The 253,525-nt window shown below is 46.6% G+C and overlaps 10 protein-coding genes and 2 long non-coding RNA genes across 28 annotated transcripts; 7 read left to right on the top strand and 5 right to left on the bottom strand.

The window, feature by feature from the left end:
• Positions 1 to 815: 815 nt before the first annotated feature.
• LOC148686795 (uncharacterized) lies at positions 816 to 2,707 on the bottom strand. The gene is made up of 2 exons (XR_015948412.1): positions 2,195 to 2,707; positions 816 to 1,386 (listed from the first exon to the last, which is right to left on the bottom strand). It is a non-coding gene; the product is annotated as an uncharacterized LOC148686795 (long non-coding RNA).
• A 753-nt stretch (positions 2,708 to 3,460) lies between these two features.
• Positions 3,461 to 22,280, top strand: LOC148686794 (uncharacterized). Of its 2 annotated transcripts, none has more exons than XM_088663089.1 (5): positions 3,461 to 3,704; positions 9,515 to 9,633; positions 16,061 to 16,159; positions 16,708 to 16,872; positions 20,980 to 22,280. In XM_088663089.1, exons 1-5 carry the CDS (start codon positions 3,668 to 3,670, stop codon positions 21,124 to 21,126), a joined length of 567 nt encoding a protein of 188 aa, XP_088519215.1. In that variant the 5' UTR covers positions 3,461 to 3,667; the 3' UTR covers positions 21,127 to 22,280. The 2 variants fall into 2 exon arrangements, with proteins under 2 accessions (XP_088519215.1, XP_088519214.1); XM_088663088.1 differs by having other exon boundaries at positions 9,512 to 9,633.
• Positions 22,281 to 24,576: 2,296 nt separating this feature from the next.
• Positions 24,577 to 30,266, bottom strand: MRPL27 (mitochondrial ribosomal protein L27). The gene is made up of 4 exons (XM_035099018.3): positions 30,195 to 30,266; positions 29,402 to 29,524; positions 27,105 to 27,172; positions 24,577 to 25,018 (listed from the first exon to the last, which is right to left on the bottom strand). The coding sequence occupies exons 1-4, from the start codon at positions 30,247 to 30,249 to the stop codon at positions 24,812 to 24,814; spliced, it is 453 nt and encodes a 150-aa protein (XP_034954909.2). The 5' UTR covers positions 30,250 to 30,266; the 3' UTR covers positions 24,577 to 24,811.
• Positions 30,267 to 31,743: 1,477 nt separating this feature from the next.
• EME1 (essential meiotic structure-specific endonuclease 1) lies at positions 31,744 to 40,119 on the top strand. Of its 2 annotated transcripts, none has more exons than XM_088663084.1 (8): positions 31,744 to 32,673; positions 32,876 to 33,003; positions 33,738 to 33,827; positions 35,411 to 35,523; positions 35,816 to 35,945; positions 36,304 to 36,419; positions 37,484 to 37,673; positions 38,833 to 40,119. In XM_088663084.1, the coding sequence occupies exons 1-8, from the start codon at positions 31,869 to 31,871 to the stop codon at positions 38,866 to 38,868; spliced, it is 1,608 nt and encodes a 535-aa protein (XP_088519210.1). In that variant the 5' UTR covers positions 31,744 to 31,868; the 3' UTR covers positions 38,869 to 40,119. The 2 variants fall into 2 exon arrangements, with proteins under 2 accessions (XP_088519210.1, XP_034960277.1); XM_035104386.3 differs by having other exon boundaries at positions 31,799 to 32,673; positions 39,851 to 40,119.
• Positions 39,146 to 53,691, bottom strand: LRRC59 (leucine rich repeat containing 59). Of its 4 annotated transcripts, none has more exons than XM_088663087.1 (8): positions 53,152 to 53,691; positions 51,243 to 51,398; positions 48,398 to 48,457; positions 47,530 to 47,688; positions 46,808 to 46,912; positions 45,568 to 45,640; positions 43,792 to 43,965; positions 39,146 to 42,707 (listed from the first exon to the last, which is right to left on the bottom strand). In XM_088663087.1, the coding sequence occupies exons 1-8, from the start codon at positions 53,167 to 53,169 to the stop codon at positions 42,463 to 42,465; spliced, it is 990 nt and encodes a 329-aa protein (XP_088519213.1). In that variant the 5' UTR covers positions 53,170 to 53,691; the 3' UTR covers positions 39,146 to 42,462. The 4 variants fall into 4 exon arrangements, with proteins under 4 accessions (XP_088519213.1, XP_088519212.1, XP_034960276.1 ...); XM_088663086.1 differs by having other exon boundaries at positions 53,192 to 53,691; XM_035104385.3 differs by having other exon boundaries at positions 53,603 to 53,691.
• Positions 53,692 to 61,110: 7,419 nt separating this feature from the next.
• On the top strand, positions 61,111 to 116,812 carry ACSF2 (acyl-CoA synthetase family member 2). 3 transcript variants are annotated; one of them, XM_088663082.1, is made up of 16 exons: positions 61,111 to 61,272; positions 68,705 to 68,904; positions 72,243 to 72,367; positions 73,889 to 73,942; positions 75,528 to 75,646; positions 78,645 to 78,807; positions 80,438 to 80,533; positions 81,477 to 81,625; positions 82,697 to 82,788; positions 83,939 to 84,015; positions 111,041 to 111,148; positions 112,006 to 112,157; positions 114,196 to 114,337; positions 114,584 to 114,694; positions 115,818 to 115,886; positions 116,563 to 116,812. In XM_088663082.1, the coding sequence occupies exons 1-16, from the start codon at positions 61,178 to 61,180 to the stop codon at positions 116,641 to 116,643; spliced, it is 1,833 nt and encodes a 610-aa protein (XP_088519208.1). In that variant the 5' UTR covers positions 61,111 to 61,177; the 3' UTR covers positions 116,644 to 116,812. The 3 variants fall into 3 exon arrangements, with proteins under 3 accessions (XP_088519208.1, XP_088519209.1, XP_034960268.1); XM_088663083.1 differs by lacking the exon at positions 68,705 to 68,904 and having other exon boundaries at positions 72,239 to 72,367; XM_035104377.3 differs by lacking the exons at positions 61,111 to 61,272; positions 68,705 to 68,904 and adding an exon at positions 70,416 to 70,477 and having other exon boundaries at positions 72,239 to 72,367.
• On the bottom strand, positions 87,922 to 98,281 carry CHAD (chondroadherin). Its single transcript, XM_035104384.3, has 4 exons — positions 97,403 to 98,281; positions 89,843 to 90,006; positions 89,193 to 89,347; positions 87,922 to 88,044 (listed from the first exon to the last, which is right to left on the bottom strand). Exons 1-3 carry the CDS (start codon positions 98,180 to 98,182, stop codon positions 89,206 to 89,208), a joined length of 1,086 nt encoding a protein of 361 aa, XP_034960275.1. The 5' UTR covers positions 98,183 to 98,281; the 3' UTR covers positions 87,922 to 88,044; positions 89,193 to 89,205.
• Positions 116,813 to 118,365: 1,553 nt separating the features above from the next.
• LOC148686793 (uncharacterized) lies at positions 118,366 to 122,068 on the bottom strand. The gene is made up of 3 exons (XR_015948411.1): positions 121,895 to 122,068; positions 119,619 to 119,702; positions 118,366 to 118,936 (listed from the first exon to the last, which is right to left on the bottom strand). It is a non-coding gene; the product is annotated as an uncharacterized LOC148686793 (long non-coding RNA).
• A 4,607-nt stretch (positions 122,069 to 126,675) lies between these two features.
• On the top strand, positions 126,676 to 137,662 carry RSAD1 (radical S-adenosyl methionine domain containing 1). The gene is made up of 9 exons (XM_035104381.3): positions 126,676 to 126,972; positions 128,834 to 128,967; positions 129,521 to 129,725; positions 130,797 to 131,162; positions 132,249 to 132,312; positions 132,535 to 132,682; positions 134,197 to 134,251; positions 136,576 to 136,679; positions 136,792 to 137,662. Exons 1-9 carry the CDS (start codon positions 126,820 to 126,822, stop codon positions 136,904 to 136,906), a joined length of 1,344 nt encoding a protein of 447 aa, XP_034960272.3. The 5' UTR covers positions 126,676 to 126,819; the 3' UTR covers positions 136,907 to 137,662.
• Positions 137,663 to 140,485: 2,823 nt separating this feature from the next.
• MYCBPAP (MYCBP associated protein) lies at positions 140,486 to 165,931 on the top strand. 2 transcript variants are annotated; one of them, XM_060271872.2, is made up of 20 exons: positions 140,486 to 140,663; positions 141,948 to 141,989; positions 142,555 to 142,682; positions 143,150 to 143,312; positions 143,629 to 143,735; positions 145,738 to 145,918; positions 146,392 to 146,507; positions 148,334 to 148,484; positions 150,127 to 150,242; positions 150,798 to 150,916; positions 151,704 to 151,809; positions 153,025 to 153,214; positions 155,209 to 155,396; positions 157,117 to 157,263; positions 158,502 to 158,810; positions 159,841 to 159,962; positions 161,151 to 161,266; positions 162,716 to 162,828; positions 163,280 to 163,462; positions 165,769 to 165,931. In XM_060271872.2, exons 1-20 carry the CDS (start codon positions 140,612 to 140,614, stop codon positions 165,868 to 165,870), a joined length of 2,751 nt encoding a protein of 916 aa, XP_060127855.2. In that variant the 5' UTR covers positions 140,486 to 140,611; the 3' UTR covers positions 165,871 to 165,931. The 2 variants fall into 2 exon arrangements, with proteins under 2 accessions (XP_060127855.2, XP_088519202.1); XM_088663076.1 differs by lacking the exon at positions 141,948 to 141,989 and having other exon boundaries at positions 140,531 to 140,663.
• A 1,855-nt stretch (positions 165,932 to 167,786) lies between these two features.
• EPN3 (epsin 3) lies at positions 167,787 to 199,983 on the top strand. Of its 8 annotated transcripts, none has more exons than XM_035104372.3 (10): positions 167,787 to 168,845; positions 178,256 to 178,952; positions 180,516 to 180,634; positions 190,438 to 190,518; positions 191,343 to 191,450; positions 192,386 to 192,470; positions 193,662 to 193,976; positions 194,610 to 194,699; positions 196,835 to 197,065; positions 197,716 to 199,983. In XM_035104372.3, the coding sequence occupies exons 2-10, from the start codon at positions 178,373 to 178,375 to the stop codon at positions 198,039 to 198,041; spliced, it is 1,935 nt and encodes a 644-aa protein (XP_034960263.1). In that variant the 5' UTR covers positions 167,787 to 168,845; positions 178,256 to 178,372; the 3' UTR covers positions 198,042 to 199,983. The 8 variants fall into 8 exon arrangements, with proteins under 8 accessions (XP_034960263.1, XP_088519207.1, XP_034960260.1 ...); XM_088663081.1 differs by having other exon boundaries at positions 192,386 to 192,563; positions 196,913 to 197,065; XM_035104369.3 differs by having other exon boundaries at positions 192,386 to 192,563.
• A 6,087-nt stretch (positions 199,984 to 206,070) lies between these two features.
• SPATA20 (spermatogenesis associated 20) lies at positions 206,071 to 252,945 on the top strand. Of its 2 annotated transcripts, none has more exons than XM_035104363.3 (16): positions 206,071 to 206,386; positions 210,621 to 210,758; positions 212,907 to 212,971; positions 215,415 to 215,569; positions 215,664 to 215,807; positions 217,220 to 217,421; positions 217,666 to 217,793; positions 219,400 to 219,504; positions 224,027 to 224,101; positions 225,020 to 225,232; positions 227,164 to 227,356; positions 228,769 to 228,937; positions 233,406 to 233,608; positions 235,210 to 235,409; positions 236,297 to 236,377; positions 252,649 to 252,945. In XM_035104363.3, exons 1-16 carry the CDS (start codon positions 206,295 to 206,297, stop codon positions 252,817 to 252,819), a joined length of 2,334 nt encoding a protein of 777 aa, XP_034960254.3. In that variant the 5' UTR covers positions 206,071 to 206,294; the 3' UTR covers positions 252,820 to 252,945. The 2 variants fall into 2 exon arrangements, with proteins under 2 accessions (XP_034960254.3, XP_034960256.3); XM_035104365.3 differs by having other exon boundaries at positions 206,276 to 206,524.
• Positions 252,946 to 253,525: the final 580 nt, after the last annotated feature.

The raw sequence follows: 253,525 nt of genomic DNA, 5'->3' as shown, positions 1-253,525 counted from the left end.
CTGATCGAGTAAATGTGGCACTTTGCCAAGCCATTCAGCAAAGAGATTTTGCAACAGCACCAAGGAGACTACTTTTTATTGGTAAATAGGGGGACGGGGTGGGGAGTGTTAAACAAAACCAGCTTCTTGCTTTGGGGCCATATTTTTCTAGCTGCTGTGCATGCAAAAATACACAGCTCTTGGGTTCTTTAGCTAGCTGCCGCACAAGCTCTGGCTATATAACCACATTGGTTTCATTCTTTGGGGCTAATGTAGCAACAATCCTCTCAACCAGGGTTGGTCAGCTGATGTTTGCGGTGAGCAAAAGACCCACAGCTTGATTTTTGATGGGCTATCGCCACTTGATGCCATTTTGGTTCTTAACGTGCTCTGCAAGGCTCTCACTGCAAGGAAAGACAATGCCTTGTCCTTCAAATGGAAGCTGACAAGATTGGCATCTGTATCTTAGTTAAACATGAGTGAGGGGACAGCATCCTTCACTCTGTCTGAGGGCGGCAGGCTAGATTAAGTGGCACAGGGCAGTTCTGTCATCGAGCATCTGCTGCCTGAGATAACTCCCTTACCCTGCCTAATAGAGCCGGCCCTGAACCCCTTACACACACACACAAGCTGTGACCTCTGATATCTGCCAAGTGCCAAGAAGTCAGAATCTAAGATACCTTCTTTGCAAATGCTAGCATCCTTCAGTGTTCGAGGATGAGCACTCTAAAATCTGTAGAAGACAATGGTTTGTATCACAGGAGAATTGATGGTATTGCGTATGATTATCAGCAATAGGATTCATTGAACTTCATAAAGGTGTAGTCTACTTCTGATTCAAGTAACGTATGTTGTTGGTCTTTATTTCAGTTTTGGGAGTGGCACAAATAGAACAATTACAAATGATTGCCATAGCTGACGTGTGCACCAGCTGTGATGTGATCTCTGCACCATGCCCTCAGTATGCTAGCAAGAGTGGCTTTCTAAGGCCAGGTTCTAGAAAAACGGTCATTCTACCTTGTCCAATAATGGTTAGGTCTAAAAGAATTTCCCCAGTATGCTGGGCTGGACTGCCCTTTTCTCATCTGTACAAGCAAGTTGAAGTTTCTTGCACTGTAGAACAGTGTTTCTGAAATTTGGGTCTCTACCTCATTTTTTTGGACTAGAACTCCCATCATTCCTAGCTAGCAGGACCAGTGGTTAGGGATGATGGGAATTGTAGTCCAAAAGCTGCTGGAGACCCAAGTTGGGAAAACACTGCTGTAGAAGGTCATTGGAAGGAATCTTCTGTAAAGCAAACATTTGCAGGGGGATGGATGCTGTCACTCGATAAGCAGTTGAACCAGCAGAGGGAGCTTCCTGTAGAGTCACTGTTGGAGCAGCCTTTTTGCATTCGGCAAAGCAGCACTGTGAGGGAGATGTCAAGTGAAAGGTTATTATAGTGCGATACTTGAACACAAGGGTAGGCACTTAGCATGATGAATGAGCCTTCTGCATTTCCAGAACCTATGAAGTGTAAAGACCCAGTGCGTACTCACCTGCCAAACTCTCAGATAGTGGGAGGTCTTCGATTGTAACTCAATCCCCCACATTGCAGAAGAGGAATTCTGCTGTGGCCAAAGTTGCAAATGACTTATTAACTAGAGTTAGTTAACTAGTACGGACTGTTTGTTCCTACTGTCAGTGCTGCTCCCTAACTTCAGACACTGAATGATAGAATTAATATGCTATGGAGTGTTTTGAATTGATACCTTTTGTATCAACCCTGTAAAGAGGTTTATTAATACAAGCAATGTAAAGAGAGGAGGGGTTTAAAGGGGTTTAAAGCAGGGATGGGGAATTTAATAAAAAAGCATATTTATTAAATTTTCAATTTTTACAAATTCTTTTAAAATACAATCCAAAGGCATCTGTCATATCTGGTAACAGACTTCCCACCCACCCCTTTCACGGTGTTTTGGATATGTTAAAACGTTTGCAGGATCTGAAGTATAGCAACAGATGAGAATTTGTAGTTTATTAATGCAGAGTTAATGTATATAATAGATGGAATATAACTAACATAGCAGAATTCACTCTCATCCACAATCTGGTGATGCTGATTTAGGAATGGCCTCTGTTCCCGTCACCCATAAACATGCACGGAAAGAATATGGAAAAGTCAAGACTTTTTTTTTTTAACGCTATTATGTTGGTCAGGCTGTCGCTTCGTTACCTGGGTCTGCAGAGCTGAATAAGAGGTATACTCCGGCCTCTGCCCCCACTCAGGTACGCTTTCGGGTCAAGTTGGAAGCTGCCTCCCCCAAGAGCGTTATAACCAATCTGACGCCATCCATCCATCGCCCGGTCGTGGGCTTAGAAAATTTCAGGCGCTTCACAAGTAAGCAACAATTACTGTACATACTATGAGATCTTTAGAAAACACTTTAACTCAGACTCTCTTCTTAATCGTCGATTTAAATAAAATTATTCTTGCCTGAGTAGCTTTGTTTCTCGGGACGCCAATAGCTCGGGGTAGGGGGATATCAGGGGAAACCATTACGATGAGCAATAAAAATGCATTGACAATGGAACGCCGGAGGAAGCGAGGAAGAGCGTTCCTTTCGCTCCTCCCCCCCGTTCCTCCCCACGTGCACAGTTACCATGACAACCGCCGACACAATGTTGCATCCAGAGAAGGTAGCTCTTTCCACTTTCCACCAATCGGGACCCAGAGCGTTGCCTCGGTGACCAATCAGAAGCGGAACCCGGGAGATAGGCGCAGGAAGGCGGTAGAGAGTGCAAAGATCTCCCCGCGAGGCTGGAGGGGAGCCGTGTGGATCGCAGAACCCGAGCGAGGGGGGTTGTTGCTGCTGCTTTTGTTGCTTCGGACGCTTTGATTTTGGAGGAGAAAACCCATTACACTTCCAGGCCCCACCTCGGATGGGCTTTGCAGGCGCACGTGCAGCTCGGCTGGGCCCGGGATGCCGATGCCGGAGGAGGGAAGCGGCCAGGCCCAAGGAAAGCTCCGCAACCTTTCCGGAGGCTCCGACTGAGGGGAAGCAACTGGTTTTTTAACCCGGCGCTTTTGAATTATCTCGAGGTGGAGCCTATGGAGAGTGCAGAGCCGACGGCGGCTCTCGTTCGGCGCGGGGAGCATCTTCGAAGCCAGGCATTTGCCGAAGAAGGAGCCGAGCCAAGGTCTCCCCCTGGCGCGCTCACCTTTGGAACAGCTTATCTGCCCTAACGGAGACCGAGGACGGAAAGTACAAAAAAATTACTCCAGAACCAACCAGCCCGGCGCTGGAAGGAAGAGGAGAGAGCTCGGAGCCGCTTCCCTCCGGGTGCCGAAGGTCTTGCTGCCCCGAGAATGCGATGCTAACGCCGGGAGCGATGCAAAGAAGAGGGAAGCAGATCGCCCAGACGCCATAAGTTAGGAACGCACGAAGCCAGTCATTGGCCGGACCTATCCCGGGATAGAACCCGAGGAAAAGCCAGAAGGAACCGGACTGGGCTGCGTCGTGGCGGGGGGGGGGTGTCCTCCAAAGCTAACGGAACTGGAGGGCTAGTGAATTCGCCGGCGGGGACTGGATTCGGGCGGATTCTTTTCCTCCATGTGGAGCCACCAAGCTGGAAGGGATCTCGCAGTGGACCGGAGTTGAGCCAGCCGAGCGAGGCGCTGCCACACCCGCCCACCGCCCCTGTTCCCATGGATAGCAGCGTCGTGGCGATTATCATAGCCACCAGTGAGTACTTGCATGACTCTCTCTCGCTCTTAAACCGGGATGGATGCGCCGGGTGGTGGGGGGTCCTCTCTCCCCAAATGAGACTGCCTCCCCCTGGCTTGGTTATGTCCCTGGCGTTATACTTCGATGTACTCACACACACAATGTGGTTTTTGGTTTGGCACCTAGACACTATTTATGGCCCCTTCACGGAAACTGGTATGTAGATTCAAGTGTTTGGGACCTGGTTGTTTATATTACAGGCAGGTACTGGACAAAGTCTTAGCCTTGGCTAGCATTGATGACAGCTGCAGGTTTGTGCAAGTCACAGCTTTTGTGGAAGATAGGGGGTGAGCTTAGTGATTTCCTGCTATGAATGCTGACTTAGGTCATGTTCTTAGGGGTGCTAACTTAGCTTTTGGCTTGGCATCCCTCTGCATTGTGGATTCATCACCCGTGTTGACCTCCTGCCCTTCTTGTGGGTTACTGGAGGAGAGTTGGCATGGCTTCAGGGATTGGAAGGGCTGGATCAGTGCATCAAGAGCCCTTTCGACACTCCCACAGAGCTGTAAAGAGCATGTAGGGATAATAATGTTCAAATCAGGACGGTGGAATCCTGTTTATGTATTTGAATTTCCTGTGATCCCTGTTCTTCGGTATGTTTGAGTAGAAGTTCAGCAGAGAATGATGCGAGCAGAATGGTACAGCTTATCAGAGGAACTTAAACTGGTACAGAAATATAGAAGCTTTGGAGAGCCACCAGACTGCTTCTGCCTAACAAAGGTTTCTGTCAAGTCAAAAACTTGCATGCAGTACTTCAGGCACGTCCAACAGGTAGATTGTGATCTACTGGTAGATCACTGGACACCTGTGGTAGATCACTGGTAGATCACTGGCTCCCCCCCCAAAGAAGCTCAAGAACTTTGGCTCCCCTAAAAAATGCTCAACATTTTAGCCCTTCACCTCCCAAAAAGAGGGCTTTCCTCCCACCTCAGAAAAGCTCAACAACTCTGACCTGAACCCCTAAAAATGGGCCTTCCCCCTTCCTAAAAAAATCTCAACAACTTTGACCTGAACCCCTAAAAAACGGGGCTTTCCTCCTCCCTAAAAAAAAGCTTAACAACTTTGACCTGAACCCCCCAAAAGGGGGTAGATCACTGCCAGTTTTTAACTCTGTGAGTAGATCACAGTCTCTTCGGAGTTGGCCACCCCTGCAGTACTTCTTTCTATACTAAGCAACTGATCTAATGAAAGGTATCACTTTTTCCTGTTTTGGCTTTCGGTTGGATAATAATATTGTAAGAGGTTTCCTACAAGAATTACAGCTCCAAGCTCTTTTGTGAGCAAAATACTGGTTGGAATTTGAAGAGACATCTGGGGATCACCTGCTAGAGAGACATGATTGATGATTGTCAATCACCTGCTCTCCATTTCGATATTGTTGTGCCTGTTTTTTTGGATGTGAGAGTGATACCGGTACATATTTGTTGAACAAGCTTTGGAGTTTCATAGTGTGACCTCTTCCCCCCTCTGAGGCCTGAAGGCTTGTGTCTTCCACCCACATAGTAAACTGCCCATTGTAGATCATTATCAAGGCTCTCCAAAGATGCCTGCAGAGAAGGATATCCTTCATATTATTCAGGCAAAAAGTACAGCAGCCTATCTGGAAGCATTACAAAAAATATTAGTCAATACGCCTTCTCCCATTTTCCACCCAAAGACGCCCAGTTAGCAACAGTAAAATCAAAATACAAAATCAAGTATTGAAAACAGAGCATCAATTAAATAAATGATGAAGCAAACAAAAATGACATATACAATTAGCCCAGTTCGACTATAAAAACGACTACCAGAACAGGCATGTTTTCAAAAGGCAGCAAATGATAATTAAAAATGGCTCCAAGGGCCAGGCTGCTCTCCCAGGGCAGAGAGTTGTGCAGCCCGAGCGAAAACTCCTGTATTCCTGTCCAACATGCCTCGGGTACAGGTGAGATACAAAGAACATGAAGTACTGTATAGAATTTTTAAAAAGAGCCTTTCTCATCCAAAGCAAAGGTTAGACCAGCAATTCGCTTTATGGAATTGTTGGGAGTCGGAGTGATTAAATAAATTGGCTGTGTTGTCTGTATATCAGCAAGAGAGAGAGCAAGATTTGTTCATTTTTCAGTGGAAGCTCCGTTCATTGCATCCCTGTTACTTTCCCTTGTTTGGAAAAATCTGGTGTTCCAAATGAAAATAAGAAAAGGCTTTTTTTAAACCAAGGATGGGAATCTAATTCTATCAAGATCTAATCTAGTTCTAAATCTGTCTGCTGCGTGCATGATCCCTGATCCAGCATGCATAAACCAGAATATGTTAAAAGCCCCCCAAAATTAATTTATGTTGGAGGTGGCCAGGGCTTTCTGAACAATGGCCCTCAAATTTGCAGATCAAATTCTTCTGCATTAGCTTCTGAACAGCCTTGTTCCGATAAAGCAGGTGGAAACACAACAGAATGATGTTTAAACTTGATTTCTCTTGCATAATCACCTATGGTCAGCAGAGCTACTTGGAAGTAAGTTGTTAGTGTGAGGGCTGCAAACTGGAACTGCTTGGACTTTTCAAGGTGTTTTGTTGTTGTTGTTGTTGCAAAAACCAGTGGATTACCATCTTAAGTGAAATAAGGAAATATTACCATCTGGCTGTCATTGGAAAGCAGAAATATGAGGAATGTGAAAATTAAAAGATTAAGGTCGCAATCCCAAACCTGTTTTTACTCCAATCCTATTAAAACCAATAGGGCTAATCTGAAGTCAGTATGTGGCGGAATTGCAGGATCCTGGGACCCAAAGCAGAGTCCAGGTGGGGCTGTCCACCAGCGGTTTAATTGCTGCTGGTTTTTTTTTTCTAGCACTCAACAAATAGTCATTCAACTATTTGTTGAGTGCTTACCTCTTGCTAAGCGCCTCCAGAGTAGAATAAAGGCAGGTCCTGCCCACAGGTTTATGTTCTAAGAATATGTGATACAAAGGAAGAAGGCAAGGGAGGGATTAATGGGGAGAGTGGAAAGCACTAAAGCAAATCCCAGAGGGAATAAGGATTTTTAAAAAAAGCTTATTCCAGAGAAATGGAAAATGTATCTACACACAGAGAGATTTTATGTGGTTGGGGGCATTTTATTATCTGAAGCCAAATTCCAAAACACCTTGGAAATTGGACACATCCAAGCCATGTGGGTCATGTCAGAAGAAACCAACTTCTCTGAGTCAGTTTTGCATTTTGTGCCCCAATAGTTTCTGTTGGCTGGACTAAAAATGTGCCTCAAATAACAGAATCCATAAGGAATCCTTTTGAATTCTCGCCCCCACCCCCCCACCCCCAAAAAAAGTTGTTTTTGGTTTTCAGCACTTAAAACTGCTCTCCTGGATCAGTTTTATTGCAGCATCTTTACTATGACACTGGCTGCAGTAAAATAATACCCAAATAATAGAAATTCATTTGAAATGTTTGTGATTTTCTTTTGTCCCAGGCAGTGGTGGTGGTGGTGGGGAACTGTGCCAGGGCTGAGTGGGACTGGAAGTGAGACGTGGCTGAAATTTGGGAACGGTGCTTAATACTATGTAGGCGACACAGTATCCCAGAAGGACTGTGTTGAAGGTCTGCATCTGTATTTATTTCATTTTTTAGTGGTGGGTGTTGAAAATGGGGCAGTGAGACAGGTTTAGTGCTTGAGAAACTAGCAACAGGCCAGCTGCATAGTACTCTTGGGAAAGCCAACCACGTTTTACAGTTTACCTCAAATCACCCAGATTAGATTGTGCTACAATGGTGCCACTATAGCAGAGAGTTTATACCCAAGTGAGCCGTATACAAAAGGGAAAACCATATCTGCTATTGCTGGGTGCCTAATAAGGGGTAAAAGTAAGATCTAAACCAGGCATCCCCAAACTGCGGCCCTCCAGATGTTTTGGCCTACAACTCCCATGATCCCTAGCTAACAGGACCAGTGGTCAGGGAAGATGGGAATTGTAGTCCAAAACATGTGGAGGGCCGAAGTTTGGGGATGCCGCATCTAAACCACTGACTCTGAGCCTCTTGAGCTTGCTGATCAGAAGGTTGGTGGTTCGAATCCCCACTACGGTGTGAGCTCCCGCTGCTCTGCCCCAGCTCCTGCCAACCTAGCAGTTTGAAAGCACGCCAGTGCAAGTAGATAGGTAGGTACCACTGCGGCGAGAAAGTAAATGGCGTTTCCCTGCACCTTGGTTTCCATCACGGTGTTCCGTTGAGCCAGAAGTGGTTTAGTCATGCTGGCCACATGACCCAGAAAGTTGTCTGTGGACAAACGCCAGCTCCCTCGGCCTGAAAGCGAGATGTGCGCCACAACCTCATAGTCGCCTTGGACTGGACTTAACCATCCAGGGGCCCTATACCTTTCCCTTAAGGGGCAATTTGGACCAGGGTGTGGAATCTCAGGTTCTGCTTGCCGGCTTCCCATGGGCAGCTGGTTGCCTGTTGTGATAACGGGACACTGGATTTATTTACTTTTCTACTTGCTTAGTACCAAATCTGTGCATGGCCCTTTACAGAGAAAAAGTTTGACAGGCCTATCCCCGATGGGGCTTACGAGCTAAGGCTAGATTGCCATGACCTATGAGGAGAAACCTTGGTCATGTTTCATGTGATAGATACCCTGCTTAAGAGACATATAGACAACTGTCACCCTTTTAAAATTAGCTATATTTCTATTCTTCCTGAATAGAAAGCTTTCACATTCCTAAATGTGCAGAGATTTGGCTGAACAAGGGTATCACTCTCAAACTACTGGAGCTCTGTGATGCTCTTTAAAAAAAAAAATCCCAACAACAACTTGCCCACCAACATAGATTGATTCCAGCCATGTAAACGTGACAAGTTACTAGTCCACAAGCATGCTTCACAGCCTACCTTTCCCACAGATACTTGTGGCATATTGATGGCTTTATTTGATTAAAAATAGCAGTTTCTCTTTTCAGTTCACAGAAACTGGAGACCATTTTTACTTGCCATAGGTGGCTGTGTACAAGTTTGGTCAAATAAAAGAATTCCTTGACCACCTTTGCATTTCTTAGTGGTGCTGGAATGCCACCAAATCTTAGACCATAAACCTCATTGTTGTGTCTGCTGTGAGGCAGATCACAGCCAGATTCAGTTCACTATACAGTCATACCTCGGTTTAAGTACACCTCGGTTATAGTACTTTCAGTTTAAGTAGTCCGCGGACCCGTCTGGAACGGATTAATCCACTTTCCATTATTTTCAGTGGGAAAGTTCGCTTCAGTTTATGAACGCTTCAGGTTAAGTACGGACTTACAGAACCAATTACACTCATACTTCGGGTTAAGTATGCTTCAGGTTAAGTACAGACTTCCGGAACCAAGTGTGTACTTAAACTGTATCTGCATTGGTGTGTTTTGCTTGTTTTTTTTAAGAACTGGGCACCCGTTTATGTCTGCCAAGGGCTGGAATCTCGGTTATGAGAGAAAGGTTGAGACCATTAGGAAGGCTTGAATAGTGTGCTTTGGGCAGCTCCTGTTGCCAGTCTTCTCCAGGAGCATTTGGGTACCTGTTTCTGTCACTCCTAATTCCATTGTGCCCATGTAGATTCCCAGAGTCACTGCTCCTAGCTAGGGGTGAACCCGGTTAGGATGCCACAGAGCGCTTAATCGGTGGCTCTCTCCTGTCCCCGTTGCCTTTAGCCTTGCGGAGTGTACATTTCCTGGAGACTTCAGCCAGGATGTGAAGCCTGAGACCTAGTCCCAGGCTGTGTGGAACACCCTCACCTGTGTTTCCCCTTTTCTCTTCCTCGACAGCAGTTTCTTCCTCCATCTTCATCGTGGCCATTTTGGTGCTGCTGCTGCTTTTGTACCACCGGGACCCTCTGTGCTGCCAGTTCCTGTGCTCTTGCCGTTTCTTCCAGAGCCCCAGTCAGTATGTGAGTATCTCCACCTCCTTCTTCCCTGCTGTTTCAATAGGCCTCTCTGAACAACCCGCCTTGCATCCAAATGCACCCACCTACCTGCCCGCCCACCACATTTCTTTCTGCTCCAGCTGGGATGGAAGGAACCAAGGCACCCGCCCAGCTCAGCCTTCCGTAGGGCCCCTTTACACGTTTGTACAGAATGGCCTCGGGGTTTAGGCATTATGATGATGATTATTATAATAATTTGTTGCTTACTCCTGGCTGGAGAGCAGCTCAAGGCCTATTTGCAGTTCTCTCCTGCTGCGTTATAGTGTTTGCTCACCAAGACACTCCCTGGCTCCCCGCTTCCTTCCCACTCTCGTCCACCAACAAAGGCCTTTCACCTGAGCGTGTCGCCAATTGGCAGCTTTTGAGCATGGCTTGTGCTGTCAGGGGGCACGTTATTGAATTTTGAGAGCACGAGAAGGCAGTACCAGGAGTGACGCAGGTCGCCAGGGCGATGGTGATCTCCCCCTGCGCCTAAGAGAACTGCACTCCTCCTTAACTCTCTGGCACACTTCTTTCTTTCTTTCTTTCTTTCTTTCTTTCTTTCTTTCTTTCTTTCTTTCTTTCTTTCTTGGCAACGCTGGAGCACAGCAGGGAGTGCTACTGTAAGGCACGGGTAAAATACAGACAATGCCGCTCTTGGTTGCTGGTATCCTGGCAACCAGCATTATACTTTGCACAGCTCACGATTGGAGACAGCCAGAGAGAGAGAACATTCTCCCCTATTTTTCTTCTCTCTCTCTCTCTCTCTCTCTCTCTCTCTCTCTCTCTCTCTCTCTCACACACACACACACACACACAGAGAGAGAGAGAGAGAGAGTCACAAACTCTTCCTCTCTCTCTTATGCGCACACACACACACAAGCTTTTTTGATGACTGCTTTTTGAGGAGCACCTGTGGCATTTCTCTCCCCACCCCACCGTGCATTAGACAAAGGCCAAAACTTGGGCACCCTTTTAATACTTCCCCCCTTGCAGGTTCAACCTATCTAGTCCAGCACCCTGTTTCTCACCACGACCAGCCAGAGAGAGGCCTCTTGAGAAGCCCCCAAGCAGAGCATGAGAGCAACAGCCCTCTGTCCCCCCAAACATGTTCCTTAGCAACTGGTATTCAGAGCTTCCCTTCAGCAAGGAACAAATCCCTTTATTGCTTTACATGATTTGTACTCCCGCATATTCACATCTGAAATGGCTCATGGTTAAAAAGTGCAGTTTGGCCACCAGAAGCAGTGAAGATGGCTCACTTAACTCTCCTGGAAAGGAGCCATCAGGGGTGACTTTCAGGTAATTCCTGGCAGATAGCAGGAATTCCTTTACGGCAGGGGTCTCCAAACTAAGGCCCGGGGGCCGGATGCGGCCCAATCGCCTTCTAAATCCGGCCTGCGGACGGTCCAGGAATCACCATGTTTTTACATGAGTAGAATGTGTCCTTTTATTTAAAATGCATCTCTGGGTTATTTGTGGGGCCTGCCTGGTGTTTTTACATGAGTAGAATGTGTCCTTTTATTTAAAATGCATCTCTGGATTACTTGGGCATAGAATTTTTTTCATATATTTTTTTTCAAAATATGGTTCCCCCCCCCCCCCCGGCTGAAAAAGTTTGCTGACCCCTGCTTTACGGGATGGATATTGGTGTAGATATAGCCACGTGGCAAAAGCAAGAGAAATCCCACGATGCTTGTAGTCCAAAACCCAACATTGATTGGAGCATTGCACCAAAGTAGCAAAGACTGAGGATTGCTTTGAAGTAACAGAAATGTGCCATGTCCCTAATGCAGCCAAGAGGGCTGTGACAAGGCTTTTGTGTATCACGTTCATGTTCAGGGACAATTGAAATGCTTCCCTAATAAAAGCTCTTGTTTCGGGGTCCAGGCATACCTACCAAGTTCCTGTGGGAGAAATAAGGGACCGGACCGGACGTAGCAGACCGGACGTAGCGCTGCCGCCATTTTGGAACTGGGCGGAGCATGCTCAGAAGCGACTTTTGATGCTGCTTTGCCCAGTTCCAAAATGGTCGCCGTGCCAGAAGTCGCATTGCAGCCATTTTGGAACTGGGCAGAGCTGCATCAAAAGTCGCTTCTGAGCATGCTCCGCCCAGTTCCAAAATGGCCTCCGCGCCAGAATAAACCGGGGAAAACAAAAAAATCCGTTTTTTCAGCTGAGAACAGCTAGAAAAACGGGTGTTTCCCGGGGAATATGGGAGACTTGGCAGCTATGGGTCCAGGTGAAGGAGGGTTGTCGCATCATGAAATCAGGCCAGAACTTAGGAACACTCAACTCAAGTCATGTCAAGACGACATGTTTGATGGGTGTGTGGCCGCTCCTGATTTTTGCTGGAGGAATTGTAGCTTTCCAGTTGCGGTATCCCCTCCTGTTGGGTACTTTCATTTTGTTTTCTCGAGACTGCCACGCCACTACCCTTGTGGGCTTGTGGCACAGGAGGACACCGTTTTGAGTTGATGGAGCGCAGGTGCAAGAGCCTCTTTAAAGTTTGCGTGTGTGTGGGAAAGTGATCATTTCTGGCCTCCAGCCATGCAGCCTCCACTATCTCAGATTACCGTGTATAGCATGCATGCATGCGGATTATCATACGGTGGCAACCTACTGTCAAAACACTGCCCTGCCCAGTTCGCCGCCCTACCCAGTGTGGTGTTGTCGTTAAGAGCGATAGATTCATAATCTGGGGAACCGGGTTCGCATCTCCGCTCCTCCACATGCAGCTGCTGGGTGACCTTGGGCTAGTCACACTTCTTTGAAGCCTTTAGAAGGCATCTCAAGGCAGCCCTGTTTAGGGAAGCTTTTAATGTTCAATTGATTTCTGTATTTTGATATTTTGTTGGAAGCCGCCCAGAGTGGCTGGGGGAACCCGTCCAGATGGGCGGGGTATAAATAATAAATTATTATTATTATTTATTATCTCAGCCTCACTCACCTCACAGAGTGTTTGTTGTGGTGGAGGAAGGGAAAGGAAAATGTTAGCCGCTTTGAGACTCTTTAGGGTAGTGAGAAAGTGGGATATCAAATCGAAACTCTTCTTCTTCTTCTCTTCTACCACAAAGCCTTCTGCAAGTGTGTCGGTGGTCCCATGCAAGCAATGCACCCTTGGGTCTGTGAGTGGCAGCGAAGGGATTGCCTAAGTGCTGTGCAGCAGCGCATGTGGATCTGCTGGGGAGAGCTCAGGGCCATGTGCCAGATTGGCAAGCCCTACCGAGGCAACACCCGAGCCTTGTTTGCTTGCGGCTCACCTTTCGGATCCCAGGTTTGGATTTCAGAGAGCTTTGGGAGCCGGTGCTACGTTTTGCTTGCTCCACCTGTGGAGGCTTAGCGTGAACAATGGACGTAGTTTCTCAGAGGCTCCGATGCAAGAAACCAGAAGGGAAGGGAGAAGAAGGTGAAATGCAAAACGGAGGCTTTGACTCTTGGAGACTCACATCCCGCTTTCCACAAGAATATGATACGTTGCACTGGCCGACACGTATAAATTGCAGTTTGCTGACCCATCACATCCCGCTTTCCTTGCCCAAAGATGTTAATTTTCCCCAGAGGAAAGGGGTTACATCTGGAGGCAGTCTGGGCTCATTTAAGTGCTACACCAAACATTTGCAAATCATTGAATTTCCCCTAGGCTCTCAATAAGGCCAATATTGCTGTAGTATAATCACTCCTTTGAAGTGAGCCCATGGTGTTGTGTGATTCCATTCAACCTGTTCCTTCTCTCTTTGGGTATCTCTGCTCCCTTCTTGCTGTTACCTGTGATGGATCTCTTCGTGGCTCTGCCTTCTGTGCCCTTTTGCAGGTGTTTGCTTAGTAGCAACTCTCTTGAGTCCAAAGGTAGAGGGAGCAATGTTAAGGAAGTAATAAGAGATATTATTTGACAGTGAAGTTAAGCAGAGAAGAATATGTTTATATAACCTATAAATAAGATTGGAAACAAAATGTAGAAAGTACTAAAGATGATATACATTATAACGCAGTTGGGAAGTACTGGAGGAAGTCAACAATGTAAGAACATATGATAGATAATTAGAGTCTTTTTCTTTTTTCTCTCCCCCCCTCTTTTTTATTGTTGTTGTTTTGGTTTTCTATACTCTTTTTTGTATGCTTGTATTGTACAGTGGTACCTCTACTTAGAATGGGACCCAGGTGGCGCTGTGGTTAAACCACTGAGCCTAGGGCTTGCTGACCAGAAGGTCGGCGGTTCGAATCCCTGTGACGGGGTGAGCTCGCGTTGCTTGGTCCCAGCTCCTGCCAACCTAGCAGTTCGAAAGCACATCAAAATGCAAGTAGATAAATAGGAACCGCTACAGCGGGAAGGTAAACGGCGTTTCCATGTGCTGCTCTGGTTTGCCAGAAGCGGCTTTGTCATGCTGGCCACATGACCTGGAAGCTGTACGCCGGCTCCCTCGGCCAGTAATGCGAGATGAGCGCGCAACCCCAGAGTCGGTCACGACTGGACCTAATGGTCAGGGGTACCTTTACCTTTACCTCTACTTATGAATTTAATGCGTTTCGAACGCACATTCGTAAGTCAAAAAAATTTGTAAGTCGAATCCCATTGGAATGCATTGGGAGAAAAAATTCGTAAGTCGAAGCGACCCTATCTAAAAATTCGTAAGTAGAAAAAATCCTATCTAAACCGCATCCAAGATGGCGGACGGAGCTCCATTCGTAAGTAGAAACATTCATAAGTAGAGTTATTCGTAAGTAGAGGTACAACACTGTATTCATTTTCAGGTTTGTGTTTTTGGTGTTTTTTTCCTTTTTGTATTTTTAAGCTTATAAAATAAAAATATTCCATAAAAAAACAAAGAAAAACAAAGGTAGAGGGAGCAAGAGCTGAGATTGTACACTGTACTGCAAAGTCCTTCAGCTGCGCACGCCGGGTGTTGCTGGACCATACAACTCCCATGGTCCCCCATTGGCTAAGCTGGCTGGGGCTGATGGGAAACTGTAGTCTTAACAACACCTTTGAAGAGCACTGCCGTATCCCCTTCCTGTGAGAGGAGGACTTCCTCTTGTTCTCAAAACACTCCTCTCTAGGAGAAGCAGTGTGTAGAGCTCAGGCATAGAGTGGGAAGTCTGGGAAAGACCAGCGCTAGGAATTTCTGTAGATGATTCACTCTTATCTACAACCAAGTGGCTTTTATCAGGGCTTCAGGCCTAATGTCAGAATCCCATATACCACAGGCTGGGGTGCTTTACTGCCGCCACCTAGGTGAATCATTATGTACACAGACAACATCCTATGCGAGTGGGAAGGATGTTTCAGCTGCTGCAGTTAAATATCCCAAATAACCACGCATCAAAACAAACAAACAGACACTGTGCTGGATTACATATCTGAGGCTAGCAGCAGACAGGAGGTAGATTGGGATCTGCTGGGGTAGTTTGCAGTCTGTTGACAATGGTTTCCGACGCTCAAATATTTACAGGCAGCAACAACGAAAAAGGCTTGCCTACTGCCACTCGCTTTCCCTTTAAAATTAGGCTGAGGAAACAAAGGAAAAGCTTGGGAGGAAATGAAAGGTTTTTGTGTTTGTGAAGGGGACAGCAAGTTCAGTTCCTGCCCTGAAAACAAGTTGGCTGTGCCTCACTCAGGTGCACGGTGTTCTTTTAAGTTTCTTCCCCCATCAGCCACAACTTTGCACTTGGGGTTTTTTCCTCAGGTTTCTAGTAAAGAAGATGGTAGATCCCTCAAGCCAGGAGCTCCTCCCTCATTCCTTCCTGAGAGGATGGAAGCCACCTCTGGTGTCCTCTGGCTGGTTGCCCAGTCATAACTTTCTGTTGTTCTCGGAGGTCTCTTCACGGACTAGGATTGATATGATTTTGCCGTATACCAAAAGTGGGTTTAGCTAGGAAAGTGTAGCTTGCCGGAAAGCTCTTGGCTCCAGAAAACTGTGCCCTGAAGAGTGATTCAACGACAGCAGGCTGTCGGAGAAAAAAACAGCTTGTGAGCGATTGTTTTCGGAGATGAAACTTTTCAGTCAGCGCTCTTGTCACATGAACACGAAGAGGCTTCGGCTAATTGAGATTTGCAGGCATTCCGCTTCTACGAAACACGTGAGGTTCGGAAAGGCACCTCAGAAAGATTTTTAAAATAAAAAATTAAATAAACACTGGTCTCTGGACAGCGTGGTTTGATGTAAAGGCCCTTCTGCTGCCCTGACTCCTAGGAGGACGCACGGCCATCTTGTTTATGCCCCCGAGCCAGTGATTTACCTTGAGGCACAAGCTTTGGCCTACGAGTGAGGAGCCTGTGAGCCTCCAGGTGTTGTTCCTTTCGATCTGCTCAACAGAACACATTGCCAGCTTGCTGAACGCGCACCCTGGAGTTGCCCGAGAGGAAAGCTCGGCTTGCATTTTAATTTTCCTTCCTTTCTTTCACTCCTCGTAGGATTGCCCCCCTCCCTACTTCAGCAACAACCAGCGTCTGGTGGGACCACCGTCGGGGACGCCGCATCTGGAAAGCGCAGCTGAAAACCCTGCTGTCCAGGTGAGGGGGAGACTTTCCTTCCTGAAGTTTGGGCGAATCACCTGTAAAGAGGAGCGTGACCTGCGCAGGAGAAGGGGGCTTGCTTCAGGAGGCCAGCCAAACACCAGGGTGGGAGCTGGAACCGCTGATGATGGATCCCCGGGGGTTTTTCCCTTCTAGGCAAGAGGTTGGGTCAATGAAGAGGTGGAAGCAGGGAGAAAAGGCACCAGATCCATGGGCCTGGTGGTTGTGGAAACCACTGGGCAAGGGGCACGAGGCTTCCGCAGGCCCAGCATTTTCACAGTGTGGCTTTTATGGCTTTGCACGCAGGCGAATAACACATTTCGACACCCAAAGAAGGAAGCATGGAGGGTATTGTGCCATATGCAAGAACTGGCATCGGTTTGCTTTCATCCGAAGGCCACTTCTTCTCCCATTATAGGCGAGCAGCGGATTTTGTCGTCAAGCCAATTCCTAGAACGTAAAGTGGGAAGGCAACAACGGACGAGCCCCCGAGCTGGGTGTATCATCCGGGTGCATTTGTTAATGGTGTCCCTCTGTGCGTCTAGGGAGATGAGCTGTTCTGTGTCGGACCCCCCAGCAGCTACCAGCTCCCACCGTGGGAGCAGCCGCGGCTGCCGAGCTACGAGAGCGTGCGGAAGAAGGATCGCCAGCGGGAGATCCACCAGATGATTGCCGAAAGGTTCGGCTTGTGGGCGGAGATCTCACCAGAGGTAAGCAATCTTCAGCAAATAAATAAATAAAAATAAAACAACACCCAATAACCCTCCACCCTACCACTATCTTAGGGTATAGAATATTCTGCTGGCAGGTCTCTAATTATAGAACTTGCCCAGAGGTTCCTCCTCCTCCTCCTTGTGATACCTTGAGACCGGCTCTATCTTTCCAATGGCTTTTTTATCTTGGAAGGAACACAGTGTTCCAGGAGGCTCCAGCACTAAGCCACTTGTTTACATTCCTTCTGGCTAATGATTCATCCTCTATCTTTTGGAAAGAAGTGCTTCTGTCTTCCACAAGGAGCCAAAACAGACACGGTGGCAGCCAGGGATAAAGCCTCTTAAGACAGTGCAAAGTGCCTTGCCATGCATGCCCCTGGCACTGTAGGAGCTGTTTTGTTGCTGCCTGCCAGGGTCAGAGGAGGGTTCTCACACCAGAGGGCCCTCTGCCCAGGATCCCCTTTGGGCTGGAGCTAGGAATGTAGGAAACCGTGGGCCCAGAGACCCCAATGTGGTCCTCCAAACTTCTGACTGGCCTCCAGGACTCTGCCCAGGCCATGCAGGTCCTTGCTTTGCACCTTTTTGAGTGTTTTTGCCTGGGTGGAATGTGTCCTTCAACTCTGATAATGCCTCTTTCTTGCCTGGATGGAGGATAGACAGGTGCGCAGAAACTTGCCTACTGTACAAGAGCAAGATTTAACATCTACTGCTCTGCCCCTTTTTGCCTCTGGCTTCATCTGCCGCTCCTGCCATGTGGCCCTTGGAAGATGGCCCAGAAAGAAATGATACCTTTGGGTGTAAAAAGGTTCACTGCGTCTCTGCTGTAGCCAGGCAGTGATTCCCCCCCCCCCCAAGAGACTTGAAGCTGGCATAATGGAGGAAGCATCAGTGCTTGTACACACATCCTTTTTTTCCTCTCCACTCGCACGTTTTGTGTGTATAGTGCTTCCAAAGTCTGCAGAACTCATTTGACCATAGATTTTTATAGTGTACATGCCCCTCCCCTCTCCATTTCTGTCCTCCCAAGGTAGGATAGGCTGAGACACTGTGACTGGCCCAGGGTCACCCCGTGAGTTTCACGGCTGAGTGGGGATTTGAACCTGGGTTTCCCAGGTCCCAGGACAGCACTCTGACCAATATACCACGCTGGCTCTCTAGATGAGGATGGGACAAATGAAACCAATGCTTACAACACAGGAAACCTCTATGAAAAACAAGGCCAGTTCTTTTTTAACAAAAAAACAAAAAACCCACCTACTTCCACAGCTTAAAACATTCTGAAGCCCATTTCAAACAGGTTTAAATTTACAGTGAATAGGGTAGTTTGAAAAGGCAAAAAATAAAAAATAATTGCTTGTTGGATGCTGGTGTTCCACTCAAATGGCAGCTATACTTGGTGTGTGTGAATTAGCACTGGCTCCTCTAAGGATGAATAACAGTAATAATAGTAAATAATAGTAATAATAATAATAGTAATAATAATAATAATAATAATAATAATAGCTTTATTATTTATACCCCGGCCATCTGGCTGGGTTGACCCAGCTACTCTGGGCAGCTTCTAACACGTATAAGGTAAAGGGACCCCTGACCATTAGGTCCAGTTGTGACCAACTCTGGGGTTGCGGCGCTCATCTCGCATTATTGGCCGAGGGAGCCGGCGTACAGCTTCCAGGTCATGTGGCCAGCATGACAAAGCCACTTCTGGCGAACCAGAGCAGCACATGGAAACGCTGTTTACCTTTCCGCTTGGAGCGGTACCTATTTATCTACTTGCACTTTGACGTGCTTTTGAACTGCTAGGTTGTCAGGAGCTGGGACTGAGCAACAGAAGCTCACCCCGTTGCGGGGATTCGAACCCACAGCGCCACCCGCGTCCCTCAAACACACATAAAAACTTAATAAAACATCAAAATGTTAAAAACTGCCTGATACAGGGCTGCCTTCGGATGTCTCCTAAAAGTTGTGTAGTTCTTTAGCTCCTTGACATCTGAGGGAAGGGTGTTCCACAGGGAGGGTGCCACTGCCGAGAAGGCCCTCTTCCTGGTTCCCTGTAACCTCACTTTACGCATTGAGGGGACCGGCAGAAGGCCCTCGGTGCCAGACCTCAGTGTCCAAGCTGAATGATGGGGAGGTGGCGATGCTCCTTCAGGTATACAGGGCCGAGGCAGTTTACAAACTCAGCTGGGTTGTAAATGTCATTGAACTGGGTGGGGAATTTATTTCTGAGTGATTGATTTCTGAGTAGCCATGTTGAAGACTCGAGCCTTGCTCTTGATTCTTCTAATGGACTTGAGCCTTACAAGTACTCTATCAAAGGAGCAATAATGGTAGTCAGCACTCTCGCAACCACTTACCATTTATATTCCCTACTTAAAGTGCTTTCAGCAGATAGGTGAGCCTTCATAACAACCCGCAGTCTAGATAAGGAGAGGCCCAGAGCGGATAAGCAGGAGCACGTGTTGCAATGCATGTTACAAGCTGAACCTTCCTGGCTTTGGATCTTTGTACTTGGATCGCACACCTGCCCTCGGACAGTATTCGTGATTTCTCCTTCTCCCTTTTTTCCCTGCCTGACTTTGAGATTTGTTTTCCCTGGGCTCTGAACCCTGAGAGATGGGTAGGCAAGGAAGGTTTCTGAGTTTCTTTGGGATGCTCACCACCCGGGTAGTTTGACAAGGTAGAGAAGGAAATAAACAATTGTCTGACTTTCAGAAGGCACACGGGCAGCATATAAATAAGTTGTTGTTGTTGCTGCTGGCTCTGAGTCCCTGTGTTAGGACAGGAAAATGGCTTCCTTAAATAAAGGCATAGAAAGGAATTTCCACCCTACAGGTCAGGTAGCCTAGACCAGGCATCCCCAAACTGCGGCCCTCCAGATGTTTTGGCCTACAACTCCCATGATCCCTAGCTAACAGGACCAGTGGTCGGGGAAGATGGAAATTGTAGTCCAAAACATCTGGAGGGCCAAAGTTTGGGGATGCCTGGCCTGGACATCTTTAGGCCATCAAATCACACCTGGCTCAGACTAGGGTAGGGCAGCCAATGCATATTTTGTGTTGTGTGTATTCTGTTGGACAGACAGACAACCCACAAAGTTGCCATATTTATATATTCAGGGGGAAACACAGACATAACAAGGTGCAAGGCCAGTGAGAGACTGCGTGCATCCTTTGTCTTTAATTTCATTGCTGGCATTATTGTACTATATTTAACTTTTGACCTACAGATACCTCTAGTCTCAGTGTAAGGGTAGGTGCAAGGTTGCCAGAATCTACTGGCACATTTGTAATCCAGGCCACTGTTTTAACATGTGGCGCCTTCATTATATACACCTTTAGGCACCAAGCAAAAATGTTCCTTTTTAACCAGGCTTTTGGTTGATCCAATTTACATCCTATGCCCTTTTAAAATGTAGGGTTTTTTGGGGAGGGGGAACTATTGGGTTGTTGTTTCCATTTTTATTACATATTTTGCGGTTTTATATCTTGAATTTATTGTGTGAACCGTCCTGAGACCCCCCTGGGTATAGGGCGGTATATAAATTCAACAACAACTATATGGGTCTCTCCTTAGGTGAATCCCACCTTTCTCTTACTTATTTAGGCTGCAATCCTTTGTCCACTTGCCTCTGAGTAAGCCTCAGTTAAACCACTAGGACTTACTCGTGGGTAGACCTGTCTAGGAATGCACCATTAACCGGTCAATCTGTGGCCTTCCAAACTGGGGTGACGGTGTGGGGGTGCACATATGTTATTGTTTTCGTTCGTTACGTTACGCATTTTTGTGCTTTTTATTTTGTCAACTGCCGTGTGATTCTCAGCCGAAGGGCGAACCGGCTCAGCTTCTGCCTCGGGAGCACACCTATGGGCCGTGAATTGTGCGATGCAGTTGCATAAGGGGCGAGGCTCGTGGGAACCAAGCTGATGGGCGCATGGACATTGGGCAGGGTAGGTGTGGTGAAGCTGGCTGGTGGGTGAAGCTGGCACAATAACTGAGCCTTGGCACACATTCAGGGGGAAAACATTTGCATAGGCCAAGGCGGGCAGACCCGTTCTCGGTTCTCTCGGGAGGCGGTATAACAAGCTTCTTCTTCTTTTTTAGTTACCACCACCTTACGAGCAAGCCCTGAGGTACCCTGCAACCTTACCAGGAAATGGAGCCGGGTCGGAGTTGTCGGCCGGACAGAGCTTGCCGGACATGCTGCAAGCTTCGCCGACTTACCATGCTCAGAGGAACACTTCGGTGTAGTAGGCTGCAGGTCGGGTCCCCCACCCCCCACCCCACCTCGTGTCTGGGACAATGCCAGAGTTTGGGGTGTGGGTTTCACTTGCACAGCAGCAGCCTGCCAAACCTTTCCAGGTGCAAAAGGAACTGGGGGGAACTCTCCAGAGCCGACACAAAGCCAGCCAAGTCTTTTTTGTGTTCCCCTTTCCCTTCCTTACTAGTATTACAGTATTGAGAGGGAATGCTGGGAGATTGCCAGCTCTTTCTGGAACTGAGCCTGAGGACAGCTGGACGGTGCTGTGTACACCACTTGGGGGAAGCTGTGGCCTCTCTCTTTTGAAGTATCCAAGACCGCCGGAGGAGCTTCCAAGAGTCTCGCTCTTAGGGACTCCTCTCACACAGGGCAGAAGGCCGGAATCAGTTACCCTCAGGGCTGCCTAGGAATTGAAAAAGCCACATAGAAAAAACCCTATGGAGATTTCAGTCTGCAGGGTCAAACATTGGACCAAGCCAGCAAGAGGCTCCCCTTGTCATTTTTCAAGAGGCAGGCCAAGACTTCCTACTCAAAAGGGCATCCTTGGAGGGAAGCACCAGCAGCCATTACACTAAAAAACAACAACAGCAGTGGGAGCTGCCAAACTTGCAAAGTATTAAGCCTGAACAAGAGAACGTTTATTTTAGTCTCTGGTTGTCTGACTTAAGGAGTGATGCTTATCAGGGATTGCAGCTTCAAGTGACAGAATGAATGTATTTTGCCTCCAGCTGTTTCTACTGATTCTCGGACAAATTCCAACAGGGATTTCTCTCTCTCTCTTCTCTTTCAAATGCTGCAGGGCAGTTTTGAAAGTCCAAATAGGACAGCAGAAGGCAGAATCTGGAGCTTCTGCAGGGAATTCCCTCCCCTCTCAGGAGTCTGAAGCAGCCCGAGGTTTTAGGGGCCAAGCCATATAACCAAGAAAGGGTTTCAGGCAGAGACAAGAGGGATCTCCCCCAGGAGGGGAGGAAGGTGGTGATAACTGATAGCTATCACTCCAGTCATTGTTTACTCTACTTGATTGCTCTGTCAGTTCGACTCTTTGATTTTTGTTATTTGGGTGGTTGCTTTTTTTTGTATTTGACAAAGACGCTTTTAAAATGTTCCTAATGCCATTAAAACTGAAACAATCCGATCAGAAAAATATATATGTTTTGGGGGCCTCCTTTCACAGTCCAACTTTGTGAGTGTATTCAAATGCTTGGGGGGGGGGGCGTTTAGCCAAATTCCTTTGTGTGGAATTGAGGTGGTCTTTTGTTTCATACAGGTTCCAACCTATAATTATGGCGAGTGCAGACACGTAACACTAAGGCTGAATACACATTATTTTATTCTAGAATCCATGGAGACTGAGTTATTTTTCCTCCCCTACGAACTCCCCACACTAGCTAGCCCCGTTGCATATTTTTTTGCGCCTGAAAAGTGCTACTTGACAAACTAGTTTGAATTCCAGGAAAAAAGCTCACTGCAGATCAATTCTGCATTATTACCATTAGAAAACGGGTGTAGGCACAGGGGAACTTCCCTCCCTTTCCACACACCCCAAATCTCCTTGGGCATTCCCTCCCCCCTCCCCGCCCAAGCCTCTGTTGCAGATATCAGCAGTGCAGAAGGTGCACAGAGGCAGGGGAAGTTGTGTTGTGTTGCCAAAGACCTCCCATGCAAGCAGCGATTTTGGTGGATTCAACTTTGTGTCTACTGCATTCATTCATGCATGCATTGCATCATCCAGTTTCACTTTCCTTACTAGGTTTTTGTTCCCCCCCCCCAAATGCTGGTGTTTCCTGTGTAGACGGCTGCATGGTTTCAGATGGTGGCATTTCCCCTCCCACCTGAAAATCAAAATGGAGGGAGCTGCTACAACCCAGATTTTTAAAAAAGAATGGATTAAATCCCCCAAAAAAGAAATGTGCCGGAGGCAAAAGCAAACTGAGGGACACAACCAGACACACAGGGCAGACTAGAGCAGTGTTTCCCAACCTTGTGCCTCCAGCTGTTTTCAGACTACAATTCCCATCATTCCTGACCACTGGTCTTGCTAGCTAGGGATGATGGGAATTGTAGTCTCAAAACATCTGGAGGCACAAGGTTGGGAAACACTGGACTAGAGCATGAAAGGGCAGCTTGCGGCACTCCTGGCTAGGAGCACAATAGCCCAGGGTTCTCCCTAAAGCATTGCATCAGTTCTGCCCTCTTGACTGTGCTAACAGCTGCTTCCCAGCTCAGTAGGCCAGAGTTTTTAAAAAAACAAACCACAGCAAGGCCACTGGTCCTGCATATTTATAGTAAAGGTAAAGGATCCCTAGATGGTTGTCCAGTCAAAGCAGACTATGGGGTGCAGCGCTCATCTCGCTTTCAGGTCAAGGGAGCCAGAGTTTGTCCACATACAGCTTTCCGGGTCATGTGGCCAGCATGACTAAACCGCTTCTGGCGCAACGGGACACTGTGATGGAAGCCAGAGCGCAGGGAAATGCTGTTTACCTTCCCGCCGGAGTGGTACCCATTTATCTACTTGCACTGGCGTGCTTTCGAACTGCTAGGTTGGCAGGTGCTGGGACAGAGCAACAGGAGCTCACCCCGTTGCAGGGATTCAAACTGCCAACCTCTTGATCGGCAAGCCCTAGGCTCTGTGGTTTAGACCCCAGCGCCACCCGCTCCCGCTATATTTATGGTAGCCAATGCTGGAAGGACAAGGCTACAGATGCAGGGCTTGATATGTGTCAAAGCCAGCCAGCACCACTGCAGAAGCATTTCAAAGTAATGAACCCCGGAAACAGAAATCGACTCTGACTCAGCAACAGACCCTACAAAAACATTCAATGTCTGATTGCTTTGTGTAAGCTGAGCGGAGCGGCTACAGCGTAACCCTTGGTGCTTATGGGCCCCAATGTATGCTACTGCATCAGGGACCAGGAGTATTTTGGGGAGATGCTGCAGCTACTTTGCCCGGTGGGTCTGCACATGGTCCACTGTTGCCCATCTGCATCCATCCTACCAATAACTTTGCTATGCGGGTGGAGGAGAACAGCCACCAGGGTGGTGGTAGGGGCATTGGGGGAGGTTGCAGCAGAGGGCTCGTTGCCCATGGCCCCCATCAAACCACTCCTGTGTTGAAATATTAGGAGAAATGATTGCATGTGCATTTATAGACGTTCAGGCTGCTGTGTGAAATCTTCTGAGAATTGCCTGAGTAACACTTTCGTGTTCAGAACCTGACTCTAATCCAGCCCATCAAAATTCTCCCATTACATTAGAGCAGGCACCCCCAAACTCTGCCCTCCAGATGTTTTGGGACTACAACTCCCATCATCCCTACTAACAGGACCAGTGGTCAGGGATGATGGGAATTGTAGTCCCAAAACATCTGGAGGGCCAAGTTTGGGGATGCCTGCGTTACGAGCTAATCGGATGAAAACATCAGCTTGAATTAGCTCTCCTGGTAAGATGATAAGAGAGGACAGAACTGCCCTTTTATTTTAGAAAAAGAAATTTAAACAACATCCTCTTTGTTGAGAATGCATTCCAGGTGCCTAGAATATATTGAGCAGCCAACCCGCAGGTGACCGAGCAGGTGAAGTCCATTCAGAACTACACCAGCGTTTTCAGACCTGTTTATGTCCGGGCTCAGATAAAGCTGGCCAGTTCCTTGCTGTCGTCCAGGAGACCTCAAAAGTCTCAGACCATCTCGACCAACTTGAAGCTCCCCACCTCTTTAGTGGGAATGACGTTGATGAAAGTTTTGTACAGCACAGCTCCTTTGGGTAACTGGCAGATCACCTCTGTGCTTTCCTTGCTGCGGGGAGGCGGCACGTAGACTTCCTTCGTGTACCGCACAATCCCATCTTCAAGCGCGTAGAGCGACTTGTTGCGGCCTATTCCCACCTATTAACAGGCGGAAACAAGGAAAATTAAAAGAGGAGAAAAGTTTTAAGACTCTGGAGCACAGTAGTGATGCCCAATGTTACATGTCAGCACCTTGGTGTGTTTTGGTACAAGGTAGGGATGCCAGACTCAATAGAGGACAGGACTTCTGTGCCTTTAATTGCCCTGCTCTCTTTTGAGTCTGGAAACCTTAAAGAGAAACCAGCAGAGCCTTTGCTTGGAAATTAAACAAAGGGTCTGCTGGTTTCTCTTTAAGGTTTCCAGACTCAAAAGAGAGCAGGGCAATTAAAGGCACAGAAGTCCTGTCCTCTATTGAGTCTGGCAACCCTATACACAGGCAACTAAACTCATGGCTCTGCTCATGTGAGGAAGGCTGTTTGCATAGCCACTGGATGTCTGATCACAGGGCTGCCATGAAGTCGGAAGCCATGGCATATGACAATAATGCTTCATCACCATATAAGACTATTATTCAACTGCTGGTTCGCTACTTCCATTCACTTTTCCCATTGGATCTTTCACCCCACTTGGCTTGCGCCTATGAAAATACGGACGGGCAAAAAGTAGATCGCTGGACGATCTGCAGTAATCATTTATGGCTCTCAATTGCTGAACGGCAGCAAGACCAAAAGGCTTCATCCGCTTCCCATTAGTAATACTTCTGATTATTCGATTTCATAGAATCATAGAGTTGGAAGAGACCACAAGGGCCATCCAGTCCAACCCCCTGCCAAGCAGGAAACACCATCAAAGCATTCCTGACAGATGGCTGTCAAGCCTCCGCTTAAAGACCTCCAAAGAAGGAGACTCCACCACACTCCTTGGCAGCAAATTCCATTGCCGAACAGCTCTTACTGTCAGGAAGTTCTTCCTAATGTTTAGGTGGAATCTTCTTTCTTGTAGCTTGAATCCATTGCTCCGTGTCCGCTTATCTGGAGCAGCAGAAAACTAAGCAGAAAACTTAGGCCTTCGCCCTAAGATCCCAGGGCAGGTCACAACAACTTTAAAAACCACATCAAAAACTGTTTAAAACTAACCTCGCTGGGCTATTGAATTTGGCCGGAAGTTCTCTGATTCAGATTTGTATTTTTATATGCAGGTCATCGCAGTGTATGTTCCACCTGGGAGGCAGTAGGTTATTAGCTCTGCTGCAAAACCACAATTTTACACCTGACCCCCCTCCCTCAACTTTCAGCCATGATTTTGCACCTGGCTCTGATGGGTGGATATCAGGGTGCTGAGTAGAAATGGGAACAGACACAGTCGTCAAGGATGGGGGAAGCTGTATCCCTCCAGATGTTGTTGGGACGCCCATCAGCCCCAGCCTGCATTGCCAGTCATCAGGAATAATGGGAGTTGATGGGCCACAGGTTCCCCCTCTCTGACATCTGCCCATGCACCTGCTGTAAAGCACTAGATATGGCGCTTGGCCAAACCTCACCTGCTCGTAAGTGATTTCAACACACCTACAGTAAGTTCAGGCCACCTGAAACTTATCTCAAATGGGTTTGGCTTCTTTGGGATTTGGGATTATGTGTTACACTATTCTGCCCAGGTATTTCCTGGCACGGTTCAGGAGCTCTGCGAATAGACCTTTCTTTTAAAAAGGGGGGGGGGGAAATGTTTGAAATATTGCAAGTTGTGCTGTGCAGCAAGCAGAACTCCCCTGTCTTATCACACTGTGAGCTGTGAAGTGCTCTCCCGCTTTCCTGCCGCTTGACTACAGTGTAATTTGCCCATTTATTTTTAGATCCATGACTGAGCAATGTTTTTTCAATGTACCCGAGACATTCAGGTGCGCGAAGCTTAACTATATTGTTCATTGAATCTGAATGTCACTTAAAACAGGGTTGCGAAAGCTTTGCTTTCAGAGGCGAGGGCTGTTTCAACTAAGAAGGCTCTCCAATATCTTGTTAGAATAAGCAACTCCCCTGGAAGCCTTCGAGAAAAGGTTAGTATAAAGAAACTTGGCTCATTTCAGGATAATGCAGAATGAAAAGGAAGCAGGAAGTTTGCTGAAAGTGGAGCAGAACAAGCAAAGTCTCAATTATAAACACTCTCGGGAATACCAAAAAGAATAACTTACGTGAGCTCCCGGGTGCCAGCGAATCACCCGCTGTGTCGCCAGTGTGTTGCCAGCGTGGACAAAGTTTCCTGAAAAAGGCGTTAAGATGAAGTGAAGAATTCGGCTTCCGTGATGAAAGCAGGCAATGAATAGGAATTGCTCCATGGAACAAAAACTACCTGTAGTCTCATTTCTTACGAAGGAATACCCATTGCAGATGATGCTAGATCACGTAAATTAGAAAACCGGTATCTGTCTCTCTCACTCACACACAGCCTTCCTTTAGCGTTCTCTCCAAACGATTTTTAATACTTCTGCAAACCTTGGGCTTATCCTAAGGATGTCAATGTAAAGGTAAAGGGGCCCCTGACCATTAGGTCCAGTCGTGTCCGACTCTGGGGTTTCGGCGCTCATCTCGCTCTATAGGCCGAGGGAGCCGGCGTTTGTCCGCAGACAGCTTCCGGGTCATGTGGCCAGCATGACAAAGCTGCTTCTGGCGAACCAGAGCAGCGCACGGAAATGCCGTTTACCTTCCCGCCGGAGCGGTCCCTATTTATCTACTTGTACTTTGATGTGCTTTCGAACTGCTAGGTGGGCAGGAGTTGGGACCGAGCAACGGGAGCTCACCCCGTTGCAGGGATTCGAACCGCCGACCTTCTGATCAGCAAGCCCTAGACTCTGTGATTTAACCCACAGCGCCACCTGGGTCCCAAGGATGTCAATACCTGGGAGTAATGGCGACATAGCACTATGCGTGCACATCCCCTACTAGGTGTTGCTGAACTGCAACTTCCATCAGCTTCAGCAAACAAAGCCAATGCTCAGAGATGACAAGAGCTGTAATTCAGCAACACCTGGAAGGCCACAGGTTTTAGAATCATGGAATGGTAGAGCTGGAAGGAAACCCTGAGGGTCATCTAGCCCAACCCCCTGCAATGCAGGAATCTTTTGCCCAACATGGGGCTCAAACCGCAACCCTGAGATCGAGAGTCCCGTGCTCTACTAAAGGAGCTCTCCACACCTGGTGCACATGAAGTATAGACACATGCAATGTAAACTGGATGGTGCATTCCACTTCGCTTATTGAGGCTCTCCCTTGCTGCAAAGCTCCTGAATCTGCATCCCAAAGAGAATTAATATCCGTGCACAAATTTCAATTAGCAGTACTGTACTGTGTGCTTCCAAGTAAGCAGAATCCTGTCGTTGGTCAGTGCAATTCTGCCACCTACTGGCCAGTCTTGCCAATACACATTCATAATACAGTGCTCCCTCGACTTACGAATTTAATCTGTTCCGAATGCACATTCGTAGGTCGAAAAATTTGTAAGTCGAAAAAAGAGGTTTCCCATAGGAATGCATTGGAAACGGAAAAAATCGTAAGTCGAGTAAACCGCATCTAAAATTTGTAAGTTGAAAAAACCCCATCTAAACCGCAACGGTTTTCCTTCCGGATGTCAAAAAAAACCATAAGCGTGCAGCCATTTTTTTTCATTCGTAACTTGAAATTTTGTAAGTCGAATACTTCGTAAGTCGAGGGACCACTGTACAGTATATGCCTTCTTGAAAGCATCCCTGTGAAAGCCAGACCAGCTGGCAGCAAGAAAAATACAGTGATCCCCCGCTAGACGAACGCCTCGCACAAAGAAAAACTCACAAGACGAAAGCGTTTTGCGAGTTTTTGGGAGACTCGTAAGATGAAGTTTCCTATGGCCGTGTTTCGCAAGATGAAGCAGGGCAGGCGCGCAAACGAGAGAGTGGCCATCTGGTTGAGAGTGTGAATGGCTGCTGGGGAAGAAGGGAGGGAGCAGGCAGAAGTTTCCATTGTCATCCCGCCCGCGCCCCTCCCTTACTCCTCGGTGCCCGAGAACCACTGGCTGCCCGTCGCCACCATCACCGAGTAGGACGGCATGGCTGCACGGAGGCACAGGAGAGCAGCCGTCATTGAGCAGAGCGCAGGCTGCCGAAGTGCTCCATCCGCCCCGCCCCGTCCAGTCCCACTGGCTGCCTGGTTGGGCGCGAACGGCTGATGGGGAAGGAGGGAGGGAGCCTCTCCCTGGCCCTCCTCCTGCTTCCCCCTCCCCAGAGCCTTAAAAACTTCCAGAGCGGCCGTGGCGGGTGAGTCAGCGCCTTTTTTGCGCTTTTTTTTGGTCCATAGGAACACATTAATTAAATTTCAATGCATTCCTATGGGAAACCGCCCTTTGCAAGACGAAAATATCGCAAGACAAAATGACTCGTGGAACGAATTAATTTCGTCTTGCGAGGTACCACTGTACTGTAAACTGAAAGGCAGCTGCAAAAAGAGCCAAGGGACTTACCGTCCAATTTTTTAACTCCGTAACTTTTCCCAGGACTTTTCCCCCCAAGATTTTTGGAACTGCCTCCACTCTTCTTAGATGCAAACCTCACTGCAACTGCACTTAGGGGGGAAATAGGCAAAACTGTGGAGAGAGAGCGAGAGAGGAAAGACTCATCAAAACTGGGGGTGGGATATAAACCGTCAAATATTTAAACTGAGAAAGAAACCTCACACCAGCCACTGGATACTGAAGTGTTTTATGTTATTCGAAAGTTCAGAGAGGGTGGGTTGGGAAGAACTGGTCAGTGTTGCGGTGACGACCATGAGCTGTGAGCCAGCAGTCCCCTGTTCAAACCGCAACTCAATCATGAACACTCTGGGTGACCTTTTTTTAGATGCAGAGCCAAATAACTGCTGGCTTTTTTATACTACCAAAGGAAGAAAAGCTGTTTTGTCCCGTCCCCACGACGATGCGAACAGACAAAAATGCCCAAACCCTCAACAGGCAAAATGTCACCAAAGGCTGGGAGGGAGAGAAGGAAGGAAGGATATTAAAACGGGTGGGGGTGGGGGGGGGAGAAGAGCAATACCCGATTCTGAACAGGAAACACTCCCTGTGCAAAAATAAAATAAAGGCCCACTGAACTCCCACTTTTGCTGCTGTTGCGTTTGCAGCCATTCCGGCGATGCGGCATGTTTTGCACCTCATGCATCCCCGCCTATTGCACGCGTCTCGATCTCTCCCCACGACCCCACCACCCCGTTTCCCCGGGACTTGTCCCCTTGCCAGGCTCCCTCCGCCCGCCACTCACGTTGCCCTCCGGAGCCGAGAGCCCAAGGCGAGAGCCTGCCGAGCAGCGCCGCCATTTGACCTTCTTCGCCGCCGCCTCCTGGTCGGCAACCCGGCCGGCTCCGCCTTGCAAAGCTTCCGGATCCGGGGCTTGCGGGGAGAAGCGCCGCGTTTGAATGAGGCTCCGATTCCCGGGCTCCATACTAACTGCTGCGGGCCAGGAATAGGAGGAGGAGGAAGAGGAGGAGGAGGAGGAGGAGGAGAGCGGCTGCTTCTGTTTCTGAGCAGAGAGAGAGGTACCGCCGAGAAAGCCCTTTGTGCCCCTTGCTTCCTTTCCAAAGAGGCTGAGGGTGGTGGGTGGGTGGAAGGCTCTCTGCACGTGCTCAGAAGCACTTTCCTCCCTAGTTTATCGCTCACCATTCCAGGGACTCAACTGTTGAAAAACGAGTCTCCGGGGATGAAATTCAGACCTACCCCAAGGTGGGCTGACAAGGTGGGTCCTCTGAAGCCGCGCCCCCCCCCCCCCCAGGACACACGGGGGTTTCTTGCTTGCTTATATTTCTATGCAGCTTTTCGTTCCCCGTGAATCGCAAAGCAGCTTACAAACCAAGAAAGAGCACCACAGGCACAACATAGATAGAATAATGAACCAAATATAAAACGGAACCATTCAGATGCCAAGGAGATAAAGAATTTGCACAGCTTTTAGGAGACATCTGAAGGCAGCGCAGCGTCAGGAGGTTTTTAACGCTTGATGCTTTCATTATGTTTTTAGATATGTTGGAAGCCGCTCAGAGTGGCTGGGGAAACCCAACAGGATCAGCGAGGCATTTATTATTATTATTATTATTATTATTATTATTATTATTATTATTATTATTATTAGTGATCTATAGAGCACCATTAACAAAACAACTAAAAAAAAAAAGGCCAAGCAGCACAATTGCAATAAAAGTCATAGGATTCACAAAGTACTGCAGCTTTCATTATCTGTTTTAGTTTGCTGGTGTTTTTAGTAATATATGGTGTGGTTTTGTTGTATTGTTTAAAAAAATGCTATTGTATACCTCTTTGAGCAGGCTGGCCCCCAAAGTGGGCTTATAAGTCATGTAAACAAAAAAAAATAACATAAAGGGTTGTTGTTTTTTAAATTTAGCAGTACATCATGAAAGGAGGTGGGTGTGTGTGTAATGTCCAGGCCCATGGCTTTCAATATTACTATTGTTGATACTATTTGCTCTTTCACATTCTGCGACAACCCTATGGAGTGGCAGTTAGTACTCACCCCCTCCATGTGCTACCTAGCTGCTGGGACCAGGTAGCCCCAGATGTTTGGGTCTGTGGATGTTTTTTCTCTCTCTTCTCTCCCAAGCACCTGGACAGTCTACAGCTCTTGATTCTTCCTGCCGGAAGGGGAACCTCGTCAAGTTCCCGGGGCAGCCATTGCCAGCCTGAGACCCTCCATTTTGGACTACAATGCCCATCAGCCTCAGCCAGATGATGGGAATTGTAGTCCAAGATGTCTGGATTACCCCAGGTTGGCGAAGGCTGCTGTGGGGGAATGAGGATGCACAATGTCTGCTTCTCATGCCTAAGAGGTTGCAGCTGTTGTCGTTTGGACTAAAACTTGGCGCTTCTTTTTCTTAGGCGGGCCCCGTTTTCCTGGCACTCCGCTCATCACGTGAGGCTGAACACCATGTCCCCAGAGTTGGGGGACAGTGATGGTGAGGACCTGCCAACCTTTGATTTCCTGAAGAAGCAGCCCCCAAGCATAAAAAGTGGCGTCCAAACTCCTCCTCTAGAAGAGAATGTGGTTGTGCTCTGCAGCTCAGACTCGGAAGATTCGTCCATGGCCTCTCCTGCATGGAAAAAAGCACGTGGCAGCCAGGATTCGGCGAGGGCTCCCACTTGTCTGAGAGCGATAGTGCAGCTCAGCAGCGAGAGTGAGGAGGAGGAAGTTATTCCCTTGGCTGAAAGGCTCAAGAGGAAGCTTTTGACGTCTGAGCCTTCCTCCGCTTGTCCTTCGTATACTAGGATCCGGGAACTGAGCAAGCGAGACTCCGCTGGAGGAAACGGACTCTGCTCCATTGATGAGAAAGCGGTCACAGATTGCAGGCAGCTGTCACAGCTACCCAGAGGCCAAGGAACCCAGGGAAGGGCTGTACCCAGTACATGGGAACTGTCAGATAGCGACCAGGAAGTGGGTTCATTGGGTCCCAAGAAACAGACTGTGCTTCGACCGACCGTTTGTGTCTCCGACTGCTTGGTGCAAAACGGCAGCTGTCAGGTGGCAGAGGAAAGCTTGAAACCTTTGCCTCTTCAGACGAAAACAAAGCGCAGCCAGGAGGAACTGGGCAAAGCCCGGCAGAGGAGAAATGAGCAAGAAACCCAGAAGATGCTGCAGCAGCAGGAAAGAGAGAGGAGGAAGGCCCTTGCTAACCGGTGGAAGGCCCAGAGGCCAGCAGAGTGTCTGAAACACATCCAAGCAGTCCTAGATCCAGGTACTGCCCCTTCACTTTTAGCTCTGCTGGGTGTTAACTGCCTGTCCTGGAGCCGGCCCTACTATTTGGCAGCTCATGCAAGGGGTGTGTTGGGAAGCACGAGCTGTTGCAAGCCCCACAGTTTGCTCGGTGTCACCTAAGAAGTTTCAGCAAGCGAAATGTATTGAACTGGCCCTGCAGCTGATCTCTGTCCTCTCCTTAGGTCTATTACAGGTTGAAGGTGGCGGGCTGGTGCTTACTGCTCTGCAGGCAATGGAGTGCAGCTGTGTGATTGAGAGTCAAGCTGTTCCTTGCAGTATCGCCTGGAGAAGGAAAACTGGACTAGGTCAGGTAGGATTACATTTCCTCAAAGGCTCCCCCCCCCTTCTAGCACTGAAGTCATAGTGGGAGGCGGTTGAACTGATGCCAGGCATCCCCAAACTTCGGCCCTCCAGACGTTTTGGACTACAATCCCCATCATCCCTGACCACTGGTCCTCTTAGCTGGGGATCATGGGAGTTGTAGGCCAAAACATCTGGAGGGCCGCAGTTTGGGGATGTCTGTGCTAAGCTATCCCTGTGGTGATCTCCCTGATAGCACATCCTTTCCCACCCACCTTTCTGATGCTTGTTGCGTACATTTAACGACACATCCGGCAATATCCTCCACGTTACCTGAGGAAACATGCCAAGAGTAATCCGTTTGTTTGCTAGAGCCTTGTGGAATGTACAATTTTGCAATCAAAGGAGGCCTGTTGCATTATATGGGCAGTGTGGCAGAGAATTCCTCTAGAATCCTTTCAGTGACCATCGAGCTTTCTGATTTGGTAGGGAGAAAAAGATCTCCAGGACCTCCCCATTTTTGGTCTCTCAACATACCTCTCTTCGTTGCCCACAAACTTGCCCACACTCTGTAACCAGAATTAGGTCAGTTCACTCCCATTTGTTGGTAATTTCTCTCCTTCAAGAATTTAGCTTCCTCATTCTGGAGCATACATAGCAGTTTATACATCCCTTATTTCTTTTTAATAGCAATAGCCCTCTCCTTTGTACTGTCCCGTCTTAAATGTTCGTTTGTTCCTCTAGGCTGAAGAAGACAACTGGACAGAAGAACCCAACCTTCTAGTCCTAGTGCTGCTAGAAGAATTTGTTGCTATGATCCATAACTATAAACAGGTGAGGTCACTCACGATGTAGTGTCTTAACTGCTACCCAAGTGACAGCTTGCACCATCTATTTAAAAACAATCTACTGTATCAATGTTCAGGCTTGAGGCCTAGTGAGTCCTCCAGGCCTCTCTGCCAAGCCCTACCTATAGACGACATCCACTTACCAGTCCTGCTCCGTGTGATCAAATGCCTTTGCTTGGTTGTGATGTGTACTTGAACTCTGACAATCCGACTTGCTTCCTGGATGGAGGGGTGTGCGTGTTTGTGTGTAGGAACCTCTGGTTTTGGCAGGGCTGGAATGTAGCCTCCTGGGTGGCTGGGGCAACCCAGCCAGATGGGCAGGGTATCACTAATAAAATTATATTATTATTATTATTATTATTATTATTATTATTATCCTGAGCTAGTTTGCAGATGACACCAAATTGGGAGGGGTGGCTAATACCCCAGAGGACAGGATCACACTTCAAAATGACCTTAACAGATTAGACAACTGGGCCAAAGCAAACAAGATGAATTTTAACAAGGAGAAATGTAAAGTACTACACTTGGGCAAAAAAAAAATGAAAGGCACAAATACAGGATGGGAGACACCTGGCTTGAGAGCAGTACATGTGAAAATGATCTAGGAGTCTTGGTAGACCACAAACTTGACATGAGTCAACAGTGTGATGCAGCAGCTAAAAAAGCCAATGCAATTCTGGGCTGCATCAATAGGAGTATAGCATCTAGATCAAGGGAAGTAATAGTACCACTGTATTCTGCTCTGGTCAGACCTCACCTGGAGTACTTTGTCCAGTTCTGGGCATCACAGTTGAAGAAGGATACTGACAAGCTGGAACGTGTCCAGAAGAGGGCAACCAAAATGGTCAAAGGCCTGGAAACGATGCCTTATGAGGAACGGCTTAGGGAGCTGGATATGTTTAGCCTGGAGAAGAGAAGGTTAAGGGGTGATATGATAGCCATGTTCAAATACATAAAAGGATGTCATATAGAGGAGGGAGAAAGGTTGTTTTATGCTGCTCCAGAGAAGCGGACACGGAGCAAGGGATTCAAACTACAAGAAAGAAGATTCCACCTAAACATTAGGAAGAACTTCCTGACAGTAAGAGCTGTTCGGCAGTGGAATTTGCTACCAAGGAGTGTGGTGGAGTCTCCTTCTTTGGAGGTCTTTAAGCAGAGGCTTGACAGCCACCTGTCAGGAATGCTTTGATGGTGTTTCCTGCTTGGCAGGGGGTTAGACTGGATGGCCCTTGTGGTCTCTTCCAACTCTATGATTCTATTACTATACAGAGGTAAGAGACACACTCACCCACTTCTGCCTCTTTCCCTGCCCACCACTGGTATGGTTCCCAACAAGATATTACAGTCCTTGAGCTGGAAGAGATTCAACACCCTTGGTATATAGGAGGAGGCCCAGGTATTGTTTCATTCTGAAAAACTGGTGAGTGCATGAACCCGAAACGGGTTTGTCCGGAGATAGAATGTGAGCCTTATAACGCCAATTGGAGGTGGTGGTTTGTTTGTTTGTTATTTCAACTCTGGTCCAGGAATAGATATCCTCTGTTTTCTTGTGTGTCTTGCCCCCAGGTTAGCATGGAAGGGCCCACTGAGACTCTGCAGAGCTTTGCGGCAAACGTCATGAAGAAAACCCCTGGGAAAACTCTGGCCTTGGCTGTAGTAGAACTAGAAAAATACTTCAGGTTAGAATGTTGCTGAAATTTCCGAATGCTGCCTCCCCACTGTGAACGGTCGTGGCAATAGGCTGCTCAGCATTCTCCAGTCTAAGTCACAGGAAAAGCCTTGCAAACCGATGCAGCAAACACCTGAGCAGAACAGCATACGCAGACATGCAGCGCCTACTGGACCTTTCTCAGTGGTACCGTCTGTGTTTGCAGGGCATATATATTTTACCACTGGGAATGCCGATTTTTAAGCAATGCAAATAGTTGTTACCGCCAATGTGGGCTGTTCATTCATTCCTTGTCTTCTCAGTCTTAAGTCGCGGAAGAAAGTGCAGCAAGCATTGCAGAGTGGCAGTGAGGCCCAGGAGCAGAGTAAACGGAGGAATCGGAGAGGAAAGGCAAATTCCATCCCAAACCTATCCAGACTGGACGTGGAAGAAGTGAGTGAGCATGGAGTCAGTGACCCATGTGTTGCTTTTTTTGTTTTGCTTCTTCCTCCAGGGTAAGGCACTTGGCTGATCAGTAAATACTAGAATGCTGTGATGTCTAGGACAGGCATCCCCAAACTTCGGCCCTCCAGATGTTTTGGACTACAATTCCCACCATCCCTGACCACAGGTCCTGTTAGCTAGGGATCATGGGAGTTGTAGGCCAAAACATCTGGAGGGCCGCAGTTTGGGGATGCCTGGTCTATGACGATGAAGACTCTTATTAATCACCAGGAGGGTGCAGGAGATGCCGCAGACTCGTATCCCAAAGCTAAGCTGCCTTGCTCACCACCATTATTTGCCTTTGCAGGGCCTGGTGGCTCTGCAGCTTCAGACGGGGGTCCAAGTTCGACTCCTCGAGAGCTGGAAGGAGTTTGCCGACTTTGCCAGTACGTTCACCAAGGCTGTGGCGGAAGCTCCATTCAAGTGAGTGAAGCAAACACTTCCCTGAGCACATCTCAGCAGCTCCGTTTTCTGGTGTGCCACTGGGTTACGTGGGCACTGGGCTCTCTTCCAAGTGCCATGCCTTCTGGTGGAATCTAAAATACTGGTTTTTGCCGTGAGGCCCACTTCCTGGCATGATTGGGTCTAACTGGCACCCTAAGGCAGTATTTCTCAACCAGTGTGCCTCCAGATGTTTTGGGACTACAACTCCCATCATCCCTAGCTAGCAAGACCAGTGGTCAGGAATGATGGGAGTTGTAGTCCCAAAACATCTGGAGGCACACTGGTTGAGAAACACTGCCCTAAGGGTCAGTATGGTACGCAGGAATTCGCATCTGGCTCAATCTTCCATTTAGCACCTGCTGCCTTAGTTTCAGATACTACCTGAGAAGCATTTATGGATTCCTGCCAGGATTCGGGTTTCTCCTGCAGAGATTTGTTCCATTCCGCTGCCAGTATTGGCCTCCAATCCTCTACGTCTGCAGTTCACTCCCATTCTCCAAATTCCTGCCTCAAACACCACCATCTTTGGCCTTCACATTAGAGGAAAGTGAGGGCCAGGAAATTCCAAGGCAGCCTGACAGTGTCTCTCCTGCAGCATTTTAAGTGCAGTTTGTATTTGAAACACGTAGTGAGCATACCTGGCAGCTGCAAAGAGTCTCTGGACATGTTATAGGGAAGAGAGTTGTCAGACCCATGGTAGAAACTTGACATTTTTCCTCCTGCTGTAACATGTGAAGCAGGCTCAATTCCTTGAAGTGACTGAGACACTCAAGTTTGTGTACTTTAAAGCTCTTTGATTTCAATGCTTTTTAATACTCTTGCTATTTGGGAAGACCTGATGACGTTTGCACAAGGTGCTGAGATCTTGAAAGAAGAAGAGCACATCTCAATGTTTAGGTGGAAATGTGAAAACAGACACCTTCTAATATGTAATCCTTGCTTTCTGCTGTGGACAGATAATTTCCTTGCAGAGGAGCACAAGCGCTAGATGCAATACGCCCATAACTTTGTTCTGTTGTGTTTCTCGTTCACATCACTTGCAGAAGGGAACGAGATAAAACCAGCTTCTCCTTCTGCCTGGAGGGAGACTGGATCGGGGGTATGAAGGTGGACCGCTTTGGAAAGGGACTGCTGCAAGTTTGGAAGAGGCAGATCCAGCAGTTTAACCGGGTCAGCCTAGAGACAGCTAATGCCATCGTGGCCAAATATCCATCTCCTCTACTTCTGAAACAGGTACGCTATTCTGCTGCCAAAGGGATACTGTATTCCAGGTTGTGAGCGTTCTCTCAAGATTCTGTGAAAATGCACAGCTAGTCTGTATTCAACACAGAAACGCGTATTCAACATAGGGACGCGGGTGGTACTGTGGGTTAAACCACAGAGCCTAGGACTTGCCGATCAGAAGGTCGGCGGTTCAAATCCCCGCAACGGGGTGAGCTCCCGTTGCTTGGTCCCAGCTCCTGCCAACCTAGCAGTTCGAAAGCACGTCAAAGTAAACGGCGTTTCCATGTGCTGCTCTGGTTTGCCAGAAGCGGCTTTGTCATGCTGGCCACATGACCTGGAAGCTGTACGCCGGTTCCCTCGGCCAATAACGTGAGATGAGCACCGCAACCCCAGAGTCGGTCACGACCGGTCCGTACCTTTTAGTCTGTATTCAACACAGAAACTCAAATCTTGGAAGCAATTATACATTGGTAACTTATTCTGTATCCAGAATTTAGGCATTGTATAATACAGGCTACCCAGTCTTGTGCTGTGAGTGATAAATGTAATTGATGTTGGAAGTTGCTTGCAACAGTTCAAGCCTGAATTATGTCCCACTATGTTTAATAATGGGCTTTACAGGTCAGCCTGCACAGGATTGTGGCCTCAGTAACTAACCAGAGATGTGACTCGATACATCTGCCTCTATGTAACTTGATTCTTATTAATGCATGCATGGTTCTGGCCCATTCTTAAGTGCAGCAGGTTTTACCTCCACTGTTGGGGGAGACAGTATGCTTTCAAATTACAGTTGTTGGGATTCACAATTCACAGTTGCACTTGGGTCCTGCCAAAGTGAGGATAGGGTGCTGAACTAGATGGACCCCTGGTCTGATCCAGTACTGAACCTGAGAAAAGCAGCTGCTTCTGAGCTAGGCGTGAAGACTAGCTCTTTTCTGGTTTTCCTCCCTGACCTATCAGCCACATATTGCCCAATCTGTGATACAGATTCTTCTTCAAAAATGGCACAGGCAAAGATTCCACTGAAGGGTACGTAGATGTGTTTTGATGGAACACGTCAGTACCTCAAGAGGTTCATGCAAGGTACCGAGCTCTTTGCAGAAACAATTCAAGAGCACATTTCTATACATGTTTATTTAGTGGACTTACTCCCTTTGTCTATATGCAGCCCCTGTGCTTCAGTGAATCTGCCCTCCTGCCTTAGAACCGGATATGACGTAGAGAGTCCCTGTTAGACGTCTGTTCACTCCACCACTGAACTGCTCTCATGATCAGGAAAGCATTCCAAACGTTAACCAAACTTTGCATTCCTTTTACTATAAAGCTACCACTACTGTTCTCAGTGGAGACTGTGACTCCTTACATCTTTTTTTAAAATAAAAACAACATTTCTATACAGATATCCCATTTTGCATTTTTGAAGCTGATCTGTTTTCCTTTGCAGCAGCCCTTGCTGAGTTGTTGCCATCTGCCTACTCCAGTTTTGTTTTTAAGCTTCTTTTTATTTAGATTTTCCCATAATACAGTAAAATTACAACTACAGAAGATACAAATCGAGTAAGCGAAATTACAAAGTCCTCTCTTTGTAATTCTTGGCCCTTACCACCCACAGAGGACAGTAGCTTCTCCCAGCCTCTCACCCCGAGAGACTGACATCCCCGTCTCGAAATCAGGAGTCCTCCATCAAATCTCTACCATCCCCCAGGAGTATACAACTTCTCCCAGTTTTTTGAGTCTCTCAGTAACAGAACTGCTCACGCTATATTCAGTGGGCTTGGGGAGTGGCTGATTGCCACTTGAGTTATTTGCATGGCTGCACAAAATCTTGCTCATATGAAAGCTGTAACCGTGGTGGTGGGGAGGAGAGCAGGCAATGGGAGGCTTCGGCTAGGAGTAACTGCCTAAAGGATCAACTACTCTTATCTAGACTACAAACTTACTATGGGAAGTGCAATTATCCGATGTTGCAAAACTGCCCCAGCAATGGTACTGTAGATGAATAAATCATCTCTGAAAGAAAAAAATATGAATGTAACTTCAGGCTGGCTATATTGGCCAGCTGCTCTATGGCACATACTTGGCTTCTTTAGTAAACCAATCTTAAGACTGAGTCGGCAATTTAGTAGTTAAGTTTATTCATATATTGCATTTTGTGATTTGTAACATTATTTCTGTGTTACATTTAGGCCTATGACACCCGCTCTTCTCTACAGGAGCGGCACAACCTCCTTGCAGAGATACCTGTCCGCCGTGGCGATGGGGTGACGGCTACTACAAGGCGGGTTGGCCCAGAGCTATCCAAACGGATTTATCTGCAGATGACTTCCCATAACCCTGACCTTTCCCTGGATGCTACTGGGTGATGCTGAACTATGTATTTTAAGTAAAAGCTTTGTTTGAATCTTTTTTTTTTTAATAGCGGGAAGAAATGTTAAAACTAAACGTTTTCTGAAAATATCAAATGTGTCGCTGCTTGGCACCCAGAAAGGACTCCTGCTTTCCCCCCCTTTATTCCTGCAACAGTCCTTATTAGGCAATCAAGTATTTCTTGGCTAACCAGGAATGATTGAGTTGTAGTTATTTTATGAATCTTGGAAAGAAAGCCCAGGCACAACCCCTGACGCTCTACATCTACCCCCTTACTACTCAGGATAGACAAGGATGCTAAAGAAGAGATGGGCGGTGCTTGTTCTACACCAATGTTATTCAGAAATTTGTCAAATTTATTTTAAACGTTGCTAAAGAGGCTGAGCTGCAACAACTCTGACTTGAACGTAAGAGGTGCCCATGTGCCAAATTAGAAACAGAATACAGTGGTACCTCTGGTTGCGGACACGATCCATTCCGGGGTGCCGTTTGCACCCTGAAAAGTCCGCAACCAGAGCGACGCTTCTGCGAATGCGCGAAGTGCGATATTTCGAGCTTCTGCGTGCGCGGTGAAACCCAGAAGTAAACACTTCCGGGTTTGCCGCATTTGCAAGCTGAAAAGACGCAACCTGAAGAGGATGTAACATGAGGTATGACTGTATTGATTTACTCATAGCTCCTATTCGTTCAATGTTCTTTTCTTTTTTGTAAGAACCCAAATCCTCTTAAAAGCACAAACTATGTAACGGATGTCTATTTGACTAGAGCTGTGCATGTGGGTTATGTAACCTTACATATTAAATGCTTTAGGGGCATTTGCTGCAGGAAAGGAATCTCAAGTTGCATCTCCACCACTGTCAGCTACCTAAAAGTCTTCTAATCCCTCTAAAGCATCTGTCCTTGTTGCCCTGGGATGACGTCAGTGACTTCAAATCCTGCTTCAAGGCCCACTTTTCCCATGAAGCCTTTTTTGCACAATCCCCTTGTCCATATGCCCCACCTGAACCAAGTCTCTCATTTTAAGTAGCAGAATCTCACCTTTCTTCCTCCCTGCTTACCCCACCTCCACTTTCATCTGCTGTTTCTCCTGTGACTAATTTTAAGTTGCAAGCTCTCAGCCCAGGAGGGACTTGTGCTCTGTAAAGCACATGCCCAAGCTCTGCTTCTCATCTTGGTTTTTTTAGACTCTACACAAATTACTTCCATTCTGATCTTATGTGTATTTACTCGGGAGGTTTCACTGGATTCGGTGGGGTTTTACCCTAGGGAGGCTGCTGGGTTTGCCAGATATAATCTAGGAAGTAATTTCAACAGCTAGTAAAGTTGTTAGTTACAGTAGTGGAAGCTGCCTGAGCAAGAGAGGTACTCATGGTCTAAGCTGACCCACCAGGAGACTGAAGGGTAGCAGGCAGGATCTGTGCGCCACATTAGATCCTTTGCACAATGGCAGAGGATAAGGCAAATGTGTTGCTTATTCGCTACCTGCTCAAACAAGCAAATGGGGAAAGTACAGTTGAGTAGATAACTTTCTCAGATAACTCACACTAAGGAATAACATCGTATGTTCAGGAGTACAGACCACCAAGCTAAGATACAACAGGAAAAAGCACTTAGGCACAACGACACAGAAACTGCACCTAGTTTGTTTGTTTTAACCAATTCAAAAATGTAAAAAGCAAAAATTATATATAATGAAATGACGTGTTACTTGCTAAACTTTGAGTGCAGATTTCACAATACTTTGATAATACTTCCATTGGTTGGTATACAAATATCTGGGTAGAGAAGAATTAGGTATTGGCAGATGTGGGTGTAGCTATGAGTTTTCGAAAAGCAGCATACCTTAGGCAGGTTGCCTTTATATTCCACAACCACCAGTTTCTACCTACAAATCCAACATCAAGCTGCTTAGAAAAATTACATATGCATATACGAAAGCTAACCTTAACCATGGCTCCACTCTCCCCTGAATGAATACATTCAGTCCTCCTGGTTACAATAGTTGTTTCCAAAGTGAGCATGTATTTGCTACAGCAGTAACACTCGAAGACAACATATACAAAAACTTCTCAAGATGACAAAAATAGGTATCACTTCTCATAGCAAGGCTGCTACTAAGGGTACTGTCTCTCCTTGCTTGCTTGCATACAGACCACCAAGTCTGCATTTTGCAGCCCAGGAAAGGATCCACTATGGAGGAAGGAAAGGGCAATAAATTCTGATTTACCGCAGGAACTGCAGTCGAAGCGAAGCAACCCGGGCAAGTGGTTTGGCGCTGCTTGAACTTTGGCCACCAAACCCAGCGTTGAATGGCTGAAGGCAATTTCCACCAGAGCTTAATTCCATAGGAATTTCTGGCTGCGCTGATGCAAAAACAAAAAACCAACAAAACAAAACAGCAGGTGGTGGTACTGGCAAGGGGAAGGGTCCTTCAGGACTGCTGTGTGTTCGGCTGCAGTACGTTCCGAAGGATTTCACGGCTTTGCAAAAGGGACAGCGCCTCCTCATAGAGCATGTTTACACGGATGCATATGGGCTGGTGCTGCAGCTCAGTAACCTTACAGATAGCCAGAGTACTGAGGGTACCAAGCAGCAGGAACAGCAGCATCTTCAATAGGACTCCAGACCAGGACCGTTTGTGTTGGGGCAGGTGGGATGGATGGGAAAGTGAGGCCTCTGCAGAAACAAAGAACAGGCAAAGAATGAGAATTTATTGTGCTTTATCAGGCTGACTAACCCCAACTCCACAAGCTCTGCAAATGCAGGCAACGTTCTTATGCAAAGAATGCATTCTTATGCAACATTCAACGCAAAGTTTGCAAGATCTAACGACAACAACAATTTGATTTCTTACCCACTCTTCCCCATAAGGTCCCAGGGCAGGTTTACAACAATATAAAAACAGTTAAAACAATTTACAATTGGAAGGGGGGGCGGTACGTCCTAAAAATAAATCCCAGGTGTCAAAGGCCACAAGGTACAGATGTGTGACTTCAACATACGACAAAAGCTATACAATGAAGGCGCCAGGCACACCTCTGTGGGGAGGGAGTTCTAAAGCATAAGGGCTGCCATAGAGAATGCCCTCTCCCAGGCAGCCACCCTGCCAAAAAAAAACCCCACCTGAGGGTGTCAGAATGACCAAGAGGGCCCCTTCTGTTTATTTTAACACCCAGCGGGAGTTCTGTAAGGCAGGAGGCGTTCTTTCAGATATTTGGAATCTGGATCGTCCAGGGCTTTAAACACCAATGCGAGCACTTTGAATTGGGCCCCAAAATGAACAGGCAGCCAAAGCAATGCTTTCAGAACAGAGGATATATGTCAACTCTAAAAGGAACTCTTAGCTGCTGCATTTGGAACCATTTGAAGTTTGTGAGTCACCTTCAAGAGCAGTCCCATGTAAAGGCCATTGCAATAATCCAATCTGGAAGTTACCAGAGCATGGGGTGTAGTGGGCAAATCATGTCTGTCCAAAAGGTACCCTAGCTGGCAAACTAGCCTGGGCTCAAAATAAACATTCCTAGTCCCCGAGGCCCACTGAGCCTCCGGTAGCAAAGTTGGATTCAGGAGTACCCACAAGCTACAGACCTGCTCCTTTGCCAATTTATGAAGTGTAATTAAGGTAAGTTTTGTTAGGTTTTTTGTTTTGTTTTTTAAACAAACCTATCTCATCTTGGTTTCCATTATTTCTCTCTCACACACATACTACTACTACTACTACTAATAATAATAAATATAAATAAAAATAAAAAAAACTTACTTGGATTCTCGTCTTTTTCTTTCCTTGATTGTGCTGCCATTTCCTGCTTTACTGCTCTCATAGCATCATACTCCCGCCTTCGCCGTTCTTTCTCTTCAGCCTTTTCCCGCTTCCGGAGTTCCCTCTCTTGGGCTTCCCTCACTCGCTGCTCTGCTTCACGCTTCTTCTCCAGCTCTGAGTATACCGTACAAACAGAAAATGTTCATATGCTCTAGAAAACACTTCCATCGTTTACTTCTGCATCTGATACAATAATGTGGCAGTGGTTGATGCCCTAACCCCCCCCCCAAAGGAGGAGATCTGCAGCTGCAAGGTGCTTTAAGTACCTCCTGTGTTTTGCACCCTGTAAGCCCTATTGTCATGCTGAACGGGTGAACTTAATACTGTATCATAATACAGTCATACTTTGGTTGACGAACGCCTTAGCAGACGAACATTTTGACTCCCAAATGCTGAAACCCGGAAGTGTGTGTTCCAATTTGCGAACGTTCTTTTGGAAGCTGAACGTCCGGCAGGAAGCTCCTGCAGCCAATCAGAAGCCACACCTTGGAAGTCGAATGGACTTCCGGAACGGATTCCGTTCAGCTTCCAAGGAACTCCCTATACAGGGAGTAAGTACATCCAGTACAGGCAGCAGTTTCTCTTCACTGATTGCAACAGGAAAACATTAAATGCATCCCCCGGCTCAGTGTGATAAGAGAAGTAATACCAAATAATTCTTTAGGGACTGTAACCAAAGGTACGGCCCGTTGTTTAAAGGTGCTAAAAGGTTGTGTAGCACCAGATTACTGATTGGAATTATGAACCATCTTTCACCTGAACGACAGAAGTGGCGCCTGAGAAATGTTGGTTGAGTTCATTCGTGTTGTGAAGGGTTACACCAAAAATGCAAGTGTTGGAAGGGGGGATGAAATTCATAGTTGCTCTCAATCACATGTCAAACAGGGGTTCCAATCACAAGATCATGTGACACGTGGCTGAGGAGTGCTAAACTCCCCCCCTTCCATTCTTTTCCCCCAAGGTTTGCTCTCTTGTGGTATCAGAGTTTGGCTATGAAGAAGCTGCTTTGAGCAAGGACGGGAGTTCACCTCTCCTAAATCCAGACACCCTTTTGCTCCAAAGCTCAGACTTATCCCTGCCACCCTCCACTTTGCATACGACTGGGTCTGACCTGGCTTTAAACCAACATCTGCCTCTGTAACTGTTTATTCTGTTTAAAAGGATAGGATAGGCGTAGAGAGATAGAATGACCTTGAAGATAATCTAATCCAATTTCTGGGCAATGACGGCATGGCTTCAAATAGATTGGATGATAATGTGCCTACCGAAAGTATAGCAAATGGAAAGCTGGAAGAACCACGACTCATAAAAGCAGAAATGATTCCAGAATAATGCTTGTAATATGTACAAGTCTCCATTTCAGTTACCTTAATTTTTTTTAATGCAAGACTAAGTATAAACTTAGTGGCAGAGAACTGATTCATGTGATCATTTCTAAGGTGAAGGGTCATCACAGGTTAATCATTTCCCCTCCCCAACGGTCACAGGATAAGAGCCTTGTGAAATGGGCTCCTGGCAGTTGGCTGGGGGGAGATACTGAGGGTGGAATTCAGTGTAGCACTAAGTGGGGCTTGCGTGTAGGGAATGTGGTCCACTCGTCGCAACGAGACTTCCCCCACCCCATGCATGCCACCCGAACGTGTTCTGGGGGTTCCCCCAGCCCCCCAAGAGCAGATTTAGGGGGCATGGAAAGAGAACTAGGGTTACTAAGCCTACCTCGCTCTGCCTGTAGTTTTCGTTGCTTCTCAAGATCCAGCTCAGATTGGATGGCCCTCATATGCTGGAGTACCTATTGAGATTCAAGACGTGCGATTAGCTTTCACAATTACAAGCAGCAGGGAGATTGTACAGCCACAACCAGCATAAAGGATGTACAGTGGTACCTTAGTTCTCGAACTTAATCTGTTTTGGGGGTCCACTCGACTCCCAAAACCATTCGAAAACCAGGGCATGGCTTCCGATTGGCTGCAGGAGCTTCCGGCACTCAAGTGGAAGCCACATCGGACGTTCGGCTTCCAAAAAGGTTTGCAAACCGGAACACTTACTTCTGGGTTTGCAGCGTTTGGGAGCCAATTTGTTCAGCAACTAAGCCGTTCAAGAACCAAGGTACCACTGTAACAGCATCTTATTTAATATGCAACCAAAGCAAACTAAGGAAAGACGTTCATGAAAGTTCAGTTGATTTGGCCAACCTGCCTTTGAGGAGAGCTGTCTTTTTGACCACTTATATAGAATTAGAAAATTCAAGTGCTGTGTGGTCCAGCGCCCTTGTTCTCCGAAGACGGGCCCAACCCTATCAAAAACAAGGGATGCCTGCAGAGCTAATTCCAGAAGAATGAAGCAAGCGAGCACGGTCACACACAGGGCATGGGTGAGGGGGTGTAGACCCACCAACCTCTAAAAATTAGCAACAAGTTAATTGCTAATACATGGTCTTTCAAAAAGGAGTTTCCTCTCTGTTTGCTCTTGAATACCAGTGAGTAAAAAAGGCAGGTGTGGCATTCAGATTAGCAACCTAACAACAATACATACATCTCTTCCCACATCCAAAACACCATCCTGAACATATATACCAGTGCAACAGTGTACTACTCTCATTATCCTAATGCTTGCATGTAAAAATATGTGTTCCAAATTCCTCCCATGTTGCCCACTGCAAGCTCTGAGCCAATTTGGTATTTCTAGTCCAAATGTATGTAGCAGTATGGTAAAGTTAACATCCATAACGGTAAAGCAACACTAATTAAATTTTATTAGATATAGATATATATATAAAGATTGGCCGCAAAATGGGAGTGCACATTTCATTTGTGCATTTCTTTTTAGGTTTAGAGTTTATTTTTTAATCTTTGGTTTGGCACAAATGGAGCCTTGGACTGGGATGCATAAAAATTCAAGAGAGGATAAATACAGACAGCAGCAGAGAAGGAATGTAACTGAGAATAAATTGCTTTACCCTGGTGGCAGCCTGTTTGCACTGCTTTTCATCCAAGCAATCTCCAGCTACCTTCGCCAGTGCAGCCTCCAGAGGGTTGTCCTTCAGATCCAGCCACTTCAGGTTCTGAAAAGGAAACACAGAGAAAAGGAGACCAAATCATTTGTTATGATTTTCTCTTTTGATAAAAAAAAAACAAGTTGATTTGTTAACTTTTTTCCCAAGTTTATCAAAAACCAGCAAAACAAAAAGATGGAATGGAAAATTATGTCCAGGTATATTGGGAAGCCAGGTAAGCAACCTCACCAACTGCTATTGGTTTAACCCCTGGAAAGCATGGCAAGAAAATGAAAGAAGAGATAAGGATTCCCAGGATGATTGCTTGAGCGAAATACACAGTGCATGCTTGTTTGCCATTATAACTTTTTTTCATTCATGGGGAACCCCATGGAACACAGCTTGAGAAATGCTGTTCTAACAGACCAAACCATGAATAGATAACCATTCGATACTATCACACATGGAGAGGTAGATAAATTTTGCCAAGAGCTTGCTCAAACTACCAAGGTTTCTCCAGAGCCAGCAGCTGCATAAATGGCAATAAAGATTTGAACTTTCACCTCTCTGCCACCAGGAAGATTTGATTTCCAGCAGGGAAGTAAGCCTCAGATAAATCTCAAAAATGTTCTGAGCTGAAGTTCAATGTCTTTCTTAATGCACAAGTTGGAGAGTGAAAACATTACCTTGAGTTGTGCAAAACTGACAGGCAAGGTAACTAATCGATTGTTCAGAAGGTCCAGGTGTTGCAAGTTGACCAAGCGACCGAAGTCCGAAGGCAGTTGCTGAAGCTGGTTTTTACTAAGGTCCAATTTCACCAGGTGGGTCAAGCTGCAGAATTCTGACTGCAACCAAAAACACAAGTGAAATAGAGTCCAACCACCTTCTTGACCCAAAGCTGAGGCATTTGGCAAGCTGAGCAGTTACAGATACAGTTAAGGATTTCCAAAGACCTACGGCAGCCCAGTCTCTCACCCAAGCTATTCACGTGAAGCAGCCATTCCCTCTAATCCTAGGCCTGCAAGTGGAGGAAGATACACACAAAGCATCTTCTAAGGGAAAAGAGACAACAAACCATTGATCCTTCAGTTCTACCCTTTAACCGCAAAGCCCCTTAGTATCAACCTCTCCGCAACACCCTGGCAGAGAGACTCAAAGATATGCATCATTACTCTAGCTATTTATCCACTTTGAGATGAAAGTATCTGCCATCAAAACTTGTACCTGTGCTCTCTGAAAGTTAAGTAGCTGTACCTGCGTCTATCTTTTACAATAAGTCATTGGTCAAAATTGCCCTTCTAGTGACTGTGGCATCAACATTCACTCTTACCAGGGGATATGAGAACTGCAGCTATTACTACATTAGGTGGTATGTATAAAAAATGCATACAGTCTCACCCTCTAAGTAGTACAAACGTTAATAAATAATAATGCAATCTCATCCTATACTTAAGTACAGCCCACCTTCTGCATTAAAGAGTAGGATGAGATTGTATTATTATTATGCATGCTTCTATATAAAAAGTTTGTAGATGGGATACAGTTGAAACTTACTGGCAAAGCTGTAAGGTTGTTACAGGACAAATCTAAAATGGTAGCCTTTGAAAGCCCTGCCTGAAAAAGAACCAAAGAACCAAATTAGCAGTGCAATCCTATGCTTGTTTCCTCAGAAGCAAGTCCTGCCTTGACCAATGCCCCATTCTTCCTTCCTAGCATGTGTAGTTAGGATTATAACATAGATCTATCATTTGTCTACAATACACATTTCAACAAGTGACTATTGACATATGAAATGTTAGTATCGCATCATGGACCTTTATTCTAGAAACGGGAGTTTTCAGAATTCTACATCTGCCACAATATTGATCAAACTCCCACAACTTCAGTTAACTAAACTAGCTATATTTCCTAAATGCTTCTTTATCATTCATACACTTCCATGTTGGTGCTAATTTATATATTTCATTACAAGATTTGTAAAATGAATTGGGAACTGTCAGGGAGTTGTTGCGGCTACTCCCGAGTAAAGACGCTCCAGTCCGTGGTGTCTTTAAAGGTTTTATTGTGCATACTATTTACTGTGCAGAGATAGCAGAAAACATGACCGCCAAGTCACTCTCACAACCAGGCAATGGAGCCCGTCGGCTTCGGGGCCAGCATAATAACCAGGGCACCCCGAAACGCCGCCCCTTCGCCCTGCGTTTGGGCACGTGCCTTAATTCGGGCGCTGGAAGGAGCGGTGTCCCATCTTCCCCTTGCTGGCTGGGACAGTGCCTGGGCTCCGACACCTCCCTGAGCCGTCCCTCCTCCCCTAGATGGTCAGAGTGGTACAGGGGCTCCGATACATCGCTGAGCCCTTCTTCCACCATCTGTTCTCCAGAGCGTTGCCAGGGCTCTGATGCCTCGCTGAGCCTCCCCCCCTTGCATTCGGCTTTCCCCTGAAAGTGCTGGTCAGGATGATGGTGGAAGGCTCCCTGTAGGGAGTCCCCCTGACAGGAACAAAATATTTTTGTCTTTTAAGTAGACTGGTTGTCCTGCTAGGTAAAGCTTTCTGCCTACATGGCCATTATCAATTTGTTTCCTATTTTCCGGGGGTGGGGGCGGAATCCAAAATTGCTATCTGCTTACAATCCACTCACCATGGCAAGCATCCCTTTATTTCTGGTGAGGACCGAAACTAGCTGCACTTTGGCGAAGCAGTATGATCAATCCCAATGACCACCCATTTTTGGCTGGTCACAGAGACCCTACTAGTTGAAAGCATATTTTTAAAGTACAGTTCTGCGAGTCAATTTGTTTTGCGAAAAATTCATCTTGCGAATCACATAGGAATGCATTGAATTTTTTGAGGTTCCGGTTTCCGCCTGCAGGAATGGCGGACCTGTTTTCCATCTCTCTGACCTTCGTAAGGAATTTGGCGGTTGCTAGGGGAGTAAATGGCAACCCCCTACCCTCTCCGGGGGTTACGGAGAGGGGCCGCTGGCCCGCGATGCCCCCAGACCCACTCCGACTGTTTTTGGAGTGGGGGGAGCTTGGGCTGAGCACTTACGAGGGCCAGGACTCCCGGACGCTAATCTGCATGGCGGGGATTTCCATGGTTAAAGAAGATAATTAGGCTTAAATCTATGGACATACTTCAGAAGGAGGGGAAGAAGCGCTGTTTACTGCTGAGAAATTTATGCTGATGAAAGGAGAGGAGTCAAAGATTGTACTGCATCTGGAAGAAGGATTGATGGGGACGGAGCGATAAGGGAAGCGAGTTTTTATTTTTTTTTTCCTTCATATTGTTGCCTCGTACCTTCCCGGACGCGATGTCCTGGCTTGTTTGGAGTGAAAGAGAAGCAAAAGACTGTGTGAGTTGAACTTTATAACTGTTGTTACTGAGCATATTTTTTTAAAGATGTGGAGTTGCCGATGAGAAAAGCCTCCCCCTAGTCGGGCGGAAGGAGTTCTGGACACGCTCGGAGGATTTATGAGTTGTGACGCACTTTAAATTGGAGCAGCGACCTGAAGCTAAGTTCAGCTATAGGGCAAGGAGATCCATTAATTTACCAAGAGTTTATGGTTTGATGTTTGGGTCTCCTGCCTGAAAAAGCTGTAAATTCTATAATGATCGTGAATCTTCATGGCTATGAGAGAAAGCGAAAGTGATTTGAGCTTTTTGAGATGGCGCTGCTTCGGGCTGCTTCGACGCAACAAGGAGCTCCATTAAGAAGATTTATGGGGAGGCTGGTCTGATTAACTCACACAGGAGAAAGAACATCTGTGAAACTTTGTTTGATATTTATCTCAGCGGCTGGGAAACAATCGGATGAAAGTGGAAAACATCTATGTGACTGTAAGGGGAAGATCTGGATTATTATGAACTTGGAGGACGATTTGAACTTTAGAAAAAAGACGGCAGTGGACAGTTGCGAGGAATTCCCAATTTCTTGAAGCATGGGAACCCAAATAAAAAATTCTTTAGATGATTTGGCATAACATTCGGTTTGATTGATATATATATGTGTATAATTTGAAATATTGAATGTGATATAATTGGTTTTAATTGGAAAATTAATAAAAATATTTTTTTAAAAAAAAAAAAAGGAATGCATTGAATTTTTTAATTATTATTTTTTGCCCATAGGAACGTATTAATTGAATTTCAATGCATTCCTATGGGAAACCGCGATTCGCTAGACAAATTTTTCACAAAACGAATTCGTCTTGCGAGGCAACCTCCGATAGCAAAACCCATTCGTCTAGCAGGGCATTCGTCTAGCGAGGTACCACTGTACATATTAAAATTCTGACAGAGCAACAGATTAACCAGTTTACCATTTTACAAGAGCCTGTACATTTATGCAGGCTACAAAGTGTTACAGAATTATTTGGCTTATTCTACAGAGATACCAACCAGTTCTTTCACTGGCACCTCATTCAGGTCACACAAGCTCAAGTCCAACTCATTGCCCTCCAGTTTGTCTTTTAGATTCACTCCTTTTCCTCCAGATTTTGCCATAATCTTCAATAGAGCAGTCTCCCAACGAGCCTGGTAAATACCCTTGTGTTCCTAGAGAGAGAGAGAAAGGTTAAGGCTACATACACACTGATAAGCAAGCCCCAGAGTGCTTACTATAGTTAGCTTCACACTATACAAAAATTGGGACATTCTGAAGCAGTGCACCCAATTCTCAATAATAAACAGGTCAGAATTATTTTTTATTACTATTTTAATTGCCAGCGGGAAATGGTTGAGGTGGCGTGACTATCTTTGGACTATCCATTCCTGCTCAGCTCCATACTGGAAGGACGGGTCAAAAGGAGAGAGGGTCACCATGGCGCTCAGTTGCCTTTGGACCAATGCCAAGACTGCTGAAATTTACACTTGGCAGCAGAGGAAGGATTTGCAGCATAGTCTGTAGTGCACAGGTTGGAGACCTTGCACTTGACGTTTGAGACTGTAAAGAGATCCACTTGACTATAGTAGAAGAAAACTTGTGCGGCACCAAGGACCTCCTTATCATTAACGTAACTGCAACAGACACCAACCAACATGTGGAAGGTGAGCCCTGACCACAGCAAAAATACACATACTGCAAGATCCCCCATAGTTGTGTACCATGCATCATTATACCACACTTGGGGGGGGGCCTCTTTAGTGAGGGCCGCAGCACCCAATGTCAAACCAGCGGGCAGTTTTCTCCCTCACCACATTTCCCCATATGAATGAGCAGCCACTTGGAAGTCCAAATGAGTGCACTTGGTCACTGAAAATGGAGGCACTATTAACTCCAGCCACACAGAACCAACCCCATCAGATCCCAAGCCCTGCCTAGGGTTTCCTTTTTGGGGAGGACAGAGCAAAATATTAGGATGTGGTGCTCACAGAAAAATCAATTTATAATCCCTTTATAGAGATGCAGCATCAACACCTTTTCTCTGACTTCTGATAAGAGGCTCTCTGCGCCTTTCTCAATATCGTTGACATGTACGGAAATCGGGCATGTGGCTTTCCTCCCCCCCCCCCCACACCATCTGCATCTCCAAAGTGGGGAAAATCACACCTGTTTCCATCTCTACCAGACAACGAAATGTTTAAATGCAGAGAGCCAATGTCAGCAAGAAATAAAAAGCAGTGGGGCGGGGGCCCCATGCCTAGGCTAACAACTCCTCCCGGCCAACTCAATGCGTCAGGGGCGAAACTGGGGCAAAGAAGTCACATCTCCAATCTCCCCACCTAGGATTGCCATCTTTGTTCTGGCAAAATACAGGGCGACTTTTTTTTTCATCTGGTGCTGAAGTGACTTCAAAGCAATCCATTACAATCTGTTGCAGACTAACAAGATGACCCCTCTAGAATCTGTCACACTTGCACACACAGGTGAAACTCGGAAAATTTGAGTATCGTCAAAAAGTGCATTTATTTCAGTAATGCAACTTAAAAGGTGAAACCAATATATGAGATAGATGCATGACATGCAAAGCAAGCCATTATTTGTTGTAAATAAAGGCTTTATTTGTTGTTGTCAAGCCTTTATTTGTTGTAATTGTAATTATTTGTCATTAAGCAGGTCAATTATAAATGGAATGTAATTAATGAAATATAATAGCGATGGGGTTTTTTTTGTATTATTGTAACTATTTGTTTTATTACTGTGGAATTTCCAAAAGAAAGCATTTGTAAAAATTAAAAGATAAAGAAAATAATAATAAGTTGCATTACTGAAATAAATGCACTTTTCGACGATATTCTAATTTTCCGAGTTTCACCTGTACACACGGATTTGCAAATCTGTGCTTGGTTCCCTAGACTTTTCACACACCTTTTCAAACACATGCATTTGGAGAGACAGAGAGATAGACCTGAAATACTGGACAAAACTCTCTTTTTTTCAATACAGGACGCAGCATTTTTTCATTTATATACGGGATAATCCTGCATTGTAACAGGACAGGTGGCAAACCCTATTCCCCCACCATCTTTGCCCTTTGGACCTCTCGCAAGAGGCTCCCCCTGCACACGCGGCAGACGCGTTTCCCTCCCTGCCAACTCCGGGGCTGGGGCCGGAGACGCCCGCGTGGCTCCCACGGTCCAGGACGGCGAGCAAGCAATGTGGGCGTGGGACACGCAGCATTACGGGGCTGCTGCACTGAAAAGAGCAAAAAAAGGGGGCGCGCGAAGGAAGCAGTCCCCAAAACTCAGCGAGCGGCCAGGGGGTGTCCTGTCTAGGAATCCCCCCTCCCTCCCTCCCGCTATCCCTTCACCTCACTCACCTCACCCCCGCCCCTCCAGCGGAACTGCTGACGCTCCCCTGCCCGTGCCAGCCACTTCCGCACCCGCCTCCTCTCGGAGCGCCTTCCCCGGGAACCAGCGAGAGAAGCCGGCAAGAGCGCCTCGCGAAAGTCGGTTGGGGAAAGGCGCGATAGCGGCCTCTGGGGGCTGACAGAGGTCGCAGCCTAGGAGGTCTCGCTAGACAGGCAAGTAGGGGACTTGAAACTTAACAAGAGTACAGTATCTGAAGAAGTGTGCATGCACACGAAAGCTCATACCAATGACAAACTTAGTTGGTCTCTAAGGTGCTACTGGAAGAAAAAAGAAAATTATTTTGTTTCGACTACGCCAGACCAACACGGCTACCTCAAGAGTCGACGCAGGGAACCAAGTTTGCCGCCGCCGTTGTCGGGTTGAGGGGAAGAGTTGTGGTAGGTTGTTGCCTCATTGTGATACATACACATCCACCCTTACACACCTTTGCCACCTCAGCTTAAAAAAGAAAAACCAGAAGCACCTTCTTCGGCAACTTGAGTGCCCCTTTTCAACTTAAGAGCAAATACTGTATGCTGGTCCAGATATGTTGTGCATGATGCAAAACCAACTGCAGTATTGAAAGAAAGGCAGAAACTTGTCATTTATCGCGGTCTTCTGTCTTTTTGTCCATTATTATTATTATTATAATAAATAGGTGCTGGTACTCACCAGGAAGTTGTTACAGCGAATGTCACACTTTTTAACCAAAAGAAAAAGAAGAAGAAGAGGTGCTTTTATTCACCATGAAGTTGTTAAATTCAGCGCCACACTTTTCAACCACAAAAAGATGTACCGGTACTGCGTACCCTTGAGTACTCCATGGGAAAAACACTGGTTGTTGTTATTATTAATTAATTAATTAATTAATTTTGTATAACGCCCTATACCTGCAGGTCTCAGGGTGTTTACAACATAAAATCACATCATAAAAACACAAAATACATAACAAAATCAACCCAATAAATGCCCTCCTCCCCATCACATTTTATAATAGGCCATTGGATGTCAATCAGCCGGGCAACGTTTTTGCCTGGTGCCTAAAAGTGTATAATTAAGGCACCAGGCAAACCATTGGCACCAGGTGGGTGGGGTAGGGAGCAAAACACATCTCTTTGAAAGGGTGTGTGCTTTGTTCAGAATCAGCCCCATGAAATTCAGTGGCACTTATTCCCAGCAAGCATCAGGGCTGGCCTGCCCGTGAGGTGGGATAAAGCAGCTGCCTAAAGTGGCAGAATCCCATGGGGCAGTGCTCCCTTAGGTGCCCCACCGGCTCCTGCTGCCACTGGGGTTGCACAGCTGTGGCTTCTGGCGAGATCTCACGCCATGTGACCCCAATAAGTGTGGCTTTTGGGGCTACATCTTCCTGTTCCACATCAGGTGGCAAAACAGAATGGGCCGCTCCTGGCAAGCAAACCCAAGATCAGGCTGCTTATTCATCAATCACTCTTCCTCTCACAAATCTCTAACTTGTATATGGATTCGCACAAGGGAGAGTTGAAAGAAAGAGGAGCCTTCTGCGTTCCTGGTGGATTTCTTTTCATTCATGACACAAAGCAGTCTACACAGTACTGTAGTTTCCAGCTTTAATGGACTCATAAAAATTGAACCATAAGTGGTTTACAGTGGCTTTTCTGGTTCCTTGTGTGGCTCATTCCCCACCATGAAAAATCTGCTTCCAGACCTTTCTGAGTTATGTAAAAAGGTAAAGGGACCCCTGACCATTAGGTCCAGTCGTGGACGACTCTTGGGTTGCGGCGCTCATCTCGCTTTACTGGCGGAGGGAGCCAGCGTACAACTTCCAGGTCATGTGGCCAGCATGACTACGGTAAGCTGCTCATGGGCGTAAGCAGGGGGGCAGGAGGGGGCAATTGCCCCCCCCTAGAAGCAAAAGGCTGAGGGGCGCAAGCGCGGCAGCCCCAGGCTCCCGCTCCCGGGGCGAAGCTCCAGAGGCGCGCGGGGAGCGTAAGCGGAGGAGCACTAAGCAGGAGTGGGGAGCGTAAGTGGAGGAGGCAGCCACAGGCTCACGTTCCCCGCGCGCCTCTGGAGCTTCGCGCCGGGAGCGGGAGCCTGGGGCCGCCTCCTCGGAAGACCGGGGAGGCACGGAGGAGGCAGCCACAGGCTCGTGTTCCCCGCGCGCCTCTGGAGCTTCGTGCCGGGAGCGGGAGCCTGGGGCCGCCTCCTCGGAAGACCGGGGAGGCACGGAGGAGGCAGCCACAGGCTCGTGTTCCCTGCGTGCCTCTGGAGCTTCGCGCCGGGAGCGGGAGCCTGGGGCCGCCGCCTCGGAAGACCGGGGAGGCGCGGAGGAGGCAGCCACAGGCTCGCGTTCCCCGCGCACCTCTGGGGCTTCGCGCTGGGAGCGGGAGCCTGGGGCCGCCTCCTCGGAAGACCGGGGAGGCGCAGGCAATGTAGCCCCGCCCACATTCCCACTGTGGCCCCTCCCCTTCCGCCCCTTGCCCCCGCCCCTTGCCCCCCCTAATTTTTATCCTGGGTACGCTCCTGAAGCTGCTTCTGGCGAACCAGACATGACGCTGCTTACTGGCAGAAATGTTAAGCTCCTTGCTGTCTACAAAGCAAAGGCTGTGACATCGCTGTGAATTGATTTAGGAAAGAATAAGGGATTTGTAAGGCTGGAGATCACCTAATTCAGGGGTTCCCAAACTGAGGCCCGGGGGCCGGATGCGGCCCAATTGCCTTCTAAATCCGGCCCGCGGACGGTCCGGGAAACAGCATGTTTTTACATGAGTAGAATGTGTTCTTTTATTTAAAATGCATCTCTGGGTTATTTGTGGGGCATAGGAACTCATTCATATATTTTTTCAAATTATAGTCCAGCCCCCCACAAGGTCTGAGGGGCAGTGGACCGGCCCCCTGCTGAAAAAGTTTGCTGACCCCTGACCTAATTTGTCCCTTATCACTGAAGGGCTTTCACTATCCAAACTTGACATATCCTCTGAATTAGCGTACCAGCCAGAAGAAAGCAGGAGGAGATACAAGTAGTAGAAAAATGATAACACAATTGATTCAGAAGCCAGTCACGGACAGCCATACCAATCTGCTCTGGGGCCCAGTACTTTCACAGACAGCTGTAATTTACCAGACCCTGAGCATGGCAGCATCCCCAAGCCCTTTAATATGTCCACTGATTTTCACAGTTCATGAGAAATTTCACTGGACAGCTGGATTCTTTCTGCAGGAATGGCTAATAGAGGACACAAGATTCTTCATGCACTAAGTCATAGATGTTCAGAATAACTGGCATTTTAAAAAAAATCAAGGGCTTTAGAGATGCAGAACACACAAGCTGTTATTTTATAAGGATGTGAATTAGGAAGGCTGGGCGAGAGCAGAGGAACAAATATGTTTCCTGAAAGATTAATTCAAAGATTAATTCAAGAGGCAGATCTGTTGTTAGCTTTTGTCTGTCTTGGGAGACAATGGAGTGCGCCTTCGGGGTGAAGTCAAACCGCTGGAGAATCATAGCACCTGCTGAGGCTGTGGAAAACCTAGTAACTCGCAACTGCTGCCTCCTGTGTTGTTTTTGCTGCATTAGCAGCGCCAAAGTGACCTCTCTTGTGTGCAAACCTGGGCAGTATGTATGGCAGAGATCCTAGGCTAGAGGCATGATCACATGCCACACTACCCCAGTCACCTCTTGGCCTCAACCAGCGTGGCCCTTATGTTTTATGAATCCATGGAAACATTTTAAATGCCGCTCTGTCAATTCTACTGGTGCTCCTTTGACACACTTGGCTGCCCGTCCTTCAGTTTGTGAGAGTCACTCAGGAAATTCCCCTACTTTGAATGGCTGTTAATGTGTAACTCATAGAATGCTTTCTGAGTGTGAATGAGCCATTTGATCCTTGGTCTGTGTTGCCCTTATTACTAATTATTAATTTATTATTACACAGCGCAGTCCTGTGCTCATGCAGAAGTAAATCCCAATGTGTGTATTGGTGATTATAATCTACAGTAGTTAGTTTGTATTTATTATTTCCGCCTTCAACTGTCTGAGACAGCTTAAGTTACGGCTAGCCAAGGGTTTGCCCTCCGGACATTATTGGACTACAACTCCATGCCTATTGGCCATGCTGGCTGGGGCTTGATGGAAGTTGAATTCCCACAACACCTGGAACACATTGCATTATCCACCCTGGGTTTAAGCTGTTGGAGCATTGAAAGCTGTAAAATATACAAACGGGTTTGGCACCAGTCCAGGGTACTTGTGGGTGGAACTCTAACCACAAGTTCCTCTGCTGGAAGATAAAGTGGGAAGTGATTTTTTTTTCCCCATTCCCCACCTGCCCATGTTCTCTGAATAGCTGGTTCAGAGGTTCAGTCCCTTTTTAACAGCATGGGATGTGATGCTGGGGACTCCAGGAAAGATTGGCAAGAATCATCTTCCCACCTTCATCTAACAGTACTTTTGCACTGGCACATGTGCCAATTGAACAGGTTTCGAAAGGTTTATCTGCTGAGAGGTTCATTCATGCTGGTGACCAGTGCTTTTTTCTGGGGGTACTCAAGGGTACACTACTGTATCAGCTCTCTCTCTCTCTCTCTCTCTCTCTCTCTCTCTCTCTCTGTGTGTGTGTGTGTGTGTGTGTAGGCTCCAGCCTAGTGGAACGCTCTGTCTCATGAGACCAGGGTCCTGCGGGATTTGATTTCTTTCCGCAGGGCCTGTAAGACAGAGTTGTTCCACCTGGCCTTTGGCCTGGAATCAACTTGATCCCCTCTCCCTTTGATCCCCTTGATCCCCCCCCCCACACACACACAGAGAGAGAGAGAGAGAGAGAGTATATAGAAAAGCACTCGTTAAAAATGTGGCACTTACTGTAACATCAAGATGGTAGATGCCAGCACCATTTTTCTAGAAGTAAAGCACTTCTGGTGACCATTCAATAAAACAGGACTAGGGAACTTGTAGTTCAGCAACCAGTGTTCGAAACTCCCTTTGTTCTAGGCGTATTCTGTGACAGGGAATTTTATTAGTGCAAGCAGTTTCTGAGCTCTGGGCACAGTACTGCACCGAAGATTTCAGAATAAAACTGCAGTGTCTAAGGAAAGGAGGACCTTTTCCTGCCTCCCCACTTTCAGCTACTCTCTGAAGATTGGAGAATAGGCCCTCTTATGAATATTAGGGGGGTGGGCAGGGGAAGGACTGGACCATGTGAAAAAAGAATATATAACATTTTAGCCGCAGTTCATTCATTTTCAGCTTCGTATTCTTGTTACAAAACAGCACGCCTAGACATTGCGTTGTTGCACCCATAAGCTAGGTTTGCGGTGCGATTTAGCTCCTAACTTTCATATCTTAGTTTCTAACACTGCAAGCAACATATGGAGGGCCACAATTCCCATCACCCTTGACTATTGGCTAGGCTGGCTAGGGCTGATGGGATTTGGAGTCTAGACATTGGAGGGTAAGGATCAAATGAATTACACATCCACACATCTAGTAAGACAGTTGCATGTGCTATTCATGAAGACATAATGTTCCTAAAGTTTACTTCCCACCCACAGTTTAATGCGTTCTGTACTTTGGTCTGTATTGTTGTGACAATATACTGAGGCAATTATCACTTTTACAATTTGGACACTTATCTATGCACTTTTTGTCCCATAAGGCTCGATGCTTTCTGTGTCTCTTTAGGTTAGAGCATTAAGCAATAGCTGTCAGCTGTTTTAATCTCTCTCTTTTTACTATGCTGGTAAGGTAAAGGTAAAGGGATCCCTGACCATTAGGTTCAGTTGTGACCGACTCTGGGGTTGCGGCGCTCATCTCGCGTTATGTGGCCAGCATGACAAAGCTGCTTCTGGCGAACCAGAGCAGCACATGGAAATGCCGTTTACCTTCCCACTGTTTATCTACTTGCACTTTGACGTGCTTTCAAACTGCTAGGTTGGCAGGAGCAGGGACCGAGTAGGGACCGTCCCAGTATGCAGGTAGTGGGGTACTTTTAAGAACAGAACAGAAAGCAAAGGTAGCAGGCTTGGTCCATAACTGAGAGGGGGGAAAAACACAGTTGGTCTATTATCTTTATTAAAAGGTAAAGGTAAAGCCTTGAGGTCAGCTTGTAGACTGTGTCCCAAAATGGAGCTTGCAGGCTGAATGTGTCCCAGGAGATACAGCTACATGTATTAGGTTGTGTCTTGCCTCTTCCCCTTTGTTATTTTGAACTTCTCTTTTCATGTGTGCCTCATGATATAATGAGCTTTCCAGTATTTTAATAAAGGCTTCCACTTTATGAGAGACAGAATCTGCGTAAACAAACATGTTTTATCTTAAGTAGACCGGAGCTGGGAGGGCCAATCCTGCTCGACATGCAACCCTGGAAAAGCTGCTTGGCTTCAGTTTGTGCAGGGTGCTTTTGCTGCTGAAGGTGGAATACAGTGTACACTCTTCTAAGAGCTCTTAAGCTGAAAAAAGGATAGGCACTTTAATTATTTAGCAATGAATTCATGGACGTATTTGTATACCACCTTCCCATGAAATATTAGGTCGGTGCACTTTAGGCTTAGCATGTTTCATTTTCCAATACATCCACTATGGAAACTATATAGGACTGTTCTTCATATCTATGAAAGCAAACAGTGGAATTGCTGATTCAAATTAAAAACAAACAGACCATGGTTGTTGTAACAGTCAGTGGGCCCTGCTTCATGCAGCTTGAGTGTTGTTGGAGGGGAAAGAATGGGCTTTACAGGCGGGGGTGGGGTGGGGCATGCAGTCCTAGGATGTTCTTGCTAGAACCCTGAGTAGGAGCGCCCCACATCTTGTTGAGGTAACTACAGTATACGACTTCTCAAAACTTAATAGAAATCACAGCGCAGTGCATGCCCTGCCCTGCCAAACTAGTAGGTACTTTCAAACCCTTACGGTGGGCCTGTCCAAAACACCACCCCACAAGAAAGAAGGAACCTAGGCAGAAGTGCCAACTTGAATAATATATGGGGGGCGGAGGAGTGCAGAGTCAGTCAGATTGTAGCTTTCTCCTCTCCCGAAATGCGAGAGGCCCCTCCTGCTTTCAAGCGATGCCTTCGAGTCGACCGAAGGCTGCGCGGAGAGAGCGAGAGAGCAGCGGGAGAAAGAACCGCTCGCTCGCCTTCCCAGCATAGCTGCCAAGTTTTCACTTTTCTCACGAGGAAGCCTATTCAGCATAAGGGAATTTCCCTTAAAAAAAGGGATAACTTGGCAGCTATGCTTCCCAGCATCGCCTCGCCGTCCTCCGCGCTGCTGGGCAATGGAATTCTTCAGCGGCGCCTAAGGGGCTTCCTCCGAGGAACCCCTTCCAGCCGCCTCCTTCTTTGTCGCCCGCCTCCACTTCCTTCTCGCAGCCGAGGCTGCAGGAGGTGCAGCAGCCGGGCGGGCTGAGCGGCGGCAGCGCCGCCCCGTTTGCCTCCCATTCCCCCACCCCCAGCTTCCACCCTCCTACTCCTTGCTGCTCCCGGCCGGCCGGTGGCTCTTCCCCTGCCCGAGAGAGAGGCAACTGCAAGCAGCGGGGCTGAGGCAGGGGCGACGCCTTTGCTGGGAGAGGGAGCCCATGGCTTCTACCACCGGCCTGCTGAAGAGAGTCGCCAGGGAGGGTTGGGCAGTGCTGGTGGCTCGAACTGGCCTCCGGGGCATCCGTAGTGTCAGGTACAGCCAGGGGGCAAAGGAACCGATGCTCTAGGGTGAACGGGACACCCACAGAAATGGGGGGGGGCGAGGCTGGAGGCCGGCGCGGGGTGGAGGTGGGGGAGCCGATAGAGTTTCACTTTCTTTTTAAGGGTCAAATAATGGGGTGCTATATTTGGAGCTGTTGCGCTCTCCCTCCTCGGGGCTCCTCCTGCGTGAGTTGAAGAGAAGAGGGTGATAGGAGGAATGCAAAGGGTCTGCCAGGGTCGATTTGCGCTTGCCGGAGAAAAGTTGGGATGAAGGTATTTTGAGGACACGGGGTGGGCGGGAGTGGTGCGCTGCGGGGAGGGGAGGAAGTGGCTATATATATCCGGACATAAATTTGGGGGCGTTATTACGCCAAGAGGCCATTGATTCAGGCGTAGGTTAGTGCAGCAGAGTCTTGAGAGTGGAAGCAAAGCAGGTGAAGTGAAAAGAGTTCAGCGGAATCCCCATTATCAAAAAGATACTCTGGGCAGGTCCTTTGTGGATTTTTTGGTGTGGGTTTGTTGTTGTTGTTTGCAGGTGTCTTCTGCAACACGTCCCTGATGCAATAGTAGTAGTGCTTTTGTAGTGGATTTACAGTATACCACATCAACACATGCATCATTTTTAGAAAGTTGTTCTAGGATGCTTCCCTACCTTGCTGCATTATTGCTGTCCAGAAGGGCACTTCTGCACTACAGCACAACAAAAGGGGGACAACATAAAATAAATAAACCAGAACATTTGTGCTTTCAAAAGTTACAGAATTTCAGAGGAGGGTGGCCAAGATAATGAAGGGTCTGGAAATCAAGCCTTATGAGGAACAGTTGAAGGAGTTGGGTATGTTTCATCTAGTAAAGAGGAGACTGAGAGGTGATAGCCATCTTCAAATATCTAAAGGGCTGTCATATGGAAGATGGAGGAAGTTTGATTTCTCCTCCTCAGGAGGCCAGTGGCCTCAAGTGACAAGAAAGGAGATTCTGACTAGACATCAGGAAGACCTTTTTGACAGTAAGAGATGTTCAACAGTGAAACAGACTCCCAGCGGGAGGTGGTGGACTCTCCTTCCTTGGAGGTTTTAAAGCAGAGGTTGGATGGCCATCTGTCATGCATGATTTAGCTGAGATTCCTGCATTGCAGGGGGTTGGACTAGATGACCCTTGGGTCCCTTCCAACTCCACAGTTCTATGATTCTATGATGTAAGGCAAACTGTGTGTGTGTGTGTGTGTGTGTGTGTGTGTGTGTGTTTGAGGGGGGGGAACTATCCTGCTCCTCGTTTCAGTGTTTTTCTCTCCCCACCCACTACAAAAATCCCTGTGGACACCCGTGCTCCCTTTTTGCCTTGTGATTCAAACTACCATAGTCTTGGTGGGAAAGGGGCAGTCAAAACACAAAAGGGCAGCATGATTTCAACTGGTGCACAAAATACAACACAAGTTGGGTGAATTTGAGTAATGTGACCCTTGTGTAATACGTCTCCGTTTCCAGAGGGCCATCTGCGCAACTGTGGATTTTCTTCCTTCTCCCTCTGATTTCCATGGGGATGGTGTTGGAATATAGAGCTGAAACACTCATTTTGGATCAACTGGTATAAATGGAGGTTTGGACCCTCAAGCTATGTTTGTGATGCCCCCGGGTTATATTTCAACGCCATGATTTCTTCTGGATTTAATTACTTTTTTAAAATGATGCCTCAAGACCTGAACCACTTTTCTTGCAATCCCCAAAGCTAATTTTCATAGGAGACTCTTGTATTTCCGGGCTCAGCTGCCATCTTCGTATTGTACTGAGGTCTGGGTTTTCCATCACATCCTGCTTTTGCAGCCAGAGATCATGTGCTGATATCAGAGATGATTTTGGCAAATATTGCCTAAGGGAATGCATGTGCTTTGGGGTCAGCAGTTTCACTAGAAAGTGAACTCTGCTGTCTTTACTGGTAAGTTTATCTACTCAGTGGGTATCTCTGACTGTCAAGGTACAAATTAACCAGTTCAACACACCTTTTAAAGACATTTACATTGTTGCCCTTCCAAGCTTTTGAGCTGAGATGATAATGCAAATTAGAAGTACAGTACGGGGTTTAAATCAGCAAACTCTGCAGCCCAGCATTATGCTTCCAAGGGCTCTTTTGGGCTGCTTTTCTCCCCACAGAATAAATAGGATTGCTAATAAAATGTCATAGTTACATTATAGAATCATAGAATCGTAGCATTGGAAGGGACCCAAGTGTCTTGTGGGAGTCTGTTCCAATGTCAAACAGCTCTTACTGTCAGAAAGTTTTTAGTTGGAATCTCCTTTCTTGTAACTTGAAGCCATTGGTTCGAGTCCCACCCCCCAGAGCAGGAGAAAACAAGCGTGTTCCTTCTTTCATGTGACAGCCCTTAAGATATTCGAAGAGGGCAAATATATCTCCTCTCAGTCTCCTCTTTTCCAGCTAAACAAACCCAACTCCTTCAAGCACTCCTTGTAAGGCTTAGTTTCCACACCCTTGATCACCTTGGTTGCCCTCCTCTGCACATGTTCCAGCTTATCAACATCCTTCTTAAATTATGGAGCCCAGAATTGGACACAGTATTCCAGGTGTGGTCTGACCAAGGCAGAATAGAATGGTACTATAACTTCCCTTGATCTGGACACTATACATCTGTTGATGCAGCCTAGAATAGCATTAGCTTTTTTCCATGATCATCGTGCTTTATATCCCTTTCCTCCATTCAGGGCTGGCTCTAGGTAGAGTCCTGGTGGCCTGGGGTGCCAGGGCACCAGGCCGGCAGGCGCGGCGCTGCGCGGCGAAGCCGTGTGGAAGCCGTGCTGTGCGCTGCGAGGGCGGGGGCGCCGGAGCAATCTCCGCGCCTCAACGCCAGGGTGCCCGACCTACTCAAGACTGCCCTGCCTCCATTGAAACAATTTGTCATTCTACTTCTCCCACTCTAGCAAAGTTTGACACACATTTTATAACACTGCTGTAAATGCTGGAGAAGCAAAAATCTGAGTGTATCATTACCCACAAATCTTGAGTACCCTGCCCCCTACGTTGCAAATTGAGATGTATACATATTAGACACCAGTTCCTGCTTGGCTGTATAGGATCTAGGTGGCTTTTGGTATCAGACTCACATCCTTGGGGTTAGTAACCCCTGAAATACAGCTTTTTCACCTATTAAAATTTCCTTGATATTCCTACTGTTAAAAGTGACAGGAACTCTGCTCTGTTTCACATTGTCTTGTCCTATAGGCCAGGGGAACCAATGTAATGCTCTCTAGATGTTGGAGGCCTCCAGGTTCCCAGAAAGGATGGCTGATGGCCAGGGATATTGGGAGTTGTTGTAATTCAGAATAACGGGATGTAAAATACACAAATAATCAGGAAGAACAACTTTCTTCATCTGTTTTCACCAGCTCCTTCTAAATCCTGCTTTATTTGCACTTTCCCTACTGTTAGAGTTTTGCCACTGTGCCAGGTCTAAACATTGCCAGTTGCTAGCTGTTCCTTTGGATCTAAATCTCCATGGAAACTTCAGAAGAAGGAAAACGTCAGTCTTCTCATATTTGCTTAGTGCCCAGCCTTCAGAAGATGCTGCATCTCTTGCACAAAGAATCAGCGAACCCTGAGAGTTTTGCAGAGCCTCTGAAAGCCTCTTTTCCTTAATGGAAAGAAGTAGTTCACCACTTTGGGTGCTCCATATTGAGGTGCAAAGCAGCTTACATTTTTTATAATGACAGTTGCACCATTCCCCCGTTATCCCCTTTTCATCTGCATCTCTGACAGCTAATTTCATGCTATAAAAAGAACTTGGGAGTCTTGGAAGTTCATGGTCCTACAGTTGCTAAGAACAGGATTTAGGGCATGGAAGAATAGAAGCTACCAAGGCATCTGAGTCAAAACACACATTAATCTTATAGCAGAAGTGAAAGTTTTGTTTCCATAGAAGAGCCTGATCAGATTCATATGCTGTATTTGCATGCAGTGTTGCACTAGGTCAGTGCTATGTGTAGGGCCTCTGGGAGTGAAGTGTTGGGCTTGCAGGCTCCTCCCACTTCCCTCACTTTCTCCCTTGAGGGCGGGAGGAGGATTTCTGCAGAGCTGAGTTTCAAAGAATCTAATCTTAGTGTTACATATATGTGCTGACGGTCATGGTTTGCAACAGTCAACGGCTCTTTACTAAAGAAGGCAGCCATGTGACATCGAATTGGCCTGCTGTCATTAAAGTTGTCAGTTCCTGGGCCAGCTTCCAGATTGGTGCAGCAAACACCCATGAAATGTACAAAGTAAAAACTATGCTGTAATTTTTAAAGAAATATTTGTTTGGGGGGTGGGTTGCGTTGCTGGAGGAGGTATTTGTAGCCTGGGAATGTTCCTGGATGTGGCATTTTATCTGTTGGGCAAATGGCATCCTATCAGTTCCTTTAAGTCAAGGAGCAATCATTGTGTGTGTGTGTGTGTGTGTAGGTCCCTTCTATTTTTATTTATTTATTTTATTAATTTTACACGCCGCCTTTCCTCCACAAGGAGTTTGAGGAATTGATTTGCCAATTTTAGAATATTTACGGTATTGTATTTCTAGGCAGCAGTATTTCTAGGCAGCCTCTGGTCCTCCAGGTGTCATTAGACTACAACTGGAAGAGGCATAGCTCATCTGTTTTGCATGCAGAAGGTCCCAGGTTCAATCCCCAGCATCTCTAGGTGGGGCTGGGAGAGACCCCCAGCCTGAAACCCTGGAGAGCTACTGCCATCATTAAGCTGGATGGACCCAATTGGGAGTTTCTCAGTAGAAAGCAGCTTCTTCTGCTGCTAACTCCATCATTCTTGACCATTGGTCATGATGGCTGGGGCAAAGTGAGAATGTGCCACCCCACTGCCAATACTTCCTTTACCTGGGTTGTGCAGCAGGGCCGAAAAGCGGCACCGCCAGTGGTGGGTTTCAGCAACGTTTGTGAAATTTCAGCAGGATCTCATGATATCTCGCCGGAAGCTAGCAGAAGGGGTAGCAGGGTGCCCTTGAGGGCACCACCTCTCGGATTTCCGCCACCTGAGGTGGAAGGCCACAGGCTAGCTACCCCCTCTTCTAGGGCATGTAGTAACTGGTGAGATATGAGGTTGGTAGCTTCAAAAATTTGGTGGTTTTGTTTGTGCGGATGGGTGTGCTATTGTACTAGCAAGAAACAGCTGCTTACCTTCTCTCAGCTTCTCCCATTGTGTTTCCTGGGAACTGAAAACTCCTAAATTATAGGTCTGTTTTTCTGCAAACTCTTACCAGCTCTATTTACATAACCTGCCCAGCAATTTCCCAATAAAAAAAGGATAATCCTACTGAACATTTGCCTGCTGGTTTATACCTTTCTCTGTTTGTTCTCTCTTTTCTTGATCACCTCCATTCTGCAATAGCACCAATATCATGGCCTTGGCTTGAAATGTAATAAAAGTGGGTAACCTGTGCAACTGCACGAAATGGAAGATTAGGAATATGAGGTTTTGCCCTTCTTTACTGCCCTAACCTTTCCCCACAATGAGTTCCATTGTAACAGGAATGATTCCCCTCTGTTCTGCATTTAAGACAGACATGACATTTTTTAGAGCAGTGGGACTGATTTTGGATGTGCATTCTGCTCTTTCAAAATGAACACACCTTTTCCTGTCCAGGTTTTCAGTTACTGTTCTGCAGGTTTTCAGAAAAAAAGCCCATGGTTGGATGTGCCAATTGGTGAATGTCTATGATGTCATTAAGGCACTTCCTTCAATGGCCAGAACTGTTTCATAACTCTTTTAACACCCACCCACCCATCTATATCTATTGTTAAATAAGGACAAACATAGAAATGAACAAATGCACATGTATTACTTGCATTTATTTATTTTGTTGAAAAGGGAAGGGCTGATGGTTGACCCAGCATCTCATGCAGTGAAATGTGGTTTGTCACACAAATTACGATGGTAGATGGAAGCTGAACTCAAATTGGAGGTGGGTAGACTTGAACCAGCAAGGGGAAGAGTTGCCATTTATTTATTTATTCAGACATTCATTCATCTTAAATATTTATTTACCACCTCTCCTGAGTTTCTGAGATGATCTATGTGGCTAATAACCATCAAAATTTAGAAGAATATGCATATAGTATAAAAAATAAACAGAGCAGCAGAGAAAAGCACAGTTTGGCAGAGAAAAGGAGTAGCAGTTTAAAAAGCACAGTTTTGTAGAAGGAATCCCCAATAAACCCAAAGGCCTACGGACAGAATCCTAAACTGCAGATCTGCAGCAGTAGCGTCTTAAGGTCATCGGGTGCCCTGGTGCAGATCCCTTGGGCGCTCCCCTCTTTTTTTTTTTTAAAAAAGGAAAGCTCCGCTGCAGAGCGGAACAGGGTCCTAGTGCCCCTGCTCGTTTACCTCTCTCCTCCCAGCGGCGTGGCTGGCGGGCATCCAGGAGGAGGGAAAGGGAGGCCGCCGCACAGCTCCCCCACTTGCTGGGGCGCCCCTCAGCGCCCCTCGGCGCCCCGTGCCACTAGGGCCAATGGGCGAGCCGCCCCTGATCTGCAGTACCAGCAATGGGGGCTATAGGGGCACTCTTACATTGTGATGCAAAGCTACAGGATAGGAGCACGTGCTTGTGAGTTCTGTGCACCCCTCTGTGTGTTGGTAGCACAGCCCCTGAGGCTATGGTAGGGTCACTGAGGAAATGGCTAGTGTTTTCATTACGCTTTTCAATGTTCTGTGTTCTGATTTCCCCCTTCTCCTAGGTTGAGCTTGCATGAGATACTCACAGCTGTTATGCTGCTACTATGCTGGTAGATCTCCTCCCTGAGCATAAAACTAGATACATAAATAGTCTCCACTGTTTACAGACCTGGTATCTACCTTTAACTTAAACATGCATGTGGGGCCCATTTCTTTCTTTCTTTCTTTCTTTCTTTCTTTCTTTCTTTCTTTCTTTCTTTCTTTCTTTCTTACCTAGGTGGCAGTGCTACAGCTGCACCCCATCTTAGATCAGGCTGATCCTGCCTGACCCACCAGCTGAAGGCCGGTAGGATTCTCTGTTGAACTAGGAATCAAATTATTCCATGCCTGGTTATGCCTGGTTATACTTAAGGAACAGGGAAGTAGTTCTGAGGAACACCAAGCAGGGAATAGAAACCTAGAACATCTGCCACTTTAGATTATCATTTTTAGTTCCACATTCAAATAACATTTTTATCCCCTGCAGACTTTTTGTTGTGAAACAGCGAACAAGTTTGCAGCAGCAAATATTTCTGTGCACCACTGAAAGTTCTCCATATGCTGTGACTAGCACACATAGGTTGATGATATTTCTTATGGTTTGTTTTTTCCTCCCTTTGGCTATATCAAAGAGGACCATGCACCCTAACCCTTTCTTCTTCTGGCTGTGAACGACATTGCCCCTTGCAATTTCTGCATCTCATCTGTTCTCTTGACAGTTCTCTACAAACGGATGCACCCCCTGCCACACCTATAGCAAGCAAAAGCTATCTCCATGGGGTGACAGACATTCCACTTCTTTGCAAAACTCTGGATCAGTGCCTGGAGGAGACAACCCACCGGTGTCCTGAGCGAGAAGCCTTGGTGTTCCCTCTAGAAGGGATTCGGAAGACGTTTGCGCAGTTCAGACAAGATGTAGGTGGCTCACGATTCCTTTGCTACTGAATCTGGGGATGCACACAATGTATTTAAAGTATTTAACCCTGCTCCTCAGCTAAAAATGGTTTCCAGAGTGGCTTACACAAATCAGCACTAAGACATATTGATAGGATAGCCTATACTTTAAAAGGCCTTTGAAGCAGTAGCTTCCAGATGACCCTAAACGGAAATATATATATATATTGCCAATTAATTTTTATTGCTTTTCAGTTTTTTTAACAAATTGCCATCAAATTAATTCAAGTTTAATACAAATTTAAAAGGCCCCACTGCCTTGATATTTCACTACCCACCCTTATTTACTGCTCAATATTGCATACATTTCCAAGTTATATTTCAAAAATGTAACATATTTTAGCATTTTATCCTTATTTCCCCCTCCTTCTTTCAAAAAAATGCAAAGATTTAACAAAAACCAGGTTATATGACTTTGCGTAATTCAACATACAGTAGTGTAAAGAGATCATTCTGTCAGTGCAAACATTTCTGTTGGCCCAACTGAACAATCTCCCCTTTTCAAAGGGTTCTCCTGACCCTCCTCCCCAAAAAGGAAAAAAACAAAACAAATACAGTACTGTAGCTATAAATTTAAAAAAATACACCTGTCAGAATAAAAGCTGTCTACAATACCAACAACTGCATTTCTAAAGACTCTATCTAGCATGTCTGGAAGCTGCCTCTGCTGTCCAAAAAGACCTTTCCAAAATTTCAGATGTTTTGAGGGTTTGTTGGCGGTGGTGAGAAGACCATTCTGCACATGGTCAAAGATAATATAACCTTTATTTTTCACGGTTCTTAGAATTGAATTTTAGAACTGAATATGGCTTTTGGGACTAGGCATTGGTAAAGCTTTTTGTTCAAGGAGAGCACAGATAATCTCAAGTTGATCCGTTTTAACCCTAAGCAATAATCAGAACCCTCATAACCCATATAATTGACAGTTACAATGTCTGGGGCATCTGGGTCTGCCCTTGAGAGCAGTTTGGAATCTTCAGCTGTCCAGAATGTGCTATCCTGCTTAGGTAACATTTGCTTTTTATGAGTTCTACTAGTTGCTAGTTTGTTGCAGAGTTAAATTCAAGACGTTGCCACTCACCTTTAAAGCCCTTCTGGGCCACACAGATCCTTGAGCAAGCAACATTTTGTGCGTGAGTTCCTTTTCCATTCTTTGTGATGGCCCCCGAGCACTGGAATCATTTAGGAAAGTTGATGCAACAAATTCTGGGAAATGGTCCGTTGAAACACGCTGTCGATATCTTTTCTCTCCATTTTTATGCTGTAATTCCAGGTTTACCTGACCCTGTTTTAATTTCTCCTAACCTTTTATTGTTGTCATGATTTTATGGGTACTTTATTTTTTTCTTAAGCCGTAAGCTGGTTTGAGAGCAGTTGCTGAAAAAGCAAGTCTCTAAAGCTGCCTGGAAATAAATAAATAACAAGTATCCTAAAAGTAAGATGGACTTAATTGTTCCAGATGATGATCAAAGCTTGGATAAGTTTTCCAGAGTGGGACTGAGCAGCTACTGAAAGCATCTGTCTGCAACGCTTTGAAGGTGATCTCATGCATGTTTACTCAGAAATTAGTCCCACCGTACTTTAGTGGGATTTAACTCCCTATTAAATGCATGGGATTTTGGGTTACAAAGGCTCAAACTAGCTGAAGCTTTATAAGCTATTTAGAACTGGGGCTGGGAAGCTGTGGCCCTCCTGATGTTGTGGAACTCCAGTCCCCACATCAGGCCCAGCAACTGTGGCCAATTGGTAGAGGGGCTGGGAATTATATAAGACAGCAACACCTGAAGTTAGGACATTAATGTTTTAATGCTCCTTGTAGAGCTTTTCATCACACATCAGTTAATCTCAGGCTGTTTTCACTCGTTTTGCTTAGGTTAGGGCCAATCTAATTGTGATGTAGAAGTCTGTGGATGCCTTTCTTCCCTCTTTCGTTTCCCCCTACAATGGAGCAGAGCAGTGATAAAGGTAAAGGGTAAAGGGACCCCTGACCATTAGGTCCAGTCGTGACCGACTCTGGGGTTGCACGCTCATCTCGCATTATTGGCCGAGGGAGCAGGGGTATAGCTTCCAGGTCATGTGGCCAGCATGACAAAGCCGCTTCTGGCAAACCAGAGCAGCACATGGAAACGCCGTTTACCTTCCCGCTGTAGTGGTTCCTATTTATCTACTTGCATTTTGATGTGCTTTCGAACTGCTAGGTTGGCAGGAGCTGGGACCAAGCAACGGGAGCTCACCCCGTCACAGGGATTCGAACCGCCGACCTTCTGATCAGCAAGCCCTAGGCTCAGTGGTTTAACCACAGCGCCACCTGGATCCCAGTGATAGTGTCCAGCTAATTTCCCCCACTCCACAGCCCTCATCCAATTCCCTCCCTGCTCTCTTACTATTAGGAGGGGGAAACATGCAGGCACAAACCCAGTTCCTGTATGTTCTGGTCTCTGTGGCTTATAGTAGCTTTGAGGAACCTTTGTATCCTGTATTATCATAGATAGTCCTGGTCAGGTACCAACAGGGCTGCTTCTAGCAAACATAGAGAGCTGAATATCTACTACTCTCACGTCACATTTTACGTTGAACCTCTCTTGGGCATGTCAAAATCAGATATGTAATTTTAAATGTGGCTTGTGTCAGTTTTATTAAACAATTCAAGGCTTTATCACAAAGTTAAAATAACAATCCAGTAAGAAATATGAAATAAAATAATAAAAATGAGGTGGAAACTGTTGATTTGATTGACATCCTATGCCCTTTTAAAATGTGGGGTTTTTTGGGGGGGGTTATTGGGTTGCTTTTATTTTGATTATGTATTTTGTGGTTTTATATTTTGATTTTATTCTGTGAACCACCCTGAGACCTCCGGGGATATGGTAGTATATAAATTCAATAAATAATAATATAAGTAATACCAAACAAACAAACAAACAAACACAAAATCCAGTATTCACAGCCATTACCTCTTTAAATAAAGTACATTCTTAAGAGACTACACAGTGAATTAAATGGTAGAATTCTGTGAGCTTTTAAATCAATTGGTGGCCCTCCAGAAAGGTGAATTTCCTTTAGATCATTGGTGTTTGGTCTGAATACAACCAACACACCATATTCTGATTATGAGGAAACTTGTCTGATGCTTTTTAACCATCTTGCCTTGGGAGATGAACATACCGGCTACTGCCTTTTTAGATTCTTCCATATTGTCAGTGCACAGAATGGAACGTTCAGCTCACACACTCCATCGTTTCCTACTTGTCTAGCTCAATCTGCTGAGACTGGGGTTTTCTCTCTCTCCTGTTCTCTAGGTAGAGCAGGCAGCACAAGGACTTCTGGCCCTTGGTTTGAAAAAGGGTGACCGGCTGGGAATGTGGGGTCCCAACAAGTACGAATGGGTCCTAATGCAATTTGCCACGGCGCAAGCAGGAATCATCCTGGTAAGTTCCTCCTGCTTATGAACAGCTGAGTGGCTTGGTGGCTGGTTAAGGAAAAATCAAATAACTCCCTAGACGGACGTCATGCTGGGGAAGAGAGCTTGTATATTTAAGAACATTCACAACACCATTCGGTATTGACACAACTATATACACCTTTGATGTTAGTATATAAAAGTGTTTGAATTTGTATTTTGGCAGAAAGTAACTGCTCTTTCTGTATGATGGGAATAATCTATCTACTTTGTAAAATTCATAAGCTTTTTTTTTAAAAAAACACAAATATCCTTTGGTTTAATAAAAGTTGTATTTAATCTAAGACCAGTTTCACAGATATACATTTGCATTTCATACTTCCTGCAGGTTTTGTGTTACTTCTGAACCCAAATGTTCTTCCAGAAGAACATTGTTAGTTCTCTCCTCTCCTTCCCATTTCCCCGCTATAGATTAACACATTTTGGAATGGCTTGTTTTACATGTTAAACAGGACCTACCTTTTTAGTTGCTGTTAACAGGTATCATATTTTCACAGTTGGATAACTGTGCTGGCATGCTTTTAACCCACTCCCCTAATGGATTCCACTGCAATACCATCTCAAAATAACAATAAATGAGATAAAAGCAAATGAGGGGTCCTCCTTTTTTTTGTATGGCCATGATTACATAACTGGAAATGTAGAGATTGACATTTGCAACATATATTGCACAATTTAAAATCTAGTCTATTCATTTTTATCATGCCATCGGCCAGGAGTGCCAACTGGAATATTTTATTGTTGGGGGGGCTGAGGTAAGACCCGCCCCGCATTATCAATCACAACACACAGCACACACAGCATTTGAGTGGCAATGCCCATCAACTTGGGGGGGGGCTGGCCCCTAGGAGTTGGCTCCTATGTCATCAGCACTTCCATGACATTTAAAAAAAAATAAATCTGAAAAGATGCTTGTGGAGGTGAAATAAACAAGATGAGTCTATTTGCATCATGCTGGCAGAATGGGGAGTTCTTTCTCCTGCACTAGCTGGAGGGTTTGTGTTGACATCGCACTGCATATTTTGTATTTGTTTTCTGTTTTGGTATTAGAGGAGTACAAGCCAGGAGATGCTTGCCTGGAAGGTGGTATATAAATATTTTAAATAAATAAATATTACATTGGGAAACAGTGGCAACTTGTGTTAGGAAATACTCTCCTGTTTCCACCAAGTGACAATTAATTAAAACACAAGCGTGGTTTAGGCCCGCTTTGTATTCTTCATTCTCTGAAACCAATACTAGGAGACTTCTTACCTCTCAACACACACGATCACTGTTTAGCTGTACATGGTTAAGAAGCTGTATCTCTGATTAATTTAATTCTCATCTCTAAGGGCTATCTTTTAAACAATAATCATAGTCATATGACTGATCCTTTTATCCATGTTGTTTTTAATTGTATATTGCGTGTATTCTGTTGCTATGGCTGTCAGCTATGCAAATAAAGCTTATTGATTGATTGATTGATCTCATCTCTTATCATTTCCAGGTGTCTGTGAACCCAGCATATCAATCCCAAGAGCTGGAGTTTGTGGTGAAGAAGGTACGACAAGGGCTGTTGTGGCCAGCACTGCTTGTTTTCATCCACAGCGCTTTCCGAAAACTCTTGAAGCTCTGGGAAAGCGTTGATTAAGTTAGCAGTTTGATTCGGAGGAAAGTATAGAAAAAGGCAGCCCAAACAATAATTTGGGAATGGCTAATGGGTTTGGAGGTTTTTTGGTTTTGGAGGAAAAGCTGACTGAAGAGAATGGGAGTTGTATCTTTTTCTCTCATAATACTGACATGTCTGGTTGTCGAATCAAGTTAATTGGCAGTTGATTGAGGGCAGGCACAAATGAAAAAGTGCCCCCCCCCCCAATCAGAATGAACTGATGGATTTTGTTACCATGAGCTGAGATGACTTTTAAAAAAATATAAGACCAATACCCAGATGCTAAAATTGAGCATTTATGTTCATGGACTGTATTTTCTTATATTTATATCCCATGGTTGCTCCAAGGAGCTCGATGTGGCATACATGGCTTTTCTTTGTTTTGTTTTTGCTTCTCTCAACATTTCCTAATCAACATAGTCTCCCTCTATGGCAATTATCGCTGACTTAAGCCATTCAACTTTCTTATCCCTAATAATGAGGGATTAAAGCTATTAAGTGTCTTGTGGAAAAAAATTAATCCTTGCCCAGATTAAGAGGCCTCTTGTACCTACTTTTCTGGTTTAGCTTTGGAGCTAAATCGTTAAAATATGAGAGGTGAAATGCAAAAGCTGCAGTAGGTGATTCTACTTCTTGCTTGCTCTCGCTATGGGAAAAAGTTTGGAAGCAATGAGACAAGCTTATCCGGTACTAGTGGCCTTGCACAATGCTGTTTCAGCTGGCAAATGTTTTTTGCTTGGTCATTTGCAGTTCCTACTGCTCCCATTTTTCCTATGTGTTTGTTTCCTTCCTGGTTGGCCACCGCTATGAGAACATCTTCTTAATGTTCTTAAGAGTAACTTTCACTGAATTCAGCAGAATGTATTTTCAGTGCTCTCTCAAAGGATGGCTGCTTTCTGTGCACGCTAACTTGGGAATGAGTCTCATTAAGGGCTGGCCCTGCAATGGCAAAACTCTGAGTATACCTGCCTCAAACAGGCATATGGAAATGACCACCTGCCTGCATTTTGGGCACACAGGCTGGAGTGGTATCTCCTTCATTCCAGAAGACATGATTGAGAGGCTCTTGGTGTCCACAGGTCACCCACGGCATAGATGCAGTTGTAAAGTCGAGGGTATAAAGATGCCACTGTATTATTAAAATTAGAAAAGAGTATCCCAGTGAAGTCTTGATAATTTAATTTACTGTTGCAATGCTGCTGGAGCATACAGTAATAAGGCATTTTATTCTTTGTGTTAGCTGTTTTGAGGGTTTTGGGGTTGTTGTTTTTTATAATCAAGTGGTGTATCATTTTTAATAAGTAGATAGGAAGGGGTAGGGGTACGCAAAAGTTCACCTAGAGCAGTAAAAGGCAGAACAAAAGCACGCTGGCTGATGCTGAAAAGACTGCTGTGGTTCAAAACACCTGGAATGGCTGCTCTTTTGCACAGGTTGCCTTGTGTCCCATTTGCTTCATCCTTACGTCTATCTCTCTAGGTTGGCTGCAAAGCACTGGTGTTCCCTACACAGTTCAAATCACAGAAGTACTATGAGATCTTGAAGCAAGTGTGCCCTGAGCTGGAACAATCTAATCCGGGAGCATTACAGAGCAAGAAGTAAGTGTTCACTGAGCTTTTGCTGATTAGTCTCCTCCAAGGCCCGATCTTAAACACTGTTTTCTTATTAATAAAGTGCCCAGGTAAGTACCCACACAATCAATCAAAGGCGCCACAAGATTAAGAGCGGGAGGGGCTTTCAGATTTTCTATTACATTGGAGCACACCATAAGGGAAACATGATGATGAATTTAAGGACCGTTTCAGTTCTTTCACTTTTTCACCCCTTGTGTCAGGGACTGGACTGAGGAGGAATGGTGGGGACTGCCCCCCCTCTCCTGAACCTTCCCAAGAACAGGAGGACAGTATAGATTTAGAACAGTGGGCTGCAGAAGGGCATAGTTCAGAGCAGGGGTCAGAAAACTTTTTCAGCAGGGGGCCGGTCCACTGTCCCTCAGACCTTGTGGGGGGGGCCGGACTATATTTTTTGGGGAAAAATATGAACGAATTCCTATGCCCCACAAATAACCCAGAGATGCATTTTAAATAAAAGGACACACTCTACTCATGTAAAAACGATTCTCGGACCGTTCGCGGGCTGGATTTAGAAGGTGATTGGGCCGCATCTGGCCCCCGGGCCTTAGTTTGTGGACCCCTGGTTCAGAGGCTGCAGAGGGGAGAATCTGAAAAAATTTGGAAGAGGAACAGCAGTTAGAAGAAGCACCACCAGGGGAGAGACAGCTGACAGACTCAGTGTCTTTGGAAAGCATTCCTGATCCCCCATCCCAGGACCAGGCGTGCATTGAGAGTAGTAGAACAGAGGCAGAAAGCTCAGATGAGCCGACACAGGGAGAGACGTAATGGGGTGGGACTTTACTTGGAGCAACGCCATTTTTTTAGGGAAGACTGCATTCCTTCATGTCTTTCTGTGAATATTAATAGATTACGTGGTAAGAACTTTTAATTGTTTCTCTGCTTCTTGGCTGTTACCACAGGGGGGATCGTATTCCCCTATGCCCTCTCATACATATGTATAATTAATGGATTAGTTTATTTATTGCAATGGTTTGCCAGTGCCGGACCTTGAAAAGCCTCTCCTCTGTTCCTTTGGGAAAAGGGACATAGTTCAGCACTTAAAGCCCCTGCATTGCATGCAGAAGGTTCCAAGTTCAACTCACAGCATCTCCAGGTAGGGCTCAGAAAAGCTCCCTGCCTGAAACCCTGGAGAGCTGCTGCCAGTCAGTGTAGACAAGACTGAGCTAGATGGACCAGTGGCCTGGCTCAATATCAGGCAGTTTCCTGTGTGTCTTTCTCCACCCCACCTCCCAAGTATTCTGCCAGCAGGATCCGTATCTGCTGGAGTCCTGTGGCTTTTATGCATATATGGTGTCATAAAGCCAAGTGGAATTACTGGCAGACTTAGTGGAATATGATCTTTATAACAGAATCCAGGCCAAGCCGCTTTTTGTGTAACCTTTATTGCTGGAACAGAAAAGGTGATTTGATGTGAAAGTCTCTCCTCCTTCCAGAGGGGAGGAGTTGTGAGTGAGAGCCGGTTTCCGCATTGGCGGGGTGTGTGTGCGTGCATCAGATGTCCCGGCTGCTGCACCGTGCCCCTGCAGCCAACCAATTGGGCTGGCTTAGGGGGCGGGGTTTAGCCATACTTAAGCGGCCGCGGCAGTGCTGAGCCCTCATTGTGCTTCGGATTTTGTCAGTGTATTGGAGGGCAGGTTGTGGCCATCGCCTATCCCTCTACTTATTGGGTATTCCGTTAAAGGGATCCGGTGGTCGTGGATCCTGTCCGATGCCTTGCTGGTGGCTAGGGCCATGGCATGACCCCCGGTGACATCAGGGGAAGCTTCCAGTTGTATTTGCACCAAGAAGCTCCACCTTCTGGCTTTTAACCCTTGAATGACTCCCCGCTGAGCGGGGTGGAGTCATGTATGGTTTGTTTGATCCAGTGCCTAAGCCAATACCACTCACATGCTGTAGTGTAACCAATAAAAGTTGTGGTCTTCTTTAGCCCATTAACCTAAATGCATTGTGTCCTCGTGTCTTTCTTATCTTCAAGCGGGTGGCGGGTCCTCTATTCACAAATGGGCAGCTCCTGCCAAGGAAGGTTGAGGGGACAGTCTATGTGTGCTTGGTGCATAGACATTTGGCATGGATGACCTTTGGAACCACAGCCAGTGTGTTAAAAACTATTTCTCAGTCTCCAAACATTCATGGAAAGATAAGAGACCCGCCAACCCCACGTAGTCTGTTCCGGTCTCTTATCTGTGGATCCAAACTGCTGCCAACTCCACTTTTAGAATATCCTAAAATCATTTCCCAAGGTCTCTTCAGCACAAAACCACCGTGGCACTGTGTTAATACCATATGAGTCAATTGTGGAACCTGAATAATGAAAACGTTATGAAATTACTAAACCATCAATTTGTGTTTGTTTGTTTTTTTGTCAGCACAGCAGCCATGGATGGAATTGGAAGCCCAGTTAAATTTAGAGGGATTGTATAAAACTGTTCAGATTATTCATTCATCAAACATCAAGAGTCCATGAATTCCTAGTCCCATCTTCCTTCTCAGCTTCTGGGAGCAGGGGAAAAATTGGTCCATATACTGTAAAGGTAAAGGGACTCCTGGCCATTAGGTCCAGTCGTGACCGACTCTGGGGTCGTGGCGCTCATCTTGCGTTATTGGCCGAGGGAGCCAGCGTACAGCTTCCAGGTCATGTGGCCAGCATGGCAAAGCCACTTCTGGCAAACCAGAGCAGCACACGGAAACGCCGTTTACCTTCCTGCTGTAGCGGTACCTATTTATCTACTTGCACTTTGACATGCTTTCAAACTGCTAGGTTGGCAGGAGCTGGGACCAAGCAACGGGAGCTCACCCCGTCGCGGGAATTTGAACCACGGACCTTCTGATCGGCAAGCCCTAGGCTCAGTAGTTTAACCCACAGCGCCACCCGGAGCTTATTCCCTGAACTTGTGCTTGTACCATGGCAAACTATACTCCGCTTTCCCCTGTTACTGAGCACACCTTCCTTTTTTTGTATCAGGTTACCAGAGCTTTCTGTTGTAATCACCTCAGACTCCAAGTTGCCCGGTGCATTCTCAATGAACGATGTGATGCAGGCTGGAGACAGCAGCCACAAGAAGCAACTAGAGGAAATACAGAAGACGCTGGACTGCAAAGAACCTATCAACATCCAGTTCACTTCAGTGAGTACCAAATATGCATTTTCTGGTGTTCAAATAATGCTGCCACAATGGTCAGAAAACAGGAATATCGTGTACCAAAGAAGCCAAGATCTGAAGCTTAGGATCTGTTGTACAGAAACGTCTGCCTACTTTTGCAGGAATTTATTTTCTGGGGATTGTGAAAAACAATGGTTTGGTGGGGGGAAATCCAAAATATTTTTATAATACCTGATAGAAAACAAGGAAAAACTAGTGTGTATGGTAGTACTGTATTAAGATCAAAAGGATTAGTAACTATGAGAAGGAAGAAGTGACATAGAAGTTCTAGCTTCCTGACCACTTCCAGTGCCTGTCCAAATTTCTATTTCCTTTCTAAATTTTCATAGGTTAGAATAACATAAGAAACCTACTTGATGAGACCAAAGGCCCATCCAGTCTAGCATCCTGTTTTCTCAGGGGTGAAGCATATGCCAGCAGGCAGGCAGGCAGGCAGGCAGGCAGGCAGGCAGGCAGGCAGGCAGGCAAAGCATATTTTACTTACCATCACACTTTAGAGCAGGGATGGGGAACAAACAGCCCTCCATATATTGTTGGGCTCCCAACTCCCACCAGCCCCAGCCAGCATGAGCAATGGCCAGGGATGATGGATGTTGTAGTCCAACAACATCCAGGGACCCAAGATCGAGAAAGGCTGTTCTAGGCCACAAATGGGGAAGCTAGTGTGTTCAAGATGTCCATCATTCCTGGCTATTGCTCATGCTGCTGGGGCTGGTGGGAGTTAGGAGTTCCTACTCAGCATGGCTAGTGGTCAGGGATGATGGAAGTTGTAGTTCAAGAAATTCAGGTGACTGAAGGTTGAGAAAGGCTGGTCTAGAGACTTCTAGCTGGCAGAAATTTCCCAAGTATCTTTCTTTAGAGTTGAAAAGTAAAATACAGGCAAAGAACCATTCCGTGTGATAATAGACGGTAGTGCAGCTTATCATTCATTCCAGATACATCGAGTTTCCTGTGCCTCTGAAGCCCCAGAAATTAAGGTTGGAGACCCACCAGATCCCAACCCTGAGGAACTTCCAGAAGCTTCACAAAGTCTTCCTGAGTTGGCTTTGTGATACTAGGACCATGGGCCTGCACTGAATTTTGTTTGCCTGTGCCCCCTTCTGCTTGTTTCAGGACCAGCATTGCTCCTTTATTTCCTCTCCTTCCTGGGACATGTATCTCATGTCCCCTACTCTTCTAGAATTCCACCCTGCCCATTTCTTCTCTGAGAATTATACTGCCTCTCACTCTTTTTCAACCAGATATTTCCCGCCCCGCCCCCTTATTCTGTGTATTTCTATCCAGGGCAGGTTTCCTGAAATCCAGGTGAGTCCTGGATTACTCAGAGCTGGGATCTTATTATAGTACAGCAGTGGCTAACATGTGGCTTCTTCAGATAATGTTGTTCTACAACTCCCATCGTCCCTCACCATTCTGCATGCTGACCAGAATTGAACGGAGTTGTTGTTCAGCAACATCTGGGGGGACCACAGGCTGCCCATCCATGTATAGCATTTCAGCAATTTATGTATTACATCTGAAGAGTTGTAATTAGCCCACGACTGTGGGATAGGGTGAGGTCTAACCGAGTTAGCAAAACATCTCTTTCTTTCAGGGAACAACAGGAAGCCCCAAAGGAGCTACCCTTTCTCACCACAACATTGTGAACAATGCATTCCTCATTGGATTAAGGCTGAGAGTTCAAGATGGGGTGAGTCATCTCAGTCTATTGGTTAATGTTGAGCATGCAAACACTATCTGTAAGGAGCAAAATTGTGTCCCTTAAGTCATACCTGCCAAGTCTCTCGTGAAGAAATCCGGGATCAGCAGCCACGCGATACCAGAAGGTGCGTAGATGCAATTTACAGCGTTGCTTTGCCCATCTATGGGCACCGAAAATGGCCAGCGCCGGCACCGGAAGTCGCATCTACGCATGTCCGGAAGTGCGTCTACGCACCGGCACCGGCCATTTTCAGTGCCCATAGATGGGCAAAGCGACACTAGAAAAATGGCCGCCGACAGGAGCCAAAATAAGGGAGATTAACAGGAGAGGAGCTCAAATGGGAGACCAGCGGGAAAGGTTAAGAAAAAACGGGGGTTTCCTGGGAAATACGGGGTACTTGGCAGCTATGCCTTAAGTAATGAGTGAGGGCTATTTGGTGTGTGTGTGTGTGTGTGTGTGTGTGTGTGTGTGTGATATGGTGCTAATGTAGAAGTATACATCATTTTCCCTCCTAGTTTCTCAGCTTTTCATACACTTTTCAAGGTCTTTGCTAGAAATTTAATGATTAGTAACTTCATTTTTTTAAAAAAGGTGCAAGGATCAATACTGTGCATTTGCCACCAGATTCTCAATTTCTAGGCTCCTTTTTTATATACTTAACCTGAATTTGGCACATTCATATCCTATATTAGTTAGAGATTGCCTAATTCTATGTGAATGTTCTAGTCTAGGAGTGGATATTACTCAATGGTTAGAAATTTTTAAAGCTACATATACTTTTCTCACAGTCACACATTGTCCCAGCCATCCAAATCTCCACCCCAGGCTTCCTGCTGGCATTCCTCTGGTCTCTGGGACAATGAACTGTAAACAAAGTTAGAGCCAGCACTGGAAGGCAAGTCTACCCTTTCTTTGTTTGCCTTGACCCTAGAATGCCCGCTGCTGCCTCCCTGTCCCCCTCTACCACTGCCTGGGGTCTGTGGCAGGCTGTGTGCTGATGGCTATTCATGGCGTCTGTCTTGTCTTCCCGTCTCTAAGCTTTGATGCAAAAGCAGCACTGAAGGCCCTGGACCATGAAAAGTAAGAGTCCGTCTTAAGCTTGGTTCTAGGAAGAATTAGCTGTCTATTAATACAGACCATACTGGGGTATATGGGGTGTTAGGGGAAGAGTAGCACGTCTGGTGGGGGGGGGGTCGCGTTGTGCTCCTTCTGGGGAGGTTTGTCCATCTTTGGTCCCCAACCTGCACTTAGCTTGCACCTGTGATTCCTAGAAGCTGTCAGCATGGGACAGCAGCCACACCCTGGGAAACAGCTTTGACTGGCTGGCTAAGCCAGGTGAGGGTAGCCGATGAGTCTCAAAGTCTTGGTGAGTTAGGGACTTCTCTTGCATTGAAAGATGAGATCCGGTGGATTGACCAATAGTGGCTCCAACATTCAAGAAGGCAGTTTCTGCACGTGGTGTAGCGGGAAGCGAGGGAACGTTATTGGGAGAACGCAACACACACTAAACATTACAGCACAGTGCCTTCTTCAGGAGCGAAGAGATTGTGGCAATTCATTTATGTTGCTCTGAAGGAATCACTATAATTGAAACGGATATATTTTTGCCTCTGAAGAAAGTATATTCAGAAACAGACTGGGCATGTTTGTATTCCACAACAGAATTCCCCCACTTCTAGCATCATTTTGAGCTTTTTTTAAATTGGGCGGGTGGTTAGGGGTGTTGTTAGAACGACTGCCCCCCTGAATTTTTTTGGGGGGGGAGGGCACTTTCATATTTCACAAAAATCTGCTTTTTCGCTTTGCGCTGACTAAACACTTCACAGCTTTGGTGTGTTTCATAATGTTGGAAACCTCAATGCCAGGTGGTTGAGGATTTTTCAGGAGCTTCTGGTACCCTGTGAAGCTGGGGAGCCATCTTTCATGTGGAGTTAGGCAACGGGGGATATGCATGCATACAGCGTTTGTGCACATTGTGTTCTCTTTGCATTGGGAAAAGAATTTCCCATGGTTACAAGGAAAGGATGCTTAAGCTTGGCAATAAAGACGAACTTGAGCTTTCATACTTGCAGTCCGATTCAGGTGGAGGAGGCAGTTGCCATGCTCCTGCCTTCGTTTTAGCAACCTGCAATTCTTTGTCTTTATTTGAAGATGTACCCATGTTCACGGCACTCCAACCATGTTCATAGATATGCTAGCTCAGCCTGACTTTGCCAGCTACAACCTTTCAGCTCTTCGGGGTGGTAAGTATAAGAACCCAAATGTAAGCATGTTTAAATGAGGCTTATCAGCCCCACATTTTAAAAAAAAGCTAATGGATGCCTTTTAAATACAAGCTTTAAACGGAATCAAATGTATTTGCATCAATTTGCATATACGGTAGCACAGCATTTTAAAGGTACTGAAAGAAGTGTTAGATGGCTTGCAATCTACTTTTAAAATATGCTATTATATTGGCTACAACAAAATGTTGTCTTTAATATTTTATTTTTTCATTCCCCATTACAGTAACATACCAGAACCAAAAAGCATGCATTTAATTCACCATTCAATCATTTCAGGTTTGCCCTAATCTGTTAAAATTAACCCCAGTCAGCATAAGTTCTTAATGATTCGACCAAAGCTTGCAACTCTTGTTTAAACTAATTTCCTCAAAAAATGAGCCAGCATGTCTCCATTTTAAAAGAGGAATTGGCTCATTTCTAGGTGAATGGGGGAGGGGGCGCTGCTGCTGCTGCTGCTGCTGGTTGATCTTGCCCACTCCTTCCCCAAACTCAGATATTTTGAGGTAAGTAATCTCATGGGTTTGATCCAGCAGCACAGACCTAGGGACCATTCCTCCCTTCACCTTGGTGACACTTTCAAGAGCAGCAGAAGGTTAATAAAAAATATTGGAGTATATTAGTGAACCACTGAATCATGTTATGTTTATTCTCATGCATGAGCAATCCATCAAGCACACCTTCCTTTTTATTGCTTAATAATCTGAAAGTTCGCGTTGGTTTTTTGCTATTTCTGTTACTGAAATAGCACAAGGTAGACAATACATTGGTTTTCCTTTTTTAAAAAAATTCTGCATCCACCAGTGTGTGGCAGCAGAGGCCAGGCAGACTTCAAATATTGAATGGAAGGCATCCCAAACCAAATATCTGCAAATAAAAATACAAGTATGGAATTACACTGTTTGAATTCACACAAACTATATTCACATGTTTTGTTACTGTCTGCCCTATTGGTTGTGCCAAAATCTCAGCTGATTTGCAAAGCATCAGGGTTAATAATAATAATAATAATAATAATAATAATAAAGTATGCAGCTGTTGTCATGACTCGCTTTGTAAATTTGCAGTGTCCTTTAGGCAACCTCTCAAGGTATGCATTTTTGTCTTTCAGGAGTCATTGCAGGTTCGCCAGTTCCTCCTGAGGTCATGAAGAAGATCATCAACAACATGAACATGCGGGAGCTGGTGGTGAGTCACTCTTAATCTTTGGGTTGTGAAGGTTCCTCTGTTGCAGGAGTGGGCAACCTCAGCTCAGGGGGTCAAATGCAGCCCTCTCAGCCTCTGTGTCTGACCCTTGGGGACTCTGCCCCAGCCATCCCATCTCGTGGCCACACCTATCGCTGTCACCCTTGCTCTACATCCTTCTGGAATGCTTTTGCCTGGCTGGGATGCCTTCTGGAACCTTGATAATGCCTCTTGACTGCCTCGCTTGGAGAGATGGTTGGTGCAGAAGCCCCTGTTTTGTTGCATGGTTGGGATGTATCCTGTTGTGCAAAGGTTAGAGTCATCGAAGTTATTTCACTCACTTTTGTTTCTGATCCCACCCACTTTTTTGCGCCTCTTGCACTGCTCACCCATGGCATGCAAGGCCACCCATGGAAGGCTGTCCACAAGAAAACATGGTTGTTTGGATATATATGGAAATTGACATGTCTGAATTGGGAACTAAAGGTGTAGCTGGCCTTTAAAGGGATGTATGAGATGGAAGGGGAAAAAAATCTGCCATTGTAGATCACTGGAAGAATATGGGCAATGGCGTGTCTTGGTGTTGGACAAACCTGTAGCCCAAGTCAAGCCCTGTTGTGTGTGTTTATCATTTTGCATGGCTACATGGCATGTTGCTCTTAAAGGAAAGGGCCTTGCTCGGAAGTTTGATCCTTTGATGTTCTTTCTGATGCATATCTGGTCAGTTTGTTGGCACTCATATTGTAACATGGATAATGTGCACGCTCTCTCTCCTTGTGCCGGCAGAGCTATGAATATTAGGGAAGGAGCTTTGGCGATGGGGTTAAACAAGGGGAGCAATATATGGTGTGGCAGGTGACCTTTTCTGCTCTGCCAGGCAGCTTCTTGCAAAGCCTTCTAAGAAGATCTCGCATACAGCCCTGTGCATTCCTGGTGTTAGGTAATATACTAGACCAGGCACCCCCAAACTGCGGCCCTCCAGATGTTTTGGCCTACAATTCCCATGATCCCTAGCTAACAGAACCAGTGGTCGGGGAAGATGGGAATTGTAGTCCAAAACATCTGGAGGGCCGAAGTTTGGGGATGCCTGTACTAGACTGTGGTGACGTATTGTTTGGGCCCCTTAGGACGTATTTCTGATACTTGCGCACGTTGCATGGCTGGGCATAAGGCTGTGCTCCCATGGATCGTTTTTGTGACTGCACAGTCTCCAGTGTGCCAGCTTTTCTGTCCTGGAAAGAGCCAGCTCTTTATTTGAAAACAGTGAAGTTAGGGACTGTTACATCTATGATTGTGGCCTGTGCTTATTTTCTGCAACAACACCAAAAGTAGAGCTCTGGAAGGATCCTGGATGAAGAGAAGGGTCTCAGAAAAGATGCTGTGCAGACTGTATTTCAGGCCCTCCAGACTTTTTGGTCTCCAACTCCCATCAGCCCCACTCTGCATGGCCAGGGTTCAAGAATAATGGAAGCTATAGTCCAGCGACATCAACGCGCGCGGGGGGGGGGGAGCACCCTTGCTGTACTGATACCAGAGACCATATTTTGAGTGTCCCCAGGTGCAAGGTGTTTGTCAAGGGTTTTCAGCCTATGGGATTGCTCTTGTAGCAATAGCAGGGTCGCAACACATATCATTCAGTAGTGTCTATGGAGTGTCTGTTATTGACAGACCTCAGTTTCTGACTCATGGAAGACACATAAAAATGCATGAAAACTTGGTCACTTCATCTTTGCAGCAATAGCTTTATACAGAAGTTGTACATAAGAAAATATATAATTTGTTTTCTACATAAGAGTAAGAAGATCTTGGTGTTTTGTTTCGTTTTTCTTTTTTAAAAAAACCCTCCTTGGAGTCATTTACACTCAGTAACAGAGGAATAAATATTATATATTTATATAAACCTTCAGGGTTAAAAAAAATAAAAGCAGTTAAATTGAAATCGTGGTACTGTAAAATCCATGGTGATAAGCCACAGTCATCTTGCTGCAAACAGCTATATGTTTTATGTCATAGGGTGGATGGAGGAATCTTTTTTTCAGGATGGCAGGTGAGAATCCCTTTGTGTCCTCTTCCCCCTCCCACCCCTGCCCATTTTATATATGCACACTTTCTGATATCTTGTTCTTCTAGGACAGTGGGTTTCAATTTTCCTCAAGAGAACCCTCCTTGTCTGCCAATGAGCCCCTGTGAATCGGCTCAAGAGCCTTGCATGCAGAAAGGATTCTGGGGCGCAATCTCCATTTGCAAGGCCTGCCGTCCAAATCCATTAGGCTTTGTCGTTGCTCAACATGAACCGAGAGTGCAGCCTAGAAGCCACCCAACCCCCTCTTGGACCTGCATATTGACTAGGAGGATCAGTAATGGTGGGCAATAGCCAAGTTGCCTTTCGGGGAACGGTTGTGTGTGTGTGTGTGATTAGAAAATCAGTAGTTGAGGAACCAGTCCCTGCCTCCCCCAAGTAAAAAAAAGGGCTTCACTTCCAATGAACCCTAGATTTCTGTTCAGTCTGATCAGCCTAGAGAGGAAAATCTGCTGTTATTTTCATGGTGACCAGCTAGCCCACGCATACTGCCACAACTGCAGTCCTCTGTACAGATTCACTGTGGTAGCACTTCCAACAGGAGAGATGCTCCATCTCTATGAGCTGAATCTATAGAGTTATACTGCATATGTTATATAGAAAGATTCTGGAGATCGCAGCTCAAAGACATCCAATAAATCCATTTTTGCCGCTCATGTATGGTTGAAGGGCAAGTTGTGAAATCCTTACCACAAAAATCCCAAGATAACTTTGTTACTAGAGCCTGATGGCCTTCTTGCCCTATTTGCATGGGGGCGAAAAAATCTATCTATACCAGGAATAAAGATCCGAATCACTGTCCCTGTTTTATATAGTCCCAGGATTGCACTCACGTTTCTGCAAAGCATAGGGCAAGGATATTGTTCTTTGGTTTGTTTTTCTACACAGAGTATCTAGATGGAATTGGATATTAGGGGCCATTGGTTCTGCATTTGGCAGTTCAAATGGGATGTTGAACATCGGATGCCAAATTCTTGAATGTCTGGGCATTGCAGAGGGCAGAACAACCATTGCAGCCCTCTAGTTGGTGATTTAGTCTCTTTCTTACATTGAACTGGTTGGGGGGGAAACAGCAGTCTGTGGCCATATTTGCATTTATGAAATCAATATGTTAACTGCTCACCCTGAGGAATATTGGCATGTGTGGGTGCTGAGAATTCCCCACTGGAGACCCCCAGAACTCCTCACCAGTGTCTTAAGTTTTCCTGCATTGGGAAAGCCGATTCTTAAACCAATTCAGATGTGCAGAATTGATGGAGCTGAGAATTGCTCATCTCACATGTCATGGTGCGCAATCCTTTTTCCACCCCATGCCTTGTTTCCAGTAATCTTCCAGCATTTGTCCCATTGCTTCTCCCCTATTGACAACCACCACCCAGGTGGCAACCGTGCCAAATATTAAAAGAAGGCAATGCAACCTTTGCATTCAGAATAACCCAAAAAAAGCTTTCCTCACAGTATAGGCCGCACACTGAATTCATGCTCTCATGCTGGTAGACTTTAAGGTTCTGCTCAAGTACAAAGTTTCCAATGCAAAATCAGGGATTCATTGGGTTGGGGATGTGGAGAAACTTTTAATGTTCTCTGTTAACTCCCATCCTGTTAGAAGGCAAATCCCATAGATAAACTGAGTAGCTGAATGGTATCAAGAAAGAGGACTGTGTACTTTACCAGCAGGATCTAGTTTAGCTGTGTCTTAGCACTGCCATGCATAAGTTTAGGTTTTGTTTTTTGTTAACAACTAAATCTTTTAAAATAATAGATATAATAACAGAGGGGGGCGGATGAAATGGTGGGTTCCACTCTGCGATCTTCATATAGCAAGAGGTGGTTGCTACCAGATATATGTTTCTTGAAGGGGTGGAGCTGCTTGGGGATGAAGGGCTTGGATGGAGTCAGTAGTTTTCTGATTGGTTGAAGCAGCCAGTCACCTGGACCAGCTTTCCTGGGTCCTGGGAGGGCAGGGAAGAAGAAAGAAAGAAATACCTCCATAAACCTAAAAAGTATTCTGAGCAGATCAAGCGCAATAATAATTACACTTGACATTTGTATGGCGCTTTCACTTTTTTCAGAGCACCTCACCTGCTTAATCCTCGCAACTCTGCAAGGCAAATTAGTTTTACCACCACCCCATATTGCAGATGGAGGGACTGAGGCTGAACATGTGTGTCTTGCCCAGGACGATTTAGCGAGTTCCTGGCAGAACGCCCTGGTCGGTACCTCCACCAAGTTTCAAAAGATCTGTACTGTGACCATTTTAAAGCAGAGATGACTCAAACAGGAGAACTTTCCATGGAAAAACACACACCTCTGGTCAGGCAATAAAAAATGCTCTGGAACATTCATGGTGTTCAGGAGGCAGGAGCTCAGCTGGGTTTAGCCAATAGATAGCGTCAGGGTATAGACAGACATAGCCAGCAGCTCAGCTTTGGAACAAGATTCTCTCATCTGTCGCTTTCTGTTTCTCACTCGTTCCTCTGCACTCCTTTTCCCTGCCAAACCTTTGGCAACAAGAAGCTATGTTGTTTCCAACCTCCCTTCTCTGAACTGCATCCATCTCTGACTACTGGGATGCCATGTTCTGGGACACGGGGTCCTTGTATGTAATGCAAATGTATGTGTTTTGTAAGGTACTGGACTTTTGACAACTATACAAAATGAAGCCTTCTGTTGAGACACAGAACAGGAACAGGCCGGGTGCCTATGCTGCCAGCTTATGTAATTATGCCCTACCAGTGGGCCTCAGGGATGAGTAGAAGAGGCTTCCATTCAAAGAAGCCCCTGGAATGGCTTTGCTGCTGACGCTACCAGCAACAGAGAGCTAGGCATTAGTTCTGTCTTGGCTCGAGCAACATGGCAGGCCCTCCCATTCTGAAAAACGGCACAAACACTGTGAATCAGGACCTCACTCGCCTCACTTTCTCCGGTTGCAAATATACATGGGCAGACACTGGTGCTAGAAAACGTGTCACCTGTTTGATATACTATGGGTGTGGTCTCATAATATTTTATAGGGTTATTTTGGGTGTGATCAGGCGAAGCCTGTGTGGGAAGGGTTCTCTGAAAGTCATCTTCAATAGAAAACAGGAGGGGGGGGAACCTCAATTGCCTGCTTAATGGCGACTTCCCTTCTTGGACCTCTTCGTGGGGACCTTGCAACCGCGGAGTGCAGAGGTATCTCGGATCTGCTGTCCTCGAGCTGGAGAGGGTGATGCGCAGGTTGCATCAGGGCGTGATCGAGAGGATTCCAGCCACCTACAGAAGAAGAAGCAAATTCTCATGGTCACAACAGTGTGGTTGTCAGGGTAGATCTCCTGAGTGAGATTTACCAAACTCATGCCTTGTACTGGCAAGGATTTATTAGCTAACCAGTCTATCTATCTATCTATCTATCTATCTATCTATCTATCTATCTATCTATCTATCTATCTATCTATCATCTATCTATCTATCTATCTATCTATCATCTATCTATCTATCTATCTATCTATCTATCTCTGTCTATCTATCTATCTATCTATCTATCTATCTATCTATCTATCTATCTATCTAATATCTATCTATCATCTATCTATCTATCATCTATCTATCTATCTATCATCTATCTAGCTATTTATCTATCTTCTATCATCTATATCTATCATCTATCACCTCTCTCTCCCTCCCTCCCTCTCTCTCCTATACACAAACACAAGACTGGACTAGGGGAGTCATTGCACCCCTGAGATATAGAACGAAGTGATCTTTTACCTGCGCAGAGGTGCTAGCTGACAGGAGCAGTGCCAAGGGTTGTTCGACAGGGTGAGGGTCTCAAGACGGCTGAAAGGGAAGTTCCTAGGAAGACTGGACAGTTTGTTGTTCTCAATGTGAACAGTCTTCAGTGTGGTTACGCCAGCAAATGCTTTATCTGAAAACTGAAGCACAGGCACACATGTCCATCATCACGCTACCAGCAGGGAAAGAAGAAGCTTATCCTTTGGGCCTAGTTGACAAATCAGTTTTTTTGCTGGCAGTGCATTTTGAGTTGGTGTGGCTACTTTTGGGCTTTCCGTCGGCATCTGGTTGGACACTGTAAGAAGAGGATGCTGGAATGGATGTACCTTTGGGCCAGATCCAACAAGGCTCTTCTTCTGTTTCTATGACTCCAACCCAAAGTCCAGCAGCCACCCTTAAGTGCCTCCCATTTCTCTTTCTTCATTTCCCTCCAGCAGTGACCAATGTTTCAGGGATCAATATCAGGGTGGGATATATGGTGCGGAATGCCCATTAGATTTTTGCATGCACACCTAACCTATGAATTTAGCCATAAGTATCCCCCCTCCTCCTCCTCCTCCTCCTCCTCCTCCTCCTCCTCCTCCTCCTCCTCCTCCTCCTCCTCCTCCTCCTCTTCTTCTTCTTCTTCTTCTTCTTCTTCTTCTTCTTCTTCTTCTTCTTCTTCTTCTTCTTCTTCTTCTTCTTCTTCTTCTTCTCAGACGTTAGGACCAAATTGCCACTCTTTCTGGTGACTTTCCTCATGAGAAAAGAAAGAAAGATGCAGCCATTTCAGAAAAAAAACCTCAAGGAGGGAAAAGGTTAAAAAGCCTCCCCCCCTCCCCAGTGTGCGTCTTCCACTTTAAACTTCTTCAGCTGTATTTTGTATTTTGTAAAAGTCAAAAAACAGGGGCAGACCTGAGCCTCATGTTTAGCTTCCTTCCCTGCAGTATGAATCTTGCTGAGCTCTGGAGAAGAGTGAAAGGTAGAAGGAGGACCACCTTGGTATTTGTCTTCATATTTTAGGGTCGCTGAATTTAAGCTCTTGGAATCTGAAACCATGACTCTACAGGCATGTGTAGAATACAAGGCTGTTCTCCAATTAGAAGAGACATTGATGACATTTTTTGGGGGGGTTATGTGCCCCATATTATTTAAAAGATATGTGTGTTCCGACAACCTCCATCGCTCTCCCTGCCTCCAGCTTCTTTCTAGACATATCTTCATTTCTAAACGAGCAAAGAGATTATTTGGCTTTTCATAGTTGAAATCCTTTCTGGCACCCAGTTGCCACATTCATGGAGAGGAGTATTTGTGGAGACTCAAGGGCCTGTAGACTTTGGCAGAACCCGGTGGACTCTCAATGGAAAGTTACACTTGGCATTCAAGCACAGTAGAAATAGCAAGGCAGATTTCCAGTGACTCAAGATTCCTCTCCCCTTTCTCTTTTTCCTGACCGGGATGCTGCATAATGTGTACATTTATGCCATATATAGGTTTGCTTGGAGATTACAGCTCTTTCACAGAATCATGAGACGATAAAGAGTTAAAGCAGTTATTTCTCGGCCTAGTTGTTGCTCCTTGCTTGGCTTGGAAAAATTCCGATGCACACAAACTCAACAACATAAACTTCCTTGGAGGCTACTAATTTAGGTTCAAAACATCTACCAGTGGTTACAACAACGTTCTCCCCATTACCACTCCCCTTACCCCCCCCCTTTCAGGAAAATGAAAAGAATATATACTACGCCCAGATAAAATTACAAGTCATTGCAGTGTTTCCACAACACATAACAAGAACCGTCCAATTGCTGAATAAATTCCTCTACAGACCATCACTGAATGAATCCCAGAAGATTCTCCTTGAGTTGTTGGCAGGGCTCTTTTTCACACGAGATGGGAAGGCAAGCATCTCATCTCAAAGAGCTGTACAGTGGTACCTCGACTTATGAATGACTCGACAACCAAATTTTTCGACTTACGAATGGGGCAAATGGCCGCACGCTTACGAATTTCTCGACATCCGAACGGAAACCGCGGCGGTTTTAGATAGGGTTTTTTCAACTTACAAATTTTTAGATGGGGTTGCTTCGACTTACGAATTTTTCCATTTCCAATGTATTCCTATGGGAAATCGCATTTCCAATGGCGCTTTCCGACTTACGAATTTTTCGACCTACGAAGGTGCCTTTGGAACGGATTAAATTCGTAAGTCAAGACACCACTGTATATATTTGAAGTAGATGTGCTGCATTCTAGAGGGCTTTGCGGTTCACCGCCAGATGTTGTAATTCTTGCTTTGTGTAGTGGTGTTACCACCTGCTCTTAGATATTGTACCTCCTGGTGCTGAGTTTGTGCTGGAGTTGTCTAGTGTAGTTATTGTCTGAAAGGATGAGATGAGACTGAGTGTTTATATAGGGTACTTTGTGTTCCTTCCATTCTATGATTCTATGATTCTATTGATCTATTGAATTTGTGATCTTCCCAGGGAAGGCGTAGCTCTGTTTGGTTGCTCATTGAGAAGTCTGTTGACCCATTCCAAGAGGTTGCACTGTCATCTCTGGTATTTTCCAGCTGAGCCTTGGCTGGTTGGTACTCTGACCTGGAAACCTAACCATTACTAAATGCTTAGGTCTGCTCTAAATGCTTGCAGAAACCTATAATGTTGAAACTACATGTAAAAGTGTTGTGTTCATTACATTGACTACTGAAATAGCAAATTCTCAGCTTTTAGAAGCTTTTTTTTAGAATTCATGTTAAGGGTACCAATGTGTGCCAATAACCAAACCATATGGGATTGCTAAACGAAAGGAGAACCAAAGGCCATAGCACAGTAATTAAGCTGGGTAACGAGAAGAGAGTTAAGGAAGCAGGAGAAAGGGAAGTGTGCATGGATCCCCTTCTCAGGTTGTATCAGCAGTAATGCTGGCATGGGGGAAGGATCCACAGCATCAGCTTCTTTCATCTGGCTTGGTTCTTCCCATGTCACCCAACAGAACCCATAAAGAGGAGTTTGTGAAAATGCATAGATGGGATTAGACTAGGTGTATATATATATATATATATATATATATATATATATATATATATATATATATATACACACACACACACACACACACACACACACACACACACACACACGTGTACATACATACAGGTAGATTGAAGAAGCAAGAAAACTGAGGGTCCACACAGGTTGAATGGAGATTTAGATTAGGCTCCAGCATGTGTACAAAACTCCACCTGAGACCCTCCTTTCGTGTGGAGCTTTGCTGAAGTTCCAGCCTTCGAAGGGGTGAGTATCATCCATTCGATCAGTGAGTATCAGTGAGTATCATCCATTCACGAGCCAGATGGCAAAAGACGTAGCTTGTTTATGGTGCTGTGGACAGCTCCCATGTGGACTTCTCCTTTCTGGATTAGATACCATCCTTTTCGGATAGGAAATACATATAACTGTCAAATAGTAATCCAGTTGCTGGTATAACTGAACGTCAAACTGTGAGCCAGGATTCTGGACTGGTGAAAATCACCATTGTGTGTCTCTGAGTTTATACAATTCATTCAACACTCCAAACCCCATTGTTCTTTTAGGTACTGTATACCGTATTTTGCTTGGGTAAAGCCTAAAAGAGTTCCATGACTACTTCAAGAGGTTGCTTTGTTGTTTTGTTTTTAAAAAGTGTGTCACAAGATAACACCTTTATGGTAATATGTATGCAATTCTGAGGCTCTTGATTACTGTTGTAATTTGGAAATTGAAAAGCTCTTTCATCAAGAGGACTTCACATTGCTCCAGTCCTGAATAATTTGCCAGTTGCCAATCCCCATCCCTGAAAACTCTCTCCTCCTTCTCTACCACCACCACCTGCTTGATAACTTTGCATCCTGTGTTTATAGGCTCCTTCAGGTGAATCTATTTGTTCACTGTTCATTCTGATACGCCTGCACAAAGCTTACGTAGAGCTTAGACTGTGTCTGGTATTTATTGAGTATTCATTCTGATTTGTGTACAAGGCTCATATGACAATGAGCATTTCTCCTGATTTGTTTCTTGGGTGTTTACATGACTTCCTATTAATTGTTTTTTCACCCCACTTTCTCAATGCATAATCTATGATGCCTTCACACTGTCCTTTTTCACGCTGCAAAAAGTTCATTTTAAAAATGTGGATTTGTGCTTTAATCTATTTTAGTTGCACAAACCTGAAGTTCTAGCAAGCAATTGAACCTCCCCCTCCCCCTGTGAAATATTGACAGTCTGTAGACACCCTGTATGCTCTGTGCTCTGGGTGATTTTCTTTTCCATGTAAAATGTGTATTTAATTTTGTATGCCAACACTCTGTCATTCACAGAGCTTTATTGCGGTGATGGTGGGGGTTCATGTTGCTGCATCCCTTAGCATCTCTTTGAGGGTCACTGTTTTGGTGCTGATTCACCTGGATAACCTCAGCATGGGTACATAGCATGGCTGGAAACTTCCCTCCTTGTTCACCTGGAAGCCTTCCATGATCCTTCTGCTTCTGTTTGATGTGGTCACTCCCCCCCCCCCCCCCATCTGGGACATGCTCCATCTAGTGTGATGTCACTGCTGCCTCCTGTTTACGAAAAGCACCTCAAGCATGATGCTTCAGCCTCTGGGACATGACTCATTTGCCGAGAAGAAGAGGAGTATTTTGCTGCATTACCTGAATGTCCCTCTAGCTCTCTTGATAGGAACAGAGTGCCTTTGTGGAGTGCTGTGAGGGTTTCTCTTGAGAGATAGTCAATAAACAAACCCTTCTTTATGAAGTGTAAGGTTGGAGAGAGGCAAAGATGCAAAAGTCCTCATGTGTGCTCAGTCTACCTGACTGCAGAGCACTCACCAGTCGCTGATGTTAGCCTCTACTTCTGCTGCGGTCACTGCATTCACTTACTCGTTCCAATAACAAGCTATCAGTCTGGGGTCTAGGAACAGAGCTTCACTCTCCCTTTTGCAAACAGCAGGCATAGGGGTGCCAGCCTTCTGCCTCCAGTACTCTAGCCCATTAATTTCCTAGTTCAGCCTTCCCCAAGATGGTGCCCTCCATAAGTCGTTGGACAATGGAAGTTGGTAGTCCATAAGGCTGCTGGGAGTTGTAATCCAATATAATCTGAAGGCCACCAGGTTGGGGAAGGTTGGGGACCTAGTCTCTGCCTGTCAATCGCTCTCACTATACAAACTGACACAGCCTTTGCATCATTTGTTTTGGAGGACAGGCACCATGACCATGGCTGTTATTATTCAATATTACTTCGTTTGAAAGCATCGCAGGCTCCATGTAGAACCATGAAGCCTCCAGGTTACAGGGCTTATAAACAGATGAGATGAAGGCAAGGGGAGGGAGGAATTTCAAATGAATAACTAGCATAACTAGTGGACAGGGAGATAGGTAGTGGAAATGTGAACAGTGATGCAGAAAAATATTAGTTTCCCTTCAGGAGCAACCTGAAGGCAGAAAGGGCCCCATGGCTTGATGGAGAGAGAAGTGGCTGTAAGGAAATTATTCCAAAGCAATTTATTTCAAACCTAGGAGCATGAAATGCAAATAATAAATCAAATGCATATCTATCACCCATTCTCACTATTTTGCATTTCACTAGCATCTGAAGTGCTATTTTGCTAATGATTTACTTCTGTAGTTGGGTGCTGTGAGTTGTTAGGAAGCTGCTCCCAGAGCTACAATTCTGAGCACCCTTAACAAACTACGGTTCCCACGATTCCTTGGGAGGGGGGAAGCCATGACTGTTAAAAGCGGTGGCATTGATGTGACCCTAGCTATGATGTAAACAGTCAAAGCTCTTGAGGTTGGACAAATGGGGAGGGAGGGAGGGAGGGAGTCCTGTCCTTTTCACATCCCACTTACCGATTTCTCACCATCATTGAGGTCATTGCTTCAAATACAGCAAGAGGCATGACCTGTAGGGATGGGGAAAATCTGTCCACTTCATTTTTCTCAAATTTTCATTTTTCTGATTTTGAGTTCCATTTACGCTATGTCCACATCGGTTTGGGATTATTTTTTAAAACCTGCGCATTCCTCATAAACTACACATTTTTGCAAGCGGTTTCCCCTTTTGTACATTATTTTCATTAATGCACACTTGTTTGCGCACCCTTTCCTGTAAATATATGTTTTGTAGCTGGATGGAGAACTGCATCACTGAATTCGGTGACATGTGCATCTTGAAGGGTAACTGCATTTTGATTGGCTCAAGAAGTGGGAATGAGGTGGATTCCCATTAAATGTGAACCAAACTAATTCTTCCCCTGCCCCCATCCATAGCAGCCAGTCATGCTTTTCCAAACCTGGTGTTCCCCCCTTCTTCTCCCCCAACTAAACATGCCTTCCAGAGAAGAAGGTAGCCAATGCTTTCACCCTCCCTACCAAAAAACTATGCTTAGGGAGGGAAGACTGACAGTCCCCCCTTTCTGAATCGAGCTTATGCTTCAAAATTTAATATTCGATTGGGAGCCACCCAGAGTGGCTGGGGAGACTCGGCCAGATGGGCATGGTACAAATAATATATTATTATTTTATTTTGCCTCTTTTCCAAATCACCCAGGAGGCTGTGACAAACCACTGGATTTACTTTCAGGCTGTGTGGCTTTCAATGTCGTTCCCAAATGTAGCATTTGTCTTTGTTCTGTCGGAATGAATTATATGTTAAAGGTGCACTGCAAACATGCCACTGAAAGAAGGCAGATTGAAACCTACTCCCTGCCACTCATTTCCCCTGCGTATGGAGTGAAAGCAGGATGTGCATCCAAAACCGTGTCCCCCCTTTTTTTGCCCCATATAACTGTGATGGGAGCGACTGAGAACCCAGCCAGCCCTGAGTTCTGTTTCTTAACCGTGCTATAGGCTGGAGTGTGACAGAAGAGAGAGAGACTACTTTTGAAAAGTCTGCATTAGAAACATTTGCAATCATCATGGTGGCTGGGGTTATATATGGAAGGCAACAGTGCCTCCCAAGGGCAAATGTTGCTTTCCCCGCAGAAGTGAAGGGAAATGATTAATTCATATGTAAAGAAGTGGTGGTCTCAGCCACTGAGAACAAACTCATGGCTTGATGGCTCACCTGGGGTGGCTCACCTTGTTTGTCGCCCTTGCCCTTGGGCAGCCCTTCAGCACCTGCATGCCAACAGTGGGTGTGGCCGCTTTGCACCCTCACTTTGCACACACAGACAGCCCCCTCCTCAGCTGATCCATGCAGATCAGCTGAGGGCGATGGAGTCGTCACCCTCTCCCTGCTCATCAAATGATTGATCCAGTGACCAGGGAGGGGACATTTGCATCCCTATTGGGTGCTGGGCTAGGTGCAGAAGCTAAATCCTCTCTGTCCAACCCAGTATAGTGCCTTACTTTAATTTTTATTTCCTTTTTGGTGTGCAGGGAGTGGGCAGAAAACAGTTTGGGGAGCTGCATTAATGCCCCACTGCTAGAACGGGGTGGAATTTGAGTGAGAATGGGATGGAATATTTTGAATGGGCAAGATCTAGGGAGGGAGAGGGAAAGTGCTGTGGACCGCTTACCTTTTCTAGGCCCATGTTGTCCAGGCTGAGTGTCTCCATGTAGCGCCCAAAGGACTGGAAGGCTAAATCTGGGATGATCTTCATGGGGTTGTTTGAGAGCTTCAGGTCCTCCACCACTCTCAGCTTGCTCATGGCAGCCCCTGGGTAGCTGGTCAGCTGGTTCTTATCCAGGTGGAATATGGCTAGGTTCTCCACATCGTCCAGGGCCGCAGGGTGAATGGAGTTAATAGAGTTGTTCGAGAGATAGAGCCAGCGAAGGTCCTTGGTCCCATGGAAGGCTCCCGCTCTCAACTCTCGGAGCTTGTTGCTGCCCAGCTGCAGGATGAAAAGGTTGATCAGTGGGGAGAGGAGCCCCTTGGGAAGGTCTGGGATCTTGTTGTGGTCTAGGTAGAGGTAGGTGAGCTCCGTCAGGTCATCGAAGGCCCCCATCTTTATGACGCTGATGTCATTGTTGGACAAGTAAAGGTAGACCAGCTGCTTTAGGCCCCGGAAGGCTCCGCTGGAGATCTCTTTGATGTGAGAGTGCTGGAGGTGGAGAGAGACGAGGTTCTTCATATCCCTGAAACCGTTGGTCGGCAGGACGGGGAAGTTGTTCCTCTGCAGGTTGAGGAGCCGCGTCTGCTCAGCTACCTTGGGGATCCTTCTCAGCCCAACGTTGTCGCAGATGACATGGTGGAGGTCTCCCCCGTGGCAGTGGCAGTTCTGAGGACATGCCTGGAGAACGGGCAGGAGGCATAGCAGCAAGCCAAAGAGCTTGAGTATGAAGCCCGACCGGTCCATGTCCACAGAGCTGCGATGGATGTGCAGGGAGGAGCAGCGGCAGCAAGAGAAGGAGGAGGAGGAGGAGGGAGAAGGTGGAAGGGAGAGTGAGCATGCAGCAAGCTGAACACAGCCCTATTTATAATGTTATTAAAAAACAAAATCCCTTCCCACTAACCGCAGCCAGCAGCCAGACTCTGACTTGGAAGCAGCTGGCTTCAGGAACTTGGTGTGACTTTAACCCCTTGGCACCAAGCACAGAGGGATCCTCCTTCCCTCTCCTCTTCTTTACTTTGATGATGCAGGGAGTGTTTCCCCTGCTAACAAATCACCACGGGGAACAGTGTTTGTATGTCTGTTGTTGAAAATTCTCGTCCTTCCGTCAACTATGCGTGCAGGAAAATACAACCGCATCTAAGGGGATCTTCAGATGTGCTGAGGGGGACTTTCTCCTTGTTGCCTTCCAATCAGTAGCTGGTAGGAAAGGCATGCCAGGGTAACTAACATGGAAGCAATCTGAATTCCTCCCCTGCCCAGTTCACAGGGCATCTTTTGGGCTGTTCCATTGAGTATACTGATTGGCTACTGTGGGTGCAACCCATCTTCCCCCTGCCTCCCTTCCATCTGGCTTACCTAGAACTCAGTGGTCTACATCCTTAATTTGTTATTTTTCACTAATAATAATAATAATAATAATAATAATAATAATAATGCAAGTAACAAATAGCCTTGCAGCTAAATTGTTGGCAGAACTTGGCAGTTAAGTAATACAACCTGTACCAACACTGCATTGCTGCTTTGTATGGATTTATTGACTATGTTGCTAACTTGGGCTCAAACTATTCCAAATACCTTCTGAATCTTTAAATGTCCTTAGTCAAAATGTAGCCAACCTGGTGGCCTCCAAATAGTGTTGGACTCAAACTCCCATCAGCCTCAGCCAGCATGGTCAGTGATCAGGGTTGAGGGGATCTAGAGTCCGATAAGCTCTGGAAAACTTAATTAAAATCAATTTTAAAAACAGTAAAAGCCATCAGTAGAACTAAGTTCAAGCGGCAGTACTTCATAATGCCCTCTGGAAGAGAGCAGAAATTGGGCCAGGCAACCTCCCTAGAGCAAGGTGTTGGTGCCACTGCAGGAAAGCCTCTGCTCCTTGCGTCCAGTCTCCAGACTTCAAATGATAGAGTGACACAGATCAAAGTCTCATTGGATGATATTCATGGTTGGGCAACTTCATATCACTGGAGACAGTGCTTGAGATACGCTCGTCCCAAATCATTTCAGGCTTTAAAAGTCAAAAATAGCACTTTGCCTTAAAGCAAAGTGACAAACAGTTTAGATGGTATCACAGTTGCACGCTCCAATCTGTCACTTGTAGTTCATGTTCTGGCAGCTGTATTCTTGTCTGGCAGAAGCTTCCAATCTGTCTTCAAAGGCATCACCATATAGATCGTACTACGGTAGGCTAACCTGGAGCTGATTGAGGCATAAGTAATGGCTAGTTCTGACTTTCCAAAGAGAAGACGTGACTGGTGTTTAAGACAGAGCTGGTAAAAGGCACCCCTAGCCACAACTTGGTCATCTAGGAGTAAGGTTGGGTTCAGTAGCTACAAACCTGGGAGTGCCATCCCATCTATTCATAAACCACCTGCAATAGAGATCCTGGCACATTAGGCTACTGAGAGGGGAGTGGAGAGATGTGGAATTTCCTTCCTTCCACTTGTTTAGCAAAAGTGGAGGCAGAGAATAGAGTACATAGTATCCATGCACTTGAAAGGCCAACACAGAGACACAGCACGATGTGAAGAAGTACCCAAGAACCCCAGGCCTTGGTCCTTTGCCAAGTGGGGACAGGACAAGGGTGGGGGGGGGTGGGGGAGAGAGAGACTACAGAGGAGTTGAGGGTAGAGGCTAGAAATGGAACATTTTGAGCTGGTTTCTCGCCAGATGCCGTTGGCTGTAGCAAACAACTAAGACCTGGGCATATAACTGTGAGCTTATTGAGGCTTCCACCGCTGGAGCTGGCTACAAAAGCCAAGCTGGCTGGGGTGTTTACGGAGGCGAGACAGTCTCAAGAAAGGCAGGAAATCCAAGGACTGGCTTAGGACACAGAGGGGGGATTATTCACAAGGATTTCTGGCTTTTTCCATTGTTGAAAGGAGGTATCGCGGCGCATGCGGCGCAGGGCTGTTATGCACACTAGCCAGGCCTCTTGTTTTGCAGGGGTACATTTCAAAGGGACTTTTTAACTGAAGTTGGAGGGCTTTTTTGCACCTTGGGGTGTGCACGTTGATTTTGGGTCATAATTCCGGGCAACTTTTACTACTGCCAAATGAACTGTGCGACATTATTTTTTTAACAACTTCCCATGAAGTTCTCTCAGAAGTGAAGAACTGGGAATGTGGCGAACTCACTCCTGTGATGCCCAGTGTCCTGTGCTGTCCATAATACAATATATTGATACTAGTATCATGAAGCCCATCAAATTAATGGGTGTTAGAATTAATTAGCGGGGTTCTCCCCCCCCCCCCGGTGACTCACCCACCGCCACCACCTCAGCCCCTCACTCAGTCCCTTCCCTGCCCCCCCCCCGCCCCAGCCAGCTGCCTCCTCAGCTTCCTCTCTCCCTCCCCATTTCCCACCCTCTTTTTTCTACTCCTCTTTTCTCTCTCTCCCCTCGCTGGTCCCAGTTGTAGCAGCCCTTCTAAACCCCCCCCCCAAAATCCACACACACTTCCAGGGACTAATTCCCCCTTCCCCCGCGGGTGCGCCCGCCTGCCCGCTCTCCTGCTTTCGCCCCTCAGTGATGGCTAAACCAGGGATCTCCAAACCTACCTGGCCTTGGGCCGGTGCCTCAAGCGCTGATCGCACAGTGGGCCGGAGCGCGCTGGAGCACGCACCCATACGCGTGCTCACATGCGATTTCCGGTGCACTTCCAGGTCTCTGGAGCGTTGGAAGTAGCTTGTGTGCATGGGCCTCCTCCGACCCAGAAGTGTGTCGGACATAGCTTCCGGCAACCAGCAAGTGGGCAGCCACACTGCGCCGATAAGGGCAGGCGGTGGGGGGCGGTGGGGGCCGGATAAATGAGCCTCGCGAGCCATATCTGGCCCCCGGGCCGTAGTCTGGGGACCCCTGGGCTAAACGATCCTTCAGCCCAGCAGCCGCATCACTCGCGCTCTCTCTCTATCCACACCCACCTACCCTCCCGTTCCCTTTCACCAGCACACGCCTGCCTCCTCTCCTTCCCCTCTAACGGAGAAGAAACCAGGAGGAAAGAGAGAGATCCTTCCATAGCACAGCAGAGACAAGGGGGAGCCACACAATTTTTTTTGTATGGTTGTGTATATGCAAGCATGTAATCTCTCTCACGGTCCTGGTTTATCCTGTCCGAAGTCTCTGCGCTCCAAGTCCCAATGGCTGTCCGTGGGGCACATGCGCAGAGACACTTGGACTTTATTATATAGGATATCACAATGTCTGAAATAAGGATGGAGCTTTCACAGTTTCCCCACATTGTGATTTTTGCTTACCACACACAAACACATCATGATTCGCAATATATTGCCAGGTCAAAAATTATAAAACCGATATCGCAATATGGACTTCAAACCGGTTTTAGATGATATATCACCCAGCCCTAAATGATATATTGCCTAGTCTACAGTTGTAGCCGACAAATTCTGGAGGGCACCCCCTGCAAAAACGACACTGCCAGCATGGATTGCCATATGTCCAGATTTTCCTGGACATTTTTGCGATTTGCACCCAGACCCTGCTTCCAACTGCAGTATTCCAGATATGTCTGAGACATTCTGGACGTCTGGCAACCCTATTAGCATAGGCATATGATTGCGCTCTGCATGGCTCACCCTGTGGCACTGCAGAGGTTAAACAAGACCCACATGTCTTCTATTCAGAACATATCAAGCAAGGCACAAAGGCTGTAATGGCAGTATTTACCAGGAGATGCTACCCTACTTTCTTTAAAATTTAGCAAAATTGAAATTCTTTTCTCCTGGAAGTTTTTTTGGGCTCTCCTGCTGCTTTGATGTGGGTAAGCTTCTGGAGGAGGTTTGGTGGAAGGGGGAAATCCATAAGAGCCCAATGTGGAATGGCCTTAAATGGAATCACCTCTGGACACTCTGTTGTCTGAAGCCTGAACTTCTTGGTGGCACTCACTCCAGCGGGATTTAGTGCTTGCCTACTAACTTTCACAGTTCTTTAGCAGGGATGAGTAAGAGCTGGGCAAAAGGCAGGCAGTGATTCTTCTCACAAGGTCCACAGTTTACCTAGTTTGTGCCAGCGTCTCCTGGGTGGCATGTGGTCAGGAAGTGACAATGGCTCCTGTGTCAATTCTCCTTCTGCCACCAGGGCAACAAACACATCGCTTTCACTGGACCTCTATTCAGTCCTCTTGCTTGGAGGCTCCCATGGGGCCTGGACCAGCAGGATGGTCTCAGAAGAGGCAGGATTATCCCGCAATCCCCTCCTTCTTAATTGAATAACAGTTCTGCAAACATTCCCTGCCATAGAAGTGCGTGAATCAAGTGGCTAATAATTTACGAAGGTCAGACTCGCCGCTGCCTCTCCACAGAGGCTCTTGTGGGGTAAGCAAATACCGTGTTTCTCCTAAAATAAGACACGTCTTATATTTATTTTTCCTCCCAAAAAACACACCACGGCTTATTTTCAGGGGATGTCTTTTTTTTTTTTTGGTGTCTTTGCGGAGGGGGGAGAGACGGAGCGAGGCGAAACGGTGTGTGTGTGTGCAGAGCACAGACTGCCCACCTCGCGGGGGTAACCTCCTGCTGCTGCACCTGGGTAAGGAAAAGGGGACTTCTCCCTCGCACGCACGCACGCACAAGAGCACCAGAAGAGTGCTCTTCGCGCTGCACTGTGCTCCCCGAAGCGGCAGCACGAAGAGCCCGGTGAGAGGCAGCTGCGGCTGCAGGTGAAGCCCGGGATCTGCGTGGGCGACTGGGGGCGAACGCACTGAGCGCTGCGGCGGTGGCGAAGAGGCGCCCGATCAGCCCGCTTCTCAGCTGATCGGGCGCCTCTTCGCTACCGCCGCAGCGCTCAGTGCGTTCACCCCCAGTCGCCCACGCAGATCCCGGGCTTCACCTGCAGCCGCAGCTGCCTCTCACCAGGCTCTTCGCGCTGCACTGTGCTCCCCGAAGCGGCTCCCACCCCCGGCTTATTTTCGGGGGATGTCTTATATTTATTCTACTAATTAAAAGCCTGACATGGCTTATTTTTGAGGACCGTCTTATTTTAGGAGAAACACGGTAAATGCACCGTTTTCAAATCAGCATAAATATAGATTTCAGTGGCATCATAGCTCGGGGCTGTTTTGGTCCTCTTAGTTTTTTATGTAGATGGTCCACTTTCCCCCTCCACCCCTTTTTTAGCACACCCTTACGTTTCATTCAAATTAGCACATGTACCATCTGTGTGACACCCCCCCCCCCGCCCCGTGATACATTACAACATGGTTTGCAAATAGCAAAAGCCCAAATTCAGTACATGGTGCAAATCAAAATTTATAACTAAGCCACCAGGTGGTTGTTGTCGTTTAGTTGTGTCCAACTCTTCGTGACCCCATGGACCAGAGCACTCCAGGCACTCCTGTCTTCCACTGCCTCCCACAGTTTGGTCAGACTCATGTTGGTGGCTTCGAGAACACCGTCCAACCATCTCGTCCTCTGTTGTCCCCTTCTCTTTGTGCCCTCAATCTTTCCCAACACCAGGGTCTTTTCCAGGGAGTCTTCTCTTCTCATGAGGTGGCCAAAGTATTGGAGCCTCAGCTTCAGGATCTGTCCTTCCAGTGAGCACTGAGGGCTGATTTCCTTCAGAATGGATAGGTTTGATCTTCTTGCAGTCCATGGGACTCTCAAGAGTCTCATCCAGCACCATAATTCAAAAGCATCAATTCTTTGACTGAAGCCACTAGGTTATTATTGATTAAATCTGTATACCGCCCTTCATCCGTAGATCTCAGGGTGGTTCGCAACATAAAATGGCACCATAAGAAGCACAAAATACGTAATAAAAATAAGAAGAAAAGCAAACTAATAACAACCCCCTTCCCACAACACATTCTTTCACCCATAAGTTCTAATGGGGATAATAGAAGAAATGATTTTAAGACTAATGCCTGCTGCTAGGATAAATGAGGGCCATAGAAAAAGCGGGCGAGGAGAGAGAGAACTGGTCTACCTGTCATTTCTGTGCACTTGCCCTTACTGTTTTCCTGAACGCTGGGATAATCCTCCCAGTCTCAGGCAAATGGATTAGTTACTTAGCGAGGGCATCTATGAAGGCATGGATAAAATAGCAAGCTAATGTCACATACTTTTCTGCAACGGCTGCCAAGCGGCACTTCTGAAGCTCACGTAGGAGCTGGAGAAATACTTATGAACCACAAGAATGCTAATCATTCTGGAAAGTCGATTTAGCTCCAAGCCACCAATGCAGAAAAATAACAGGAGGTTGGTTTTCAGCATGGTAGGAAAACAGCCCAAGATCTTCAGTGGTCTGGCCAGGTCTGGTGGGTTGATATCTTTCACATGATGTTTATGAAGACAGGGCCATTTGCTGAAAAAAAGAAATCCTTCTGATGATGCAGGTTCTTTTCAGGCAAAACACTGTATGTAGCAGGGCTGGATTAGCCATTAAGCAAAATAAGCACGTGCTTAGGGCATCAAGGGAAGGGGAGCACCACAGAAATTTTCCGCTGCCGGATTTTCAATATTAATAGTCAAATATTGCTCAGATTGAGCGTTCATTTTCTCAGTTGAAGTATATTAAAAAATCCCACCAAAACAACTACCGTATGCAGCAAGGTAGGCCGGATGCCTTATCTCTACTACGGTAAGTATAGAAGCAGATGTGTTACGTAAGATTAGGTAAAGGGACCCGTGACCATTAGGTCCAGTCGTGACCGACTCTGGGGTTGCGCGCTCATCTCGCATTATTGGCCGAGGGAGCCAGCGTATAGCTTCCAGGTCATGTGGCCAGCATGACAAAGCCTGCTTCTGGCAAACCAGAGCAGCGTACGGAAACGCCGTTTACCTTCCCGCTGTAGCGGTTCCTATTTATCTACTTGCATTTTGACGTGCTTTCGAACTGCTAGGTTGGCAGGAGCTGGGACCAAGCAACGGGAGCTCACCCCGTCACAGGGATTCGAACCGCCGACCTTCTGATCAGCAAGCCCTAGGCTCAGTGGTTTAACCACAGCGCCACCTGGGTCCCTCTGTAAGATTAGTTCCGATCAAACACTTTGCATTTAGAAAATGTAGGAGAATTTCCCCCCAAATATAAATATAGTGGAAGTATACAAAAATAAACATGGTTTTCCATCTTACTGTAGGTTTTGATTCATTAAAAACATTTTGTTTTATGCTTTATTGATGTTTATCTTTTGAATTAGATCTATAAGGAGGCACCAAAAAAACAGAAGTGCTTTGGGACTCTAATGGCCTTAATCTGCAGATGTAAAGGAGACGTAGAGCTGTGTGTCCTCAGCATATTGCTGACAATGTACTCCCAAACTCTGGATTACCCCGCTCAGCGGTTTCATGTAGTTGTTAAACAGTTGTTAAACAACTGAACCCCGAGGAATCCTACACTGAAGGGTCCATGGGGCTGAAGAACATTCCCCAAGCAACACCCTCTGGAAACGACTACGCAATTAGGATCAGAACCACTGCAAAGCGGTGCCACCGACCCCTAAATCAGACAGTCACTCCAGAAGGATACCAAGGTCGATGGTACCAAAAGCCGCTGAGAGGTCAAGAATTAACAAGGACACGTCCCCCCTGCCTCTCTCCTGACAGAGGTCATCAGGCAAAGTGACCAAAGCAGTTTCTGTGCCAAACTGAGTCCAAACCCCAATTGAAATAGGGAGAGCAAATCCCTAGAGTCCACATGCTGAGCAGGTGTTGCCCAACAAGCAAGGTGGAGAGTTTAAAAGCACTTCTCATGCTGGGTAATCTAAGCACACCTGGTGTGGAATGAGCTTTCAGCTCCCTGGCTTGTTTGGGGGACAAGGCCCCCTCAATGGGCCGGCTCTCAGAGCCTAGTGAGATCTTGTGGGAACTTTGATGGCCCCATGAGATCTTGTAAGAGCATCCCAGAGCTAGGGAGCAGAAAGTTGGAGAGCATGGGTAAGGCTCTTCCATGGAGCCTCCTGATTCAGAGATGGTCTGCCACCAGATACCCGGTCCTGGGGGGTGTAAACAAGATTCAGAGCTATGGTCCTCATGACCTGTTTGTGGCATCTCATGTGGGAAATGCAGTGCTGGACAATATGGGCTTTTGGTCTCATCCTGCAGGGCTGCACTGAATGTTCTTAACTGCACAGGCGTTCATGCCTCCAGCGGTTTTTACAACTGCCTAAAAGGAAGCATAGACAAAATTTCTTGGGTGCATTCAGGGAAATAGGCCAGGATGCAAAGTAAGCAAACCCTGTTGCTACTTTACATTACAACTGACATTATTTATTTTCTGGGACTTTATGACCTACCAGGTTTAGCCCCAGAACCTGTTTTCACTGCTTGGGCTCAGCTGTGGGACATATAAAGAAAGAGCAATACAAACAGAAAATGCCCCCTGAGCATATGCAGATGGTTTTCCATCTGATATTAGGAGGAAGGGCTTCTAGGTCAGATGGTGTACAGTATGTTTAAGCCCTGCAAACCTTCTCTCTGCAGGGTCTGCATACCATTATCCACAGCAATCCAAATCAGCCCTTCCAAATATAGGATTGAAGGCATATAGGACTTTGTCCTGGGGCTTTGCACGTACCCAGACCCCGAACGGGACAGAGCTATGTGCCAGTTTCTTCCAAGTAGACAAGGACAAAAAATGTTGGGGGAAACGGGGAGCAAGATGCCAAGGGAGGATCCGGAAAGAACATTGGTGTTGATTTCAAGTCTAGACAGAATACCCAGTGTTATTAGAGGGATAATTAAATCCATCCCGTAGGGCAAGAGGGGACAGGACCGGTAGACGGCTCTTTCGCTCCAAGTACTTCCGTTGGTTTATTATTTTATTCCCCCGCCTGCCACATTGTCTTTGAAGTTCAAAAATTACTCTTGTTTCCTAGCCAGGTCTACCCTTTCCTCTTAAGCCAATGCCACTTAATTTTCGCCCTGGTATTTTGAAAGGACTTGAAACGTGGCTCTTAATAGAAATGTTAATAGAAATGTTGTTTGTGTCAGGCTGGCATAATGCAAGCCTGGTAATAAAGGCTGACATCTCCTCTACAGCCAGGAGGAGGAGGAGGGCAACACTTTGCAGTACAAATGTTAGGAAATCGTGGCAACACATTCATGTACTATCTGTGATAGTTGGTTGATTGACGAAAGGAGCCATCATGATTGAACAGTCATCATCTTTGGGGTACACACATTCACTTCTTTTTGCCCCACTCGGGTCTCCGATCAAACAGGGTTTCTGTAGCATTTTAAGCACTTCTGAGCTTCAAGATACTTTCCTCTGCAACAGAAGTCATAATTCTGGCTACTACTTTTCCACTTTTGATTTGCACCTGCACAATTCCTGTTCTACTAAAGAATGGCTAGCAGGGATGCGTCTTTTCCCACTGTTATACTGTAAGCAGAGAGGCACCCAGTCCCACATGGCACAATTGGGGAGACACACCTGGCAGCCTGTTCCTGCTGAAAAATACCATTGCTTTACATTTGTGCCTGCTGTTAATTAGAGCATGGTTGTGCCTGCACACTGCCCGTTTCAATGATCAAAGTCTAGAAGCAGCTCAGGAGTGTCGCTGTGCATTTGTGGATGTGTTGCAGCTGCTCACAGTTAAATCTTTCCCCGTACCCCTGTCCTCGTTGCCTTTAGCTTGAAATATCTTCTGCATATAACATGTTTAAATGTGTGGGTGGGTGGGTGTCTCTGGACATTTCACAGCACACTCTTTCTCATGCTTGGCTGTCCAGGGCTGGACCTGGGGAGGAATGGTGGGGACCACCACCCCTTCCCCTGAACCTTCCCGAGAACAGGAGGACAGTACAGTGGTACCTTGGGTTACGGACTGGATCCATTCCAGAGGCCCGTCTGTAACGTGAAAAGCCTGTAACTCTAATAATAATAATAATAATAATAATAATAATAATAATTTATTATTTATACCCCACTCATCTGGCTGGGTTTCTCCAGCCACTCTGGGCAGCTTCCAACAGAAATATTAAAATACACTAATTTCTTAAAGATTAAAAGCTTCCCTAAACAGGGCTGCCTTCAGATGTCCTCTAAAAGTCTGGTAGTTGTTTTTCTTTTTGACATCTGGTGGGAGGGCGTTCCACAGGGCGGGTGCCACTACCGAGAAGGCCCTCTGCCTGGTTCCCTGTAGCTTTGCTTCTCGCAGTGAGGGAACCGCCAGAAGGCCCTTGGCACTGGACCTTAGTGTCCGGGCAGAGCGATGGAGGTGGAGATGCTCTGCATGCGTGAGCGGCAAACCCTGGAAGTAATCCATTCCGGTACTTCCAGGTTGCCATGGGACGCAAGACGAAAACACGCAACCTGAAGTAGGCGCAACATGAGGTATGACTGTATAGATTTAGAACAGTGGTTTGCAGACACTTCAGAGGGGGAAAGCTGGGAAATATTGGAAGAGGACCAGCAGGAAGAAGAAACACTGGAGGAGAGACAGCTGACAGACGCAGTGTCTTCGGAGAGCATTCCTGAGGCCGTCTCTCCCAAGACTAGGCATGCGTTAAGAGTAGTAGTACAGAAAGCTCAGAGACAAAAATCTCAGATCAGCCAGCACAGGAATGACGTAGGATAAGAGAGACGGAGGGGGTTGGGCTTTACTTGGAGTAATGCCATTATTGAATAAGGACCACCTTCTTTTGTCTCTCTCTCTCTGTGAATACTGAATAAATTACGTGGTAAGGACTCTCTGTGTTTACCTGCTTCTTTGGCTGCCACCAGGGGAGGAATAGGATTTCCTGAACCTGGACATTGGTGGACTTGGCAGCAGACTTGAAATTCAGAAGCAGATTTAAATCTTTGCTTTTACCCTTTGGCCATTTGCTTCATCTTGCTAACTCATAGGACATCTTGACCGCACTGTAACCATGCAGCTTGCTACGTGTGACCAACAGTATCCCAAGCCTGTGAGAAATGTGTCTCCTCGCACCAAGGAGTAGCTTGGGGAGTGTCTTTGCTTCTTCTGAATTCAGGGCCTCTGTCACACGCAGATTGGTAGAGTAGCCCTTCACTGGGGATAGTGTAAAAACAGGCTACACTTCCAGTATCATCAGTAGTAAATTACCCCTTAGATATACCTGGAGGAGTTTTCTGCCAGCGCAAACACAGAGTGAGAGAGCCAAGAATAAAACCCAGGCACCCCTGATGAACAGCCCTGCCCAGTAAATCAAGGTTCCTCCAAATGTTTATTTCATTCTATTTTGAAGACTGGCTTACACTGGCTAGTGTTTAAACAACATTAGCAGCCGAGGTTTTATAGCAGTGTTTAGATTCAAATAGTTCTGCTAATATGTTTCTTATTCCCAATTTAGCCTGGGGCTCTGCATTCCCTAAGAAAGAGGCACTTGTCACCAAAAATAAATTGCATGCCTGCAATATTCAGAACGATTCTTAGTAAATCCACTAAATGAGATGATCCATTTGCCAAGTAGTTGCGGTTTGAAATTATTTTCAGCCAATTATGTGATTATCTTCTCTATGACCTCTTTTGAACTAAAGGGGTTCCAAGGATTTCTCCAAATGTTACCCTAGTGCACAAATGAGCTTAATTTTAGCCACCAGAAGAATGCTGCACCTATAGCTCAGGACTGTACAGCTTTTTAAAAAACATGTCAAGTGAATCTGAAATAGGGTCTTTGCAAGATCAGGCGTGGTCAAAGGAAGTCTTAGAGTACTTGTGAATTCATCCTTAAAACGTCTATCCAGAAATACTGAAACTGCTTCTTAGTGACCTGTTTACTGAGCGTTCATCCTGAATTGTTTTCACAAAGTTAGCCAAGGGGTATTAGGATGTTGGCCATTTATTCAGCACTCATTCCAATATGCTTGCAGGGAGGTTATATGACATTGCCTCAAGCAGTTGTTCGATCCCATTCGCTTTCAGCAGATATCCCTATCAGTCGCCCTTCTGTGCCCCGTATATGGATGAGAACAAAGGCCTATCGAGTCCAGCGTCCTGCTTTTTTAATCATGACTAGTCAGGGGTCTGTACGCTGTCGCATGACACATGACCAGCGGTCCACCTGGTTCAGTATTTACTCTGACTGGCAGCAGCTTCTCCATGGTTGCAGCCATCTATGAAGGAATGAAGTGGGAGCACTTAGGTACAAGGATGGGATACCTTACTAATCCATAGTTTATGGCTTTAGGTTTTGTGTGAATGTGGAGACCCGCAATCGGGACATGAGGGCAGGAGTCCTCTTAACATTACAGGTGGCAATCATTTTGCGCCCATTCAATTGATGTGCAACTGCCGGCGGATGCTGGTGCACAAATGCCCACAACACAACCACCATGCAAATTGGGAGTTGCCTGTACTTGATCCTTCCTTCCCATGAGATACCTCCTGTCCGCTCCTTGTAGGGAAACAAATTCTGCAACGATCCAAATATACTGAGAGGTGGGTGAAATGTGCAGATTAAGCTGGTGCATGCAAACATACGTTGATGATTTGTTTTGCTTGAATAGCATGCACTATAGTGGGGCAAAATAAAATGCAGTTCCCTGAAAGACTGTCACTTCCTAACTTCCCTTATATAGATTTGTCTGCTGCAGGTGGGAGCTTTTGCCCATAACACTTTAGCACTTCTTCTGCATTGGTTTAGTTTCTCTCTCAGCTGTTTTGTTTCCTTTGTGTTTTGCAGGTTGCATATGGAACCACAGAGAATAGCCCTGTCACCTTCATGGGGTTCCCTCAAGACAACATTGCCCAGAAAACAGAGACTGTGGGATGTGTTTTCCCACATACAGAGGTGACTGATTCCCTTTGTTGGTGTAAACTGGGGGAAATGGGTGAACTTGCACTAAGTGCTTGGCCCGTGTCTTGAGCAGTCCATGCCCCGCACCTGAATTCTGTTCAGAATTCAGTTTATTTCCAGTTTATTTCCTGGGTAAAATCTTTTTTAAAAAACTGCAACAACTTCAACCCTAGAAAAAGCTCAACAAATCCTAAAAAAAGGTTAACGACTTTGGTTGGCCCTCACGGCCCTTCACTTCATTAAATCTGGCCCTCTTTGAAAAAAGTTTGGACACCACTGGAGTATGACTCATCCTCCCTTTCTTTAAGGAATGTGTGTAAGTGCAGAGGCAGGTATAAAGCCAAGGCAGGAGTGTGAGATATTCACTGAGAAGAGGTTTTCCTCAGTGCAAGGTAGTAGTGGAGAAGCTGAAGGTTACATGTTCAGTATAGCATGGAGATCTAGGAAGGTAGAGTGCTAGTGGATCTCTCTGTGTATTTGTATGTTTACAAGGCTTACTTCTAAGGCCAGAGGAACTGTATTATGGTAGAATAGTTTATGATGTGCCAGCACCTCTTAAAGTTTATGTAGCTAGTGTGTTTATGCTTGTTTTGTCTCATGAGGCAACAAACACTCTAAACTGAACCGAGTGGGAAAGGAGTTTTCTTAACTGGGAACTCTGGAAAAGAATGACTACTGGAAAGAAGGAAGACTCGTTCTTTTGAAAGACTCTGCTAATCACAACACTTTTGCTGTATCTTCTGTTGTCACACCCTCACAGTCTCTAACCCTAACATGCTTCTGTCCAACTGATCTCTTTTATTATGCCACTCCATGCCACCATTAATGTTTTGTTTCCTTTGTATTAACAGGCAAAAATTGAGGATCCTGAGACAGGGGAAATTATCCCACTCAACAGCCCAGGAGAACTTCAGGTCCGAGGTTACTGCGTCATGCTAGGGTACTGGGCAGACCCCAACAAAACCAATGAAGTCATGGATGATGAGAAATGGTACAAGACCGGGTACGTTGGGGAAGAAGCCATTTGTTCATTAGGATAATCCTTGGGAAGCCAATAGGATCTAGTAGGTGGAATGCTGGATGGAGAATTCCATTCAGGGCCCTAAAAGTTGCACTTTAGCAAGACATTATCTCTTCATGTCAGTCACTCTAACTGGACAATTGAGGACAAGTTGACCTATTCATTGCATAATTTTTTTGTTGTTGTTTAGTCATGTCTGACTCTTCGTGACCCCATGGACCATAGCACACCAGGCACTCCTGTCTTGCACTGCCTCCCACACTTTGGTCAAACTCATGTTTGTAACTTCGAGAACACTGTCCAACCATCTCGTCCTCTGTCGTCCCCTTCTCCTTGTGCCCTCCATCTTTCCCAACATCAGGGTCTTTCCCAAGGATTCTTCTCTTCTCATGAGGTGGCCAAAGTATTGGAGCCTCAGTTTCACGATCTGTCCTTCCAGTGAGCACTCAGGGCTGATTTCCTTCAGAATGGATAGGTTTGATCTTCTTGCAGTCCATGGGACTCTCAAGAGTCTCCTCCAGCACCATAATTCAAAAGCATCAATTCTTCAGCGATCAGCCTTCTTTATGGTCCAGCTCTCACTTCCATACATCACTACTGGGAAAACCATAGCTTTAACTATACGGACCTTTGTAGGCAAGGTGATGTCTCTGCTTTTTAAGATGCTGTCTAGGTTTTTCATTGCTTTTCTCCCAAGAAGCAGGCGTCTTTTAATTTAAATTTAAAATTTAAATTTGTACAGGGCTGAATTTGAGATAATGGGGTTGGGCAGCTTCACCTGATGGGGAATGGCAGAACAGCAACATGTCCACCCCTAGGCCTAAGTCTTACCCAACACTCACTCAACAGCAAACTTGTTTCATACACAGGCATGGAGTTGTAGGAGAGCCACTTTCCCATGGAGCCATCCCCTTGTGACTCTTTCCCACTAGATCACCACCCTCCTCATTGGTGGGATGGTGATCTGTTGGGGAAAAAAAACCATGCAATCAATGACACATAGCTGCATTATCCATTAATCTGCTGCTGCTGCTGCTCCCACGTGGGATAGATAGCTCCATGGAGAGGGAGCTGCCTCAAACTTCCAGGTGTGCATGAAGGGAGCCTTTGTTCCCTGGCATATGATATATCTCACTACGTCATGTCTTGCCACATTGCAGAATCTAGTATTTGGTTATGCAGAATTCACAGAGTCCTGCTTGTGATCTATTGCTTATGCAAGTACAGAGGACTAGCTGCTAAAAAACAAGCTGAAAAGGGAACATTCCGGCTGAAACTCAACATTGCTCTAAGCTGACTGTTCCATCAGCACAAGCATTTGTGTTTGTCACATGGAACAATCTCCATTCTCTTCTCCCAGTACCCTGTTCTGGGGGTACTCCTGACCTGCCAGAACTGTTTTGGAGGAGTTGTATGGGGAGGAGATGGACAGAAAGTCCCATTGTACTAGTGGGATTTTGTGCTGGCTCCTGCTTGCCCAACCGTTTAATTGAATCTGGTCTTGGGCATCTAAGCATTTATCATATCAGGCACCCCCAAACTCGGCCCTCCAGATGTTTTAGGCCTGCAACTCCCATCATCCCTAGCTAACAGGACCAATGGTCAGGGATGATGGGAATTGTAGTCCCCAAACACCTGGAGGGCCGAGTTTGTGGGTGCCTGTATTATATCTATGGTGCAACAATAGCTTTTGGAACAGTTGCGTACAGTTCTGGTCTTCTCACCTTGAAAATGATATTTTAGAGTTGGAAAAGGTTCAGAATAGGGAAACAAAAACGATCAAAGGGCTTGAACAACTCCCCTATGAGGAAAGGCTACAGCATTTAGAGCCTTTTAGTTCAAAGAAAAAGCGAGCAAGAGGAGATATGATTGAAGCGTGTAAAATTACATAGGACGCGAGGGCCTGGTGTTGGACCAGGTGTGCCCCTGGCCTACTCCAGCAGGCTCTTCTTCTGTTCTCCAGTGGGGCGCCTGGCAACATGGCAAGGGTCAGGGTAGAATGACTGTGATCTCCTTCCAGGGACATGGCTATTCTTGATGAGTATGGCTACTGCAAGATAGTAGGCCGCTGCAAAGACATGATCATCCGAGGAGGGGAGAACATATACCCAGCAGAGCTCGAGCAATTCCTACATACCCATCCTAAGATTCAAGAGGTGCAGGTGAGGAAAATGGTGAGGTGGGACGTGGGAACATGCCCTCCAATCCTCTCGTTTGGCTAAATACTTAAGGCCCCAGTGCCACTTTGGGAAATGAGATTGTGTGTGGGTTTCCTACAGGCACCTGGTTGGCCACTGTTGAGAACAGGATGCTGGACTAGATGGGTCGTTGGCCTGATCCTGCAGGGTCAAGAACCCCAAGACGTTGTGTGGGCCCAATGATCAACCTTTCCCTTCTCTTCCACTCAGGTAGTTGGCGTGAAAGACGAGCGAATGGGAGAGGAGATCTGCGCCACCATCAGAGTGAAAGCTGGAGAAGAGTGCACAGCAGAAGAAGTCAAGGCATTTTGCAAAGGGAAGGTAGGAGCTTTGAGGTGGGTGGGAGTGTCCTGCTTTTCCCCCCAATAAAAGAGAGCAAGCTCTCCAGTGGTGAGAGTTGATGTTCTGTAAAGGGCTGCTTCCAGATGGGTTGTTTCTAGCTCAACCCAATCATTGCTCTTCCGTTGTAAGCTATATAGTGGTGCTTCGCTAGACGAATGCCCTGTAAGACGAATTTTTTGCTTAACGAAGAAATGTTTCGAGCGGAGGTTGCCTCGCTAGACGAATTCGTTTTGTGAAAAATTCGTCTAGCGAATCGCAGTTTCCCATAGGAATGCATTGAAATTCAATTAATGCGTTCCTATGGGATTCACTAGACGAATTTTTTGTAAAATGAATTGACTCACAGAGCGAATTAAATTCGTCTTGCGAGGCACCACTGTACATCGAATTGCAATCGATGTCCCACACTATCAGGAGGATTGTGCTTTTCGAGGTGTGCATTCCACTATGTTCTGTATACATCCATGGGGGCATGGCACAGTTGCTGAGCGTAGGGCCATTTGAACCTCAGCACATGCCCACTATAAGTGGTGCTAAAAGTATCTACAGCTGTACCTTGTGTTTCAAACAGCCTAGTTCTCGGATGTTTTGGCTCCTGAACGATTGAAACCTGGAAGTGACTGTTCCGGTTTTCAAACGTTCTTTTGGAAGCGAAGGTCCAGCTGCGCTTCCTGCTGCCAATCAGAAGCTGCGCTTTGGTTTTTGAATGCTTTGGAAGTCAAACGGAATTCTGGAACGCATTCCGTTTGACTTACAAGGAACAACTATACGCTTCTCACATTTGGGCTGCTCTTCTTTTCTTTTGGAAAAAAAGCGGGGCTTTCTTTAGTCTGAGGAAAGATGGAGGGACCGTATGATAGGATGACAGCTTCATGCGGATGCCTCATAACAAGTGACTGAATACACACGGCAGTTCCACACTAAATGCCTAGTGTGGAAGCTCCCACTGTCTAATATCATGTGGGCGCATGGCTGCAGATAAATTGCAGTTTTGTATTTCATGTTGGAGAGGCACTTGCTCTGAGTCCTGCTCAAGCAGGGAACAGCAAGCCAGCCATATAAAGATTGAGTCAGTCCACAGCCGTTGGCTTTTCTTTTGCAGATCGCTCACTTCAAGATCCCTCGGTATGTAGTGTTTGTGAAGGATTTCCCGCTCACCGTCTCGGGCAAGGTGAGTGAACGTCCAAAGGCTCTTGCTTGCTTAGCCCCAATAGGTTGCATGGTGCTTTGTGGAGTGCAGGAAGAGCCCTGCCTTGAGGAACTTGAAAACTAAACTGGTTACAGTGGAATCACAGGGAAGGGCTTAAACAGGGAAGGAGTGTGTGCAATAGCTTCAGTTACATGTGCTTAGGCCTAGTTACAGACTACTGGGTATGGAACTAGTAGATGGGTGGGCCGCAAGTGGGTTTTGAAGAGGAATCTGAAGATGTAGGAGAAGTGGCATTGTGCAGGTGCTATAGGAGGCAGTGACCAGCATATGAAGGGCAGCAGGTAATAGAAGATGGGATTTTTTGAGGGAGGTTGAGACTTTTAGGTGAAAGGACATTCATGAATCCAGGATAAGATGGGAAGTCAGGGTAGGGTTTTAAGGAGCGGCATCGCATCATCAGAGCAATGAGAGACAAGTGAATGACTTTGGCAACAGAGTTCTGGGTAGAAGTGAGGGGTCCAAAGTGAGGCAACATAGAGAGAGAGAGAGAGAGGGAGAGAGAGAGAGAGCGCGCTTTATGGTAGCCTAAATGAGAGATGACCATAGGCATGGACCAAAATATTTGCAGAGGGACGACCAGTATGTTTGCAATGGTGTAACCAATCCCTTTCTTCTTTCCTCCCTATTCCAATCTTAGATTCAGAAATACAAACTGAGGGAGCGAATGGAGAAGCATCTTCAGCTTCGAACCCAACAACCCAGCGCAACCCAAAATTAATATTTCTTCTGCCAACTTTTATACTTCAGCTTTCTAAGCCGTTAAGAGAGCTGGCAACCCTCAGCCTGCCTTAAGATAGCAATCACCAGCCTGCCTTAAGATGATTTAGTCAGGCATACTTAAAATAATGTGGGGTTTTTTTCTAATAAATAAAAAATATGTTTCTTTAGCAGAGATTATTTCTCTGTGTTAAGAAATTCCACCTCACTTTGTTAAAAATACAAAACATGTTTGTATCTCTGGGAATGGCATCCAGAAATACGATTTCCTCCCAATAAGGAGGACCGTAAGGGAATTCCCATTGCTCCTTATGATCAGAGCACATCATGGAAGAGACATAGTCCTGCCTTTCCCTCTACTGTGCAGTTCTTTTATTAGAAATTGTAGTTTTGGAGGAATAGTGGTGCATGCAAAGGGAGAGAAAAGAATGCCAGGGTGCTGAAATTTAAGTCCCATGTAGGAACATTAAGAGCTATCATGTTGCAAATTACAAGCCAAAAGAAGGGGAAAGTACTTTCTAGCAGTCGGAAAGGCGACATGGGGAGAAGAGCAGAGTCACCTGAAACATGTTCATATTGGATTTGTAGGAACAAATCTGTTAATTTTGGCACTTTTGCATCGTGATTCACTTTTGGATGTCCTGTTGTTTCATTCTCTGCCGAATGCTAATAGGCTATGGTGATTGAACCTCTCGTCTTCTCATTAGTCAGGTCATCCACACACACCAAAAGTGTCTGGAGCAACTTGCCTGAGAAGGGTGTTGAACCTGATGTAGCAAGGAGCAGGGGGTGAGATTTGCTTGATCACTTGCCTACCTTTTGGTAACTGAAATGGAACACCATTCATTGGACTCCCAGGGATTAGCCAGATGTGACGCAGTGGATCCATGATCAGGCTCTCTCAGGTTTCTTTGTGATTTCATTTTAGAGTAGCTAACAGTAGGGCATCTTTATTGAGAGCTAGATAGGAACTGTAGTTCTGGGAGAGAACCATTTGTGCCTCCCCCCACCCCCAATTTAAATTGCTCTTCCCTCACTGTGATACCTGTATGCTTTCCCCTATAGGGAAATTAGCAGCTAATGCACACCCACCCCTCTGCAATTGCGTTTTTCTTTTTTAAATGTGAGTGGCCCTGATTTCCCATGTCACATCTTACACAGGCGCTATTTGCTTATTGCTGCAAGCTGCTGTGAGCTGCATTTTGTTAAAAAGGTGACTGATAAGTGCTTTTTAAAAAAACAAAATATTATTATTATCATCGCTGCTTTTTTTTTCAGGGGGTACGAGTACACAGTACCAGCACCTTTTTGTTAGAAAGTGTGACACTGTAACAAAAAGCAGCGATGATAACAACAACAACAACAACAACCACATATTTAATTCAAGATAACACTGTTGTGACCAAAAGGGAAGGAAAGAGCAGATTTCTGTGGCTTTAGAGGTGTGAATCAACCCAGAGCCTTCTGCCCATCGAGGAAATACGTGGATCAGGAAGCGTGAGAGCATTAGAAAAGGACTTTCATCACTTCCACAGCAACCAACTCCCTGCTATGGACTGGAGGAGGTAGTTCCTCTTTCCAGTTCTTTTGAGTGCAAGCCATGAAGTTGAATCTTGCCACACATTAGATTTCTCATCTGCTTTATTTCCTATTCAAAACAAGTATTGATGCCATAGAAATTCAAAACTTCAAATCCTATATGTTGGAATGCACCTAGGATGAGTTAGTTTTTACAGGAGCTTTATTAGAGCACCTCCCAACCATGATACTGAACCGCAGAAGTCGGTGCGTAACACTTTTCTTTTCCGGCTGCAGCTGTCCACGCCAGCAGAATTTGATCTTGATTCTTCTTCCTCGCCTTCGGTGACCTACCCTGAACTTTTCTAAATGGCCTTACGCACTGCATTATAGCACTGGTGGGTATTGCAGAATGTACTGGTAGTTGGTTTCCAAACAAATTAAGTGAAGTATGCAGTGGAATTCCCTCTATCTAGTAGAACAAGACCCCCCCAGGGGAAGTTCTAGATCAGTCATTAGCACTGATGATGTGACTCCTCATCACAGAGCAATTTCAGAAGCAAAATGAAACATGGAATGTCTCTTGGGTTGGAGGTGTATGGGAGTGCACGTGAAGTTGTTCTTCATCTCTTAAAGAAACAGCCAGAGTTTTATCAGGGAAAAAGGAAGGTGGTCAGGGTGTGTCTCCTCCGTAACTTTTTTTTGCTCTCCCAGCTGAAGCGTGGTTTCTGCCCATGGAAGCAGAGCATGAGGGGCCTCCATATGTTGCTTTGTTGCTGAAAAACAGAAAACAGAATCCAGGTCAGGTCAAGAAAGGGTTTCATTATGTGAATGTTTGATGTCATAAATAGAGACTAGGGGATGAGAAGGGAAATAAGATCCCTCCCACAGATGTCAAATGGATGGGCCTTTATCCTCTTGACAACAACTATCACCTCTCCAGTGGCACTCACTGGACCTCAACGTTGCCAGCTGTTTCTTCTCTGTTATGTCTCAACTACAGATAAAAGGTAAAGGTAAGGTAAAGGACCCCTGGACAGTTAAGTCCAGTCAAAGGCTTAGAGTTGCAGTGCTCATCTTGCTTCAGGCCGAGGGAACCGGCATTTGTCCACAGACAGCTTTCTGGGTCATGTGGCCAGCATGACTAAACCGCTTCTGCCGCAACGGGACACTGTGACAGAAACCAGAGCGCACAGAAATGCCATTTACCTTCCTGTCGCACAAGAACCTATTTATCTGGAGTGATTAAGAGCCCAGTTATGGCCCATCAAATGCACAAGAAACTTGTGCCAACTATTTAAAAATTAAAAACACACCATAGATTTTCCCAGCCCGCATATGAAATATGTACATGTTTCATTGTCCTTTAAGCGCAATATGAAATTATCTCACAAGCAGTCCTTAGTGGCCACTTTAAGCTTAGCAGCCGTGTGCCACAGATGCTCGAAATATACTTACCATTGTGATATTGTTGGATTCCGCAACACAGGAGAATGCCCAGCTTCTTTGATGGGAAAGGAAGTTAGGAGTTGGGGTGAAACCCTGGAAGAAATCCCAAAAACGCGAATGAAATAAGTGTTGGGTAATGTATGCTGCTTCTCTAGTCTTAATCTGTTTGGTAGGAATTTGGCAACAGGAACAGCCATGAGATGGCCAGAGAAATTATGCTGTGAGATGATTATGTCAGACCTCACATTATTAACACTTTCTTTTTTAAAAAGAAAAAAAGTAGAGGTGGGAAAAGGATGCAGAAAAGTACAATCAAAATTATTAATTAATGGTGGCGGATGGAGCAACTTCCCTTTGAGGAAAGGTTGCAATGTTTAAGGTGTTTTTAGTTTAGATAAAAGGCAAGGAAGTGGATATGCTAGAGGTATCTGAATGTATCCATGGATATGGAGAAAGGGAATAGTCAGTTTTTCTCCCTCATAATGCTGTAACACCAATATGGTGCTGGACACCATCTTAGATGGCTTTAGAAGGGGATTATCATGGTGGATGGCACGTGGGTGGCGCTGTGGGTTAAACCACAGAGCCTAGGGCTTGCCGATCAGAAGGTCGGCGGTTCGAATCCCCATGACGGGGTGAGCTCCCGTTGCTTGGTCCCTGCTCCTGCCAACCGAGCAGTTCGAAAGCACATCAAAGTGCAAGTAGATAAATAGGTACCACTACAGTGGGAAGGTAAACAGCGTTTCCGTGTGCTGCTCTGGTTCACCAGAAGCGGCTATGTCATGCTGGCCACATGACCTGGAAGCTGTACGCTGGCTCCCTCGGGCCAATAACGCGAGATGAGCGCCGCAACCCCAGAATCAGTCACAACTGGACCTAATGTTCAGGGGTCCCTTTACCTTTACTATCATGGTGGATAAGGCTATCAACAGGCATAATGGTTACGTTTATTTAGTTCACAACTTTATTGCAATAAAACCTCATAAGCGGTTTAAAATATACACACACACACACACCCCACCATTAAAATTATCAATAAAATACAGTTAAAACTGCATTTAAAAACATTCAAAATAAAATTAAAATCACTTGGAAGCAGAAAGAGTTCAAAACACATGCCAGTGTTCTACAAGAAATGTTTAAGGAGGTACCGAAAAGAGTACAGTGACAGCGCCTGCCTGATGTCAATAAGTAGGGAGTTCCCAAGTTTAGGTGCTGAAACATTAAAAGATCCATTTCTTACAAATGGGGATCAAGCATTATGTGGTATCTGTTACAGTGCCACGTCTGCAGATCAAAGCGGTTGAGTGGGCATCTGCCTGAACCAATCACCAATGCCTGAACTGCCCCCAGCTTCAGAAGGAATATGATTTTGGATATCATTTTCTGGGGGAAAAAGCTATTGCTCTCATGCCCTCTTGTGAGCATCCCAGCAGGTTTTGACTACACGCTGTAAAAAAAACCAGGGTGCCTAATTTGATACGCCTTTAGTCTGATCCAGTAGAAGAACAGAGGTTTTCAACCTTTTTGAGTCCACTGCTCCCTTGACCAACTACATCCTTTCTGCGGCACCCCTGTGGGGCTCAGGAGCCCAGTTATGTCTCCCCTTGCCTGCAGAGCTGGCAGCCCCTCACCCTTTTTCAAACACCCTCCCTTGCAGAGTGTTCCCTCAGCCTCCTCTCCTCTCCTTGGGAGTCCTTTGGGCAGTCTCTGAGCTGCCCCCATCCCCATTTGCTGTGCAAGCCTTTGGGAGGCAGAGGCACGAGAGGGCATCAGAGGAGGGAGGGAAGGAAAGAGGGACAGAGGCCAGTGTTGCCCTGTGGCCCTCCTGACCATCATTCAAGGCACCCCAGGGCACCACGGCACATTGGTTGTAAACCACTGCAGTAGACCTTGTCTTACATATTTACCTTGCCAAGTGAAAAGTTACTATATGAGACGTTGTGACCCTGTTTTCGGGCCACATTGCCAGAGTAAAGCTCTCCTATGATTTCTCAACATTCCCCTTTCCCTCAAATTAGCTTTTTCTTTGTACCGCTTCCCCACTTGCCCATACCAGGGTGTTTGTAAAGAACAAAAATTGCATGCCTCAGATTGCAACCAGTGAAGTTCCTTTGAGAGTAGACCCAATGAAACAAATAAACCTATGTTGGTTGTGTACAGTATATTAATTAGCTTCAATGGATCTACTTCGAGTAGGACTAGCATTAGCTACCATCCGCAAAGCCTTAATCCCCTGTTGTCGCAATGACCTCTACCCCCTCAGCATATGCAAAGGTACGAACCTTCCACCACAGCCTCATGGACATCACGTTCAGTATCAGGAGAGCCATCGTGAAAAACAGTGTGCATCCTGGTTTCTCTCTGTCTCTTCCTCCCTCCCTCTCTCTTTATAAATGTTGCCAGACAAGGGGGAAATCCTCATTGCCAGGCCACAGTGATTCCAATGTGTGTCATCACTCTGTGTTTGAGGAACCCCCTGGGTCCTGTCACCTAAGAACGTTCCTTTTTATTTCTGCAGCAGAAGCACTTTCTTTTTGATGTGTCTTTTGAATTGGGTGACATTGAGACCACATCCTGAAGGAACGGAAAAATTCTCATATAAGGGAACTGGTTTCCTTCCCATTCACTGTGCTAGTGTGACTCACCCCCCCCCCCGCCCCCAGATATGGTAGGAAGGTAGCAGGCCTGTCAGTTTGTGGGATTCGCTGAACCCCTGCAGGCTCTGACGAGTACAATAATTAGGAAATAAAACTTATTAGCCATAAATCTCTTCCTCTTTTCTAGAAATATTGCCTGCGAAATGCCTCCATGCCACACATGCAAACACAGCTTCTCCCCCCGCCCCCCAAAAAGCAAGCTAGGCTTCTTGGAAGTGTATTGACCATTGCATTATGTATAGGCATTTACACAAAGCTTAGAGAGCAGGGATGGTTAACCCTGAGAACAGCTGAATAGTGCTTCAGTGGAGATCCCCCAATGCTCTAACAGCAGCACTAACATCTAGTTTCAGTTCCATAGAAACTGTTGCCTGCATGGATGCTACGTTTGTGTGATTTCCCAACAGAGATGAGTGCAGGGCAAGGAGCTATTGGTTGTGGTTGTGGGCTTGGGCTTGTACACAAAGGCTTTCCTTTTATGGTGCTGAATGTTCCTTCAGGCTTCCTTTGCTTCTTAACCCTGGCCTAACCTAACGCGGGGGGCGCTGTGGGTTAAACCACTGAGTCTAGGGCTTGCTGATCAGAAGGTTAGCGGTTCGAATCCCCGTGACGGGGTGAGCTCCCGTTGTTCAGTCCCAGCTCCTGCCAACCTAGCAGTTTGAAAGCACGGCAAAGTGCAAGTAGATAAACAGGTACCGCTACAGCGGGAAGGTAAACAGCGTTTCCGTGTGCTGCTCTGGTTCGCCAGAAGCGGCTTTGTCATGCTGGCCACATGACCTGGAAGGTGTACGCCTGCTCCCTCGGCCAATAGAGCGAGATGAGCGCCGCAACCCCAGAGTCGGTCACAACTGGACCTAATGGTCAGGGCTCCATTTACCTTTACCTTTAACCTGTCCAATAGCCATAACCTTCTCCTGTCCTCTTCTCCCATTCAGTGGTGGAGGAAGGGGATGGGGGGTGTCGCCCCGGGTGTCATCACTGAGGCGGGTGACAAAATGACAAAAATATGAGTTTAAAAAAAAATAATTTTAAAAAATTGGGCTCACGAAACTTTTTAGTTCAGTCAACAAACGTAAATAATGCGGCTGGCACTGGGCACCACACCGCGGGGGCCGGCACTTACCGCGGGGCCTGCAGCGTGCCCGAACCACGCGTCTCTCCTGGGAGTGACATGGTGGCTTGGACGCCTACAGGCTGTGCGCTGCCTGAAACGGCAGCGTGGGACTTGCATCTGCCCACCACCTCTCCCTCAGCCACCCTACAGCTGAGGGGGAGGCAGCGGAGAGGCTCCATGCAACACGCCCCACCCCCGGTTGCAGGGCACAGGCGCTGCACCCAAGCGGCTGGCTACGCCTCTGCTCCCATCTCAAATTATCCAACCTCACTTGTCCTTTCCCTCTTCTGCTCTGTTTCCTATTTTCCTTGGATCAAGCGCCACAGCCCCCTCCACCTTTCTCCCAGGACAATAATGATGCCTTCAGCACCCAAAGAGACAACACGCACATCTCTCTCTGTGCGTGCAAGATACACAAACCTGAATGCTCTTCCTCAATTAAAAAATGGGATACTGATTGTGGTTCCTGAGTGGGGGGAGAAATTCCAGACAGGCCTCTGCCAGGGCTGACCACTGTGGTGTATGAGGTAGTCATTTAGCAGGCAGGCAGTGGTGCTGCAGGGTGGGGGGTGGGGGAGATGGACAATGCACAGCGTCTCCAGCTGCAATCCTAAAGCATGAAATAGAGATGCCAGTCCCATGTGTGTCTACTCAATGCAATCCCATGTGTCCAGTCCATCGAGTCCAATGGGAGTTGCTCCCAGATTCGATTCTTGGTTACAGCTGTCACTTGAGAACAAAGCAATGAGAGAATCTATTCCAGCTTTGCTCTCCAAAATGTAGTAACAACGAAGAAACACCGGCCTCTGAGTGCTCCAATTGGAGAAAAGCCTTTACCAAACGTGTCATGGACTTTGAAGACGCTCAAACTCAAGAAGAAAGGGATAAAGGTGCTAAGAGGAAGGCACGCTTGGCAATCCCTCACCATGATCGACTGGTGTCTGGAAGCCTATGTCCCCACCGTGGAAGGACGTGTGGATCCAGAATTGGCCTCCACAGTCACTTACAGACTCACTGTTAAGACTGTGTTCATGGAAGACAATCTTACTAGGCTACGAGTGATCACCAAAGAAGGAAGATTTTATGGGAATTCACAACAATTAAGAATTAATAAGTTCCCTTAACGAGAAAAAACTTGTTAACACTTGGTTTACAACGGCAATAAAGAGATTCAGATTTTAGGCAATTATGGGAGAGTCAGGGATATCAGTAAAAAAAACAATGGTGGTAACAACCAGCAAAAGACTAACATAGCTATTGCTCTGGATTTTATTTCATTATATACACCCTTCTACAAATCCAGAAACTACTTCCACATTTCTACATGGATGAATCGTCCCTGAAATGACAGCTTTCTATTTGCAGGAGGGAATTCATGGGAGAGAATATGAATGCATTATTCCAGCTGTAGCATAACGTTCTCCCCTAAGGGGTGGATATTTGGGACTTTAAAGTATAGTATAAAAAGATGATTCGAATAAGACCAGAAGCCAGGCGGTTTGTATATTTGTGTGTGACACTAACTAGCCTCTCATTTGCCTGACCTTTTGTTGCCATGGTTGAGAGTCTTCTGAATTACTAAGACGCATCTAATATCGTTGGGTTGTACTCTTAAGGAGTCTAATAGCTACCGAGTGACCGCTCTGCCTCTAGAAAGCATAGGTGTGCCATCTGCTGTCTTGCTGCTGGAATTGAAGTCATTTCAAAGGCTTGCACATGATACCACAGACGTTGACCCACCAATTCAAGGTACTTCATATAACACAGTGGTGTCCAAACTTTTTTCAAAGAGGGCTAGATTTGATGAAGTGAAGGGCCGTGGGGGCCAACCAAAGTTGTTGACCTTGTTTTTAGGCCCCCGAAAAAGACTTTGGACATGCCTGATATAACATAACCTACATATTGATTCAACTAAAAATATGCCTGGAGTAAATCCAGGTCCTAGGCCTAGGGCTTTTCAAAGGTCTTATTATTAGGTTTTTATTTCGTTTTTCCTAGGTGTGTCCTGTTTCACAGGTTCATGAGGGGAAAGGGGTGTGTGTGTGTGGAGTTCCAAGGCAATGGAGAGGAAGATTGTCCATGGCTGTGTATACAACATACATTGAAAGCACATTGACATCCCCCAAAGAACCCTGGGGACTAGTTTGTTAAGGGTGCTGAACCTCTGTAAGGAGTACATTTCCTGGGATTCTTTGCGGAAAGCCACGTGCTTTGCTTGTTTCTATGACCCGTGTCTGTCCTTCCTAAAAGGCTGCGCATTTTAGGGGCAATTTTCCATAACAACCCCCATCTCCTGTTGCTACCAGACACTTCAGGAACTAGTTCAGGGGCTATTTCCAAAAAGCCAAACCAGAAGTTTCATAAATGAGTCCTACAAGTGCTGAGGGTCTATATTTGTACTGAAAACCCTGCTCTAGATTTATGGGATACACACACACACACCTGCAAATGCATCAATCTACGTATAGAATCCCACTCATCTTCCAAGCAGTTTTGCGCAGCCTATGTAGTGGTCTAACCCACAGAGTCCTAGGGCTTGCCGATCAGAAGGTTGGTGGTTCAAATCCCCACGACGGGGTGAGCTCCCGTTGCTCGGTCCCAGCTCCTGCCAACCCAGCAGTTCGAAAGCACGTCAAGTGCAAGTAGATAAATAGGTACTGCTCCGGCGGGAAGGTAAACGGCGTTTTCGTGTGCTGCTCTGGTTTGCCAGAAGCGGCTTAGTCATGCTGGCCACATGACCTGGAAGCTGTATGCCGGCTCCCTCGGCCTGTAAAGCGAGATGAGCGCCGCAACCCCAGAGTTGTCCGCGACTAGACCTAATGGTCGGGGTACCTTTACCTTAATGTAGTCCCTACCGCTCATAGCTGTCAAATTTTCCCTTTTCTCGCTTGTAAGCCTATTCAGCATAAGGGAATTTCCCTTTTTTAAAAAGTGAGAACTTGACAGCTGTGCGTACCGCTCCCTATTTCCTTCTCTCCTGCAAATCGCTCCCCATTTACTTCTCCTCTCCTGCAAATTTATATTCTCCCAAACCCCGTTGGAGGCGGGTCAGGCTAAGAAATGAAAACGGCTGTCCCCAGCTCTAGTGCTGACACGCCAGCAACCAACCCATCCCTGGGTTACGTGAGATACCGCTCCATGAGTGCTGAAAACTATAAAGCGCACTCTGCACATGCTTAGTGAGCTGCCCTTCCTGCGAGTTCTCATGCTAGATCCTTGCAGAGAAGGAAAGGGGCCGGATTTTTTTATTATAAAAAAGCGCATTACTGTATTTATTTATTTTTACTGTGCAAAGCAACGTGGGCCAGAGAAGCTTCAGCCGAGCCCAGCCTCTCCCGCCCCCTGCCCTCCCCGTCGCTAGGGGCGGACTCCTCGTCGCCTCCGCCCGTCAGGCGCCGGAAGAGATCTCCGGGACCCGAGAGCAGCGCGGAGCGGCATGGGCGCCCTTGGCAAGCTCTGGGCGGCGTTCCCGGCTGGCCTGCGGGCAGTTCGACCGCCAGAGAGGCTCTTCGGAGGCGCCTCCGCCTCGCAGCTCCGCCCTCAGCCTCCCGCTCCGGAAGCGGAGGCGGTCGCCGCGCTCTACGTCCACGTGAGTCCGGCGGGAAAAGGAACGCGACCCACCGCGCGCGGGAGGGAATTTTTTTTTTTAATTTTTATGCGCTTGCGCACGCCGGCTTCCCCAGGAGCGTTGTACGCTTTTGCGCATGCGTACCCCGAATTAAAGCTGCTGCTCCTCCTCCTCCTGAGCCGCTGAATAACTCCCGGCAAATCGTCTGCTGGGGATGCCTTCCACCCCAACCCACCTTTTTAGTAAAGTGCGCACGCGCGTTTCCTTAGTCGTTCTTTAATTCCGGAAGGAGGGTTTGCCTTGTTTCCTTTGCAGGCCTCTTTCCCTCACCTCCAGTGCGCTTGCGTGGGGTCTGAACGGGTGCAAGTACGCTTCCTCGACGGAGCGGGTTTCACTCTGCGCATGCGCAAGCTGATGATAATGTCTCTTCCGTTCTCCCCTCCAAAAAGACCCCCCTCTTACTGAAGACTTGCATGTGTTTTACCATCACAACCCAGATGGTTATGACTCAACGAGAGTTGCACCATAACTGAGGAGGCAAAATACTACGGACAGATCTCTCTCTGTGTGTGTTCGTGTTCAGATCCAGATTTATCTACCCGATCTAGTTTCTAAGAAGTGTATAATGTACTCTGCTCAGCCAAAAGCCTAATAGACTTCCTCTGAAATAGAAATACGTGACATTTTATCCCAAACTAAGCACACCTCTCTCATAGCTGACAGTCTTTCCTTGCCTTCATTCTTCCATGTCTGCCTTTGTCCTTTTTCTGTTTACTTAAGAGACAAGCTACACATCATTAACATGACAGGCTGTTGCTTCCTGAGCAGTATGATTTGATTTTCAACTGAGGGGGGTTATATGAATGCTCCTACATTTTAAAAACAAAAACCTACTATGCATCAGGAAGAATGTATGTAGCACATTCCCATGAGTAATTGGGTTATTTTTGGAGGCCCTCTTCAGAAAAGAGTCCTAGAAAACCACCTGTGCTGACTTTCTGTGAATTGCTATTAAAATACCATTCCGCTCTTGCTCTTCCCCATCTAATTCCAAATTTGTGTTCAGAACCACAAACCGATTTTATTTCAAAACAAGTACATGCTGGGGCGTTGCCATAGCAAGTGTAGAAGACTAGGTTGCCTTGTGCTATACTTCCTCCAGCAATCATCCTCTTCCCAAGCATAATTCATTATGCAATACTAACCATATCTCCACAGAAGGAAGTCCTATTGAATTCAATGCCGCTTACCACCAGGTTAACTTTCCCACATACTCCTTTGTAGGGTCCTCTCTTAAACATTTCACCTGCCCACAAATATGCAGACTGAAAGACATGATGGTCACAATGACTGGAAAGCCTTTGAAGTTTAGCCAAAGCTAGAGATGGTGCATCTTTATGAAATAAAATGGGTTTGTGGGTGGTTGTTTTTTTACTTGGGCTGGCATTTATTGGCTGAGATTAAACTGTTGCGTAGGACTAAGTCTATAGTGCAATAAGTATATTTGTATTTTGAATCTACCATGTTTTTAAAACATGCTGGTGGTTACTTGGTGCCTTTGGGGTAGAGTGAGTGCAGAGTTAAATATTTTGCATTCCAGGCCGTTTTATTGATATCCGCTCTTGGTAGGTAGAAGTGTTACAGTCTTTGGTCTGACAAGATGTTGACGATAGCAGGACACAGCAGGGTGAAGGTACCAGAAAGTGTGGTCTTAACAAATAAGGTTTCAGTGTATCTGAAGAAGTGTGTATCATACCAATGACAAACTTAGTTGGTCTCTAAGGTGCTACTGGAAGGATTTTTTTTATTTTGTTTCGACTACTCCAAACCAACACGGCTACCTACCCGTAACAAGAATTCTATTGTTTCCTTGGTCTCTTAGTGGCCCTACTGTGAGAAACGCTGCAGCTACTGCAACTTCAACAAGTACATTCCCCGAAACCTTGATGAGCAGAAAATGAGGAAATGCCTTGTTCAGGAGGCCCAGACCCTGATCCAACTCAGCCAAGTCAAGAGGTTAGTATAGTATAGTATAGTATAGGGGGAGGTTTTGAACAGTCAGGATTTACAGTCAAGGAACTTTGGAAGGAACGGGAAAGAGCATCGGATAGAGATGAGTTTTACAACAAAGCCAGCAGCTGCTCTTGCGTTGGGAATTTTGGAATAAGCCCAATATATTCAGTACTGATGCCCTTCACCATTAGAGGATAGTGGCTTTTGTGAAATCCTACAGAGATCTGAAGTCTTTCTGATCAGTGGGAGCATTATGTTGTATATAATAATAATAATAATAATAATAATAATAATAATAATAATAATAATAATAATTTATTATTTATACCCCGCCCATCTGGCTGAGTTTGCCCAGCCACTCTGGGCGGCTCCCAATCGAGTGTTAAAAACAATACAATATATTTGTTAAGTGGCTTGTAAACTGCTATAGGAAGATTTATTTATTTTATCGAAAAGCAGTAGACAAAGAAAAAGGCAAATTGTGGCTGAGACGTATATGGCTCAACACTGTGGGTTCCTCAGATATGTCCCTCTCACCCTCTCCTTGGTTTTGCAGAATCACATCAGTATTCTTTGGTGGAGGGACGCCAAGCCTGGCCAACCCACTCACCATTGCTGCTGTCCTAGACACTGTCTCCCAGTGTGCCCATTTAGCAGAAGGCACTGAGGTTACACTGGAAGCCAATCCCACTTCAGCAGATGCCTCGTGCCTGGCTGAGTTCCAGAAAGCTGGTGTCAATCGCCTCTCCATTGGCATCCAGGTGAGGTGACGGGTGCGTTGCTTTCAGGGCTGTCTTAATCTGTGCTGATCCAGTTACAATATTCCTTTGGGGGAAGTTTCTAAAAAAACATTTATGGAAATGTTTGGCTACTTGCATTTGTCAAAAATGGTTGAGCTTGCCCAAAGTTTACCCGGTCTGTCCCGCTCCGTTCACCAGTATTTCTCTTCCTCCCCCTCCTGCCCACAGTGTGCCAGAAACAGCAGACAGTTACTTACGTTTCCGAGCACAATTCAAAGTGTTGGTGCTGACCTTTAAAGCCCTAAACGGCCTCGGCCCAGTATACCTGAAGGAGCGTCTCCACCCCCATCGTTCTGCCCGGACACTGAGGTCCAGTGCCAAGGGCCTTCTGGTGGTTCCCTCACTGCGAGAAACAAAGTACAAGGGAACCAGGCAGAGGGCCTTCTCGGTAGTGGCGCCCGCCCTGTGGAATGCCCTCCCATCAGAGGTCAAAGAGATAAACAACTACCTGAATTTAGAAAACATCTGAAGGCAGCCCTGTTTAGGGAAGTTTTTAATTTGTGACATTTTATTATATTTTAATCTTTGCTGGAAGCCGCCCAGAGTGGCTGGGGAGACCCAGCCGGATGGGTGGGGTACAAATAATAAATTATTATAATATTATTATTATTATTACTTACGGAATAAATATCTCAGAAGAAATTCCTTTCCTGTTCCTATTTTTCTACATCCACTATTTTCAAATAACAGTTAAATTTGGCAAGGGGGAAAGCATACAACAACCTGGGGGGTCATTCAGGGAAGGAGTTAAAACACACACCTCCTTTGTTGCTCTGATCACACCCTCCCCCAAGAATGTATTTCAAAGGGGAGAGGGAGGAAATGGGAAATCTCGCAAACTGTTGCTTTTTGGCCATCACTCTTCTCTTTTTGCTCCCATTAGTTCTTGCTTGCACCCGACATTCAAAAATCTTCATGCTCTAATAGTGTTTTCACTCTTGCCTTACTCATATCTCTTTCCCGACATTTGCACTTCTTCTTCCCCTGATAAATGAGGCAAATATACTCATGTTTTCCCATCCTCATCAATAGTCACTTAATAATACGGAACTGAAACTCCTTGGAAGGAACCACACATCTTGGGACGCCCTACGAACTTTAGAAGAAGCCAAGAAACTCTTTGCAGGCCGTACTTCTATTGACCTCATATTTGGACTCCCGGGTCAGACCAATGCATCGTGGATCCAGGGTCTGGAGGAACTGCTCACCGTGGGTGATGACCACATCTCTCTCTACCAGCTGACACTGGAGAGGGGTACTTCACTTTTCAAGCAAGTCCACCAGGGCTCCTTGCCCATGCCTGATCCGGATGTCGTATCAGAGATGTACGAGTGCTCCCGGCACCTTCTGCAAAATTCAGGCTTCCATCAGTACGAGGTCTCCAATTTCGCTAGGAATGTAAGTCTGTTACTTTGCCTAGAACCTCTGCTATATAGCCTAAATCAGGAGTGGGGGGACCTTACTCAGTCCAAAGGCAGCATCCAAACATTGTTAATCTTCCCCACACACCAATTCATACATATGTCACCTGCTTCCGTCCATTCTCACGTATAATACAGGCCATACCAATACCCATTCATGTTTGTTTTCTCCCCGCCACTAACACACACACTCTCACATACACACACTCACTCTCTCTCTGACCGCACCTCCAAATAATTAGGCTTGAAAAAGGATTGGAGTTGCAGTCTCCACAAAGATCTCTCTCTCACACACATAAACAACAGCTAACCTTGAAAACAGCTTCCTATTGGAGTCACTGGGAGACCTTTTTTCCAACGCTTTTTTCAAAGGTGGAGGGTAACTGGGGATGAGGGTCATAGCTGCTACGGGAAAGGTTAGCCTTCTTCCCCCCCCCCCCCTGTGTGCTGTGACACCCACACCTGGTTTTCAAGCCTGCCAAGCAAGAGGAGCTTTTTCCAGTGTGGGGGATTGCAGGATATGGTTAACCCTTTCCCCTTCAGTTGCAACCACTCCACACACAAACACGGAGAGGGGGACATGCAGAGAAGCACTCATGGGCCGCATCCAGTCTTCAGATGGATTGGTGGTGGGGTTCCTCTGACCTAATCAGAAGGGAGTAGACAAAAGAATTTCAGATAATGAAATCAGCTTGCTTGCTTGGTGTGTGTGTGTGTGTGTGTGTGTGTGTGTGTGTGTGTGTGTGTGTGTGTAGGAAAGAAAGAGGAGAATATCATCCAGCTACAGAACTGAAGCAAACATGCTCTGAGGATGCCTTCTTAGCAAAGAACAGACAGAGCATGTTATGGAAGGCAAACTGAGACAGATAGTCAGAAGGCTTAGTTCCCTTTAAAGAGAGAGCTTTAAATCTGAGCTTTCCACTTTCTCACAAAACTTGCATGCTGGATCCAGTCAGGTGCCGAGCGTCCTCAGGAGTCAATCGCTAAAGGGTGCCCAGCATGGTGTAACACTGGACTACCCATTTCTTGGTGGTTATGTTGTTCTGGTTTTTTTCCCATGCAGGGGGCACTTAGTACCCACAACCTGTCCTATTGGCAAGGGAGTCAATATATCGGGATTGGACCAGGTGAGCAATGGTTGGGGAAATGAGAAGGGCCAGCCGCTTCCCAATCTGGGCTCGCCAAAGTGCTTTTCAGATGGCACCATTTTAGCTGTGCTTCATGTTAGACATAAGTTGTTGGGGAAGGATGGCCTGAGCTATCTGATGGCTGGGCAGTTACGCACATTTGCTTCCCACACCCTCTAGAGACGAAGAATTAAGTCACAGCCCTGGCTCCCTTTTTCCTAGGAGCCCATGGGAGATTTGTGCCACGGGGAGATGGCAAGGTTCATCGGGAGGCCAGGATACAGACTTTGGAGCCAGATGTATGGATGAAGGAAGTGTTGGCCGTTGGGCACGGGACCCGGAAGCGGACTGAACTCAGCAAACTGGATATGTAAGCAGAAGGGGAGGCAAGGAGGCAGTTTTATCCCCATGTACTTGAGCAGAATTCCTTCAAACCATGGTAATGCAGCAGGAACACCTTGGGTTCAAGTTTTGACTTGACCACGAACTCAGTAGTTGCCCATAGGCATGCCATGACTGCTTATGCCCCCATCTGCAATAGGGGAATACTAAGACCTACATTACACTGCTGTTAGGATTTCTGAGAAAATCCATGTGAAATGCTTTGAATACTCTTAAGGGTGTGTCTGAATTTTCAGCTCAAGGGCTTCATTCCCTCAAGTCAATCTTTTGGGGTGACAGTGGTGGGTGGGGCCAGAGGCAAGAAATGGATGGAGCCACAATGACTCTTATCTTTGGTATGGTGGCTACATTTCAGCTGTGGAGAATCCAGAGGCTTCTATGCATACGCATCTCTCCACCCTTCAACTGGGCCAGGGTTTCCCAAACTTGGGTCTCCAGCTGCCTTTGGACTACAGTTCCCATCATCTCCGACCACTTGTCCTGCTAGCTAGGAATGATGGGAGTTGTAGTTCAAGAACAGCTGGAGACCTAAGTTTGGGAAACTCTGATCTAGGCAAACAGGAGGCATTCTCACAGTTCAGGAACAGAGCCCCTGTTCAGGAACAGAGTGGGAGTGGCTTGTGGGGAGCCCCAAAGGCTGGCCAATTTCCTTATCTGTGTTCTAAAGCTCTATATAAACACCAAATATGTTTTAAATATATAATGCTTGAAATAGCAGGTGGTTGGTTCAGCCTAGGCCAGGCATGGCCAAACTTGGCCCTCCAGCTGTTTTGGGACTAAAGGACCAGTGGTCAGGGATGATGGGAATTGTAGTCCCAAAACAGCTGGAGGGTCAAGTTTGGCCATGCCTGCTCTAGGCCAGTGTTTCTCAACCTTTTTTGGGCCAAGGCACACTTGTTCCATGAAAAAAATCACGAGGCACACCACCATTAAAAAAGTTAAAAAATTTAACTCTGTGCCGCCCTATATTGACTATATAATTATGACTGTAAGAAACACTTGCCAATTGCTGTGTTGGTTGCAATCTCCTGTAATAAGGCTTCACAAGCCACTGATTTCTCTGCCAGCACAATCCTTTGCTCAGCAAGTTTCAGGTTGAGCTCATCCAGCCAGCTTCTTTAAGTTTGTCTAAAACCACCCTCCCGTGGTGGTGGCTGTTGAGAGCTGCGCTCGCCCCGCGTCGTGACCCGGCCGGCTTCCTTTCCGGCGGGTCAGTGATGTTTATTGGCGGCCACCAGGCACGTGACAATGCAAATCGCCCTTCTCGTCGCCGCACGTCGCGGCACACCAGCCAGCGTCTCACAGCACACTAGTGTGCCGCGGAACAGCGGTTGAGAAACGCTGCTCTAGGCTAATCTGCTACAGTCGCTAGAAATGGTGTGTGCAGAAAAAGCAGTACAGGTTTCTTGTGACTAATCCTAGGTTGCTAGAGAGTTCTATGTCCTTCTGTTAAATGTTACCCTGTAACTGTCTCCTTTGTAGACTGGAAGAGGTTCTGATGTTGGGGCTTCGTATGGATATGGGAATTACACACAAGGTGAGGTCGTGTGATTGCGCCAGCAACTGCACTTGCAGCCAATTGGGTGGGACTGAAATTTTCAGTGCCCTAACTCCAGAGCTTTGAAAAACATGCTGATTGTGGCTGCTAAATGAATGAAAGCTGGAAATAACATTTGTGGATTTCCACTGGCCATGAGGCTCTCCATTTTAGGAACTGCAGATTTTCCCCGCCCTCAGTTTATTTTCCTTAAAACACACATTGTTACTTTCAGTGATCCAACAAGGAGAGAATTAGCTGTTGCCTAAAGCAACCCCCTGCACCTTTCTCTCTCTCCAACTTTTATTCAGAGTTACATTTGTCTCCTTGCGTCTATCAGCAGTATCCAGTTATGCACACTGGGAGCAGGAAAGAAAAGGAAAATAACATGGTTATATCTGACCAAAAGCATTACTAGGGTGGGGAAAAACAACTCAACACCCAGTTTCTTAATTTGGCAGCAGTGCTGTGCCAGGCATCTTGTTGAGTAGTACCGTAAGCTACACCAGGAACTGGGACCATGGGGCTCTCCAGATGTTCTTGGGATTCCAACTCCCATCAATCCCAGCCAACAAGGCTGGTAGTCCAAGATCCAAGTCCAACGTTGGGAGGGTCATGTTTCCCATTCCTGCCCTAAATCTTCATCCCTCCAACAAAGACAAAAATGGTGAAGTCAAGCTTTGAAAATCAAACCGATTCAAGCTTGCCAAATTGCTTAGCATATTTTGGTTATGGTAGAAATCTAGAAACCGCTAGACAATTTTGCACAGCCCCAGTGCAGGCTAAGATAAAAAAAACAATATACTCCCACCCTTGCTGCAACTTATCTTGCCCGGCTTATTCCCAACGATGGTTTGTTGCCAACAATATAAAAGGGGTGTTGGCATTCAAATATGGGTTTGCCACCAAACTAGCATCTAGATTCTGTTTTAGCAACTGGCATGGCCACTCAGTTACCGACCTTCATTACAAAGATGCAATCAACCTAGGATTTCAGAAAGATAAGCTAGCTTGAATGCTGGTTACCAGGTCTGGGACAGAAGGAAAAAAACAAAAAAGGAATTTATTTTTACGTATATGCATTGCTTCTTGCCTTTTGGTATTAGGAGTCTCAAAAGGTAGCTAGAAAATAAATAAAGACCATAAAAAACCAATTTACAACAACTCATAAATCAACAACTCATAAAATCAGTAAACTTCAAGCAATATGTAGAGCTGGGTTGAACATAATACTAACTATAAAAAGGGTAAAGGACGCCTAACAGTTAAGTCCAGCTGCAAATGACTCTGGGATTGTGACGCTCATCTCACTTTACTGGCTGAGGGAGACGACGTTTGTCTGCAGACAGTTTTTCCGGGTCATGTGGCCAGCATGACTAAGCCGCTTCTGGCGAAACCAGAGCAGTGCACAGAAACGCCGTTTACCTTCCCACCGGAGCAGTACCTATTTATCTACTTGCACTTTGACGTTCTTTCGAACTGCTAGGTTGGCAGGAGCTGGGACCGAGCAACGGGAGCTCACCCGTGTCGCAGGGATTCAAACTGCCGACCTTCTGATCGGCAAGCCCAGGGCTCAGTGGTTTACACCACAGCGCCACCCACATCCCAACAATACTATGGCTTAGTGCAAATGGAGAAATTGCAGTCATTTTGCTGCTGCTTCCATCTTGTTGCTGCAGTCCCACTACTGTGAGCCAAACCATGCCTTGGCTTAGGTTGTCATCTGAACCTAGGCTTGTGGTTTGTGTCACTCCAGTCAAAGCATGAGCTGTAACTATGGGGTGTTCTGGGTTTGCAGCTTGTAATTTGTCTGGAGCAGGTAAACACAAAGCCTAAGTTAAGGCAACATGCTTAGCCAAGGCAGGGCATAGCTCACAGCAGTGCAGCAGGAGGAACATTCTCCAGGAACACTCACACCAAGCCATGGTTTGTTTGGTATAGTGTTATATACAAACTTGATAGCAGAATGGGAGGCTGTGGGGGGGAGTTACTGCCCTTCCTGAAAATTTCCACGGAACTAGCCTTGCTTGTGAGCATCCTGGGGGACGTGCCACAAGAGAATAGGTCTGACTTCTTGAGGGCACCAGTTTAAACTCTGATGGCGGAGGGGAGCAACCAGAGCAGGGCCCCATCATATGCTCTTAAAATTATAAGAGAGGCTGAGCAATTCATTGCGAGGACTTTATAATTGACATTTGGAAGCCGCATCTCTCTCCCCCCTCCCCCCGGCTCATTAGTGTTCTGATAGGACATCAACTGCAAAGCAAATTCTCGAAACTATCAAGCAACACCCAGTTTTTCCTAGCAGCATTTCTTTTCTACAGCACTGGCTGCAATTTGCCCCTGACCTCAGCCTGTGGGATGCATTTGGAGAATCGGAGGAAGTGAAAGAGCTGGAGGAGTGCGGTTTGCTGCTTCTAGATGACAAGTAAGGGGCCCCTATGGGTTCATCACGTTTCTCTGTGAAGAAAGATGCTGTTGTCTGCTGTGCAAGACTAATCCATGTCCTTGTCGGTGGGGATTGGATTTTTTTTTTGCAGGGGACTTAGATGTTCTTGGAGAGGCCTGGCTGTGTTGGATTCTCTGCTGCTGACACTTCTTAACCAGTTCCAGAAAGCCTGGGTGGAAAGAGAAAAAACGTCCAATCAAACCTGAAGTCCCTACTTAGGTTCCTTGAGAAGTAAAGGATCGCAGGAAGCAGCCTTATACTGGGTAGGGCAGGACACTAGGGATTAGGAATGTTACAACCTTGTGCACTGACTCACACTATCATCCGGGGCTAGTAATTTAGCCATCTTGATCTCATTTCTCCACCTACTAAAGCTGAGATAATGACCATGAGCCTTGCAAATGAAATACACGTTATGGAACCACAGCATTCTCATGATGTTAGTAGCAAGGAGGGTAAAACAAGGCAACAAAGTGGAATGCAGTGCATCGATCCGTACAAGGGCAGGGCCCACATCCTCAGGTGGCGTCACTAATCACAGGTCCAACAGGCTGAACAAGTAACTTTCTACATAGGATGAAATTTCAGCTGTTGTCCATTAAACCATGGCTAAAAGCACAGTGCAAACTTATATTTCAGAGGTAGAATGACAGTATTTCAGGGGTGATTTAAATTGAGAAAGTATGTTGCTGCAGGAGCTTGGCTAGATCAAGTTTCCTACTAGATATAATTTTGGTTGCGTGTGTAGATTATAGTCGCACATTTTGAGAACCGTGGTGGGATTCAAATGGCTCCAGCTAATTTATTTGACAAATGAAATAAATTAAAGAGTTCAGTTAGGTTTTACACACATTATATACAAACTCCCATGCATGGATTCTGGACAGGAGGAAATGTGCTCCATTTTGCATTTACTGGCTAACACAGTAACACAGATCATAATAAAAAAAAGTAAACAGAAATGCAACATGTCTTTTCTGCTCAGGTTCATCCACTGGGAAGGTGGGGTGTGCAAAGGTGTGTTACCTAACTTGATGCACACTGTGCTGATTGGCTGGCCTCCTATGATGTCACCAGGAAACTTCCTTGTGCTCATTCCCTGGAGCAATGCTGCACTGTTTTTTGAAGGCAATGAAGGGAAGGATGAACACATGAACAGGATAGTTTGGAAAAATAAATTTAAAAGGACAGCTGACCTGAAGCATGCTGGAAGTACAAGACTAATTGATGAGCCAGCGTCTGATTTGCTGATAGGCACATAAATTGTTTTGGGCTCACTCCACAGCCAAAGACCAATTCAAGCTCTCTTAGACTGTTCAATTTTATTCTTAAAAGCACACAAACAACAGAACTTTTAAAACATCAATAAAATTCAGTTCCAGAGACTAACAGGCTCTTTTTAAATATTATGCCTGGAGCTTTTGCACCTTAATTGTGAAAATAATTTAAAATATGTAAAATAATATGGCAGAAACATGTGAATGGAAAGACCTGGAATCAAAGCAACGTCATGCAGCTTAAAGTTCATTTCGCCAACATGGTGAAAAGTTCTTACTTAGTATGTTGTTTGTTGGTTTGTTTTTTGCCAAAATTGAATAAGATTCCTGAGGTGAAACTACTTTTATGCTGCTTTTTTAAGGGAACAAGCCTAGCAATCTCCTGTGCTGTTGGTTTTCTTGCCGCAGGATAGACTTTAAAAATAATTTCTTGTAAGCCACACAGGAAATTTGTTGAAGGGTGAGATTTAGATTCCTAAATAAAACAGACTTGTAAGTGGCATAAGTACACCAAACACAGCTTCACTAAACATGCAAAAATTCTGTGAGTTTTGCACCTTGGTACAATTGCATGGAGGTAAATGGGCTGCTAGGTCATTTCTAACTTAACCATCAGGGGTTTGTGTGTGTGTATAATCTCTCTCATGAAAAACTGCCTCTTCTTTCCAAATGCAGGGAGAGAGAGAGAGAGAGAGAGAAAGAGAGAGAGAGAGAGAGAGAGAGAGAGACAAACACATTCACATCTAAGGGCTGATTAAAATCAGTAAAGCAATTAAAGCTTATTACAATCACTCTGGGAGGCAAGAGTAAACTGCTAGGGCAGGAATTAAACTTAAAGTGGAATAATTACAGCTCCTTTAATTGCAGCTTCTTTTTACGCTGGATTTCAATCTACTCTTCTACTATTGTGCACATAACTTTTTAATAGATTTACTATGATTAATAGTCTTTAATATTTGCCATTCTCCTCCTTGCAGCAGCTAAGCTATAGAATCTGCAATGTAAATAGGACAAGCAGACACATTCCCTGCCCTCCCACTCCCGTTCTTCCTTGTAGCATTTCCTACGCTAGGGTTTTATTTTGGAACTGTCAGGAGCTCACTGGGCGTCTCCTGCAACCCTTAACGTTTCTACATCACTTGATAAACATGTAAACTAATAGGACTTTTCCTGTCACCGTCATATCCGAGTTTATGGAGAAACAAGCCTGCCTCAATGGAGTAGGCGGGGAAAACAATGGGCTAAGTACCGAAACCCCCGAACTGCGATGGTGACACCATTTGCTCGCGTATTTGCGTCCTACTTCCCATTTTTAGAAGGGGAAAAGGAAGGGGGATTTGCTCAGAGTTGGAGGCAGCCGGTTGGGTGATTCTCTGTTCAGAAAGGGCATCCTATATTCTACCGCTCCTCTTGCAACTGAAGCCTTGGTGTGAAGTCTGCACTGGCGGAGGTTGGGCATCAAAAACAGAAGAAGAAGAAGAAGAAGAAGAAGAAGAAGAAGAAGAAGAAGAAGAAGAAGAAGAAGAAGAAGAAGAAGAAGAAGAAGAAGAAGAAGAAGAGGAGGAGGAAAAGAAGAAGAAGAAGAGGAAAAGAAGAAGAAGAAGAGAAGGTGGCGTTTGATGTTAAGCACAAGGTTTGAACTCGCTCCAGGATGACTGTGGGCAGGATTCCTGCGCTGCAGGGGATAGACTAGATGAGACTTTGGGCCCCTTCCAACGCTATGATTCTACAGGTGAAACTTGGAAAATTAGAATATCGTCGAAAAGTGCATTTATTTCAGTAATGCAACTTAATATTTTTTATTTTTCTTTTAATTTTTACAAATGCTTTCTTTTGGAAATTCCACAGTAATAAAACAAATAGTTACAATAATACAAAAATAAACATCGATGTTACATTTCATTAATTACATTCCATTTATAATTGACCTGCCTAACGACAAATAATTACAATTACAACAAATAAAGGCTCGACATCTCTTGCTTTGCATGTCATGCATCTCTCTCATATACTGGTTTCATCTTTTAAGTTGCATTACTGAAATAAATGCACTTTTCGACGATATTCCGAGTTTCACCTGTACGATTCACAAATGAACCAGGAAGGCAAGTAGGGAGCCACTACCTAGCAGGCATTGCCGCGCAACACAGCGGGTGCTTTTTCCGCACTCCTTCCTTGGAGCCAACCCGAGCCTATGCAGCAAAGCGCAGCTCAACGCGCTTCCACAGCTGATCTGCAAAACCTGCTTACGGAGGCACGCGCAGCGCGACTCTCGCCACGCGCGCCCCAGCTCAAATTGCCATGGGGTTTTGCACGGCTGCGCCGGCGCGCACGGAACACGGCGCCTGTGCGCCGAGCCGTGCGCGTGCGTCCGGGGAGACCCGGGCTTTCTTCCCTCTCCTGCTGCTGCACCCTTCCATCGGCGTGTGTGGGCGTGGCTCTCCGCTGCCTAATTGGGCCCGCCGCGAGCCCCGCGTGGGGGAGGAGAGAGGGGAGGAGCCGCCGTCGCCGCCGCCGCCGGCAGGGCTGTTAGAAGGAAAGTCGTTGCCGTGGAGACGGGGAACGCTGCGCGCTTTTGCGGGGAAAGTAGCGTAGCGGTTCCCGCGGATTGCGAGAGCTGGAGGGAGCCTGAACATGATGAACAAGCCGGGAAAGAAGGACTCGCGCACCAGTAAAACGCCCCCCGGTAGGAAAGGGAATAATAATAATAATAATAATAATAATAATAATAATAATAATAATAATAATAATACTCAGCCCATCTGGCTGGGTTTCCCAGCCGCCTTGGGAAGGAAGCCGCCTTGCATTAAGCTCGTCATAGAGAGAGCACTTAATTTATTTATTTTTAAAAGAGATGCCCACAGGAGGAGCTTGCAAGGTGCTCTAGCGCCATTTTTCATACCACAGCGAAGGATGGAGGCAGGGGTGCGAAACTTCAATAAAATAGGGGGGGTAGGGGGCAGGTAAGCCCCACCCTGAATAATCGATCACATAACATGGTGCACACACACCATTTGAATGGCAGTTCCCATCAACTTTGCAGGGGAGGGGCTCGGCCCCTTAAAATATTTTATTGGGGGCCTGGGAGTTGGGTTCTGTGGAAGGGAGGGGGTGGGACGTGGGGCCTTATAGCTGGTATTTTACCCTCTGGTAAATTGAACATTTAGGAACTACTGCCTCTGACCTTAGAAGTTGTATATTCAAGCAACATAGGAAGTTAGTTGCCTTCCCGCTGTTGACCCGTAATGACTGGCAGCCAGGGGTGCAAACAGCTGGACTTGGAGTTGCCAGGGATTGAACCTGAGACCTTATGCACTATAACCTTCATTGTTGCTGCACTTTTCTATAAGTTCTACAGGTTTCAGGGTTAAGTGTTTGCTCAGACTAAGCCCCTTGCAGCTGGGGCATATCCTGGCAAAAACTCCAGAGACCTCTCTCTTTCCCACCCCCCTCCATGAATTTATTATTTCATTTCATTTCATTTCATTTCATTTATTAAATTTGTATCTCAGTCCCGGGATCACCATCTTCACAGAGGCAGAAAGTGGCAACCAAAGGGTGGTAGAACAAGCACAGTAAGAGAACAGGGTGCTGATTCTCCTGTGAGAGACCTTAACTCTGTGTGTGTGTGCGCGCACACACAAAGTGAGTGCGGGGGGGCGTCTTTCAGTGGTCGGTTAATTCTTGACAGTAGAAAGAAAGTCCTTCTGCACATTGTGTGGAATTAATTTACAGAATTCGCTGCCACAAGAAGTGGCAATGATCACTGGCTTGGTTGGCTTTAAAAGGGGAGTAAACCAATGTGCAGGGGATAGGTCTGTGGCAGAAGTGTGTGGCTTCCATCAGGTCTCTGTGTAGAAAGAGATGTACTTATTTAATAAGGCATACATAAACTTTCCTGTAAGGAAGCACAGAAATGCAACGCTTAAATGTGTCATATGGTGATCAACTTCACCATGTTTTTGTACAGGAGAGCTGCGAAAAGCTGGGGCGCATGGCGAGTTGACACAAGGTATCCCTCCTTTTCTATGATTGTCCTGAGATGTTGGAATGCTTTGCCCTAGGAAATGAATCCATGGCTTAAAGGTGGCTTAAATAACCTGCCTTGTTTTGAAGCTATAAGCCATAGTTTCTGGGTTTGTCCATAACAGGAAGCTGCTGGTTAAGTGCTGGGTCCTGGTTTTTTCCAGGCATGGGCAAACTCTGGCCCTCCAGATGTTTGGGACTACAATTTCCATCATCCCTGACCAGTGGTTCTGTTAACGGGATGATGGGAATTGTAGTCCCAAACATCTGGAGGGCCAGAGTTTGCCTATGCCTGGTTCAGCCGCTCATGCAAAGGGGGAATTGAAGTGGCCACCAGGATCCCACATACAGCTCATGCATATTCTCTGATTTGTTGGGTAGGAGTATGACCTGTATCTGGATTGAAGCCAGAATGTTGTATAATTCCAATATACACTGGGGATGGAGCAATGCTTTTTCTTTGCCCTGCGATTCTACCAAACTTTAAACGATGTTTTCAAATTGATGAGTGAAATGGAATTTTTGTAGAAAACGAAGGAATTGTGTTTCAGAAAAGAAGAGGCAAAAAACATATGAGCAGCCTTCCTCGCCGGTTCAAGAAGAGCCGGAACCTGTGAGCTGTGTATTGCAAGGAGAGGATATCCAGGCTCTAGCCATCAAGTTGGAAGACTTGGAAAAGGTGGGTATAGGACAGGCATCCCCGAACTGCGGCCCTCCAGATGTTTTGGCCTACAACTCCCATGATCCCTAGCTAACAGGACCAGCGGTCAGGGATGATGGGAATTGTAGTCCAAAACATCTGGAGGGCCGAAGTTTGGGGGTGCCTGGTATAGGATGTCAGCAGTCTTTGTGGAAGGCTAGATAGCTTCCTAGTGGTGCAGCAATCAAACTGCTAGCACATTAGTGAAGCCAAGCAGGGTCTGGTGTGGTTTCGACTTGGATGCAGAACTGTGTGTTGAGATCCCTGCATTTCATGGCGTTGGACTACATGAGCCTAAGGCCTTTTCCAACTCTAGGATTCCTTCTTTGTTTTTCTTTCCTAAGAATTTCTTTTACTACCTGAACGTGTAAAAATGTTGCCATGGAGCCTAGTTCCATGTTTCACTCTAGTGATCATTTTATTGGGGCTGTGTTTTGTTTCGGTAGCTCCGTGCTGCACAACTGCCTCAAGAAGAGAAAGAGAAAACTCCTGTGACCAAGAAGTACCTTATTCGCAAATCCAAGCCCCAAGAAGTTGGGAAGAAGGCGTATTTCCTGGTTGCTTATCCAACTGTTTCAGATGAAACCAAGAAATCACTGCATTATTCTGGTATAGTCAATCTTCAGTTTTTATTCCAGAGTGAGCTATGCTAGATATTTGAAATTCCTGAATAGTTGTTGAAATTCCCTACACTTACTGTTTTAAAAAGCTTTGAGGTTTGAGCTGCCCCCCTAAAAACAAGTTCAACAACTTTGGCCTGCCCCCCTAAAAAAAGCTTGACAACTCCATCCCACCCCCAAATGGGTAGATCACTGCCAGTTTCCACCCCCCCTGGAAGTAGATCGCAGTCTCTTGGGAGTTGGACGTCCCTGACCTATACAATGGGTCTGTTCTATGATTTATTGTTTTGCTGTCTTTGTTGTAGGTCTAGAAGAACCGGCTGTTGATAACTTTGGATATGTCCTCCCCCATAGCATATTAGGAACTCTCCAGGAATTCAAGCAAGAAGCTGCAAAAAGAGGGCACGATCAGGTTGGTTTCAGCTGCTGTATTTAGTATTATTTTGCGGGTAGATTGAGCAGGCATCCCTCAAGGACCTTTTTATGCCAGCAGGCCCATATAGCTGTTTAAACCAGGCATCCCCAAACTGTGGCCCTCCAGATGTTTTGGCCTACAACTCCCATGATCCCTAGCTAGCAGGACCAATGGTCAGGGAAGATGGGAATTGTAGTCCAAAACATCTGGAGGGCCGAAGTTTGGGGATGCCTGGTTTAAACTTTCTAAGACTGCCATTTTACTGGTGATTTTGTCTGACTTCCTGCATTCAAATAAAATAAATAAAATATAGACACTTTTATCCGATGCAGCACTAAGTGAATATCCCATCAGAGAAAAGATTTATGCTTTTGGAACAGGACGTTCTCATTCTGTCCCATGTGCCTTGCACCTTCCTCAAATCTGCTCTGGAGGGTTGGGGGGAACACCCAGAACAGATTTAGAGGTTGCGTAGGAGGGTGGGGAGTCCTGTTACACAAGCTTAAAACCTAGCACTGATGGGACACTTTTAGATTGGATCCAAGTCATGAATACCTTTGTGCATGCCCAGAACAGAAAAAAGGCAGAGGAAGCACTCATTGAGGTGAGGGACATCACTCACCCATTTCTGCTTCAGATACATTCCTTCAGGCTCTGCCCACTGGTGTAGATGATGAGTGGCAGAATGGCAATGATGGTAGAGAATGGGACTCTTAATCTCAGGTTCGTGTGTTCGAGCCCCACATTGGGCAAAAGATTCCTGCATTGTAGGGGGTTAGACTGGATCCTCCTCGTGGTCCCTTCCAATTAAAAAATAATTAAAAATTTCTTAGTTAATAATAAGAATAATAAGAATAATTTTATTAATTGTACCCTGCCCATCTGACTGGGTTTCCCCTGCCACTCTGGGCAGCTTCCAACAAAGATTAAAAATGCACTAAAATGTCACACATTAAACACTTCCCTAAAGAGGGCTGCCTTCAGATGTCTTCTAAACGTTAGGTAGTTGTCTATCTCTTTGACATCTGACGGGGAGGGCGTTGCCTCTCTTTTCAAGTTGTGTTTTCTGCAGATCAGTTACATTTGTTGTGAGACATTAGTGTTGCATGCAGTATTAGGTTGGGAAGGAAAGAGGGGGAAGGATGGTGGTGGTGGGTGGTGGTGGGGTGGCAAGGCTTCTATTCTTCTGCTCGGTGTAAGTGTGGGGCTTTGTGTCAGCGTCACTTGTGCGGGTTCCCTTTCTATTCGCTTCTTATATTTCCTTGGTGGCGAGAGAGGCTGGGGGTGGCCTACGGTGCAGTTGGTTGCCTTTGGTTGGCTGTAGTGAGATTTATTTGTGTGAGGGGGTGGGTTTTTGGGTCAGGTTAGCCATATTGATTCATATACTGTCAACGGATTCTTGTTGTTGTCTTCTTGGGCTACAGTGGTACCTCTACTTACGAATGTTTCTACTTACGAATGGAGCTCCGTCCGCCATCTTGGATGCGGTTTAGATAGGATTTTTTCTACTTACTAATTTTTAGATAGGATTGCTTCGACTTACGATTTTTTTCTCCCAATGCATTCCTATGGGATTCGACGTACAAATTTTTTCGACTTACGAATGTGCGTTCGGAACGCATTAAATTCGTAAGTAGAGGTACCACTGTATGTACGTGATAAAGGGGAACTGTACCGGGGTAAAGGCCAACTACAATTCTATGATTGTAACTGAAAAATCTGGGCTATAACATGCCCAATAAACATCCAGGAAAATCTGGATGCAGCCAACCTGTTTGCAATATAAGGCTTCTGTCTGGAATTGGCTGGAGTTATGTGTTGTTAATTAGTGATAAAGTTTGCGGTCACACAAACTTTTAATGTGATAAATAAATAGTGGGTGCATCGCATCGGGTCAGTATCTTGCCTATTTGAGGGTTGTTGGTTTTTGGCTGTTGTTCCCTATATGGGAATTAAAGCCTGCACCGCTGTTTTGTTTTGTCGTCTCCCCCCCCCCCAGGTAGCGAGACTAGTTCCTGATGAATTACTTCATGGAGCGTCAGTCCAACTTTTGGGGAGGTTCAGAGAGAAGCGCGAGGAAGAAAAGAAAAGCGCCCCATCGCCTTCGCAGCAGCACATGGCCCTTCAGAACTGGAACCACAACATGATGCTCAGGAGGATGCAGCAGAAAAGGCTCTGTGGTAAATAAACTATTGCAGCAGGCAAGTTGCAGGCGTTCCCAAATAAACCTAGATGCACCCGTGTTAGTGATGGTGGCTGATGGCGCTCACTCCAGTGTTGACTAGTGCCTTTTCTATATTTGACTGGAGGGAAGGTTTTAAGTAAGGGGGGCAGTGTGGTGTAGTGGGTAGAGGACTGGGCTAGGACCAAATTCCCACTCGGCCATCAAGCTCACTGACTTTCTGTCAGCCTAAACTACCTCACGGACTTGTTGTGAGGATAAAATTGAGAGTTTGGGGGAGGGGGGAGAGAAGAGATGTGCTTCTGAGCTCCTTGGAGAAAAGTTGGGATGTATGTGCCGTAATTAATAATAAGTGATTGTAAGTGTGGAGCTATAACCCATAGCATATGACACATGCCGTGTGGATTTCCTAGACCTCGGGACTGGCCTACAGCGCGAGAACAACTGTCTGCTTGTTTGTTTTGTTTTTAGAACGTCTCCACAAATCGGAAAGCACGCTGCTGATGAACTTTGCGGAGAGTTACAGAAAAATCCAGGAACAGCGTACTCTAATTGACCGCAGCCTCCCTTTTCTGTACCTCGGAAAGGTGAATGTCCGTGATAGCTTACTTTGGGTGATGTTTGAAGAGACTTGTGACAAATTCCACATCTGCGTAGTTAAGCGTGTTTTGCACACGCACCCTCGAAGCATTCGGGGTGGGGTGGAATGCCAGTTATTCAGCTGGGCTTGAACCATTGCTCCAAATGCATCCCCACAAATGAATACGGCTGTTGAAGGCAAATGTTTAGCTGTAGCAAACCTTCGTAGCAGCACATGTGATTTGACTCTGGAGCAAGGCAAACGATGAGCCTTGGGTCAAATAGCCAGACTAAGGCAAATTGTTGGCTCACGGCAGTGCAGCAAGGAGGGAGGAGAAGCAATACAGTCACAGCCTCCTCTCCAGGAACTTGCATGCTTGTACATTCATGCAAAGTCATGGTTTGGCTCAGCATTGCATGAGAACCTTATAGTTACTTCTTAGCTTCAGGACTTAGCTTCTTATATGCAGAATTCATCATGCGAAAGGCTGGACTAGATGAATCCCAAGCCGGAATTAAGATTGCTGGAAGAAATATCAACAACCTCAGATATGCAGATGACACAACCTTGATGGCAGAAAGCGAGGAGGAATTAAAGAACCTTTTAATGAGGGTGAAAGAGGAGAGCGCAAAATATGGTCTGAAGCTCAACATCAAAAAAACCAAGATCATGGCCACTGGTCCCATCACCTCCTGGCAAATAGAAGGGGAAGAAATGGAGGCAGTGAGAGATTTTACTTTCTTGGGCTCCTTGATCACTGCAGATGGTGACAGCAGTCACGAAATTAAAAGACGCCTGCTTCTTGGGAGAAAAGCAATGACAAACCTAGACAGCATCTTAAAAAGCAGAGACATCACCTTGCCGACAAAGGTCCGTATAGTTAAAGCTATGGTTTTCCCAGTAGTGATGTATGGAAGTGAGAGTTGGACCATAAAGAAGGCTGATCGCCGAAGAATTGATGCTTTTGAATTATGGTGCTGGAGGAGACTCTTGAGAGTCCCATGGACTGCAAGAAGATCAAACCTATCCATTCTTAAGGAAATCAGCCCTGAGTGCTCCCTGGAAGGACAGATCGTGAAGCTGAGGCTCCAATACTTTGGCCACCTCATGAGAAGAGAAGAATCCTTGGAAAAGACCCTGATGTTGGGAAAGATTGAGGGCACTAGGAGAAGGGGACGACAGAGGACAAGATGGTTGGACAGTGTTCTCGAAGCTACGAACATGAGTTTGACCAAACTGCGGGAGGCAGTGCGAGACAGGAGTGCCTGGCGTGCTATGGTCCATGGGGTCACGAAGAGTCGGACACGACTAAACGACTAAACAACAACAACAAGCTTCAGAACAGCAAGATCGGCAGATGGGAAAGGCACAAGAGCTCTGCAGTATTTTATGTAACATAAACAAAAATACCGGTAATTAACATTCAGTCAACATTTTATTTCTGTTTCAACATGCAAACATTAAGTCACCATTTGGCTGTTTTTAATATCTACTTCATTAGATTTGTAGTATGCCTTGGTGCCTTTTCATGTAACTGATTTTGAACTTTCGTTGGCTGTGTTGCTTTGAGTGTTTCTGTGTGTGATTTAAAAAGTAAAATAGAAAAGCAGGGTCATAAATACAGAGATGATAATATCAAAGCAGGGTTGGATGGAGAGTAATTACAGATAACAAGAAGAGCTCAGGCGGTCACTTTGGTCATCCTTAAACCGAGCAGCTCTTCAAAATCCTGAGTCGTATCCTTACCTTGTGTTCTTATTTCCCCCACATTGTACCCACATTTTATCCTGTGTCGCAAAACCAAACCAAAGCTATGTGACCTTTCTTTCCTAGGGCTTCAATGTAGGGACTGAATTCTGGAACCAGCCTGTGCTCATTGGTGATGAGGTCAACGGACTGGCAGTGACAATGGGCCAAAGCGAGCTTGGCTACCCAGAAGAAATCACTCACATTGGGAAACCTCGCAGCATCTGGAAGGAGATGGGTTAGGCACCATGAACCTATTAGGCTATTGGGGGGGGGGTATGCCGAGAATGACTTAGAAGGGGTAGAGTCATGCTTTGCTGCAAATGTGATCTTGCAGTCATCCTGCATTTGGGCAGTAGCACGGCATCCACCTGCGGCACTGTTTGCTGTCGGGTCCTAACAAGGACTACTGAGATGGTGAATATAGGGGGGCGGGAATTCTGAAGTCTCAACTATTCCCAGCTAGGATTAATATTAAGCAGGTGTGTACAGGCAACAGAACAGAGCAGGCATAGGCAACCTTTGGCCCTCCAGATGTTTTGGACTACAATTCCCATCATCCCTGACCACTGGTCTTGTTAGCTAGGGATCATGGGGGTTGTAGGCCAAAACATCTGGATGGCCAAAGGTTGCCTATGCCTGGAATAGAGCAAAATGGTTCAACAGTCATCCCCTCCATCAGTTTACTGGTGCCCAGAACAAGATCTATCTATATAACAGCTCAGGACCGCAATACCTCTCCCCCATATGAACTTACCCACACCTTGGGATCATCCTCTGAGACCCTTCTTTGTGTGCTTCCTCGAGTGGTCCAGAGGGTGGCAACACGAGAATGGGCCTTCTCTGCAGTGGCTCCCCTTCTGTGGAATGCTCTCCTCAGGGAAGTTTGCCTGGCACCTTCATTATACACCTTTAGGTGCCAGGCAAAAAGGTTCCTTTTTAACCAGGCCTTTGGTTGATCTGAATTACATCCTATGCCCTATTAAAATGTGTTTTTTTTGGGAGGGCTATTGGGTTGCTGTTTTATTTTTATTACGTATTTTGTGTTTTTATATCTTGATTTTATTCTGTGAACCACCCTGAGAGCCCCAGGTATAGGGGGGTATATAAATTCAATAAATAAAAAAATATATTCAATCAATTAGTAATAATAATATTAATAAAAATAAAAATATCTATCTACACAAAAATAATGAGAACAGCAATGCATAACAAAGTAAGCTTCATTATATCGAAACAGTCCAACAGCAAATTCATATGATGAAGAAATCATATTGTTTACTATCAGTAATGATAAAACAACCCCTGCTTTGAAAAACAAAACAAAAACCAGTTATTCCTTAATGTCAGCCTTAGCACGGCAAGAGATTTTGTGTCCAGTACAATATGCCCATGTATTCCTTAAAGAAGGAAATCACACTGAATACTGCAGGGGAAGGCAAAACAAATACAGTACCATCCCAGCCGCTAACCCGTCTGATAACCCAGTTGAAATTATCTCCTCTGAGACTGAGGGGGAAATCGGTCGCAACACCCCCCCTCCCAAAAGGCTGAAAGCAAAATCCAAACGCTAGATTCCTGTAGAGGAAAATGATCACAGCATGCCGTTAGGTGCCACCACATCTGAGTGTAGATGATAATCTCATATGAGGTTTTGCAGACAGGGGTTGTGTGTTTGTACCCAGAAAAGCAATAGAAATCTCCATGCTGCTTGGGAGCTAGAATTTCTGTTCAGATCAGCTTGAGTCAGTCAGAAACTGCTATAGCTAAGCTTGCAGCTTGGCATTCATGAGGACACTTTCTATCGGGAAACATAAAAGCTCAGTTGCTAGACCTCTTGGTGTATCCATCTGTGGGTCACATTTGGGTATTCCCCACAGGTACCAGACCTTCAAAATACCTCAGTTTCCATCGCACCTGGGAGAAGAGTCTCTTTCTGAAGCAGCGGCGAAACGAGTTAAAGGATGTCATGGAAAAGCTGGATTTTTACAACCCGGTATGTATGGCGACAATAGGGACGCGGGTGGCGCTGTGGGTTAAACCACAGAGCCTAGGGCTTGCCGATCAGAAGGTCTGCGGGTCGAATCCCTGCGACGGGGTGAGCTTCCATTGCTCGGTCCCAGCTCCTGCCAACCTAGCAGTTCAAAAGCACTTCAAAGTGCAAGTAGATAAATAGGTACCGCTCCAAGCGGGAAGGTAAACGGCGTTTCCGTGCGCTGCTCTGGTTCACCAGAAGCGGCTTTGTCATGCTGGCCACATGACCTGGAAGCTGTACGCCGGCTCCCTCGGCCAATAACGCGAAATGAGCGCTGCAACCCCAGAGTCGGTCACGACTGGACCTAATGGTCAGGGGTCCCTTTACCTTTATGGCGACAATAATTTTAATGTGCAAGGCTGTTCATACGAGGCCAGAGTATAACTTCTCGGTAGCTTTCCCCTATAATGTAAATGCTGTTTGGATATTCTGATTTTCCTTTTAAACAATAGAAACAAAGCCAACACAAATCACAGCACATTTTCTCCCCCCCCACCCCCTCTCCCTCGAGTTAAGGACCTGGATGGCCTGGAAGTTGTAAGCAGAAATCACCCATACACCAGTGTAACAGCAGAGAGTCTATCATCCTTAGCAGAAGAAGAAGAAACTAGAGAATTTCCTGAAGAAAAGCACTGGTTAGTAACGTTTGGCTGAGGGCGGGTGGATGTGAGGCCTGGAACAAAGCCTGACTTTGTGAGGACAGCATGGTTTCTCCAAACCCGTATTTCCCATAAAACATTCATTCTGGGGCAGCAGGTATTTGCAGGGCGGGGGAATTAGTGAGTGCAAGTGACCGCTTAACGGTCCAGGCATGTCAAACCTGCGGCCCTCCAGATGTTTTGGCCTACAACTCCCATGATCCCTAGCTAGCAGGACCAGTGGTTGGGGAAGATGGGAATTGTAGTCCAAAACATCTGGAGGGCCGCAGGTTTGACATGCCTGGTCCCCCACCCTCCAATTCTTCTATGCAACACCCTCCCCATTTTATTTTACTTTACCCATTCAGGCTCTGAAACCCAAAGTGAGTTGGGGCTTGGCTCTCTTATTCTTCTTTTGATGACATGCCTTGTATATCTCCATATTTGATTTAAAGTGTGTACCCCTCCAGCAGTGGCCTGCATGCAGCAATTCTTCATTTAAGAAAACTCTTAAGTTAATGAGTTAAGTTAGTCGCTTTGGTTATTAAGAGAAGAAATTACCAAGCGAAGACAAAAAAGCCCCGTTTAGAGAAGCTTTTAATGTTTGGACTACTGTATTTTAATACTTTGTTGGAAGCTGCCCAGAGTGGCTGGGGAAACCATTTATAAATGATAAATTATTTATTTATTTGTTAAAAATTGACTAAATCTTGCTGAGCTACATAATTGATACCTTGAATGATTCTCATTCTCATCATTTTAATTTTTTTGCTGTATTTATTAGGGACCCATTAGCAAAGTACCCAGATGTGGTTTCAGCACCAGTGTTGGGCCCGTCTCTGAAGTTCTGTGAACAACCAGCTCGCTGGATCAGCACCACTTGTGAAGAGGTGGGGGGGGGGCTTGTTGTGGTTGGCATCCGTCTGTCTCGGGAGTGAACCTTTGGGGCCGAAGTCAAACCGTTGGAAGGTTACGGCACCTGCTGGGGCTGCAACTTCTGCCTCCTGCATTGTAAAGTGACCTCTCCAGGGCGCAAGCCCTGGGCAGTGTGGGTGGAGATGCTGGGCTGCCCAGATGGCAAGACCCCATCCCTCAGCCTCGCTGATACGGTCCAAAGCAAAGAAAAGCAATACATTTGACACCAGCTTATCTGCAGGAGCTGCCAGAGGAGGCATAAAAGATGCCACCCAGCTGCCTTAAGGACTCCACTCCGAATTTGTGTCCGGCTTACTCCTTAGCCTTTTCTTCTCCCAAAGATGTCCCGCAAAGCAGTGAGCACCAAAGCCTTTCTCACGAATGAGCACAGCCTCAAGTCAGTGGAGGTTTAGGGGTCAGAGTTTTCCTTCTCCTAGATGGGCTACCTTCCCAGGTTGATGAGCCCCATCTGCCGCTCAGTTCCCTCTACAGCGCATGCAGAAACTGCCTTCTTGACCGTTGGACCCGCTGTTGGTCTCATTCGCTCAATCCACCTGTCTTTGCACGCAGGAGATACAAGAAGTCCCTAACTCACCAAGGGTTTAAGACCCATTGGCTACCCTCACCTGATTTAACTGACCAGTTTAAGCTGTTTTCTGGGGTGTGGTCGCTTGTTGCATGCCGACAGCTTCTAGGAGCCACAGGTACGAGGGCAGGAAAGAGGTAGGCTAGGTTTTTAAAATCGTCCCCAAATCCATGCTGCCCTCCAGATATTAGTGGGCTCCAACTCCCATCAATCATAGCCCGCATAGCTAAGGGTGAGGGATGATGGGAGTTGTAGTGCACAATGTTTAAAGGGCACCTTGTTAGCTGCTTCCGCTCTAGCCTTCTGCCTTGTTTTCATTCAGTTTGTAATCATGTAGGGGTACCTAATGATGCAACAAAAGCTGCCTTCCAAGGCAGATCGTTGCCATGTGCTTTGAAGAATGTTCAAAATGTTCATGCGTGTCACATTTTCTGGGTCTTTGTTTGCCAAAAGAGAGGTAACAGAATCAGGAAGCAGGACTGGCTTTGGCCCTCAGCTGGTAAGGTTGTTTTTTTTTGGGGTGGAGGGTGGGCAGTGTGGTCATCTCAGGCAAAACCTGACCATTTCTGGCATCCTTGTGTTTTGTTTCCTTTCGGCCCAGTAGGGTGAAGTTGGCATCGCTGCCCGGGTCACCTTTGAAATTCTAGTAGGTGAGAAAGCTGAATCTCTGCTCACTGTGAGCAACGACGGCACGGCTGCCATCTGGTATGATTGGCGAAGGCTACCTCAACCCTTTAGCTTTCAAGAGAAAAAAAGGAAAGACATGCAGAATTTTTACTTCAACACCAGATCAGGTGGGTGATTCCTCTTCCCATCCCCGAGTTCGATGTTTGCAGCATCGATAAAAATGCCAAATGCAGGCAGGCAGGCAGGCAGGACAACCTCCTTAGGAGGTTGAATTGAGCATAACGGTTCTGATCTCAAGTTATCTCCCGCTTGGACTACTGCAATGCGCTCTACGTGGGGCTACCTTTGAAGGTGACCCGGAAACTGCAATTAATCCAGAATGCGGCAGCTAGACTGGTGACTGGGAGTGGCCGCCGAGGCCACATAACACCGGCCTTGAAAGATCTACATTGGCTCCCAGTACGTCTCCGAGCACAATTCAAAGTGTTGGTGCTGACCTTTAAAGCCCTAAACGGCCTTGGTCCTGTATACCTGAAGGAGCGTCTCCACCCCCATCGTTTAGCCCGGACACTGAGATCCAGCGCCGAGGGCCTTCTGGCGGTTCCCTCACTGTGAAAAGCAAAGCTACAGGGAACCAGGCAGAGGGCCTTTCGGCCACAGTGGCGCCCGCCCTGTGGAACGCCCTCCCATCGGAGGTCAAGGAGATAAACAACTACCTGAATTTGGAAAACATCTGAAGGCAGCCCTGTTTAGGGAAGTTTTAAATTTGTGACATTTTATTGTATTTTAATCTTTGCTGGAAGCAGCCCAGAGTGGCTGGGGAGACCCAGCCGGATGGGCAGGGTACAAATAATAAATTATTATTATTATTATTATTATTATTATTATTATTATTATTACTTACAGAATAAATATCTCAGAAGAAATTCCTTTTCTGTTGCTATTTTTCTACATCCACTGTTTTCAAAGTAACAGTTAAATTTGGCAAGGGGAAAAGCAAACAACAACCTGGGGGGACATTTAGAAAATACCTAAAGGCAGCCCTGTTTAGGGAAGTTTTTAATCTGTGATATTTAATGTATTTTGCTATTTGTTGGAAGCCGCCCAGAGTGGCTGGGGGAAACCCAGCCAGATGGGCGGGGTAATAATAATAATAATAATAATAATAATAATAATAATAATAATAATAATAATATAAGTTCGATCATCTTTGTGCCCTGGTGGTAGCTAGCAGGTAAATGTAGATGCTTAAAGAGGAGGAGAGGCAGAGGGTGGAATTCAATGTTGTGATCTTATAGTCATTCCATCTATGCAAGCATGACTCCCCTACTCCCCCTCTCCCCTGTGCACTATTCTAGGGTTTCTCCCAACCCACCCGGAGCTAATTTTGGGGGGTGCAAGAAGGGCAGGGGAAAGCCCCATTGTGCAAATGGAAGTCCTTGCAAGGGGCTTCTGACCGTGCTTGTTAGGTGACTCCCGCCCTCCACCCTTTCTATTTGCATGTGGCACTTCTGTGGCCAGGCATTGAGGCAAAGGGGATCCTCCTGGGTGCCAAATGAAGAAAAGCTGTTGGAAGTTGTAGAGTCACAAGGGTGGGCTTCAACCATATGGTTAGGATACTGACCGTTTGTGCCTAGAGCCTAGTGTCAAACGTTTGAGTGTCGGTTTGGATGTGTTTTGTCCAAGGCCAGGTCATTATGCACTGACTGAAGAGATTCTGCCTAATAACTCCCGGTTCAAGGAGCGTGATATATATGAGACAAAATTAACAGGGAGGCTGGCACCGGAGGGTGAAGATTATATGGAGTATCCTGGCAAGAGGCCACCTAATAATAAACCGAAATCCTTCTGTTCTGTTCCTCCTTCCTACACAACGACAAAGGCATGCTTAGCGGTGCCTCTACATGAAATAGGGGGCTGTGGCCATCCTACAAGTGCTTGTATAATTTACACTGCGGCAAACACATGTTTGGTTTTTGGTTTTTGCAAGCCTGTGTTACATCCTTACAAAAGCCTTGAGGACTCTTGCTTGTTGATAGATGGGGATATGAATGTGAAAATATGTGAATGAAAACTAAAGCAATGTGTGAAGTGGATGTCAGAGGAGTTGCCTTGCCAGTGGAAACTGCAATGCATCCCCATCCCCTTCTGTTCCTGTTAGGTGTTATCCTACCTAGAGAAACCAGGAAGTTTTCTTTCATCTTCAAGGCGATAAGCGCAGGCATCTTCACGGAGTCCTGGGAGTTTGGCACTCGCCCTGTGTTGTTAGGAGGTGCTATGTTGCAAGTGACCCTGTGGGGAATTGCTGTGTATGAAGATATATCAGCTGACCTCAGGAACGAGATAGAGGTAATCAAACCGGGGCTAACAAACATGGCGGGTTATCGGGTGCTCTAAGGTTAGGTGTCTTTTGTGAGATGAGTAGGCTTGAGCACACATTCTGTTATCCCACGGGGAAAGATACCTTCCTCGTCATGGTCACGCGGATGAAAGAATGCCATAAGGGGTTTCTCTAGAGCAGGGTGGCTTAGCCTGTGACCCTCCAGATGTTGCTGGAAACTACAACTCCCATCATTCCTGACCATAGGCCATATTGGCTGGTCCTGAGGGAAGTTGAGTCCATCACCACCAAGTCCATCACTATCACTGAAAGATTCAGGACTATGCCTCTCTTACGTAGTGTACAGTTTGCATTCAAGCCTGCAGTTCTCACGTGTTTCCCTGGATCTTTTGACATGAATACCCGACATACCTGCCAAGTTGCTGTCGGAGAAATAAGGGACCAGGCCAGAATTAGCAGACCGGAAGTAGCGCTGCCGCCATTTTGGAACTGGGCGGAGCATGCTCAGAAGTGACTTTTGATGCTGCTTTGCCCAGTTCCAAAATGGCCACTGCGCCACAAGTCGCACTGCAGCCATTTTGGAACTGGGCAGAACAGCATCAAAAGTCACTTCTGAACATGCTCCGCCCAGTTCCAAAATGGCTGCCGCACCAGAATAAACCGGGGAAAAACAAAAAAATCCGGTTTTTCAGCTAGGAACAGCTGGGGAAACGGGGATTTCCCGGGGAATACAGGAGACTTGGCAGCTATGATACCCGATTGCGCTCCAGATTCTGGCACCCCCAGAGTTAACAAAAAGCACACTTTATTGTATCGGGGGGCGGGGGGGGGGAGAGTGAAGGGTTGGGCTTGCCTGATGGGCTTGCCAGAGAGGAAGGGGTCTTTAGCTCTTGTCTCTTCAGTATCCAAAAGCTTCCTGGTTTGCTGAGGCGAAAAAGCAACAACTTTTGCCCAACTTGGGCCTAAAATCTGAAAAACAAGAACAAAGACTTCCAATCCTGTCAGGAAAGGTTTGCCCTCAATCTCTTGAGAAATGGTTTCTAAAAATACATCTTCGTCCTGCCCTCCAGTTTAGTGGGGGAGAAATAGATCGAGCTATCTTTGGGGGTTTTCTGGGGGGGGGGACCTCAGACCACTGAAACTTCTTGATTAGTTAATGTGTGGAGGTAGCAGCAGCAAGGAAGGAGTGACATTTTGGGTGATCTTATCTTGGCTTAACACTCCCAGGAGAAGATGACATTTACAAGTGATAAGAGAAGGTGGCAAAGATCTGCAGTGAGGGAGACAATGATCCAAGGGCTCAGCATGCACAGTTGCAACTCAGCTTGCTGGTGTTCCCTGGCTGACTATAATGGACCGTTCCTTTCTTGCCTCTCCAGGCCAAAGCAGAACTTCCAGCCAGGACCAGGGAGACCAGAGTTTAAATCTCCACTCATTCATGAAGCCCATTAGGTGACCTTGGGCCACTCACATTTTTAGAGTGACTTTGTGAGGCTGGCTGGGCAGAGATGCTCGGATACTGTAGAAGGGAGGGAGAGAAACCGTGTGCCCATAGCCCTTGTTCATCTGGGCAGTGGCAGAGGGCAGAATTTCCTTCCTCTTTGCTTCTGCCGCCCTGAGGCGACAGTGCATGTTTATGTATTTCTCTCTCCGTGTGCTTCAGCGGATGAAAGCAGCAAGAGGAATGTGCACACCCAAACTTTCATGTGCTTTTCTTGGAAATCGCAGGAAGAGCTAGAAGCCCGGGAAGTTTCTGTCATAGTGGAAGAGAATCTGAAGGACCTGCTTGATCGAATCCGTGTACCAGAGCGACCACGGTCTCCTCACGATGCATATGTCACAGAGGAAGAGCTGTTCCACAGAATGAACCCAGAGGTATCTTTCTGCTTTGGAGTAAGAGTTGGTTTTTTATGGGTCAGGATGTAAGGAATCAGCTTTAGGGTTGATGCACTGCACTCCTGAACTGCCTCTATTCAGAAGTGCGTGCCACAGAGTTACATGGTACTTACTCCTGCCTAAGTGCATACAGGACTGTTGGCTTAGTCACCGAGGACGGGGCTCAATGTCATGCATTTTCTTCATTACTCTAGAGGTAAATGGAACAGGAAAGGAATACAGTGGTACCTCGGGTTACAAACGCTTCAGGTTACAAACTCCGCTAACCCAGAAATAGTATGCTTCAGAATGAGAACAGAAATCGTGCTCCGGTGGTGGCGCAGCGGCAGCAGGAGGCCCCATTAGCTAAAGTGGTGCTTCAGGTTAAGAACAGTTTCAGGTTAAGAACGGACCTCCGGAATGAATTAAATTCTTAACCAGAGGTACCACTGTAACTCTTTGGCAAGATGGGGACATACTTCTAACAACATTCCTCATTGAGGAACATTTGTATTTCTGTTGCCTAACGGCTAGAAGGAAGAGCTTTGAACTTTGAAGGGATTGTGGATTTTAGTGACACAGTCCCCCTTCCCCCCAAGAGGGGCTGTAGCCGCTGTTCCAGGAACTTATACTCTCAGTCTGTAAAGCATGAGACTCTTAAATCTCGGGGTTGTGCGTTCAAGCCCCACGTTGGGCAAAAGATTCCTGCATCGCAAGTGGGTTGATGACCCTCGTGGTCCCTTCCAGCTCTACAATTCTGTGATTCTATGCTCCTCCTGTCAGGTGATTTCAGGGAAGAAGCTAGGCCAAGATGTTGTTTTAACAAAGGAACAGCTTTATTGTAAGAGAACAGCATGAACAGCTGGACACAGCGACACCTATAGTTGAAGTAGCAATCGTTAACTCTACATCACAACTCCCATGGCAGACCCGGGAGCCATTTTTATTTATTTATTTATAGCTGGCATATCAAGTTATATCCTAAAAGGGGATTTCTACATCATGGAATCCATCGGAATCCGTTCAAGTATGTTGATATCATAGCGCATTTAATCCTTCCTTGCTGCCCTTATTTTCTGAATACCAGTTGTTGGGCCCTGCAAGTAGGGAGAGTGCTCTTATTTGGGGGTCCTGCTTGCTGGAGTTCCCACGAGCGTCTGGTTGGCTACGGTTGAGAACAGAGCGATGAACCAGAGGGGCTTTTCTTATGTTCTTCTCTTCTCTTCTACCGCTTTCAGTTGTACTACCAGCACCAAGTGGTAAAGGAGCTGTATGAGCTGTGGAATAAACTCATGAATCCTCCCCCGTACGAGGAGGAGATGAGGAAAAGCCAAGGAGAATCCTCTCCACCCAAGAGCGGTAGGGAGTCTCGGCAGAAGAGTCCCGATGAATTGCCCCGTAAGAGTGTGTCCCCAGACGAGTCGGTGAGGAAGTCCATGGCGGAGGAGCTGGCTGGTGAGCTGAGTAGGTCTGATGTGGAAGACGTCAACCGAATGGAGGACATCAGCAGAGTGGAGTGGAATCTGTCCATCTTTGATTTTAAACAGGTGCTTGATTCGGGTGTTCCTTACTTCTCCTGGCTCTGCCCTATTCCTAGAAAGCCTCGTCCTCTTTATCAACATATCCAAACTTTTGGTTTATTGAAGGCAGCTAGATTGAAAGAAGAATCGGGAGTCGTGTCTAGCACTGAGACACTGGAACGTGGTGTGCACAAACATGCCGTCTTAAGACGCTTGCACAAGTAACCTCAGAAGAGCAGGGCACTGTTAGTTCTATTTCCCAGTGACTGTCTTTCTTTTCCAATTACAGGTAGGTAGCCGCAGCTTCCAGAGATCCAGCCCACCCCCAATGCTGTTATCTTCATTAGAAACTCAAATGAAAATATGGCTTTTCATAGGTTTAGTCCCATGTCGTTTTTTAAAGGTGGATGCCAAAGGGGAGAATCCCTGTAACCAGTAAATGCAGATCTTGTGGCTCAGGCATTCAGTACAAGGATGCGGGTGGCGCTGTGGACTAAACCACTGAGCCTCTTGGGCTTGCTGATCAGAAGGTCGGCGGTTCAAATCCCTGTGACAGGGTGAGCACCCATTGCTCTGTCCCAGCTCCTGCCAACCTAGCAGTTTGAAAGCATGGCAGTGCAAGTAAATAAATAGATACCTCTGTGGTGGGAAGGTAAACAGCCTTTCTGTGCGCTCTGATTTCCAGCACGTTGTTCCGTTGCGCCAGAAGTTTATTAGTCATGCTGGCCACATGACCCGGAAAGCTGTCTGTGGACAAACGCCGGCTCCCTCGGCCTGAAAGTGAGATGAGCGCTGCAACCCCACAGTCGCCTTTAACTGGACTTAACCATCCAGGGGTCCTTTACCTTTTACCTTTATTTCCCATGGACAGGGGCGTGTTGGAGGTGTGGAAGCGTTACAAGGCTGAGGCCAGCTATTAACTTTCACAGAGGATGCTAGAGGTGGGGCAGCTCTTTTGCCCAATTTTTTCATTCTACCAGGCATGGTGATCTTGGTCTGGCCATGGATAGCCAGGAACTAAACCGAGAAATGTTGGCTGTGATTTCTCTCTCGTTAGGCTTTGCTGGCAATCCCTGAGGAAGAGGAACGAGAAGTTGCCCTGGCCCAGCTCAATAAAGCAGCCTTGGAGCTTTGTTATCCACCAGTGATGCCTCAGACAGACCTCCTTTACCAAATATGGTATGTTGCGGATGCTTGTAAAGCAGGGATGGGGTTACCTGTGGCCCTTGAGATGTTGCTGAAATCCAACTCCCATCAACCCCAACTAGCATGGCCAGTGGCAAGGGAGGATGGGAGCTGGAGTTCAGCAACATCTAGAAGGTCAAAGGCTCCCCACAACTGCTGTAAAGGATTGATTTTGTCCACCAGACACCTTACGCTAGCTAACTGGTAACATTGTCAGCCAAATTAGAGATGATCAGGGGTCTGGAAACCAAGCCATATGAGGAACGGTTGAAGGAGCTGGGTATGTTTAGCCTGGAAAAGAGGAGACTGAGAGGAGTTACGATAGCCATCTTCAAATATCTCAAGGACTGTCACACGGAACAGGGAACAAGCTTGGTTTCTCCTGCTCGGATATGAACAGGACATGAACCAATGGCTTCAAGTTACAAGAAAGGAGATTCCAACTAAACATTAGAAAAACTTTCTGACAGTAAGAGCTGTTCTACAATGGAACGTTCTCCGTCGGGAGGTTGTGGACTCTCCTTCCTTGGACGTTTTTTAAGCAGAGGTGGTATGGCCACCTGCCATGTATGCTTTAGCTGAGATTCCTGCATTGCAGGGGGTTGGACTAGATGACCCATGGGAACCCCCCAATACTACGATTCTGTTATCCCCTCCAGAAGCAAACCCAAATGCTATGTAGAGTAGGGAAGAAGCTGGGGCTCCCAACAGGTGGGTTGATCCATGTTAAGAGGAGGAAAGGTATTTTGGGGTGCTGGGTGGCTCACATTTGTCTTCATTCCTAAGCCAATTCTAGATGTAGTTGGGTTTGTTTGTTTATTCCACAGTCCCTTCTTCTAAGGAGTTCAGGGAAGCATGTGTTGTTCTTCTCCTGTCTCCATTTCCTGCCCCTTGCAGCAACCTTCTTGACTGGCCTGACAGATGGCGACTGGCCCCAGGTCATTGACTTGAGCTAGGTAGTTAGCTCAAGTTAGACTTGAGCTGATTTGTTGGAGTGTGACAGCAACACTTGGAGCTTCCCTATCCTGCCTTGTCGCGTTAACATGGGGCAGCTCCTGCTAGTTTCAGGCTGCCTTTGGTTCTGAAGGTGGAGAAAAAACATTGAAAAACAGGTAGCAACGTTCTGTTGCTTTCTCAGGCCCCCTCCTCCTCCGACTTAAATTAGTTCCTTTTTCATTGCAGTTTCCAGCTGTTGCGTGAAGTGATCGATGGTCTGGTGGGCCGTTCACTGGTGCTCAGGTCGCTGCTTGGTATGCCTGAGAAGGATACTTACGTAGAAACTGTTCCAGAGGAAGTAGGTGAGCTATTGTGTCAATGGAGGAGATCTTTCTGTGGAGCTCGGCAGAATCTGGAGAGGCCAGGAGTGCAGCCTGCCAATCCAGCTATGTAGTTAATGACCTCGTCATGCTAGGATGCAAGTGGCACTGTGGTCTAAACCACTGAGCCTCATGGGCTTGCCGATCAGAAGGTTGGCGGTTCGAATCCCTGCAAAACCGCTGCTCTGTCCCAGCTCCTGCCAACCTAGCAGTTCAAAAGCATGGCAGTGCAAGTAGATAAACAGGTACTGCTGCAGCAGGGAGATAAATGGTGTTTCCATACATTCTGGCTTTAACCATCCAGGGGTCCTTTACCTTTTACCATGCTAGGTAGTCATACCAGTGTTGTTGTTGTTATCATTAATTTCATTTCCATGACGCTTTATGTTTTAAAGAAACATCGCAGAGCGGTTTACAACCTACATCAAATGAAACAAGGATAAAACATTGCTGAAGAAAGTAAAATATAAAGTATATATATATATATGAAAAATTTCCACATACAGTCATACCTCGGTTTAGGTACGTCTCGGTTTGAGTATTTTCAGTTTAAGTACTCCGCAGACCTGTCTGGAAAGGATTAATCCACTTTCCATTACTTTCAATGGGAAAGTTCGCTTCAGGTTAAGTACAGACTTCCGGAACCAATTGTGTTTGTAAACCGAGGTACCACTGTATACACTTCAATACATTGTTTTACGACTTCCCATCCTGTTTTCCATGGTGATTTTATTTCCCCCCCTTTTACTGCGCCCTATCTTCTATCTCTTATATCAAAACAATATTATACTAAGTCCTTCCCCCTCCCCCCTGTTGCTCATGCTTCAAATCCTGCTTGCAAATTCATCATACTATAATATTTCTTTAAATAATAATAATAATATTTCCCGGCATTTTGACTAAGATCAAGTGTGGTATCTGTTCTTTGCAGTTTAATAAAGTATATATTCAAAGCAATATAATTAACAGGAAACTAAAAGTTTAGCATGAATGAGCAACCAAGTGGGCTCTCAGAGAGGAGATTGCAGCTGCTTTGTTCCTCCCCAGTCGTTTTGCTGCTGAGCTGAGCTGAACTAAGTCATGGTTTGTTGTAGTGCATCATCTGAACTTGCGTTTAGCTTTCTCCATACAAATCACAAGTGGGCCAGCTCAGCTCAGCAGCGAAAGGAGCAGAGAGGAGCAAAGCCTTTGCAGTCTGCTCTCTGGAAGCCTGCATGTTCATGTGTTCATGCTGAGCCGTGGTTTGGTTTAGGGTGATGTGTGAATGATGTTTGTTGAACAGGATCTCTCAAATGTTCTTGACTTTTCAGAGCTCGGTACTAGTTACCTGGCAAAAAAAGTAGATGACGGAGACCAGTGCAATAATGGAAAGTTGTCAATTCTAGTCCAAAGAGGGTTTGGTTTAGCAAAACTGCTCTGTTTTCTGTGCAGTTGAGGTGAAGCCAGTTGCCGTGAAGACAGGGAAAGAGGACCGGAAACTTCAGAAAGAAGACAAGAAGGCTGCAAAGGAAAAAGAAAAAGAAAAAGCGAAAGCTGCCAAAGAGGTACATAGCTGGACTCTTCTAAGACAGTGTTTCTCAACCTTTTTTGGGCAAAGGCACACTTATTTCATGAAAAAAATCACGAGGCACACCACCATTAGAAAATGTTTAAAAAATTAACTCTGTTCCTATATTGACTATATATAAAGTAATTCTCCCACGGCACACCAGGCAACATCTCGCGGCACACTAGTGTGCCACGGAACAGTGGTTGAGAAACACTGTTCTAAGATACGAATGCTGGAAACGAAGCACTTGGTTCAGAGGAAGTATTTGAAAAGGATTTTGGAGCTTCTGAACTGAGCTGCCTCTTTGCTGTGAAAGGGCTGCTTCCTTCGGACGTGCAACTTGCTGGGAAATACATATGAGAACACGTGCATGTAAATGCATGTCCTTGGCTTGCTCCGAACTCTCTCTCTATAGTCTATATCATACCTGTTTTTTTTCTAAACAGGAACGCCCAAAAAGCAAGAAAGACAAATTGAAAGAAGAGAGAAAAGCAAGAGGTTCTACAAAGGAGACAAAGGAGGCCGTCGCTGCGTTACAGGAAGCTATAGGGGCAGATGCTCAAGAAGCTCACCAAGAACAAGTGGATCCAATCCTGCAGGAAAAGTACCACGAGAAACTTTATGTCGAAGTAAGTCAGTGTGCCCAGCGCTGTTACCTTTTGCCCATTTCCTTACCGCTTTAGCTGAAGTTCTGAACCCTGTTATTTGTAGGTACAGTGGTACCTCGGTTTGTGACCGCAATCCGTTCCGCGGAGCCGGTCGCTCCCCGAATCGGTCACTCGCCGCACGTGCGCGCTGTGCAGATCGTTTCTGTGCATCTGAGCGCCACGGAACCCGGATGTAAACACTTCTGGGTCTGCGGTCGTCGGAAACCGAAGTGGTCGCAAACGGAGGCGGTCGCAAACCAAGGTTTGACTGTACTGTTAAAACTAGTGGGCCTTGCTTCTGAGCAAATGTGCCTAGGATGAGGCTGCTTGTCAGTTGCTTTTTCATTTTGTGCCATCTTTTCAACATACGGCAATTGATATCAGGCTTAGAACTTTCTGTGCAGTTGTGAGAGACGGACAACTGTTTAATCCGGGCTCCTGAGATGAAAGTTAAAAGTTCTCTATAATGATTCCTTGATGCATGCATTGCTTTTGAAACAGGTGCCTTCTCCACAATTTCAGAGTGACTTTTCCCTTTGCTTCCTCAGAGGCAAAGGGGGAAATAGAGTCTCCGGCAGTCCTGAAATACGAATCGGTTCTCCCCACTGACTACTTCTCGGTACTCAGGCGGACACTTTTTGTCTCTTAACAGCATAGGGCTAGGCTGCAAAGAGATTTGGGTAGGGCTGCTATTCCGGAATAAACTCAGCCAGAACCATAACATTTTAATACAATCTATGGCCTTTTAAACGGGGGGGTGGGGTGTTTTTGTTTGTTTTTATAATCTAAATGAAGGGTGGTATAGAAATTTAATAATAAAAATACAGTCGTACCTTGGATCCTGAACGCTCTGGAACTCGGACGCTTTGGCTCCCGAACGCCGCAAACCCAGGAGTGAGTGTTCTGGTTTGCAAACGTTCTTTGGAACCTGAACATCCGCGGGTTCTGATTGGCTGCAGGAGCTTGAGAGAATCCTGCCTGACATCCTGGAGAGCTGCTGCCAGACAGAACTGAGCTAGATAGGCTAATGATCTGATAAGGCAGCTTCCTCTGTTCCTAAAATCTTATCCATGTCTACTGAGCCACACTTGAGTATGCAGTGGGCAAGTGTGCATTTCATGGCCATCTAATTCCTGCCACTTCTCACCCCTGATCTTAGCTTAGAAGGGCAGGCTAGACCAGCACCTGAGGTCCATTCCAGAATCTCCCAGGACAGCCAGCAGGCACAATAACCTGCCTTCAGCCTCCACCAGCCAAAAGGATATACGGGCTTGCATCTTCTTCAGCTGAACAGGTCAAACATGAGAGATAAAACGTGGGACAGAGAGTGCTTCCCAAAAATTTATGAAGCACTTAACCTATTGAAATGACAATTCCACCCTGCCTCTAAATGCACAGTCCTTTTTTGCACCTGTGTGAGGCAAGGTTTCAGCCTTTCCTCAGCCCACTGAAAAGAAAGATGGGCAGCAGGTTACAGCACAGTCCTACTCAGTAGTCCTGTTGAATTCAGTGGGCCTTATTCCCAAGTTTGGTGAGGCTAGGGCTACAGCTTTACATGCACCCCAAATAGTATATGTTTATATCATGGGTAGGCAAACTAAGGCCCGGGGCCCAGATCCTGCCCAATTGCCTTCTAAATCTGGCCCGTGGACAGTCCAGGAATCATGTGTTTTTACATGAGTAGAATGTGTCCTTTTATTTAAAATGCATCTCTGGGTTATTTGTGGGGCATGCCTGGTGTTTTTACATGAGTAGAATGTATGCTTTTATTTAAAATGCATCTCTGGGTTATTTGTGGGGCATAGGAATTCGTTCATTTATGTTTCCCCCCAAAAGGTCTGAGGGACAGTGGATTGAAACAGTTTGCTGACTTATATGTTTATATATGTTTGTAGCTTCCTCAGCCATTATGCTAATGGAAGAAAGAGGCTTTAGGAACTGTTGGGATTGCTCCAATTTGTCACTGATGATGGAATTCTGCAGCAGTAATATTGAGGGTTATCCTCAGTTGCAGTTAAGGCTGCAATCCTACACCCATATATCTGAGAGCAAGCCCCACAGAGCATTCAGTGGGGCATACTTCTGAACAGACGTGTACTATACAGGGTTGCTCTGTTAAAGGCTGAAAAATGCCTCTCTCACACACAGAGAATGTTTGTTATGGGATGCCTGCACACACACACAAACCACCTGAGAAAAAACATACTTGACTGTTCATGCGCACCTTTCTACTGGGACTTTGCTGTCCACATTTTTGTCCTGAAAGCTTTTTTGACTTCTCTTCTTAGGTTTATGGACTGCTGGATTCAATGGTGACCAAAATGCTTTCCCTCTTTGAGGTGCTGAAGAAGGATCCCTTAGAAAACAAGAACAAACCACCTTTTGTCTAAATACTACTGATTTCATAATGAAATAATAATAATAATAATAATAAACCCTGTTTATATATGCTGTGCCAGAGCAGTTTCCTTTTGTTTACAAAGCTGCCAATTGGTTAAATAGACATGAGGGCTAATCTGCACAATTAACTCTGCCACAGTTGGCTGGTACGACTCTTTTCTCTGTCCTCTGCTGTGTATAACCCTGTCGAAAATTTCGGGGGTGTAATTAAGGGCAATCCACAGTATGGCAAGGTTTTCAGACCGATGCTATGACTGGCTTCATACAATAACGACGACATGGTTGAACCCAGGGGTAGATCATAACTTCTTGTTGTTGTGATTCACCATCAAGTTCCCTCTTCCTCATAAAAACAGATTTCAGGCAGCTACTTCTATATGCATTGCAGAGCCCTGGATTATGCTTGTTAGGGCCTGCAGAGCTCCATCAATGCTATAGTAGCCTGTTTACAGACAAGGCCTTTCCAGAAGCTTGGAAGAGGAATTGTTCAGCTATGGTGCTCCCCCCCCCCAAGGAAATGCCCCATCAAGCTAGTTTTGTAGTTCTTCAAGCAAAAGCCCCAAACTCATACCCACCAAGCAGCATGGCCAGCCCTCCTGTGATAGATGTGCAAGGATCTGCTGAGGGCTGGTCTTTGGTCGTCCCCATGGGACCACTACCGATGAGCAGCTCTCTGGGAAATCTAGAAACTTAATTGGTTACTGCCAACTTTGGACTACATCAACACGATGCAGAAATGTGGAATATAAATGCAATGAATAAATGCCAACTTTCGAATGCTTGCAGGAGATGTTGTTTATTGGAGTTTGCTGTATTGAAAACATTCATGGGTGAATGGGCCACTTATAGAGAAGAAATGCCTCTCCTATAGCAATGGCCCCCATTCCCTGTTTCATCTAAAGCCTGCGACTGGGACTATCGGCAAGGGAGAGCCCAGTACCTTATTGCACTTGTAACTCCTGTGCCAAGTGTGTATCCCATATCTCTAGCCACCTGCTAAAATTGCCGACTTTGCAGCACTTCAGGCAGTATCTGGGTGAAAGCTCAACCTCAAAACTCCCAGCAGTTCTTCTGCTTGGATCAAGGCAGTTGGGAGGTCCCAACCTGGATTGTGCAGGACAATATCCATGTACCTTTTGCCTTTGTATGCTGTTAAGTAAATTGATAAGATGAATTCAAATAGGAATCAAATAGGAATTGATAAGATGAATTCAAATAGGAATCAATTCCAGTATGATAGTGAGGCAAATAAAAATAAATTCCAGTGAAAAAATCCCAGGACAAGGTCCTGTTTCGTCAATTCTTCATCAGCAATATTTTAATGGTCAGAGTGTACCAAGTATGTTTGCCTCATCTTATCATTACATAAATAAAACCTTTTGAAGACTTACTTGAAATTCATCTTCCTCCTGGCCCGAGTTCTTGCAATTTACTGTTTATTTCTGGACTTCACCAAGAACTCCAATTTCTACATTAATAAAAAGGTCAGCAGGAACCCCCACCCACCACAGCACACCCAGGACCCTCCTCCCTCCCGGTTCTCCACAGCAGGTGGATGGGTGGCTTGTTCTCAGCTCCCGCTTCATCCCAGGAGAATCATAGAATCATTTGAATGGTAGTTGGAGGGGGAGCCCAAGGATCATCTAGTCCAACCCCCCTGCAACGCAGGGTTCTCAGGTTTTTTTATTGTTATTATCCAGGAGAACACCAGAACCGTCAGATAGAAAAGAGGCGAACAAATCTGTTGCTTATTCAAACACATGGTACAAAGAGTGGAGTGGAGGCGGCAGCTCAATGACGATGAAGAGTATGACAGCCGTCATCCCCGCCTCCTGCTCACTACTTGTCAGTGGCTCTTTGGGGAGGGGGAGGGGGTGAAGGTGGGGGTTCCCCCCCCCCCGCCGCCGCGAACAAACACGTCGTCGGTGCTGAAGGGAGGTGGGGAGAGGTGGGAACGGGCGAAAGGACAGTCCTGGTGGTGGCGGCAGCCCTTGGGTCACGCCGCCGTTTTTGCTGTCTAGGCAAACATAACAAAGCCCCGGGGGCCCCCGGCGGTGGCAGCGCTCCAGCTCTGGGACGGCAGGGACTGAGCCTCGTCCAGGGCTTGTTAACGCTTCTGCCTCCCTCGGCCCTTCTCTCCCACATCGCCCGCCGCCGCCTTGGCACGCCTGCCTGGCAGTGCCCGCCGCCCGAAGGGGTTAAGCCAGTGATTCACTGCCTCTCTGCTTTCATAATCTCTGCCTCTCCCTCTCTCTCTCTCCTGGGCTGCCTTCTGCGTCTCCCTCGAAGCGGGGTCGCTGAGAAGACTTCGGAGAGTCCCTGTCGTCGACGTCGCGGGCCTGAAGCGGTTAACCAGAGCCGTGGCGGCAGCAGCAGCAGCAGCGAGCCTGCCTCCTCGCTCCCTCGCTCAGTCCCTCCTGCTTTGCGCGCCGCGCGCGCCTGGAGTGTCCTGTGGAAACTGAAGTAGACCTGCCCAGCAAGCCGAGCAACTTTTTGCTCCCCGCCTTGCTCTCTTTTAAACGCCGGGCTTGCGAGGAGGTCGAGAGACTCCCTCTGCAGCTGAGGGAAGACTAGGCGCAAACACCGAGCCTGATTGCGCGCCGTCGTCGCGTCGTGCGCCCCTGCGAGGCAAAGCGCCTGTTCCCCTCCTGCGTGGACTCGCAAAGGTGAGAGGAGGAGGAGTAGAGGAGGAGGAGGAGGAGGAGCAGCATGGAGGGACGGCTTCGCTTTCCCGCTGGATGGATTTAGGGACAGGGTGGCGGGGAGAGGAGGCTGTAAGGCACCGAGCAGTGCGCCTGGCTGATCCGGTCGTCTGAGGGGAAAAGCACCTGAAGGAGGGGGTTGAGGATGGCAGCCGCCGCAGCACCAGCCGACTGCGGACACCGCTGCTGAGGGAGAGCTTGGCGGCGGCAGGAGGAGGAAGAGAAGGACAGGCAGAACAGCAGCTGCAGCAACAGCGCCTGAGGTAAGAAGGACGCTCGCCTCAGGACTGCCCAGCGGGAAAGGACGACCCGGGTGAATGGTCGCCCTGCCGACCTGCGCCTTTCCTCGACGGGCGGCAGTGCTGCGGACCCCTCTGGAGTGAGGAGGAGGATGGCGCTGGGTGGGGGGCAGCAGAGAGAGGAGGCTCAGCCTCGAAAAGGTAGCCCGGAGGAGGAGGAGGAAGTGGGGCGGGGGAGAGAGGAAAGTTCTGGACGCCGAGCGCGCTTTCCTGACTGCAGTGAAGCCTGCTTTGATTGTCATCGCGAGTTTGGCAAAGCCGAGCTGCTGCCCCCGCTGGGCTCCTCGCACTGCGCCGCCGCCGCCGCCGCCTGCTGAAGTTTCCTGGTCCGCAGAGGGGTGGGGTGGCGAGCAGGGAGACCTGGCTTAAAATGGGGGGGGGTGCTGCTCTGGTGCTCTTGTGTGCGCGCACGAGGGAGAAGTCCCCTTTTCCTTACCCAGATGCAGCAGCAGCAGCAGGAGGTTACCCCGCGAGGTGGGCAGTCTGTGCTCTGCACACACACACACCCCGTTTCGCCTCGCTCCGTCTCTCTCCCCTCCCCGCCTCCCCTCTCTCGCCACCTGCATGCTCCAGCGCCCTGCCAAAGCCACGCAGGTCGCGCGCCTTTGGATGGGTTAGATCGGGCCTCTGCCAGAGAGCAGCTGCCGCCTCCGAACTCCCCAGGATTTCTTCAAGGTGTGTGTAGGCGCGCGCGCCCGCGCACACGGGCACCACCACCCCCCGCACACCTTTCCTTCTCTCTCTCTTCCCCCTCCCCCCTCTCTGGCGCTCGATCGCTCGCTCGCACAGGGACTAGGTCGGGATCGTAGGAAGATTCAGCAGGATTATGTAATGCCGGCTGCTTTGGCTAGCAGTGCTGGAAAGGGCTGCCTGCCGCCTGGTCGCGCGAGCAAGAAAGGGGGTAAGTCAGTGCCAGGCTTGGGGGTCCCGAAGCACTTGGGTGGAAGGCAGGACAAACAGAGAGACAGACAGACAGAGCACCAGAGAGTCTTCTACTGGGGCTTCGCCCGCCTCCCACCCGGCGCTTTGATGAATCAAATCAGGCTGTGAAAGTTTCCTTTCAGGTCCTGTTGCCAACCCGGCGCCCCATTTCAATCTTTTGCCCACCCCACCCCACTTTATTAAAGCTCAAGTCCCTTCTATCCCACTCAGATTGGTCCTTTTCTTTCCCAGGTCAGGTTAAATTTGAGGTTCAGATTACACTTTTGTTGTACATATTAAAGAGGGGAGTGGGACTATTTCACTGGCTACTTGCCTTCTTCACTGTTCGCCAAACTGGCATCCTCCTGATGATTCTGACTTTTCCCAGCTCCATAGTTGTGGTCCAAAGCACCCAGAGGGCACCAGGCCGGTGAAGGGTGGACTACTAAGAAGGCTCCCTGTTACTTTTCTGTGGGAGCATCTCTGGCAACACCACACCAGATGGAGACTCACTCCCTGGGCACAGTTATAGGGCAGAGCTCAGTGGCAGAGCCGTGCGCTGCTTTGTATGCAGAACCCCTCAAATTCAGACCCCCAGAAATCCTGGAGAGCCATTGCCAGTCAGTGCAGGCAACACTAACCTAGATGGCAGCTTCTCATGTTCCCAAATATTAGAAAAATTAAGAGGGGTGCATTGTTATTGTTGTTATTTTGTTTTGCAATCAAGTGGCATATAAATCGTATGAAATAAATAAATGAAATAAACTGCATCGGAGAGAAAAGGAGGGTCAGCTGTAGAGCAGGATGTTTGAAATGGATGGCCTGTGACCCTCTTTCCCTGCAGCCTCCTACAGTGCAGTCCATCCTTCAGGGTCTTTTGGAGAACTTGCTTCCTCCACCCCCTCGCATAGCCGTTTGCTGCCCCATCTCTTTCCTTCCCCAACAGAGTTTTGCTTCTTTCCTTCCTCTGTTGTAATTGCATATTCGAATCAGTGCTTGCCTCGCTTTACAGAGTGGCACAAACAAAAGGAAAAACAAAAACAGAACAACAGGGCTGGTCTCTGCCCTGATGAGCTTACAGTTTTATACTTTTCCAGCTTATTGGGAAAGACAACTAAGGGGGGTTAAGAAAGAGAGAGGCAAAGGTAACAAGGGCTGGTCCTGTGCAAATGTTACTCCCCACCCCCATCTTACCACCTTTTCTCCATTCAGGTTTTTCCCCTTGCTATCTCTGGAGTTGGAGTATTTCTTAGTGTCCCTGGAAATGAAACACAGAATGCATCCTATTCCTGCTACTAGTAATAATACTTATATGCAGTTAAGAGGGTGTTGTGGAAACCCAGCAGGGATGATGATGGGCCCAGTCTAGCAGGAAGTTCTCCTGACCAAGCCCTGTTGCCTGGGAGCTGTGCAAGAGCTGTGCCGTGTCTGGTTTGTTGCAAGCAGCAGCAACCTGGGAACCCTTGGCTCACCATACAGCCTGGGTTGTCTTGCTGCAGTGTAGGCTCAGGTGGTTCTTCTTCTGAATTGTGTCACTTAACTTAAGCTAGGACTTTGGGCATTCCCTGGGCAGTGAGTGCTAGTCCTCCTTCGCATGCCCTCCACACCTGACCATTTCTTTCAGTCAAGGTCACTGCAGTAATTTCATATGTAGCTGCCTGGTGCTGCTGTCTTATCTATTGCACGGTTTCTGTTTCCCTCTCTTTGTGTTCCTGGGGATATTGTGTTCGATAAAACTTACTGCTCTTAACACCCTTGGCAGTTCTCCAAACACAAACACTCTCTCCTCTCTTTTCCCTCTCCTCCCACCGGGGCTGAAACAGAGACTTCGAGGCCGAGGGCTCATGCTGAACCCTGAGGGTCATGGGCTTTCCCACACAAACACTTCCCACCCACCTACCCTTCTCCCCCCCCCCAGCTTCAGATGTGGTGAGGATGAGGCACTTTGCACATGCTCAAGGACACAGGAAGAGAGGACAATTGCCTGTGTTCTGCCCTGACCTATGCAATCAAAAGCAGGCTGTGCAACTAGGCCCTGCCTCTGAGCTCTCAAGAGATTTTTCTTTCTACACGTTGTGATTGAAAAATGCCCGGGACGTTTCTTTAATGGGTGCCTTTCACAGCCTTAATTAACTCAGTTGCCTGAGTCTGACCCTGGGAGCTCCTCTGGAGGTTGGAGCCAGGTGTTTGCTAGAAAGGAATGTCCTCCTCCTGACCCAAGACTTATGTTCTAGGGACGCTTTCATCAGCATGAACTTAGTGTTTGCTGGAGGAGGAGGAGGAAGAGAAGGAGCAGCAGCAGCAGGAGCTTTCATAAGGCGGAACCTTATCGGTAACCTTGTCAAAGACAGAAGGAGAATGTTGGTATCTGGAGTTCGCACATGATCTGCTGCATTGGGCCACCCAAGGCCGCTGCCCCCACATGCCACCATGTTCCCTTCAGTCTGTGCCGCCTTTGTAGGCCACAAACACCCCTGAACTGCAATCAGCTTGCAGCCAAGTTGGCTCCTACGGCTTTCAAGGGCCTCCCCAGATAATTTTATTTCCCCTGTATATATATCCAGGGATCCAGGTGGCGCTGTGGGTTAAACCACAGAGTCTAGGGCTTGCTGATCAGACGGTTGGTAGTTCGAATCCCTGCAACGGGGTGAGCTCCCGTTGCTCGGTCCCAGCTCCTGCCCACCTAGCAGTTCGAAAGCACATCAAAGTGCAAGTAGATAAATAGGGACTGCTCCGGCGGGAAGGTAAACGGCGTTTCCGTGCGCTGCTCTGGTTCACCAGAAGCAGCTTTGTCATGCTGGCCACATGACCCGGAAGCTGTCTGCGGACAAACGTTGGCTCCCTCGGCCTATAGAGTGAGATGAGCGCCACAACCCCAGTCGGACACTACTGGACCTGATGGTCAGGGGCCCCTTTACCTTTATATATATACCTCGGGTTAAGAACTTAATTCGTTCTGGAGGTCCGTTCTTAACCTGAAACTGTTCTTAACCTGAAGTACCAGTTTAGCTAATGGGGCTTCCTCCTCCTCCTGCTGCTGCTGCTGCTGCTGCTGCACGATTTCTGTTCTCATCCTGAAGCAAAGTTCTTAACCTGAGGTACTTCTTTCTGGGTTAGTGGAGTCTGTAACCTGAAGCGTCTGTAACCTGAAGCGTTTGTAACCCAAGGTACCACTATACACACACACAGTCACAAAGCACCTCAGAAACCCAGACTTTACAACCTAACATGCTGACCGCTCGATTAGCCATCACCTGCTGTGTGCTGTTCGCTGTCTGGTCATGGCCACTGGTATGCCAGTCCAGGCAGTGGCCCCCCTATTTGGCTTCAGTGCAGGTCAGCTTGGTGGCTGCAGTATCCTTTCCCATAGCCTCCTTTTTAAGTTTTAGTGGAATGGTGTGTTCCTTTCACCCCCTCTGTGAGTTGCTGTGCTTGGCTGCAGTCATTTTCCTGGCGCGCAAGCTCCACTCAGGATCTAAAAACAGTAAGTGGGTTGGATTGTGCAGAGCAATCAATACAGGGAAATGTCTTGAAAGAAACTCTGCAAGCCATACGCAGGCAGTCTCTAGATTCTCTCTTCCTGACTCACTTGTCAGGGATGCTTACCGTCACTAGGGTGGAGAAGGATGATGGCTTGTTCCTCACCTAGAAAAGTGGACACAGTCAGGTCATGCCTACTGCAAAGGGTGGAGCTGTTCCCCTAGAGAGGAGTAGGATATGTGAGTCATTCTTTTGGTTTGAAGAGCCATGCACAAACTTCCCGGGTGTGTGTTTTATGGGCATGCATTTCCAGTCAGCAGGGGAAACGGAGTGTGTAAGGGAAGCTTGAATTTTGACTCATTTGAGACGGCAACATCTGAAATCATGGTGATGATGAAGCAACTGCATTTCAGAGAGACTTCTCTCTAGGGGGTTTTAATTTAGGAACTACGGTGGTACCTCGGGTTAAGAACTTAATTCATTCTGGAGGTCCGTTCTTAACCTGAAACTGTTCTTAACCTGAGGTTACCACTTTAGCTAATGGGGCCTCCTGCCGCCGCCACACGATTTCTGTTCTCATCCTGAAGCAAAGTTCTGGGTTAGTGGAGTCTGTAACCTGAAGCGCCTGTAACTTGAAGCGTCTGTAACCCGAGGTACCACTGTAAACAGGGTTGGGGTGATCTGTCCCCAGCCAGTCCAGTCCTTAGTGGCTTGCTTTGGATCTATTTACAGTAACCCTGGAGAAAAACGTTGCTAGGTTGGTCAGTTTCCTACATTTGGGAACAACAACAAAAAAAGAAATAGAAATCCAGATTTCTTAAAACTCTTTTGAGTGTTCCCCAACATTTTATTTTAGGATGATGGCAAGAATTTAAAATATGTGGCAAAAGGGTAGATTTGAAACTGAAGGGCAGATGGTGTCACTCTGTTTCTGGTGGCTGGAGTTTTGGGTCTTGCAAAACTGCTGCAGCATTTCTTAAATGTCGTGATTTCATGTTGTGCAAATGATTCACCCTGAAGTGTGTTCATGGAAGAGATGATGGAGCCATGAATCAGCAGATGGGTATTGCTTCGTTACTGAGGCTCTGATTGATTGACAAGCTATAAACAGGGAGGAAAGTTTCCTGGTGCCATATTGAAGATTCTGCCTTCCTTCGTTGAGGTATGTCACATGCTTGGCCTGTCTGAGCCATCCAAAACACTCTCATGACCACTCTAACAGCCATTGCATCCCTCAAATAATCCTGGGAACTGGGAGCTACAATTCCCACCACCCATAAAAAAAACACACTACACTTCCCAGGATTCTTGGAGGAGAGCCATGTGTTTTAAATATAGATGGTGTGGATGTGACCTGGGATTGTCTCTTCCCCTGTGGCTCAATGGACTACATTTGTTCAACTTTTCAAGGGGCCATGCCCCACAACCATGCATTGGCTGTGGAATCCTTGCATTTTGTAGAAGAGTGTGGGACATGTTCTAGGGTGCTCAACCACACCCGGACAAACCTCTGGTTTGCCCTGCTGGGCTGCATGAAAAGTGCTTGCAGTTCCAAACTGTCAATATTTTCATGCAACAAAAGCTGATTGGGGAAACAAACCCACTCCCCCCTTGCAAATATTGGACTTTGTTCAATAAGGATGAGCGTAAGTGATGGGAAAATGCACTGGAAAATACTTGATGCAACATAATTACCCAGTTGGGGGTGGGTGGCAGTTGTGGCCCATTGTGTCAGGCTCCAAGACCCCTGGGGGCAATGTTCATCCAACTGGCTGGCATTTGGGTAATCCCTGGGCTGGCCACATGGCACATTGGGAGTTCCTGCTGGCCAGCAATTTGAATTCTGGCCAATCTGGCCAGGCCTTGGGAGCGGGGCATAGGAGCAGACTGCAGCATAGTAGTCGCCTGCGCTCCCGACCACTCCTAGCCATTAAAAACCGCCAGCAACTTTCCTCCCCGCCTCTGTGACTGTCCCCCGCCACACCACTCTTTTGTAACAAATAGCCGGTGAAGCGGTTTAGCAACAATTAAAACACTGATTAAAAATAAAACGAAGGCAGAGTCTTAAAATGGAACCCACCACAATAGTTATCACAAATGTGTGTTGAGCGACACATGGCCCCACCTACAACAGTTCATCACACCTGCTGGTGGAGTCAGAACATGAGCACAATGCTCCTGGTCGTTTGGTGCATCATGTGCAATCCCACTCATAGCTTAAAATGGAAAGGAATGGTTGGATAGCACTAGGAGCCCACCCATCTGGAAGCAGCCTACGGCTGCTTGGTGATGCTGAGTCACAGGCAGCAATTTCTTGTCACTTGGTCCACGATAATGATGGCATGAATTTCCTATTGATTTCGTTAGAATCCCAGTACCGATTTCCAGGTTCTGAAGGGCGCTTGTGCAAGGCGCACTCCCTCTTCCCCAAGCTGCCCCTGGGTCTCCATTTGGTCCTCACCATTGCTACCATCACCGGCTTACTGAGCAGGTTGAGAGCCAAATGAGGGTGCTGGGGCAGAGTGAGAGGCAGGTGAGTAAGCAGGTTACAATGGAGAACAGGAGGATGGCCAGGGAGCTACGGTCAGCCAGGTGCTTGCAAGAGTGTTGATTCCTGACCATGCTCACCCTTGCTGGTTTCAATGGGAATTCAAGTGTGAAGTATGCGAAAATAGGTGTGGGTGTGTTTGTTGGCATGGGGGGGGGGCAGGATAGGAAAAGGCAACTAAACATTTCCCCCATTCATCCTTCCCTTCTTTGTGGCCTGTTGATAAATCAGCAACACAGAGAAAGAAAGAGGAAAAAGCAGGGCAAGTGAAGTTCAAGGTAAAGGGGGAGATTTGTTTGTGAAATTTGAATGAATCTCTCATGGACTCAAGTAGGACAAGTCCCAGATGAGAGCATCCCAAGCAAATGAAGGGTTTTGTGCATCTCTCCCTCCCCTCTTCTCCATCCATTCCCTCACTCTTCTTATTGTGTTATAGATTATTAGCCTACTGGCAAGGAATTTTCTCCTTCTAAAGTATTGTACAGCACCTAGTCATTTTAGGCTCTTTATAAATAAAATGTGATGACATTGATTATTATTTTTTCCATCGCAGTTCTGTATTTTGCAGGGCTTTATCTTAAGATTTTACATAATATTCTTGCATTTTTTTGCGGTAGTTTTTTTTAAAAGAGATTTTGTAACCCATCATGAACCCCCGCAAGAGAGAAACCTTGGTAATTAACTCACTCTAGATACTAGTTCTTTAGCCTTTTTTTAAAAAAATCAGATTTGATATTTAATTTTGAAGCTGAATTTCCTCGGGGAAATTCAGCCACAAGGCGTTTTGCTCTGAATGATCCGAGATAGATTTGGAAAGCAAAAAGTCATGTGATGCATGCTCCATAATGCACACTCCTATGCTCAGTGGCATATTAGATGCTGAACAGTTGGTTGCAATGGATGGAGTCCAGCTTGGTTATTGGATATTTTGGATGCCTACCCCAACCCAACTCTTTCTGAAAATCATATTGGTTTTCATTTCAAATCATATCCAGCTCTGGGGTTGCAGCAAGATGCTTCACGTGTGAATTAGTAGCCCTATTTGTATTAAAAGGTGGAATCCAGTCAATTCCGCAGGGCCTGGATGAACATTGCAATGCAAATGGTTTTGTTCACCCACACCTGCACCATTTGTATTTTGTATTTTACAGACAGGTGAATACATTTGCTTGATCAGGGGGATTATTTCCCTGTCACTGTATTTGTTTTTACTGTGAACCACAAACAATCCTGAACCTCCAAAGTTTGGAATACTGTAGTTCATGATTGCAAATGAGTCTCACTCTCCCCATCTCTTTTTTCCAAAGAGATTGCTTTAATTGCAACACAAAACTTCTGTTGCAAATGGCACACCAGCCCAACAGATGCATCAGTTGTTACAGAATGGGAGGATGAGGTGGGACTGCCCATTTAGTTCTTCATTTTAATAAACCTGGTTGTAGTTTGCAACTTGGAGAGGTTGGGGCAGTCACTTAGTTTGCAGCTATCTAACTCTGCAGCCTTAAGAGATGCAACTAGCTGTTCTGGTTGCTCAGCCGCTATAATTTATTACTGCCTGTTCCCTGTAGGGCATCAGACCCAGGGGCCAAATGTAGGCCTCCAGACCTTTTGGTCTGGCTCTCAAAACTCCCCTAGACCACACTTCTCACAGGCCCTCCCCCCCCCCTTATGCATTGGCTCTATATGAGGGGAAGAAAATCTGTCTCTGTAGGTAAATGAATATTCTGATTTACATGTATTGATTTACTGGTCAAAGCCTTTACTGCCCCACCTGCAATAAAACATGTCTGTCCCATTTGCAGGGTTGACTTTACCCCTGAAGGTGCACTCTTCCATAGTCTCCTGAGACAGACAGATGCCAACAAATCAAGTCAAGTCAAGTCAATGTTTATTACGGCAAACAGCCAGCATATTAAACCAGAAATTCTGCATAATTCTCTACATGAACAATAAAAGCAACTGATATGGGGTTTTAACAGTCAATATACAATACTTAAAATACAGGTCCAGCGGAATAAAAGAAATGAGATAACATTCCCTTTGGGTTATAATGAATTTTCAACCAGAGGGATATTGCTTGTTCCCAGACTTTTAATTCAACTCTGGGCATTCCTGCCTCTTGTCTTAATATTACATTAGATGTGCTTTTAGGGTTGCCGAATAGGGATCTAAGAAATTTTGATTGAACTGTTTCGAGAATCTTAAGATTGGCAGAGTCCAATTTGTGAACCATAAAGAAGTTGGGCCAGAGATTTCGCCTGAAAGACTTTTAAGGCCATAGGAAGGAAGCCAGCACCTTTCCTTTTAAATAGTCTAAGAATGGTGTTAGCACTTCTTTCTGCTGAGGTGGATGCCAACAAATCTACTGGCTAAAATGAACTGGTCAACAGCCCTAATGCATATCTCATTGCCTCCCCCCCCCCAGATCAACCTGAAGAATCAGCATCTTTTTAATTGATTACACCAAGGTTTTGATTCTCCATCTGGGTTCCAATCCAGCCATTCCTTTCTGCAAGGTGAGATCTTCCTCCGGGGCACAACCATGACTACTTCTGCCTTGCGCCGGCAGGTGAAAAACATTGTGCACAATTACTCTGAGGCAGAGATCAAGGTGCGTGAGGCCACCTCCAATGACCCCTGGGGCCCCCCGAGCTCCTTGATGTCCGAGATTGCAGACCTGACCTTCAACACCGTGGCATTTGCCGAGGTCATGGGCATGATCTGGAGGCGGCTGAACGACAGTGGCAAGAACTGGCGCCATGTCTACAAGGCACTGACTCTTCTGGACTACCTCATCAAAACTGGCTCAGAGAAGGTGGCTCACCAGTGCCGGGAGAACCTGTACACCATCCAGACCTTAAAGGAGTTCCAGTACATAGACCGCGATGGCAAGGACCAGGGCATCAATGTCCGGGAAAAGGTAAAGCAAGTGATGGGCTTGCTGAAGGATGAGGAGAGACTGAAGCAGGAGAGAGCCTATGCCCTGAAAACCAAAGAGCGGATGTCCCTTGAAGGCATGGGGATTAGCAGCAGCAACAGCCAGCAGCTTGCCTATGGGCGGCGGGCGTCACAGTACGGAGAAGACTATGGCAGGTCAAGAGAGTCTCCGTCCTCCTTTAATTGTGAGTAGTACAGTGTGACATGGGCGAGCTGCCTTGTCTTTGGTGGATCAAGATTTGTGGCTGCATTTCTGACCACCACCTTTGCCAGTGGAGCAGTCTGGATGAATGCCTCGTATCATTTGTGAATGGTCTTGAGTTTCCCAGGTGTGGAGTTGTTGGGGCACCTGGTCATGTGGGTGGAGCAGAATAAGTATGTGTGCAGTTTTCAAGATACACATTCTGGGGAAGGTATTCTACGTTTCTCCCTATGATCGAATAAGGAAAGTTGGCAGGACCATTCCTGCCATTACTTAGCATTGTGGTTGGGAAGTAAAGGGCAGCTGGGTGGAATGGATAAGGGCCCACGGAGAGAGAAACCATGAGCTGTGTAGAGTGCAGAAATCCTTCTTAACATTTCTACCTTCAGAATCTCTGGAAGCTCCAACCAATGTCCCCCCTGCTTTCCAAGTTCCAAGCAGAACCTTCATGCATATTTTTCAGATTCTCCTCTAGCTGTGAAGATAGAACTTGGGAGAAGTTGCAGGGAGAAATAGGATTAGGTGGAAGATTGTAAGTCCTGTGTTAGGATGCCTGCTGTAGCTAGTGCAGGGGCATGTACATTACAACAGGGATTGGGAACCTGTGGCTTCAGTTGTATTACAGTTCCCTTCATCCCTGACTATTGGCCATGTTGTCTGGGGCTGATGGGAGTCGGAGCCCAACAACATCAAAGGCCAGATTCCCCACCCATGTATTATGCAGTTCTTAAAAAGGAGATTCTCCTATGGAAATGACATGCAATGCACAGGCAGATAATCACGCAGCATGATAGTGCTAAATCAGGCACCCCCAAACTGCGGCCCTCCAGATGTTTTGGCCTACAACTCCCATGATCCCTAGCTAGCAGGACCAGTGGTCAGGGAAGATGGGAATTGTAGTCCAAAACATCTGGAGGGCCGAAGTTTGGGGATGCTTGTGCTAAATGGTAATGGACTGCAGCTTTTTAAAGTGTGCACATTACACATATGCTATCACCACACATTAAAATCTACAAATGGATTTCGTGTTAACTCCTACAAAGAAGTACCTTTGATTTAAGAATTTTGTGAAGGGGTCTTTGGGGGCCAATCTACACAATAGATTTCCACCTTGGCATTACCTATGCCTCAGTGAACTGAGATTGAAATTCATGTCACTGCAGCAACAGGGCTAATCAGTCTCTTGATGCAGGTAGGGCAAGTATAAGAATGAGATTGGGGTGATTGTTACAAGGGTCCTCTGTTCGGTATGTAGAACCGGAAGCTCTCCAGATGTTGCTGGACTACAACCATTGGGTGTGCTGGCTGAGGCTGATGGGAACTGGAGTCCAAACATCTGAAGGGGAACAGGTACCCAATCCTTGGAGACCACCAAACTTTTGGCCTCCACATTTCCGCAAAAGGAGGGGAGGGGGGGTAGAATGGGAAAGGCCATTTGTTGCAAAACCCAGGCAAATGCCAGATTCTGGAACGGCTATGGACCATATTCAGCAGCCCCCAAGCTGGGCTCATTGCAGCATTAATTCATCTCTTCCTTGTCCCTCAGCCTCTTCCTCATCCCCCCGGTTCAATTCTGACCTGGAGCAGGCAAGGCCACAGACGACTGGAGAGGAGGAGCTTCAGCTCCAGCTTGCCCTGGCCATGAGTCGAGAAGAAGCAGAGAAGGTAATGTTTCAGCTTCCTTCTAGGTGTTGTTTTAAACCAGTGGTTTAATTAAGGGGTTGGACTCTCAACATGCACCATCACTGACCAGTTGGCTGGGGCTGATGGCAGTTAGAGCTCAACAACATCTCCAGGGCCACATGTCCCCAGCCTCTAAATCAGTGGAAAACTATCAGTAAGAAAGGCATGTTAGAGATTTGTGGATGTTTCCCACTGCTGTTAAGTGTGGCTCCCATCTCTTATTGGCTGCTCCATGTAAGCCTCATCATCTCAGGACATCAGGATGATGGGGATTTATTGCTTTGTTGATTTAGCATTCTTATACTGCGGGCACATATTCACCTTTCGACGGTAGACTCGAGTGTGCTTTAAATCAGGAAGATAAAGCTATTATAGACGGAGCGGAAGCCTGTACCTTCCATCTTCCCTTCTTCATGATGAAGGTCCTTTGAGGCTCATATTTAATGAAAATAGGTAAAGGACTAGGACACCAATACTATGTGCACTTGTTTTGAGAGTAAGCCCCATTGATCTCAGTTGGACTTCCTTTTGAGTAATTTTGTGTAGCTTGTAGTGCATTTTTGGAGCTTTGTTTGTGTGGTCTGGGAGCAATGCACCCGACATGGAAAGGAATGGCTATTACAATGGGTCAGTGCTTCATGGATTGCAGCAGTGATCTTATATGCAGGAATCTCTCACTTAGGCTTTTAATGTTTTTAACTGTGCCTGCTGTTTTTTTTTCATGGCAGCTATCAGCAGGCAGCTATTTCTCTTAGGCATTGCAAGTGGCAGGGACAGAACATAGCCCAATGTGAACTATGTATGTAGGTCTTTTGGGTGCTGGTTGAGGCTCAATGTAGCACTTAGCTGGCGCTTCTGGATACTTTACAGGGAAAGGGAATGCACACTTCCTTTTCATTGTGTTTTGTGCTCTGCAAATGGAGGTTCAACGAAGGACTTCACTCACCACCATGCAGCTAAATCAAATGTTGCACTTTCACATTCTGTTTCCAGAGCTTCTCCTAATGCCCACTCCTCTTGCCTCTGCAATTCATCTGTGCAAGTTCTCATTTGGACGATAGAAAGAAGCACTGACAGAGAAGCGATCATCAGGGCCATCTTAAGCATGTCGGGCGCCCGGGCGCCGTGGTGCGAAGATCGCTCCGGCGCCCCCCACGCCCCATTTCCCACTGCGGTTGTCTGGCGGGCACAGCCATGTGGCGCCCCCTGGCAGCCCTGCGCCCTGGCACCCTGCGCCACCCAGCCTTGCCTTAGAGCCGGCCCTTGCGATCATCATCTGCCACTTTGACTGGTGTCGCTTCTTAAGCTCTGAATCCGCTCTTTTGGTTTTGCTTAATTTGAAATGACTTTCACCGTTGCAGTCCAGCGACCTAGTCCCTTTGTATGCTTTCCACGAGCAGACTTCCTATCAGCTGATCTGCTTCTCCCTTTCGAGGTAGCCCAAGCATTTGTTTACATGCACCAAACACAAGATTAGCTCTGAGGGCCTTTCTTATGTCAAGTGACACGAGTAGTGACATTGGAGACGCATGAAGGTGGCAAGGGAAAGACTGCCTTGGTCTTGAAATGTCGGCTGAAGGGGCTGGGATCCCACACTTAACGGCTTACATGCTTCTCTCAAGCTTTGACTGAAAGTATCTCACCAGCATATTCTTGTGAAGACCTGTTTCCTTGAAAAAATACATAAGCACTCCTGTCTCTACCACACACGTTGCTAAAGCCAGCTCACATCCTAGTCTCTTAGGGAGCCTAATTATCACGTCTCCATTGGGCACACTTTGATTATTTTGCTTCATCTGCAAAAATGTCCATGGCCAGCTTTGGATATTCTTCTTGTAACAATAATCTTCATCTTAGCCATGCTAAGATGTAACAATAACTCATCATGGATATTGGATGTCGGCCATGAGAAGTATCTTCATGGGAAACTTGGCACAAGCCTTTAATCTGAGTCTACATTATTTTAAATGAAGCCGTCTCACAGAGTACAGACCACCATCTACTGCATTTCATTTTAATAATAATATATTGCTCCCTGGGCTTGATGGATATATGGCCATTGTTTGCTTACCGGTACTTATAGGGGTTGCTTGATAGCTAAGAGAAGCTCTAGGAGAAATCGGTCAATTTCAACATCACTTCTCTCTGTCAGCGTAGCTAGTTGAAAGGCTGGGGAACAGCTCCTGTGTCAACCTGGCATTCTGGGAACAGGATTCCTAGAATTTCTGAGAGATAACTTTCAAAGGCAACCCCTCCCCCCCCCCAATATACTCCTTCTGTTCCCATAGAAGAGTACCACAGGTCTTTTGGGCCTACTCTAATTTGGTGAGTGATTTGCCCAATTATCCATGAGCTTCATTGAGGGAAATGGAACCCAAGCCTTAAGAGACAGCTTATCAAGGCATTAGCTGAGCAGGAGCACCATCTCAGAGATGAGATTCGGAAATTAAAGTATTGGAGTGCAAAGAAACTGAACTAGAGTGGGAAAGAGCTTGCTTATAAGGATTGCTTTATGAGCACTGAGCACAATGAAATGAAGTGTCCTAAAGGGCGAATTTGTGTTTGGGGGTAAAGACCTTAAAGGTGTTAGATTTCTAAGGGCGAAGGGTGTCTGTTCTGGAGCAAGGGAACTCTCGGAATCTCAGCTCTCAGAATTTCCGCCACTGTGAAGAAGCCAGGCAGGGGAGGAAGGGAAGGCTATTTGTGTCCTTAACAAACTTGCACAGCCAAGTGGAAGTGACAGCATTCCCACCTACCTGGGCCATCCTCTGTCATGCAGAGTAATTTTTCCCCTCTGCTCCTGAAAGTAAGGATCTTCTAGTCTCACTGAATTATGCCTGCAGTGTGCCCTTTTATGCTTGGATACACCAGAGTCCATTTGCACATTTCACACAAGTGCCAACTAAACAGTCTATCTGACTGAGGAGGCCTTAGGACTTGCTGCTGTGTGTTCCTTGATGAGTTATGGAGATGAAATTCAAAGACGGGAATGTATTGTCTTTTGCAATTCCTCCGAGAGGTTCAAGGGTGTGTAAGTGGGGGCCTGTTCCTCTTTTCACCCTCATAACAACCCCACAGGGTGGGTCAGTCTAAAAGACTGTGACACTGACAGCTAGTTCAGACACTAGTTTAACAGCAGAGTCTCCTTAGTCATGTAAGGGCTGATCGCTACACCCAACAGACTCCTGTCTCACTCTCATGCTAACTTCCCTTTGCACCACCACCTTCAGTCTGTGCAGTGCAGGTGGGATTGTGGGAAGATGAGGGAGAAGTTCTTCCAGGTCCCCAAATTTTGAGCAATTGAACATGCTGGGGGTGCTACATAATATCAGTTTGACAGCTGGCACTGCTCAAGGTGGGGAAACTGCCAAAAAAGCAAGAACACCCCCCCCCCCGAAAATTAATGACTTGGGGGAGGTGTCCAAAGGCACCATTGGGCCCACGAGTGCTACCTCGGGGATCTTCTCAGTTGGTTTCAGCATGTGGAACCTTTTCTTACCTCATCCCCCTTCCCCTCCTTATTAACCTCCAGTGGGGGATAGGGTTGCCAGACTCAATAGAGTACAGGACTTCTGTGCCTTTAATTGCCCTGCTCTCTTTTGAGTCTGGAAACCTTAAAGAGAAACCAGCAGACCCTTTTGTTTAATTTCCAAGCAAAGGGTCTGGTGGTTTCTCTTTAAGGTTTCCAGACTCAAAAAAGAGCAGGGCAATTAAAGGCACAGAAGTCCTGTCCTCTATTGAGTCTGGCAACCCTAGTGGGGGAGACACTTCGTGTTGGTCTTTGTGATAACAACTCTAAACTTACTAGAGGGGGACTTAATTGATAGGCCACAAACCCAGTCCATTCCCACACAACAACAACAACAGCACAAATACAAATAATAATATCTCAAAGATTAATTCCTCTAAAACAAGAGCCCACCTTTGGGGTAACAGAGCTATCCTTCTTCCAGGCCAGTCAGTCAGTCCCTGCCCCACTAGGGATCCAGAAGGAAGGACAAACAGAGAATGGGTGGTGGGTCAGTGTGTCAGTGTGAGGGTGTGGCTAAAGTACCGGAAGAGCTGTAGTAACTATCAAGGCTTAATCTCTTTAACCTGGAAAAGGATGGCTAACCCTTCCATTCAGTGATGCAGCAAAATGACTAGGCTGCCCCATGGTATAATCATGAGGATGCAGTCATATCCTTCTAATTGTTTTAATTGTTAGGTGCAGAGTTGGAAAACAGGCCAGTGATACCTAATGGCAGCTATAACCCTTTGTTCTCTCCTACACAGCAATTTCTGTTTTCATACTGGGGATGACAAATGAAACTCACACATGCACATTTAGCACGGTGCGTTCTATTATAATCCCACCCCCTCCAACGTAACTCACCTTCCCCTTTTCCTCCTTAGAGTAGACTCACTTTTGCTCTTTTCTTACCTCCAGAAGCCCTCCTTTCGTTTCCCCAATATTTAGTTTGGGGACTGATTTACATTTGTTGGAAAACACAATTGTGCTGACACACATACCTGTACTGATGAATTCTGTTCGCTGTAAGGTTTTTTCTTTACGTAAAAGCTCAGCTAACCTCTTATGCCTTGTATCTAGGGATTGGTTCACTCCCTGTTTTGTACATTATACTGGCAGAGCTCCATTCTGAATTGGCACTGACTCTATTGTGGCCCCCCAGCATTCTGCAGCCCCTGTGCCAGTGGAGATTCCTTGGGGTAAGCGCTAGGGCTCAGGCCATCCTCATACTGATCTCGTAGTTTTTCATATCGCCTGTTCCCACCACAAATTACCAGGAGCCTTGCAATGGTTTTTGCATCAGTGTCAGGGCTCTATAGCATTGTGGGTTGGACCACTGGACTGATGAAGAGTAGACTGAAGGCTTGTTCACACGTCCCACTGATCACAGCTACAAGGTGCCTCTACACATGTGTTTGTGTGAAAGTGTGTATGCTTGTTGATCTGTACAGCTCGCCTATTGTGCACATAGGTTTAATGTTATTGCACGAGTGCAAAGCTCAACTGCTTGTGTACACAGATGGTACACTTGTTGAACGCAGTATGCGAACACCCTGTACTAAATTGCATTATTATTGTGTGCCTCACCTGGAGTTAAGCCAAGGGCCTGTTCCTGCCAGCTAATGTCCCTCCTGCAAAGCTAGACTGTTTCATAGTTGGTGAAGGATTTAAAGGGTTCCACCCCCACCCCACACACCCCAGTGTAACAAAACAGACAAGCAAACACATCATTTTTATTACCATTGCATTCACTACCTGTGCTTACCGTTCAATAATGAGCCCAAATTAGCTGCCAGCTGGCAATAGCTGCCAGCTGGCAAGTTAGCTACGAGCTGTCTACCGGTTGGCAGTATGCTAGAATGACTGCCTAGGGGCGATCATGTTAGGCACAGGCATTCAGAGAGCTTAAAGTTAGCACATGACTGCATTGTGCTTCTCCACAAGTAACTAGTTTGGACTTGTTGCCTTTGTATCACCTGTATTGGGTAGGCATTTCTCAGTAGTTAAAGGCTGAATCAGCTCAGCTGTGTGTGATGAACGAGTTTTCACACAGTAAAGAAAAACCGCAAGGTGAGATAGCACATTCACCTCCTGCATTGTCCCGTTCCTTTACTTTACTGGTATTATTAGCTTTGTGCTCACGTTCCTTTATTGCAACATAAGCATCCCCTTATCTAAAGGTGCTACTAAAAGAACTCAGTGGCATATTTATCTGGAGGATTGTTTCTTGTTCGCAAGCATAAAGATGCCAACATAACAAATAAATCCTTTATTTTAATCATTTCTGAAATAAGAGCATCGCTTATCTTTGCAACATTCACCTTGCGAGTACGACCAATTACATAGCAGCAGTGCGAAGGGCACTAGCTCAGTGGCAAGAGTTCTGTTTTGCATGCAGAAAAATCCCTGGTTCAATCCCCGGCATCTCCAGATGGGGCTGAGAGAGATTCCCCGCCTGAAATCCTGGAGGGCCACTGCCAGCCAGTGTAGACACTAATAAGCTAGATGGGAAGATTTTCTGACACAATATAAAACTATGTTCCTGAGTAAAATTCCTGTGTGAGGGCATTTCCATGTGTATTGTGGAGGAAGGAGCTGTTGCCTGGCTTAAGGGTGTTAGGTCCACTATGGGAAACAGTGCAGTGAAGATCTAGAAAAGGTAATTCAATATCTGGCAGATGCAGAAAATGTCTAAAAGCACTGAGCAGTTTTTCTATGATCTTTCATTCATTCAAATTTGGGTCTCCCTAATCCACAATTAAATGCTCCATGTTCTCTGACAGCTTTACCAGGGTCAACAAGACCCAGGCCATACTTGATGTGCCTTTCAACTCTTCCCCCGCTCTCTCAAATGCTCAGGTTTTGGAGAGTAGCAGGAAAATTCTGCTTCCCATTCGAAACTTGCATCCAATACCACAGTGTATTCATGTCCCATCTTGATTTGTGTATTCTACTTCTGCATTTTTTAAAAAATCTTGATTTGTGTATTCTACTTCTGTATTTTCTTAAAATAAACAGCAGGCTTAGCAGTACATCACTTGAATATAGCAAGGGACATATTATGCAGTGCCTCAGTTTTCCCCGGGTCCCTTATTCTTGCTTTGTCCATCACAATTATTTTTATTTAAATCAGAATGGGAAGCAATTACATATGCAAATATAGTAATTTTGCAATGCAGAAATATCCACATTCTGAGTTCTCTATGTATTTAGCAATGTTTAAAGAATGTGTGCAACTCTGGAGTCATTTTAAAAAGTCACTAAATCTTCCCCTACAAAACACCTTGCTAAATAAGAAAAAGAGCAACATATTCATCAGGAACGAGGAACCCCCGTTATGTACAGTATGCAGGGTTGCAATGTGAAAAGCTCACCGAGTTCCTTGAAACATTCTGTGCTGGGCCAACAATGAAACAATACATTAAGGAACACATGACCAAGGACACTCTTTTCCCCAATGGCGGTGATTCTGATATGGACACAGCCCAAGTCAAAAGAAAGGAGATGATTGATGGTTTTGTTTGGTGGAGGAACATCTAGGTCAGCTAGCACTGGGATCTTGTTTTTTCCCTTTTTAACTAGTATTTGTGTTTGCATAGGAGTTGCCAGGGGCAGAGATCAGACAGTTTCTTGGGCGAGGTTTGGAACACAATGGCTGACATATGCGGCTCAATAGACATCCTTGCTTGAGCCATAATGTTGGTTGGCTGAATTGGCGGGATGTGCCTTTCTAATGGATGTGGACACCTGTATCCTTACCTGGAACCACCTTTTCCCACACTCAGCTAGAACCAGAGTAGGGCCAAAGGCAGTAAGTTCTGTGAAGCATTTGGCAAATTAAAAGTGTGCGATCAATGCTTGCTGCTTGCAACAGTCTTTCTTGAGGCAGTGTTAACGATGGTGCCTGAAAGGGCTAGGTCTCTGCAAGGAATGGTGATAACTGTTGTTTGTATTGGCACAAAAGTGTGATTGTGCTCCCCCCCCCCATTTCTAGGGTAACAAAGCAGCCGTCCCTGCTGGCTTGCTGATCAGCCTCCTTGTAGGGAACTGGGTTTTGGAACGACACTTGATAATCTCCAGCCCGAAGAAAGGACAGAAGGGTCATAGCAGCCAGCAAGGCAAGCTCTCAGGTTACATTACCTTGGGAAGCCAGCCAGTTTGCTAAAAAGGTCCAAACATAAACCAAAGCTGTAGGCAGGCACCAGGGTTAAAAAAGAAGAAAGCTGTAGAAAGTCATTGGGTGCAACTTGCCAAGCTGTTGGTGCATTATTGTTGATTGTACATTGAGATCTTGGTGTTATAGGTTTGTGCAAGGTTACTGGGATTGTTTTCTTATACCTGTATGTAGGTGTTTGCACTTGAGTGGTCTAGTAGGGCAAAGGAAAGCTTTCTGTTGGGAAATGCACAAAAACCTCCTTGCTGCCATGGCAGTGCTCCTTCAGAAACAACCATCTATTGATGAACACCTGTGGACATCCATATGTTGCTATTGGCCTCCAGCTTCCATCAACCTCAGCCAGCACTGCCTATGGTCAGGGATGATGTGAGTTGTAGCCTAGCAACATCTAGAGGACCACTTCTTCAGTATCCCAAGCCACAGAACCATCAGTAGCCCACTGCAACTTCTTTGCAAGACATTTTGCAGATAAACTGAGTCACATCTGCCATGACTTGGATGTCACATTGAGCTCAGTGTCTGTATTGGTTGCCAGCTCTGCCACTGCTACTCAAGGTTAATTGGATGAGCTTCAGTTGATTTCACTTGAAGAGGCAGATGAGGCACTGAGACATTTCTGGGACAGAAGCAGAACATGGGTTGTAGCCAACACTGCTGTTCTGCTCATACAACAGGGTTTCCCCTTCCTTTTCTTCCCCCTGCATCCTTGACCCAGGCACAGTCAAGATGTGCTCCAGAGAGTTAGGGGACCCTCTGGAGCAGAATTCTGGAACATACAGACCAGGAGGAGGAGGAGAGGAAGAAGTTCTGTTTCACGAGCAGGGCACAGCAGGCTCAGCACTGAATACAACCCTATGTCTCTTCAGTTATTGACCTTCCTGGCAGAAGGTGACCAGCTATGGAAAGCTGGCCAGTCTGAATGGCAGAAGAGTGAATACTGCTTTTAGGGTTGCTGCCTCAAATGAGGAAATGATTCATCTCCTGCTGGGAAGCGGAGGGGGGGACCCCCAATAGACCTGGTTAACCTTGGGTAACTGTAGGCCAGTCTTTAACCTTCACCTATTGTAAAGTACTCTGGACAATTTTAATCAAACAGTAGAGTAGAAATCTTTTACAAATTAAATGAAAGCAGCTCCTGCCATTTCTGGGCAAGGATTTGAGAGACTAGTATCTGGAGAACTTGGTTGAAATGCCTGTTGGCTGAGGAAATGCCAGTCTTTGATTAGGATCACACACATTCATAAGGTTCATAGTTTGAGGATGCTCTTAGATTCTCAGGTGGTGGCCTTGAATCAGAGTGCCAGCTCTAGTTAGTTCACCATCTGCACCTCCTATGACTGAAATATAGAAACCTAGCTACTATCATTCATGTCCTGGTGACAGTTGCTTTTATTTAGTTACTGTTTTATGGATTTATTTGGATGCTTGCATTTTTATTGTTTGGGCAGCAGCTGCTATTATTATTATTATTATTATTATTATTATTATTATTATTATTATTTTGCTGAGAGGTGATTTAGCTGTACAGTGGTACCTCGGTTTGCGACCGCAATCTGTTCCGCGGAGGCGGTCGCTCGCCGAAGCAGTCACTCCTTGAAGGCACACTTCTGTGCGTGCGCGAAGCGCCAATAGAGCGCTTCTGCGCACGCAAGCTCTGCACAGAATGCTTCTGCGCATGCACGAGCTGCGTAGATCGTGTCTGCGCATCTGACACCGCAGAACCCAGGTGTAAACACTTCCGGGTCCGCGGCGGTCGCTTGCCGAAGCGGTCGCAAACAGAGGTAGGCGTAAACCGAGGTTTGACTGTATTGTAAGCAAGCCATGTGTAAATATATGGTTGTGGGTGGAAAGAAATAGAAGCAAGGGTTGGAAGGGAGGGACTGCAAACTTTGTGAAAGAATAGGCATTAAATATTTGTGGGATGAGTAGCTAAATGGGCAAACCTTAGTTGAACAGTTGCATGGCTGGATTCAAAACTCTTTGATTATAAAGGGGAAGGGGGTGGGTTTGGAAGGTTGTGTCCCAGAAATGAATGACTGAATACAAAGCCCTGGAGCAGGAACAAACTTTTATGCCATTCTCCTTCATTGTCAGCAGCCACTTCCTCCAGTCTCCAGCACAGATGAAGACTTGCAATTACAGATAGCGCTTACCCTGAGCAAACAGGAACATGAGAAGGTATCCCAAACCCAGGTGGTGAAAGGGCACTTTTAACTTTCCTCTTCTTGAATTCACGCCTCTTTAAGTGGGAAAGCTTTTCGCCTAAGCTTGGTGGCTCCTTCCTGAGACAATGCTGCTATCTCCAGAAGAGTCTAGAAATTCTGTACATCTTGTTCCGTTTGCCAGAGTTGGTATTTCCAGAAAATATCCATGTGTAAAACAATGAGGTTTCAGGTCCTCACGGTTCTGAAAGAAATCTTGATTCGCATAGGAGATAGTTTCAGAGACTTGGGAACTCAAGACTGGGTATCTCTGGATAACTCTGATCAGTTGTGGAAATTTGTCAAAACCCAACATTTGAAAACCAGTCCAAGGATGGTGAAATTGCCTCTTTTCACATTGATAATGAAACACCAAACAGAATCCAAAGCATATCTACTTGAAAATAAGCCCCATGGGGCTCAATGGGACTTATTCCCAAGTAAGTATATGTGAAATTGCAACTGGCCCTTGGACATAAAACCTGCTCATTTTTCTTTTTAAGATGAAAGAATTCTAGACCCCCTCCTCCAATTCCTACCTCACCCCAGCTATGTCCGCTTCTTTCTGCCTTCTGGGTCTTTTCTGGCTGGTATTTTTTTATTTTATTTTTAATGTAACTTGCGAAGTTCTAAAAACTAACTGTTCCTAACAGAGAACAGTTTAACATGGGGTATAGAAGTATGGAAATGGAAAGTGCAGTTGTCAGGCGTATCTAAATGATGGCCATGACCAGTATGAAATAATCTTTCATTTTTCTTGTATTTAGCTCATACCCCGTTGGCTGTTCATTTTGATTACAGGAAGTGAGGGCATGGCAAGGAGAAAACTCACTACTGCAGAGGGCATTGGAAGAAAGTCACCAGGGTGTGGAAGAAGAAGGAGAAGGAGAAAAGACCAAGAAAAGTCAGGTAGGAGGCATCAGCTGCTTGGTTATATTGTGGTGGACATACTTGCTTTGGTGTGTGCCAATTTGTATTCCACCTGTCCTAGCTCCACTCATCTCTCTGAAGTATCTATGGTGGCTTCTACTTCAGATGGAATTGCAGATTGGTAATCCTGGGGCTGAAGACCTTCCCACTCACTGCTGGTTACAAAGTGAGAATTTATCCTGAGAGTTGACCCTACAATTAACAGTGAAACTGAAGAAAACTGGTCAGCTGCTCATACTGCATTTGTTCTGGAGTCAAGTCCATTGGGTGGTTTTCATCCATCTATTTCAGGGGTCAGCAAACTTTTTCAGCAGGGGGCCAGTCCACTGTCCCTTAGACCTTGTGGGGGGGCCGGACTATATTTTGAAAAAAATATATGAACAAATTCCTATGCCCCACAAATAATCCAGAGATGCATTTTAAATAAAAGGACACATTCTACTCATGTAAAAACACCAGGCAGGCCCCACAAATAACCCAGAGATGCATTTTAAATAAAAGGACACATTCTACTCATGTAAAAACATACTGATTCCCGGACCTTCTGCGGGCCAGATTTAGAAGGCGATTGGGCCGCATCCGACCCCCGGGCCTTAGTTTGGGGACCCCTGATCTATTTATTGCATATAGACCCTGCTACACTCAGAAGATGCTCTAACAATCCAATAGTTTAAAGCAATTAAGAGACCATTCACACACTCATAGCCTGTATAGCATGGGATCTTGTGTAGAATTTTACTTTCTGAGGCTCTTAAGGAAGGGAGAAATTGCAACACCATGCCTCGGGAGAGTGGAGGGAAGCCCTCTGTTTTTTTGATAGCTTCCAAACCTGTACAGTCTTGGTGCAGTTTGAAGCACACATGTTCTTGGGATCTCAAGGCCCTAATACATTTTATTCCTTTGTATCTTTCCAGTCTTCTGTGCTGGAGCTGGCAGACATTTTCGGACCGGCACCGATCACTTCTACCCACACTTCAGCTGACCCATGGGATATTCCAGGTGGGGGCAACAATCGATCTGTTGAGGTTTGGAATCATGACGCAGCCTTCTCTCCTCCAGCTCTGTCCTTGTCTACTTCTTGGGAGCACAACAGTAAGGATCTTTGCAGCCTCTTTCTTCTTTCTCCATTCCACCCACCCACATCTCCCATTCTATCCATGCTTTCAGCCAGCTTGGGCAAATGTTAACCCATTGTTTGCTATGGTTCTGCTTTGGGCTGCAGTGTTTAGTTGACTAATCCATTTGCTTAAATCAGGAATAGGGAACCTGTTGCCTTCCAAATGATGCTGTTGGATTCTTAACTCCCATCAGCCCCAGCCAGCATGGCGATTGGGAGCTGGAGTCCAACAACATAATTTGGTGGGCAACAGATTCCCTATCCTTGGCTTAAGTTTGTTATTATTATTGTGGATGAAGAAGGTGCCCTGGTTACTGGAGGGGGAGGCAGATTTTTCTCTTTAAACATGTTTATTATTACAAAAGTACCTACAAGCAGGTGCCACCTTGGAAGAAGGGACTTTCTCTCCTGCCCCCACCTTGTGTCTCATTCTCAAGGTGTTTTTCCTACAATAGTTCCTTTTGGGTCATATACAGTGGCACCTCGGTTGAGGTGCACAATTGTTTCCGGAAGTCTGTACTTAACCAGAAGCGTGCTTAACCTGAAGCGAACTTTCCCACTGAAAGTACGGTAATGGAATGTGGATTAATCCGTTCCGGATGGTCCATGGAGTACTTAACCTGAAGCATACTTAACCCGAAGTATGAGTGTAATTGGTTCTGGAAGTCCGTCCTTAACCTGAAACATACTTAACCTGAAGCGAAATTTCCCATTGAAAGTAATGGAAAGTGGATTAATCTGTTCCAGACGGGTCCGCGGAGTACTTAAACTGAAAGTACTCAAACCGAGGCGTACTTAAACCGAGGTATGACTGTATGTGCATCGTCTAAAAATGTTCCCCACTCTTCAAAGCATGTTGATGTGCAAACTTGTGCAAGTTTAATCCATTAATGCTCATGCAATTGATCAACTAAGATTTCTTTAATCAAGTAACATCTCTAATACTGCACCCATTCATCTGCTTCTAGCTTCATCAACACTAGCTCTTTAATTTATTTATTCCTTATTCATTTCCCCCCGTCCACATCCTGTCTACATTTTGTTTCTCTTGACGCTCCTTTCCCCCCTTCCAGATACCAAGTCCACCGTGGAATCGACAGGAACATCCTGGGGTCCCACGGCAGACCCTTGGGTGCCCGTATCTTCAGGGGATCCTCTAAGTAAGACAGCATGTTCTACCAATCAAGCCTCTCCAGGGCTCTGGAACCTTCCTCATGCCTCTTCCTCCTCTGCTTCCTCTTCCGATCCATGGGGGGTCAAATCCCTGCCTTCGAGTGTCTCTTCTTCAGACCCCTGGGGAAAGTCCTCACCCCCTGCACTAGTTCCTGCAGGCACAACTTCTGCTGCTGACCCTTGGGGAGGCACTGTGGAGATGTCTTCCACGTCTGGTAAGAGAAGCTCCTTTTCACTTGTAGTCCTCCATTCCACCTAATCTGTAGAACTGTCTGGTTTCCCATTGCTTCCTTCAAAACTGCCAGCCGCAATTTACCCACCCCCTAGCTTTATGTGAGCCATGCCATGTGCTCTTTATCTGCTCAGCTAGGGTGAGAAGCAGTTCTCCCCAGGTGAGTACCCAAGTGGCAAACCATAGGCTGGAGCCTAGAAGCAGATGTATTAGAGATGGGACCAGCAGCTATCATGCCAGGTTGTGCATGTATCTCTTTCATCTATTGACATGAGAGAGTTCCGTGTGCAGCTTCATGTAGTGTCAGCAGCATGACCACCTCTTCCCCGCTGCTGCTGATTGGCTCCCAGTTCCAAGCAACAAACTGGTGATGGAGGGAGAGGATAAGCACATTCCCGGCCACCACTTTTCGAGAGCTCCCAAAGGGAACTCTTTTTCCTGTTCTTGGTTTCCATTGGGAAGGACAACGTTGGGGATTTATTGTAACCCCTGCTTTCCCCCAAACTCCTAAATCAGCAGTGGTGCTGAGATGGGGTGGACACTCAAAAGGGGGTGGGCCCAACTCATTGAGCGCCCCCTCCCCTAAGCATTCTTTCTGTTTTCAACTCCTCCATAGGCAGTGCTGCTTTTGACTTGTTTGCAAAACTACCTGAACATATGGATCAGCCAGAACATGACAGTTCTGGGAAATCCAACAGCCCTGTAGGTAAGTGAAAGGGGCAGGTCGTCCATTTGCATTTTCAGGCTTAATTTTTAATCCTACAATTTTGACAGCTGCCATGGAGGTAGATTTCACACGTACTACTCTTCTTCTCCCACTGCTTTTGTTTTATCGTATGCATCCTGCTGGAAAATAAGTCCATGGCTTTGCCCTTGCTTACACCTTTCATGTACAGTCGTGCCTCGCTAGACGAATTTAATTCGTTCCACGGGTCTTTTCTTATAACGAAAAATTCGTCTAGCGAATCCCATAGGAATGCCTTGAATTTTTTTTAAATTTTTTTTTTTTGCCCATAGGAACACATTAATTGAATTTCAATGCATTCCTATGGGAAACCGTGATTCGCTAGACGAATTTTTCATAAAACGAATTCGTCTAGCGAGGCAACCCCCGCTCGAAAAATCCTTTCCTTAAGCGGAAATTTCGTTAAGCAGGGCATTCGTTAAGCGAGGCACCACTGTACTGACAATTAGTTCTAGCCTTAGAACTCCAGAGCAGCTTTCCCCAACCAGGTGCCCTCCAGATGTGTTGGACTACCATTTCCATATTCCCTGAATATAGGCCACAGGGCCTGGGGTTGATTGGAATTGTAGTCCAAAAATCTGGATGGCACAAGGTTGGGGAAAGCTGCTCTAGAGTTTCCATTCTGGTCTGATTTCCCACATTGGCAGTGAGTAGGACTAGAGATGGCCTTTCAGGTGGTGCCTTCCAGCTCTACGCTTTTGATGGGGGCTGATGCCAATGTAACATCAGGAGCTCCTAAGATGGATTTTTTTTAAAAAAAATGTCCATGTGCAAAAGTTATATTACAATGCATTACCCACAAAAGGTTTCTAGCAGCAATCCCAATTTGCAACAGAGTTTGGGAGGGGGGGAATGCCTTAGAGAAGAAGCTTCAAAGTGGGACTTGAACAATGAGACAGCAACAAATGTGTGTTAAAGGAAGGCAGCGCTGAGCGTTAGGACAATTATGTAAACAATGCTTTCTACTTTGAACAATGACACATCCACAGCAGCAATGCTTGTTGTTATGGGCAGCAGCTCTCCAGGGGCATTCAGGCACATATATTTACCTATTCTGGAAATTAAGTTCCTTTTAACTGGAGATTGAACTGGTAGGTTGTATACCTGCTGATAGAAGTCACACACACCCCTCTCCTAAAGCTGTACGGAAGTGCATCTTTGAAAATGGTGGAATCCAAGGATTGTGGCAGAAATGCAGCGTGAAATAGATTCCATGTCCAATGTGCTGGTTTTAGCCTTTTTCGAGCCCTAAATGGTTTCATCAATCTGGTGCCTCCCCCAGATGTTGTTGGGCCACAACTCCTATTATCCCTGACCATTGGCTATGCTGGCTGGCTGGAGCTGATGAGAGTGGTAGTCCAAAAGACCTCAAGTCCACTGACTTGGGGAAGGCTGACTTAGAGGATTCCTCCTCCCACAGGAGCCTGCTTGGCCCTTCTCAGGCCCTTCTCCAAATGCTGTCATCATCATCTGGTGCCTCACCTTTGGGATACCTTCTCAAGAGAGATTTGCCTGGTGCCATCCTCCTTCTCTTTTTGATGTCAAGTTAACATCTTTGTATTTGCCCAATCCTTGTAGTTCTATTAGAATGCATATGAATTTTTGAGGTGGAGTTTTATTGTTGCTCTGACCCAGATTCAACTAAGCAGGCATGCTAGCGGAAGCTAATGCAACGGCTCCCACTAGGGCAATAGGGCTTACCCATCTCCTCTCCTCACAACTCCCCCAAATCGGTTAAGGAGAACCTGTGCAAGGGGAGGAGAGGGATCATTCTGTTTGGGAAACAGAATGCTTGCATTGACAGAATGATCATAAGCACACAATTGAGTTATTCCATTTGCTTTCTGTTTTCGTGTTTCCACTGTAGTGATTTTTTTAATTATATCTAGCAAGCTATTGTTTTCATTCATTTCATCAATTTATCATTAGCCACTCTGAGAACTTCATCTGAAGATGAACCAATACAGTACATCTAAGAAAGGACTGGATAATTGATTAAATGAGAACCCAGCGGGAAATGTGGGGCAAACCATGGAGTATCTCAGTGATAAGGAACAGATATAACACATTCTCCCTCTCTCTCTTATTGTTGGTAGATGTGGACCTGTTTGGTGACCTTATTCCAAGCACGAAAGAGAATGGAGTCAAGAATAAGGACGTTTTTGATATTGCAGGTTTAGGAGACTCTCTTCCTGATTCAAAGAAGGAGAAGAAAGACAGCAAAACGCCAGAGGCATTTCTTGGCCCAAATGCCTCCTCTCTGGTTAATCTGGACTCCTTGGTCACAGCCCCTCAGAACCTGATGTCTCGCAATCCATTTCTGGCAGGTAGGCCCTATAGGCAGAATAGATCCATCAGCAATTCTGTCCCCCAGTTTTGCCCAGAGCTTTGTAACGCGGCTGGCCCTATCATTAAGCCAACTGGGGTGGCGGCTGCCTCAGGCAGCAGATGGGAGGTGGTGTTCATGTGATGGACAGAACTGTGTGCGTCACATGGGCTGCCCTACACTCCTGGAGTCCTGTTTTGTGCCACATTTGATTGCACTCAGCCTAGCACATTAGTTCCCCATTGTACATTCTGCTCCCTAACGCCTGCCACACAGAGCTGCTATTCTTCCTCACTTCCTCTTTCTACTGGGCCCATTTCTTCACTGAAACCAGTCCTTCTCAGAAATTTCAGACTTGTTCCATACTAGGCAAGTTGATATTTGCCAGTTGCCATGATTGGTGCGAGGGCCTTCTCTGCTTTTGACTCCAAAACTTGGAACTCAAAATATGGGGCAAAATGGGAACCCTCAGCAACACATTTCCACACTTTCCTTGTTTAACATTAGAGTGTCTGGGTCACATGATTGTAGATACTGCCATTATTTGTGTGCATTTTTTAAAAAAAACAGGGAGGGGAGCTTCACTTCCTTGACCTCTGACCTTTGGAATGTTGTGCTGATGGCTTCTCTCCTTCCCTCTCCTTCTTCCAGGTCTCAGCACACCTTCTCCCACCAACCCATTCAACGTCATGGACCAGCCCAAACCAACTCTCAACCAGATGCGGACCAGCTCCCCAGTGCCCACCATAGCTATGGGGATGACCATGAACTCCATGACCTACAGTGCTTCACTCCCTCTCCCACTCAGCAGCATCCAACCAGCGATGGCCCTCCCGGCCTCCATGAGTGCCTTCCCTCAGACTGGAGCAGGGCCTTTCCCAGAGCTACCTGGCAACTTGCCTCAACCTCTCCTACCACTGTCTGGCTCAGGTCCCCCGCCACTACCTTCTCAAGGTGGTATGAACCCTTTCCTCTGAGAAGACTCTTGTTGGTGTCATGCAAACTGTTCTCTTGCTCCTTCCCCAGCTGCTATGGAAAATCTCCCATGCAAAATGGCTTTGTGGGCACATTAGTTTTGATGGGGGTGGGGGAGGAAACGTCTCCCTGGAAACTCTTCTCTAGTTTCTGCCTAAGCCAAAGAGATTCATAAGCAAGAATCTCCTTGTTTGGTGGCCTACAGAAGAACCAACCGCTCCATCACGTTGAACATTGCCTGGAGTCTGCTGCTTCTGATGGAGAACTGGGACATCCCTGCCACTAGCTGGCCTTGTTTTGATGGGTACCCAGGAGACGGGAGGTCTTTTAAGAAGGGCTTGAGTTTTCAAGGGTCTTCATTCTCCAGTGCTTTTATGTTGGTACACACAGAGGCTAGGATAAAATAAAGATTAACTCATGGAAGATTGTCCCTTCAGAGGAAAGGGAATCAAATTATTTCGTAACCTGCATGGAAAACACAAAAAAATGTTTTGCCAAGGCTTGCAGCGGCACTGCGTGCATGACAGTCTCACTTCTGGAAAACAGGATAGGTCAGCAAGTATAGCACTGTTATACATTAGAGGAGGAAATCAAATTTCTTTTTCCAGAGTCACTTTCACTGGGTCCCTTAATGAAGGGGAGTCTCTTCCTCAGTTGCTCTTGTCCTCCAGTTACACTATGGGAAAAAATACATATATTCAGAAGTCTGCAACTAGAAAGCCTTCCTGACTGTAAAAATAAACAGCAGCAGCAGCAGCGAGACCAACTGCATACACATTCTTCTTTCTGCACCCTTCATTCTGCTTACAATTTTTGGAGCAAAGTTGATAAGTTTTGAGACTGGTTATGGGAAGGAGGTGTAACAGCATCAAGAACAACAGCCTGACCACTGGAAGTCTGGCCAACCTCTCCTGGCTTTAATTCTTGAGAAGCAAATTTGCCCCCAAAACAAGCCAGGCTAGAGCTAGAAACTTGCCTTGTTTTTTTTTAAAAAAGGCCCAGAACTCGGATGCTCAGGAAGGATTCTGAAGAAGCATTACACTTTGCACTAGGAGAGCACAATTCTCAGACTCACTCTTGTATCTGCCCAGATGTTCCTCCATTCTGAATCCGATGTCTCTGCCACTCGCGTTTCTGCCTCCTTCGGTCCAAATGACTTTTTCCTTTGACCTCTCAGTAATCATTTGAGGAATCCAGTTTTTCCTTTGTTATCATCACGGACAACCCCTTAGTTACAGTACATGCTTGACTGCAGACTTTTGTTGCTGTCCCCAGCGCCTACCTCTCAAGCCCCAAACTAAAAAACATGGGATACCCGTGACTGAGGGGCACTCCAGAAAGTGCAGATTCCACAGTGGGAGAGGGTGCTTGAATGAACTTTGGGAAACTCATGAGGAAGTTCTGGACTGCGTTAATGGAGGCAAATGATGGAGGTCATTGTTTGAATATGATGTCGGGAATCCTGACTCTGTGATGATAAAACGTTATTATTGTGCTTGATGGCCTTGGAACATTTCATTTTGGGGCTTAAACTTGCTTTAAAAAATCAAGAGAGAGAGAGAGAAAATGTATCAATAGGTGCGTTATCTTCAATTCAGCCAACCTCTCCTTCCAAGCTGGAATGGCAGAGACAGAGTGTATGTACAGCATGAAGTTAAATCCCAGTTACCAACTGTGTCTTAATCTAGGATTTCAGCATGCCAATACAAGATTCATCTGCAGGACAAGATGTTTGTGGAGCACTGATCCAGCTAGAATAAGCTTGAGGTGGGATGTGAATAGGGGCCAGGCATGGAGAGCATTGTGGTACAACCACTGAAGTTTTGTTGCCTATGCTTAAGTACCGCCACAGCAATCGCCACACCAATACAACTTTTCTGGCTATAATGGAACATAAAGAGGGGGGAGGGAAATAAGAAGTCAATAAAAAGTTCAAATACTGTATGCTTGAGGTTTCACACTTCATAATGGATTTCTTTTCTATGTTAAACCACTTTCCTTCTCTTCGGGTTTGATCAAAGGGGTCTCAAGCTAAGGTTGCACACTTTTGAAGGAAAAGAGTGCTTGTGGGGGGGAGGCGTCCTGCTGTCTTTTAATAGCCCGACTATTTACTTCTTGTATGCCTGCACACTGCCTCTATTGGCAGCTGCTTCAGTTACATCTTTGTTTTAGAACTAGGGTTTCTTCTTTCCAGCTATACAGCCCACTCAATTCAGAGCCAGGCCAAAGCTCTTCAGTCTCAGCATAAATGGACAATTGCCATGCCATGGCATCACCATTCAAATATGGTTATGTGACAACAGTACAAAGACAATTCAGAGTGCCAGCAATGTTCCTTGCCCTCACTCTCAACAGGCAAACAACCTGCATGCAACTGCTTGTGAGCTTTGCTGACTATTCACTGTTGGAGAGAGCATGATGATGCAGTAGCTGGACCTCCAGGCTGTTTTGAAATACCTTGACGGTGCAAATGTCCTTACGCTAATTAATAACCAGAATCCATGGTGCACCATGTGATCAAAAACAGGAAGATTTTTTAGCTCCTTGAGCAGTCTTCTTTAGCAACCCGTGTTGGCAAACAAGATTGTAGTTTAGTGGAGCCTTTGCCTTTTGCTAACTGCAGGAAGTTGAGTCGTTTCCAAGCTGAAATGAATGAAAGCTGCTAACACAAGTGCAAAACAAATCAGCATACCTCTTGTTTGCCATGTTAAGGCAACAAGCTAGACATGTGCTGATTTGTTTTGAATTGCATTTGAGCGGCCTGGGTTTCTGCAGCCCATGCTAAAATGAATAATATTCAGCACTGGTCTGTAGTTCCCCTTGAGATGAATGTAATGGAAAATTCACTGATGTTCTTGCTGGCAAATTAAAACCATTTACAGTCTTGCATGGCTGCATTCCCAAGGCATTTGTTTATTGCTTGCCAGCACAGGTAATGAGAGGACATCACCTAGATCTTCCCCTGGGCAACAATTAACATGCTCTAACACTCTTTGGTTTAAAAGCAATCTCAAAAACAGGATTCTCTTTAATGCCCACCACAGTTATTTCATTTACATTGGGTCAGAAAGACACAGATTGCATCCATGCTAGGGCCCATTAGTGTGGCCTTCTATAATGCTTCATTAGGAAGTCCTGGTTAGCAAAAGAACTTTGCAATGTTAATTAAAAGTTACCTACTTGTAGCTTCTGGTCATTTTATTGTTTGTTCAGGTTGCTGTAGGAGAAAATTAGTGAGGAAATGCAAAATAAAACAGAGATTGGCATTAATGGTAATTAAGGGGTATCGGTAATCCTGCTGCTGTGCTTAACAAGATTCAATAACAGAGGCAGAAGTTTCTAGAAAACTGTTAATTACAAGCACACGAGCCCAAAAAAGTCTTACTATAACTTTGGCTGTCCACACTGGACAGGTTTGCACTACAATGGCATTTTGATGCAAAAATGCCCCTCACCCCAAACACCCATAATCAGATCAAGTATGCCTCTGGATACCAGAGAGTGCTGCTCTGATCTTTCGCTTAACCTATTTTGGAAGGGCCCAAATGCAGCGATAAATAAAATAAAATAATCTCTTAGCTCAGTCACAAGAGAAGTCCTTTCTGTTTGACTCCAGCTATTGAACTTTGTTTTTAAAACCATTCATTCGCAAGATTTAAATAATAGGTTTTGATGAACCCATTACTCAGCATTGAAACGTCTACATATGCCACTGTATACCACGAGGTACGGTATGTATACTATGCTCATAAAAAGGTATCCCATCTTTTCTAAGGGCATTATTATAGCAATGTAGTCTAGATTTGCGTTGGAAATGTTTGCTGTAAAGTAAGCTGAGTGATAACCAGGGACAAAGCAGGGATGGGGAGCCTGTGGCACTTCAAATGTTGTTGGACTACAGCTCCCATCAACACCAGCCAGCATGGCCAATGGTCAGGGACAACAGACATTGTAGTCCAACATCATCTCGTGGGCCACAGGTCCCCCCCACCCCCTAAGGGCAAGATAAATGTAGTCAAAATGCAGAGAGTTGTTGGACGTTTCATAAGAATATCACAAATTGGCTCCCAGTACATTTCCGAGCACAATTCAAAGTGTTGGTGTTGACCTTTAAAGTCCTAAACGGCCTCGGTCCAGTATACCTGAAGGAGCGTCTCCACCCCCATCGTTCTGCCCGGACACTGAGGTCCAGCGCCGAGGGCCTTCTGGCGGTTCCCTCGCTACGAGAAACCAAATTACAGGGAACCAGGCAGAGGGCCTTCTCAGTAGTGGCACCCACCCTGTGGAATGCCCTCCCACCAGAGGTCAAAGAGAACAACAATTACCAGACCTTTAGAAGGCATCTCAAGGCAGCTCTGTTTAGGGAAGCTTTTAATGTTTGATTTCTGTATTTTAATGTTTTGTTGGAAGCTGCCCAAAGTGGCTGGGGGAACCCGGCCAGATGGGCGGGGTATAAATATATTATTATTATTATTATTATTATTATTATTATTATTATTATCATTATTATTATTAAATCACTGCTGCAAGAGGCTTAAAAAATGAAGGTTGAGAAAAGAATGGGGAATATTTGTTTCCCCATATCTTCTTGACTCTAGCTCCCTTCATCTCCAGCCAGCATGCTCAGTTGTCAGAGATGATGGGGGTTGCAGTTCAACAACATTTGGAGGGCCACAGATGGTGAACCCTGATATAAAGCAACAATAGTGATGGGGGACGGAGGAGGATCTGTTTAAGGCTGTCTCTTGAGAAGTTAATGAATTACTTATAACCCAATTATCAACTGGGTTTTGTGACTGGTTGCTATTCTGATTTTGTGAAAGCTTTTATCATAAATGATATCTGACAAGCACCATGGCCCTCCACAATTTGAATCAATATAGTAGCTTGGAAAGTGCCATTTAAAATTAAAACCAACCAACCAACCAACAAACCTTTAGGTGGATGAGATTAGACTATTTCAGTTAGATTTGTTTCTGCCCAGGCATAGGAAAAAACAGACTAAATTCCCAGTTTCAAATGGGCATGGGTGGGATTTAAATCTGATCATTAAGATGCTGACACACACGTTTGTGAGTAAGTATACTCACTGACTTGGCAGTTCCCCAGGCAATATGCTTCATGTCTTTTATATGCTGAAAGTAGGTATATAAAGCTCATATTCTGTGCCACCACTCTGAAACTTCAGAAAAGGCTGCAGAGATTGGCTCCATCAGAGCTGCTGTTTTCATTAATGTATCTAACTGAAAAAAGCATAGGGTGTTAAGGAATTTGCTGCCCCAAGAAGTAGTGACAACCACCAATTTAGAAGGGAAATAGACAATTTAATGAACATTTAGGCTATCAATGGCCACTAGCCATGATGTAGATTGGTACCTCTAGTCAGGACCACAGTCAACATGCCTCTGAATACCAGTCCCTGAGGAACAGTTGTGGGACAAGCCCCCCCCCCTATATACTCGTTTTGGGCTTTCCAGGTGCATCGTCCTGGTTGGCCACTGTGGGAAACAAGAAGCTCAGCTAGATGTTCTGATCCAGCAGGCTTTTCTGAAGTAGCTTGCCTCCCTGCTTTTTCTAGCACCAAGCACCATTTTTATTTGGATGGGTAGAAGCGGTGAGGGTGCTGTCTTCCCCCCTTTTCTGCCCCCCCCCCAAGGGCAGGGGGTTAGAAGCAGTGATGTGGATGTGGTCCCTACTTGTTTCATAGGCTGTTTCTTGCATTTTGATTTATAGTGTATTGGCCCGAATATAAGCCGCACCTTTAAAACTCAAGAAAAAAAAAAAGACAATACCCAAATAGAAGCCACTCTGTTAAAATTGTGTCTTATGCTGTTGGTGGTGGTCCTAGGAGCTACGCGCTGCTGTGGCGCTTGCCATCTTGCCTCACCGGAAGTCCCATAAAAGCCCATTTTTGTAAGGTTGCGAATTTAAGCCCCACTTTTAACTTTTCATGGTCGGAATTGGGGGGAAAAGTGTGGCTTATATTCAGGCAAATACGGTAACAGGGAAGAGAGAACAGCAAAAGGGATGCCTGCAACACTTGCCTTGCAGGTTGCCTTGCCTTCTTGTCCTAACGGGCTAATAATAATAATAATAGCCTCCAGGCAGCTCAAGGTGGCCTACATAGTTATCCCCCTCTCCAGTATATTATCCTGGCAACAATCCTTTGAACCAGGTTAGGCCGAAAGATAGTGAGTGGCCCAAAATTGACCATATCCAACCAATAAATTGCTTTGTTCTATAGGAAAACCAGTACAGTACCGTACTCCCAATTTTGTTTTGAGCCACACCCTCATGGCAGCCATTTTGTGTCAAGCCGCACGCCTTGTGGCAGCCATTTTGTGACCAGTGCGCATGACATTCTCTCAACATTCCAAATATGCCACCTGGCCGAATAAAAGTTGGGTGACCTCTGTGCTGAAGGCAGTAATAATAAAGTTGCTACCATATAACCAGCAGGGGGCGCTTGTTCTGCTAAGAGTTTGGTGGCAAAGGACGTTTGTCAAGTACAATTTTGCCTACTGGAAGTGTTAAGAGCCATCTGCTTCCCTCTCCCACACATCACATTATAAAAAAGTATTTATTTAAAACATGCTATAACTGTTCTATTTGTAAAAATTCTAAGTGGCTTACAAAGGGAAACAAATACACCCCCAAATGAATTCAAAAATACATTTGTAAGAAGAAAAAGAACAAGAAGAAAAGTGTGGAAAAGCCACCAAAGGTTTACCTAAATAAAAATAACATATATAGAAGCCAATTGCCTCAATCCATGGTAATGTGGACAGTGAAGCAGACAGAAGCTTGATAAAAGACTGCAGTCCTGTGCACTCTTTACCATTTGCAAAATAAGCTACACCTGGCAACCCCAAACTTCGGCCCTCCAGATGTTTTGGACTACAATTCCCATCTTCCCCGACCCCTGGTCCTGATAGCTAGGGATCATGGGAGTTGTAGGCCAAAACATCTGGAGGGCCACAGTTTGGGGATGCCTGAGCTACACGAAATGCAGTAGGATTTACTTCTAAGTAGACATGGCTAGGTGGGAATTGTGTGCCTAACTTCAGGTTTTCAAAGTGTTTCATGTTCATCATATCAATAATCTTTAAAACAGCCTTGCATGGTAGGTCAGTAGAATATCCTCACCCTGAAAGCCATAGTTTACCTAAGCTCCTGAAATCTGAATTTGTAGTAGAGGTTGATCACAGATTTGAACAGCTCAATTCAAGCCCAAACTGGTTTTTTTTGGGGGGGGGGGAATGCCTCAAAATGCAGTATTGCATAAGAAACAGGATAGATATGGATTGTGGCTAAAATCATGTGTAAACCACTTCCCAAACTAGCAGTGAGAGTGCATCGGATGCAGAATTAACCAGAGTGTGTACACAACCGAAGTCCCACTGAATTCAGTGCTTGCTTCTGAATTGACAAGTATTGCAGTTAATTTGTGTGATATTATATTGGTTGTGGCTTTCATATTGTTCTTAGTTTTGCTCAGAGAGGGATTACTGTATTTCCGTTTGTTGGTGTTTTTAAAATTCTTCCAGTCACTTCGATTTCCTTTCTGGGCCAGCTGTTGCCTCAGCAATCCGGTTTATGCCTCTCCTTGAAATACGCGGACTTAAATTTGCATTTTATTCTTTTTTAAGGGTAGAAATCAGGCTTTTGTTGCTGGTCGCTCTTCTACAGACGACACAGAGCCATAGTTAAGTCTAGCCTCATGTCATAGACTACTCCTCCCAACCCCAAAAATCTATATATAAGGAAAACAAGCCCGTCTCTCTATCCTTCCCGGGCAACCCTCCTCCAGCAGCTGCCTCTGCAACAAAGTACTTTGTCTCCTACCATCTTATTAAAAAGTTAGAAAAAATAACTTTTTACTCTCAAGGTATCTGTGCCAGCTTCAGCCCCCCTTCCATATGCACAAATAGTAAGTCAATGATCAAAAGTCAACAAGGCACCCGAGGTTAATATGCTTAATACGTTTCCCGGGCCTCGGATGAACTTCCTTCCTCTCCCGGTTCAAACCAGTCACACCCGTTCCCTGACCCTTGCTCCGCTCCGGCTGGCGCTTCTTGCACCGCTACCCGAGGATCCGGAGAAACTCGGCCGTCCCTCCCACCCCCCAAGTCCGGCTACAGACAGAGCCAGGCTCCTCCTCCTCCCTGGGCAAGCGGCGCTGCCTGTCTCTGCCCGCCAAACCCGATCCGGGGGATCCCTTTCAGCGCCGCCCTTCGTTGCCCAGCAGCGGGGCCATGATCTCCGCCCCGGTCGCGCTCTTGCACCGCGCCGGGGGCCGCCTGCTGCTCCGCCGGGCTGGGCTCAGCCGAACCTCCTGGGCTCGCAGGTACCGGGCCGTGCAGGCGAGAGGCGCCGCTTTCCCACCCTCTCGGCCCCGGGGGACTTCTAGATCCGGACTGGCGACGTGCGGGTGTTTGTTTACATGCAGATAACAGCAACCCAGCTGGGTTGCTGGCGTCTCCGGGTCTGTTTTGGCTCCCTCCCTGCCTTGTCAGTCCCTGGGTGGCTCCGCAGGGGAGCTTCGGCCCCCCAAATAGCCTTTGCATGGGGGGCGGGGCGGAACTGAACAGGCTTGGCTGCTGCGGGTTACACTGCACGTTGGCGTTGCTTGGCCCAATGCATTTATTCCTGCGCTTTATAAAGTCCTAGCCCAGGGGAAAGCGGTGGGTGGCGATGTGGTTTCGCTTTGGGGCGCCACCCCTTCCCCTATAGAAGAGCATGGTATGTGCAGAGCCCTCTTCTCCGCCCCCTCGTCCCGCCCCCCTGCAGACATAGACTTTGCTTTGCTCACTCCCACTCAGTCTCTCAGACCCCCTTTGCCCCCCTGTACTGATCCAGTAAGTAGGACAGGGGCGGGAGCCAGTGGCCCTCTATAAGTGTTGTTTGGACTACAGCTCCCATCATCCCATCGTCACACCATTGCCATGGGTCTGATGGGAGTTGGAGTCCGGCAGCATGTTCCCCAGTCCTGCAAACTGGGGAGGTTTGAGCTAAATGGCGCTTTTGAATTTCTGCCCGACCCTTCAGTATTTTTTCTGAGGGGCTCCATGGCTGGTTTCCTGTCTGGTTCTGCTTCTTGTTGCAGTTTTCGTTTGCTCTGCCGTGCTTACTGCAGATTTATCCGCGGGTCTAACTATTAGAGCGCAGAGAACAATATTTCAGTTTCTCTTTCCGCCGTCGCGCTTCATTGCATTGTTGTTGTGTTTACAGTTCCTGCTGCTCCCAGATCTCTAGCCACCTAGTAGTACCTATGGCTTGCTCAGAGTGCCTGTACTGTAATATGACACTTGGATCTTGTGCTATACATCCACTGCACTCCATCATATTACACATTCGCGCATGCTCTGAAGGAATATACTGTAGTTACTAGAGACTGTTGCTCTCCCTAAGTGGCCAGCTTAATCACTTGGAGAGAGAGTGGAGTACTGCAGAGGTTTCACCAGGCACCCCCAAACTCGGCCCTCCAGATGTTTTGGGACTACAACGCCCATTACCCCTAGCTAACAGGACCAGTGGTCAGGGATGATGGGAATTGTAGTTCCAAAACATCTGGAGGGCTGAGTTTGGGGATACCTGGGTTTCACCCTATGATGGCTAGTTTCCACAGTTTTTAATACCTCCAGCTCAATTTTTTCATTATGTGGCACAGTCTTAATTGGAGATATTTTCTGGACTGCAAAGCTGACTTCGAAAGTTTTCAGGATTCCAAGATCCTTGTATCATCTTTCACCCCCCACACCCACTTAAAGCGTCTTGACCTCAGAATTGCAAGGCCTTTTTTGGTTATGAAACTCAAAGGTCATGGTCTCTGCCCTCTATGGGGCCTTTAGGATCAAGCAGCCTTTCTCAACCTTGGGTCTCCAGATGTTTTTGGCCTACAACTCCCATCGTCCCTGACCACTGATCCTGTGAGCTAGGGATCATGGGAGTTGTAGGCCAAAAACATCTGGGGACCCAAGGTTGAGAAACAGATTCTAGGCAAATGGACGTAGCTGTGCAGGAACATGCAGTTTCATCCCCCAATTTTAATCTGATGTTTTGCCTAAAACAAAGTCCTGTTTATAGCCACCAGTCACTTGCTTTTCCTGACTTTGGCAACCTTTCCCAAGATTCACCCATTCTTCTCTCATTCGTACAAATTTTATTGATTACATTAAAGACAGTAATACTATAAAGAATTAACTGTAAGCATGAATATATTCCATACCCATTTTGCAAAATAATATGTAACTTAATACAGTATGATGAAGGTGTATCCCTATTCATACATTCAGATGAAGACACCTGTTTGTTAAGTGCACAAGGTCCTTTTTAAAAAGGTGTATACATGTAAAACACCTGAGGTTTAGACCTAAAACATGACACATATAGCCTTAAGATATATCCTATGAGATATGTAATACAGTGTTGAGTCTCCCGAAATACTTTAAAGCGGTCTCCGTATTTGCTTCATTCCTTTCAAAGGAGCTGAACTGAAGCGTTTCCAAGACTGCGCTTGCTCCACTCTCTGCAGGAAAAGTGAATTCTGATTGGCTAGACACAAATCACGTTTCCGGAATGTGGGTGGAGTCAACACTATTTTGAAAATCCGCATCTCTGGTGTGGTTTCCTTGTGATGGCAAGGGTAACCAAGTGACTTTAAGGAAGAGACGAGAAAGGCTTCCTGGTCAAATTTTAAATAGAAGCAACAGCAGGGAGTCTGCAAGGCGTTTTCTACTTAGCTGTGTTTAACAGAACTATGATTGTTCTGAAATGTGAGATCTATTTACATTAAGTGAAGCTGTGCTGCTTCAGAAATAACGGATATCTGAATATAAGGGATGTGTGGCAGCTTTAAAGAGGAGACAGCTTGATGTCGTAGTCCAGTTTGGTTGTGTACCTTCAGTTTCCTGTGGGGCTGTTTGCTCTTAGAACTCTCCTTTAGATCTCAACTGTAACTTCAGGAACTGGTACCTGAATTTGCTTTGCTTTCTTCATCCCTCTCCATTCCCTTTTCCTTTCGTACTGTGTCTATTAGACTGGAACGGTCTTACCTTTTAATCTATGCACAATGCTTTTAAACACAGTATAATTGATAACGTTGGGACGCAGGTGGTGCTGTGGGTTAAACCACAGAGCCTAGGGCTTGCCGATCAGACGGTCGGCGGTTCGAATCCCTGCGACGGAGTGAGCTCCCGTTGCTCGGTCCCAGCTCCTGCCAACCTAGCAGTTTGAAAGCACGTCAAAGTGCAAGTAGATAAATAGGTACCGCTACAGCAGGAAGGTAAATGGCGTTTTCGTGTGCTGCTCTGGTTCACCAGAAGCGGCTTTGTCATGCCGGCCACATGACCTGGAAGCTGTACGCTGGCTCCCTCGGCCAATAACGCGAGATGAGAGCACCGCAACCCCAGAGTTGGACACGACTGGACCTAATGGTCAGGGGTCCCTTTACCTTTACCTTACTTTAGAATCAAGACATTCCTGGGCCAAGGAATTATGAGCATGTGGCCTATTGCGAGTGCATTATAGTAACATACGACAGAGATAACAATTTGGGGGAAATGTATATGTTGGTGGAAAGCTTGGGAGCAATAAAGAGGAGATGTGTTTGTGGATGGTCTTGTAAATTGAGGCGTGGGAGGGAGGGAGGTTGAGTGGCTCTGTAGGGCTTCAGGGAAGAGATACTCCCAGCTCTACCTGCAGGTGCTGGGACTTCTGCATGTCTTGAGCTATAGCCAAAGTTTGCTGCAATCAACCAAAGCTGGTAAGAAAGAAAGAAAGGTAAAGGACCCCCCAGACGGTTAAGTCCAGTCAAAGGTGACAATGAGGTTGCGGCTCTCATCTCGCTTTCAGGCCGAGGGAGCTGGCGTTTGTCCACAGACAGCTTTCCAGGTCATGTGGCCAGCATGACTAAACCGATTCTGGTGCAATGGAACACTGTGATGAAAACCAGAGGACATGGAAACACCGTTTACCTTCCCACAACCTATTTATCTACTTGCACTGGCGTGCTTTCGAACTGCTAGGTTGGCAGAAGCTGGGACAGAGCAACGGGTGCTCACTCCATCGCAGGGATTTGAACCGCCGATCGGCAAGCCCAAAAGGCTCAGTGGTTTAGATCACAGCACCACCCGCGTCCCTTTTACCAAAGCTGGTATTGTGAACCTAACATGAGAAAATCCCTGTCATGCAGCAGCTGAATCGCTGGACAAGGAGAGACGCTTTTCCTTCAGCTGTGGCACAGCTCCCTCACAACCACAACAACACTTGCTGCCGTAGGCCTCCTCCAAGAGGGAGCTCCACCCCAAGGGAGGTTCTGTGCCTGAAGTCAACAGGCATGGTCTACCTTGGGGTTGGCAGCAGGCCCTTGAGGATAGCCCCAAGCTTCAGTTTCATTGCTCGTAGTCCTAGGCTTCTTCAGACAGAGAAGCCTACATTGTTTACTAATATAATGCAGACCAAGTCTGTGCAGATGCTGAGAGGTGTTGTCAGCCTCCAGCCTGGCACTGGAGCTAATCCAGATCTCAGCACCATGGGGATTAGCCTAGCTAATAGCCTTCTGTCTGCGTTTGGTGTTGCAGATCTATACAACTGAGAGCAGCTTTGGCCATGGCCACGGGTGGGAAGGGCAGCCAGTCTAGCGTTGCTCGTCCCACGAACCGCCTGATCCACGAGAAGTCTCCTTACCTCCTTCAGCATGCCCATAACCCTGTTGACTGGTAAGAGATGCTTTCTTTTCATGGGCTCAGAGGAGGGAGGCATGTTGGGTGGGCTTTAGGGAAAACAAACTCCGAATTTCATGGATGCGTTTCTGCAGGAAATAGAGCCTTCCTCTCCCACTCTCAACTGCTCCCAAGCCTCCACCTCATTTCGCCTTTGCTTCTACATGGTGATCTCTGACCTCTTTCAGTCTTCCCCTAAACCAGGGGTAGGCAATCTAAGGCCCAGGGGCTGGATCTGACCCAATCGCCTTCTCAATCCGGCCTGCAGACGGTCCGGGAATCAGCGTGTTTTTACATGAGTAAAAGGTGTCCTTTTATTTAACATGCATCTCTGGGTTATTTGTAGGGCCTGCCTGGTTTTTTTTTTACATGACTAGAAAGTGTGCTTTTATTTAAAACACATCTCTGGGTTATTTGTGGGGCATTGGAATTTGTTCATATTTCCCCCCAAAATATAGTCTGAAAAAGGTTGCTGACATCTGCCCTAAACAGTCTGTTTTCAGGAAGCTTTTTCCTTAACACTTTCTGTAGTCATCCTCTACTGAAACAAAACTTAGGAATGTATATTATGAATATTTGTTTGCATAACTACCCCCCCTAAACAGATGTTTGAAAACATTATTATTATTATTATTATTATTATTATTATTATTATTATTATTATTCAGACAGACGTTTAAGGTGTGATTTTTCCATTGTTTGAATGATCTTTTATGGTACTCAGTCCTTGCTGCTGCTATTTTGAGTTCCGGTTAACATTGTCCTTAAAAAAAATTGTATATGATGATCTCTCTTACTGTACACTGCGTTGAGTATATCTGCTTATAGAAATGTAGGGCATAATTGAAATTAATGCACACACAACTAATAAGTGAGTTATGTGACATTTGTTTGGCTTTGGGCGCTGACTTCATACCCTGAGCTGAGTACACAAACTTACAATGCTACTGAAGATCAGAAACATGTTTGTGCTTTATTTTTCAAGGCTTAAGCTCCCTCTCTGACTGCACTGAAACTGTTATATCATGGCTTAGTAAGCCTTTTTGCCTGCTCACAAAACCTCATGGCTCCTGCCCTTGTGAGAAGGGACTTGTGGGCAGAAGGCTTGTTCCAACTTGGTTGAGATGTGAGCATCCACACCTGTCCCATGTTCTGCAATACTTCTGCAGTTTTGACTATGGAACTAGAGTCTCTAAATCCGCTGTTGTACAACATGATCCCCCCAAAGTGCCCACAGAATAGAAGCATAGCTGCCAAGTTTTCCCTTTTCTTGCGAGGAAGCCTATTCAGCATAGGGGAATTTCCCTTAAAAAAAGGGAGAACTTGGCAGCTATGAATAGAAGTGAGATGCTTCCTATAGTTGTTCAACACCCAGAGAGCTACATCTAATTACTAGTGGTCCATGGGGATTTAAAACCAACAATCCTAATTAACTACAGCTAGTCTTGTGCCAAATGATCCTCGACAGCAACAAGCACACACAAAAACCCTAACATGCTTAGGCTAGGAGATCAGCCAGGTGTTTCAGCCTCCACAGCTGGGTTATAGGTAAAAGGTAAAGGTAAAAGACCCCTGGATGGTTAAGTCCAGTCAAAGGGGACTATGGGGTTGCGGCGCTCGTCTCGCTTTTCAGGCCGAGTGAGCTGGCGTTGGTCTGCAGAAAGCTTTCCAGGTCATGTGGCCAGCATGACTAAACCGCTTCTGGCACAACGGGACACCGTGACGGAAACCAGAGCGCACAGAAACACCGTTTACCCTCCCGCTGCAGCGGTACCTATTTATCTACTTGCACTGGTGTGCTATAGAACTGCTAGGTTGGCAGAAGCTAGAACAGAGCAACGGGAGCTCACTCAGTCGCAGGGATTTGAACCGCCAACCTTCCAATCAGCAAGCAAGCCCAAGATGCTCAGTGGTTTAGACCACAGCGCCACCCGCATCCCTTTTTGTTTGTGGTTATAGCAGTGTAGCATACACATCATCTACGGACATAGTGGCAACTGAAAAGACCTTGTGTGTAATGGGAAGGATCAGGGTTTAACCAATGAACTGCTTAAAATCAACTGCTTGCATTAAATATGGGCATATTGATTTGAGTGATTATAGACATAAATCCTGGCATATTTCTCCTCATTCTCTTCCCCTCAGGTATCCTTGGTGTCAGGAAGCCTTTGATAAAGCAAAGAGAGAAGATAAGCTGATATTTCTATCTGGTAACAGATTAACTTACTCGTTTTATGCTACGCTACCACTATGAAATATACTCGGAGACCTGTAGTGACTTCATGCTCTTTATTGCAGCTTGTAAAACAGTGAATGAAATGCCCTCCAAACCTCAGGCTTTTATATAGATTATTTACACAATGAGTATCGTCTGATTGGCTGATTCTGCTTCCCTCCTGGAGCCTGATTGGTTCTTCTCCTGCAAGCCAATCATTTGTTGCATTCTAGGATCCTACTTGCCTACTGTTCTAGGATACAGGCTTAGTACATAACACCCTACACGCACATTTACAACTTTAAAAAGCACATGCACATATCTGTGAGTTCTTAAAAGCATGGAGAAGAATGTCTCCTTCTCCTTCTCATTTTAAGTTTACTCCACTCTTCAGCTGAAAATGCTCCCAAGTGGCTGACATATAAATGGAAAAGCAGCAGCGAGGAAACAACCCCTCCTTTCAAGCTTAAAAGACATGACATGAAAGGAAAAAGGGATGGGGAGGGAGAAGAGGAAAACAAGCAGACTCCAGCACCAGCTCTGATAGTTACAGTTCTTGTAGCAACCAGCTGGCACGGAGGCTGCCCAGGTAGCCTGGCAGAATGGCTATTGCTAGGTTTCAGTTGAGGAACAGCCAAAGGCAGCTGGTCTCTCAGCAGGGCCCATGAAATAGCCTTGCTTCTCTCCTCTCCATCTGCTGCAGCCTGACGGAATGGCTGCTGCGAAGTGACAGTGCTTCCTTACTTGAAAACTGCTTGAAACATGAAACAAATGTTTGCGCTTGGAGGAATAAATGTTGTCCAAATTGGGTCCTCATCTGCTGGGTGCTCCCTTGCTTCCAATGAGATGCTTTCTGGGAGAAGGCAGGGCAATATTTTTCCTGGGTTTGTAGTTTGCATCTGCAAAGAAGAGCGCAGGAAGTACTTGTGAGGATAAGCTGCTCAGCCTACCCACCTTGTGAAGCTCATAAATTTACTAGTGGAGGAGCAGATCCGGTATCTGGGAATTGCTCCAATTTGCAGTTTCAAGCAGATGGGGATTTGGAGCTTGGGTGAAGATACACGTTAGAGTAATACTGGCAGTCTTGGGTTTCTTCTTTTCAGCAATTCTAACAGCACAGGGCTATGCATGTTTACTCAGAAATAAGTGTGCAGAGGAGTGGAATCTAAAAAGATTTCTTCCCCTCTCCTGAACTCCTCCTGCTTTTTGAATTTACATTATAAGCAACTAAACTTATAGAAGTTTACTATAGAATAGGGATAACCCTCCAAGTATTGTATGACTGTAACTCCCATAATCCCTTGCCATTGGCACTGCTGGCTGGGAATCATGGGAATTATAGTCCAACAACATCTGGAGGTCACCACATTGGCTACGACTGCTATAGAAACATCTCCTTAGACATTCTCAGTTGCTTGTTCCTCTATTTCCCAGGCTAGAAGTGTTCTAGTTACGTTCTTCCAAAACAGGCATCCCCAAACTTCGGCCCTCCAGACATTTTGGACTACAATTCCCATCTTCCCCGACCACTGGTCCTGTTAGCTAGGGATCATGGGAGTTGTAGGCCAAAACATCTGGAGGGCCGCAGTTTGGGGATGCCTGTTCCAAAAGGTCACTTTGCTGGGGTTTAGAAGCCTTGCATCGTTTATAGCCAACATTGAGCCATGAAAGGGCAGCTCTCCGTTTGTTCTCATGTTTGTACATCCAGGTCCCACTAGCAAAATGCTTGTTATAGGAAAATCCACTTATCCAAACATGAAGAATTAGTACTCAAACTTTGCCACGCGGACTGCAGATTCAGATATCCGAACAGCTGGACTTGTGTGTAGTACTGCAAACAATTAAGCAGCCTTAAATAAGCATTACCTTTTGTGTTTTGCTGGTGCACGGCAGCTGTTTTGCCAGAAACCATGGTTGGGAAGGAAGGGGGTGAGATCAGACAAAACAAGAGAGCGTTTCCCCCTTCCATGTTTGCCTTTTGCAAGGTTTCAGAGGGTTTTATCCTCATTTTGGGGTCAGAATTTTGTGGCTCACAATGCATTAGTAATTCCCCCTTAGGAATAAATGGAAATTGTCCATTCGTTAGATCGATGCTCACCGAACAACCAATCTCCTGAGAATGCATTGTGTTTGGATCGCAAAACCTGTGTGCTTTCTGCTAACGCAGGCATGACCACTGTGGTGCCCTTCAGACGAGGTCATACTACAACTCTCTTCTGCCCCAGCCAGCAAGTCTAGTGATTGGGGATGATGGGAGTTGTAGTACACCAAGGTTGGCTAGCCCTTTCTGAAACCCAACTCCTTGTCCTAGCCTGCTGAGTTGCTTGAATTATATACTTTTCTGTTTTGAGTTTTCTTGCCCCCCCCATCCCTCCTTTGGTACAGCAAGGCCTTCTCCTTCGGCGAGCCTTTCTTTAATCACCAGCGTTTGTTTTCAGTTGGCTACTCGACCTGTCATTGGTGCCACGTGATGGAGCAGGAATCCTTCCAGAATGAAGAAATTGGCCAGATACTGAACGACAACTTTGTGTGCATCAAGGTGGATCGGGAGGAGCGGCCGGATGTCGATAAAGTCTACATGGCCTTTGTGCAGGTGGGGAGAAGGAACGAGCAGAGTGAACGGAAGATGACTCTGTTGCTCCTAGAGGCAGATGTTGAAGGGAGCCATATCTTTCCCCCCTTTGCAGGCAACCAGCAGTGGCGGAGGTTGGCCCATGAGTGTGTGGCTAACACCGGATCTCAAACCATTTGTAGGCGGGACCTATTTCCCTCCCGAGGATGGAATTTACCAGGTTGGCTTTCGGACCGTTCTGCTTCGCATCCTAGAGCAGGTATGGAGTCCGCCATCCAGGGTCATGGGATAGGTTGAGGTCCTCACTGGAGCAGCACATTGGGGGCCACACTATATTCGTTCCCATAGTGCCAGGCGTCAGGGAATCCAATCTCCCCATGGTAGGCTGCCGGGAATAGATAGGACAGGGAAAGTTCTTACCAGTGTCTTTTATTCAATATTCACAGAGAGAGGCTTGGAAATGCAGCCTCTTGGAGTAATGGGTGTTGCTCTGAGTAAATCTCCACCTCCCCCTTCTCTCCACTTCCTCAATCGTCAACAGCACAACCCACCTTACAGTGGCCGCTTAGGGTCATTTGTCTCCAAGCCCTTTGCTTTCAGTGGGTTCTGGGAGAAGTGGGGTCTGGAATGCTTTCTAGTGATAACATGTCAGCCAGCTGCTCCGGCTCTGCCTCCTCCTCGCCCATTATTTCCCAACTTTGCTCTTCATCTGCCTCTGAGCTATGACCTCCGGAAAACCACTGTTGTAAATCTATACTGTCTTCCTCTTCCCTGGAAGGATCAGGCTGGGGAGGCGGTCTCCACCACTCCTCCTCTGTCCAGTCCCTGACACATAGTGGCTTGTGTGCTGGGGCAAAGCTCCAGAGCTGTCTTCCTGATGCTGGCACTGCTGTGTTTCATCTGTGCAGGGTGACACCAGCAGAGCCCAATCAGACACCCCCCCCCCCGTGCATTTGTGCAACCCTGTCCTTGCCCCTGCCTTGCCCCAGTCCGCTCAGGTAAGCTGCAGTGCTGTCAGAAGAGTGGCTGTGCCCCAAACACACCAGCCACTTCTGGCTGGGACTGAACTTTTTGTCTAAAGGCTTTTTAGAGCAGGGGATGCAAACTGATTTTGTCATTTTGGGGGTGAGTGTTCAGCGCAAGATGAATTAGGGAGAGAGAAGTTGGTTAATAGGAATTGGCTGACGTCACATTTGCCCAACGTGGATAGAATTTGCTATGGGGTAAGAACAATTGGGCATGAACAATGTTTTTCTCCTTTACAGTCTAGTGTGTGCCCGATGGAAGCATAGTTTTAATTAACGATACGTTGGCAAACATTTTTGCGGCTAAAAGCAGACATTTGGGGGTCTGTTCTGTGATGCTTCCGTCGTGTGGCAGTGGCAACTGTAATACCTGAGAACCATTCAGGGGCCTAGTTCACGCGAGTGGGAAAAAAATGTGGACTCCTAGAGAAGAGAAATGGCCCTTCTGCTGCTGAGCTATACCAAGCCACACTTTGCTTTTGACATGTGAAAACTCCTTTAAAATGGTGGGTGAGAAATGATTGGCACCTCTTCTGTTTTTTTGGAGGAGACAGGTGGTTGTGCGAGGCGAAAGGTGTGAGTGAATACTAGCAAAATGATGACCTGGACTTCTTCCTCTTGCCCCCCCCCCCCGTTTCTTTGCCAGTGGAAGCGAAACAAAACTAGCCTTGTGGAAAACAGCCAGAAAATCCTGTCTGCGCTGTTAGCCAGGACTGACGTCGGTGCTCGGGGGGAGGAAGCGCCCCCATCTTCAAAGGAGGTCATGAGCAAATGCTTCCAGCAACTCTCAGAGTCTTATGATGAAGAGTATGGTGGATTCTCGGAGTCTCCCAAATTCCCTACTCCAGGTTAGTCTGAGATCTTCCTGTCTAGCTATCGGAGTAGCACAGGGATGGGGGGGGGGGACCATGTTGTTGGACTCCGACTCCCATCAGTCCCAAGCCAGCAATTGCCCATGGGGTCACAGGGAGGATGGGAGTTGGAGTCCAGGAACACCTGCAAAGCGATTCCCCGTCATAGCCATAAGAGGAGGCAGCGCTGCATAAGCAACCGACCAAAGCTCATTAACTTTCCCGCTTCTTTGTATTCTAGTCAACTTGAATTTCCTCTTCTCTTACTGGGCTCTTCACCGGTCAACTACTGAAGGGGCTCGGGCACTGCAGATGGCGCACACCCTCAAGATGATGGCCTATGGTGGGGTTCATGATCACATTGCCCAGGTATGAAGGGGTGGGGGGCAGTGTGAGTTGAGTGGTTTCGTGATTTTCACAAGGGGACTGGCATCCATCCATTCCTTGACATACAAGTTCTGTGTCCATCCACCTGCCTGATTTTGCTCGTTTATTCCATATTCTTTTTCAACTACCCACTTTCAGAGGAAGGAAGGTCTGAGAAAAGGTAATAATAGATGCAGTGTTGCCGTAGGAAACTAAAAATGGCTGGAAAGTGCTGTTGGAAATGGATATAAAGTGTTGCATCTTTCTGAGTTCCCAAGAGATTCTTGGGTTTAACAGCAGGAGGTATTTTACTGAAGAAACTGGTCCAATTCAAAGTCATTTTATATATTTAATCCCATTCATTTGTGTAGGGTCAACTTGGTTATAAACACCATTAGGCGCAGGTCAATTCTGTGTCCAGGGCAGCTGTTTATCAGCTCCATCTGGTACGCAGGCTGAGACCCTACCTGCCTGTGGACTGTCTCGCCAGAGTGGTGCATGCTCTGGTTATCTCTCGCTTGGACTACTGCAATGCGCTCTATGTGGGGCTACCTTTGAAGGTGACCCGGAAACTACAACTAACCCAGAATGCGGCAGCTAGACTGGTGACTGGGAGCGGCCGCCGAGACCACATAACACCGGTCCTGAAAGACTTACATTGGCTCCCAGTACGTTTCCGAGCACAATTCAAAGTGTTGGTGCTGACCTTTAAAGCCCTAAACGGCCTCGGTCCAGTATACCTGAGGGAGCGTCTCCACCCCCATCATTCTGCCCGGACACTGAGGTCCAGCGCTGAGGGCCTTCTGGCGGTTCACTCGCTGCGAGAAGCCAAGTTGCAGGGAACCAGACAGAGGGCCTTCTCGGTAGTGGCACCCGCCCTGTGGAATGCCCTCCCACCAGAGGTCAAAGAGAACAACAATTACCAGACCTTTAGAAGGCATCTTAAGGCAGCCCTGTTTAGGGAAGCTTTTGATATTTGATGGAATTCTGTATTTTAATATTTTGTTGGAAGCCGCCCAGAGTGGCTGGGGGAACCCGGCCAGATGGGCGGGGTATAAATAATACATTATTATTATTATTATTATTATTATTATTATTATTATTATTATCTAACAATTTTTAGATCCCATTGTGTATGTGTGTGTGTGTGTGGTTTATTTTAAAGCCGAATTCCACAGATATACCCAAACTAAATCATGTTGGGTCAGATTCTAGGCAGATATAGAAAGGATAATCTTCTGGAAATCTCTCCAAGGGACAGAGGGGTATCTGCAGCTGGGCCTGTTGTGCATGGCCTGCTCCTGCTTTCACTTGCATCTAGCAATAAGCGGTGCATAAGGTTCCACATGATCTCCTCCTCCCTCGTGGATTATGGACATTGTGTGTGGCAGTTCTCCTGTGGATGAGCATCACACCACTGCAGGCTTGGTTGGTCTCAGTGGCTTCAAATCACCACCACGTCCACTGACCCCTTTGCTGGATGCCCCCGTCTGTTGAATTGAGAGTTCTCTGCCTCACGCCTTCCCCTCTCCCAGGCATGGGATATCTGACCGCAGTTACAACTGGGCAGAAGTGACGAGACGTTTCTTCCCCTCTCTCTCTGCCGCAGGGGTTCCATCGCTACTCCACTGACCAGCGCTGGCATGTGCCTCACTTTGAAAAGATGCTGTACGATCAGGGGCAGCTGGCAGCAGCCTACGCCAAGGCGTTTCAGGTATTTCCTCGGCTCAGATTATTGCCTCAACGATACCCCGCAGCCCCCTCCGTAGTAAGGCCGACCCTCTTCTTTGCTGTAATTCACTTGCCCTCTCTGAGCGTGGAAGCCAGTGGCAAAAGCAAGAAGGCCGAGGAGAAGCAGCTTCTGCCAGCGCAGCGATTTAGTTGAATACGGCCCCTCGCTTCTTAACCTCCTCACATTTTTGGCCTTCCGCTGAGATGACATGGAGGTAAATGTGATTCATTGGCTGAAAAGCAGGAGGCTAGGCGGGAAGAAGACAAACATTTGGCTTCTTGAGGCTGATTCCCGCATCCAGGGACTTGTGCCTTCAGGCAGAGGAGAGGAAAGGGAGACGTTTGTTGCTTTTCTTCATAGGCCATCATAGGGAGAGGATGGCATTTGGGTGGCAGGTAGGCGGGGGGGGGGTTTCCTTTCTTCTTGCAGCTGTTCTTGGCAGTTACATGGCACCTCAGGAGTGTTAACGAAAACCGAGAGCAGCGCTTGGGCTTCGTGGAACAGGCGGAGCTTAACAGAGGGTTGTTTGGGGGGGAGCGGGGAAGAGAGAAGCGAGAAATGGTTCACACGGGCAAAAGGCTGCTAATATTTGCACTGTGGCAAGGGTGCCCCGAGATGGGAATAGTTTGCTGCTGCCACTCCCGGGGAATCTCGGACGCCTGCCTCGCTCAGTGCTGCTTTCCACGCAAGAGTTCCGCAAGCAAGCCCAACCACCGCTGTGCTCCTCTTCCTTAGAAATTGGGACGGAGAGCACTTGACAATGGAGAGGAGGTTTCATTTTGTTTCATCCAAGGGGAGCCTTGGTGCTGGAGGGGGGGGCGGAGCTGGGCAAGCCACACACAACTTAGCATGCACACCCTAAGCTAGCCTGCCCTCGAGTGCAATGGAGGACCTTGCCGCGTTGCCAGTGTAGAAGCTTCAGCTGCCAGTCCAGCCAGCTTCTGTATGTGAAATTGTGGGCAGGTGCCACCTTGCCCCTTGCCTCAGGCTGCAGAAAGCCTGTGGGCCCAAAGAGCAGTTTCTCTTCTGGAGCAAGTAGCAGCTTGCAAGGGGGCAGGGAGAATATTTGTTGGGAAAGCAGAGTGATGATGTGTTTGCAGGAGTGGAGTGCATTAAATCAAATTGCTCTCTGGGCCTGGCCCATGTCTGCTTCTTTCTTTCTTTCTTTCTTTCTTTCTTTCTTTCTTTCTTTCTTTCTTTCTTTCTTTCTTTCTTTCTTTCTTTCTTTCTTCTCTCTCTCTCTCTCTCTCTCTCTCTCTCTCTCTCTCTCTCTCTCTTCTGAAACAAATAAATGCGACCATACATGTAACACATTGTCTAGGATGGTCCTGAGGTAGTCAGCTGTTGGGAGTCACTAAGGTTTCAAACTGTGCCAAGAGTGGCAGTCAACAAAAACTTATATCTCTCAGTGAATATGTGGCTTAGTTGAGGCAGAAGATTTTCCCCACTAGCTTTGGGAATGCTGTGTGTGTGTGTGTGTAAGGAAATGAACAAGTTGGATCCTTAAAACAATATCTTGGTATGGTTTCTGAGGATTAGAAGTTAAGGGTCTCACCATATAAGCCTAATTATGTGCCTTCTGGTTTTACTGTGTCTGACTTGGCACGTTTTATATGCTCTCGGTCTCTTTGTGTTTATAATTTAAGCAGAAGCATAAACAACTATGCATGTTTGGGGGTTTAAAATTCCATTATAACATTTTTTTGGATTTATAGTAGTGAATAAATTTTAAGGAGCAATTTCGAGGGGAGGTCTAGTCTTGCAGCATTAGAGTTTCTGGACATTTAATAGCCAATCTGAATTTTGGCAGGCGCAGTGTTTTGGGCTCCTGTGGGACTGTGATGTTACAAGCTGGGCCAACTGAAATGTTCTCTTCTGCATACCTGTTAAAGATACAGTGCTCCAGTATTGAAGGCTGGCCATCCCTCTCTTAAATGGAAGTAGTGATGCCATTTCATTCCTGCACTGTCTCTTGTGGTGCATTTGATACTGTCTGCAACTCCCCACTCCTGTTTTCCCTCCTGGATCATGCCTACAGCTAATTCCTCTCTGTTTATGTTGAAGGCAGGGCCTTCTCTCTGGTGGCACCTTCCCTGCAGAATAGCCTCCCGGGAGAGTTCTGCCAGGTTTGTTCTGTCGGAGCTCTACAGAGAGTTGTAAAAATATTGTTGTGTGCACCCTAATCTCTGAGCAATGAGAGACTCCAGGGAGTGTGCTTGCCTTGGAATGAAGGTCGCTAGAGACACTGGTGTCTTTAGGATGTATGGCTTTATATGCACAGATATACAACCTGATCATAAGGTGGTAGGGCTCACACTATAACTCTTCAAACAGATATTGCTTCCTCAATAGATTTCTGCCCTCCACTCCAAAGCTATAGCTTAGCTTTCAGCACAGATAGCCTCTGTGTCTTTTCAGCTCCCAGTTCCAGAGCAGACTAGACAAAAACTAGCTATTGGGCTATTGTTTTCCTACCTGCTATAGGATGTGGCTCCCAGATAGGTGTTGGTGGGAGAGATGAACCTCTCCCGAAAGAGCATCACCAGTCAGTTGTCTCTATGGCAACATACCGTATCCATACTTCACCAACTTTTTAGACATGTAAATGGATGCCTAACAGACTTGGACAGGCCCATTACCTCAGTGTTTCTCAACCTTTTTTGGGCCATGGCACACTTGTTCCGTGAAAAAAATCACTAGGCACAGCACCATTAAAAAAGTTAAAAAATTTAACTCTGTGCCGCCCTATATTATAATTATGACTGTAAGAAACACTTGCCAAATATTGCTTTCCGGCGGGTCAGCGCTGTATATTGGCAGCCGCCAGGCTCGTTTGCACTGAGCTTTGGGAAAGAGGAGGAGAAATATTGCTTTCCGGCGGGTCAGCACTGCTTATTGGCGGCTGCCAGGCACGTGACAATGCAAATCGCCCTTCTTGCCGCCGCACGTCGCGGCACACCAGCCAGCGTCTCGTGGCACACTAGTGTGCCGCGGAACAGTGGTTGAGAAACGCTGCATTACCTTAACAAAGAGACTGGTTTGGTCAGTCCCTTCTACTACAAATTCCCATCTTACAGATACAAAACCGCAGGCTTGGTTGGGCACAAAGGCATAGACAAAACCAGCCCCCCCCCATCTTATAACAATATTGTTCATTCTTCCAGGCTCTTGTAGGAAGGAGGGGAAGTTGAGGAATGTCTCACTGATTCTGGTGCATATATTTTAGCTGTGTCATAACATGTTTTGTGAGTTCCTAAGTCATTTAAATCTATTTATAGTCTACAGATGCAATGCTGTGTACTGTTGATTTTAATTGCAAGAGACTTGGAGGGCTCTTGAGGCACATTGGCCAGAGCCACCTCCCGGGGGGGGGGTAAATTCCCATGTAGACACCTCTGAGAGCACGCTGGGCACTCTGTAAGAGTCGCTACTGCTGTGGTCATGGCTGGAGGTGAGAGCTTTCGTGCTGAGCCAGTCTCCCCCTCCACACTAATTTAAATTGCTCATTACCGGGCTCCCCAGATGCAGTTTGAACAGGAATTGCAGCTGTGGAATCCACAAGGGCTTCGAAGCCAGCAAACTACCCATCTGCTGCTTCTCCATCCTGATGATCGGCTTCCCTGCATCCTGAGATAATCTTGGATAGTCCCATTTCACATCCGATCATCTGCTTCTTGCATCGGGATAGCAACATTCAACTTATTCACCTTTTTAAGAAAGCAGCTTTGAGAGAAATTTACACAAAGGTGGGAGAGTTGTGTCCATCTGTCCCAGATTCTGCAACCGGAAAGCCTAAATCCCATAAGAATAAATTGTACAGATCAGACAAATAGGAACAGGCAGGTGTAAAGTTCCCAGGTTAATCCGGCTGTGAAATTCAAGTTCTTGCAGATCATTATTGGGTTGCTGCTGTTTTTCCCGCATAGGTTGGAGTTGGGGGCGGGGGAAAAGGGATCAGTGAGGCATTTGGGGCCAGGATGTGTACAAATTGGACTGGAAATCCATACGGACAGGTATCAGTTGCAGGTCCATCAGCTGCACCAATTTTGTTGTCGTTTGTTTCTGAGCTTATAGCAGGGAAATGGTTGTACGCAACGTGCATCTTAGCAGAGCCAAGAAGAGGGCATGTGTCCCTCGCTACCAGTGTCTTTCATTTATTTACTAGGCAACAGCTGCCCCAATGCACTGGGGGCTGAATGACCTGGGCGTGATCCTCCTCAGTATCCAACATTTCTGCTGCACAAAGATGGTTGAGACTGCATTGAGTAGCATTGAGATGCCAATCTAAACTGTTATCTTTTGATTCTAGCAGTGATGTGTCTATGTGTATCCTGGTCCAGATATGGAGCCCAAGCTAATCCCATTGTGGGTTAATATCGTGTGGCATCCTTCTCTCCCCACCTACCGCATTTGATCTTTAAATCATAAGCTCCCTTTCCCTTTCCCCCACCCCACCCCGATTACATTATCTTTGGAAAGCAATCTTCCTTGTGTCTTAAAACAGATCTCTGGGGATGAATTCTTTGCAGACATAGTTGCAGACATTCTGCTCTACGTTTCCCGGGATCTGAGTGACGGGGTAAGCTTATCATCTCAGGGTCTTGTCTTGCTGCTGTTAAATGTGGGTTGGACTTTGAGTCACTGACATCCACGTGAAACTGATGCAACAGCAGCAGGCTCAGTCCTTGAGTGTAAATATTGTAGCTTTAGCACATCCTCCCACCAAGCCAATCCAGAGCCTTTCCCCATTGTTCCTGTTCATTTTTCCTGGGGCTAAGCTGGGCCTGTTTGGGATCTACGCTTAATGATGTACCCTCTGACAGGCTTAAACAGAAGATAATTTCTTTCAATGTTGAAAATGTCCATGATGGATTATAAAAGGACTTCAAACAAGGAGACTTCAAATACTCTTAAAGCAGGGGCCAAACCACGTTAGGTACAAATTCTGACAGCTGCTTTGGGTGAGGGTGTGATGGACAGGAGAAGGGTTAAGCTTCCTCACCTCTGTCACTTTTCTGATTCAAATTACTCCTGTCCCAAGCTGCTTTGCCTAGAAAAAACAGCTGCTGGAATTTTACTATACTGTACAGGCGTGTGTAAAAGGTGTAGCTCATTGCTAAAAAAGTATTCTCAAAGGGGATTTCCAGGGGAGCAGCTGTTTTAATCTGCTGTAGCAAAGGCAACACAGAGTCCCCTAGCACTTTAATTCCATGCTGTGGGACAGGATCATGACAGTGCAAGTAACTAGACCAGGCATCCCCAAACTGCGGCCCTTCAGATGTTTTGGCCTACAACTCCCATGATCCCTAGCTAGCAGGACCAGTGGTCAGGGATGATGGGAATTGTAGTACAAAACATCTGGAGGGCCGAAGTTTGGGGATGCCTGAACTAGACTTTCTTAATTGGACCATCCGCAGATAGGCTTTCACTAGGTTGCTGATGCCATCATTGGTGTATTCCACATGTGTGTCTGCTAATAGTGGTGCTTGTTTTTCAGTCTGGGGGGTTCTACAGTGCAGAGGATGCAGATTCCTACCCCACAGTGCAGTCAACAGTGAAGCAAGAGGGTGCATTCTGTGTGTGGACAGCTGAAGAGATCCGGTGGAACCTGCCAGACCCCGTTGAAGGGATCCCAGAGAAAAAGACCATGGCAGATATCTTCATGCATCACTACGGAGTTAAAGAGGACGGCAATGTGAATCCAATGAAGGTGCAGTGGAAGAGAAGGCACAACCTGGGTGGGAATTGTTGTGCTTCCCATCAGTCCCGATGTCACAGGCACTGCCCAATACGTGCCTGCGATGCTTGGGGAAACTCCAATTTTTCTCTGCTGGTGGCAGAATGAGCACTCTGCCTGACTCATAGATGAGGAGCTATTGAGGCTTTCCAACTTCAGGCGGCCTATAGATCTTTGAATTCACAAATGCTTACCAGCAGTCTCTAGACCAGGCATCCCCAAACTGCAGCCCACCAGATGTTTTGGACTACAATTCCCATTTTCCCCGACCACTGGTCCTGCTAGCAAGGGATCATGGGATTTGTAGGCCAAAACATCTGGAGGGCCGCAGTTTGGGGATGCCTGCTCTAGACCCAAATTCCTCCTACATCAGGCAACAACACGAAGAGCTGGCGTGAGGCTGGGGCTTCATTAATGATGTGGGTCGGCAGAGGATTTCACTCCCTGGAAGATCTGATATTGCACGTCCTGTTCAGATCCTTCTTCCCCTCTTTTTCTCTTTTGCATGCTAACCCCGAAAGATGGTAATCTGCCTAGTAACATTTGATTATGCATCTTGGCATTGCATGCAAAACACTACTTACATTTCAGATAAGTGAGTTACAGTTATCAATAACTACTCCTGGCTGCCAGGAATCAATCCTCCCCTGGCCTGCCTTCCCCTGGAACACAAGCTCACTTCAGGTCACTTGGAATGCTTGCTCCCTTTGGCTCCAGCCTCCCAGCTGCCCCTTAGAAAAGGAAGCAGGGAGAGGCTGCAGGGTCCGGTTAGGGCTCTTTGGCTAGGTCTACAACCTGCATTTTCATTCTTTTGCTTGCCTGACTCCTTTGCCTGACCCTCTTCCCGCAGAATCACCCCAACCCCACCCCACCCCAATTAAAGAGGAAAAAGACCCGGTGGCCACACTGGAAGCTCCCCATTCCCCGCTAAGCCATAAGAGGAGGGGATATGATGGCCTTGATTCCAAGGCAATGTGGGACACATCTGGCCTCCTTGTCACTGAGTTAGATCAATATTCCTCAACTATTTTATAAGATAAGACACAAAAAAGAAGAAGAAAGAAGAAATAGTACCCATGTAAAACGACAAAAAAGATACTGTGCTCATTACAAATAAAAGGGGGGGTGGGGGTGGGGATTGTTACTGTAGTTAACCAGACCTTAATCTGTTATGGTATTTATAAAAATGAATTCCAAATATCGTTAAATTTATCCAACCTTTTAACCCCAACTTTCAACATGGGATCCTCTTTTAATTTCCCCTGTATATGCCCCTCCTTTTTTGCTTTTCTTTTGTGTCTAGTTTCCTCCCCCCCCCCACCTGCCTCTGATAAAGGTAAAGGTAAAGGGACCCTTGACCATTAGGTCCAGTCGTGACTGACTCTGGGGTTGCGGTGCTTATCTTGCTCTTATTAGCCGAGGGAGCCGGTGTACAGCTTCCAGGTCATGTGGCCAGCATGAAAAAGCCACTTCTGGTGAACCAGAGCAGCACATGGAAACACCGTTTACCTTACCTATTTATCTACTTGCACTTTGACGTGTTTTCGAACTGCTAGGTTGGCAGGAGCTGGGACTGAACAACGGGAGCTCATCCCGTTGCGGGGATTCAAACCACCGACCTTCTGATCGGCAAGCCCTAGGCTCAGTGGTTTAACCCACAGCGCCACCCACGTCCCCTCTGGCACCTCCTGCCAAACCAAAGTTACCAAGGGAGGGAAAAGGGACAATTCAATGGGTTGGGCATTAGAGGCGCAACTCATTCCTCATTTCCCCAGTTACTGGCCTCAACTCACCAGTGAGTTAGAGTAATCCCAATGGCAAGGGCTGCTAGGGGTGCCAGCCCAAGTCCCGCTTGGAGAGTATGCCGTCCCTTCCCGTTCTCCAGTGTTGGGTTTTCCTTTCAGGATCCTCACAATGAGCTAAAAGGAAAAAACGTCCTGATTGTGCAGTATTCCCTGGAGCTCACAGCGGCCCGCTTTGGACTGCAGCTGGAGCAGCTGAAGGCGCTGCTTGCTAAAGGCAAGGAGAAGCTCTACAAGGCTCGTGGCCTGCGACCACGGCCCCACCTGGACACCAAGATGCTGGCGTCCTGGAACGGTGAGGTTGCTCTTGCGCTGAGCTCGCCGCCATGCACCCATGTGTGCCCATTCACGTGCAATTGGCTGCACAGAGGTTGGGGGAATGGGTGGGAACACACAGGCCGTATTTTAGCTGAAATACGTTCTTCCATGATGCAAGCTGCTGAGCAGATATACCCTGATGCTGGAGGGACAGTTGCGGATAGGACCAAAACTGTCTACTCTTTCTTCCTTACTCTCCTGCCCGTGATGTATACTCTCCACCCAAGAAGGTACCTCTAGACCAGGCATGGCCAAACCTGGCCCTCCAGATGTTTTGGGACTACAACTCCCATCATCCCTCACCACTGGTCCTGTTAGCTAGGGGTGATGGGAGTTGTAGTCCCAAAACATCTGGAGGTCCGAGTTTACCTATGCCTGGTCTAGACCAGGCATCCCCAAACTTCGGCCCTCCAGATGTTTTGGACTACAATTCCCATCTTCCCTGACCACTGGTCCTGTTAGCTAGGGATCATGGGAGTTGTAGGCCAAAACATCTGGAGGGCTGTAGTTTGGGCGTGCCTGGTCTAGACTGAGGAAAGGACCACTATTTTTCTGAAAGTCTTCTCCCCATTTTCCAGCAGGGGACAGCAGAACCTTTCTCCTGTTTTCCCTCACGGGCGCTTTGAAATAATCTTCCATTAATCCGTGCAGCTACGGCATTACTCTGTCTTTTCACATTCTGTAAAAGGGGGCGCCCCCTCCGCTATGAAATAAAAAATAGGCAGGCTTATAGCGGTGGGGGAAAAAAGTAGAGAAACACGACAGTCTCTTGGGAGACAATGTGTGTGTGCTCAGAAAGTGGTTCTAGAATTCACGGGATTCTCCTTTCGGAAATTGCTTGTGCTTTTGGCTCGGAAGAGTGTGCTTATTTATTTATTATTTTAAAAAACACATTTTGGGGGGGGGAGAAATCGCTTTCAGAGCTGTGGAGACTGGCTGGCTGATTATCTGCGCCTGAGGGCATATATTTTGCCAGCTGACATCTTCCACGCAGGTAATATGAGGGAAATGTTTGGCCTCCTTCCAAATCCATTATTATTATTATTATTATTATTATTATTATTATTATTATTATTATTATTATTTTGGATGGGAGTGGAAGGATGGTGGATTTTTTCACCACAGGGTACCATGACTGTGCATTCGGTGGTTAGTCAGGCCCTGGAGAAGAATTGCCTGCCTTCATTCACCCTGCCTTCAGTGAATCTTGGGAGCCGCCATTTTGGTGAGAAAGTGACTTGGGCCTGTTAGCAGCATGTCACACCCGACCAGGCTTCTGCATCTGCCGAATTTCAGGGGAAACACATTCTCCTCGCCAAACACATTGAGGGGAGTCAGTCACACTGACTCTGCGACACACTGACTCTGCCTCCCTCTCTCCTCTCCCAGGGCTAATGATTTCCGGCTTTGCTCAGAGCGGGGCCATCTTGGGCAAGAGCGAATACACCGACAGGGCCGTACGTGCGGCTTCCTTCCTGCGGCACCACATGTTCAGCGCCGCCACCGGGAAGCTGCTCAGAAGCTGCTACCGGGGCCAAGGAAACGGGGTGGAAAAGAGGTATGCGTCAAGTGATGGCAGTCAAGCCTGTAAAGAGGGGGCAGGCTCTTTGGGTAGGCGGCATGGGGGCAAAGGCACGTAGCTCAGCCCCCATGCCAAAACCAGCATTGCTACAGGCAGGGTGCTGGGATTGGTCCCACCGCTGGGTCTCCTCAACCCCAGTGCTGAGCCTCTGTTTCTCCCAAGGGGAGGAAAGCTGTGAAATTCTGCGGTCAGGTTCTGCAACTGGCAGAATTTCCAGGGCAAAATGGAGAGAGACTTCAGTGTTTCCCTACAGTTCATTGCTTTAGTTCCCCTGGCCCTTCGCTGCTCCCCTTGCCTCTTTCCTCCACCGCTTCCTCCACCTTGGCCCAAGTACTGGGTTCAGTGTTCTTGTACTAGTGTGGGAAAACTGAATAATTTAGGCTCAGGATTACTTAAAGACTGCCGTACCCTGTACAGCCCAAGTCAGTCACCAAGATAATCAGGGGGAGCACCGTTTCTGGTTGCCTATGGGTCAGAGATACAGAGTTGTGCCTTCATGTTATGGCCCCAGTTCTGTGGAACTCCCTCCCACAAGAAGTTAGACAGGCACCGTCCCTACTGAGTTTCAGGCACCTGCTCAAAACCTTTTTATTTCAGAAGGCCTTTGCACCCGGAAGGCTTCTCAGATGTTTTACAGGTCTTCTTCTTCTTCTTCTTCTTCTTCTTCTTCTTCTTCTTCTTCTTCTTCTTCTTCTTCTTCTTCTTCTTCTTCTTCTTGATTTTAAATTCTTGAAGTTTAATTTTTAATTAAATTGTGTATATTTTATTGTTGTAAGCCGCTCGAGACCTACATGTTGAAAAGCAGGCTGTAATTTTTTAAAAAATAAATGAAGTCTTCTGAAAAATAAATAAACAACAACCCCCCCCCCAAATTATGCCACTTCCTCGTCTTAATAAATAAGTGCTGTTTAAAATCAAGTATGCTGGCAACGCAAATATTGCGTGCAGAAATTTAGTTAGTTCTCTCAATGCTGAACATGAAATTGGAAGTTTTCACTCTGGGAGGACCTTTATCACATGAATCCAGACCTTTGGCTCTGACCTTAAAGCTGCAGGTGCAATCTCTTCGTTCCATTGAGCAAAGTGGCAAAACTCCCACCGCTATTAATTAATGGCTCCGGATTGCAACCGGAATGAGCAGGGGAGGACGTGATCTTCATAGCAATAAGCAGATCTTGTGTCTTCACAGCCGCCTGTGCTTTGGCTCCTTTCCGAGTAACCGGGTGGCCTGTTAATAAGTGTCTACATAGGTTTACTAACAAATAGGCATTTAGTGCTAATCCTATATAATAAAGTCCCTGTGTCTCTGCATCCAGATTCCGTGTGTCCCGTTTTCCGCGCTACTGATCATGTGCCCCACGGACACAGGGATTGGACGCAGAGACTGGACGCACACAGAGCCGGCACGTGTGGGTGGAGAAAAGAAGGGAGGGGGAGAGAGGGGGGAATGGGCGGGGGACATTGCATGTTCTAGCACCCGTTAATTTAATGGGCTTCAAGATACTAGTGCTAAATAAAAGAACTCAATATTTACGCAGTGACCCTGTTTGCACATAACACTAAGGCAAATCCATGGCTTTATTCAGATGCTTGGGCTTCCAGATAGCAGGTGAGCTAAGCCATGGTTTGGCCTTGGGCTGTCGTCTGAACCTGGGCTTGTGATTTGCCTCGCTCCATCCAAACTATGAGCTGTATCCAAGGTTTGTTTTTCTTTTACAGCTCCTAGTTTGTCTAGAAGAGGCAAACCATGAGCCTGGGTTTAGGCGATATGCTAAACCAAACCATAGCGCAGCAGGAGCGGGATTAAAGGTGCCTTCACATTTGTGCTGAGCCATGGTTTGGCTTGGTGTTACGTGCCAACCGAGCCGCAAGTGCTTCAAAGCAGAGTTTCTCAACCTTGGGTCCCCAGCTGTTGTTGGGACTACAACTCCCATCATCCCTAGTGGTCAGGGAACACTGGGAGTTGTAGTCCAACAACAGCTGGGGACCCAAGGTTGAGGAACTCTGCTTTAAAGTACCCATATCCCTTTGCAAAAACTTTGTAAAGCATGCTGATATTACAGACGGTCGGCTGGTGCTGAAAGTGGCTTAAAAAGGAGCCCTGCTGCATCAGAACAAAGGTCCATCTAAGTCCAGTGTTTCCCAGCTATTTTCTGGACTACATTTCCCATCATCCCTGACCACTGGTTTTGCTAGCTACGGATGATGGGACTTGTAGTCCAATAACATTTGGCAACCAGAGTTTGGGAAACCTTGATCTAGTCCACCATTCTGCTTCCCACAGTGGCCCACCAGAGGCCTCTGCGAAGCGAGGGCAAAAGCTGTCTCCCGCTGTTGCTCCCTGGCAAATTGGTAGAGAGAGGCCTAAGGAAGCCTGCTCCAGGCCAGCCAGCTGAGGCCATGCTTCAGCTGAGGACTTCCAGGCTCTCAATCATCGCATGGCACCAGACCATAGCTGTCAAGTTTTCCCTTTTCTCGCGAGGAAGCCTATTCAGCATAAGGAAATTTCCCTTTTAAAAAGGGAGAACTTGACAGCTATGCACAAGACCCCTTGTATCCAATAGGAGAAGCACAGACATTCCACAAGGAGAAGCATGTTTGTGTGAAGATTAAGGACAGGTGCAAAAAATGTAACGTAAGATACAGGTGAAATTAGAATATCGTCGAAAAGTGCATTTATTTCAGTAATGCAACTTTTTTTTTCTTTTAATTTTTACAAATGCTTTCTTTTGGAAATTCCACAGTAATAAAACAAATAGTTACAATAACACAAAAATAAACATCGCTATTACATTTCATTAATTACATTCCATTTATAATTGACCCGCCTAACGACAAATAATTACAATTACAACAAATAAAGGCTTGACATATCTTGCTTTGCATGTCATGCATCTATCTCATATATTGGTTTCGCCTTTTAAGTTGCATTACTAAAATAAATGCACTTTTCGACGATATTCTAACTTTCCGAGTTTCACCTGTATATGCTCTAGGGAAATATTCCATGCAGTATATGGCAGTAGATGAAAGATTTGAATGGAAACAACATGGAAGTAAAGGCTGGGCAGTCTTGAAGGAATATCGTGTTTAAATTGAATTGAATTTGTTAAATGGTTTGAAAACTAATAAAAAATTATGAAAAAAAGGGAAAGATTTGGGACAGGTGCATGTACACTAGCGGGGCCAGAACACAGGCATATGTGTCACAGCTTGAGCTGCCACCAAGGGAACTCCCTTCCCTGCCGTCCCTGAGAAACGAAGCCAGTCACTGAAGGGGGCTGTTCCTGCAACCTCCCTTGGCATTCCTGGCGCCGGTGCCTTCTGCCAGGTGGCAAACGGATGTCAAGCCTGTGGCAACAGAAGCTTCGGAAGGTCCCCCGCCTCCCGGTTCCAAGCAAAACGCTCATCCCTGACTTATCTTGAGCAAACACAAACGAAGCTCGTGTCAATAGAGATTAAGACAGCCGGGGAAAGTATGTGGGAGAGTGTGTGATTTGCTTGGCTACTTAATGCTAATAGCCGGGCTCTCGGGCAACTGCCTTTCCGCTGCATGTCAAGCTGATCTTTGCTTACTTACCTTTTTGAGTGTCAGGCTCGTTCCAGCAGCAAAGCAATTTACTTTTCCCTTACTGCACAGCCTCTTCAGCAGGGGTTGAAGTACGGTTCTTCCTCTTTGCCCCTCAAGAACGGCTGCAGCTCAGTGGTAGAGCAGCTGCATTGAAAGCAGCTCCCAGGGACCCAGGTTCAATACCTGGTGTCCCCAGGAGGGGCTGGGAAAGACTCCCAGCCTGAGAGCCCAGAAATGTGCTGCCAGCCCGTGCAGGCAATACTGATGTAGGTGGACCCAACTTGGTCTAACTTGGTATAAGGCTTCCTTCCTAGGTTTCTGTGTAACGTATTGGGTGCTTGCATGTCCTGAGTACAGGAAACATAGGATCATAGAGCTTTAGAGTTGGAAGGGACCCCAAGGGCCGTCTAGTCTAGCCCCCTGCAGTGCAGGAATCTCAGCTGACGCACCAGCTTTATGGAGGACTCTACCTCTGAAAGGGCTTTGGTATCCCACTGTTTCTGCCTGGGAAGGCAGAAGCCTCTATGCAAAGGATGGGGAACTCTGTATGTGACCCTCTGTATGTTGTTGGACTATGACTCCCATAACCCCTCGCCAGGGCAGTCCGATAGATTCCCCTCCAGTGTTCTTTAACTGGCTATGCTGTCTTTCCCGAACATTGCAGGTGAAACAAAAGAAAGATCATTAAAAACCAACCATGTATGTTTTAAAGTAGTATTAGCCATGGTGACTGGGGTAGGGTGGGGATGGCAGCTCTTAGCTAAGATAACATGAGGGTGGATGCCCTCCACCTGCCATGCCCATTATGTTCGTTAAACAACAGACTAATTTTTAGACGACACAGCTCCATTGCATTCTTGTGGCCCTTTGCAGCTCCATCCACGGCTTCCTGGAGGACTATGTCTTTGTCATCCAAGCGCTCTTTGACCTTTACGAGGCCTCGCTGAACACGAGCTGGTTGGAGTGGGCTGTGGAGCTGCAGCGCAAGCAAGACGAGCTCTTCTGGGATCCAAAGGGTTTTGCCTACTTCTCCACAGAGGCTGGCGACCCTTCTTTGCTCCTGCGCATGAAGGATGGTACGTGTTTGCCCTCGGAGATAAGACCGCCAGGCATGCACACCACACACCCCCGAGTGGATGAGCGAGAGTCTTAATCAAATCTCCGGGTTCTATTTTTTTTTAAATATTTTATTAATTTATGGATCGCTTTCTGACAATTCCATCTGACAATGGAAAGCTTTCTGACAGGGACCCAGGTGGCGCTGTGGGTTAAACCACAGAGTCTAGGGCTTGCTGATCAGAAGGCCGGCGGTTCGAATCCCTGCAACGGGGTGAGCTCCCGTTGCTCGGTCCCAGCTCCTGCCCACCTAGCTGTTCGAAAGCACATCAAAGTGCAAGTAGATAAATAGGGACCGCTCCGGCGGGAAGGTAAACGGCGTTTCCGTGCGCTGCTCTGGTTCGCCAGAAGCAGCTTTGTCATGCTGGCCACATGACCTCCGGAAGCTGTCTGCGGACAAATGCTGGCTCCCTCGGCCTATAGAGCGAGATGAGCACCGCAACCCCAGAGTCGGACACGACTGGACCTGATGGTCAGGGGCCCCTTTACCTTTACCTTCTGACAATTTACAAACCTACCATAAAACAGCTGACGCTGCCCCCTATGGAAATAGGTCCAGCAGCAATACAGTGGAAGAGACCATTTCATCCAGCTAGGTCTAACTTTAAAACGGTTGAGTAGCGTCAAAAGGAAATGCTGACAGGTCCTTCCCTGGTGTTTCCAGTGCCTGTGCTTCAAACAAACAAACAAACAAACAAACAAACAAACAAACAAACAAACAAACCATAAAAGGAGTTTCTGTGCTTGGTATAAGCCCACATCCATCTCCTGAGGCTAACGTGAAGCCTTGCCTAAGGGAAATGTCTCCTCAATCCACAACCCCACCTCTTGCCCCACTTTCCAGCCTTCAAAGATACAAGTGCTGGAGTTTCAAGCTTGGTACGTGGGTTGGTGCTGAGATGTGCATCAGCCGAGCATCTCTCTGCCTGCGGTAGACACACACACTCTGAGGAGGCACCACAGGCCTGGTGGTTCAGCCCGCTTGCCTTGTGCATTGATCACACTGCAGCCTCTCTATGTTACGTTAGCATGCTCACAACCTACAGGCTGTCAGGGTTCAGCGCTGAGTGGGGCAACCTGATTTGCAGCATATATGTATACATGGGTGAGGTTCAGAGGCTGGCTGTTGGCTTAGCTTCTCTGATGTCACAGATTGGGAGGGCAGTCTGGGAGCGATTGCCCAACAGCTAAGAGGGACATGGGAGACAGGACTACTTGCCCGTTAAGGTCGGAAAGCAACTGCTTTAAAGTTAGGCCAGGATGTAATAGCCCTGTTCTGTGCCTGTTTGCTTGGCAATAAGTCACACTTAATTCAGAGGTATTTACTCCTAAGTACCTGCGCAAAGGGCCACAGATTTCATGTTGTCCCAGGGCTTCTGAAATGCCACTTAGCAGGGTTGCAAATCAGCTCTGGGGTTTCAGAGCCTCAGGTTCAAATGCCCTTGGGCACAGAGAGGCTGGTGACCCCGTGCTCCTTACAGTCTGTGAATTTGCAAGCAGAAAGCTCATGTGCTCTGGGCGACTTGACTTGACTACTGCTTCTCCCGCCCCACACTTTCAGATCAAGACGGTGCAGAGCCCTGCCCCAACTCTATTGCTGTTGCTAACCTCCTGCGGGCAGCCAGCTACACTGGCCACAAGGAATGGGTGAAGAAAGCAGGGCAGATCCTGGCTGCCTTCTCGGAGAGGCTGCTGAAAATCCCTGTGGTCCTCCCAGAGATGGCCCGATCCGCTGCGGCCTTCCACCAGACCCTGAAGCAGGTAACCTTTTAGGCTCCTCCTTAATGTTAAGAGAAGGAAGAGACTTCCACTCCACAGGAAGATAGCCCCCATCCCTGCTCCCCCCCTTCCAAAGTGGCTGAAGTCAGGGTGGAAAGGAGAGACCATTCCCCTCCCCGGTTCCCACCATTCAACCCCCCCCCCCCGTTTCTCCCTCCTTTGTTCTCAATTTTTTTTAGTTCATAGGATCAGAGAGTTGGAAGGGACCCAACTAGTCCAGCCCCCTGCAATGCAGGAATATGCAGCTGTCCATACAGAGATCGAACCTGCAACCTTACTTAGCATTATCAGTAACCAACTGAGCTATCCAGGCTTTTGCCCTTCCAAGAAGAGACGAACTTCAGTATATATATTCTGGGCTGGATTCAGCCAGCCCAATTTGTTATACCGTGTTTCTATATCACGGCACACAAGGCAGTTTACAAGCTGAAGAAACTACCAAATGTACAACAAAGACCACATACCTTAGAACAACCTGATCCAATAGTATAAACGTAACTTTAAAATAAAGCGTGCATGAGAGGAAGGGGTGGAGAGGGAGGGTCCCTTGGCCTTTGGTTTGGCTTTTCTCCTACTGGGAGTTGGTTGGATCCCTCCTGAGTCTTTATCAGTTGAAAGGTTCAAGGCATCCAGCCCAGAAATAGAACAGGCCCCTTGCGCATGCACACTGAGAGAGTCCCATGCGATGGGCCAAGGGGGACCCATGGCGACATGTTTCATCACTGCTTGTGAGCAGAGTATATAGTTGTACTGTATTTTGTTCATCATTTTCTGCAGAGGTGTTTTCCCACCTGTTTTTTTTTTTTTTTTTTTGCTCCTTAGAGAAGTATTTGGAGCACATCCTTAATTCTGCTTTATTCTCCGGGCAGGTTGTTATCTGTGGTGACCCAGCAGGAGACGACACCAGAGAGCTGCTGCACTGCTATTATTCTACGTACACTCCAAACAGGGTAAGACCCACCAGCGGACAGGTGGCTCCTCCCTCTTTTGTGCTTCTTCTGGGTCTTCTGGCCCAGGTGTTTTCACTTTCAGGATGTGGGATGTCGGTGACCGGGGTGAAGGTGACCTTCACAAAGTCAAAGGCCAGTTAAGGTGAGGTCCCAGAAGGAGCAGGTCTTTAGAGCAACAAAGAGCCACAAGATTCTTCACCAGGTCAGGTCTGATGGACAAACTGATGGATGGTTAGAGAGAGGCAATGCAGGGTCAGTGGCCCTACATATGTTGCTCGACCGCAGCTCTCAATCAACCCCAGCAAGCATGACCAATGGCCATGGGAGTTGTTGTACAGGCAACATATGGAGGGCCTGAGGATTCCTGCACCCGAAGTAGAATAAATATATTAGAAGATCCAGGATTTGGGGGGGCAGAATAACACTTTTATGGTGCAGAGAACTCATCCACTTATTGCCACTCGTGGAAGTTTCACATCATTGGAAGGGCACCAAGAAAAGTACAATATGTAGGTGGCGTGATAGGGTCTCGTACTTAGCCTTGGTGGAAGTCACACAAGACATCAGTTCAAGCCCGGAGGAGCCCAGGCTTTCTAGTTTTGAAATGTCTTTCTGGAGAGGTTATTTGGCTTGATGCAATCAAGGTGAACAGTATGTTGAGGAGTGATATTTGGAATCTGTAGAGCGATGTCCATTTCTTTGTACAAGATCAGTCAGCGCCCTAGTATTATCTCTTCAAATGTGTGGCAAACATAGCTATTATGGCTGTCTCGCCTACAACCTGTGTTTGTATGTCTGTGTTGGATTCTTTTGTTACCCGTAAAAAATTAATGTTTGTAAAAAGAAGATTCGGAGGGGGGAATCAGGGGTGGGGGTGGGGTGGGGTGGGCAGGCTGGATACAGGCTGGCTGACCATAGGGATCAAGATGGCAGGGCATATGAGTGATCACTGCCAACAACTCAAGGAAGTGCTGTGTTTGGTTGTCAGAAATGGTGGGGTTACAATGCCAGGGGATGTTGCCGCTGGCTGCCCACAAGAGCTCCAGTCCCCTAGATTGAAGACTATAAGAAGAATGAGCACCCAAGACAATGTGATTTATTTCTTAGCCAGCGCGCTAGCCTGCAGACCCATGTATGAGATGAAAAGCCCCACCCCAGAGTGGCTCTCTTCAGAGCTATGGACCAGGCACCTGTTTGGTCTGCTTACCAAAGCGGCCTGCTTAGAGTAACTGCCTTTAATTCCTCGCACCCCCAGGCAACCCTTGTGAAACTGCCCAGTGTTAGAAACTGAGAAGTGAAAGCTAGGAGCTAAATGGCACCTTAAACCTGGGTTATGGGCACAACAACGGAATGTCTAGGCATGCTTTATAATAACAAGAATACAAAGCTGAAAATGAATGAACTGCAGCTAAAATATTACGCTCATTTTTTACATGGTCTACTCCTTCCCCTGCCCACCCCACTAATATTCTTAAGAGGGTCTCTTTTCTAGTCTTCAGAGAGTAGCTGGAAGTGGGGAGGCAGGAAAAAGGTCCTCCTTTCCTTCCTCTCTGCAGTTTTAATCTGATATCTTAGATGCAGTGCTGCACTCAGAGCTCAGAAACTGCTCGCGCTAATGAAATTCCCTGTCTCAAAATGCACCTAGAACAATGGGAGTTTCGAGCATTGAAGCTGCCATCAACTTAATAAGAAGGGCCAGATTCTGTGACCAGTAGATGTTGCAGAAATGAAGGCAAAGGGTTGCACTGTTAGTTACGGATTTTAGTTGTTTCTCCCCCCCCCCCCCGGGTTGGGTTTCTGGAGGTCACTGAAAAACACTGAGACTCCTGGAAGTGGGGACTGCAGAAGCTCTGTCTCCACCACATGGCTATTTTGCCGCGTCCTGTTGTGCTCGACAAGCTGTGCCTCCTGGCAGAATCCTTTAAGGACTGTGTGAAAATTGGCAAACGCTGAAATGTCTGCAAATGCAGCGAACATTTCTGAAGCTGAATTTGTGCATTCCATGAAGCTATTTGCTAGGCAAGAGAGGGAGAGACACACACAAGTCAAAATTCACCTGCCTTCGGATTGGGGTGTAGCACCCTGCTTGATCTGTAGCCTCCAAGCAAAGCTGCTTCCCTTGACTACCGTGGGATAAAATCTTTGCAATATGAAGAAAGGTTTGGGTTGTTTATATCTCTTTGTTCCTCTCTGTTCTTCTTCTCCTTGATCTCCTTGCCCTCTTGCCTTTGTTGGGTAAATTCTACTTCCCAGACACTCCCTTCCAGCTCGCTTGCCCTTCTTTCTCCAAGGCAAAGGCTGCAGTGTCTCATACTGTGGGGGCTGCTTTCATCTAACAGTGGCAACATCAGCAGCTTTGTCTTTTGGACCCTTCCTGGGAAGCAGGTTGTTCCGGCGGCTGCCGCATATGCTTTAGCACGGGGTTCTCAGCACTTCCCCTCTGGGGGGCTAAGCACACATTGCTGTGGCCTGCGTCTCGCCCAGCTGTCATCCTTGGATTGCCCACGCATCTGGAGTCATAAAGCTGACACAGATTCCATGCAGAAAAATGTCCTCTTTTCCTTAGCAAAATGGACGGTTTGGATGACAACAGGCAGACGGTTGACTGCAGAGTTTATTTCCCTCCTCTGGGGAGAGGATGCACAAGAGTGGTGGTTAAGTGCATTAGGCTTGGGCTCTTTGATCTAATACCGGTTAGGTTGTCCCAGGATATATCAGTCTGTTTCTTTGTGCTTCGGGTTTGCCAGTGCCTTGGTTTCTTCTGTGGGCCAGATTCTGCTTGAAGAAAGCTCTGCTCCAGCAGTTCGGGATAAATCCTGCATGTTGCTGTCAATTGCTTTGGATGCGTTATTTGGAGCATCTCACCATTCCGTTTTATTTTGCCTGCCAGTGATGTGCAGCAGGGGGAGGAAAAGAGGTGATAAGGGTGTCAGCTGTTTGGGGCAGTGGATTTGCTGGGGGCAGATGGAGGGCAGGGGAGATACTGGGATCCCTGAAAAGAGGCAAGGGGACTGAGCAGCCAGACATTTCAGAAAGCCACAACTTGAGCCAGATTTGTAGGCACAACCATAGCTGTCCCCTTTTGCCAAACACTTTACTCAGCACCGAAAAAAGTAAGTCAAATTTTCTGCCTCTTTCGGGGTTGCAGGGAGGAACTTCAGTGAAGCTTTCACGCAGCAGAGGCTTGTCACTTATTTAAGTCTACGGTGGGGAAATGGATCTGACCAATGGGATAGATCCTTATCTCCACCACCTCCCACAGGCCACGTTTGACAGGAAGGTGGGGCGATGAAAGCCCAGCTGATAGTTAGCGCATGGCGCAGGCAAAATGGCCAGGCCTGGTGGGCCAGGGGTTTCCCACCTCTGCCTTAAAGCTTCGTGACGCGATGGGGTGCCGAGGTGTTTGTGTGTTTTGCTAAAAACAACCCTTGTGCTGCATCCATCCCAGAGCCTCCTGGGCTGTCCACACTTCCCAAAAGCCCTTGGGAGGACCTCAAAGCATGGACAGCCTGGTAAAGTTGGTAAGCGCCTGAGACAGAGCTTCCTGTATCTATAACGTGGCTCCGAGGATCTCCGCAGGCATCCTCCAGCGCTGCTCTTACTTTGAGGTCCTCCCCAGAGCTTTTAGGAATGCAGCACAAGGATTATTTTTATGTGAACACATAGGCACATTCCTTGGCCAGCTTTGAACACTATGAAGCCTTAACATGAGTGACAAACCCCCAGAAGTCCCCTCAACTTCCAGTATTTCCAAGGGTGAATTATTTTTGCCTGAGCAAATCACGAGGGTGGCGGTGGGGAGATGTATCAGCAGAACTTTAGTATCTGGATGCCTCCTATATTTTAGTGTGTGGCCTATAAGGTGGCATCTCAGGTCCCTGCTTATGGGCTTCCCAGGATGCTGTTGTGCCTTTGGTCTTGCCTTAGGCATCAGGTTGATATCTTCCTTACTGAAAAACATGCCACGCTGAATGAAACTGGGATGGAGAAAGATTGGGGAAGCTGGTGGTTGTGTGAGTTTGCCTGCAGTTGGGTCTCTTCCGCAAGTGGCAATAAGCAGTCAAATGGCCAGAAGCTCATAGGCAAGCCACAGAAACCCGTGACCTTGCCTGCTTGAGACTTGTTTACTTCTATTATTGAGTTCTATATTCATGGGCATTTGGGTTATTGTACTAGGGAGCTATATACCAAGGTGTTTGTGTCGGGAACATTTGTCCCCCAGTCTCTACATGGAGCAGTATATATAGAATTTTGAAAATCTGAGACCTTTTGGCTCTTTTCCATGTGCTTCCTTATAGGTGTGTTCAAAATGTGAGAAGAACAAAACATTTGAAATTGCCTTAAGGCACACAGATCTGGAGATGTGTCTGCAATTGCGGAACAATCTGCCTTCACAGTTGCTCTCCCTTTGCCACTCAAGCCTCAGAACCAATCGCAACAATACAATTCCCACAAAATTGGGGACGTCAAAGCATCGCCCGCTGCCACAATACCAATCCTTTCCAAAACAGACAGACCAGATCAATCCCTGCTGAGGGACTTGAGCCAATCATGGCTTCTTGAGCCAATCGCATCCTTCCTTAGCCTAACTTGCCTCCCAAAGCTGGTGTGGGGAGAAAAATGGTACAAGCCATGCGTGAGCTAAGCTGTTCTGAGTACAGTGGTACCTTGGTTCTCAAACTTAATCCATTCCGGAAGTCCATCCCAAAATCAAAGTATTCTAAAACCAAGGCGTGCTTTCCCATAGAAAGTAATGCAAACTGGATTAATCCTTTCCAGACTTTAAAAACAACAACCCCTAAAACAGCAATTTAACATGAATTTTACTATCTAACGATACCATAAAAGAAAGCAATAAACAATGTACTGCAGTCACACAATCAATCAATCAATCAATCAATCAATCAATCAATCAGTAGATGAATTGGGTTCCACACAGTCACAAAAACAACAAAAAAACAGCCACAAAAACAAAAACGCAAAATAAATAGCAAAAACAGACAGACCTCAGTGTAATTCTCAAAATGGAAGTGTGGCACTCAAATTGGAAGTGTAACACTCAAAATGGAGCATGTTTGGCTTCCCAAAAAAGTTCACAAACTGGAATACTTACTTCCGGGTCTGCGGTGTTTGGGTTCCAAGTTGTTTGAGTACCAAGGCGTTTGAGAACCAAGGTACCACTGTACTCTACAAAAAGAATAGAATACAAATGTGTGTGAAGGCATAAGAAGAGCCCTTCTGAGTCAGGCCCAAGGCCCACCTGGTCTGCCATCCTGTTCTCACAATGGTCAAGCCGATGCCCATAGGAGGCAGGAGAGAGCAGGAATCGAACACAAGAGCGTTCTCCCTGCTTGTGATTCCCTGCAACTGGCACCCAGAAGCATACTGTCTCGAGCACTAGAGGGAGAACATAGCTATTGTGACTAGTAGCCATCAAAATACCTTATCCTCCGCAAGGAAGATAAAGATAAAGAATTGTTGTTGTTTAGTCATTTAGTTGTGTCTGACTCTTTGTGACCCCATGGACCAGAGCACACCAGGTACTCCTGTCTTCCACTGCCTCCCGCAGTTTGGTCAAACTCATGTTCATAGCTTCAAGAACACTGTCCAACCATCTCGTCCTCTGTCGTCCCCTTCTCCTAGTGCCCTCAATCTTTCCCAACATCAGGGTCTTTTCCAGGGAGTCTTCTCTTCTCATGAGGTGGCCAAAGTATTGGAGCCTCGGCTTCACGATCTGTCCTTCCAGTGAGCAACTCAGGGCTGATTTCCTTAAGAATGGATAGGTTTGATCTTCTTGCAGTCCATGGGACTCTCAATAGTCTCCTCCAGCACCATAATTCAAAAGCATCAATTCTTCGGCGATCAGCCTTCTTTATGGTCCAGCTCTCACTTCCATACATCACTACTGGGAAAACCATAGCTTTAACTATACGGACCTTGGTCGGCAAGGTGATGTCTCTGCTTTTTAAGATGCTGTCTAGGTTTGTCATTGCTTTTCTCCCAAGAAGCAGGCGTCTTTTAATTTCGTGACTGCTGTCACCATCTGCAGTGATCAAGGAGCCCAAGAAAGTAAAATCTCTCACTGCCTCCATTTCTTCCCCTTCTATTTGCCAGGAAGTGATGGGACCAGTGGCCATGATCTTGGTTTTTTTGATGTTGAGCTTCAGACCATATTTTGCGCTCTCCTCTTTCACCCTCATTAAAAGGTTATTTAATTCCTCCTCACTAAAGAGAAAGATCCCCTTCATGGATCAATGCCTTGTCGTGGCGAAGGGGCTTGAGCTATGAGCTATGCCATGCAGGGCCACCCAAGATGGACAGGTCATGGTGGAGAGTTTTGACTAAACGTGATCCACCTGGAGAAGGAACTGGCAAGCCACTCCAGTATCCCTGCCAAGAAAGCTCCATGGGCAAAGACACCAGGCATATAAAAGAGAAAGAATACAGTAGTGCTATTCTAAGATAGGCTTCCAGGAGCTGTCCAGCACAACTGACTGTAAGGGAAATGTGGTCTGAAGTAGCTGCTCTTGCGCTGAATGCTGAGCTCTCTCAGGCATCACTGGGGTTGTGGAGCAAATCCTGCCCTGCCCTGTACCTGGAGCTGTTTGCTGCTGCCCTGCTGCCGCCTCTGCTGCTGCTCCACCTCTCCCTTTGCCTTTCCGGAGAAGGATTAAAAGCACTGACCCACTTTGGAGCTTTGAAAGCGCCGTGTCGGCAGCGGGGAGCCGAGCCTGCCGTTGCCAGTGCTAATAAATCACTCCCTTTCCCAACAGCTGTATCAGCTTTTTGATCCTTGCAACCTATACGTGTTCTGGGAGGGGCCCCAAGATAGATGATGAACCAGCAGAGGAGGCCTGTGGAAGGGGAGCATGATCAAATCAAACAGCATGGAAATTAAATTCCATTCTCACCGTTTAATTCAATTTACTCTTAACTGCAGCAAAGAGCTTTGGAAGGAAAAGCTGTGATTGTCAGCAGCTCTTTCTCTATTTGTCTTCCATAAAATGAATAGGGTGAGGCAAGGGGATGTTGCCCTCCCCCCCCCTTGAGTATTTCCCCTTGGGGGGACGGACCCACTCTTCACTCTGTGGTCATCGACTCTCATTTCCTCCCCTGACTGCTTCAGTGACATGCTGCCACCACCTGCTGGCCATCCGGAGGAGGAGCAGTGACTTTGCTGTGAAAGAAAGATCAGCCCAAATGGCTGAATCAAAAGTCATAAACAAGGTGCAGTCAGCCCACCCACCCACGAAACATAACGTGGAAGCTTCAGATGGTGGGTTGCACTGGCAGCGGACTCGACAACATGCGGCTGAATTGCGTGCAGGATTGAAACATGCCTGCAGTGAATCAGAAGATTAAGCATGGGGTGTGATCGCAGTGAGACTTGGGCCAAGGCAAGTCACTCTAAACAACTGCATGTGCAGAGATGAAACGCTTCCTACGTTTTTGTGCCACTAAATGGACAAATTGGGATCTCCAGTGGTGCTACAGGCGATCACCACCTGGCTTGCCTTTGTCATGCAAGGCTGACCTTGGAATCAGCCAATGGCTCACTCACTCTGCAGATTACCCCTCTTTCTTCCACCAGTCTTCTGGTTTAAATAAGACCCTCTCTTTCTCCAATCTTGGCATATCTGCCTCCTCTGTGGGGCTTCTGAGATTCCCTCCGGTATAGACCTACTTTTGGGGGAGACTATGGGTGGAAGGCGTGTGGCAGCCATCTTTTCTGTGAAGATCCCTGGCTTTTTTCTTGATAATGTGCTCTCCATCCTTCTGAGTACCTCCACATCATAGGCTCCCACCCACCCCCGCTACCGAGTTTGAGTTCAGAAACTGGGAGCTTCTTAGAGGGCATCATCTGGCTCTCCCATTTGCATGGTCAACATTTTCACCATATTGTCCAATCAACATAGCATGAAGGAACCATCATAAGAATACAATTGGATCAATACGATTGCTCCCTCTAATCCAGTATGCTGTCTCCTGATGTGGCCAACCAGGTGAGCCCAAGAAGCCTGCAAGCAGAGCAAAATGCAGGCAAGTCATCTCCACCTTCTTCTCTCCCCTCCCACAACCCCCTCATCATTCCTCAGAAGTGCATAGTTCAAACATTGGCAACAGAGAAAAAATGCAGATGCCACGAACTCTTCGTTTCCCAGTTTTTGTAGTAATTTGGTGTAGCGGCCAAGAATACCAGTATTGGGACCATCCTCAGTAATAGCACAAGAAAAGATAGAACCAGGGCACAGATTCCTTCAGGCGAAGAGCAAACTAGTTCTAACTGATCTGGGTAAAGGCTTGGCTCAGAATGGAATCCCCCGGGATTTTCACGCACATCACAAACTCAGCCCCGTGTTTGGCCTCTTCACTGCTGATTTCATATTGTGGGAATTCATTAGCCAAAAGGGCACAACAACAGTTGGGTACCAAGTCACTGTCCATGTTGCTAACTGCCCATGTGCCCCCAGGTAGCCACGTTGGCCTGAATTTTAATGTTCAATTAGGAAGAGTGTAAACAAAAATACTGGGAATGTGATGGCATTTGGGAGTGATGCTAGGGCACACGAGCAATCAAAGTGAGCAACTGGAACTGCAGAGTGGGGCAGTTTGAAAGCATTCAAGGCATGCTGAGAACTTTGGCTGGCTTAGCATTACAGAATATCACAGGGTGGTGACCCCAAAACAGGCTTTTTTTTCTGCAGTTGCCCCCTGCACTCTGGAATGCCCTTCCCTCTGCCTTATGCAAAACACCATCCAGAAGTTGCTTCAGACATCTTGTAAAGACTTATCTTATTGCCCAGGCTTTCCCTGACCCATATAATTGGACCCTCTTATTACTAGATCTCTGATGTTTTAAAAAACTCTCTTCTTATAATACTGTTTTTTATGGTTGCATTTATGGTTACACTAACTTAGAGATTTTAAAGGTTAAGCGGTTGAGAAATGCCTTTAAAATATATAAATAAATGAACTGAGTTGTCCCGCTATTCCAGTGTCATTAGGCGTTACCCTCTCTGGGATAGGTGACTGAGCACTTTCCAGCAAAGCCTGTGAACAAAAGTGGGTGAAGGTGTAGCCTGAGGCAAGGGAACGGCATAAAAAGGAGAGCAGTTGTTGCCCAGTCTAGGAAGAACTGATCCTCCTTTTGTGCACAGGCTGCGGTGCAAATTTAGGAAGATGTCTTCATTTTCTTTTTGCAACTCCATTGCTCTTTTTGTTTTCTTTTTCTTGCATGCGATGAGGCAGCCCTGACTCACTTCCCCCCCGGAGATGTGCTTGCTTGTGTAGGCAAGTCAAACAGATATATATCAGCATGTTACTTGACATCCTTACTTGCACTGTAGGAGCAAGGTGCTGGTGGCTAAGCCTGCCAGGGGGAACGTAATTGATTTGGTCATTATAGTAATTAATGCCTGACAAAACAATGTAGCAGCATCCTGCTTGGAGTGGAAAGAAAACACTCAATTCTAAGGTGGAAAGGAGAAGTCAACTTTGCTTCAGACAGCCTGTGTTGGAAAGATGACTGGTTTTTTTCCCCCTATGCTGGGACAGCATGGGAGGGTGGAACTGTGTGTCACACCCCAGCCTTGTGTCCTCAAAGCCCAGCTGTTGCATCTCCTCTGAAAATTGGGAACAGGAAGGGATGACGTCCGCCAGTGAAGTGGCAGGTACAAGTGGCAGGTACTGAGCCTTTTTGTCACCTGAGATGGTGGTTTTGTCCCCTCACCTGCATACTTCATTAAAATTCCACTCATTAGGCCCCAAGTGGCAAATGGGGAGGCATGCCCAGGCTTTGAAGTGAAATACAGTATGTAATTCCACTCCCTTGGGACTGCCAGAGGTCTTCCTGACCAGGGTTGCAGCTCTCTATCCTTTTGACGTGCTGGGTGTGTGGATGGTCAAGCCCAGGGTTCCCAGAATTCATGCAAAAAATATTCGGAACAGAAATGTTGATGTAGGGGACTTCACGACTTCTCCAGCTTGAGAAAAATGCAAAATCAATGAAAACAATTAAAATGGAGGCTCAAGTGGCGTCAGCAGCATGAAGTGCCTTCCATTGGCTTCAGTTGGTGGCCTAGCTATGCCACTATCTAGCCAGAGATAGCCTAACTTCTGTTGTCTATTCCCTGGTAGTCTGTAGGTTGGATCACTGCAGTTCATTGCACATTACATGGGACTGAAACCTCAGCTGGTGCAGAACTCAGTAGCCCGGTTGCTGACAAAATAAAAGAAGCCTGACCTGTCAAAAGAAATATGTATTATACATATAGAGGAGTCAAGCCCCATGCTGTACTATATTTTTGCAGTATGGCTTTTTAAATATATTTAAGATAAACCTATTTTTACACAGTCATATGCACTGTTGTATGTATTTGTTTATGTGGCAGGTTACTTTAGGAAACCTGTAGCGTACACGTGGATATTATCTGAATAATAATGCACATTGCATGTGAGAATGGTTTGTATTTTTAGTGGAACTGGTGGTGGTGGGTGCTTGCTTCCCATTTAGATTCAGGAGTTAGATGGGAATTAGAAAAATAAATAAATCCATGCAGATAAGCTCAACTGAGATTTTTAGGCAGTTCCATTCCTATCTCTTTCTCCTGGCTTGGGCCCCTCTGCTCTGATTTCTGGGCTCTGCCCTTGATGCCTGGCTCATCTCCGGCAGCTTCCTACTCCTGAGCCTTGGCAGAAAACGGCATGCTTTGTTTTCCTTGAAAAGTGCCTCATGTTTGGGGTGATTTTTGACATCATTTGCAAGACAGATGCACGTTGCTTGGCAGTGCTGCTCTCCTCGGTGCCATTCTTCCCTCTCCTTTTCCCTCACAGCCCCATGGCCTCGCTCGCCATCCTCCTAACGGTCACGGTGACCCAAGCCCATGATGATCTCATGGACATTGGTGAACAAAACCACTTGGGTCACCCGTCACCACAACCAATCAGATTAAAGGTCGGCGTGACAGCAAACGAAGCTGAGGTCAGTGAGGGCGAAGAAGAATGAAAATGGCGCTGAGGAGAAGCCGCCACCAAGGGAATAAAAAAAAGTGCTGAACAACATTGAAACAACGTGAATAATCTGTCGGAGGATTTCTTTTCCCCTCTGCACACAATAATTTGCTTTGCTGCATGGCTTTGCTGCTTCAGAATTGCATATTGAAACCAGGGGCAGTTCAGTGCCTCTCTATTCCAGATGTGATGTGTCCCTCCGAATGACAGATTTGAGGGGGGCCCCACTGTTGGAAAGGGAAGGCAGTGTCACACCCCATTCTGACACAAAAATGAAAAAGGCAGGCGGTGGGCGGCAGCTTCAGGCTGGAGTTCGCTTTCTGGTTTATTATTCCCTGCCCTGCTAATGGCCTATGGGTAATTATGAAGGATTTCATTATCTCCTTTGTCCACCAAGTGCTAATGCTCTGGCTTTCCTTTATCCTGCCTGAGCAAGAGGACCTCAGGGAGGCTGCAAAAAATAAAAAATAAAAAATGAATTAATGAATTTCTGATTGGACATGAATTGGTAATTAATCACCCCTGGAATTCAAGATAAAGCCAATGAGAGAGAGTGGCAGTTTATAAAAAAGAAAAGAAAGACAAACGTGGCCAGTTTGTTCAGGGTGTGTGTATGTGTGTGTGTGATCACTCTTGAAGATGCTCTGAATGCACCAGGGAGGCCATGTGGGCGAAACAGGTGGAATCTTTACGAAGGTCCCTCTTCCTGGTTTAGGTGGATCCAAGTACAATAAAGTAGACGGTTTGTGTTGTAAGCAGGAGAATCCTTTGGGAGTGGGATGAAGAGGACTCTGCCACTTGCCAAGAAGTAGATGCAACTGAGCCAGGAATTTGCCAACATATGGAGGGGAGGATAGTGGGAAAGCCAAGAGTGAGTGGCAGGGGGAGCCACTGAAGGCATTGGGGCTTATCTAGGGCATCTTTGGGATGCTGGGGAATGTTTATGTGTATGAAGTATTTCCTGGAATGCAGTTGACCAGACAGTTACGGTTAGGAATGCTACCTTACTCAGAAGCCGCATCAGGTTTTATGCATGGTAGATGCTGTCTGAAAATGAAAGGCATTTTGACATAGATTTAGATATGAGTTGAGGCAACATATGCAATTGCTGACTTGGGGAGTGAAGGGTTGCAGTCCTACCTGTAAACAGATGTTGCATGTTTTAAGTCACTTGCTGTAACCAATTACAGTAGTATTAAGTGTGCCTTGGCACATGCAAGCGTGGCCATCTTTGGACGGGACCTGTTTGGTAGCTTTCCTGAATGGCTTTCCCAGACACTGGGTGCACTGGGTTGGCCCCTCTGATGGCAACTGACTTCCCAGGCTAGGAGGATTATGAGCCCTGGTGTGAATGTTCCAGCTGAAATGGTCCATAATCACCTCTGACTAGCATTTCCAGTGGCTCAAGAAGTTGGTGTCTCTTCCATAAGATCCCAGTTTGAGCTCAACAGTGCGTCACAGAAATGACTTATTTGCCTTTCCCCCAGGGTGTTGATGTAGGGAATACTGTTTCTAGGAGGCTTGGGTACCCTCTGTTTATTACCCTCCATGTGTATGAGAGTGTGTGCACATGGTCTTGCTTTCACACAGTCCAGAGAACCTTTTTATCTCTTTCTATGTGACAGATAGTGTGATAATTTCACCACACTGATGATTTCACCCTTTCCTGTTCATTTCCTTCTCTCTCTCTCTCTCTCTCTCTCTCTCTCTCTCTCTCTCTCTGTGTGTGTGTGTGTGTGTGTGTGTGTGTGTGAGAGAGAGAGAGAGAGAGAGAGAGAGAGAGAGAGAGAGAGAGAGAGAAGGGTCCATTGTCCTGCAATGACAGGAGTATTTAGTATATCTTCTACACTGTTTCATTTCAGCACACCCTGCCCTGTTTTACACCTTGAACAAAGGTAGACGATCCTTGCTCTTGACAAGCTTCATCCCCAATGCACTTTTCCATTAACGCGCAGGACCCAGGGGAGCTAATAATAATTTCTGTATTGTAAAAATTAATTAGCGCTGCAGCCATTCATTTCTCAGGCACGATTAGAGCGTTCCTAACAGGGGTGACCCAATGCGACAGGAGCTGCAGCAGCTTTGATCTGGCCTAGAAAACACCCCAAGAGCCCACTCTGAAATGTTTGTGTAGAGGAAAAATCGGAACAGGGAGAAGGATGCTGGGGCATTTTCCAGGAGCGAAACGAATATAATGAAAAGGAGGACCTAAGCAGAATGAAGACTGGCAAGCAGAGGAGAGCCTTGCACTAAGGAAAGGGCATTTAGATAGGCAGTCAGGGGTAGCCAAGTTACAGTGCACGTATAATTACAAGGGAAAAGATGGGGGAGGAAAACACCTAGGCATTTAAAAGGTAAGGGAGAAAAATGCAAGAGGTGAACAGGCTAGGAATGTGCATAGGGGTTGGATGCTTAAGAAAGTGCCTTAAGACACACACAGAGAGAGATAGCAAAGAGGTGATGTCCAACCTTAGCAAAGGAGGTGACAAGTTCAGTTCTAAAGGCAAGGCTGAGTATGGACCCTGAGGCCACATCCCTGGCTGCTGTCACAGAGAGAGGCACAATATCACTCTAAGTTAAACAATAATGCTAGACCTTCCATGCTACCATGCATATCTCAAAGGCTAGTAGTGGGGAGGATGTGGTTTGGGTGAATGGCACAGTGTTTCGTGCACATCAAAGCACTTTAAGCCTTGGCAATAGCCCAACCATTTCTTGAAATGCTGGGAACAGGAGACTGTAGAAGTGCCTGTTTGGTGGGGGGGGGGAACCTCTTTGTGTGGAGAAAAAGAGGAAAGGGCCTCAAAAGTTTGGCTCTCGTGTGTCCTTTGGCTGGTTCCAGCCTTCATTTCATCGTGGTATCTCCCTGTTCTCCATTCACGTGATCAGTGAATTCTGACCCTCTGGAAGCTCCACATTCAGCATGCATGGGGAAAGGTCCCCTCTATGTATGCTCAGCTCCTCTACCCAATCGGGAGCCCTGCTTGGTGCGCACAGCCCCTATCACTAATGCTAAATGTGCAGCTGTGTGGGGAGCATGACCCACGCTTGGATTAGTGTGGGAGGGACACACCGGCCACACTTGTACCTCGTCACATGGCATTGAATGCACGGCAGGGTTCATCTGGACATTTCGCCATGAAACTAGTTTGTGTCAGACTCATTCTTTGGGTGTAGAGAGAGAAAGAGAGAGAGAAGCTGTTTGTGCCAGCCTGACATTCATCTCCTCCCATGATCTTGCTGCAATCCGGCACCAGGGGAGCAGGGAGCTGGCTAGAATTTGGGATAGGCCTGGGCTCGAGCTCCAGAACCTACGTGCAGGAAGCTGGCATGCTGTAAAAGTGATTAATGCAGTTTGAGTTCAATTAGAGCGGCGTGTTTGAAGCCTGCTGGGCAAGCGGGGGTGGCAGCAGCATGATTCTGTTGATCACAGCTTAGTTGTGGCACAGATGGGGCTGAACGCGGAGAGGGTGGCAGGAGGAGGGGAGGGGGAAACACAGGCTCTCTTCCCCACAAACGGCTTCACAGTGCACAGCCCCAAGTCCCGAGTGTCAAGGAGTTGGACAAGGAGAGACTTGCTTAAATAAGTCACACCTGCACGGCTCCTCATGTCCAGAACACACACAAGCCAGTCGGGATGCTGTGGGCTTGTTTACACAGCCAGGCTGCTGGGTTGTTAACGGAAGGTGTCATTTCTGGTTTGCTATCCAGGGTAACCGTTTCTCCTTGGGCTTCGTTTCACGAATCTCGGTTTGTCACCACGGACCTGGGTGTGACAAACTCAGGGTGGGCTCCTGTCCTTGGTACCTTAGGCAAGAGGCAGGTGTAACACACCTTGGATAGTCTGTATTACAAAAAGGATATTCTGCTCCTCCACATTTCTTCGCAGCAGGCTTGGTAGAGAGACTGTAGCATTGCTTACGCTGCGTATTCCCCTGAGTTGTCAACAGGACTGAGCGAGAAGCTGCTGGTTCTTCCATGTTTTCTTTTCATGCAATGTCAGAATTTTTCCAGAATGACTGGAAAGGATCGAGAAGGAATCTGATCGAAATCCCTGCATGGAGAGGCAGGACCCACCATCCCAAATATTCTTACCGGAGTTGCATACACACAAGCTGTTCAGTCTGGAGTTACCATCCTTGGTTCACTTCGATTTTATGCAGAATCCATATGCATTCCAGTGTTTTCTGTGTTCCTGCTCTCTGCATATATGATTTTAGGCTACTGTTTTCACTTGCAGCACCAGCTTGTTGGGTGTGTGTAGCCAAATCTCAACTGAGACCTTTTAGGGCTGCTCAGTATTTAAGTAGAAGTTTCTTCCTAGTGGCTTCTGTTTCCAATTGCTTTCTATTCAGCATGTCCTTTGCCCCATAATCACTTCTTGTTCCCTTCGGGGGGGGGTGGGGGAGGGTTGGGCGGGGGGGGGGAAGCAGGCTTTAATTACTGACTTATTTTTCTGGTCACTTTTTTAACTGTAAAAGGGCGTAATTTTGCAATTCAGGAAAATAATGAAAGGAAACCAGTCATTGAAGTCCCCCCCCACCCGCCCCCCAAAAATAGACTGACCAAGAGGCAGTTAATCAGTGATGTTGCAAGCAGGGAGCTTGGAATTAAAGTTGAAGAGAACTTTTGCTGAATGGGGACAACTTCTGAGTAAACATTATAGACAGAGCTTAGCAATGGAGATGGGCATTTTGGATAACATAGTGCTACATTAAGTGTCTTGTGGAAGGGCCACCTTAATTGTGCTTCCCGCTGATTTTTGCCAGCAACCCAGACTAATCCATATAATGTGTCACAAGCAGGAGAGGCCAAGGTGTGCCATTCCAGAGATACCAATGTAGCAAAGAATAAAAAAAGCCCTGGAGAGTTAATTTCTAAACATATACTCTTGGCAAAGCCCAAGCAAAGCAACTTACAAGCAATAAAAACGACAAGTATAACCCCCCCCCCCACTATTGCTAAAACTTAGAATAAAACAGATTTGCAAAGTCGAAAACAAACCCAGACATCCAATAATATTTAACTCAGTTGACCCAGATGGATCCCAGAAGCCACATGTGCTGCACATGTCAGAAAACTGCAGGCAGAGCAGGGGGAATGGGAGGACAGATGGAATCAGCCACCGGTTTAACCCTGGGTCTCCGGAACTTTGCTGGATATTTGAGCAAGGCCCCGGTGCCTAGGAAAGGGAGCAGATTGCGTCGTCTTTAACACTCACCTTAACCTGTGGGTCTTCCACATTGTCTCTCCCATTTCAGGTGCTGATTCTTGCAGATGGGGACACCAAGGGGTTCCTGTACCGTCACCTTGGCTTCCTCTCGTCTCTGGAGAAGAAAGATGGGAAAGCCACAGCTTACCTTTGCGAGAACTTTGCCTGCTCCTTGCCCGTCACCTCCAGCCAGGAGCTGCGCCGTCTGCTGCTGCCCTGAGCTGCCTCCCCTGGTGGCCCTTGCACTTAAATGGACATGAGTAGAGAGAGCCCCGCTTGGACCTCACAACAAAGTCTGCTTTGAATAAAGCCAGGTTGAATAAAGCCAGGTTGGGCCCCACTTCAACCCGCCTGTTTCCATTTGAATAGCATCTCCCCCCCCCCAATGTTTAGTAGTGGCCACGCTTGTTTGCAGTTAGGGGCAACCAGTTTGCAGGGCTGGGGGACCTTGTGGGCCGTCCAGCGGTTGTTGGATTCCAACTCCCATCAGCCCCAGCCAGCATGGCCAGTGGGTCAGGGATGATGGGAGCTGGATCCAGCAGCACCTGGAGGTCCACAGCCTCTCCTTCTCAGCTGCGGGGTTTACTTTTAGGCTTGCAGAGGAAGCTCATCAAGGCCCTAACTTTCCTCACAGCTCAGGTTATGATGGTTTCATGGGCAAAGGGTCGTCTTGCCAGTGAGACACCCCAGGCTGTTTTAGGCACTGTTGTGGAGTGACCCTCACTGTATATTTTGTTAAGCTACTTTGAAGATGGAGGCCTGACCTTGCACATGTTAGTGTGAATGGGTGAAGTAAAGCACATCGTCCAAGATTCCAAATGGTGTACATGGTATATAATGAGAGGAGACTACATGGTTGCTGCATAGCCCCAAGTTTAGTCCCATAAGGTAGAATCCAGAGCTTGGCCTTCATTTTTAATAAAGCA

This window comes from Zootoca vivipara, chromosome 2 (genome assembly GCF_965207765.1).
Source record: "Zootoca vivipara chromosome 2, rZooViv2.hap1.1, whole genome shotgun sequence".
Classification (NCBI taxonomy): domain Eukaryota; kingdom Metazoa; phylum Chordata; class Lepidosauria; order Squamata; family Lacertidae; genus Zootoca; species Zootoca vivipara.
This window is presented reverse-complemented; position numbering and strand designations above follow the sequence as displayed.

Coding starts and splice junctions, on each gene's coding strand:
- RSAD1 (XM_035104381.3), top strand. CDS start 126,820: ATGGGCGCCCTTGGCAAGCTCTGGGCGGCGTTCCCGGCTGGCCTGCGG. Junction 132,683..134,196: donor GAACTCAGCAAACTGGATAT/GTAAGCAGAAGG, acceptor TCTCCTTTGTAG/ACTGGAAGAGGTTCTGATGT. Junction 136,680..136,791: donor TTGCTGCTTCTAGATGACAA/GTAAGGGGCCCC, acceptor TTTTTTTTGCAG/GGGACTTAGATGTTCTTGGA.
- LOC148686794 (XM_088663088.1), top strand. CDS start 3,668: ATGGATAGCAGCGTCGTGGCGATTATCATAGCCACCA. Junction 3,705..9,511: donor GGCGATTATCATAGCCACCA/GTGAGTACTTGC, acceptor CTTCCTCGACAG/CAGTTTCTTCCTCCATCTTC. Junction 16,160..16,707: donor CTGAAAACCCTGCTGTCCAG/GTGAGGGGGAGA, acceptor CTGTGCGTCTAG/GGAGATGAGCTGTTCTGTGT.
- EPN3 (XM_035104366.3), top strand. CDS start 178,373: ATGACTACTTCTGCCTTGCGCCGGCAGGTGAAAAACATTGTGCACAAT. Junction 190,519..191,342: donor GCAAACAGGAACATGAGAAG/GTATCCCAAACC, acceptor TTTTGATTACAG/GAAGTGAGGGCATGGCAAGG. Junction 192,564..193,661: donor TACTTCTTGGGAGCACAACA/GTAAGGATCTTT, acceptor CCCCCCTTCCAG/ATACCAAGTCCACCGTGGAA.
- MRPL27 (XM_035099018.3), bottom strand. CDS start 30,249: ATGGCGGCGCTGCTCGGCAGGCTCTCGCCTTGGGCTCTCGGCTCCGGA. Junction 27,173..29,401: donor CGGAGTTAAAAAATTGGACG/GTAAGTCCCTTG, acceptor CGCCTTTTTCAG/GAAACTTTGTCCACGCTGGC. Junction 25,019..27,104: donor GCTGGCACCCGGGAGCTCAC/GTAAGTTATTCT, acceptor GCCTGTTAATAG/GTGGGAATAGGCCGCAACAA.
- MYCBPAP (XM_060271872.2), top strand. CDS start 140,612: ATGATGAACAAGCCGGGAAAGAAGGACTCGCGCACCAGTAAAACGCCC. Junction 140,664..141,947: donor CACCAGTAAAACGCCCCCCG/GTAGGAAAGGGA, acceptor GTTTTTGTACAG/GAGAGCTGCGAAAAGCTGGG. Junction 142,683..143,149: donor AGTTGGAAGACTTGGAAAAG/GTGGGTATAGGA, acceptor TTGTTTCGGTAG/CTCCGTGCTGCACAACTGCC.
- LRRC59 (XM_088663085.1), bottom strand. CDS start 53,165: ATGTGTTTGAAAAGGTGTGTGAAAAGTCTAGGGAACCAAGCACAGATT. Junction 51,399..53,051: donor CGAAAAGTGCATTTATTTCA/GTAATGCAACTT, acceptor CTCTCTCTCTAG/GAACACAAGGGTATTTACCA. Junction 45,641..46,807: donor GCAAACAGGCTGCCACCAGG/GTAAAGCAATTT, acceptor GAATCTCAATAG/GTACTCCAGCATATGAGGGC.
- ACSF2 (XM_088663082.1), top strand. CDS start 61,178: ATGGCTTCTACCACCGGCCTGCTGAAGAGAGTCGCCAGGGAGGGTTGG. Junction 72,368..73,888: donor CGCAAGCAGGAATCATCCTG/GTAAGTTCCTCC, acceptor TATCATTTCCAG/GTGTCTGTGAACCCAGCATA. Junction 114,338..114,583: donor CTAAGATTCAAGAGGTGCAG/GTGAGGAAAATG, acceptor TCTTCCACTCAG/GTAGTTGGCGTGAAAGACGA.
- CHAD (XM_035104384.3), bottom strand. CDS start 98,182: ATGGACCGGTCGGGCTTCATACTCAAGCTCTTTGGCTTGCTGCTATGC. Junction 90,007..97,402: donor ACAACATGGGCCTAGAAAAG/GTAAGCGGTCCA, acceptor CCTGTGCTTCAG/TTTTCAGATAAAGCATTTGC. Junction 89,348..89,842: donor CAGCTAGCACCTCTGCGCAG/GTAAAAGATCAC, acceptor CTTCTTCTGTAG/GTGGCTGGAATCCTCTCGAT.
- EME1 (XM_035104386.3), top strand. CDS start 31,869: ATGTCCCCAGAGTTGGGGGACAGTGATGGTGAGGACCTGCCAACCTTT. Junction 33,828..35,410: donor TGATCCATAACTATAAACAG/GTGAGGTCACTC, acceptor TCTTGCCCCCAG/GTTAGCATGGAAGGGCCCAC. Junction 35,524..35,815: donor GAACTAGAAAAATACTTCAG/GTTAGAATGTTG, acceptor TTGTCTTCTCAG/TCTTAAGTCGCGGAAGAAAG.
- SPATA20 (XM_035104363.3), top strand. CDS start 206,295: ATGATCTCCGCCCCGGTCGCGCTCTTGCACCGCGCCGGGGGCCGCCTG. Junction 215,570..215,663: donor TCTACATGGCCTTTGTGCAG/GTGGGGAGAAGG, acceptor CCCCCTTTGCAG/GCAACCAGCAGTGGCGGAGG. Junction 224,102..225,019: donor CCCGGGATCTGAGTGACGGG/GTAAGCTTATCA, acceptor CTTGTTTTTCAG/TCTGGGGGGTTCTACAGTGC.